The sequence below is a fragment of the Amphiura filiformis genome, chromosome 10, assembly GCF_039555335.1.
Source record: "Amphiura filiformis chromosome 10, Afil_fr2py, whole genome shotgun sequence".
NCBI classification, from domain to species: Eukaryota; Metazoa; Echinodermata; class Ophiuroidea; order Amphilepidida; family Amphiuridae; genus Amphiura; species Amphiura filiformis.
The window spans coordinates 38,075,223-38,363,580 of NC_092637.1; the positions used below are offsets into that span (position 1 = coordinate 38,075,223).

A 288,358-nucleotide genomic window follows, 5' to 3' on the forward strand; every position below is an offset into this window, starting at 1 on the left:
ATATAAATAACTCGAGAACTGGACTTCGAAGACGGACAGGTCAAACTATACTTATTCTTCATAATTCGCCATTTTTGGTTTATCCAAATTAACATATGTACCTTGCAGGATTTTCTAGGGACTTTAAGTATGGTGTTAGTGAAATCTTGCTTTACTTGGACTAGTGTGTCAAACTACTTGTCAGTTGGGACACTTTCAATAGGGTAATGTAAATAAGCACCTCCCCTTTCCTCGAACATGTTCAATCATATAATGTTGCTCCTATGTGATGGGGAAGGAGAAGTTAAGGAGGGTTTCGGCTTGTCACACAAAAAAGCGGCATTTAACTCGGATTATAGTAAACTGATCAGCACAGGGACTCATAATGATTTCCTCTGGGAATTAAATATGTCAAAAAAGAATGTATTATCATTTACTATAATGAATGATAAGGGACTTGTAACGTAAGCTGATTTACTATAATTACATTGTATTTAATATTTAATCTTTAAGCGTGGTATCCGGAAGTCGTCTTCATCTAGGTAGACCATAGACGGGTCAGATCTCATCTGTATAAAAGGGAAACATACGACACGTTATTCTAAAAGCTTTAGATGAACAACATTTACGTGAAAAAGAAGAAGAAGAAGAAGAAGTCCTCATAAAAGAAGGTCAATATGGAAGGAAAAAATGCCAGGCATGTTTAGTGTTAAAGGTGACACTGTACTCTTTATTTTGATATAGGATTTTCCTATTACTTCCAAAATTTCAATGACACTATTATCTTTGTGACTGCGATTGTATGAAAGTATGCACAATCACAGGTTTTTGCCTCTTTCCCAAAAAATTACCATAAGTTCTGCCCTAAACGTATTGTTTGCATCTTTTTTGATCCAAGTCCCCATTTATCTCAGTTGTCATTATTTGACATGATTGATATCACGTAAACTTACCATTCATTACACGGCGGTTCGCTTCCAGTTGCGGCTACTGCAATGAAAAGAAATGGGGACAAAGAATCATACCATGACTATTCATACTTTGACATGCATCAGTTTTCACGACATAGGCAATCGGCATGGATCCGAAGTGATCTTTGTCAGGACTAACGGACAAAAGTGGAGTCTGCCCCGTGTTTCAAAAGACTGAAGAACTGACCCTTAACAAGGAATTTGCACTGTAAATCACACGCTTAACAGGGATTACTAAAAAAAGTGTAACAATCATATAACCAATTTTACTAATATCCGCGAAGCCAATTATAGCCAATCAAGGTATACACTTTAAATCCGTACCTGTAACACCTTTTGAACACATTTAAGGCGTTTTGCCAAATAGTTATTATTTATTATCTACATCACAGAGAGTCTACATGTACCTTCTCAGAAAAAAAAATGGTTTCACGTATTCTAATACACATCGCAAGTCCAAAATAAAATCCAAACCGTCTCTTTGGTTTACAAGTTATCACACTTTGAATTTGTATCTAAACGCATCCTAAACACTTAGTGAGGGTGTTGATTTTATTTTGGACTTGTGATGTGTAGGAAAATAGGTTTCAAAATATGAAACCTTTTTTCTTGAAAGGTACATGAAGATAGTAATAAATAATAACAAAAAGCACCTGACGTGTTTAAAAAGTGTACAGCTAGGGATTTATAGTGTACCGTAAAACCCCGTCTACAAGCATATATATAGTGGTTTTTTTTTTTTATAAAAGCTTAATTAATTCGAAGCAATCGTTAATATACCAATACAATTGATCGGTCTTAAAATAATACTCGTTTGTATATGCTTGGATCCGTAATTTATTTGCTCAAACTCCATAATGGCGACTGGATTAACCCTAACCCTACCCGAGGTTTTTTGGCTATCGGAAGGGAAAGAAGGAACGAAAAGGAGAGAAGATGAAGAAGAAAGTCACTTGGCACCCCTGGATTCGAACCTCGGACCCCTCGCATGCCACGCAGAAGATCCCCAGCATGTAGCTACACAGGTGACGTTGGCCCGGCCAACGATTCCCTGGGTATATGGTCGAATCCAACGAAAAGTGTACACGGCATGTTCAGGGCCATAACTTAAAAGTATTAATCAATGGGCATTCGTTTTTGTATTGTGTTTATTTGCCTTGATCATACGCTTCGCGCCATATATAATAAGACCCCCTTCTGTGAAAAACTTAGACACAGAGACCACAAAACATGCTATTTTTACCCATTTTTTCAAAATATTTCTTAAAGTATTTTTAAAAACATCTAAATCAGTTATGAAAAGAAGTCATTGGATTGAATCTAAATTGATTTCCTGAAAGGTGTGTATTCAAAGATTGCCTGTTCAATTTTTCACATATTTGTACATAAGTATGAATTTTTTGTGATAATATTTTGAGTGGTATTTTTTACATTACCTACGAATACAATTTTCATAGCACTAGATATATCTTTAAAAATGGAAATCACTAATAAATGCGCAATTGATACAAGCTTTGATATGTCCAATACTGAAATGCATTGCATTCGGACATCTTTATTATTGTGTTTAGCTGCCAGAAATTCTAAATGGCACAAAGGTAGGTTTGGTAAAAATATGCATTACCTCCGAATACATGTTAAAAGCTGTGCCATTTCCACAAAGTGAGAGAATAGTAAACAATAGTTAAGCAAGAGGTGCAGGGTAATACACTCTTTATTTCTACCAAGTTTCAATAACCTGCGTTTAAATATTTCTGAGATGTCAACAATAAAAGCAAGTATTCGTAGGTAACTTTCGGTAACCGAATGTTACCTACGAATACACTTTTGACATCATGACAGTATTGTGAAACACCGCCATTCATGCCAATGCCCATATTGGTACATAACGAAGGCCTGTATGTTTGCTATCAAATCATATGTCAATGAAAGTTGCGAATTCACATACATGCCCACCATGCAAAACTGAATACGGCTTAATTGGTGAAAAATATGTACTGAAATAGACGACGGTCTGCTCATTTGAAAGAAAAATCAGATTCAAAGAAGATTAGAAGGGATAAATACTTGGATTTGTCAACTGTCATGTGTGCTTCATTTTAAATGTTTACCGACCTTCTGGTTTCTTAGTAATTTGTGTCCAAATTGATTTATTCGAAGGTAACTTTTGACGTTTTCGCTAAGGTTACCTACGAATACCATGGAAAAAACGACTGTTCTCATTGTCTCATGATCTAGACAACACATTGATGGACCCTGGTACAAAGCTAATTGTAGTTGCTCTCAAACGAAAGGCCACAAGACGTAACTGACTCCAAGATGGACTTCACAAGTCTGCAATAACGGTTTTAAGCGATTTGTGTGCAATTAAGCAAATTAAAGTCACTTTAGTGCCTTTGTTTCTTACTTCAATCCTCTTTCAACCGTTGTGAACCGACATTATTAATACATGATAGGGTCTAAAGTATCAATAAACGCACATAAAGAAAATAATACATTCAAAGTGCTTTATAAAATGAAGTTTTGATTGCGATATCCACCAAAAGTCTAATTCTTACCTACAAATACTGAAATGTTACTTACGAATACAGCATAATACATGACATGTGTAATGAAGTGTCCCTACCAATGGAAATTAATTGTCAAAAACTTTAAGCGGTACCCCAGGACACTATTATTACCCATATACGGATTCATTCAACAATTATTTATTATGTAAAATTGCTGAATAACTACTTGTATATCAAAATGAAGTGGTCAAAATCTTGCTAAAAGCATCAAAAAATTTTTGATCTAAGGTAATAGCATTTATTCATTTGGACGTACCATCTGAAAGGGATCTAAAAACTACCATTTTATTAATTCATTACCATAATAGCACAATTTAAACCTATAAACTCAATATAGATATTGTTAAATCGCTCATGTTACCTACGAATACCCGGGTTTCTTCACCTTTTCATTGTATAAAGCGTTAGGTGTATGCGTATAATTCCTAATATTCTTGAAAACATATATCATACTCGTTCTTATACAATGTGTAAATTGATTCATACTCATTTGATAAATAAAATACAGAAACTGACCTAAACTTCATTTTCAAAAATAAACTAGCATAAATTGACTAAGATCATATTGATCCCGTTATAAAAATAAAACAAATATTTTCTGGTTGAGTTAGCATTTTCCTGACACCCTGTGGTCTACATTACACGAAAAAAGCGTTAATGGGAATATTCCATTTGTTTTAGGTTGATTAGTATTGCGATAGTGAAAGCATCCTAGTGGTATTCGTAGGTAACATTGGGTTTTGATATCACATTTACTATCACACGTCCTGGATTTATTTTTCAAGATTAGTAATGGCACTTTTGGTTCCTATAAGGCCAATATGTCATCAATCAATGGGCAAAAGGAAAAAATTGTGGAGACATTTTTATTTCGGACTTTTATTTTTGGCCCGTGGACACTTTTGGTTGGATTCGACCATATATGATTTGGTCTGATTGCGTCATCAAGTCCCGTGGAATCCGTGCACGCAGAGCGGTTTTAATAGTGAGCTTTAGTGAGTCCTAGTTCTGTTAGGGTTAAGAAGGCATATAGGGAAAATATGCATGGTCACTAATGTAGCTTTCATCAGAAGCACACTATATGCTTGTAGATGGGGTTTTACGGTATCTAAACATTTTGCCTTTGGAACTCGGAATATCTCTCGGGATTGCGCCCCTCGGGATATTCCTCGGTTCCAAAAGCCAAATGTTTAGATTTTTCACAATGCCCTCTAAATAACCGATGCGCAGTTATTAACCTCTAACTATATTTTGTAAAACAGATGGAAATAATACATGTGACACGATCTGGTCCATGGGGGCCAAAGGCGGCAAATTTGAAACTGAGATAAAGGTCAAAATATGGAGTAAAAAAACAATAAAATACATAAGAAAATAGACATAAAAAAACTTCATAACTTTTGAACCAAGTATGCTAGACCTTTGGTGTTTTCAGTAAATGATAGCCTATTGTATGTATAATGTAATAATTACAGTAACTCAATTTTCAAAATGCCTCCTTTGGCCCCATGGACCAAATCGTTTCTTACCGCATTTTCCACACATAACTGGACATTTTCTTCTTATAATGGCATAATACGGACATTCTTCTTGAAAATAGTCATAGTCTTCACAATATTCATGCTCTTCATCTATGCATTGATCTGCAAAAAAAAGTGATTCTTATCAATTATTGACAAACATTTGAAACTATGACATTCTTTATATGTGACGTGTCATGTCAAAAGGAGACATTTTGGGCAGGATCGATAAAATGGAGAAATAACCAAAAACCTGCCCGGGTGTGATTTTTTCACAATTTGGGTTTGTTGCGAATTTGTGATGTTATTAATGTTTAAAATATTTTCTGATAGTTTCAGACCGGAATATAACTGGTATCTTGTATTTTTTGAGATATTTTTCAAGGTAATTCCTACTCTCAACATTGCCAATGATATTTTTAAATGCCGATATCTCAATTTCCAATTTTATAATACCGTAACTTACGAACTCAATATCTTCGCTTAGGAATGTCCGATTTTATTGGGGAAAACGGCGTTGTGGAGCAAAATAACTCTATATTTAAGATAATGTAAAAACCTCAAAATTTATAACCTGCCCAAAAGTGTCTCCTTTTGACATGATACGTCACATATAATGCTCTTAGTTTGAGTTTACTAGAAACTTTTTAAACAGGTTATATTTTAGATTGTTGGTTTTGGTAAAAATGTATTAATAATTTTTAAAATGTCGGGTCATGAAAACGTTTTAATTGCAATTCTGTATAAAAACCACATGTGCCTGCTAACGGTCAAAAAAAATTTATTGCATGAGGCGAAAGGGCTTTGGTAGTAGGTTACAAAAAGCCACATCAAAAATTCCTCCGGAGCTTGTTGCCATAGCAACGGCAGATTTTATGATTTTAGCGATTTTTGCTTATTTTGGGGTAAAATATGAGAAAATATACACTTTTCTGAATTGTTCTTGACTTAAAAGTTGAGGTCACATTAAAAAATCAACTTTACCACCATAAAGTGCCATCTTTGCACATGGGCAACATTGACAATTTAGCACTTTTGAAAAAATGACATTTTTACCCTATCTTTGAAGTCAAAAAACTAATTTTGATTGAGCACCCAGAATTATTTTCTCTTCGGAGGTACTTAAGCAGACCTTGGCCCTTCCAAATCTGGTAGAAAAACTCTGGGGCTATTTGTCCTGTAAAGCCAGTGTTGCCAGAAAGTTTGCCAATTTTCAAAAATATGCATTTTTCGAAATAATGCATTTTCAACATATTTACTCATATAACTTTGTGTACGACCAACTTAATTGAAATATTTACCCTTTGCATACAAGATTTGACACACAGCTGCTTCCGGAAGCAACACGTAAAAGGCTGCAGAAGAGTCGTGTTCTGCAAAAACCGGTGTTGCCAGAAAATCCGACTTTTTAAATCTATATTTCCAATAAGCGCATTTACTACAGGCTCTAGGGAGGAGTTTGTGTACATGACTCTTTTAGAAATTTACCTTGCATTTTCATGTTATATATGCAAAGACCCTCAAAAATGTTTGGGTAAGAAAATCAGATCAAGTGCAATTAAATATGGCGTCCAAAATGGCCGCCAAATAGGGATTTCCATTAAAACACACTATAGCAACATGCAAATGATCTAATGATGAAAAAATATCGATGCAATTGATGTTTCTAATCAACAGAAAAAAATATGTGCCCATTTTGTTTCATTCGGATCTTTTTAATCAAAATGGCGTCCAAAATGGCCTACAGAATAGCATATTTCCATTGGAATACACTAGAGCAACATGTAATTGATATAATAATGAAATATTTTCAATGGAATTAATTTCTATAACTAAAAGAAATAAATATGCACACAATTTGTTTCATTTGAATCTCTCCAATTCAAGATGGAATCCAAAATGGCCGCCAAATTAGGATATTTCCAGTTACCCAGCAAACACAAAACGTTTTCGACATCATTCGCAAAAGGTTATAAAAGGTTGTCAGAAAACGTTTAAATGTCGGGTTATATAAAGGGTACATTAATGGTATAAAACGTTTTCATAACATTAAATAAAATTTGTTGGTAATTTACTGCACAGCAAACACAAATGTTTTACAGAAAACATTTAAATGTCAGGTTATATAAAGGGTATAAAAACGTTTTAATAACATTCAAAAAACATTCTTGAAAACTTGATACAAAACATCCTAAACAAAATGTTATTTTGGGGTTGAAAAAATATTTTGTAAAAAATGTTTGCCCAAAATATTTACAATAACGTTTTTAAAATGTTTTCACGACCATTATATAACCCGACATTTAAATGTTATTAAAACGTTTTGTAAAAAACATAAGAACATTTATGTGTTTGCTGGGGCAAATATTTTAACATAATGTTATTTAAGTGTTGACAAAATATTTGGCCAAAAATATTTGCAAAAATAGTTTACAACGACATTTCGAAAACATTTTTAAAATATTGTTGTAGTGTGTTTAAAACGATTTCATGACCTTTATATAACCCGACATTTTAATGTTATTAAAACGTTTTTACCTAAACCAAAACCCAAAATATAACTTATTTAAAACATTTAAAACATGCTGGGTAACTGTCCTAGTAATAATTAAATAGAAAATATAGCAATAGAATTCATATTTCCGACCCGAGTACAAAGCTGTAGCTTTGATTTAAATTAGGGGGGCATTGGGCAAGAAATGACCTTTTTTGAAATGGGGTCTTTGGGTGAGAGCCTCGAAAATTGCATTTCTAGTTCTAAATGGCTTCAAATGGTTTTGATGGCTTTGTTATTTCAAAAGAAGTTACAAAGTCAGTGATATGTGTCTGGTTGCTATTCAAATGGATATATAAGGGTATTTGGGTGATAAATTGAAAGGAAAAAAGGGGTCTTTGGTTGACAGAGCATGTGATCATGAAAAATATGGGGGTTTTGGGTAACAGCAGTTTTTCATACTATCTGGCAACACCAAGCACAAGTTTCAAAACCTGTATGAGATCATGCTAGCAAATGTACAGATAAAGCTAGATAAAATAACGGTAACAGTTTAGAAAATAATTAAATAAATTGAATTATGTAAAATGCGCTTATTGGAAATATAGATTTAAAACGTCAGCTTTTCTGGCAATACCGGTTTTTGCAGAATACGACTCTTGCAGCCTTTAAGTGTTGCTTCCGGATGCAGTTGGGTGTCTTGTATCTTGTATGCAAAGGGTAAATATTTCAATTAAGTTGGTCGTGTAAAAAGTTATATGAGTAAATATGTAGAAAATGCATTATTTCGAAAAATGCAATTTTTAAAAAATTGACAAACTTTCTGGCAACACCGGAATTGGAGGGATACCAATGAAACAAATTGTGTGCATATTTATTTCTTTTGGTTATAGAATTTAATTCCATTGAGAATACTTTATTATTATATCAACTTCATGTTGCTCTGGTGTATTTCAATTGAAATAGGCTATTCTGGCGGCCATTTTGAACGCCATTTTGAATTTAAAAGATCCGAATGAAACAAAATGGGCACATATTTATTTCTGTTGATTAGAAACATCAATTGCATCAATATTTTTTCATCATTAGATCATTTGTATGTTGCTATAGTGTGTTTTAATGGTAAACCCCTATTTGGCGGTCATTTTGGACGCCATCTTTGATTGCAATTGATCTGATTTTCTTACTCAAATTTGCATAATTTATATAACATGAAAATGCAAGGTAAATTTCTAAAAGAGTCATGTATACAAACTCCTCCCTAGCGCCTGTAGTAAATGCGCTTATTGGAAATATATAAAGTCGGATTTTCTGGCAATACTGGTTTTTGCATAAAACGACTCTTCTAAAGCCTTTAAGTGTTACTTTCGGAAGCAGTTGTGTGTCAAATCTTATACGCAAAGGGTAAATATTTAAATTAAAATGGTCGTATAAAAAGTTCTATGAGTAAATATGTTGAAAAAGCATTTCGAAAAATGCATTTTTTGAAAATTGGCAAACTTTCTGGCAACACTGGCTTTACAGGAAAAATAGCCCCAGAGTCTTTTTACCAGATTTGGAAGGGGCAATGTCTGCTCAAGTATCACCAAAGAGAAAATAATTCTGGGTGCTCAAGCAAAATTATTTTTTTGACTTCAAAGATAGGATAAAAATGTCATTTTTTTCAAAAGTGCTAAATTGTCAATGTTGCCCATCCCTAAAATTACACATGGGGAAATATTATTGAAATATTTTTTGCACTTGGGAAAAGTGCAAAGATGGCACTTTATGGTGGTAAGGTTGATTTTTTAATGTGACCTCAACTTTTAAGTCAAGAACAATTCAGAAAAGTGTATATTTTCTCCTATTTTTACCCCAAAATAAGCAAAAATCGCTAAAATCAATCTGCCGTTGCTATGACAACAAGCTCCGGTGGAATTTTTGATGTGACTTTTTGTAACCTACTACCAAAGCCCTTTCGCCTCATGCAATAAAATTTTTTTGACCGTTAGCAGGCACATGTGGTTTTTATACAGAATTGCAATTAAAATGTTATGTATGAAAACACACTACAAAACTATTTTTAAAATGTTTTAAAAATGTTATTGTAAATTATATTTTACACTTTTTGCCAATATTTTGTCAACACTTAAATAACATTCTATTAGAATATTTGCAGGAGGTTATCAAAAATGTTTTTAAATGTTATGAAAACGTTTTATACCCTTCATATGCCCTTTATATAACCCAACATTTAAACATTTTTTTTCTATGACAACCTTTTCTAACCTTTGGCGAATGATATCGAAAACGTTTTGTGTTTGCTGGGCCTATCCCTTTTTATCTTTCGTCATAAATATGAATCATGAATATTGCAAGAATTATTGTTGGGCCTAAATCATAATGTGGCAAAATTGAGGTACTGTCAACACATACTTCTGGAGCACTAAAATATACTGCTCTAAAACTCGGATCTGTCGCACAATGTCCCTGCAGTACAAACTATTTTGCACACACCGTGAGACTTTCATAATAAGTGAAATGTTTTTAATTCAGGGTTAAGACCAATCTTAAATTGAACCATTTAAGTTCTCTATAAGCAGTCTGGTCCGACTGCCTGATCAGGAAATACTGTTGAGTCAGGCAGCATGTTGCCTGCGCAGGCAACACAGGCTTTGGTAACCCTTCTGAATTTGACAGACTAAGGACTAAATTGTTCATGGTGATTTTATAAAAGATCGATGGAAATTTTACTTTGACACACATGAGCTACATGTAAGTTGACAATTTTTCACTGGGCGAAAAAAAATTCCACCGGGAGGAAAATAATTAAAATAACAAAACAATTTCTAACGGTTTAAAAAAAATTTGATTTAAATATTCAAATTACCTTTATTTTAACTAAAATTGATGAAAAAATACTACTGATTGTACATCCAGTGATAATTTTATGTATTTTACCTACTTCTTTACTCTAAATCAAGAAATAATGGTTTGAAATAGAGCATTGCATTGTGGGATACCATGTTGCCTGCGCAGGCAACATGCTGCCTGATTCGGCAGTATTTCCTGATCAGGCAGTCGGACCGGACTGATAAGCATGATTAAGCATAATAAGCCTACTTACCCTCACAAAATGTCCCAAACCATCCTTTCTGACAAGAACATGTGCAGTCATTCTCAGTCGGTGTGCCACAATGGTGACACTTAATGGAACAATCTGAGAAGAATCAGTATCAGGAAACGTGTGTTTGACTGGTTGTATAAAAGTTCTTTTAACCAAAAAAAATTTTAATTCACCAAATCATTGCAAGTTCTAACAGGTAGAGCTTGACTAAAAAGTTTTAAATCCCGTAAAAAACCAAATTGACATAGATTTAGAGTTCGTCGCAGGGCCGTCGCTAGACCATTTTCTCAAGGGGCAGTTGTGTCCTAAAATCGTGTCAAATGAAGATGCATAGGCCTTTTACAACTTTTGGTTAATTTAGTCCCGGTATTTTGATTCAGCTTACGAGGTTTGATGATGCTTTTCCAGGCATCAGAGAAACTGTTCTAGCACTCATATTTGTGATTTACATATAAATAGGGTGGAATTATAACTCTCATTTTTGAGATTTTTGTTCAAGTTTGAGGTGAAAAAGGGAAACTCAAAGGTGACGTCTCACAGCATGGCTTTAAAGAGAAATGCGCACGGCGGCAATTTGACATTTTAATACTCACTGTGAGGAAAACATGTGCACTCAAGCAGCCAAATTTTGATTTAGGGGGGGCAAATAGGGAGCATACTATCAGATTGACAGCAAATTCCTCCCTCTCTCTTTCCTTTTCTCCATCTCTCTCTTCCTTTCTCTTACTTTTTCCTTTAGGGGTCACCAGGAGGTGTCGCACCCCTCACACCCACCTACCCCCCATGGCGACGACCTTCGTCGGACAAGTATAAAACTGTCACGCTTTCGTCAGTATTATTGTGGGCTGTCCCTTGACCAATAATATTAGCGGATCGCCTTTTTTACTTAAGAAATGGCTGCTCACAAAAGAGCCGTGGTATTTCAAAATGCTATAGTTGTCCGACGCCGAACCCGTTGAAACCCTTAATAGTATATAAAAAAGGCGACCAAAAACTCCAAAAAACTATTAAAACATTTCAATACATTTTTTTTGGAATCATATAAAAGGAGTTAATTTATTTAAAATACAAATTTAATACATTCTTACCGCATGTGATGCCGTCTTGTTTACAATTTCCTGAAATGTTCACAAAGTAAAATAAATGTCTTTATTTGCTATACACCGTTCAATATCAGAAAAAACATTGGTGCTATCTGACAATGTTAGGAAGAAAGTTTTCCTTCGGTTGGCTCTATTACAGAATTACGATTGTAATGTACTATAATTAACTAAAAGACCCTACGAAATTAAAAAGGGCACAATGTCTGAGAGTGATTACTAAATTTATTATCAAGCAATATTATAGTATTTTCTAAAAAGGAAGTCCTTGATTTTATTTAATAATTCATCTTTCTACACCAATGCTTTAATGGACTGATAACTTGCAATAACTATAAACTTTAGGTACTGTATTTTGTGAAAAAATCTATGATTTTTAATAAAATCTCGGGATCAGAATCCGATTGGAATTTTAGTCGAATTTGCGTATGGTTGAAATTTCTCGTAGGGCATGCGCAAGTATCTACGGGTAATCGACGGACTAATATATAAATAACTTTTGCTGCGACGACAAAACGTTATAAATACATGTATAAACCCAAATGATATCGAGAGTGACCGATTTATGTCAACTGAATTTTATTGAAATATACTTACTGCATTTGTTTTCAAAGCACCAACTCGCTTCAGGCTCACACCCTTCACAACTTGGTCCCTTCGTGTATGGTCTTCCCCCGTAATTGCCCCTAAATGTTGGAACCAATTTGACGTCATTCACTTTCAATGAAAACTAAATTACATTATTATTAGTGATATTTCAGTTCCCCTTATTATTTATTTATTTACTTCTCTGTGGTAGTACACACCATACACACACATCCCTCCTTACACAAAAACGCACACCCCCATCCCCTTGCGGGAATTCCAACAATTATGTTGGTCATATCACACTTATACATTGTGGTGAATATGAGTTTTGCACATATCCATAACCTCGCCCTCTGGGCGATATCGGGCTTCTACTAAAAGGGTCATTTCTGCATGTTCCATGTCTTCCCCACATGCCAGGAATGGCGACACCGGGGTGACAGGGGTTGCACCACCCACGCAAAAAATTAGCCCGACCGATCCTACTTGAAAGGCCCCTCCACCCGTAGAACAACCTTTTTTCTTCGTGAATTATCAGTACGACGCATTCTTCACACAACGCAAATAATCACACAATTTAAATCGAAGTGTAACGGGCGCATAGTAATAATCTGGAGGTACACTAGTTTGCCCCCTATAAGCGACTCTATGTGATGTGTCTTTGGCTCTAATCTCTTTGAGCCATATACAGTGCACAAAATAATTAGGGTACCAGTTATGTTCACCCCTTTATATTCTAACAAACACAAATATTTCAAATTTAATACATGTATACTCGTTAGCTCTGATTTAATAATAATAATAATAATATTTATTTCTTACATACAAAATCTCAATGCCCTATAGAATATGTTAAAAACACCAACACTTTACCTCAAATTGAACATTGTTTAATCATGTTTGTTGGATCTTTTATATGATTTTTATGCATTTCTTGTATGTAATTGTTTGTTTTTGCTTCGTTTTCCCTGCATTGGTCCATGCTGTTGTTTTGCACTGGCATGTGGGCCATGTCCTGGGTTTTGTGTGTGCTTTTTAACCTTGTTTGTTAATAAAGTAAATATGGTGATTAATTACACAAATAAATTTCAACTACACCAGGCACAAAAAGAAACTCGTCAGTTATATTCACACTTGCTGTTCAATAACTTGCTAATTTTGGATTATTCTGAAATATACATTTTGTTAATTGGACTTTTCTGTCTCATTTGACATCCTGTTCGTGAACATTGAGCAAGAATTGACCAAGATTTGCGCCTCCAAACTCTCAAACCCCAAAATGAAAAGTTGCAATTTTAACGATTCAATTGTGCCTGTTATACTGTGTGATCTATTGATTGGCCCGTGGTGCTTGTGTGCAATACAACGATGCGTTCCCATTGAAAATCGTTGAAAATGCAACTTTTGATTTTGGGGTTTGAGGCTTTGGAGGCGCATATCTTGGTCAATTCTTGTTCGTTTTTCACGAACAGGGTGTCAAATGAGAAAGCAAAATCCAATTAACATAAAATGTATATTTCAGAATAATCCAAAATAATCAAAATATTGAACAGCAAAGATGAATATAACTGACGAGTTTCTTTTTGTGCCTGGTGTATATCAAATAATATACAACCGATACCGAGATAAGAGATGAGAATAGGTTAAAAGGTAAAGTAAAAATTGAAAAGTTTAAGATATCACTAAATGCATCTTTTAAATAGTGTGTTTTTAAAATACCGTAATACCTTGACTACAAGCATATGCCTCTTTTCGATAAAAGAGACGAGAGGCAGACATTCTCCACAAAAATATTAGTTGGAGTTTGAACAACTATATTACTGATATAGGCGGTTGTACAAACACGTATTATTGTAAGACCAATCCATTGTAATATGTTTGTGGAGGGTATTTGCCTTCCGTCTCCTTCGTCAAAAAAAATACCTCGTTTAGAGGCATATATGCTTCCGGGATATGCTTGAAGAAGGCAGAAGAAATTCTACGGTACTCTTAAAATGATTGATGGAATCTGAAGCTCTATTTGTATAGGTAAGTTATTCCACAGGACTGGAGCTGCATTACAAAAAGCTCTCTCACCATAAAACTTTGTATTGCACTTTGGGACACCCACCAAATTCAGAAAGTAGCAGAAAGTAGTGAACGGGTGGATTGATATGTATTAACCGATTATTTTAAATACAGCGGGGCAATATCATGCAAGGCCTTTAAAGTAATCAGGAGCAAATTGTACAGATACGCTGCTCAATACTGAAAGCCAGTGGAGATCGTATACTGGCTTCATGTGGTCACGATATTTTACACGAGAGACCAGACGCGCAGCAGAATTATGAATGCGCTGTAATTTGGCGATCCCATGTTTTGGAAGATACTTGCAGATCCTACAAATCTTGCTAAAGCTTTCACATGCTCTTTCATGTTAAGTGCACTATCAATCACAACACCAAGATCTCGGGCTGAGGTCGACGGATCTATAGCTGCATTACCAATGGTAAGTGGTGCTAGTGGCAGGGTCTTGACAAATTGAGATGACAGATGAATAACCTCAGGTTTTGAATCATTCAGCATTAGCTTATTGGTAACTTCCCATGCCTTAATATCTGAAACACACTGTTCAATATCAATACTCTCACTACGCTTGGATGGATCAAGAACTATTATACAACTGTGTGTCATCAGCATGAATCATGTAACTCAACCCATGAGGATGAAATGATGTCACCTAGTGGGGCAGTATACATGGTAAATATGAGTGGACCCAATATGGATCCCTCAGGTACACCCTCATGAAGTATGAATGCATCCGAGGTGTCATCATCAACATCAATGCACTGAGTAAGGCCCTTGAGATAGGATGACATAATTTAAACGCAGTGCCTTTAATACCATAGCGCTAACGCAGTCGCTGCAGCATGATGTAATGATCGATCAAATCTAACGCAGCCGAAAAATCAAGTAAAGTAAGAGCGGCTTCCTGGCGCTGATCAACTGCATTTATGACCTCATTTGTTGAAATTGTTTGAGGAAAAGAAATGGTGATATGACACCTGCAAAAGAAACGAAATTAAAAGTAGCACGTTTGTGTTCTAATCATTTCAACGCATGAGGTCTTAAATTTGAGCTAAAAGATACTGATATTTATCTTTGTTTATGATATACAGGGGTGAAATAGCTGGTACCTTAATCCTTTAAAGACCCATTCAGTGATCTCAGCGAAATTGTAAAAAAATTAAAATTGTTTATAAATTGCTTAAAAGTGAAGGATAAGTCATTCAAATTGTCATTTGGTAGTTTTGAAATGAAAAATTTGGCAAAAAACAAAGAAAACAACAGTATTGAGGAAGTTGAAGCCCCATTCAAATACATGTAACTAATTTAGATATTGTCAGTATCTAAATTACAGATCCATACAAATTCTATATTTTTGTCTTAACTACCTGGCTTTCGGCTGAACCACTAATAGGCTATGCTAACACATTTATGACAATGACAAAAGTACCAAAATCTGAATTTTGATGATTTTTACGATCGTCCGGATCAGCAAATCACTGAATGGGCCTTTAAGTGTACAACGCACTGAACATACTTACCCTGGTTTATAATTACAAATCACGATCCACCAATTGTTGTACGTCTTACCCGCGCTACCTACAACTGTAGGGCAAAATGCTGCACCGCATCCAACATGGGTGTTCGTCGACCACACCATCTTTATAAAGGAATCAGAATACCTTTTTATTAAGATTGTAATCGCTCTAATTGCTCAATATATTTCTTATTTGCATAATAATTGTTTGTTATCGAGTATATAACCATCCGGCTTACTAACTCACCTGACCCGTAACCAAAACAAATAGTTTTTTTTATTGAAAATAATGAATTCACTCATGAAATTAAGCAGTGAAATTTCAAAATTAAATTTTGTTATTCTTTGCCAAAAATACGTAAAAAATATTAGCAACATTTGTCAGGAAAATTAATTGTCCATTCGAAGAAACCCGACTTATTATATTTGATCAACCTTGGTGCTCTACGGGGATGTAAACGACATTAAGTCAAAATTGTATTGTTGTCCTACTACAACAAATCTAGGTGATTCCAATTAAGGGATGAAATTAAAACTCGACCGGCGGTCAACCGCCGGTTCCGGGCGGCTCCGTCCGGTTGGAGCCGATTATATTGTTCTAAACAATGGAGTGTGGTTCAACCGCCGGCAACCGCCGGCGGCCGCGGTGGTCGAGTTTTGATTTCATCCCTAGGTGAAATTTAGAAATTGTGTTTACATTACAAATATGCCAAAAAATCAGGATTGACAAATATTAACCAAATACATTTGAACAGATCTTACATAATGGCTTTAAAATAGTGGTAATAAATACTACTTCAAACACTAGATGACAATAATAAAGAATAACACTTATTTATTTTTTATTTTAAAGTGAGAAATCTTCATATCAACTTGGACTAGGGCTGGTACAAGTACTCCAAATGCAGACCCTATAACAGATATCCTAATATCATATATTCCAATCGCATCAGTCACTGAAACTTGACTATATTATTAATGTAAATGCATATGGAAAGGTTTCTATACTCGATACACCTGAGCACACATTTTCGTCCAAGAGCTCTCAAGCAAGCAGTGAATTGTCTCCGCACAGTCTTTGATTACACTACACGGTTAAGTACATAGCAATGTAAGAGCTGTGGAGCTTATAGCTTTTTTTATTAAAGGAAAGCTAATACTTCCCCCTAAAAACAATTTTCGTCACTAGGTCAACAGATTTTATAATTTTACAATTTTATAGCAAGGCGAAATGTGGAAAAGATGTTGAAAACTACCTATCCGAGCACGTTTTTTGACCAAAATGTAGGTTTTAAAAGTCAAAACCTGAACTTTACAATATTTTTCAAATTTTATGTCATTAAATGAAAAAGCACACTAATATTGTCCATATACTAGCATCACTAGAATGAGCAATAGCCAATTCTCTTTAAATTGCAAATGTTGTTCAAAAAGTTACTATTTTCGCCTGTTTTGTCATACGGTTATAAATTCAATAAACTATGACTTTGCTAAAGAGCGCTTAGAACTTGATATGCTATTCTCTAACTTGCTCGCATTGCCACGCATATCACAATGGTTTCCAAAATAAGACAAGTGCATATAAGAGAGTAGCAAAATAATTGAGCTAATTTCTGCTTTGAATAATTGTTGAATTGTCCTCATCATAATTATGTTTCGGTTAAATCTTATAAGCACTATTTGTGATCCCCGCAAAGGAGTAAATTAAATTCTTTTAGGAATGTCTTAAAAGGGCATTTCGTGATCCACAGCCTCATCCCCCCACTTTTCTCAAAAGCAACGCTGACTCGATATCATTATGATGATCGCACTCATTTGCACTTACTTTATTGAGTTGTTACAACTCAGAAAATGAAACTACAATCCCCGAAATATGTCGTTGAAACGCTTTAGGTATCTTGAATGAAATCAAAAGTGTATTTTTAATGTGGATAAAAAATGTTCAATATTTGGAATTAGAAGAAAGCCGGGCCATCAATTAACACTTTTCCTTCCCCACCCCCCATCATTCAATGTTGCGACACTTTAGAGACACGCTGAACACATTTGCACGTTTCAACATTGCACGGGGGAGTGGGGGGACTTATTTTCCCCTAAAGACGCTTTAATGTTTCAAGACATATTTCGGGGATTGTATGAGGCAATCGCTAAAATTAACATCTGATTTTAAACTTTTGGCTGTAACTTTAAAACTACTTGATAGAATTACTCCAAATTTTCAATGAATATTAGTTAATGAATAAGCTATGATGTGGATATAAAATAAAACAACTAATTGTATCAATTTTGACTATATCGCCCTGCACTACAAGCAGGTTGCACCCATCACCTGTGTATGTCTACAATCATAGATTGAATACAATAGCGCTCTTTTCAAACATACTAATCTTACAGATGAGAGTGATCAGCATGATATAGTTCAATGCATATGTATCGCGTGAACGCTGCAGTGCAGGGCAATATAGTCAAAAAACGACCTTTTTCACCTTTTTCAGATCAACGCCCTCCCCCAAAGCAAAAAAACAAAACGAACAAATAAAAAAATCGCATCAGTATGCTCATGAAGTAGGCCTACTCATGCAGAGATATCTTTAAAATTGATCATTTTATTTGCGTGAAATGGTAAAGTGCAATTGTAAATCGTCCCATTGAATCACATAGTGATTTGACGGTTTACCATAATCTAATACTGAATATTAATACAAGGAAAATAAGCGCAGCAGAAACATGTTATTTGACGCTTTTAATTGAATCATCGTTATGAATGCTTCAAAAAACAAAAAAACAGAATTGAAATCGGATAATGCAAAGTGATGTAACGTCAACTTGAAGATACCCGGAAATCGGGTGAAAACCTGCCACAAATTGCTATAAATGGCAAAATGGTAATTTTTGGGATTTGTAATGCTTATTCGGACACTTACTTGAAAAGGTAGCATTGATTTAAGTATCACAGATTAATTGCAAATCTTTCCGGACTTCGTTAAAGAAAACAAGATTAAAAAATCTCTCCTCGAATAAATGTAATAAATCCACCAAATATACAATTTTAGCCATTTTGACCAATCTGCAGACAATTACAAATAAAAGCTTAAAAAATGACTAAGTCCAGCTAATTAATATGCAAAAATAATGCCAACAGAGAACCGTACATGATATAAGGATGCGGTTTTTTTTGCACACATAAGTACCCAAAGTTCTTTCATTTGGTAACAAAAAATACACAAAAAGTCATTAATTATGCAAATTAGCTAATTACATCTAATTATATATTTATGCCATTCTTATGTTAATTAGGCATATGTAATTTTTACTTTTTTTTATGTTTTATTTATGTTTTATTCATACAGCATGATTTTGTCAAATATGAACCTGCTGTGATGTTGAATAAAGAAACTGCAGTTAATTGCCTAAGTGCACCGAGTTTTCAATTGGTATAGGGAAGTGTTTCACTCATTGTCCAAGGAAAAAAAATACATGATAACAAACAACGGTATTTCAGACCGGTGGTACTAGGTCCTCTATTTCGAGAGACCTATACTTATTGATTTATGGACGATCTAAAAAAATTCATAAAACAGGTCTTAAAGTCGTGTTCACACAGTCGGACTTAAATCACTTATTACCGGTCTTAAATTACGTCGGTAATAGTATCGGATATAAGTGGCAGTGTGAATTAGCGTCGGATATAAAAAAAATTTACTATATCCGACGTAATGTGCTTTAAATCCGACAATTTGTTCACACAGTCGGACTTAAATTACGTCGGTAATAGTATCGGATATAAGTGGCAGTGTGAATGAGCGTCGGATATAAAAAAATTTCTATATCCGACGTAATGTGCTTTAAATCCGAAAATTTAAGGCTGAAGATATCCAGGGTTAAGAGCTGTTAAGACCGATCGAAACGTTACGTCCGGTAATAGTAATTACGTGTGGACATGCAGCACTATTGGGCTGTCGGATATAACTGGGAGTATATCACTCGCGCAAAATTTTAAGCAGAGTCATAGGCGTAGATCCTGGGGATGGGGAGGATAAATCCCCAATATTTTGCCAGGGGGTGGTCCATTCAATCACCCCCCCATGTTGACGCCTGATAATGGGTTTCTGACCAAATTACCCTCATATTTGCCCATTTTTGCCCCCAAAGTGCAAATTTTCGCGCGTTTCGCGCGCATTTATTCTACTTTTACACCATTATTTCATCAGTTTAGCTTCAAAATAGCAACATTTTTCTCGCGCTTCGCGCACAATTGAACCAGAAACTTATTCTGTCGCCAAAAGGTGCTGGATTGACTATACTTGATTTTTTTTCCCCAACTCCACCCCCCAATCTCAAACAAAAAGAAATCTACGCCACTGAGCAGAGTAATTTACTGCGTGATGTCATCATGGCTGCAGCTGCAAATGTTAATATAAATAAACGCAATAGAGGGGTCAATTGGAATGACAAGGGAACATTGGCTATCCTCAAAATTTGGAGAGACACGGAAAGTATTTCTGGGATAAAAAAAAGCTTTGGGAGGAGATAGCCACGCTATTACATGACAAGGGGGGATTCCCCATACGGTTGGGGGAGCAGGTACATGCGAAGATAAAGGCACTGAAAACTCTCCATCGCACCCTCCATGATCGCGTAAAAAGTTCAGGCGCAGGAGCAATTGACCATCCTTATTGGGATGACCTACAAGAGTTTCTAGGGGGGATAGCAAATGTAAACCCTCAGGGCTCAGTGGTGGTGGTGGGGGGGCAGTATGGCCCTGGAAGTAGATGGAGATGACATTTATTAAGCCATAAGCATGATAACAGAAAGGCATGTAATTGGATTTTATAAGATGATTAGGGGGTCCCAAATACGGAAAGAAAAATAGGGAGTGTCATAAAATATTTTTGATGACCAAAATATAGGGAGTCACAACACAACATGACTACAGATAGTGTGTTTATTTTATTCCAAAAGACTGATGCCTGTTTTGGGGGGGGTCCAAACGGTGGGGGCCAAAAATCTTTGCTGACGAAATAGGGGAGGTCGCAATTTTATTGAAGCCGACTTTTTGTAAATTTGGGACACCCCCCAAGAAAAAAGATAGCAAGATGATGGGAGTCATTGTGATTTTTTTATTTTTGTCATTTGTTCAAAGATGTCCACCATGTAGGGCCTACATGCGGCAAGTCTATTTTGCATATCAGAAAGTGCATAACTGCATAATGGGATTTGCAGACTAAAAGGACAGAGGACTTGGGGAGTTATTCATTCCTACGAGTTACAGTGTCTGCCAAAAATAACCTCATCTCCTATGGCAAAGTTCATTAACACCATTCTATAAATATAGCTAAAAGTTGACCTCAAGTTAAAGAGTATGGGATTTTTTACCCAACAGACTCAAAGGTCATTCTGTGCCTGTACAAGTGTATTGGGGAATAAAGCATGTTTGTGTTAGCTCATGTGGGTGTTATAATTTGTGGTATTAATTGTTTTAACAGGCCTCATGTTCCCAGGATGTCTGTGTTTATATTTATCATTTCAGCTTGTCATATTATGTCTCAAGTCAGTTGAGGAAATTTCTGATACTGTGTTGAGTTGCATGTTGGATCTGTAACCATGGTAATGGTGATAGAAAATACACACAATTTTGGACTTGGTCAATACCCAATACCAAGGTCAATTAGACATGAAATTGCAGAAGTTTAAAATGATTTTGTATTGCTCGCCTGCCTGGTATAAATATTAGTCTGATATTAATTTGTAACATTTTTATAAGATTACAGTGGCAGGGCAAGGGGGAATTTGCCCCCCCCCCACTTTTGAGGGAAAAAAAACCCAAAATTACGTAAATTTGGGCCGATTAAAAATAAAAACATTTTTCTAGTCCGAGTTTTCAAAAAAGAAATGGAGGAGAAATTGTTCTGACTTTTGTCGGAATTGCAACTTTTTTGGGATCATGATTCTTAAAAGTGGAAATTATGTTTTGTTTTATATTATTGGCACCTACCTATCCTATATAGTAGTTTGGCCAAGCCCATATTTAAGACCTTGCCTGCAGGATCTCACGTCCTTGGGTATACAGAAACTCATACTCCACAACTTGAGTTTGCATTTTAAGCACTTACTGTTGTATGAGGCTATTGAACTATGTTATTGGAAATGAGACTGGTTTTCTTCCAAAGACTTGAAACAAGTCTAACGCTATCGAAGAAAAAGTCTACCACCATGATTTTGGAAGTACGAGGCATAAACAAATGCAGTGCAACTCCTCACTCTTGGGAGCTCTACATGATTTTACTCATTTAGCCTGAGAATCTTTGGCATTTTGGTATGCAGGTTTATGCAGTTTTATGCACATTCTGTTATGCAAAATAGACTTGCCGGGCCTACATGTATAAAATGCGATATAGAGCTAAGTCTACTGTAAAATGGGACTACTTTGTCAAACTAAAATAATAATAATAATAATAATAAACCTACATAAATACAAAATTGGTCTGAATTTTGGAACTTTTGAATTTGCATTTTTCTTACATGACATACCTACCGCATGGTCTGTAATTTATTCTAAAGAGGGGCGTTTATTGAAAGTGAAAAAAATTTAAAATCGGGATAAATTTTATGACCGGTAATAGGGATTTATGACCGGTAATAGGCTATATCGGATATAACACGTCGAACATACGCTGGCGAAGTTACGCAATTTATCGGATTAATTACCATAGCAATAGGTGAAAACAATTTTGAACATATAGATTGAATACAATACTGGTCTTTTCAAAGATACTAATCTTACAGGTGCATGGTAATCATCATGATTCACCTATTGCTATGGTAGTTAATCCGATTATTACGTAACTTCGACAGCGTATAGCGCTATTGCCGACAAATGTGGACGCGCTAAGGGATTAGCGGATATATTTAATTCGATCGGACATAAGCCTAGATAAAATATTACCGGTAATAAGTGCATGTGTGAACACAGCTTAACTCTTAAACTAGGCAGTGTTTAATTTCGGCGGAGTTGATAGTGATTTAGGAAATGTTTCACCTACCATATATTAAAAAGACAAATTATTGTGATCAATGAAACATAACGAGGAAATCGTTTTTAGACATGTATGTTTTCAAAAATTGGCCAACTTTGATCCGCGCGCTTTTTGATTCACTGTTTATGTATGCGTGCACAGTATGACATAATGATTGTGCAGCCACTGTGACATACCTACTAATAGAGAATGATGAGGCTTATAGACGGTGGAGTGGATATATAGATAACATGTAGCGTATATCTATTTTTTCTTCGTTGTAATTATTGTGCAGCTGGTTGTTTATTATTATTCAAACGCTAATGGAATTATAATCCATCCCAGAATTTTTGAATAAAATTGTTTCTTTTTTGATCTTGTTGCGCACATGAAACGGATATCTTAGACTGGATCTATTTAATCTTTTGTAATAAAATTTGTATGCAACGTTGCCGAATGTTTCAATTTGCAGATATCTTATATGCACATTTGCGTCACTAAAGTTGCGGAATGTACATATTGAGTCTTTTACATTATACTGCACGAATTTTATGAAATTGTAGTCACATGTGTGTATGTTATGCAACTTTGCAGTGTTTGTATGCGTAGTATACTTTCATCGAGCTGCAGCTAGGTTAAAAAAGGATGATTCAATTAAATGAATTGATATTTTCAACCTACCCTTTGAAATAAATGCAATCAACATTTTCTTTTCTGTTTAATATTTTACAGAGATTATAATCTTATGAATTTATAGGCGCCTTTGTGCATTTTATGCAGCGTTGCACAGTTCTGATGCATATTTGCATTAACATTATAATTCCGTTAAACTTGACATCATCGAGCTGCAACTAGGTTAGAAACTAGGTTAAAAAAATAGCAACAAAAATCGAGTTATTATGCACTTTCAAAGTATATATTCTGTGTAGTTTAGTTATGGCAGAAAAAAGTCACATTACAAAAGAAATGGTGGTCTAACGAGTCGTTTAGTTAAGATGTTTATTACATGCAATATTCGTGAGACAAACAGCAATAAGTTGTGCTGGAGATTATGTTACAACAACATTTGGAATAGTGATATTAAATGTATTATTAAATTTTTGAAAGTTAATATATATTATATACTAGTATTGATATGTTCTGCATAATGTTCTAATAGTGTTCTACACTTGTTGGGTTAGAACTCACCGGTGTTCACTCTTCTTTCTGGATATTTTCAGAAAGTGTTCCCAAAATAGCCATCATAGGTCAACGTGTTCTGGATGTGTTCTAGTGACCTGATAATAACCCGGACTTGGAACACATCTAGAACACATTCTAAAACTTAGGGGCTGTGCAATAAAAAAAAAAATTGCCCCCCCCCCCACCCATCCCCTGTGTCATATGTTTGTAACGTTCTTGACAGATGACATTCTAACTTGAGTCAACTTTAGAAACAAAATAATAAGTTTTTTTGTAAAACATACCAGTAAAAGTGATAGTCATCTATATGTAAATGCAATTCTAACTGAATTAGTCAAATATAAAAACAAGGCACTTTCTGGTAAAACCAGGGATCGTGCATGGTCCCTGGTAAAACATACCAGTACAAAAAGTTTTACTTGAGTTTTACTTTCTGGTAAAACCAGGGACCGTGTATGGTCCCTGGTAAAACATACCAGTACAAATAGTTTGACAATAAGTTTTTATTCAATATCAGAGGATGCTTACATGCATTCCCATAACCCAAGGGTTCTGGCCTTTGTATGTCTGCCTTTTGTACACATGTGGCACAGTTGACCTGCATCCAGACGTACCTGCCTGTGCGGGGACTTGAACCCCGAACCTCTCTCTTGCGGGGCGAGCGCTCTAACCATTGAGCTACACAGACTGTTCCTGATAAACATGATTCAAGTCTAGTACATGTGAATATGAGCAGTCAGGGTAAACAGAACAAACAACACAAATTACATACCAGTGTACGAGATCAATTAATGATGTTTACCCGCCAGTCTAATATAATCATATAAACAAGGAAAATGGCTTGGGCATCATGCAGTAGAACATAGAAACATTCACAAACATTTCAAACTAGCGCACGAGATTAACTTAATAATGCTTAATCGTTATTCTTAATATGTGATGCGATCAAGCAAAATCAGTCGGAACTCGGAAATATTAAATTGTCAGTTTCTTATAGGATAGTAAAAAGCATTTTACCAAGCTACATTTTGCAGAAAACCCCATTGAAATTGAACAACCAGCTCCAAAGATATGGGCAATTAAAGATTTTCCAAAACAATAGGAAACAAAAGGAAATATTTCCTTTGTTTGGCTATATCTCAAAATCAATATTTCCGAGTTCCGACTGATTTTGCTTGATCGCATCACATATATCAATATACAGGGGAAAGAAGAATTACGTTAAGATAGTTAATCCCTGTCTTTAGTTCTTCTTCTGTTCCGTGGTATATGATGAGACAGCCACCAAAATATCTCCAATAGTGGAAAATGTTATTAGTTGCATTAAAGGTAGACGAGCTTTTGTGTTTTTGTTTTTGTTTTTATTTTGCCCCCCCCCCCCTACCTAGAAAGCTGGCTACGTCCCTGTTATATGGGCACCACTTTGGGGTTAGTTGCCAGCTTTTACGCAAAACTAAAATCAGCATTTAATTTATATTTTTCATTTATAGATCATGCCTGTGATATCCAGTTCATGTGCAACTAGGTCAGGTCGAAAATGATTTAAAAAACATGGAATGGATTATAATTCCATTAACTTTCTGAATTACAAACCACCACCTGCACAATAATTACAACGGAGAAAAGAGAGAAATGTACAATTTGCAGTTTATAAATCCATCACCCATTTATTAGCTTCACCATTCTCTATTGGAACCATTTTGGCATCGTTTCGTGAGCTGTGTAACAAGGACCCAAATCATGGCAGCAATCGTTCTGTTTCTCTTGGCTTTGACTTCTTTGACTTCCGCAGCCGTTCCACAGTCTGAGGTAATTACTTTGTTTTTTGTTTGTTCGACTTATTTTCTGTTATTAATTCAAATCTGAATTTGGGCAAGTTTGTTTTCCGAGTCATCCGAACCATCAACTCAAGTTACTAAACGGTTCCATACAAGCAAGTCCACCGGGGCAAGTCCCCCTAAGACATTTTGGTATAATCCAAAAACGGCATGATCTTGTAAGTTTGGAACATAGACTGATTAGTTATGCATCAAATGGGCGGGTTTTTGTTGCTACTTTTTGTTATCTTAAGAAATTTCCGGCCAAAAAAAAGTTGCATTTTTCTACATAGGCTTTTTATGCTTCAATATTTTAAGTGAGTAATTTAATCAAAAAGAAGCATCTTTCATTTAATTAAATTTAAGCTTTTTTCTGATTTAGGTGTCACACAGTTTGCAGTTTTTATGGTTCAGTGAAAAATTAAAATGAATGCTGCAGCTTATTAATGCCTTTCAACAATGTATAGGCCTTCCGTCATGTGAGATGACTTCCAAGCATTGTTCTTCTCTGCTGTAGATCAAGCTGGTTACCCGCATGCTGCAGGATTTGCTGCAAAGTCCTTTAAGGTTGGTCTGAACCCTGGAATTATAACTTCGGGCCTCATAACTTCTAAATTGTTGGTCTAAAGTATATAAAAGTATACATATTTAGAATGGCAAAGACTTGATAAGTTCATCTGTGAGGTCAAAATTCCAAAAATAATGGTTTTTGGCCCACTTCTTTTTCGTGCATCGTAACAAAAAAAATTCTTGGGCCAAATTTTTTTTAAATTAATTTTTAAAAACTAGATAAAAATATCTAGGACCCGTTTTTTTTTTTTTTTGGTTAAGGTGGTGCTGTCCCTCACTTGTCCGCTTGTAACAAGTTGAGTCTTGATAACGGCCACCCATTTAAATGATTTTGAACCATTCAAGAAATGACCAATGGAATAAGGGTATTGGGACCCAGCATAAAAGATTTAACCAAAAATCTGTTAAATTAATCAATGAACAAAAGATTTATCAATATCATTGAAGTTACAGTTGTTCTTCCTAATAAATTTAATTACAATGAAAAAAATTCTTAAATTTACGCTTGTTAATGCACACAAAAAAGCCAATTTAGAAAAGTGCAACTTTTGTTTATGTATAAAATTTCATAAATAGCTATATGATTTCTCACTGAACCATAAAACATGTTTGAAATGTATAAAAATTAATTCATGAACATCTTAACTTAAGTTATTTAGATAAAAGTAAAAACAATATAGACATATTCCATTTTGATTAATTTTCTTTAAGTGAAAGAGGTCCGAAACCAAAAGTGATGCATAAAAAGTCTATAGAAAAGTTTATAATTTTATAAATGGCTGTATTTCTCAGTGAAGATAATAAAAAGATACAACAAAACCCCGTTCACTTGTTAACTTGAGAATTGATCAAGTCGTTTTTGGATTATACCAAAATGTATTAGGGGGGGGGCTTACTTTTTTGGAACCGTTTATTATAGATACATAGTAACAGTAACAATATTCCAGTATGCCCAGAATGTCCATAAAGTAATTTTACCCATACTTTTGGTTATGACGCTAGTAAATATTTTTGGATTTCATAAATTTTCTGAGCTATGTAGATTAAATTTTATTACGTGGTACAACATTTTTTATTGAACATTGAATACAAGGTGCCCCAACAAAACGCAACACAACTTTTACCCCTTTTTCATGAGTTTATTTATAATCAATGGTCACATTTTGTACAATTCTTCAAAGGTATTGTCTCTGAGAATGTTTGCCTCAAAAATGGTGTAGTTGGCATTTTGCGTCTTTGGGATGTGACAATTTAAGTAAAATGAGTCAAAATCAAACTTGCCCACAACATTGACATCCTGCCCTCGAGTATGCATGCAATACATTGTTTTAATGATTGAATCATTTTGTTCTGCACACGAGAAGTCACCATAAGTCACCAAAAGTGTAGAAACAATCAGAAAGCTACAAGAAAAATTATCTTTCCGCAACACGGTATTCTCAAGTAACCAGTATTATTGGGTTTGTTTTTACTGTGCTAGTCAACAAAATTGACCAAATTATGCCCGCGTAAAATTAACAAAAGACGGCGTCAGTCACGCTATACGCCAAGTGCAGTTCGCATCCAGCTATATGTATGCTATTTCTTGTGGGACCTGAGGACACATCAGATACACCAAATTTTACATACGAGGCCGGGATAGGAGGAATGTCCTTCAGGGCTGCGTTTCATAAAACTTTAGATTTAAACTTAAGTTTAATTCTTTATGAAACGCCGCCCTGATATCAAATAATTTTGATTTCTTGAAATTTACGATATAATACAAATTTATTTTAACATTGTTGACATTTAACGGTCCTCAAAGTAAATTCTATAAACGTAATGATATATACTGAAAGTGTACGTAGCAGGGATGACAAGATGTCCGTCAAATGAAAATTTTGACATTTCGTATTTAAGATATACATGTATAATCTTCAATATGAAAGGTCAAATTTTCAATTTTTAAAAATTTGCCATAACATTTCGCAAATTAAAAAAAAAGCAACCAGGAGGACATTCCTCGTATTCAGAATGCAATTGAATACATGAATACAAAAGCCACCTAAGTCCATGCGAAGTTATTTTGAGAGAAAAACCCGTGTATCATTTTAATTCCTTCAGTTAGATTTACCTGGTCAATATGGTAAGTTTTACGTGCAAATGAGTGGATTAACCTGTATTAGGTATGACGATTAGCATTTCAGGGACTTCGTGGGGTTCATTTTAAATTTTGGACTTAGGTGGTTTTTTGAATCATATACAAAGACAACAATGTTAGAATGAGATTACCACTAGTAAGATAATACAAAATAAAGCACACAGGTATGTATAATGTTGATAAGCATTCTGCCATGTAATATAAACCACACACTTTCCTTTATTAAACCCATTTTTTGTTCAAAAGTCATTCTCTAGCAATGAATGTGTTACAAGTGGACTTTTATACATACTGGATTTCAATCAATGTGTTACAAGACTCAAATCATGGAATTGGGTGATTCTTTCATACATGCTATTTTTCACATGCCCAATAGACACAGAGAATGAATTTGAGTTGTTCTTTCATGCATATGACAGGCCTATGTATAGCAACAATTTCCCATGCTTAACTCAATTTGGCCAAAGTATGGACTTATGTGCTCCCAGGTGCCGAAAATTCTGTGCAAAGTAAATAAACAGAATATTTACTTTGTGCAGATAAACAAATATAATAGAAATAATTTGACACCCAATATCAAGACCTGAGTGCAAGAAGACCGTAAGTCCACTTTGCCCCTCAACATGTATACACTAAGTTCCGTATAGTTTCTTAGGGCGAATTTCTCGATAGGAGTCTTAGTAAGCCTTAGGCTTAAGGATGCCTTGAGGTTACTAAGCCTAGCCCGCTCTCGAAGCCCGAGTCTTAACTGTAGCCGGATTTTATGATGTTTAATACATGTCCAGGGTGAAACATCATGAAAGGTTGTGAAAGATTTGTTTTGGCCCCTGAACATGTATATAACATTACCAAACTATACGAAACTATACGCAACTTTAGTGTATACGTGTTGAGGGGCTAAGTAGACTTACGGTCTTCTTGCGCTTAGGTCTTCATCCTACTATAATTCACCAGAATCTGTTTGTTTGTGTGTTTGTGTATCTGTTTGTCTGTCCGCCTCTTTTCTCGGAGACTGGGGGTCGCACCTTCCTCAAACTTGGTGGGTGGGTGCAGCTTGGTATGAGGAAGAACAAGTTTATATTTTTTAAGGTCAAAGGTCAAGGCCGGGGTCAAGTTCAATTGAAGTCTAATTTCAAACACTTTAAATGGCAAATCTAGCCATGCCAATGTGTTGACCTTGGACTCTCAAACAAAAGTTTCCACGGTGACCTTTTCGTCAGACCTACGGTTACGAGGTCAAAGGTCAAGAAAGGTAAACATTTCAAATTGCCCCTATAGAGCTCAAACTTGGTGGGTGGGTGGACCTTGGACAAACAAATAAAAGTTTCCACGGTGACCTTTTCGTCAGACCTACGGTTAAGAGGTCATAGGTCAAAAAGGTAACAATTTCAAATTGCCCCTATGAAGCTCAAACTTGGTGGGTGGGTGGACCTTGGACTAACAAACAAAAGTTTCCACGGTGACCTTTTTTGTCAGACCTACGGTGAAGAGGTCATAGGTCAAAAAGGTAAAAATTTCAAATTGCCCCTATGAAGCTCAAACTTCGTGGGTGGGTGTACCTTGCACTAACAAATAAAAGTTTCTACGGTGACCTTTTCGTCAGACCTACGGTTAAGAGGTCATAGGTCAAGAAAGGTACAAACTTCAAATTGCCCCTATAGAGCTCAAACTTGGTGGGTGGGTGGACCTTGGACTAACAAACAAAAGTTTCCAATGTGACCTTTTTGTCAGACCTACGGTGAAGAGGTCATAGGTCAAAAAGGTAAAAATTTCAAATTGCTCATGAAACTTGGTGGGTCGGTGTAACTTTGGCCAAGGAAGCTCAGATTTGAGAGCGAAAGTCAGGTCAAATTGCAAAAGCTGCAATTGACCTCATCTGTGAGGACAGTGATCCCAGCCAAAGGACACACCCTGATTTTGAGATCTGCAAAAGCCAATAACCATGACAGCCGAGAACCGCGAAATACGGGTAACCGCCTAGTATGTAATAATTTGCCACAACGAAGTGAAATTAGTGAGACTACTAATCTGCTATTCAGCAACATGCATAAAGAACAAAATATTAAATATTTGTGTAAAAGGGAAAAAGGGAAGCATATTGCAAACAACAGATTCGCCAGATTTTCCTAACATTTTGTATTCAATAAATTAAACATAATTCAGCTTTAAAGTAATGAATACAATTGAATAATCCATCACTTTTTACGCGAATTATGACAAATGAAACGGGTAAATAACTTTTTAGACAATCTCTCTATCTTTGTTTTCTCTCTTTTTTTAATTTGCAGGAGTTTGAACAGAAGTGGGATGTCAAAAGTGTAGTACCAGATGTATTAGGTATGTTACTAGTAATTCTAATATATAAACAATAGAGGCATAATAAAGGAGCAACTTAGCTAATAAAAACCACTGAAACATCTCCCCCTCTCTCTCTCTCTCTCTCTCTCTCCCCCTCTCTCTCTCTCGCTCCCTCTAACGAGCGCGATAAACATTTCATGACATTCGCCGAGCTAAAAAGTGAGTCGGCATTTTCCCCATAGCGTTACGGTCTTTTCTGAGAAGAGCGTTTTTGCGACAAAATATGACAAAGGCATATTTTGCACAAAATTGAAAAGAGAGTGACAGAATGGCCTTAGAGAGTATCATTTTTGTTTAAAAAACATAATTCGAAAATTTTTATCACTCCTGTGGTTTGCTCTCGCTGAAAATATAATAGGGTGTACCTTCTTAGGAGTTATGCACGTATATTCAACGTATTCAACCCTAAAAAATGTCCGAATTTGATTGTACTGATAATCAAAGAAAAACTCATTTCAAAGCTTCTTTTTTATTCTATCTGATAGAAAATCTTATTCTAAGGTTATCTACCGACTTTTAGTAAAATTTATTGCAAAATATTGAATTTAGAGCGATTTTCTGGAAGATTTGATTTTGCTTCAATTTGGCCGTGGGAACGACATTATATGACGTTTCCGGGGTTTCAAATTCAATATTTTTACATTCAAACTTTTCTAACCATGCCCTTATTTTTTTTACAGGATATTAGGCACTTTATTGAGATAATAATGAAACTTTCGCCGAAATTTTTAATTTGGAAGGGGTCCAATTAATTTTTTTATGTGTTGAATTTACTCAAATTGCGTTTTGTAATGTCAAAAAGCGCTCTCAGCCGATCTTTGAACAACGTTTCAAGTACTTTTCTATTGTCAACAAAGGTTCGGAAAGGCATATTTGACATCTTTTAAGACTGCAGAATCTGATTATGGAAGTTTTTATTGAAAATAATGAATAAATCATAGTTTCGCTGAGAATGAAAAAGATGGAAGAGCATATGTGAAGCGCCCTCAGTCGATCCTCGAACTCCGTAACGAAAATAACAAGTTGAAAATTGAATATCTTTCCTTATGCGGCATAACATGATCTGTTAGATGGGATTTATATTTATAAAATTTTTGTACATTTTATCAACTGCATTTGAAACTATTTATTTGATTTTAAGAATCTGGTTTTCTTTCGCTGAGCTGAGGAGAGCACGATTTGACATTTTAAGACGCGCATGTCAGCGGTTTGTAGCCATATTTTTCAAACTTTAAAAGCTAAAAAACAAGACATTGGAGTAGTTCTGTCACTGTAATATTTGTTGAGTACCGTAGGTTACCCTGCTTAAATATGGTTAATAAATAAATAAATAAATAAACAATAGGAGGATATAATTCGATTATCAATAATATATATTGTTTGGTTCATATCTACTGATATAAGAGCTTTTAACTATAGAGTATCATGATTTGAAGTGGTCGGAAACCAGGAAATTTGATCAAGTTGACCAAGGTAATCAGCTCATATGCAAATGCCGCACTCTATGCATAAACAATAGCAACAATAGCGGGGGTATAATTCTATTATCAATAATATTCAATAATATTGTTTGGTTCATATCTACTGAAATAATAACTTATGACTAAATAATAGAGGATAATTATTTGAAGTGGTCGGAATCCAGGAAGTATGATCAACTTGACCAATGTGATCGGCTCATATGCAAATATCCTATTGCCCTATTGTACACGCAAACAATGGGAACAATTGGGGATATAATTCGATGAAGATAATTAGGCCTATATGATATGATAATATGCAAAATATAGGATAGGATTTTACGACATCTAATTATTAAAATATGCACTGCATACATTAATAGAAAATAATGATTTACAATATCTTGGTGTAGATTATTCATCTAGCAGTTCAAAACATTATTTTATAATTATATTCAATCTAGGCCTAGGCCTATATAGTAATAATACTGAACTAAAATTTGCAACTCGCTTTGCTACGTTGCTTCCGATCAGATGCCTGATGAAATCCGAAGTTTTCGGACGCAACACGAGCAAAGTAAGTTGCAAATTTTATAGTTCCAGTATGGCAGTATTAGATTGAATTGATAAAATAATGATTTACAATCTTATAAAGATTATAAGATGTGTATCTTTAATGAATGAAGGAGTGAATGAATGAATTGTTGAATGAATGAATCTGAGACGAATATATAAATGAATGTATTGTTGAACGAGCGGATGGATGAATGAATGAATGAACTTATATATGAATGATAGACTATCACCACACCACCACCCCAAAAAACCCAAACACCCCCCCCCACACACACACACACACCACCACCACCAAACACTAACAACATTATAAACAGCAATGATAAAATATAATGTATAATTATCGTCGCACAAAACAGTAGTTTCGAGGATTCGAATAGTGCAACCAGCATTACGATTTTCAACAAGCGTTTCAAAGCGACTGGATTGATAGACTACCGTGGCTACTTTTACAAAAATAGGGAAGTCACCATGTCTACTTTTACCAAAAAGTCGCCATGGGTGTAAAATAATGTAAAGTGAGCTCAAACTCTATTTTTCTGAATTCTGCGCTCAAAATCAAAAGCTATAAATTAGGCCCTATACATTGAAGATATAGTTGATGAACGTGGGGTCTGCAGGTATACATGTGTGGGGTGTGTGGGTTTTTGTTGTTAGTGTGAATATACGCTTTACATGCTTACTCCAAAAAAGTTGAGACCATTGTATACCGTACCACCAGAAACCCTCATCGGTGCTATCTACTGTAGATAGCAAACTACACAATCTTACATGTGCTATCTCAGTAGAGATGGTATTAATTATGTATCATGCTGTGTTCCATATATATAGAAAATTATAATATATACGAGTGTGTATAATTATGCCCTTATAGTCCCAGTATCTACAGCATGCAGTTCAATTGCGGTACCTCTTCAGGTTCGTATATAATTTATAGGTCTTTTGGTGCCAAGTTGATCGCTAATCTTAAGGGGCACTTCGTATAATCAACATCATCATCCCCATCATCATCTTGCTCCAAGGCCATAAGATGGTATATAGCCAGTTTTAATTATGTATGACATGGTATGTACTATCATGCTTTTTAATATAGAAAATTAGGCTATAATATGCGAGTGTATAGGCCCTAGACCCAGCAGTGTTCACGTCACAGCATGCATTTTAAGTGTTCAATTGCGGTATAGGCCTACCACTCTAGTCTAAGTTCACTAAATGATTTATAGGTCTTTTGGTGTCAAGTTAATAGCCAATCTTAAAGGGGCACTTCGTAATCACTGGCATCATCCCCACCCGTCTTGCTCCACAAAACTATAATATTATACCATCAGAAATCTAGGAGTCATAGTTTTGTGCATGGGCTCGTTTAGCATAGTCATGACAGTACTTTGAGTACAACTTTGTAAACAAGCGATCTGCTAGACACTAGGCATACAGTCATGATAATACGGTGCTATCAACTGCATGCGGTATGATAATATTAATCATTAGGCCTACAAAGCGGTTTAATAGCCATATTTGGCGTTCTCATCTGGGCGCGATTACCTGGCTGATGGTGACTGTAATTTGACCTCAGAGACCCCTGGTGACACCAAAATGACCTTCCAGAAATTTGGCTCTAAATGTTGACTGTAGCCTATAGGGCCTACCCACCAAGTTCCATGCCCATACAACAGTTTTTATTAATTTGACCTCAGATGACCCCTGGGTGACCTTCCAAAAAATGGGCTTTAAATGTTGACTGTACCTACCAAGTTTCATATCCACACGACACTTTTAGTAATTTGACCTGAGATGACCACTGGGAGGTGGCCTGGGGTCAGAGATTAGTGAACATAAACTTCTTCTTGCCAGTACAGAACTACGACTTAACGAACATAAACTTCTTCTTGCCAGGACAGAACTACACCCACCCAAAAAATCTAAATGATTTGATCATAAGGATATTCTTCGTATGCAGAATGCAATTTGGTGTGTCTGATGGCCCCACAAAAACACCATACAAACGTTCCAATTAGCTCCAATTCCTTAAGCCTATTTCAATATTATATAGGCCATATGGCCCTACTTTATACTGAGTCGGTTTATACTTTTTTTTATATATAGTCTTGTCATGCTATATATCACGCATCTTAGGTAGGCCTATAATATTAGGCGTATTATAGCACTAACCAATTCGTCACGAAGACAAATCATGAGGATAATTATAATTAAGTATAGGCCTATCATTTATATTGTGTGCAATGTAAACGACAGGAGGATAAAATTCGATTGTAAATATAATATATATTGTTCGCTTCATATCTACTCAAATAAGAGTAGGCCTATATCCCCCCCTATATCCCTTTCAAGTTGAAAAATGTTGCCAATATTAACACAAGTCCCTTCAGTTTATACATGAATTAACTTAACAATTTTTGTCAATTATGTGTTACTATTTATCTTCAGGCCCGGCTTATCTACGGCCTTGCTTCAGACAATTTTTTTAATAACACATTATTTATTTGAATGTTGAAGACTATAATGAGCAACCAGTATTAATACGATTTTAATACGTTTTAAGCGACTGGGTCAATAGACTACCGTGTCTACTTTTACAAAAATGACAAAGTCACCACGGCGTAAAATAAAATGGACTTGTTATACCGCCCTCATACACGTGATCACTCTCGTGGCGACTTAGCTATTTCTGTAGGAGTTTCCATGGCGTCTTTGCCATTTCTGTTCTATATTCCGTGGAAGCTTTTATGGAGACTATGTCATTTTAGTTAAATTTACTACCTGCAACATTGGTTGAGGGGGAATGGGGATGGAAGGGGAAAGGGGAAGGTTTGTACTTCTCATCAAACAGAGTTATACTAATTTCACTGAAATGATTATTTACTACCATTTTACATTGACTTTCCAGAATATTTTATGTATAAACCAATGGAGTAAAATATTGGAACAAGTGAAAATCAATGTCTTATGTCAAAATGCACAACTTTTAATAAATATCAAGGATTATTTAACGTCGCTTTCATGCCCGTGGGAATTTCTGTTTTGTCAAGTCGTTTTCTACATTGGTTTCAGTTGGGGGAGGCTGAGGGCACCGTGGCTCGGTGGTTACGGCCTTGGACTCATAATCTGAGAGCTTGCTTTACGTGCGTAGGTTAGAGTCCCCGTCCCGCCACCGTGTTGCGCCCTTGGGCAAGGCGCTTTGTCTCGCTTGCTTCACCCCACCCAGGTGTAATGGGAAGCTGTTAGGGGTAGTCACAGTCGTTGTACTGATGAACTCTGCGCCATTTGTAGGCAGCAAACGTGGTTCCGACATATTCTAATAACGGCGGAATAAATGTAAAGCGCTTTGAGGCTGTTTACGGCATAAAGCGCTATATAAATATCTACATTTATTTTTTTACTTATTTTATTTTACCACAGGCCCAAAACTTGCGAATCCTGGGCACGTATCTATTTTAACCACTACCAAGCTTTTGTTTAAAATTATATTACGTATATTGTCAGTGCCAAGACTTATCCTGGGCATAGGCTACATTTACATGCAAACGGTGGACATGGTGGGCTCGAGAGATACATATGACATGTAGCTCTCTAGTTGCGTGAAAGATATATTCATCTAGATCATGTAGATCTACACCGAAATAGAACTTCACTATATTTGAACAGGTTTTGAGAGATAACACAATGGGCACCGTCATAAAAATTCTAGTAATTTTACACAAAAATGTGTAAAGATGAGATCGAATTTGCGAACACTAATAAAGATGATTAACTCTGTCACGCAAGGACACATGTGCATATGGCGTGGACACTGGTGCATGTCGCTAGATATTAAAGTATAAATAGAATAGTCGCGTTTGTTAATGATATTTTGTGCCCGTTTGTTTCATTGCAGTCCCAGCTGGTGGCGATGGTAAGTTAACGTGATATCACGAATGTGGACAATTTTTATTTGCGGAGGGGGCTAAGGCAATAACCTGCAATTGTGCATGCTTTCATACAATCGCAGTCAAAAAGGCAAACTATCTAAATATTCATAATCATGAGCACTGTGATTTTGAGTCCTACATTATGCTTCGACTATATTTATAAATACGTATTTATAAAATACGCACGTGACCCATGGGCAAAATGCGGAAACTAGTGTTCTTTTTTGACTTATTTTCATTCATAATTTACTAATAGAGAGCTTGCGAAATGGAGTTACTTTAACTTTAACTTTAACGTCTAGAGGATTATAGAGGATTATGTATTCAAAACCACTCTGCCATTAAAGCCGCTTGAAGTTAAAGTTAACGCCAGAATCTATAGTGTGCCGTAAATTATGATGAAAATACGTCATAATTGAAACAATGGTTTGCATATTTCCTCATAGACTACATAATTACCACTTATGTATTGTCTAGTTAATAGACCAATTATTGGAAATCTAATTTGGTTTGGGTAAAAAACATGCCACATGATGCTAAAATTACTGATTGAATTAGATCAAAATAAATTTTGTTCCAAACGTCACACTTGATATATACATTTGTGTGTGCTCATGACGTACACCAAATCAGCTTGCGGAACCAAGTTTTTGGCTTGACTTCAACGCCAAGGGGATTAAGTTCCAGTAAAATGGACTGATTTTACGGGACCCAGCAGTGTAGTGAACTTCTGCGAATTGCAGCTACTGTGAACATTTTTTACAACGTTGCGTGTCTTATAATTACACCTCTATATAACCAAATATGTTTGTACTGTTCAGGTATTTTATTTTATTATTATTTTATTCATTTAGGCCTACATTATGTACCCCAATTCAGCAGAAAGCTGGTCTAACATGTGCCACGCTATTATACGCATATTATAGGCCTATGGGTATTGTATGTCAACCAAATTATTCATTATTAAAAGAGGAGGCATATTTGTTACAAAAATAAGAATGTCAGAAAAGGAGCATCCAGAAATATGTTGGTTGAAATTCAAAATTCTGGGAGTTTTTAAAGAACAAAATGCGGATCATCGGGGAGATATATTTAATTCGATCAGAATGCAAAGAGGAGTCCTTGCCCTCCTAAAAGAAAACTCCTGGCAACGCCACTGGGGAGTGGGAAAGTGAGGATAGATGAATAGATGGAGGGAGGGATGATATGGAGAGGTGGTGATGGTGGTGGTGGGGGGGGGCTAGGAGAGCAAACAGATAAAATGGGCTTGTGTCCTGATGGAAATATAAAATTGACAAAGCTGACGTTTACTGGAATAATAATTGAGCTTTTATTATAATAATCCGGGACAATAATATAGGCATATCACAAGAATATTTAATTGAAACATGCTTAGAAGTATAATACTAGCGTATAGCTCATAACATAGGCCTAATTCCCATTGCATTGGTCATCGCCAAGAGATGTAATCCATGTTTATTCAAACTAAGCGCCTATTGTAATAAGTGTTACCAACAAACCACTTCAGCAAACAAAAGGAGAAATTTGATGCAGTCGCTTTTACATACCCTTCTTTTGATCACCCATTGATACACTTCCCTAGTTTAAACAACAAGACGCTGTTGGTACAGAAACCAATCTGACGTTCGCGTTGAAGTGAAGTTGAGCAAGAAATCGAATCGATATTTTTGAAGTTGCCGTTAAAGTTCCAGTAACTTCATTCCGCAAGCTCTCTAATATCTATATCAGTACATTGTACTTCCAATCATATGCAATAGAAAATTGGTCCAAACTTAACAATCAATAAGATATGTCTGTCACAATAATAAGTGCTTGCAATTTGTTTCAAATGTTTGTTTTAAAGAATAATAAGAATCGGGTTTTTTTTTGCAGGGGAATGCACGGATGAAATCGGCTATCCATATTGTGACCCAATTTTCAAAGAGATCTGCGATTTAATTGCTAAATATTGTCCAGCTATGTGTGGTGATTGCGGTAAGAAAATGTATTACTTCCATCTGTTTTTTGTAATGTAGGTTTATATAATGATATGGTCTGTCATCTCAGTACCCGTATATTAACCATGAAAGCCAAAATCAAACGTATAGAAGTTGTAAGCATGTTAACACAATCTTAAGGATTGTTTTTTTTTCCTAAATACCGTGAGTTGCACAGCAGAGCCAATTGATATCCTTTTCGACTTAGCTCTCGTATAGAGCCTCTGCCACTACCCATAATACACGAGCAAATATTACAAGGTGTACACATCATATCCACAATCGCAATAATGCATTGATGATCACAATCACTATGATGAACGTATCACTGACTAGACCCCCGAGGCGGGTTCTCCCTGGTTGAAGGTATACGGGGCTGTGCCATGGTTTTTGTGGGTACCTTTTCAGCAATTTTTGGTATATCAATAGGTGGGCTTTCAGTTGAGACCGATGCGCCTACTTGGGAGCATTTGGGCAAAAGTGCCTCTAAAAGCGACAAATTAGGGTAGGGCAAATTTGGGTGCTTTTTGGGTGTTTTTGGTAGAAAATTGGTATACTGATGGGTGGCAAAATTAGCCAAAAGTAGGTATAGAGAAAGTCAGCATCCGAAAGTCTGCGTGGCACATCCCCGTAATTGTTGTCGAAGAACCCCTCCCCCCGGGGACTAGACTAAACGCTAAATTGCACAACGTTTCTAAACAAGTTCAATACCTAAATACCAGGTTCAAATTCCATAGCTTGATGTGTTTAATTCCTTAACGCAGGTCATCGAATTCCTGAAATGGTTTATCATTTAAACATATTTAAAACATCTTGTGTATAGGCTAATTTTCTTATTATTTTATGTTAATGTTATTAACCAGTTATCGAATAGAATATAAAATGGGTTTTGCTAAAAAATAGAGTGTATAGACTAGCTGAAATTAGACTTTATCCAGTCTTCAGATTTGATTGTGGTATGTTTTTCATTTCTTATACAGAATGACATTATGATCTATACCAAGGCCACGAAGACTACCAGATACCAAGTTTATGATTAAATATAGTGTAATATTAAGGTTATATATAGTACAATCATTATGTTACATGTCCCGTTATATTCAAACTAATTCTATTTTGACAGCTGTAGTTCTCAAATGAAATATTTATTAGTTCCTGGGATGACCAATTTACTACAATACTTGTTAAAACCTGTTGGGACACAATATGTCAAAATTATACTGTGCTTTGTTTTCGCTAGTTAACCACTTATTTAAGCCTAAATCGTTCCCTTAGCTCCCTAACCTCCCCCTTCCCGGCCAATCAATGTTGGGTGTTGCTAGGCGCGCATGAGCAACATTACATGATTCAACGTTGTGGTAGTGGGGAAAAGATTATTCTATTCAAAGTGCCCCAACACTTTTGACAAGCATTGTAGTTTATCACACTAGTCCACGTAAAACAATATTTCATTTTGAATAACTGCAATATAATTTATTTTACCACAATGCATTTCGATGAGGTCCCCATAACATCATACTAAAAGCCATTAAAAACAAGAACTAAATTATGCCCATATCACAGACCCAACAAACTTTAATTACATTTTTAATAACTGATTAATTTACAAATAATAGTAGATCACCCGTGTTTCGCGGTGTGTACATGAATCTTTTTGACCATTGGAAGATTAAGTTGCTGAAGGCATCAGTGGAGTATGCCCGCTCCCGTAGAGAATAAAAGTACCGTATAACAGTGACTAAAAATACTACTATTAACTCCATCTGCTCCCGCCCCGTATACAGGACACAGCAAAATAATTCACGATAGGATTATACTGACTGTAGGACTACTTTTACCCACCCCACTCTTGTAGAACTACACAATGAAAAAGAAGCCACTCATGAGATGTCAATATCATTTTCATCATTTATGTAAAAATAATGAAGGTCAACCTATTTTTCCCAGCCAGTGGGATCAGGCAAAGGCTGATTTCAACCATCATAGCTGTCGCTAAGAACTAAGTCGCTCCTGTGAAGAATATGAAGGCAAATTTACTACATATCTCTGTGGGGCTTTAATTTGGTGGTGTGAGATCTGGAATTACAACCAACTTTGTTATAATAATGATGTTGATGTTACACTGAAATACACCTTATTCATGAGGATATACATTTACTAAATTTAATTACAAACTTTGGAGAATACATATCACATTTGAAGCGTTCTAGTGGATTTCTGCTTTTGCAGAGTAGTGTATGATGGTTGAATGAATTATTACTCCTCTTTCAGCTAAAAACATTGGTAAAATAAGTCAAATTGTGTAAGGGATTTGTAACGTAATGCTTTGTTTTATTTTGATGATCGCGATCTTCAACGGTGATGGTGCATTAATAAAATCTTGTAGCTAAAATGTAGAAAAATGACTGTAATATCGAAATTTGACAAAAATGTAACAAACTTGTGCTTCAAACTACATATTATTGAGACCTACATCATGATTTTTAACCATGCATTAATGAAATAATATTTGCATTAATTTGTATTTTTTTTACCAAAAATGTCACTTTTGTATGCCTAACCGGATCATGTTGCACACAGCTATGAATGGGCTCAGGCTATATTATGCTTCCGATAGCTCGTACCTTATTTATCTTCAGTGATCGTCCTTCGGTCTGTACGAGGCAACAATACCAAACGAAATGAAACATAAAGATACGAACATTTATTAAATAAGGTTTTGTTTTTTGCCACCTGTTTATATGGCTTGAGTGACAAGACAACGTCATATATGATGTTGCACCGACCATTAGGCGGCGCAAACATGATTTATGTAGAGAATGTTACACGCAGAAGGTATATCCAAGCACTATGTTTTAAACTGACATTATTGAAGAAAATATAGTGCTTATAATTTATTACTCGTTGATGGTCGATAGACCGCCCAATAAAGCGGACTTCGTCACCGGTCAGTTCTACAGAATAGATCCATGGCTAACTATGGAAACATGTTAAAAGACATCAAGAAAATTTTCTAAGTTATTTATTTTACGCTCTATCGAGTATCGACTAGTAATGGATATATTTAGGTTTTGTCTGTGACTGCTAATGTGAGGCCGTCGTAGGTCCTACGGGGCTCAAACTCGGTGGGTGGGTGTAGTTCTGTCCTGGCAAGAAGACGTTTATGTTCGTTAAGTCATCCGATTCTGGGGCCCCCTCCCAGGGGTCATTTGAGGGCAAATGACTAAAAACTGTCATATGAGCATGAAAGTAGGTCCTACGGTGCTCAAACTCGGTGGGTGGTGTGGGTGTAGTTCTGTCCTGGCAAGAAGAAGTTTATGTTCGTTAAGTCATCCGACCCCGGGGCCCCCTCCCAGGGGTCATTTGAGGTCAAGTGTCTAAAAACTGTCATATGGGTATGAAACTAGGTCGTACGGGGCTCAAACTCGGTGGGTGGGTGTGGTTCTGTCCTGGCAAGAAGATTTTTATGTTCGTTAAGTCATCTGACCCCTCCCAGGGGTCATCTGAGGTCAAATTACTAAAAAGTGTCGTATGGGCATGAAACTTTGTAGGTACAGTCAACATTTAAAGCAACATTTTTGAAGGTCATTTTGGGGTTATCCAAGGTCACCACGGGTCATCTGAGGTCAAATTAGTAAAAACTCATATATGGGCATGAAACTTGGTGGGTACAGTCAACATTTAGAGTTATAAGTTTAAGTCATTTTGGGGTCATCCAAGGTCACTCAGGGGTCATCTGAGGTCAAATTACTAAGAACTGTCTTATGGGCATGACAGTCGACATTTAGAGTCAAATCTTTGGAAGGTCATTTTGGGGTCGCCAGGGGTCATCTGAGGTCAAATTAGTAAAAAACTGTCATATGGGCATGCCGAGAACCGCCAAATATGGGTAACCGCCTAGTCTATTTTAAAACTGATGCATCAATGACTATGTTCATCATGTCATATTGTATCATTCTCACATAGATATGGAAGTACTAGATTATAAACCTTTCAAACCCATGGGAACGTCCTTTATTATTATAATACTAGTTCTTTGTTATTATATACCTAATCCTCTTACGCCGTCTCGGTAATGGATGTCTGGATGTTTATCTCTGGAGTGATGGGTTCTGATCATGGAGGTAGTAGGGGACGCACCATTAGATATCATCGGGGGGGGGGGGGCTAGGGAGTTTGGGTCAGGCAAAATGGGTTTTTTTCGCCGCCAAATTTTTCTTTGGGTCTTATGGGTACCTGCATTTTATTTGAATGAAGGTGACTCTGTCATGCTCGACGTCATATTGCATAATTGCTATACAGTATATGCAATAAACCAACCAGAACAGTATAACAATTGAAATAATAGGCACGTTGGAGGGCAGTTCTAAGATAGGTTAACGTCACAATTCTGTATTATTTTTCAAGGTTGTAACATGTGTCTATGCTGCCATGTACCTGACAACAGACGCGCCCCCGGTACAAACAGATATAATTGGTAAAAGAGCGTGATTATGACAAAAAATATTAAAAATGATACTTTAAGGCATTGTTTTTTAAATTTTTGTATGGCACATCATACATACACATGTGCTGAGGTCAAAAAGGGAACAATTTTGTTTTTGACCCCTGACTCACCTGCCATTCCAAACAACCCCTTAAAGTCATAATGTACGATCTTTTTTCAGAATTTACCTTTATTTTTTTAAAACCGATTTTTTGGCATATTTGTAATACTTACACATGTTCTAACTTAAATCTATGAGCAAACTGTCAAATTCGTCCTATTTGTAGTAAAACAGGACGATTTTCTGTTGGTCCGACATAAAGTCATAATTTTTAGATCGCACACCGTAGTCTCGTACAAAACTAGCTCGGTTACGCTCCCTCCACATGTGGAGGGAGCGTAACCAAACTGGCCGCGTAGGAGACTAACTCTGAGGCCGCACTCGCTGTCCTAATCCAAATAGTGCGAGATGTTTTGAGTGATAGAGGTGAAGTTTATGATGTTGTTTCTCTGCAAATTCCCAATGTTTTTCGCGTCCAAATGTATTGGGAACTTTCATAATGATTGCATATTATCATTTTAGAAGAAAAACAGAAAAATCTAAAAATTTAAAAAATCGTACATTAAGGCTTTAATTTACTATGCGTGCAATACACTATGTTTACATCTCCACCATGTCCACGACAGAAAATTTACATTGTACAAGAATATTTAACCAGGTTGCTGTTTTCTGTTAAAGTGGCATTGATTAGGGGGCTGGATATAGGGATTTGGAAATGTGCTCAAAAATGGCCTGCTTTAGACGGAGCTGTTGAAACTTTGAGCTATACATGCTCATGATCATGCTGAAGAACATGTACATATAATTATTAATCAAGAACATTCTTCTTGCACAAGATATAAACACCTATAAACAGACAAAATTGGGCTTTTGTCGGCCTATTATGCAGTTTCAGTAACTGGTCTGATCTCATTTTTTCATGAGTTTTGACCATCATGGTATCACGGGATGAAGTAAAAGAAGACAATAGATCTGAAATATGCTCCGATTATAACCAAAATGGTCTCAACAATTCAAATTAAGAATAGTTACACTACCTAGGATGTATCGTCACAAAGATAAATTCGCCAAATATTTTTTATTTTTGTCAAATTTTGTTCAATCCACAAAAAAAAAAAGGATTGGTAATAACGATTGAGAAAGAGTATAGTTTGGCCTATCTGCGGCGTATGATTCAACATTGATCGGGGGAGTGGTGTTTTGTTTACATTACCCTATCAAGAGTGTCCTAACAATATTATTTTGTAGTTTATTGTCTATTGTATCCTGTTGGAAGGGAAACAGGAGGGGCAGTAAGTACCAGCCACTCATCACTGGTTACGCCACTGATGATTACCAATCATATTGTTGAATCCGTCTCAGCGACAAGAGATTCATGTCGACATTATTAACTAATGAAAACCACAAACAGTGCCAATAAGAATAACAATAATTATATACTTGGTTTTTATCTTGCTGATTTTATTAATATGTACCATCACCTTTGAAGATCGCGATCATCAAAATAAAACAAAGCATTACGTTACAAATCCCTCACACAATTTGACTTATTTCATTCAACCATCATACACTGAACATCACGCCTCTTGCTAAATGTCAACATACGACGCATCAAGTAAAGGCCCATTTAAACTGAACAAAGTCATAAATGTAACTAGTTGGGTCACTATACTATTCTTTGTAATGTAAGCTTATTGTAACATAATGATTCACAAGCGGGACAATTTTAGACTATTTTAATCAACATTGGAGCATGGGTCCATGTTTAACTCTGTGGAGGCAAAAACATGTCATTAACCTATGTGCATATAAATAACTCGAGAACTGGACTTCGAAGACGGACAGGTCAAACTATACTTATTCTTCATAATTCGCCATTTTGGTTTATCCAAATTAACATATGTACCTTGCAGGATTTTCTAGGGACTTTAAGTATGGTGTTAGTGAAATCTTGCTTTACTTGGACTAGTGTGTCAAACTACTTGTCAGTTGGGACACTTTCAATAGGGTAATGTAAATAAGCACCTCCCCTTTCCTCGAACATGTTCAATCATATAATGTTGCTCCTATGTGATGGGGAAGGGAGAAGTTAAGGGAGGGTTTCGGCTTGTCACACCAAAAAGCGGCATTTAACTCGGATTATAGTAAACTGATCAGCACAGGGACTCATAATGATTTCCTCTGGGAACTAAATATGTCAAAAAAGAATGTATTATCATTTACTATAATGAATGATAAGGGACTTGTAACGTAAGCTGATTTACTATAATTACATTGTATTTAATATTTAATCTTTAAGCGTGGTATCCGGCAGTCGTCTTCATCTAGGTAGACCATAGACGGGTCAGATCTCATCTGTTTAAAAAGGGAAACATACGACACGTTATTCTAAAAGCTTTAGATGAACAACATTTACGTGAAAAAGAAGAAGAAGAAGAAGAAGTCCTCATAAAAGAAGGTCAATATGGAAGGAAAAAATGCCAGGCATGTTTAGTGTTAAAGGTGACACTGTACTCTTTATTTTGATATAGGATTTTCCTATTACTTCCAAAATTTCAATGACACTATTATCTTTGTGATTGCGATTGTATGAAAGTATGCACAATCACAGGTTTTTGCCTCTTTCCCAAAAAATTGCCATAAGTTCTGCCCTAAACGTATTATTTGCATCTTTTTTGATCCAAGTTCCCATTTATCTCAGTTGTCATTATTTGACATGATTGATATCACGTAAACTTACCATTCATTACACGGCGGTTCGCTTCCAGTTGCGGCTACTGCAATGAAAAGAAATGGGGACAAAGAATCCTACCATGACTATTCATACTTTGACATGCATCAGTTTTCACGACATAGGCAATCGACATGGATCCGAAGTGAATCCATGAAGAAGTGTCCCTTAACAAGGAATTTGCACTGTAAATCACACGCTTAACAGGGATTACTAAAAAAAATGTAACAATCATAATAACCAATTTTACTAATATCCGCGAAGCCAATTATAGCCAATCAAGGTATACACTGTAAATCCGTACCTGTAACACCTTTTGAACACATTTAAGGCGTTTTGCCAAATAGTTATTATTTATTATCTAGATCACAGAGAGTCTACATGTACCTTCTCAGAAAAAAAAAAAAGTGGTTTCACCTATTATAATACACATCGCAAGTCCAAAATAAAATCCAAACCGTCTCTTTGGTTTACAAGTTATCACACTTTGAATTTGTATCTAAACGCATCCTAAACACTCAGTGACGGTGTTAATTTTATTTTGGACTTGTGATGTGTAGGAAAATAGGTTTCAAAATATGAAACCTTTTTTCTTGAAAGGTACATGACGATAATAATAACAAAAAACACCTAACGTGTTTAAAAAGTGTACAGCTAGGGATTTATAGTGTACCGTAAAACCCCGTCTACAAGCATATATAGTGTTTTTTTTATAAAAGCTTAATTAATTCGAAGCAAGCGTTAATATACCAATACAATTGATCGGTCTTAAAATAATACTCGTTTGTATATGCTTGGATCCGTAATTTATTTGCTCAAACTCCATAATGGCGACTGGATAAATGTAGCTTTCATCAGAAGCACACTATATGCTTGTAGACGGGGTTTTACGGTATCTAAACATTTTGCCTTTGGAACTCGGAATATCTCTCGGGACTGCGCCCCTCGGGATATTCCTCGGTTCCAAAGGCAAAATGTTTAGATTTTTCACAATGCCCTCTAAATAACCGATGCGCAGTTATTAACCTCTAACTATATTTTGTAAAACAGATGGAAATAATACATGTGACACGATCTGGTCCATGGGGGCCAAAGGCGGCAAATTTGAAACTGAGATAAATGTCAAAATATGGAGTAAAAAAACAATAAAATACATAAGAAAATAGACATCAAAAAACTTCATAACTTTTGAACCAAGTATGCTAGACCTTTGGTGTTTTCAGTAAATGATAGCCTATTGTATGTATAATGTAATAATTACAGTAACTCAATTTTCAAAAATGCCTCCTTTGGCCCCCATGAATCAAATCGTTTCTTACCGCATTTTCCACACATAACTGGACATTTTCTTCTTATAATGGCATAATACGGACATTCTTCTTGAAAATAGTCATAGTCTTCACAATATTCATGCTCTTCATCTATGCATTGATCTGCAAAAGAAGTGATTCTTATCAATTATTGACAAACATTTGAAATTATATACCTCATATATAGATTTCTGTCATCTGATTGGTTGAAAGTGCAGTCATTGAATTAACTATGCCCGCAAAATGAACTATGGTCCGGTCCATGGAAATGAACTATGGACCGGTCACGTACGTGCGTCACGATCAAACTGCGCGTTTTTCCCAGCGTAAAATGATATTACGCACGCGTTAATGTTTTCACGCGCTATAATCACGCAGAAATCGCAGATTGTAATCTGTGTGCCGTTCGCATTGAAACTATTAATTTCTCTTGCCAAAATCGATGCTTTTAACCAAACAGATGACAAGAATCTTAAGATTTGGTATATAAAACAAATATTGACTGCTTTTTATTCGGGGCATGTACGCCTCGGGGCATAGTCATGGTTTTGAGATCACCTTGGGCCTATAATTTTAACCATGCCCCTCATAGTAGTCAATTCACCAATTCACCAGCTATGGGACTGCAACCCAGTGAGCAGCTACCACCTGGAGCTGATTCCACATGGCCTGAGTGGCGGTGTCTCAACAGACTAAGATCAGGGGTCGGAAGGTGCAAGGTCGCTTTGCAGAAATGGGGCTACCTACCAGAAGGGCAAAACACTAACTGTGAGTGTGGAACGGTTCCACAGACTATGAAACACCTGTTGATGTGTCCACAGATGGGGCAACACTGCACACATGAGGACCTAGCTGAATTCAACGATTCTGCTCGTCACTGCGTCAGCTATTGGCTCGGGCGCATTTGACCCTGCGCTTGGACACGCTAAGAAGAAGATAGTAGTCAATATTTTGTATACTATGACATTCTTTATATAATGCTCTTAGTTTGAGTTTACTAGAAAGCTCCCAGCTAACACAAAAAACGTTTTTAAAAAACTTTTTAAACAGGTTATATTTTAGATTGTTGGTTTTGCTAAAAACGTATTAATAATTTTTAAAATGTCTGGTCATAAAAACGTTTTAAAACGTTATGTATGAAAACACACTACAAAACTATTTTTAAAATGTTTTAAAAATGTTATTGTAAATTATATTTTGTGCAAACACTTTTTGCCAATATTTTGTCAACACTTAAATAACATTCTATTAGAATATTTGCAGGAGGTTATCAAAAATGTTTTTAAATGTTATGAAAACGTTTTATACCCTTCATATGCCCTTTATATAACCCAACATTTAAACTTGTTTTATTTCTTTGACAACCTTTTCTAACCTTTGGCGAATGATATCGAAAACGTTTTGTGTTTGCTGGGCCTATCCTGTTTTATCTTTCGTCATAAATATGAATCATGAATATTGCAAGAATTATTGTTGGGCCTAAATCATAATGTGGCAAAATTGAGGTACTGTCAACACATACTTAACTTCTGGAGCACTAAATTATAGTGCTCTGAAACTCGGATCTGTCGCACAATGTCCCTGCAGTACAAACTATTTTGCACACACCGTGAGACTTTCATAATAAATGTTTTTAACACCATAGAATGTATCTTCTAGACATTTTTTTTTAATTGGCGTAGCTGTTCGGCCTTCTCTTGGCACCACGAAAGCAGAAAAGTCATGCCCTGGTACCGATGGGTTTGAACAGGTTGTGCGACGTCAACTAGTGTGATCTCACCTGATCTGGTTAGTCTCTAGCCGTTTCCAAGAAAACGTCAGAGCTAGCTATATCGGCGACGAGGGAGTTCCTCGAAACCTCTCCCGGTAAGCGAAATAAACAAGTAGTGTTGCAGTTACTTTCGCTAAACTTAGCACCAATTCATACGAGCCCGGGAGCCCAATCTATATCCATGACATCCCGAGTATACTCCAATTAGCAATTTCAATCTTTATGATATAAAAACTTGATTAAGGTTGGTCTTAACCATGGAATTATGGAAACTTACGGGCCTCATAACTGCTAAATTGTTGGTGTAAAGTATATAAAAGTATATATATTTAGAACGGCAAAGACTTATGAATTTAAGATGAATTTATCAAGTCTTTGCCATTCTAAAACTTTTATATACTTTAGACCAACAATTAAGCTGTTATGAGGCCCAAAAGTGTCCATAAATTCAGGGTTAAGACCAACCTTAAATTGAACCATTTAAGTTCTCTATAAGCAGTCTGGTCCGACTGCCTGATCAGGAAATACTGTTGAGTCAGGCAGCATGTTGCCTGCACAGGCAACACAGGCTTTGGTAACCCTTCCGAATTTGACAGACTAAGGACTAAATTGTTCATGGTGATTTTATAAAAGATCGATGGAAATTTTACTTTGACACACATGAGCTACATGTAAGTTGACAATTTTTCACTGGGCGAAAAAAAATTCCACCAGGAGGAAAATAATTAAAATAACAAAACAATGTCTAACGGTTTAAAAAAAAATTGATTTAAATATGCAAATTACCTTTATTTTAGCTAAAATTTATGAAAAAATACTACTGATTGTACATCCAGTGATAATTTTATGTATTTTCCCTACTTCTTTACTCTAAATCAAGAAATAATGGTATATTAAAAGATGCTCTATTTGAAATAGAGCATTGCATTGTGGGATACTATGTTGCCTGCGCAGGCAACATGCTGCCTGATTCGGCAGTATTTCCTGATCAGGCAGTCGGACCGGACTGATAAGCATGATTAAGCATAATAAGCCTACTTACCCTCACAATATGTCCCAAACCATCCTTTCTGACAAGAACATGTGCAGTCATTCTCAGTCGGTGTGCCACAATGGTGACACTTAATGGAACAATCTGAGAAGAAGCAGTATCAGGAAAGCGTGGTGAAGTTGGCTCGAGATTAGAGATTAGAAATTAGACATTCGCAATTGAATAATTCAAAACGTTAAATATAAAGTTTTTGAAATTCCTTTATTTTGATGAATTTCGACCTAAAAATAACTCTTATGTATAGTTCAAGTCTTCTATTGTTTTTTTGACACTATTTTTGGACATCCGAAAATTTTGGCCAAACTATTCAAAAGTTTGGATCTTCGTTATCGGGCCAAAATTCGACCTAAAAACAACTCTTTTGTATAGTTTAAGTCTTCTTAAGTCTTTTGACACCATTTTTGGGCATTTAAAAAATTTGAAATTTTTGGGCCAAAATTTTTGAAAGGCCAAAAACGGTCTCAAATGACTCCATACCCTTGATCGATACGTGTGTTTGACTGGTTGTATAAAAGTTCTTTTAACCAAAGAATATTTTAATTCACCAAATCATTGCAAGTTCTAACAGATAGAGTTTGACTAAAACGTTTTAAATCCCGTAAAAAAACCCAAATTGACATAGATTTAGAGTTCGTCGCAGGGCCGTCGCTAGACCATTTTCTCAAGGGGCAGTTGTGTCCTAAAATCGTGTCAAATGAAGATGCATAGGCCTTTTACAACTTTTGGTTAATTTAGTCCCGGTATTTTGATTCAGCTTACGAGGTTTGATGATGCTTTTCCAGGCATCAGAGAAACTGTTCTAGCACTCATACATGTATTTGTGATTTACATATAAAAAGGGTGGAATTATAACTCTCATTTTTGAGATTTTTGTTCAAATTTGAGGTGAAAAAGGTAAACTCAAAGGTGACGTCTCGCAAATCTACTCACAGAATGGCTTTAAAGAGAAATGCGCACGGCGGCAATTTGGCATTTTAATACTCACTGTGAGGAAAACATGTGCACTCAAGCAGCCAAATTTTGATTTGGGGGGGCAAATAGGGAGCATACTATCAGATTGACATTGGTGTAGACGAGCAAATTCCTCCCTCTCTCTTTCCTTTTCTCCATCTCTCTCTTCCTTTCTCTTACTTTTTCCTTTAGGGGTCACCAGGAGGTGTCGCACCCCTCACACCCACATAACCCCCATGGCGACGACCTTCGTCGGACAAGTATAAAACTGTCACGCTTTCGTCAGTATTATTGTGGGCTGTCCCGTGACCAATAATATTAGCGGATCGCCTTTAATTACTTAAGAAATTGCTGCTCACAAAAGAGCCGTGGTATTTCAAAATGCTATAGTTGTCCGACGCCGAACCCGTTGAAACCCTTAATAGTATATAAAAAAAAGGCGACCAAAAACTCAACGGGAAAACGTCCGACTATTAAAGCGAGTACATTTCAATACATTTTTTTTTGGAATCATATCAAAGGTGTTAATTTATTTAAAATACAAATTTAATACATTCTTACCGCATGTGATGCCGTCTTGTTTACAATTTCCTGAAATGTTCACAAAGTAAAATAAATGTCTTTATTTGCTATACACCGTTCAATATCAAAAAAAACATTGGTGCTATCTGACAATGTTAGGAAGAAAGTTTTCCTTCGGTTGGCTCTATTACAGAATTACGATTGTAATGTACTATAATTAACTAAAAGACCCTACGAAATTAAAAAGGGCACAATGTCTGAGAGTGATTACTAAATTTATTATCAAGCAATATTATAGCATTTTCTAAAAAGGAAGTCCTTGATTTTATTTAATAATTCATCTTTCTACACCAATGCTTTAATGGACTGATAACTTGCAATAACTATAAACTTTAGGTACTGTATTTTGTGAAAAAATCTATGATTTTTAATAAAATCTCGGATCAGAATCCGATTGAAATTTTAGTCGAATTTGCGTATGGTTGAAATTTCTCGTAGGGCATGCGCAAGTATCTACGGGGAATCGACGGACTAATATATAAATAACTTTTGCTGCGACGACAAAACGTTATAAATACATGTATAAACCCAAATGATATCGAGAGTGACCGATTTATGTCAACTGAATTTTATTGAAATATACTTACTGCATTTGTTTTCAAAGCACCAACTCGCTTCAGGCCCACATCCTTCACAGCTTGGTCCCTTCGTGTATGGTCTTCCCCCGTAATTGCCCCTAAATGTTGGAACCAATTTGACGTCATTCACTTTCAATGAAAACTAAATTACATTATTATTTGTGATATTTCAGTTCCCCTTATTATTTATTTATTTATTTACTTCTCTGTGGTAGTACACACCATACTCACACATCCCTCCTTACACAAAAACGCACACCCCCATCCCCTTGCGGGAATTCCAACAATTATGTTGGTCATATCACACTTATACATTGTGGTGAATATGAGTTTTGAACATATCAATAACCTCGCCCTCGGCGATATCGGGCTTCTACTAAAAGGGTCATTTCTGCATGTTCCATGTCTTCCCCACATGCCAGGAATGGCGACACCGGGGTGACAGGGGTTGCACCAACCACCCAAAAAATTAGCCCGACCGATCCTACTTGAAAGGCCCCTCCACCCGTAGAACAACCTTTTTCTTCGTGAATTATCAGTACGACGCATTCTTCACACAACGCAAATAATCGCACAATTTAAGTGTAACGGGCGCATAGCGGAATAATCTGGAGGTACACTAGTTTGCCCCCTATAAGCGACTCTATGTGATGTGTCTTTGGCTCTAATCTCTTTGAGCCATATACAGTGCACAAAATAATTAAGGTACCAGTTATGTTCACCCCTTTATATTCTAACAAACACAAATATTTCAAATTTAATACATGTATACTCGTTAGCTCTGATTTAATAATAATAATGGCCCATTCCATGTCAACTCCAGGGATGTGCACCGCAGCACCTCTTCAATGTTTTTCTTTTTCTGTGTGGTGGTAGATATTGATGAGAAAGTAAAATCCTGAAAAGTTGAGCTTCATACTCCATTTCGTTTTCCCGTGGCATCAATTTGAAATTTAGGGGGGTCAGCGTAAAAAATGTGTCGCAACGCGAAAGACGATGTTTGGAGGTCCATAAATGTATAAAGGGAACCCTTTAAAACTTTGAAAATTATGTATCCTGGGGTACTTTTTGGTGTAGAATTCAAATCTGCTATCAAGAAACTTGTAACTCCTTTACTTTAAATAATGATATAGGGCCCTCACAACTCTATGGAAAACCTAACTAATGTGTTGAAGCTATCAAGACCCCAAGCCAACATCTCTCAGAAATGTTGTCCAAGAACATATCTTCAACATACCTGAAATTGATGGTGGGGTCAAATTGTCTGACATTAATTTTCAGGGGGTCAAATGTAAAAAAGTTTTTGCCAGTAAGATCCCTTTGGTGTATTCTAATATACTCAATATTGAATAAGAGTAATTTACCTGAGGGCTTGACTGGCAAAAAAATGGAAGTAAAATTTTTTTACTTTTGAGTTTGACCCCCTGAAAGTTGGTCCTGGTGTCGAAGTTGCATTTTGAGGGCCCTATATCTTTTAAAGTAAGGTATGTTTCCTGATACCAGATTTGATTTCTTGGACCAAAATTACCCCAGGATACATACTTTTCAAAGTTTTAAAGGTTTCAACACATACATTTATGGATTCCAACATCGTCTTTCGCGTTGTACACATTTTTACGCTGACCCCTAAATTTCAAATTGATGCCATGGAGAAAAACGAAATGGAGTATGAAGCTCAATTTTTCAGGATTTTACTTTCTCATCATCAATATCTACCACCACACAGAAAAAGAAAAAAATTGAAGAGGTGCTGCGGTGCACATCCCTGAGTTGACATGGAATGGGCCTAATAATAATATTTATTTCTTACATACAAAATTTAGAATATGTTAAAAACACCAAAACTGTACCTCAAATTGAACATTGTTTAATCATGTTTGTTAGATCTTTTAAATGATTTTTATGCATTTCTTGTATGTAATTGTTTGTTTTTGCTTCGTTTTCCCTGCATTGGTCCATGCTGTTGTTTTGCACTGGCATGTTGGCCATGTCCTGGGTTTTGTGTGTGCTTTTTAACCTTGTTTGTTAATAAAGTAATATGATGATTAATTACACAAATATATTTCAACTACACCAGGCACAAAAAGAAACTCGTCAGTTATATTTACACTTGCTGTTCAATAACTTGATAATTTTGGATTATTCTGAAATATACATTTTGTTAATTGGACTTTTCTGTCTCATTTGACGCCCTGTTCGTGAACATTGAGCAAGAATTGACCAAGATTTGCGCCTCCAAACTCTCAAACCCCAAAATGAAAAGTTGCAATTTTAACGATTCAATTGTGCCTGTTACACTGTGTGCTCTATTGATTGGCCCGTAATACAACGATGCGTTCCCATTGAAAATCGTTGAAAATGCAACTTTTGATTTTGGGGTTTGAGGCTTTGGAGGCGCATATCTTGGTCAATTCTTGTTCGTTTTTCACGAACAGGGTGTCAAATGTATATTTCAGAATAATCCAAAATAATCAAGATATTGAACAGCCACGGTTGTTTGATGGGATCATTTATTAGTTTTTCAAACAAAACATCATGTACAACTAAAATTTAGGCTTAAACAGCTATAAGTGATATCATGCTAATGCATACAGATGCTTTTGAGTCATTCTCAACTTTAATTTCCCCTCTTTTACAAAATGATTCACTTTTATAGCATTTGTAAAGCTTTTTTTTTTTTTATTATGTATCTATTAATGACAAAATTGGCGGCGCTATTTAGTTACTGGAAATTACTCTTTCAAACTTTTAATGCAAATAATTCCTTTTATTGTTTGACAAAATATGTTTATAAAATTTCCTTGTTGCTTGTGTCACCTATTCCAGGTGTTTTAATGGCAGTATTAATCACCTACCCCTTGCAAATAAAGAAATATGATTTAGGATAAATAGCGCCATCTATAGTTTGCATTTAGTTAATAATGAAGCCAATTCTATATACATCAAACAACCGCGCAGCAAAGATGAATATAACTGACGAGTTTCTTTTTGTGCCTGGTGTATATCAAATAATATACAACCGATACCGAGATAAGAGATGAGAATAGGTTAAAAGGTAAAGTAAAATTTGATAAGTTTAAGATATCACTAAATGCATCTTTTAAATGGTGTGTTTTTAAAATACCGTAATACCTTGACTACAAGCATATGCCTCTTTTCGATAAAAGAGACGAGAGGCAGACATTCTCCACAAAAATATTAGTTGGAGTTTGAACAACTATATTACTGATAAAGGCGGTTGTACAAACACGTATTATTGTAAGACCAATCCATTGTAATATGTTTGTGGAGGGTATTTGCCTTTTGTCTCCTTCGTCAAAAAAATACCTCGTTTAGAGGCATATATGCTTCCGGGATATGCTTGAAGAAGGCAGAAGAAATTCTACGGTACTCTTAAAATGATTGATGGAATCTGAAAATCTATTTGTATAGGTAAGTTATTCCACAGGACTGGAGCTGCATTACAAAAAGCTCTCTCACCATAAAACTTTGTATTGCACTTTGGGACACCCACCAAATTTAGAAAGTAGCAGAAAGTAGTGAACGGGTGGGTTGATATGTATTGACCGATTATTTTAAATACAGCGGGGCAAGATCATGCAAGGCCTTTAAAGTAATCAGGAGCAAATTGTACACGATACGCTGCTCAATAATGAAAGCCAGTGGAGATCGTATACTGGCTTCATGTGGTCACGATATTTTACACGAGAGACCAGACGCGCAGCAGAATTCTGAATGCGCTGTAATTTGGCGATCCCATGTTTTGGAAGATACTTGTAGATCCTACAAATCTTGCTAAAGCTTTCACATGCTTTTTCATGTTAAGTGCACTATCAATCACAACACCAAGATCTCGGGCTGTGGTCGACGGATCTATAGCTGCATTACCAATGGTAAGTGGTGCTAGTGGCAGGGTCTTGACAAATTGAGATGACAGATGAATAACCTCAGGTTTTGAATCATTCAGCATTAGCTTATTGGTAACTGCCCATGCCTTAATATCTGAAACACACTGTTCAATATCAATACTCTCACTACGCTTGGATGGATCAAGAACTATTATACAACTGTGTGTCATCAGCATGAATCATGTAACTCAACCCATAGGATGAAATGATGTCACCTAGTGGGGCAGTATACATGGTAAATATGAGTGGACCCAATATGGATCCCTCAGGTACACCCTCATGAAGTAAGAATTCATCCGAGGTGTCATCATAAACATCAATGCACTGAGTAAGGCCCTTGAGATAGGATGACATAATTTAAACGCAGTGCCTTTAATACCATAGCGCTAACGCAGACGCTGCAGCATGATGTAATGATCGATCAAATCTAACGCAGCCGAACAATCAAGTAAAGTAAGAGCGGCTTCCTGGCGCTGATCAACTGCATTTATGACCTCATTTGTTGAAATTGTTTGAGGAAAAGAAATGGTGATCTAACACCTGCAAAAGAAACGAAATCAAAAGTAGCACGTTTGTGTTCTAATCATTTCAACGCATGAGGTCTTAAATTTGAGCTAAAAGATGCTGATATTTATCTTTGTTTGTTTATGATATACAGGGGTGAAATAGCTGGTACCTTAATCCTTTAAAGACCCATTCAGTGATCCCAGCGAAAGTGTAAAAAATTAAAATTGTTTATAAATTGCTTAAAAGTGAAGGATAAGTCATTCAAATTGTCATTTGGTAGTTTTGAAATGAAAAATTTGGCAAAAAACAAAGAAAACAACAGTATTGACGAAGTTGAAGCCCCATTCAAATACATGTAACTAATTTAGACATTGTCAGTATCTAAATTACAGATCCATACAAATTCTATATTTTTGTCTTAAATACCTGGCTTTCGGCTGAACCACAAATAGGCTATGTTAACACATTTATGACAATGACAAAAGTACCAAAATCTGAATTTTGATGATTTTTACGATCGTCCGGATCAGCAAATCACTGAATGGGCCTTTAAGTGTACAACGCACTGAACATACTTACCCTGGTTTATAATTACAAATCACGATCCACCAATTGTTGTACGTCTTACCCGCGCTACCTACAACTGTAGGGCAAAATGCTGCACCGCATCCAACATGGGTGTTCGTCGACCACACCATCTTTATAAAGGAATCAGAATACATTTTTTATTAAGATTGTAATCGCTCTAATTGCTCAATATATTTCTTATTTGCATAATAATTGTTTGTTATCGAGTATATAACCATCCGGCTTACTAACTCACCTGACCCGTAACCAAAACAAATAGTTTTTTCATTGAAAATAATGAATTCACTCATGAAATTAAGCAGTGAAATTTCAAAATTAAATTTTGTTATTCTTTGCCAAAAATACGTAAAAAATATTAGCAACATTTGTCAGGAAAATTAATTGTCCATTCGAAGAAACCCGACTTATTATATTTGATCAACCTTGGTGCTCTACGGGGATGTAAACGACATTAATTCAAAATTGTATTGTTGTCCTACTACAACAAATCTAGGTGATTCCAATTAAGGGATGAAATCAAAACTCGACCGGCGGTCAACCGCCGGTTCCGGGCGGCTCCGTCCGGTTGGAGCCGATTATATTGTTCTAAACAATGGAGTGTGGTTCAACCGCCGGCGGCCGCGGTGGTCGAGTTTTGATTTCATCCCTAGGTGAAATTTAGAAATTGTGTTTACATTACAAATATGCCAAAAAATCAGGATTGACAAATATTAACCAAATACATTTGAACAGATCTTACATAATGGCTTTAAAATAGTGGTAATAAATACTACTTCAAACACTAGATGACAATAATAAAGAATAACACTTATTTATTTTTTATTTTAAAGTGAGAAATCTTCATCTCAACTTGGACTAGGGCTGGTACAAGTACTCCAAATGCAGACCCTATAACAGATATCCTAATATCATATATTCCAATCGCATCAGTCACTGAAACTTGACTATATTATTAATGTAAATGCATATGGAAAGGTTTCTATACTCGATACACCTGAGCACACATTTTCGTCCAAGAGCTCTCAAGCAAGCAGTGAATTGTCTCCGCACAGTCTTTGATTACACTACACGGTTAAGTACATAGCAATGTAAGAGCTGTGGAGCTTATAGCTTTTTTTTTATTAAAGGAAAGCTAATACTTCCCCCTAAAAACAATTTTCGTCACTAGGTCAACAGATTTTATAATTTTACAATTTTATAGCAAGGCGAAATGTGGAAAAGATGTTGAAAACTACCTATCCGAGCACGTTATTTGACCAAAATGTAGGTTTTAAAAGTCAAAACCTGAACTTTACAATATTTTTCAAATTTTATGTCATTAAATGAAAAAGCACACTAATATTGTCCATATACTAGCGTCACTAGAATGAGCAATAGCCAATTCTCTTTAAATTGCAAATGTTGTTCAAAAAGTTACTATTTTCGCCTGTTTTGTCATACAGTTATAAATTAAATGAACTATGACTTTGCTAAAGAGCGCTTACAAATTGATATGCTATTCTCTAACTTGCTCGCATTGCCACGCATATCACAATGGTTGCCAAAATAAGACAAGTGCATATAAGAGAGTAGCAAAATAATTGAGCTAATTTCTGCTTTGAATAATAGTTGAATTGTCCTCATCATAATTATGTTTCGGTTAAATTTTATAGGCACTATTGTGATCCCCGCAAAGGAGTAAATTAAATTCTTTTAGGAATGTCTTAAAAGGGCATTTCGTGATCCACAGCCTCATCCCCCCCACTTTTCTCAAAAGTAACGCTGACTCGATATCATTATGTTGGTCGCACTCATTTGCACTTACTTTATTGAGTTCTTACAACTCAGAAAATGAAACTAGGTTAGTATAATTTTCTAGAGGTGTGCTATAGTATACAAAATTTTGCACTGATTACAAAAATAAATATTAGAATACTGCTAATTGTGCAGAAAATGATCCAATTACGTGAATTAAGTAACAAAGTACCAAATTGGAATAACTCAAAACAATAAGTACCAGTAACTTAATATGTACGAGTTACATCAACTTACATGTTGAGTTACAATAACTCAACTAATTGGTTCTTTGAACCTTGTTTATTTTTCTAAGTTCCCTGAACTTGAATTCAGAAGTTGGCATTACTTAAAAAGTTGACGCAACGACTTACATCAACTTTTTAAGTAATGCCAACAAAGTTGATTAGTTGACGGAACTTTTTCAGCTTTTTCAGCATTTTTTAAAGTTCGGATAACTAAAATGAATTTTGTTTTGGCAACTTTTACACTATTTTTGAGTTGTCCAAACTTACTCCTTTTGAATTGCGCCAACTAGGCGAACAAGTCATTTCTATGAGTGTACAAGTGTCCGCAGTGACAAACTCCTAATAACATAGAGCTTGCGATGTTCCATACGATTTCATAACTTTCAGGGTATGGTAGAATAAGTTAGGCCTATACTCTTTACAAAAATACGAAAAAAGTAAATAAATTCTAATTTAGCCAATCACTGAGAGTGTTATTAATCTTAAGCTGGAACGGTAAAACCCTTATACTTTTTCAAATTGAAATACCGTTTTATAGTACCAGAACTATAGAGTATTATTGACTTACTTCAGTGTAGTGACCACATGCTGTTATCGAGCAACTATTTGCGTCATAATTATACCCAAATTCTTCAAAAGTAAAAAGCATCGGTCGCACGAACGCCACCCGGAGGTGAGCTCAAGCTTCCACTATTGCCCCACATATTTTGGCCACCTCGATTGTGTCCAGCTGTACAAGCTGCAGCCCATTGTTCAGCCGCATTAGCCTCGTTGTCATCCCAATACTTGATAATTTGAAGACAAAAGAAAATAGATTTATACAATAACGGTGACATTATTCGGGCAGATAGTGAAGTCATGTGGTACTAGTATTATCTTAAAGTTAGGGTGCATTTTTTATATTCCATTGCCCACAGACTGTGGGCCACAGTCACCGATTAACCCTAACAAGGAACATGCTTTTTTGCTATCGGAAGGCAGAGAAGGAACGAAAAAGGTGCCCATATAAATGACTTTAGGGTGATTGCGCAATGCCATCACGTGGAATGCATGCATGCGCAGTGGTTTTCCTTGTATATAAGATTTTGTAAGATTTTTACGTGTTAGGGTTAAATATGCTCTATCTACTTCAGGGCAACATCCGGGGAACCATACAATTTTCAATAATGTAATATGGCAGAATCGGGGCCTTAAGGGAATGGGTATGAACGTTTGGGCGTATTTATTGTGGGACATTAGAGCACATCAGTCATATCGAATTGCATTCTGAATACGAAGAATGTCCTTCTGATATCAAATAATTTTGATTTTTTGAAATTTGCAATGTAATACACATTTTATGGCAAATCATTAAAAATTGATATTTTTGATATTTAACAGTACTCGAAGTAAACTTTATAAATCTGATTATTTATATTTGAAGTGTATGTAGGTGGGATGAAATGCCGACGATCAATTGAAAATTTTGACCTTTCGTATTGAAGATATGGATTTTTTCCCCAAAATACCAACAAAAAAATAGGTCTTTTGGGGGAAAAATCCATATCTTCAATATGAAAGGTCAAAATTTTCAATTGATCGTCGGCTTTTCCTCCCAGCTACATACACTTTAACAATATATCATTAAATTTATAAAAATTTACTTCGAGGACTCTTATATCTCAAAAATGTGAAAAATATCAAATTTTATTAATTTGTCATAAAATTTGTATTATATCGTGAATTTCATAAAATGAAAATTATTTGATATCAGAAAGACATTCTTCGTATTCAGAATGCAATTCGATATGTCTGATGTGCTCTCATGTCCCACAAAAAATACTGTCGAAAACGCCATAAACGCTCATTCCAGATCCCTTAAGGCGAGTGTGATGGCAAGAATCAACGAGTGTGATTGTAGTTATGCTTAATCAAAATAGGGAATTGAGACAAGGTACACGCATAAAAAATAATTACAACTTTTATGGCAACAAGTTCAACGTTTCCACTATCATGACTATGTCTCTTACTCGGCTGTTTGAATATATGTATAGTAGACTCGGCTCAAAACCCACAAACTGAACTGAAAAACGACATGGCATATTAAATTTGCTGTAGATTATTAAATATCGCCCAATCACACCGAATAAAATTCCTTATACAGCCGACGCATCACTAATTTTACGCCAAGATGTATTTATATATTTAAAAAAAAACTAATGTATAATAATTTTGGTGACACAGCCTGCATAAGGCCCTACACATAATAGTATGTGTAATTGATCGCTTACAGCATCAGCGATGTTAGAGAACCCGGATTGAACGATTCGAGGTAAAAAAAAAGTGAATAAACAAACAAGAAAAGTTGAACTAAACAAAGTAAAGTAAATATTTACCATGTACTTCATATCTTGTGCTGGTGGTGAAACCTGGCCCCTTAACTCGTTATGTCTGTTTAAAATAGCATCCTTCTCAGCCTGGGTGAAATGCACTATCGTACCAGTTGTCTGTCTTTTCACGTCTTCGCCGTCACCTATCATTTACACACATTCAATATAAACACAACACATTAAAGTCATAATGTACGATCTTATAATATGAATTTGGTTAATTTTTTCAAACCTGATTTTTTTGCATATTTGTAATGTTTACACATGTCACAACTTGCACCTAAATGGAATCAGCCAAATTTGTTGTGTTTGTAGGTAAACAGAGCAAAGTTCGACATAAAGTCATAATTCAAGAAATTATGACTTTATGTCCGCCCATATAACTGCATGTTAAACGGCCAAAATAACAAGCAGTGTTTCTTTCACGTTACCTCGTTATTTCAGCTCAAAATGGACAGAAACCATTCCCGATCATTATTACTAGTATATTTATTTCAGCATTTTGAGTATATAATGACAAATTTAAAATTGGAAGGAAATCGTACATTAAGCCTTTAAGAAAGTCTTCACTTGTATAACCCGCAAGTCTAAACCTGTGCATGTTATTACAAATTGATTGATATGGTCATGTGCAGAAAGGAGAGATAGAGGAGGGGGAGATGGAAAGAGGCGGGAGGGATGGGCGAATTAGTGATAGAGGAGGAGAGCGATAACGAGGGAGCGAGATATTAGAATGTTTTTTATTAGTTGAGTTGCCCCTTACTTTAGTATACCTATATTGTTTTTTATTGTGGTGTATAATTTACTGTAGTAAACATACCTAATACATCAGGTACTACATTTTTGACACCCCATTTCTGTTCAAACTCCTGAAAATGAAAAAGAAAGTGAGAAAAAACATACCATTCATTGGCAGATATTTAAAAAAATGTCAGAGAAAAAAACCGGTCATACCTGCCTGTACGGGGACTTGAACCCCAAACATTCCGCTTGCCGTTGTAAAATTGAATCATAATTTATTTGATACTAAATGTAATAAAAAATCTGGTAAATCTGATGTTTGATTACATATTGGGTGTCAAATCGACCCTATTATATTTCTCTATCTGCACAAACAAAATATTTCAAGTTTCCAGTTATTTGAAAATTTTAAAAATTTTGAACCTTTGCCAAAACACAGCATTTTCCAGATTTGGTCCATCAAAATACCCTTTACAACTTATTATGGCATACATTCAGTTGGACGCAACACCTACGATAAGATTTGCGTGATGCGAATTAGAGTAGGGGCACCATATTATTGACCGTCCACGGAGTAACAAAAAAAAGGGATAATTTTTGCTTTTTATACGTTGAACAAAGTATAAAGTGAGATTTTAACTCAATTTACCTAAATCTCTACGACGCAAGATGCCAAATAAACCATTTTTGCGTCAAACCTATTCAAAGACAATGCAGTTTAAGCAATTGTAGAAATTGTGAGTCAAAGTTGGATTGCGTTTTATTGGGACACCCTGTCTGTCAAGTTTTGTGTTCAATAAACATTACTTTACATAGCTGCAAGATGTTTTAAAATCTAAAAATATTTACTGGAGTTATAACCAAGTAAGTAAAAGTATGTAGAACACTCTGGAGTGTTACTGGCGTACCATCTCCTTGGTAGTAACTTGAGTTGACGGCCCTGATGACTGGGGACAAACGTGTCCCCCTTTAAAACAACAGAAAGTAAACAAGCAAACAAAAAACAAAATAATTACCTCATTTTCTATGGAGTTAGAATGTGAGAACAGAATGGCTGCGGAAGTCAAAGCCACGAGAAAGAAACCGATTGCTGTCATGATTTGGGTTCTCGGTGCAAGCGGGTGTAACGATGTCAACGTGGTTCTAATAGAGAATGATGAGGCTTATAGACGGTGGAGTGGATATATAGATAACATGTAGCGTATATCTCTTTTTTCTTCGTTGTAATTATTGTGCAGCTGGTTGTTTATTATTATTCAAACGCTAATGGAATTTTAATCCATCCCAGAATTTTTGAATAAAATTGTTTCTGTTTTGATCTGGTTGCGCACATGAAACGGATATCTTAGACTGGATCTATTTAATCTTTTGTAATAAAATTTGTATGCAACATTGCCGAATGTTTCAATTTGCAGATATCTTATATGCACCTTTGCGTCACTAAAGTTGCGGAATTTACATAAATCTCATCCCATTTTGAGTCTTTTACATTATACTGCACGAATTTTATGAAATAATTGTAGTCACCTGTGTGTATTTTATGCAACTTTGCAGTGTTTGTATGCGTAGTACACTTTCATCGAGCTGCAGCTAGGTTAAAAAAGGATGATTCAATTAAATGAATTGATATTTTCAACCTACCCTTTGAAATAAATGCAATCAACATTTTCTTTTCTGTTTAATATTTTACAGAGATTATAATCTTATGAATTTATAGGCGCCTGTGTGCATTTTATGCAGCGTTGCACAGTTCTGATGCATATTTGCATTAACATTATAATTCCGTTAAACTTGACATCATCGAGCTGCAACTAGAAACTAGGTTAAAAAATAGCAACAAAAATCGAGTTATTATGCACTTTCAAAGTATGTATTCTGTGTAGCTATTTAGTTATGGCAGAAAAAAGTCACATTACAAAATAAATGGTGGTCTAACGAGCCGTTTAGTTTAAGATGTTTATTACATGCAATAATAGTGAGACAAATAGCAATAAGTTGTGCTGGAGATTATGTTACAACAACATTTGGAAAAGTGATATTAAATGTATTATTAAATTTTTGAAAGTTAATATATATTATATACTAGTATTGATATGTTCTGCATAATGTTCTAATAGTGTTCTACACTTGTTGGGTTAGAACTTACCGGTGTTCACTCTTCTTTCTGGATATTTTCAGAAAGTGTTCCCAAAATAGCCATCATAGGTCAACGTGTTCTGGATGTGTTCTAGTGACCTGATAATAACCCGGACTTGGAACACATCTAGAACACATTCTAAAACTTAGGGGCTGTGCAATAAAAAAAATATTTGCCCCCCCCCCCCATCCCCCTGTGTCATATGTTTGTAACGTTCTTGACAGATGACATTCTAACTTGAGTCAACTTTAGAAACAAAATAATAAGTTTTTTGTAAAACATACCAGTAAAAGTAATAGTCATCTATATGTAAATGCCATTCTAACTGAATTAGTCAAATATAAAAACAAGGCACTTTCTGGTAAAACCAGGGATCGTGTATGGTCCCTGGTAAAACATACCAGTACAAAAAGTTTTACTTGAGTTTTACTTTTTGGTAAAACCAGGGACCGTGTATGGTCCCTGGTAAAACATACCAGTACAAAAAGTTTGACAATAAGTTTTTTATTCAATATCAGAGGATGCTTACATACATTCCCATAACCCAGGGTATGCCTGCCTTTTGTACACATGTGGCACAGTTGACCTGCATCCAGACGTACCTGCCTGTGCGGGGACTTGAACCCCGAACCTCTTTCTTGCGGGGCGAGCGCTCTAACCATTGAGCTACACAGACTGTTCCTGATAAACATGATTCAAGTCTAGTACATGTGAATATGAGCAGTCAGGGTAAACAGAACAAACAACACAAATTACATACCAGTGTACGAGATCAATTAATGATGTTTACCCGGCAGCCTAAAATAATCATATAAACAAGGATAATGGCTTACGCATCATGCACTGGAACATAGAAACATTCAAACATTTCAAACTAGCGCACGAGATTAACTTAATAATGCTTAATCGTTATTCTTAATAATATCAATATACAGGGGAAAGAAGAATTACGTTAAGATATTTAATCCCTGTCTTTAGTTCTTCTTCTGTTCCGTGGTATATGATGAGACAGCCACCAAAATATCTCCAATAGTGGAAAATGTTATTAGTTGCATTAAGGGTAGACGAGCTTTTTTTTTTTGCCCCCCCCCTCACCACCAAGAAAGCTGGCTACGCCCCTGTTATAGGGTCACCACTTTGGGGTTAGTTGCCAGCTTATACGCAAAACTAAAATAAGCATTACATTTTTCATTTATAGATCCTATCTGTGATATCCAGTTCATGCACAACTAGGTCATGTCGAAAATGATTTTAAAAACATGGAATGGATTATAATTCCATTAACTTTCTGAATTATAAACCACCACCTGCACAATAATTACAACGAAGAAAAGAGAGAAATGTACAATTTGCTGTCTATAAATCCATCACCCATTTATTAGCTTCATCATTCTCTATTGGAACCATTTTGGCATCGTTTCGTGAGCTGTGCAACAAGGATCCAAATCATGGCAGCAATCGTTCTGTTTCTCTTGGCTTTGACTTCTTTGACTTCCGCAGCCGTTCCACAGTCTGAGGTAATTACTTTGGTTTTTTGTTTGTTCGACTTGTTTTCTGTTATTATTCAAAGCTCAAGTCACTAAACGGTTCCATACAAGCAAGTCCACCGGGGCAAGTCCCCCAAGACATTTTGGTATAATCCAAAAACGGCATGATCTTGTAAGTTTGGAACATAGACTGATTAGTTATGCATCAAATGGGCGGGTTTTTGTTGCTACTTTTTGTTATCTTATGACATTTCCGGCCAAAAAAAAGTTGCATTTTTCTACATAGGCTTTTTATGCTTCAATATTTTAAGTGAGTAATTTAATCAAAAAGAAGCATCTTTCATTTAAATAAATTTAAGCTTTTTTCTGATTTAGGTGTCACACAGTTGCAGTTTTTATGGTTCAGTGAAAAATTAAAATGAATGCTGCAGCTTATTAATGCCTTTCAACAATGTATAGGCCTTCCGTCATGTGAGATGACTTCCAAGCATTGTTCTTTTCTGCTGTAGATCAAGCTGGTTCCCCGCATGCTGCAGGATTTGCTGCAAAGTCCTTTAAGGTGGTGTTGTCCCTCACTTGTCCGCTTGTAACAAGTTGAGTCTTGATAACGGCCATCCATATAAATGATTTTGAACCATTCAAGAAATGACCAATGGAATAAGGGTATTGGGATCCAGCATAAAAGATTTTTAATCAATGAACAAAAGATTTATCAATATCATTGAAGTTACAGTTGTTCTTCCTAATAAATTTAATTACAATGAAAAAAATTCTTAAATTTACGCTTGTTAATGCATACAAAAAAGCCAATTTAGAAAAGTGCAACTTTTGTTTATGTATAACATTTCATAAATAGCTATATTTCTCACTGAACCATAAAACATGTTTGAAATGTATAAAAATTAATTCATGAACATCTTAACTTAAGTTATTTAGATAAAAGTAAAAAAATATAGACATATTCCATTTTGATTAATTTGCTTTAAAGGTCCGTAACCCGATCGACATCATCATCCCCGATTTTTTTCATTGTTGATGAGGTTTTGGTATCACATAATAGATACTATTTTTCTCATTACTATCCTGAAATTTGACGCTCCAAGTCGATGTATTTCCGGAGAAATCATGAATCACAGCGGTTTTTACAGGTATACCAGTTTGTAAACAATAAAAATTACTTCGAATCATGGGAAGAGAAAAAAGCGAACTACGCTAAGTGCTGAGGAGACGGTCCGCCGTATATAAGTAAAACAAATCCTTGATTGTTTCAGTTGGTGAAATAGCTCAATTGGCTAGCGCGCCGTTCTTTTACCCTAGAGGTACCCGGTTCAAAACCCGGTATCGGAAGGTTTTTTCCTCTCGATTTTTAACCCAAACTTGTTTATATTCATTTGAAATGTACATATTGCAAGGGGAAATATATTTTGTTTCCTTTTTTTTCTGAAACGGTACGAAAAAACAAAAAAAACAAAAAACAAACAAATATTTTCCGTTCAATACGGGCCGGGCATTGCAGCATGTCAGCATTCGTCATACGAACGGGAATTGTTGTTGTTGCATGCCTACCCAGAATGCAATTCACGTATACAAGGTATTGGATTGCAAATTTGGCTATTTATTCACATTTACGCTGAAAATGCTCTCGTTTTTTCACAAAGCAGCATAAAGGGGGTGATATTTTATATTATTATGTAATTTTAAAGACAATCCATATCCAAAACCAATAGGGTTACCCCCTTTAAGTGAAAGAGGTCCGAAACCAAAAGTGATGCATAAAAAGCCTATATAAAAGTTTATAATTTTATAAATGGCTGTATTTCTCAGTGAAGATAATAAAAAGATACAACAAAACCCCGTTCACTTGTTAACTTGAGAATTGATCAAGTCGTTTTTGGATTATACCAAAATGTATTAGGGGGGGGGGCTTACTTTTTTGGAACCGTTTATTATAGATACATAGTAACTGTAACAATATTCCAGTATGCCCAGAATGTCCATAAAGTAATTTTACCCATACTTTTGGTTATGACGCTAGGAAATTTTTTTTGGATTTCATAAATTTTCTGAGCTATGTAGATTAAATTTTATTACGTGGTACAACATTTTTTATTGAACATTGAATACAAGGTGCCCCAACAAAACGCAACCCAACTTTTACCCCTTTTTCATGAGTTTATTTATAATCAATGGCCACATTTTGTACAATTCTTCAAAGGTATTGTCTCTGAGAATGTTTGCCTCAAAAATGGTGTAGTTGGCATTTTGCGTCTTTGGGATGTGACAATTTAAGTAAAATGAGTCAAAATCAAACTTGCCCACAACATTGACATCCTGCCCTGGAGTATGCATGCAATACATTGTTTTAATGATTGAATCATTTCGTTCTGCACACGAGAAGTCACCATAAGTCACCAAAAGTGTAGAAACAATCAGAAAGCTACAAGAAAAATTATATTTCCGCAACACGGTATTCTCAAGTAACCAGTATTATTGGGTTTGTTTTTTCTGTGCTAGTCAACAAAATTGACCAAATTATGCCCGCGTAAAATTAACAAAAGACGGCGTCAGTCACGCTATACGCCAAGTGCAGTTCGCATCCAGCTATAATGCTATTTCTTGTGGGACCTGAGGACACATCAGATACACCAAATTTTACATACGAGGCCGGGATAGGAGGAATGTCCTTCAGGGCTGCGTTTCATAAAACTTTAGATTTAAACTTAAGTTTAATTCTTTATGAAACGCCGCCCTGATATCAAATAATTTTGATTTATTGAAATTTACGATATAATACAAATTTATTTTAACATTTTTGACATTTAACGGTCCTCGAAGTAAATTCTATAAACGTAATGATATATACTGAAAGTGTACGTAGTAGTCCGTCAAATGAAAATTTTGACATTTCGTATTTAAGATATACATGTATAATCTTCAATATGAAAGGTCAAATTTTCAATTTTTAAAAATTTGCCATAACATTTCGCAAATTAAAAAAAAGCAACCAGGAGGACATTCCTCGTATTCAGAATGCAATTTCATGTGTCAGATGTGCTCCCAGGTGCCGAAAATTCTGTGCAAAGTAAATAAACAGAATATTTAGTTTGTGCAGATAAACAAATATAATAGAAATAATTTGACACCCAATATCAAGACCTGAGTACAAGAAGACCGTAAGTCCACTTTGCCCTCAACATGTATACACTAAAGTTACGTATACATGTAGTTTCTTAGGGCGAATTTCTCGATAGGAGTCTTAGTAAGCCTTAGGCTTAGGATGCCTTGAGGCTACTAAGCCTAGCCCGCTCTCGAAGCCCGAGTCTTAACTGTAGCTGGATTTTATGATGTTTAATACATGTCCAGGGTGAAACATCATGAAAGGTTGTGAAAGATTTGTTTTGCCCCTTAACATGTATATAACATTACCAAACCATACGAAACTATACGCAACTTTAGTGTATACGTGTTGAGGGGCTAAGTAGACTTACGGTCTTCTTGCGCTTAGGTCTTCATATGTAATAATTTGCCACAACGAAGTGAAATTAGTGAGACTACTAATCTGCTATTCAGCAACATGCATAAAGAACAAAATATTAAATATTTGTGTAAAAGGGAAAAAGGGAAGCATATTGCAAACAACAGATTCGCCAGATTTTCCTAACATTTTGTATTCAATAAATTAAACATAATTCAGCTTTAAAGTAATGAATACAATTGAATAATCCATCACTTTTTACGCGAATTATGACAAATGAAACGGGTAAATAACTTTTTAGACACTCTCTCTATCTTTGTTTTCTCTTTTTTTTTTTTTAATTTGCAGGAGTTTGAACAGAAGTGGGATGTCAAAAGTGTAGTACCAGATGTATTAGGTATGTTACTAGTAATTCTAATATATAAACAATAGAGGCATAATAAAGGAGCAACTTAGCTAATAAAACCACTGAAACATCTCCCCTCTCTCTCTCCTCTCTCTCTCTCTCTCTCTCCCTCTCTCTCTCTCTCTCTCTCTCTCTCTCTCTCTCTCTCTCTCCTTCTCTCTCTCTCTCTCTCTCTCTCACGCTCTCTCTCCCCCCTCTCTCTCTCTCTCTCTCCTTGCCTCTGTCTCTGAGACTCCGATTGGTCAAAGTATTGTTGTTGCCATTTTAAACACGAAAATAAATTCATGAATTATTATTTAGTAACATAACATTATGCAGTCATGTCTACAGCAGAATTCACCACGACCTTTGCAGGACTTAAACCCCAAGATAAACCTCATTGAAAACAGCTCAACTATGTTAAATCAAGGATGGGTCTCATAGCCCTGGTTAAATTCATAAACATATGTTTCTGATTTACATGTACGATATTCAATGTGCTGTGATGAAATAGGTATTATAATTTCAGTTGGATGCACCATTACAAAGCAAACGCACAGTTAACAATACTGAGCGTGGCCTTTGTTTCCGAAACGAGAACAATAGTCTGCGTATTGTTCTCCAGTCATGTGGATGGTACAATTCATGTCAAACTTGTCAGTCATTGTGATCGTATCACACAAGTAAATGAGAAACATGTATTTTAGACTTAACACGGTTTGGAAAAAGTTTTTCCATTTTTTAGCTCCCTATCAGGCAGTCAGAACTCCATATTTGGGAGGGCTCTACAACAATCTTCCCAAAATCGCATTTTAATCATTTTTAGATGAGCATAGAGGGAAAGAATTGAAGTTTATTTACAGCTTCTATGGCAAAAATTGATCAAACCGATCACACGATGGTGCTCGTTCGAAGTTGGAGCTATCGCGAGTCAGCTGTTGAGCACAATTTGCCATTGAAATTACATGTCCGACTGTTATGACATTTTGGAAGACTCTCTTCGGGAAAACAGCTCGACAACAGCTTTTCCGTGACATTTTTTACTTCAAATTGTAGTATGTTAAGGATGAACATTATAATTCACATGTGAGCTTCTATGGCTATTATTGGGTGAAGGGTTTTCCCACCAGCCCACCAACTAGTCCATTGCCTATGCCTACAGTACTGTTAGTGAGCTAGAGGTCAATCATCAATTGGAGCGCTGTGTGTGCACTGAATAGGAAAAACGGACAGTAACTGCATAATGAAGGGCTGTGCAATAATTAAGAACCCTGGTGGGAGGGTAATATTGGGGGGGGGGCAAAAAATTTTTTGAAAGGGGGCCAAGCAATTTTTGGTACGCATTCATGGGGCGTCTTTTAAATAAAACGCTCTAAAACGGCCTAAAACAGTACGGAAACGCTAAAATATGCACATTTTGCTAGACCATTTAAGGGATGGGGTATGAACGTTTGGACAGTATTTATTGTGGGACATTAGAGCACATCAGACATATCGAATTGCATTCTGAATACGAAGAATGTCCTTCTGATAGCAAATAATTTTGATTTTTTGAAATTCGCAATGTAATACACATTTTATGGCAAATGATTAAAAATGGATATTTTTGATATTTAACAGTACTTACTGTAGAAGTAAACTTTATAAATCTGATGAATTATACTTAAAGTGTAGCGGCGAATACATGCTACTTGGGCATAACCAACGCACCTTTCTAATGAATGGAGTGCATATGCACCGTGAGCAAGTAAAGTCATGTTTACACGGTCGGACATAATTGGTAAGCGACTTATAACCGGTTACAGTGACTTATTACCGGTAATAAGTGATTTAAGTCCGACCGTGTGATTACGACTTAACTTCTTTTCATGTGCTTTTCATGATGAATCAGATTAAGATTACATAACACGTTTGTGCAACCTCCGTTTTATTACTTCTATGATCAACCAAACAAAAGTTAACAATGCGAGTTATTATGTCGTAATTTATTGTCTACTATTATTTTAATGTTTATGTCACTATAGTTGTGTTCACACGGTCGGAATAATTACCGGTAATAAGAGACTTAAAAGTCACTTATCACCAGTAATAAGTCACTATTACCGGTTATAAGTCGTTTATTACCGGTAATAACTCACTTATGTCCGACCGTGTGAACACGGCTTATAATAAATTATAGTATAAAGATTATAACATTATGTACCCATGTGTTTTCTGTACCTATTTTGATTGTGTGTGAATGATAGATATTACAAATGGTGACGCCGAAGTCGTGAAAAGACAGACTACTGGTAAGATAGTGACTTTAAGCAAGGCTGAGAAGGATGCCATATTAAACAGACATAATGAGTTAAGGGGTCAGGTGTCCCCATCAGCAGAAGATATGGAGTACATGGTAAATGGTTTGTACTTTGTTTAGTCTATCCTTTCTAGTGTGTTTATTCGTTGGTCTAAACGAATTATTAAAGGCTTAATGTACGATTTCCTTCAAATTTTAAATTTGTCATTTGTCACTTTGTCAAAATGTTGAAATAATACTAGTAATAATGATCGGGAATGGTTTCTGTCCATTTTGAGCTGAAATAACGAGGTAACGTGAAAGAAACACTGCTTGTTATTTTGGCCGTTTAACACGCAGTTCTATGGGCGGACATAAAGTCATAATTTCTTGAATTATGACTTTATGTCGAACTTTGCTCTGTTTACCTACTGATTCCATTTAGGTGCAAGTTGTGACATGTGTAAACATTACAAATATGCCAAAAAAATCAGGTTTGAAAAAAATTAACCAAATTCATATTATAAGATCGTACATTATGACTTTAAACTAAATAACATCCCTGATGTTGTAAGCGAACAAAGAAAATAATAATCTACACTGACCCATACAGATCATAGATCATAGTTCATAGTTATTTTATTTCCATGATTAAAAAACAAACAGAATAGAAAATAGCAACATACAATTAGATGGAAGAGGTACAACGAAAGGCAATAAGCCTGCAAAATGTTGACCCCTCATACAAAACTGAGAAAATACTACCTTACAAAAATACTACCAAAAAAACAAAGCCAAATATATATACTAAAACATGTACCAAACAAGCACAATAAACTTACAATACAATAGCAATTTGAATGAACACGGTTATAGTTTATAATATTTTCATATTTAGTGACTGCAAAAAATAAGCACTGTCCAGATGTCTTTCTTTTAAAATGACTTATTAAATCAGAACACTGTGAAAGTGTCAAATGAACACCAAACAGAGGCAAATTAGCAGTTAACACCAATGAGTGTAAACATTAAAAATATTAAGTTAACTCCAGCAGAAATCACTGTATTATCAACACCCGTGGGTGTGGGCCTCCTGGAGCACTTTCTTGGTGTTTGACACCACGGAGTTTTTAGAATGTAGCTGTCCCAATAAAGTTCACCATGGATAAAAAATCGTTTATCTTCGTTTTAAATTATCTAGTATTGGGATGACAATGAGGCTAATGCGGCTGAACAATGGGCTGCAGCTTGTACAAAGGGACACGATCGAGGCGGCCAAAATCTATATGGTGCCGGTGGCAGTTTACAGTTACCTCAGGCTGGTGTTGATGCGACCAATAGTTGGTATGATGAATACAAGAACTATAATTACGACGCAAATAGTTGCTCGGGCGTTTGTGGTCATTACACCCAAGTAAGTCAATAATACTATAGTTCTAGTACGTAAAATGATATTTTATTATTATTTATTGTTATTCACGGTTTATTCAAACACACTAAAAAAAACACATCTAAAAGCTAATTTACTGTGCAGCCCACAGATATAAAAAATACAACCAAAAGTGCTTCAATTACAGAGAAGAGGAAGTGTTCCTCTCTATCGTTAAATAGGAAGAAACATAGCCCGCTAAATCGTTAAAAGTTAGGCGGGTAACGCAAAGGGGAAGCTATTGTTTCTCCCTATAGTCAATTTCCCCTCATAGCCTTGTTTTTAAAGGTCAAGGAGTCGAACCTGCATTTTTTACATGACGGAGTGCCCATCTTTCTTTCGTTAACGATTAGGGCAAACGTCACCGTGAAATGTTGTGGGGCATCGCCCAGCATTTAAGAATGGCCGTACCCATTTGTGCAACTGGGTGGAGAGGAGTAATCGAGATAAAGTGCCTTACTCAAGGGCACAGCACGATGACGTCGCCGGAGCTCGAACCCACGACCTTTCCATTATGCAAAAAAAAAATAGTTTCGACTCATGTCCCCCGCGCGCATTAGATTTATGTTGCACGTTTTCACGGGTAAAATAATAGAGGGCTGTAATTTATATATTTTAAACCACCAGCGCTAAACTGAATATATTACACAAGTTTATGCATATTGTACTTAAATATATTTGAATAATTTACTTTTTTACTTTTTGTGTCCCTTAAAAGTAAGCCTACTTAATTGAATAATTAGGCACACTTGATTAAAACATTGGACGAGTCCTCTACCTATGTCCACCCCAACCAAAAAAAAAAAAAAACGCTCAACGGTCTATGCAAATTAACTACTAGACAAGATCCCCGGGATACTACCTGTCCAGGAGAGCTTCGCAGGAAATCGGCGGTACTCATTACAAGTCAAGAGGCTGGGAATGCAAAGCTTTACTGTGACTTGCCCATAATGGGGAGTACCAATGGACAATGCGTTACTGGGTTCGCTTTGCTTTTGCTTTTATTTGAAGATGGTTGGTGCTTTTAGCTGCTATGGCTATGTGCACCACCAGCTGTACAATTCTCTTGTGAACAATACCTTTGTTTTCACACAAAACCATGAGCACTTATATGCTTCACTGCACCTTGGTTATGCTATGCTGTTCGTGTTTCCAGACGAATGCGTGTGCGTTAATTCCTCTCGGATGCTTGTGCGTTAATTTCATTTATCTTTCCTTGAACTCAATTCAAAAACCAAACGGTGTCTTCTCAGAGCCACACCAGGCCGAATCAGCAGAAGAAGTGGCTAGACCGTGAACAAAACTATACATTGTCTCCGACTACGCTGAAATCTTCGCTTCCACACCTGTTCCCCATTGCCCAAGTTAGCGTTACCCATCCGACACCACGTGGAGGTTTGGGTTGCCCGCGAGCAATTACTATGTCAGCTCTGCGTGCCTTGCCGGACTACTGGGTTCTTCAAATGTCTGCTTATATACATTTGACTAAGTAATAAATGTCATGATATTAGAACAGATCGTAGTCCAAACGATGACAACTATGTGTAATTTGCATTATTCATGAAACATTTTAATAACAATAGTCACCCGGTGAATACACTCCAGCGAGATTAATGCAAGCGAATTAACTTCCAAACCCTTCAAATACAGATTGAGATCAATTCTGTGTTGATTTGATTAAATGACTTGTATTTGTCACTAGACTCGAACACAGGACACATGGGAAGAGTATTATACTGTTTCGAGGTGGGTCTATTTTGGGGGAAACCCTCATTTGAATTTGGATTTGGAAGATACCTTCTCTTAAATAACAGTATTGCGAACCACCAGCATACATAACTCGATGTAGAGAGTCTTTCCTATTCAGAGGAAATATTGCAATTACACACCTTATTGCCTTTTAACAATAACCATTGACACTAGCACATATCAAAGAAGATGTAAGAAAAGGATGGAGAACAGAATTATATCCTTGAGATAATCCCGTAGGTAATCCTGTTGCACCTATCATAGTCCTTTATTCTCAAGTGGTGGGTTAACCAACAGTTAACAATGAGAGGAAATTCCTGAACCTAGTTCAGTTGGGGATGATTTGAAGTGACCGCCAATTATGACCATTTGATATTTAATACCAGCAATGTGAAAAAAAAAAAGAAATAATGTAGTGCCAAAATAATGTACCCTTTTACGGAAGGAGCAAAGTTTAACAAGTTATAACTCCGCTTCTGAAGTACAAATGACAGCGGCGAATGTCAGGTTATTATAAAAAAGTCTTGAAAAAAAATTGCAGGCAGAGGTGGGAATCGATCTCGGTACCTCCCGGTTAAACAGCACTGTGCAAGACCACTAGACCAACTAAATATCTGTTGTGAGATGTGACATTAATCTTTGATATTGCTTAATGGAACAAATCAGTAATAAAAGAAATAGATTCTTATATAGCGGTCAAATTAGATAAAAGGGGAAATATTTGTCCCTGCTCGAAAGAAAATATAGGTTAGAAAATTATCAAATAAATTTAAATTACAAATTGAGATTTTATATTTCTTTCTTTCACGCGGCGACATTATCACAGACAAACACTGTATAAGCTAAAAACTCGACTCTCATCACTAGATGCTGTCATTTAGCTCAATGGTAGAGCATCAGACTGCTGATATCAATATGGTTGGTTCGAGTCCTCCTGCCAGCAATGGTTATATTTATGATTTTAATGCTACGCTAAAATTTGTTCAATTTTTTTCGTTTATTTATTTATTTATTTATTTATTTATTTATTTATTTATTTATTTATTTATTTATTTATTTTTGTTTATTTATGTAAATAATTTGATATATTTGAAAGAGGTATTTGAGCAATTTTATAATCCTATGGGGTCATTTTGAACCCATACCCTCCCAACTTGCCAAACGCACAACACCTATGAGTTTGCATCATACATGTCATCATTAGTCACGATTATGCACTTTCAGTTTCCCACGCGTTTGAACGGGAATTGGATTGCGTACTTTTCGATGTCTAGTGAGCAAATTTGTTCATTATTTTGAGAAAATGATGTCAAATTTTCTATTCTATATTGTTTGGTAATAATGTCTTTTGCCAATAGTATGTTTAAAGTTGTAATTTTGTGTTTTTGATCGCAAAGATCGGATATTTTCGTTCCCGATTCGAATTCTGAACCCTTCGCAAGGGTGCCGATTTCGGCAGAACTTTGACGATAATTTTGCCTTTTTGGACACTTAAATGCTTTCGATCCTTAATTTTGTTTCAACCGAGTCTTAAATTATCAAGCACAATACAGTTGGTACCACATTTATATACATTGATGAAATTTTAAAGATTTTTTTCAAGTTTCTAACCGGCGCAAATCGTTAAGTGTGTATTTCCCATTGACATCCAAAATGGCGTAAGCCAGTCCTCAATATACATAGGTACGGCGTATATAGGACTGGCAAGCGAGTCTATGTCATCATCATAAAAATTTAAAATTCAGGTCCCACAAAAATACAGTAATTGTGCAAAAGAGGACATAAATAATTTCTTTCTGCAACCATAATGGGCCGCAATATATCACTAACCGCATAGTCCGAGGCAAGGTTCATTATTGTCAGGGTTAGGGTCTTAAGGTTAGGGTCTTATGGTTAGGGTTAGGGGTTAGGGGTTAGGGTTAGGGGTTAGGGGTTAGGGTTAGGGTTAGGGTTAGGGTTAGGGTTAGGGGGTTAGGGTTAGGGTTAGGGTTAGGGTAAGGGTTAGGGTTAGGGTTAGGGTTAGGGATTAGGGTTAGGGTTAGGGTTAGGATTATATTCGTATTTATTATACTAGTAATAGTATATTGTGTGTATGCAGTTTATTCCGTAATCAATAAGTATCATAAACAAACACCTTTCTGGCACAACAAATCATAGCACAGTCGTGTAGGCATTAGACTATGGATACAAAGGTTGTGGGTTCGAACCCCAGGTAAACCGTTATAGAATTTTAATTCTATCGATTTCTTTTTATTGTATTAAGTAAGAGGAAATAATAATGGTAATAAACTCGTGTTATATCTAGCCTCATAGGCCTATTAATTACATGTATGTACTATGTGTTATCGCATTGTGGCCCATTATGGTTGCAGAAAGAAATAACGCATGCCGGCAACTAGACTACTATACAAAAAAATAGTATCAAATCTTTCCTGCTCAATCAATATAATACTTGCAAATAGATCATAGTTTACTAATCTAATCCTGTAATATAGACCTGTTATATCACCTGTATTTGCATGTAGAGTCTATACATGGTTTGTTATGGTAGGGATTAGTGTCCGATCTCTGTAATGTAATGTAAATGAAGCATATTGATATGCAGGAAGAATCGATCAGGGCGCTATCTATTAGGGAAAGATAAACACTATTCAAAATATCAATAGACAAGAAGAAAGGGATGTAGAGATTTGTAATTGAGTCATGCATGATTTAACAGAAGGTTCTTTCCAATTCCCAAACGTAATGTCAGGTTTTACCAGATAATACAGCAGCGTTTCCATTTTGTCTGTTGGAAAATGAATGAACCAGTACAATAAACTCATTTATTTTGACGTATATGCAAGGGGGTGACACTAAATTCCCGGTTGTTCTATAAGCAACGCAAACATTATAACAAATCCTGTTGGTTTGCTAGCTATCGATCCGTTATGATCCGTTATGAAAATTCATATTCGACCCCATTGATCAAGTTGGCGAATAACGACGCCGTTAGTTTTAAGAACTTTATCTATTCAATGAGAGTACAGCGCGCCCCCGATATACATCAGGGCACAAACCACTCGAAAACGATTCGGTTTATGAAATGGCGGACGGGTATTTCCCATCAGGCACCAGTGATATGAAAAAAATTCTACTAAGTTAATTTGGAAATGACTTTTGCAATTCTGTCGGTCTATCTCTAGTCTCGGGCCCAAACTGCATGTGGCCCACGGTTTGTTATGAACAACAGAAACCGACTGTGAAGGAGGCTACATAGCGATGTTGTTGGAGTGACGTTCAATTTCGGAAAAAACGACACTCGACCATGGAATTTAATTTTAAGTTTGTCAGTATATAAACGGTAAATCAAGTAAGTTTCTTGCACTCTGAAGATTTAGAAACGGTTGTTTGATTCCACTGACCGAAATTTTGTGATCGAAATTTACATAACACCAATGACAGAAATCATCAACAAAAATCGAATCAGGGACTTATTTTCACTCGAACATCATCAACCGGAAGTGACGTGACACGGACCGACAGAATAGTAATGTCGAAATTAGGACTTGCTGTCAATAATACGAAGGAAATGCGTGACAGGTGTAAGGTATGAAATACCCGTAGTATTAGTACAGAGTGAAACAAATTTTGGATATTTTCTTATATATATATATTCACCCCTTTATGGTTTGATTTTAAACTGGATTCAGGTTCCGACCATGGGCCCGTTTTCTTTCTTATTATTCGGTAATCGTGACATGTTAGTGGCTGAAGGCTCGACTTACGGGGTCTCGCCTTCCGAGCGACTAACATGCTCACCATACCTCAACAAGACACAGATTATCTTTGGCAATGGTCTGTTTCTCACCCGTTATCTACTAAGTAACCTGTTCAGCGATTCTTCCCGTAGTGATCGCTCCCGGGAAAACTCAAATAGCAATAATAATTCTGACATCATCAATTTATTTGGGGTGGGGGTTAAAAATCAGTGAGGAGGATGGGTTATATACACTATAACCATGATAACAAACATTTATGCAAATAAGAAATACTATTGGCATATTACGTATTCTATATAAATAAAAACTAATCTGATTCTTTTATAAAGGTTGTGTGGGCAAAGTCAACCCGTGTTGGATGTGGTGTAGCGTTATGCCCTACATATGAGGGTAATGCCAGTGGGTGGGTCTTGATTTGTAATTATTCACCAATGTAAGTATACATTAAATTAGGCCTAGAGACTTCGCCATGTATGTTTGTGTGTCGCTCATAAAGGGCAAAATACCGGGGCAAAATAGTGTACCTTCAGATTATTTCGCCATGTGGCTGGTACACTTCGATTTAAAGTGTGTGATTGCTTGTGTTGTGTGAAAAATGCCTTGTACTGATTACTCCTGAAGACCTGTTCTATATACGGGTGGACGTGCCTTTCAAGTAGGGTCGGTCGGTCGGATTTTTGGGTGGCGTGCGCCATCTCTGTCAACCCGGTTTTGCCATTTCATGATCTGAAATTTGTAGAAATGACTCTGTTAGAAGAGGCCCCAGATCCGGACATCAGAGCGGTGATGTCATTGAAATGTATAAAAATAGGCATACTCATATTCTACAAGGAATAAGGTTGGTGGAAATCACCAGTACCCGACAAAGACATGATCCTTAACCAATATTAATAAGATTCCTTAGACCTGAAACTTACAGAAATGACCCTTTTAGAAGAAGTCCCAGATCGGCCGGGCCCCAGCGGACGAGGTTATAGGAATGGGCAAAACTCATATTCCCCCATAAGGAAAAAGTATGTAAGTGTGATATGAACCTCATAAGGTATTGGTGGAAGTTCCACGAGATGACCCGTAAGAGCAATCTAGACCTTGTATAAAATGAGGAGCGGCCTCTCATTAAAGGACCTCACATTAATACTGGTATTTCAACAACTCTTCCAATACCTTTGTACAGGAGCCAACCGTTGTTAATCCGTGATGAATCCACAGTTCAATAGCGTATACGCGAACGCAAGGTTACGCGTACGCGTTACGCATGAGCGCGTAAAATTCGTCATGTCTGGAACAAACTCTCTTCTGTTGGCGGTAGCAGCTAAATATTACCGCTTTATTCTTTAGTTTTAATGATATCAACAGAGAAATACTGCGATATTTTTGTAAGGTTGAGTGTTAATGACAAACGGACATTCCGAATGATGTGAATTAGACATCTTTAGCTTGTTTCGTTGTTAATCAATCGGTGATGAACAACGGTGAAACATGATTGAATCCCTAAATTGTCAATGATTGAGGGGGGGGGTCACACGGGGGGATGTTTGAGGATGGGGTGGGCGAGTAGGGGTGTCTGTGTATGCCGTGGGTTGGTTTGGAAAGTGTGTGTGGTGTAGCGGTGTGTGTGGATGAATATGGTGTGTCGGTCGTTTGATGACATGTAAAAGTGAGTAATTTCTAAGAGAAGTTGAACAATGGTAGCGCTATTTATCTAAAATCTTGTTTGCATCTTTACAAGGGTGAAAAAACATCTATGTTAAACATTGCTACAAATATATGTGTATATACAGTTTATTAGTGTGATAGCTGTTGGTATTATTCAGGTCTAGAATTGAATATTATAATACTGTTTTATTAGAAAAATTAGTAAATGATCATTGATCAACCGTGGTAAGTAAATAACAATTTAAATTTCACAAAATATAACGGGAAATTGTTTCTAACTTTTAGGGGCAATCTAAACACAAAAACAACCAGACCATACGAGGAAGGACCCAGCTGTGCAGGGTGTAGATCTGGAGCGGGTTGGTGCTATGAAAACAAATGCAGTAAGTAGATGTCAATCAATTTTAATATCAGTGATGTTGCCTAAGGTTAAGGTTACCTTACGACGTAAGGTGTTGTCGAAGAGAGGGGGGTTATGGGGCAGTTTGCTATGATGCTATGCGCTCAACTGTGTAGAGACAACTGTAACTTTGCTTCTAACACTGCCCCTCTTTTTTGTTAGTCTTTATCATCGCCTTCCAAGGAACGCATTTAACAAATCTAACTATGCCTATTGTGTACACAGTATACTGAACGTATTTCAATTAAATAAAATTACATTGTATTTTCACTTACTTTGTGTACATTTCAGGAGATTGTAAAAAGACGGCATCACATGCGGTAAGAATGATAGAAATTGTGATTTTACATAAATTAACTACTTTTATAAAAAGAGAAATGTACACGCTTATGCTTTCACATTAGGGGATTAGGTAGCATATACACCAATTCACGAGAAGCGTTTACTGTACATGTATTTGGCCCTCTATTGACGGAACCACAGCTGTGTATTGTGTACAATTATTCTGTATAGAACACTAACAAGTAATTGATGCAACCCCCGACTCTGGGACACCGCAGTTTTACGTCGGGGACACCGCAGTAATGGCCTAGTCGGAACGGGGCTATCGTGCGCCTTAGGAAATCAACTTCTAGATCAGAAAAATGCGTAGACAATGATAAGCTATGTTAACAAATTAAAAAAGATGAACCTCGAGGTCAACACGGGTCAAGTTTCATACAACAGGGTTCAAATTTCTAAATTGTTCAAATGTTGTCAAAACCACGCCAAAGTATTCTTATGGGTTTTTTGGGGGGTGGTCATGTTGTTTTGGCCACAGAATGGTCAAAAACCGAAAGTGATCCGATTTCAATGATAATGGTCATCTTTGTCATGTAAAATGAACTCAAATAGGAATATGAGCAGGTTTTTAAGTCAAGTCAACACATACATAAATGACAGCCAGTGAAAAAATTTCACTGACTATCCAGTGAAATTTTTTCACTGGCTGTCATTTATGTATGTGTTGACTTGACTTAAAAACCTTGCTCATATTTAATTTACCACATAGATTAAACTTTATTTCTCTGTCTCAAATAAGGAATAGTTCTCACCATCTAGGCTGTTTCGTAACATCATAAAATAGGTTGTGGTCAATAGGCCCTGTAGGCAGAAATGGGGCTAATCTTTATTGATTTCAGCAATAACAAAACCTTTTAGATAGTGCAAACTATTCCTTATTCAACGTCATCGGCAATTGAAGACGCAGTTGTACCGACAAAACGTCCTTGACTATATTATGGCTGAACTATAATATTTCTACCTTTGTCAGATGGAGTAGCCAGTCAAACACACATTTTATTAGAGTGTACCTAATCAAGTCTGTTCTTAATGCTTCTTCTCAGATTGTCCCAATAAGTGTCAGCATGATGGAACTCCGAATGCCAATGAATGCACATGTTCTTGTCAGAACGGATGGTTGGGAACATCTTGTCAAAGTAAGTAGGCTTATCTTGCTTATAGAGTACTTTTAAAATTACCTCATTACCTTACAGGAGACTGTAAAAATAATGTTGAAACACGGTTATTTGATGACATTATAACGGAGTCATTTTTAAAGAAAAGTTGAACAACGATGACGCTATTTATCTTAAATCTTGTTTGCATCTTTGCAAGGGGAAGACACATGTTTAAAGGTTTTAGAACATCAGCAAAAAGAATACAACTTTTTATCATAAAGTGTAATATATAACTCATATTTACCTCTAATTTAAACTATGAAATATATGTAAATAGCGCTTTCAACTTGCACACATAAAAAATTACCAAAATAAAGCAGGAAAATAGTAATGATTTGATATAGAAACGAAAATTTATGTTAAAAATTGCTAAAAAAATATAATTATAATTATGTGTATGTCATAATTGGAGTTGATCCCTTAAAATAAAAGTGGATTGTTTTCTGGGTATTTCACCTTAATGTCATGATCCCTTAAATCTAGTTGCAGGTATGTGCACTGAAGCTTGCAATCTAGATGTGGTGTGTGTATTGTATGTAGTGGTCAGACCTGGATCCTAGGTCAGTCCATTTCTTTTGTGGACAATTCTTTAGGTATTGTCAATATTCAGATTTTTTGTGTGTCATGTAAATTAGTCTTTGGCTTGTGGATGCATGTTCACAGAATATCTGGGCATTCAATTTTAACATCTGATTGAGATAAGATCTGCTGCCCATTTCACTGAGGAAGTGAAATGCTGTTTTATTCAGCATGATGGATATTTCTCTATTCTAACATCGTATGGCTAAAAAGGCTTTACCAGTTTGCGATGCTTCATACAGAAAGATATACCAGGTCTTATGGAAGCTAGAATCAGCAATAGAAGCTAATTTGTGCCTTGTGTTTGAGTCGGGTTTGGCGAAGTTTAAAATGGTCGTCGTGGTTGAAGCTGACACTTTAACTTTTCCAACTTTGTGAGAACCATGCTGGTTTAAGACATTGTTCGTGTAAGTAGAATAATATTGTTTGTAAATTATAATGGATTTAATGATGAATTAGTTATTTAAAGAAAGCTTTGCTTGTGATAGTTAAATTATAGTTTTGGCGGGAAAATCAAATTTAGATTTTCATAGTGTGATAAATTCTGCATTCAGTATAAAGTTCCAAATTAAACATAGTTGAATTGGTGTTCAACATATCATGTAATTTTGTGTCGAGATTGACAATTTAAATCATCCTGCTGTAGAGACATAAACTTCAGGAATTTAAAACATTCTTGTGGAACTAGCCGTGTGTGAAGGTTGTAAAGAAGTTCCATATCTTTCATTAATCAAAGAAAGAAGTCAGTAGTAAATTCTGTGGCTCATTTGGAAATATGAATTAGTCTTCCAGATAGAATATTGTGTGAAGTTTATCATATGAACTTGAAAACAAATCCTAGTCACGGATTCATTAATTGTATTTATACACCCGTACATGGGTGTGTATACTCTACTCTTGGACTTGGACGTTGGGAACTGTTGTTTTCGTCGACATTCTGCATTCCATGTAATTAACCGTTGGTTGAACTAGGCGTGGCTACGTGTGTGGCATCATAGAGAATGGATTCAACGCACTGTATAACCGACAATGTTGTGATGGAACTCTAGTCATGTAACGACGTTTAAAACGTATCCTTTCCAAGTGCACTTGGTATATTTTTTTTATCGCGAATGATTAAATTGAGTATACTCATTAATTAGTTTCATCTGACTAGTCATAATATATTTAACCATTATTGCCTTTGTGATATTTATTTATTTTTCATGCGTATAAGAGAACTTTTTTTGAAGTATTTATTATAATCCTTTTGTTGCGTGACATTATTCCGTCTCTTTGTTGTTCACATTATTGCTGCGTGGCTTTGCTTAGCGTCGGTTGGGAATTTCAGTCCAATCCTGACATTTGTGGGGGCTCGTCCGGGAAATAAAAACAAAGCTAATAGCAAAAGTTACCAGTTATTTTGTGAACAAGATTGATGACTATTTTGTCCGTATTTCTGCGCATTGTTGGAAGAGTGTTTGGTTGTGTCAAAATAGTGTCAGCAAGTTATTCAGGTTCAATAGGCTCATTTGCAATTCTGCTTCTTATACGATTTGTGCATTGAATTTCTGGTTGCGCTCTATTGCAGTCATTTTTTACCAATCATGGATACTGATAAATTAATTTTGTCAGGAGAAAAGATGGGTTATACAGGGGAGGACCTAAAACAATTTGTCAAGACGCAGCGTGACCTTGCACGAGATGAACGTGCAGCACAGCGCGAATATGAGAAAGAGGCACTTGTATTGCAATTAAGAATTGAGGAACTAAGGAAAGAAAATGCAGCTAAGGGCATTAAAACAGAACATGCATCTGCAGGCCAGGGTAAAGCAAAAATTCCCAAATTACCAGAATTCCGTGAGGATAAGGATGACATTGATGCTTACTTACAAAGATTTGAAAGGTACGCGGAATCAAATAAATGGGACAGGGATGACTGGGCTTTAAATCTTAGTGCATTGTTGCATGGGAAGGGTTTAGATACTTATGCTAGGCTTGCGCCAACTGATACTTATGATGTTCTAAAATCTGAATTACTCAAAGCATATCAAATGACCGAAGATGGATTTAGAAGTAAGTTCCGTTCAGCTAAACCCGAACAAACAGAAAGTGCTCCACAGTTCGCAACAAGATTGGAGAACTATCTGATTAGGTGGGTAGAACTGGCTGCTGTAACCAAGAATTTTGCTGGGTTATCGGACTTGTTAATACGTGAGCAATTTGTAGCTGGCTGTAACAAAGACATGGCGTTGTTCTTAAAAGAAAGGAAACCTAAAAATGTTGCCGAAATGACTCAATTGGCTGAACAGTACATAGAGGCGAGAGGTGGATGGAATGCTTCCTTTGGAGGTAAGTTACCACATCAAAAGGGTCAACAATCTTCCGGTAAGAAGACTAACACTACCCCTCCCACTCATGGTACTAATCCAAAGCAAAGTACGAATACTGGAGATAACCAACGAAGGTGTTTTATTTGTGACAAAGTAGGACACATGGCTAAAGACTGTTATCGCCGCACTAGACCTACTTTGAAAGCTGCTAGTTTACAGGGAAGTGCATCACATGGACACAAATCAGGTAAACAAGGTAAGAAGTTAAATCAGACTGATACTTCATCTTCTCTTTGCACTGCATGTAGTTGCGAGTCTTGTGGACAGAACAGAGTGCAGACTGCATCTTCTTGTGTGCTGGTCTCAAATGAAATGTATGGTGAAGGTGTGAAATCAGACGATGCGTATGTAACGATGTCTTGTGGTCATAAACTTCCTCTTGCGAGTGCTGCGTGTAGTGATAATTTAGTAGAGGATATGCCGGTTGTTCAAGGTTTTCTTGGTAGTAAGGAGGTTCAGGTGATGAGAGATTCAGGGTGTGACGCGGTAGCTGTAAGGAAGAGACTTGTGCCAGAAGAGAAATTTACTGGAGTATATGACAAATGTCGTCTTATTGATGGTACGGTGAGAACTTTTCCTGTTGCATGTCTGGATGTTGATACACCATATTTCACTGGTCATGTTCATGCTCTGGTGATGAATGATCCTGTGTATGATTTGATTTTGGGTAATAATCTTCGTGGGGTACGTGAACCTAAGGATCCTGATCCTGATTGGAAACCACGTTGTCAGTCAAGTGTAAACACAGATGACGAGGACCATGGTGAAATTAGTAATGTGATGAACGCTGTACAAACTCGTAGTCAAAAGGTGGCAAGTGAGAAACTCAAGAAAGCTCTTAAGGTACCAAAGGTAGTTACTGAGATTATTTCTGCTGATGAGTTGCAAAAGGCTCAGGCTGATGATCCAAGTTTGAATAAGATTCGTGAGTTAGCAGAATCGGGTGAAGTAAAGGTGAGTCGTTGTGGTGGTACATCAAAGTTTGTGTGTAAGGATGGTATTTTATTCCGTGAATTTCAGTCTCCATCTGTCAACTTTGGTGAAAGTCTCAACCAAGTTGTTGTTCCTCAACCATTTCGTATGCAAGTTATGAAGTTGGCTCATGAAACGCTCTTAGGAGGACATGCTGGTGTGAATAAAACCACTCTCAAGGTCTTGAAACATTTCTTTTGGCCTGGTGCACAAGCAGACATTGGTAGATTGTGTAGATCATGTGATATCTGTCAGCGAACATTTCCCAAAGGTAGAGTAACAAAGGTTCCTCTTGGTAGTAAGCCGATCATCGAAGTACCCTTCAGTCGTATAGCAATGGATCTTGTTGGTCCTATTTTTCCGTCTACAGAGCGAGGTCATCGTTTTATCCTTACAGTAGTGGATTACGCTACTCGGTTTCCTGAGGCAGTTCCGCTTCGTAACATAGATTCGATATCAGTAGCAGAGGCACTGCTGGATATTTATTCCAGAGTTGGTTTTCCCCGTGAGGTACTTAGTGATCAAGGTAGACAATTCACTTCTGAAGTGATGGCTGAAGTCAATAGATTGTTATCTATCCGTCGGTTAACCACAACTGCTTGGCATCCGATGACAAATGGTATGTGTGAAAGGTTCAATGGTGTGTTGAAAGCTTCTCTGAGAAAGATGTGTGAAGAACGTCCTCGTGATTGGGATAGGTATATCAATGCTTTACTTTTTGCGTACAGAGAAACCCCTCATGCTAGTACTGGGTTTTCTCCGTTTGATCTTTTGTATGGTCGATCTGTGAGAGGTCCTCTTGGTATGTTAAAGGAGTTCTGGACAGGTCAGATAGAAGAACCAGAAACCAAGACCACATTTGAGTATGTTCTGGATCTGCAGGATAGGTTGCAGAAAACATGCGATCTTGCTAGGGAAGAGATGAAGAAGTCTCAAGGTAAGTACAAGATGTACTATGACAGAAAGGCTAAGGCTCGGAAATTTGATGTCGGAGATGAGGTATTGTTGTTGCTCTCTACAGACCATAACAAACTTCTATTACATTGGAAGGGTCCATTTCCTGTGGTAGGTAAAGTAGGTAGTATGGATTACAAGGTGGATTTTGGTACCAAGGTGAAGACATTTCATGCTAATTTACTGAAGAAGTATTTTCGTAGAGATACTGATCAACCATCCAAGGTAGTGGCTGGTCTTTTACAGATTGCGTGTAGTGCCATCATTGAAAGTGAAGTACAAGAAGAGTTAGAAATGTCAGAGGAAGATGATGTGTCTTTGACAAATGAAGATCTTCTACAGATTCCATCTTTTCAGGCTGAAGAAACCATAGCTGATGTACATATCAACCAAGACTTGACAGAAGAGCAGAGTTTGGAAGTGAAGAGATTGCTAGGTAACTATAGTAGTGTACTAACCGACAAACCAGGGTTTACTCATCTAGGTTCGCATGATATCAAACTTACGGATAGTACACCGGTTCGTACTAAGCCATATCCTATTCCATATGCCTTACGAGACTCGGTGAAGGAGGAAATCAAAACAATGTTGGAGTTGGATGTGATCGAACCATCAACTAGTCCATATGCATCGCCGCTGGTTGTCGTTAAGAAAGCTGATGGTAAGAATCGAATATGTTGTGACACTCGCAAAATTAATGCGATTACCGAATTTGACGCAGAGGGGATTCCTTCTCCTCAAGAAATCTTTGATCAACTGGGAGATGCACAGTATTTCTCAAAGTTAGACCTCAGTAAGGGTTATTGGCAGGTTCCACTGACTGAGAATGCCAAACCGCTTACTGCGTTCCTTGCTTTTGATCAGTTGTATCAATACCGGAGAATGCCGTTCGGGCTCGTCAACGCTCCTGCGACATTTTCTAGGATTATGAGGAAATTGTTGAATAATCTTGACAAAGTAGTAAACTACATAGATGACATATTAGTGTATACAGTCACTTGGGAAGAACACTTGGAGAAACTGAATGAACTTATGAAGAGGCTTAGAGATGCGAACTTGACTGCTAAACCTTCAAAGTGCTATATCGGCTTTGAACGTGTCGAATTCCTAGGTCATACTGTTGAGAAGGGATGTCGTCATCCAAATCTAGATAAGTTGGAGGTCATACAGAAGGCTCCACGTCCTGTGACCAAAACACAGCTGAAGTCGTTTTTGGGTCTTGCCGGTTTCTACAGACAGTACATTCCGAACTTTGGAGCCATAGCGGTACCATTGACAGACAAGACGAAAGCTGGTGAACCAACGAAAATCAACTGGGAGAGAAGCCAAGAATTAGCATTTCAGACCCTCAAGAGTATGCTTGGAAAAGCACCCATTCTACATCTACCAGACTTCCATCGTCAATTCATTCTACGCACAGATGCAAGTGATGTAGCGATCGGAGCTGTCCTGTTCCAGGAGTTCGAAGGTGTCAAATTTCCACTTGCATATTTAAGTAAGAAGTTGAACAAAGCACAGAGAGGATATGCGATAATGGAGAAAGAGTGTCTTGCCGTTGTATGGGCAATTCGCAAGTTAGAACTTTATTTGTACGGACGAGACTTTGTCTTAGAAACAGATCATCAACCACTGCTATGTGTGAAGCGTTCCAAAGTTGCAAATGGTCGGATAATGCGCTGGGCATTGTCATTGCAACCATATCACTACAGGATTGAGGCAATCAAGGGAAGTGACAACATTGGCGCAGACTACATGAGCAGGATTTCACATGAATAAGGTGATGTGTATTTTGTGTAGCATTGGAAATTCAAAGGTAGAATTTGTGCAATGTACATTGGAGAAGGTAAGAGTCATGTGAAAAGTAATTTTGAGTATATTTCTTCTTGGTGAAGACAGGTCACAGTTACAACTGTAAATCCGCTTAAGGTTAAGTGGTAGATGGTAAGTTGTGGAAAATGTAAATCCACTTATTTTAAGTGGTGATTGTGTATGTTATATGAAAATTGTGTAGCCACAATTTGTTTAAGGGGGACGTAAATGTCATAATTGGAGTTGATCCCTTAAAATAAAAGTGGATTGTTTTCTGGGTATTTCACCTTAATGTCATGATCCCTTAAATCTAGTAGCAGGTATGTGCACTGAAGCTTGCAATCTAGATGTGGTGTGTATTGTATGTAGTGGTCAGACCTGGATCCTAGGTCAGTCCATTTCTTTTGTGGACAATTCTTTAGGTATTGTCAATATTCAGATTTTTGTGTGTCATGTAAATTAGTCTTTGGCTTGTGGATGCATGTTCACAGAATATCTGGGCATTCAATTTTAACATCTGATTGAGATAAGATCTGCTGCCCATTTCACTGAGGAAGTGAAATGCTGTTTTATTCAGCATGATGGATATTTCTCTATTCTAACATCGTATGGCTAAAAAAGGCTTTACCAGTTTGCGATGCTTCATACAGAAAGATATACCAGGTCTTATGGAAGCTAGAATCAGCAATAGAAGCTAATTTGTGCCTTGTGTTTGAGTCGGGTTTGGCGAAGTTTAAAATGGTCGTCGTGGTTGAAGCTGACACTTTAACTTTTCCAACTTTGTGAGAACCATGCTGGTTTAAGACATTGTTCGTGTAAGTAGAATAATATTGTTTGTAAATTATAATGGATTTAATGATGAATTAGTTATTTAAAGAAAGCTTTGCTTGTGATAGTTAAATTATAGTTTTGGCGGGAAAATCAAATTTAGATTTTCATAGTGTGATAAATTCTGCATTCAGTATAAAGTTCCAAATTAAACATAGTTGAATTGGTGTTCAACATATCATGTAATTTTGTGTCGAGATTGACAATTTAAATCATCCTGCTGTAGAGACATAAACTTCAGGAATTTAAAACATTCTTGTGGAACTAGCCGTGTGTGAAGGTTGTAAAGAAGTTCCATATCTTTCATTAATCAAAGAAAGAAGTCAGTAGTAAATTCTGTGGCTCATTTGGAAATATGAATTAGTCTTCCAGATAGAATATTGTGTGAAGTTTATCATATGAACTTGAAAACAAATCCTAGTCACGGATTCATTAATTGTATTTATACACCCGTACATGGGTGTGTATACTCTACTCTTGGACTTGGACGTTGGGAACTGTTGTTTTCGTCGACATTCTGCATTCCATGTAATTAACCGTTGGTTGAACTAGGCGTGGCTACGTGTGTGGCATCATAGAGAATGGATTCAACGCACTGTATAACCGACAATGTTGTGATGGAACTCTAGTCATGTAACGACGTTTAAAACGTATCCTTTCCAAGTGCACTTGGTATATTTTTTTATCGCGAATGATTAAATTGAGTATACTCATTAATTAGTTTCATCTGACTAGTCATAATATATTTAACCATTATTGCCTTTGTGATATTTATTTATTTTTCATGCGTATAAGAGAACTTTTTTTTGAAGTATTTATTATAATCCTTTTGTTGCGTGACATTATTCCGTCTCTTTGTTGTTCACATTATTGCTGCGTGGCTTTGCTTAGCGTCGGTTGGGAATTTCAGTCCAATCCTGACAGTGTACATACATTTTATAAGTATGATAGCTATTGGTATTACTCAGGTCTACAATTGAACATTATATATAATGTTTTGTTAGAAATATTAATAAATGATGATAATAATAATAATCTAAGTATTCATAATCATGAGCACTCGAACGATGCATATATCTCCGGGTATAGATATATTGACCTAAGGCGTCACGTTCTTCATATAGGGCAAAATAATACAGTGTCTATGGCAGACCATATTTTTAAAGGTGAACCTCATTGAAAATAAAGTTATATATCAATGGAAAGCTTATGATATCAGGATATTAAAAATAATTTTTTGATGGCAAATAAAGCTGAAAAATTAAAAAAATGAATGAATTTTTGGTCTTTTTTAAGGCGCCCAAAAAGCACCCAAATCAATCGTCTTTGACCTTGAGAATGCTCGTGACGTAAGCTCAGGGTTCGCAGTCACGTGATCCTACTCGGAAACACGTAAACAAGACTTGCTTCCTGTACTTTGCAAGCTGCCCGGCAAGTCTGATTTTCACAATAAAGCTTGAAATGAGAAGAATCTTCAAGTTGCTGATTCCTTCTATATATTAGAAATAATAGAATTATTGTCAACACGAAAATGTTCCGTAAATTTTTGACAAAATCAGTCAGGCTGGCTGGGTATAACTGGGTAATTGAGTTTGAATTTCGCGCTGGGATCAATTCCATGCGCAAATGATTGCTGCTACCGTATACCGTTCATGTCATGGACTGAATAAACATGATCGAATAACAAATTAAATAACTTGTTTGTGACATTCCCTATTCTTGATTCATTTTAAAATATCTGATTTTTAAAAATATCGTCTTGTAGTAATCAAAAAATTAATAAAAAAAAAACCGCCGATTTCATCAAATCCAGCCCATAAAGGTTTTCATATTTAGCGCATTGCGGTAATACATTCTCCCGGTACATTCTTTCCACACAATCCCCGACACAATCACGATTGAAAGAAACAGATACTTTATTATAAAATAAATACAATTTAGGGTTAGTAGACCGTTATTTGATGGAATTCTGAAATCTGAATAAAATTAAAATATTGTCACTTGTGTCACGATTCTTTTAATGATACTACAATCAGTGTACTGAAAAAGTGAAACATTCATGTTTTATGGATTACCGAACACGATGCGTAAATTGCTGCTTTTATGCTGAAGAAATTACAGGCAGCCGCGCCGATCAAGGTGGGCAAACACAGCGACTCGCTTCGTCTCTCCGGTAGCACAAGTTTGCGCCGTGTTTCAGCAGATTTAATCAATCGTTCCCTTATATTTGGAACATTTACAGGAATAAATTTTGCTAATGAAGTAGCAATAAGTTGGAAATATCAGAATGTGAATATCAAATCGGTCATTTTGTCTGCAAGTACAGTACGTAGTCGTACAGTCGCGGATACGGAACACTCGGCGACTGAGACTCAGTCATAGTCAGTGACTGAGTTCACCCCGCCCGTATGTATCTACGAGAGTTCGCCTATCATACATGACCGGTTGTAAAGTTAAGAAATAATTAAAAATCCCGTACATGTACCTTATTCTATTCCTTCGTTTTCTCAACTTGGTGTGACGATCTGAACTGGTATACTAGCAGTTATTTTTTGCAATCTGTTTTCATTCCGGTTCTTCGGCGAATCTTCGCTCTTCGTGCTTTACTGTAATATTCCCTGCATATCGTGGATGGCCGGGCCTATCCCAAATCACCCCGGCCAGCACTTTTCCCATTTGTTAATCCACACACTTTATTCAGGAACTTCATTCTTGATTTGATCATGATGTTTCCTTCATGTTATTCTTATTTTATTAAAGATATTTTTCATGTAAAGTAAGTTGACAATGACTGAGTTCGTGCATTGGCCCGATGCATGCCACAGTAATGCATGGACATTGTGTTTACAATCAAACCCGGAAGTAACTGTGTGTCCCCGTGCTGACGTCATCATCGAAAGCGCCCAATTTGAACGATTTCGTTTTGTAATTTAGGGGGGGGGGTGCCAATATCCAATCTTTGCATGGAGATTATGTCTATCCTGGTGCGTTAGGCAAATAAAAAATATTCTTTTCTGCTTCCTGGCATCATAAGCTTTCCATTGATATATAACTTTATTTTCAATGAGGTTCACCTTTAACAACTGAAAGAGGGTGTACCAAATGTAAACACTTGTCAACTCAGGCGGTACAGGACACGCGTCACGTGACGTACGAGGCTGACGAAACTACTATACTAAAAAATAGACGTATATCGTATATCACTTCCAATTCAAAAGCAACACACTTTCTTACAGTCAGTGGAGCTCGTGGTCTAACTCCAACGGTTTAGAATAACATAATTTTGTTTGAAAACACATAACACATTTCGAATTGTCTGTAAATACTTCATGATTGTTTATTAATCCAATTGCGACGCTAATAATGGTTACTGCTGATACAAACTCCCGGAAATTTATCCGTATTGTTTTTCCATCAGCACTAGTTTGCCTATTTGTTTGTTTGCATAAGCTTTTAGCTACTCAGCCTATTTGCGCCAATATCTATACCGGTACATTGTACTTCCAATAATATTCAAAACGGAAATTGGTCTTAGAAAGTCCGGTTTTAGAAGTAGGGTGACACCGGAGAAACCGGAGAAAACGTACAGCAGCGAGTATGGCCTTGAATTTGACCAAATTGTACATACAAGTTGTCGGGAGCGGCAGGATCTTGGTACCTTCGTGGTGCAAAGCTGAGCAGAATTGTTAATTTAATAAATTTCTAGAAGATAATTCTATGGTGTCAAAACTGGTTTCACATTATGAAAGTATCATGGAGCGTGAAAAAACTGTTTGTGGTGCAGAAACACTGCACAGCGTCATCATCCCTATATCTTCGTGTCAAAAGTTGCCGTGATAGTACGGCGAATCCATTCGTTCTTCAAAAGCTACGCATAGCGATTTTGTTCGAGGTAAAGCCGAGCGACTCGGGCTATAAAGCATATCACTCACACAATATGAGATACCGCAGCGTTTCCATTCATACACGTTTATACGATCTGCGCATGCTCAGTACCCCATATGGCGTTGCCATTTACAAGAAAATCCGATTTGTAGTCAGGTAAAACGCAGGTTTTGTTTTCAATACACTCAGCTACGATTGCTGTTTTCTTTATAAACATATATTTAACTGCATTTTCACCGTAAGGTTTTTAAATCATACGTTAATAATGTGATATATTCAACTGTTTGAGAATAATCATATCAATAGAAGATGACACCGCCATGCATAGCCCATTCAGCTCAAACATGCACCATCAACATTCCATTGTCATTAGGCCTATAGGCTAGTAATAAATACCAGAAATATTTTAACCTGCAACATCCTATGAATTAAATTATCGTCAAGTGGCGGTCTTTTCAAATCACAAGCTCTTGTATGTAGTGTATGAATTAAACTTTGTGTGGTATAAATTATATGGGACATAATAGACACAGTGAGAGAGTGCAAGTTCAATTATCCCGGTCAATAGGATTATGACTCTTTTCATTAAATGGAATTGGAAGATATCTCTAGAGTTGAATTTTATTTTATTAATTCAGTTTATTTGTAATCCAGCGCAGGATTTCCATGTGATTCCGTCTGTAAAAATGTAATTATTGAGCTGAGGGTGATGCTGTGCACTGTGCTCCAGATGCGGATTTCAGAACACGATATGGGTATATATTGCTCCAGGAGCATTACAACTTTAGATCTCCAGGAGCACCTTGTGTTGACTTTAACTACATTTCGCACAGATATATGATTAAGGCCCCACAGGCGTGATATAAGGTTAAACGGTAGCGCACTACTTAAAAAATGCAACAATTAGCCTTTTCGAAGCATGGCGTACACAATAGGAAGGCAGTCTTCAATATGGGTAATACCCGCCAAATACAAAAGCCTTTACCCATTTTGTGCAGCGCCATCCTATTGTGTCCGTCATACCTCTTAAAGGCTAATAATAAGTGTTTCTAATCTTTCTTGTTATTTTATTGCAGAGGAATGCATAGATGAAGCAGGCTATGAATATTGTGAACGAGGCTACGACTGCGACAGTTACGACTTAGTTGCTAAACATTGTCCAGCTATGTGTGGTGATTGCGGTAAGAAAATATATTACTCCCATTTGTTTTAAAAACAGCTTGGAATACATTTTTAGAATAGTTGGCAGGATTTTCATCCCAGTACTAGTATATCATTGAAAGCTACGATCAAACGTATATGTAAGCATGCGCGCGTGCGAACGAAGACTTAAGGGCTGTTTCTTTGTCCTATATACGGGTCGCGCGGATAGCTTATTGTGAAAATACGAATATCGCGCGATTTCAGCAGAGCACAAGAACTATATTAATAATAGAGGAGATCAATGCTGCATTAATGATCACAGTATCACTGCTTAAAAGTCTAATGTCTCTGTCACACTTAGACGGACCGAAATCAAAGAAATTAATGTTGGCACACTCTGGCATAATAACTATAAATCGCTTCCCCTCTCCCCCAATTCAATGTTGATGAAAGTAATTTTGACATTGGGCTCTTCAGTCCCCCCAACATTGGTTGAGGGGGAATGGGGATGGAAGGGGAAAGGGGAAGGTTTGTACTTCTCATCAAACAGAGTTATACTAATTTCACTGAAATGATTATTTACTACCATTTTACATTGACTTTCCAGAATATTTTATGTATAAACCAATGGAGTAAAATATTGGAACAAGTGAAAATCAATGTCTTATGTCAAAATGCACAACTTTTAATAAATATCAAGGATTATTTAACGTCGCTTTCATGCCCGTGGGAATTTCTGTTTTGTCAAGTCGTTTTCTACATTGGTTTCAGTTGGGGGAGTCTGAGGGCACCGTGGCTCGGTGGTTACGGCCTTGGACTCATAATCTGAGAGCTTGCTTTACGTGCGTAGGTTAGAGTCCCCGTCCCGCCACCGTGTTGCGCCCTTGGGCAAGGCGCTTTGTCTCTCGCTTGCTTCACCCCACCCAGGTGTAATGGGAAGCTGTTAGGGGTAGTCACAGTCGTTGTACTGATGAACTCTGCGCCATTTGTAGGCAGCAAACGTGGTTCCGACATATTCTAATAACGGCGGAATAAATGTAAAGCGCTTTGAGGCTGTTTACGGCATAAAGCGCTATATAAATATCTACATTTATTTTTTTACTTATTTTATTTTACCACAGGCCCAAAACTTGCGAATCCTGGGCACGTATCTATTTTAACCACTGCAAGCTTTTGTTAAAAATTATATTACGTTTATTGTCAGTGCCAAGAATTATCCTGGGCATAGGGTACATTTACATGCAAACGGTGGACATGGTGGGCTCGAGAGATACATATGACATGTAGCTCTCTAGTTGAAAGATATATTCATCTACACCGAAATAGAACTTCACTATATTTGAACAGGTTTTGAGAGATAACACAATGGGCACCGTCATAAAAATTATAGTAATTTTACACAAAAATGTGTAAAGATGAGATCGAATTTGCGAACACTAATAAAGATGATTAACTCTGTCACGCAAGGACACATGTGCATATGCACATATGTGCATATGGCGTGGACACTGGTGCATGTCGCTAGATATTAAAGTATAAATAGAATAGTCGCGTTTGTTAATGATATTTTGTGCCCGTTTGTTTCATTGCAGTCCCAGCTGGTGGCGATGGTAAGTTTACGTGATATCACGAATGTGGACAATTTTTATTTGCGGAGGGGCTAAGGCAATAACCTGCAATTGTGCATGCTTTCATACAAACAAAGAAAAAAAGGCAAACTATCTAAATATTCATAATCATGAGCACTGTGATTTTGAGTCCTACATTATGCTTCGACTATATTTATAAATACGTATTTATAAAATACGCACGTGACCCATGGGCAAAATGCGGAAACTAGTGTTCTTTTTTTGACTTATTTTCATTCATAATTTACTAATATCTATATCAGTACATTGTACTTCCAATCATATGCAATAGAAAATTGGTCCAAACTTAACAATCAATAAGATATGTCTGTCACAATAATAAGTGCTTGCAATTTGTTTCAAATGTTTGTTTTAAAGAATAATAAGAATCGGGGTTTTTTTTTTGCAGGGGAATGCACGGATGAAATCGGCTATAAATATTGTGACCCAATTTACAATTCTTACTGCAAGAGCTACCCCAATTTAATTGCTAAACCTTGTCCAGCTATGTGTGGTGATTGCGGTAAGAAAATATATTACTCCCATCTGTTTTTAAAATAGCTTGAAATGTAGGTTTATACAATTTGGCAGGTGTGTCATCCGTATATCCGTATATTATCCATGAAAGCCAAAATCAAACGTTTAGAAGTGGTAAGCATTCTCAAAATATCAAAAGCTATCTTAAGAACTACTGAACCAATAGTAGGCTTGTTTGTACTCATTTTAATGCATTTTTCATGCTGAGTCCAAATATGGTAAATTAAATTTTTTTGAAACTTGTCGTCTGCAGTCGACACCCGCGTGAAGAGAGTTAACACAATCTTAAAGCTTGTTTGTTTTTGCCTAAATACCGTTAGTTGCATAGCAGAGCTTACGGTAGAGAGCCTCTGCCACTACCCATATTACACGAGCAAATATTACAAGTTGTACTACATCATATCCACAATCGCAATAATGCATTAATGATCACAATCACTATGATGAACGTATCACTGACTAGACCCCGGAGGGGGTTATCCCTGGTTGAAGGTGTACGGGGATGTGCCACAGTTTGGGGGTACCTTTTCAGCAATTTTGGTATATCAATGGGTGGGCTTTCAGTTGAGACCAATGCGCCTAATTGGGAGCATTTGGGGCAAAGTGCCCCTAAATGGATGGCAAAATCAGCAAAAAGTAGGTATAGAGAAAGTCAGCATCCGAAGGTCTGCGTGGCACATCCCCGTATTTTTTTTTCGAAGAACCCTCCCCCCCCCCCCGGGGGATTACACTTTAAACACTAAATTGGTTATCGTTTAAACATATTCAAAACATCTTGTGTATAGGCTAATTTTCTTATTATTTTATGTTAATGTTAGTAACCAGTTATCGAATAGAATATAAAATATGTTTGCTAAAAATAGAGTGTATAGACTAGCTGAAATTGGACTTAATACAGTAGTCAGGTTTGATTGTGGTATGTTTTTCATTTCTTATACAGAATGACATTACGATCTATACCAAGGCCACGAAGACTACCAGATATCAAGTTTATGATTAAATATAGTGTAATATTAAAGTTATATATAGTACAATCAGTATGTTACATGTCCCATTATATTCTAGTTTGACAGCTGTAGTTCTCAAATGAAATATTTATTAGTTCCTGGGATGACCAATTTACTATAATACTTGTCAAAACCTGTTGGGACACCTGTGCCAAAAATATATTGTTCTTTGTTTCCGCTATTTTTTATTTTGTGATGAAAAGCCTAAATCTTTCCCTTCGCTCCCTAACCTCCCCCTTCCCGGCCAATCAATGTTGGGTGTTGCTAGGCGCGCATGAGCAACATTACATGATTCAACATTGTGGTGGTGGGGAAAAGATTATTCTATTCAAAGTGCCCCCAACACTTTTGACAAGCATTGTAGTTTGCCAGACTATAGTCCACGTAAAACAATAGAGAGTTGCGAAATGACGTTACTTTAACTTTAACTTTAACGTCTAGAGGATTATAGAGGATTATGTATTCAAAACCAAGGTGGTTTTGAATACATAATCCTCTATAATCCTCTAGACGTTAAAGTTAAAGTTAAAGTAACGTCATTTCGCAACCTCTCTAATATTTCATTTTGAACTAACTGCAATATAATTTAGTTTACCACAATGCATTTCGATGAGATCTTTATAACACCATACTAAAAGCCATTAAAAACAAGAACTAAATTATGCCCATATCACAGACCCAACAAACTTTAATTACTTTTTTTTTAAAAATGATTAATTTACAAATAATAGTAGATCACCCGTGTTTCGCGGTTTTTACATGAATCTTTTTGACCATTGGAGGATTAAGTTGCTGAAGGCATCAGTGGAGTAAGCCCCCTCCCGCAGAGAATAAAAGTACCGTATAACGGTGACTACTTTTACCCACCCCACTCTTGTAGAACTACACAATGAAAAAGAAGCCACTCATGAGATGTCAATATCATTTTCATCATTATGTAAAAATAATGAAGGTCAATCTATTTTTCCCAGCCAGTAGGATCAGGCAAAGGCTGATTTCAACCATCTTAGCTGTCGCTAAGAACTAAGTCGCTCCTGTGAAGAATATGAAGGCAAATTTACTACATATCTCTGTGGAGCTTTAATTTGGTGGTGTGGGATCTGAAATTACAACAAACTTGTTATAATAATGATGTTGATGTTACACTGAAATACACCTTATTCATTACAAACTTTGGAGAATATATATCACATTTGAAGCGTTCTAATGGATTTCTGCTTTTGCAGAGTAGTGTATGATGGTTGAATGAATTATCACTCCTCTTTTATCTAAAGACATTGGTAAAATAAGTCAAATTGTGTAAGGGATTTGTAACGTAATGCTTTGTTTTATTTTGATGATCGCGATCTTCAAAGGTGATGGTGTATATTAATAAAATCAGCAAGATAAATAACTGGTGCATATTGTTGTAATCGGTTTTGTGTGTGATTTTCATTTATTAATATTATGACGTCATCAAGTAACATGAATCTGTGGTCACTGACATTGATTCTATAATACATCCAACTGATGGGTAATCATAGGGGCGTAACCAGCGATGAGTGACAGGCACTTACTCCCGGGGGGGGGGGGGCACTCCCACTTTGGCCTGTACACCATCCGCGATAATGAAAACCCGCAAAAACGGTAGTTTTTCGTGGGTAAACACGATACGCGCGTAACGCATTTAGGGTGTCAAAAACATGAAAAATTAGAAAAAAGGGTAGCAAAATTGCAATTGCTAATACGCGGAAATGAAATTTAGGGTATGAAATTTGATGCAAGGAAAAAAATGCATGTTTAGGGTGTGAAAACACCTGTTTAGGGTATTGTTTTAGCCAAGGGTTAAATCCTTGTTTAGGGTGCTCTTGTTGATTATCGCGGATGGTGTACAGGCCACAATGGGAGTGACCCCCGGGCACTTACTGCCCTCATATTTCCTTCACAACTGAGACAAGAATACCAAAAGAGATCGGAAGCATCGGCGAAAGCTATTGTGAACAACTGAACCGTGTCAACTCACGTCTGATTAGCGTGGGCTAGAGACAAAATATATGTAGTAAAGATTTTTACAAACTTTGAGGTCTGATCTGTGTTACCGACACATTCATATTTTATATCATTTAAGTTTTTCATATTTTGATGTTAAAATAAACAATTTGTAGCTAAAATGTAGAATGTAGAAAAATGACTGTAATATCAAAATTTAACAAAAATGTAACAAACTTGTGCTTCAAACTACATATTATTGAGACCTACATCATGATTTTTAACCATGCATTAATGAAATAATTTTTGCATTAATTTGTATTTTTTTAAACCAAAAATGTCACTGCTGTATGCCTAACCGGATGTTGCAGACAGCTATGAATGGGCTCAGGCTGTATATGCTTTCGATCTCTCTTACCTTATTTATCTTCAGTGATCGTCCTTCGGTCTGTACGAGGCAACAATACCAAACGAAATGAAACATAAAGATATGAACATTTGTGACGTGTCATGTCAAAAGGAGACACTTTTGGGCAGGTTATCAATTTTGAGGTTTTAACATATCTTAAATATAGAGATATTTTGCTCCACAACACCGTTTCCCCAATGAAATCGGACATTCCTAAGCGAAGATATTGAGTTTGTAAGTTATGGTATTATAAAATTGGAAATTGAGATATCACCCTTTGAAAATATCATTGACAATGTTGAGAGGAGGAATTACCTTGAAAAATGTCTCAAAAAATACAAGATGCCAGTTATATTTCGATCTGAAACTATCAGACAACATTTTTAACATTAATAATATCAAAAATTCGAAACAAACCCAAATTGTGAAAAAATCACCCCGGGCAGTTTTTTGGCTATTTCTCCATTTACGATCCTGCCCAAAAGTGTCTCCTTTTGACATGACACGTCACATTTATTAAATAAGGTTTTGTTTTTTGCCACCTGTTTATACGGCTTGAGTAACAAGGTAACGTCATATATGATGTTGCACCGACCATTAGGTAGACTGTCCCACAGTCTCGGTTCCATCTCTGGGTAAATAATTATTATTTTAATTATTTATTATTATTTATTATTAATTAGAGCTAAAACTACCTTCTGCTTCACTCCAAAGATTAAAACCAACACACCACTAAAGCAACAAAGTTATAGTGCTCCTGGAGCACTGTGCGTCGAAGAAAACTCAATTAATCTACAAACCAACTTGTTTATTTTTTTATTAATAGCTCTCCTAATCCAAGACTGTTCCTAGATATTTATATCTAGTTTTAAAAATAAATAAAAAGATTTTACCCCACTGATTAAGAAGTTACTTTGTATGCGGCCCAATAGTTTTCATAATTCCGGAGTTAAGACCAACCTTAAACCCAGCACATACCTTTAAACCCCAAAATGTACCCTTCAACCCCAACTTGTGCCCTGCAATCCCAACATAAACTCTTAAACCTTTTAAACCCCAACCCAACATAAGTTCCATCAAATCCCATTTGATATATGTCTACATATAGGTCTAACTTCAACATATATAAATCCAACATGTATCCTTAAACCCTAACACTACCCTATAAACGTACACCAACATATACACTACATATAAATCGCAACACCCGTACCTGCACCCTTTAATAAATTCCAATATCAGTTCGGGGGCACTCGTAATAACCGGACGTCTCTGATTTCAAAGACGGGTCAGTGATTTCACATACGGGGTCTGTGATATCACATACGTCGAGCTTTGTTGACAGTTCGGCACTAGATGCAGCACATCGGAACGAAGCTGAGTGTATTACAATAAGCTTTCCTATGTTTAGCAAATATCTACCTGTGCAAAAATTATATCTATCTGTGCAAATTCTGATAAATGGTCCCAGAACACACTTAGATTGCAATGGCTAAAATCAAATGTTTTGAGGTAAAAAAAAATCCCAATTTTACTATCCAATTCATGAATTGGATAGTAAAATTAGCAGGCACTCAACATGCTCAACTTGGGTTAGCCACAACCCTGATAAGGCCTATACACAAAACTATTGCCACTGCGCTGGGACGTTCATCAAAATTACTTATATCGTTTGCGACTGGGTTTTGAAACTAGGGAGTATGTGATTTATGAGACGTCTCTGAAAAATGATACTGTAAGGTGACATGACGCTTCAAGAGTATTTGATATCAGAGACGTCTTTGAATTAGCAGTGCCCCCGAACTGATATGCGACGCGTACAGCAACAATACGTTAGATATTATGGTAAACCTGCCGAAATCCCGGGATTTTGGCAGTCCCGTGATTTCGGCAGCTGGCAAAAGCCCGGGATTTTGCAACAAATTTCTGCCGAAATCCCGAGAGTCCGGCAATCCCGTGATTTCGGCGCAACAGAAAAGGATCATGAACAGAATGGCTGTTGGTGGTACCTCATGTTTTCGCATCGACTGTGACCTTTAGTCCCCGACATTGCCCTTATGAACTCACATCCTCCTGTATAAATAAACCAATCGCCATAATACGGTAATATAGCTCACACGGACATCGTTTCCATTCGACTTGCGACAAAGTAACAAAGTTGTCCCGAATATTGTAAATGTTTTACTGAAGAAGGGCAAATGACTGATTTTGATTGGTCTATAATGTTGCCTCGAAGGTGTTATTTGCATGTATTGCAGTATGTCGGGATATCTTACAAAGTTGATAGTTTTTTGAAATAATACAAAAAATCAATGGCACTCAGACACTTTAAGATAATTTTTTGAAAATCGAAAATGTATGTTTCTAGAAATTGTATTTCTGAGGTAATGATATTAGAGTTGAATTCTTGGAAGTTTGACCTGCTACGATTTGGAAGAGAAATCGCGCAGAAGCAAATCCATGAAATCACTTGTTGAAAAAAAAATTCATACACTCCCAGTGATAATCTGTTAAGGCCATGCAGATAGCAATGGAAATATTATAATCTGTAAACATAATCTGTAAACATTCCCCTTTAATAATAACAATAACTTTCCTTGACCCGATGATCATTTGTAGGACACAAGTCTTTAATGTCTTAATTCATGTTCCAAAATGTTTTAAATTATAAATTCATATCATAAGTTACTTATTAAATTAAACACACTTTTTCACAATAATATTCGTTCCAGAGACATTGATCTTTTAATTGCAATTTCAAGTACTAATAAAACTCAAGGTAAGCTTTCCAAAATACCACTAAAAGAAGATTATTTTGTAAATTAAATCTAATACTGGAAATAAACTCACTTTGCTACGTTCAGTCTAAACGCAGGACAACCGATCTTTTGTTCTGCTTAGTCGTGCTAAAAGTCGATCGATACATGTTAAAATCAACACAATTCCGAGATACACCTTTTTTGCTATGAAATTTATTTTCTCGGTCAAATATAAAGCAAAAATTTTTTTTTTCTTCAGTAATGTCAAATAAAAACATAGTGCTTGGATGAACATTTTTTTTTTAAATCCTGGTGTTAAAATTAAGCATCAAATTGTGTCTTTTAGTGTGATATTTTTGATTTTTATAGGCCTTTAGTTCGCCCGTGAGCTTTTTACAGAATTCATTTTTTAGCGTCTCAAACTAATATAGTTTGCTAAAGAAAGATATTTCCCACCTCTGTAAAGAACATCGTGTGGGTCTATATATTATAGTTTTGTCAGAATTTCCGTTTTTATTTTACCCTTTTCCCCTTCATTCTCCGAAAATGTCAAACTTAGTACTTTACCTCAAGAGCAACCAGCAAAAATAATCGATATTTCAATTGTTGTCAACCCATGTCCCTTTTCCATTGAAAACCAGGATTGCCTGACCAGCGATTTGGTAGCCCAAATCCCCAATTCTGGTAAATGAGGTGGATTTTGGAAATTTGCTCCCGTGATAGCCTGCAATTTCAATTTATAGGGGCTATGGATTCCATGATTATGAAAACCATTTTGTCTGTTTGTTTGTTTGTTTGTTTGTTTATTTATTTACCTAGGATGAGGTCCATGGGAAAATCCACTGTCCAAACCTAGAAAAATTCGCGTGTTATTAGAGGGATTTTAATTTTCTGTCCCTCCTATCTCCAGGTGAATTTTGAATGACCCCCCCCATCGCGGGTTGGCATTTTCATTACACCTTCAGACTTGCGTTCGGGTTTGTGTAGGCCTATTTGTCATAATTTAGCGCTATAGGACCTACTTTCTAAATGTATAGCTATAGCCGTGCTATATAAATATTATAAGGTACCGGTATGTAATATTATGTAGGCCTATGGGGGTGGGGTGGGTACTCAACACATTTTAACCATGACTTACAATGCAAGGCTCATTGTTACCATAAATGATTTTTCCTTTAGGTCATTATAATAGGTTGTTATAAACTTCCGTGTTTAACCTTGTATTGTTTTGGCTGCTTCATTATGACTTTCGGTGGGTTTAAGCAATTTCAAACAAACACAAACAAAAGGCACTATACCGAAACACTAGGTAATTTCTTTGCTATATTGAAGTTCTGGCAAAACTGTATCCAGGCCGGGCACCCAGAGATACCGATCCACAATGCTAGTATTTCACACGTGGATTTGAAATTTTTTTCAGCTGGTAGTCAAAAATTATGGAATCAAAACGGAAATTCTGACAAAACTATGATATATCGCTCACGGTGATGTGCGTTAGAAAGTTGGGAAAAATCCTTCTTTAGCGAACTATATTACTTTGAAAAGCTAAAAGGTTGATCCAAAAAAAGGCTCACGGGCAGAGTTGAAGCCTATCAAAATCGAAAATCTTACACTAAATGACTGAATTTCACGACTAAGTTTAACACTAAGATTTGAAAAAAAAATACAGTATCAAGCATTACAGTTTTTCCTGACATTTACTGAAAAAATGAAAATTATTGCTTTTCATTTGGCCGAGAAAAAAATTTACACTGAAAAGGTGTAACTCAAAATTTTGTTCATTTGAATACCAAATTCGATCGTTTGTATTGCCTTGTTAAATGACTGAGTGAGCCTTGCAGAACAATAACAATCGGTTGTCCAGCGTCCTAACTGCGTTATGTCCGAAAACATTGGACTTCGTCAGGCATCTGATTGATGATGTTGTGACGTCAGATGTGATGACGTCAGACGGCGAGGAATGTCTCGTAATTAACAATGATTGACGCCTGGTCCTATGCGTGTGACAACTGGTCGCGGTGTCCCCCTTTCTTCTTAATGACGGGCTCCGCTCCTCCACTCTCTCCCATATGGATTCTCTGACTCTTCTCTCCATTACTCGTTGACTGCCGATAAACGTCCCAATAAATCGGACTTAGTCACCGGTCAGTTCTCATGATAGATTTCCATGGCTAACGATGGTTAACTATGAAAACATGTTAAAGGACATCAAGAAAATTTTCTAAGTTATTTATTTTGAGCTCTTTCGAGTATCGACGAGTAATGGATATATTCTGTAGATTTAGGTTGTCTGTGACTGCTAATGTGAGGCCGTCGTAGGTCGTACGGGGCTCAAACTCGGTGGGTGGGTGTAGCTCTGTCCTGGCAAGAAGAAGTTTATGTTCGTTAAGTCATCCGACCCCGGGCCCCCCTCCCAGGGGTCATTTGAGGTCAAATGACTAAAGACTGTCATATGGGCATGAAACTAGGTCGTACGAGGCTCAAACTCGGTGGGTGGGTGTAGTTCTGTCCTGGCAAGAAGAAGTTTATGTTCGTTAAGTCATCCGACCCCGGGGCCCCCTCCCAGGGGTCATTTGAGGTCAAATGACTAAAAACTGTCATATGGACATGAAACTAGGTCGTACGGGGCTCAAAGTCGGTGGGTGGGTGTAGTTCTGTCCTGGCAAGAAGATGTTTATGTTCGTTAAGTCATCCGACCCCGGGGCCCCCTCCCAGGGGTCATTTGAGGTCAAATGACTAAAAACTGTCATATGGGCATGAAACTAGGTCGTACGGGACTCAAACTCGGTGGGTGGGTGTAGTTCTGTCCTGGCAAGAAGATGTTTATGTTCGTTAAGTCGTCCGACCCCGGAGCTCCCTCCCAGGGGTCATTTGAGGTCAAATGACTAAAAACTGTCATATGGGCATGAAACTAGGTCGTACGGGACTCAAACTCGGTGGGTGGGTGTAGTTCTGTCCTGGCAAGAAGATGTTTATGTTCGTTAAGTCGTCCGACCCCGGAGCTCCCTCCCAGGGGTCATTTGAGGTCAAATGACTAAAAACTGTCATATGGGCATGAAACTAGGTCGCACGGGGCTCAAACTCGGTGGGTGGGTATAGTTCTGTACTGGCAAGAAGATGTTTATGTTCGTTAAGTCATCTGACCACGGGTCCCCTCCCAGGGGTCATCTAAGGTCAAATTACTAAAAAGTGTCGTATGGGCATGAAACTTGGTAGGTACAGTCAACATTTAAAGCAATATTTTTTGAAGGTCATTTTGGGGTCATCCAAGGTCACCACGGGTTATCTGAGGTCAAATTAGTAAAAACTCATATATGGGCATGAAACTTGGTAGGTACAGTCAACATTTAGAGTTATAAGTTTAGGTCATTTTGGGGTCACCCAATGTCACCCTGGGGTCATCTGAGGTCAAATTACTAAAAACTGTCATATGAGCATAAAACTTGGTGGGTACAGTCAACATTTAGAGACAAATTTTTGGAAGGTCATTTTGGGGGTCGCCAGGGTCATCTGAGGTCAAATTAGTAAAATTGTCATATGGGCATGTCACCATCAGCCTGGTAATCGCGCCCAGCCGAGAACCGCCAAATATGGGTAACCGCCTAGTCTATTTTAAAACTGATGCATCAATGACTATGTTCATCATGTCATATGTGATGCGATCAAGCAAAATCAGTCGGAACTCGGCAATAATAAATTTTCAATTTCCTATAGGATAGTAAAAAGCATTTATACAGCTGTATTTTGCAGAAAACCCCATTGAAATTGAACAACCAGTTCCAAAGATATGAGTAATTAAAGAGTTTCTAAAACAAGAGGAAACAAAAGAAAAAAGTTCCTTTGTTTGGCTATATCTCAGAATCAATATTTCCGAGTTCCGACTGATTTGGCTTGATCGCATCACATATAGAGGCCTTGCATGCGACGTATCATCCCGTAAATATGGCGGACTACTCAAATGCATTCAACAAAAGCATGATTGCAATCTACCGTGACAGTTCGTCTCACACACATAATCCTGCACTACGATCAAATAGGTTGATGACAACATTTGATTGAATGGACTGCACTCCGCCATAACTACGGTGAAGGACACCGGTTGAAAACCTTTGTTTGGAGCCAATCAATAATTTCATGCAGGGCCTCTATTGTATCATTCTCACATAGATATAGAAATACTAAATTCGTTCACTATCTATATTTTTACTTCTAGTAGAGCTCCAATCTTAGGGTTAAAGTTATGTTTTAGGTTAGGTTAGGATTTTTTAAAAGTACCCAGTACAGTGCGACAATTTTAGCATAGGCCTATTGAAACTAAACTGGTGAAATATGGGACAAAAGTGGAATAAATTCGCGCAAAGCGCTAAAAATGGCATTTTGTGGCTATAAAATGGCCAAATATGAGGTTAATTTCGACACAAACCAATACACAGGTGTCAATATTGGGGGGTGATTATATTGACCATCCCCCTGGCAAAATATTGTGGCATTCCCCCCGATCTACGCCTATGTAATTTAGAGCCCTGTGACTCCATCGGTCTCCCTCCCCCTCCTCCCCCCCCCCCTTCCTTTTTTTCTTCCTCCCCTTGGCGGAAACTCTAATAGGCACAAAGGACCAATATGCGATACGTAATCTATTTCCTCTTCTTTCTATATCTAACCAAGGGGGTGACACTAAATTCACGGTTGTTCTATTAGCAACGCAAAATCTATGAAAAATTCAGCTGGTTTACTAGCTAGAAAGTGAGGCCAGTTATCGATCCGTTATAGCTCGTTATGAATAATTCATGTTCGACCCCTTGGATCATGTTAATTGAGTTTGGCAAATAACAACGTTGTTAGTTTTGCGAACTTTGCCTGTTCAATGAGAGTATAGCACACCCCCAATACATCTGGGCACAAACCAGGCGAAAACGATCCAGTTTAATGAAATGGCGGACGGGTATTCCCATCAGGCACCAGTGATATGTTTTTTCAAAGAAAGTCTACTAATTTGATATGAAATGACATTTTGCAGTAGCAAAGTCAAAATTAGGACTTGCTGTCAATAATATGAAGGAAATATGTGACAGAGGCAAGGTGGGAAATATACAAGTAGTATTTAAGTTATAATAACCTTTGATACCCGACCTGACCTTCCATCATGGCGCCATGATTCGTTTTATGTATTTCTATTATGCTCTCAAGTAAAATAAAATACCAATCTGCGCTGAGCAGACAATGTTACTTGGCTCCCAGCATGAATTATTGATTTTATACGGAGGTAAAGAAATGCACAGTGTATGTGCATGATGTGCAAGCATACTCCAAATATTTACGGTAAATCTGAATAGTGGTCACATGGTGACATATCATGTGTTCGGGAAAACACGTGGCAACATTTTAAGATTTCAGGCTTGTTTACCATGTTTACTAGTTAATTGCCATTTGTACTCTTTATTATTTATCTTTGTTAATTAACATATATTTTTAAATGCTGATAAATCGTGGTTGGCTGCCCATGATATCTGTTAAATTCAATGTTTTATGAATATAATTCTACCACGCAGAGGGGTCACGCAGCAGAATTTCACATCACCTGACTTGGCTAGATTTCGAAGCTCTGCTCTTCAAATTCATGTAGGCCTAACTTTCAAAGTTTATACATTTAATATATTTAATAAGATACTAATTTTTTGTTATAACCAACTGGTACACGAAATATACTAGCTTATCACCTATACAGAAAAGTGATTATCAGCCTTCACTCAGCAAATTCACATGCCCGGCATATATGCAGCCATTCTCCGTCTGGATAACATGACTGTCGCCCTCAATACGTCTGGGCGCAAATTTAAATAACAATACACTATTTACATATCAATGTGGCCTCATGCTAATTTCTAGCGCCGCTTCCAGGCCTATTCAGCATCGAAGTGGTTACGTAATTCTCTTGGTTACCGGATCACGCTACTTTGGTATGCCTTCGAGTGCCATATACTTTATGTGGTGATCATTTCGATCGTGGTTCATTACTCTAGCGCGTGATCCCGTTGACATAGTAACATTACGTAACTTCGATACTGAATTCCGTGATCTAACCTCCTTGGGCCTACATATTAGTACTGATATATCATACGCTGGCGAAATTACGTAATTAATCGGATTAATTAACATACTGAGCAATAGGTGAAAACAATTTTGACAAAAGGAGTTGTCCTTGTCAATTTGTAGACATGTACTTTTGATTATTTACATATTCTTCTCCAATTACTGTGTAAAACATCCATCCAAAAATCTGATTGCTATTATTATATGGATGAATGGACATATCACAAAAGGATTGCTTATCTCAATAGGGCATGTACTTAAGCATTTTTTTAACTGACCGGCGTTATTGGGCGTTTTATCGGAGGTCACCGAGTAATGCCGAAGATCAAAATCGATTTTATGTATTGTGTATGTATCATAGGACGCTCGTATTAATTGTCTCTATGCGCTTGAGAATTCAACAATATAAATAATGGTAGCTCTATTATAATACACATTAATGTTTTAAGCAGATAAAATTCCAAAATATAATACGTTTTCTGCCTTTGCTTGTCACGTGGTAGGCCTATGTTGAAGTTGCGATTATATTTTTAAATAAGTTTCAGATGAATAACAACGAGACAAGTGGGCGAGTGGTCTAAGGCGCTAGGCTCATAGAGTACTAAGTGTTGCGCCGTGAGTTCGAACCCCGCCTCTGCCAAACTTTAAAAGAAGTAAATTAAAATTTGACTTTTTTTAATTTCATATTTGGGAAATGTGACTGGGAGAATTTATGTATGGTGTGGAGTGGTGTGATAGGGCATGTACTTTAACTGGCCGGCGCGGTCCGGTGACTAAGTCTTTATTGGGCGTTTTATCGGCAGTCAACGAGTAATGGAACCACCTCTCCTCCTTATCTGCCGTCACAACATCATCAATCAGATACCAAAGTCCGATGTTTTCGGATGCAACGTAGCAAAGTGAGTTGCAAATTATTTTTAGTTCCAGTATAGATTTAATTTACAAAATAATGTTTAGAACTACTGGATGAATAATCTACACCAAGATACCACTAAAGAGGGTAAATGCGAATAAAACAGTATGCGTTATTTAACCCAAGAACTACGAAGGCGGCTGGGGTGGACCCCCTCAGATGTTTTTATCCGTCATAAAAAACGCACGCATTTAAGCCCAAACGACCAAAGCTAATTGTAGATCCATCCTTTACGCTCATTTTAGTGATAACCATAGGGAGGGGGGATGAGGTCCTAATGAATTTTATTTGGCTCTTGTGAAAATATCCTACGAGCTACTGACTTTTTACTCGCTAGTAAGGTGAAAATTATCATTTCCTTTTGTATTTAGGAGAAAATTCGGTGAAAATCGAATTTTTGTAGAATTTTTAGCCGAAAATCAATTTTGCCTATACTTTAGTACATAGCCAGAATTTCCCAAATTTGCATGGGCACCCTCACATTATGACGTCATAGCAATATTATGTGGGGAATGTTTGTACTTATTTTAACGTTTGTAATTGAAAATTAGGGGCCCCTACGTAATCCGTGTTACAAAATATGGCTCAGTAGTTCTAGGGTTAATGGGATTATTAGTGCTTTGCCGAACCAGAAGACCCCAAACATCTTAAAATGCATCAAAAATCTTGTTCTGCAATTTTGGAACAGGGGGCAGAGATACTTATTCGGCAAACCGGAAAGCAAGCCTGATATAAATAGTTAGGGACACTTCACCGGTAACGGTTGGACGTTTGACTCATTTTACTAGATTTATGAAATATGAATATTAATTAGGTTGGTAGCAAAGGCAGGCGTTGAGTTTTGAAGTTTGTTGTTTTGCACCACCAACAAACATGATGAAAATGATTACCCCAAAACCGGCAAACATGATAAAAAATAATTACCCCAAAACCACTAAAAGTCATCGAAAAAAAGTCATGGCTTATATTCTCTTGATACAAGAATATATATATACCCCATTCGTTATGAAAAGACCGAACTCGCCTTCGGCTCATTCGGCATGTTCATCCTCACGCGGTATATTCTCCTATCACAGTAAAATTCATCCAATTCAATATTATAAATTGTTGTTTGGTACTAATGTAGAGCTATAATATGAGTCTCCTCATTCCTCCACGTAATATCGCTATGAACGCACCCTTGCAAAATTGGGTAATTTTGGTTACGTACAAAAGTATAGACATTTAAACCATTGGTTGTAAACCTTTTCAGTAAAACGTTGTGTGTTTACTGGGCACCAACCTCCCCTATTATGGTCTGTCCTACCCCCGCGTAAGGTGCTGGAGTCCTGGGGCTGGGTGATAATTTTTTTCACTAAAATGAGCACAAAAGGACGGATCTGCGATTAACTTAAGTCGTTGGGGAGTAAAGAAAAGACGCGCATTTTGATAACAGATAAAAAAACCTTTGGGGTGGTACACCCGCTTCGTAATTCTTTAGTTAATACTGAATAAATTTACGAGTGAAATGTGTTTTCCTTTGAATCTATATAAACTTAACGAATGAAATATGCTTTCTTTTGAATACTAAATACAATTTATAAATAATGTGCTTCCGTTTGGTACTAAATTGAATGGATGAAATGTGCTTTTCTTTGATAATAAATAAACTTTTCGACTTAAAAGTGCTCGCTTAGTAAATAATCTATACGAATGAACTGTGCTTTCCGTTTATATTAAACTTTAATAGTAAAATATGCTTTACTTTGATACTGATTAAAATTTATAATGGTGTACTATGATACTAAAATAAGTTTTACGAATTTGTTTTCCTTTGATAATAAATACATTTTCGCAGTACATTCGAATACAATGTATTTTCTTTTCAAACTAAATGAACACATGAAATATGATTTTCTTTGACATTAAATGAACTCTAGGAGTGAAATGTGCTTTACATTTTTAGAGTAAACCGTGCTTTCCTGTGATATCGAATACAATTTACGAATGGAATATTATTTCTTTTGACACTAATTAAACATAAAAGTGAATATGTTTGTTTTTCATAGTACTAAATCAACTTTAAAAAGTGAAATGTCCTTTCCTATTATAATAATTATATACATAAACTTGAATAAACTTAGAGTATTAAAACAGCACAAAAACCATTTTTAATTGTTAAAGACTACAAGCCACAATTTGAGATACGAAAGATCCTAAAGCTGAAATAGCTATATACAAGACCTCACTTAGCAAATTATTATGCACACTCATGATGCGCAACCAGATAATAGGCCCCAAAACATGTTTGATTGGCGTAGCATAAAATACTAGGATATGAAGGGGTTTTTTTTGTTTTGTTTTTTTGGTAAAAGACTTCTAAATTATTACCTGTTTTTGAAACAGTGATACACGCTGCATATCATAAGATGGTTGAAATGCATATTTTATTATAACTTCTTTGTACTTCAAATGGTCATAACTTCTTGTGTGACATTATATAGCATTTATTACCACAGTGTATAAAGTTTTTACATTGTTTTCTTCCCTAAAATAATAAATAAAAACAATATTTGGGGTCGGCCACATATGTAGGATATGATTACGCCAATCAAGCAGTTGTTTCATTGCCTACTTTACGTCACTTGTCTTGAACTTGTTGAAAGGTTAGACATGTCTGCAATGTGCAGGGCTATTGACACATAAATCATGAGGTATCAGAATATGCAGTGTTTAATTGGGCTTATTTTTTGAAATTTTAGTCCTAAAATGTGCTTTAGAGAATCAATTTGGAGAAAACCTTCTGATAATTACAAACATTCGCTGAGCAGCAAGACCTTCCCTCTAAGCTTTTAATCCGATAAGCTGATTATCTATTTGTTTTCATGAATTGGAAGACATTCTTTGATGTATTATTGAGCTCAATCATCTGAAATTACTGGAGCGTGAGCCACCCAGGCTGGTGGCTCAGCGTAGTATTTTATTAACAGAAGGTTTTCTCCAAATTCGTTTCCTAATGGAAATAGGCTTTGATATAAGTGGTGTTCCCAACAAAAGAAGGTTAGTATCTTTTTGTGATGTGATAATTGCTGCTTATTTATTGTAATCAGACGACGGCGCTTTGGTAGATGATGTACGATCCGACTACTTCTTGTTTATATCTTCATCGAGCTATAATTAAAAGAAACATTATAAAATATTAAGAATTTAATTTTCTATAATTCTTGTATAACGATATCAAAAAAAAACAACAAAAAAAACAGTAGATATAACTGAAGACCGAATAAAAAAGACTAGTTTGTGTCTGACGGCATGGTAGACTTGGTAAAGGCGCGACGTTATTACTTGTTGAACTGCGCAGTACAGCATTTTTGGTCTTCTGTCTTCAACTATAAATAGGTAAGAAAGAATTCCTGTTCCACATGATTGAAGATTTTGTATTCGCTCATACTGTTTCATTTTGTCTCTTGCCGTAATGAAAATATTTGTACTGTAAATGAATACAGTAATATATAGGCTTTGAAATAGTGTGTTTCTTTGGTATTTCATTAAAAATAGTTTCATGTACAGATTTCCGGCCACCAAAAGTGGAACCGAGTGTAAGAAACACATAGAACATACCAATCTGTCCTTAGTACGTGTAGGTAAGCATCTCAAACATGAATATTATACTGAAAAGCTTTGATATGATATTTTGTAATAGTTGCTAGTTGTGGACGTAAGTTTACTGAGATACGTTTTGAACCTTTAATATCATTTTGACCAATTCAACATTATGACATGAAACAGTGTGATTTTATTATAAATGTTTGTAATTTCCACGTGTGTAAATTACTCTATATCTAAGATGACCAAATTTTTAATTAATCTTATACAAAATGGTGATAATTCACGTTATACGCATCCTTCGTTAAGTTTGTCATTGTACGGCGTCATTAAGGGCTCGGGTATGAACGTTTGGACGGTATTTATTTTGGGACATTAGAGCACATCAGACTTATCGAATTGCATTCAGAATACGAAGAATGTCATTCTGATATCAAATAATTTTGATTTTTTGAAATTCGCAATTTAATACACATTTTATGGCAAATCATTAAAATTGATATTTTTGATATTTAACAGTACTTGAAGTAAACTTTATAAATCTGATGATTTATACTTAAAGTGTATGTAGGTGGGGTGAAAAGCCGACGATAAATTGAAAATTTTGACCTTTTTTCGTATTGAAGATATGGATTTTTTCCCAAAACACCAAAATAAATTAGGTCTTTTTGGGAAAAAATCCATATCTTCAATATGAAAGGTCAAAATTTTCAATTGACCGTCGGCTTTTCCGCCCTGCTACATACACTTTAAGAATATATCATTAGATTTATATAATTTACTTCGAGGACTGTTATATATCAAAAGATTGAAAAATATCAAATTTTTATAATTTGTCATAAAATTTGTATTATATTGTAATTTTCAAAAAATGAAAATTATTTGATATCAGAAAGACATGCTTCGTATTCAGAATGCAATTCGATAGGTCTGAGATGCTCTCATGTCCAGCAAAAAATACTGTCGAAACGCAATAAACGCTCATTTTAGGTCCCTTAATTGAGAGGTGTCACGCTTTATTGAACGGTGAAACTAAACCAAATATCAGGAAATTACAGAAAAAGAGCGGAAAGTTACATGTACAATCATAAAGTCCCATTCACACAGCAAACACATAACGTTTTCGACATCATCCGCAAATCGCAAAAGGTTGTCAGAAAACGATTAAATGTCGGGTTATATAAAGGGTATATTAAGAGTATAAAACGTTTTCATAACCTTAAAAAACATTTTTAGATAATCAACTGCGCAGCAAACAAAAATGTTTTACAGAAAACGTTTAAATGTCGGGTTATATAAATGGTATAAAAACGTTTTAATGACATTCCAAAAACATTCTTGAAAACTTGATACAAAACTTTCTAAACAGAATGTTATTTTGGGGTTGAAAAATATTTTACGAAAAATGTTTGCCCAAAATATTTGCAATAACGTTTTAAAAACGTTTTCATGACCTTTATATAACCCGACATTTAAATGTTATTAAACGGTTTTGAAAAAAAAAAACATTTTAAGAACATTTCTGTGTTTGCTGGGTTCAAATATTTCAACATATTATATTTACGTATTGTTGAAATCCAACACAACAAGGTGCTAATTGACAATTCTTCTTCCCCTGCTTGAACATTGAATGGAGGCATATATGTACACCGGATGACCATGGCCAGGGATTTACATGTGACTGCGCAACAGAATTCATTGGATCAACCTGCTTATTTTGCCAATGGTTTTAATTTCTCTAATTTGTTTGTTTGTTTTCATTCCTCAGTTGATCCCTGTAATCCACCCTGCGAGGATGGAAGCACGTGTCTACCGATTGAATATGGAGTATACCAATGTATGGGTAAGTATGTAAAAGTATGTACACCCCACCCATATTGCATACACCCACCAAAGTATACCATGCCCACGCACACAAATGCAAAAGTTAGTTACCCAGCAAACACAAAACGTTTTTTAAAAAAGTTATATTTTGGCTTTTGGTTTAGGTAAAAACGTTTTAATAACATTAAAATGTCGGGTTATATTAAGGTCATGATAACGTTTTAAAACGTTTTGTATGAAAACACACTACAACAATATTTTGAACGTACAAAATGTTTGCAAAAATAGTTTACAATAACATTTTTTGAAAACATTTAAAAATATTGTTGTAGTGTGTTTTCATACCTACAACAATATTTTGAACGTACACAAATGTTTGCAAAAATAGTTTACAATAACATTTTTTGAAAACATTTCAAAATATTGTTTTAAAACGTTTTGTATGAAAACACACTACAACAATATTTTGAACGTACAAAAATGTTTGCAACAATAGTTTACAATAACATTTTTTGAAAACATTTCAAAATATTGTTGTAGTGTGTTTTCATACCTACAACAATATTTTGAACGTACAAAAATGTTTGCAAAACTTACCTGTTTCTTCAGAACTAGCTCCAGAATTAGATCCAGAACTAGATCCAGAACCAGAACCAGATCCAGATCCAGATCCAGAACCAGATCCCGAACCAGATCCAGAACCAGATCCAGAACCAGATCCTGATCCAGATCCTTTTTTCTTAGCCATTACAGAAGTAACAGCTGCTAAAAGTAGTAACAAGACCAAAACTCGTGCGTTGTTCATTTTGGAAATGCCGTTCTGATTCCTCCAAGTCAGTTCAATCCTTGTCTCTAAATGTAAAAGAAATGAAACATATTTCTAACAAGCCATCGGAGAACACTATTTAATTAAATATATTTTGGGGATTTTTAGGAACAGACAAATAATTTGACATGCTTTTTAGTGAATTTGTAGCATGTTTAGTATTTGCCCACTGTATGATCATGTCACGGGTTTCAAAAATAGCTTAGCAGACAACATGTTTGAATACAGCAGGCCTACCCGAATAAAACACTTGAGAATGTTCTTGCAATCTTATTGGTTCTTACCCGTGTGATATGGCACGATATCACACACTCTAGCGCGTGCGTGTCGACGCTAACTGACATCCATATTCTAAACATAACGTTTCTAAACACATTCTTGCCTTCACTTTCTAAACGTTTTTTGCAGTGTATGACTACCTTTACTAAATCGCACAAGATTAGCTAAATCATATGTGACGTGTCATGTCAAAAGGAGACACGTTTGGGCAGGATCGTAAATGGAGAAATAGCCAAAAATCTGCCAGTGTGTGATTTTTTCGCAATTTGGGTTTGTTGCGAATTTGTGATGTTATTAATGTTAAAAATATTGTCTGATAGTTTCAGACCAGAATTTAACTGGCATCTTGCATTTTTTGAGACATTTTTCAAGTTAATTCCTACTCTCAACATTGTCAATAATATTTTTAAAGGCCGATATCTCAATTTCCAATTTTATAATATCATTACTTTCGAAATCAATATCTTCGCTTAGGAATGTCCGATTTCATTGGGGAAAACGGTGTTGTGGAGCAAAATATCTCTTTATTTAAGATATGTAAAAACCTCAAAATTCATAACCTGCCCAAAAGTGTCTCCTTTTGACATGACACGTCACATATTATTTATGAAATTTTGCTACACAATAATGGTAACTCTAAATTGATACAAGTTTAACTGATATTCAGATTTTGTTGGCTTGTTTCTTGAATAATAGATACCATGTAGGCCTATTTATACTGCAATGCTCTGCATGCCACCCATAGCTTTGAGATATGTTCCCAAAATATCAAAAGCTATCTTAAGAACCACTGAACCAATACCAGACTTGTTTGTACTCGTGTTAATGCATTTATCATGCTGATTCCAAATATGGTCATGAAAGTTTACAATTCTGAAATTTTTGAATTTGAAAAAGAAATTGCATTTGTCGTCTGCAGTCGACACCCGCATGGAGGGAGCTAAAAATCCAACTATGGTTTACCACTCTGCGAGCTAGTAAAGTCTTAAATTACATGTGTATAGAACATGTAGTTTGTTCTTTAAGAACTGTCTACATAAATAACAAACTCACCTGTGGTTATAGATCCGGGTTTCCTTATTCCATATATACCAGGACTAAATCCAACCAGCACCCTTACTCCGATATGCTATATCTGTAAATGATATGGGCGGAACTTATTACAAATGGTTACAAATGTCAAACTCAAGAAGTAGGCGGGTAGCGTACCTAGTTGAATGATTTTCAATACACATATCAACAGTTAACTGTACAAGTCACCGATTCGGTAAACAACTTTCTATGAACCCAAACAAACCCAAATCAAACAATGTATCGTAAAATGTGTGCATTTTATTTTCATAATAATGTCATAATAATGTCGTTTACACCGTTCTTGCACTGACCCAACGATTTGACTTGTTGGGAAAAGGGAGTATGTTTTCCTACAATTGTAGTTACAAAATTTTAAGACTTGGCACAAGTATAAGCATTCAAAATCTTGAAAATATTACTGTTAATTTGACTATTTTAGGTTGATTTTAATAATTACTCACTATAAATGAGTACCATAGCTCACAGAAGTAGGCCTCTATGTGCCAAATTGGCAAGGGTTGAATGGACAGATGTTGTGTTGAGAGACAGAAAGGGTGGAATCATTCCACTCCATTTAACCTAAATCATGTTTTTATAAAGAGTGAAAATCTGCTTGACACCACACCCCTTCATAAACTAACTACTGCGGATAGCACACCAATTCACTCTACTGCTGATATCACACACTTCATCAACTATCTACTGCTGATATCACACTATACTTCATCAACTTTATAAGAAGTAGTTCTTCAACTCCCTACTCCTGACAGCACACTAATACTTCATCAACTATCTACTGCTGATAGCATGCTACTTCATACACTATCTACTACTGATAGCATACCACTTTATCACTATCAGGTACACTACTTCATCAACTATCTCAACTATCAACTGCTGACAGCACACTACTTCATCAACTCTACTGCTGACATCAAACTATCAACCATCTACCACTAATAGCACACTACTTCATCAACTATCTATTACTGATAACACACTACTTCATCAACTATCTATTACTGATAACACACCACTTTATAATTAACTATCTACTGCACTACTTCATTACTACTGACAGCAAACAAATTCATCAAGTATCTACTGCTGATAACACATTACTTACATCAACTATCTACTACTGATATCACACTATTTCATCTACCACCAATAGCTAATCACTTCATCAACTCTATACTACTGATAACCCAGCAAACACAAAAACGTTTTAAAAACGTTTTAAATAAGTTATATTTTGGCTTTTGGTTTAAATAACATTAAAATGTCGGGTTATATTAAGGTCATGATAACGTTTTAAAACGTTTTGTATGAAAACACACTACAACAATATTTTTAAATGTTTTCAAAAAATGTTATTGTAAACTATTTTTGCAAACATTTTTGCCAAATATTGTGTCAATACTAAATAACATTATGTTAAAATATTTGAACCCAGCAAACACAGAAATGTTCTTAAAATGTTTTTTACAAAACCTTTTAATAACATTTAAATGTCGGGTTATATAAAGGTCATGAAAACGTTTTTAAAACGTTATTGAAAATATTTTGGGCAAACATTTTTCGCAAAATATTTTTTCAACTCCCAAAATAACATTCTGTTTAGAATGTTTTGTATCAAGTTTTCAAGAATGTTTTTGGAATGTTATTAAAACATTTTTATACCCTTTATATAACCCGACATTTAAACGTTTTTTGTAAAACATTTTTGTTTGCTGAGCAGTAGATTATCAAAAAAATTTTCTAAGGTTATGAAAACGTTTTATACTCTTAATATACCCTTTATATAACCCGACATTTAAACGTTTTCTGACAACCTTTTATAACCTTTTGCGAATGATGTCGAAAACGTTTTGTGTTTACTGGGAATACACTACTTCATCAATTTAGAAACCTGACAGCACATTACTTCATCAACTACCTACTGCTGATAGCACACAACTTCATCAGCTATCTACTACTGATAGCTCACTACTTCATCAACTATCTACTGCTGATAGCTCACTACTTCATCAACTATCTACTGTTGATAGCACACAACTTCATCAACTATCTACTGCTGATAACACACTACTTCATCAAATATCTACTGCTGATTGCTCACTACTTCATCAACTATCTAATGTTGATAGCACACCACATCATCAGCTATCTACTGCTGATAACACACTACTTCATCAGCTATCTACTGCTGATAACACACTACTTCATCAACTATCTACTGCTGATAGCACACTACTTCATCAACTATCTACTGCTGATAGCTCACTACTTCATCAACTATCTACTGTTGATAGCACACAACTTCATCAACTATCTACTGCTGATAGCACACTACTTCATCAACTATCTACTGCTAATAGCACACTACTTCACCAACTATCTACTGCTGATAGCACACTACTTCATCAGCTATCTACTGCTGATAGCTCACTACTTCATCAACTATCTACTGTTGATAGCACACAACTTCATCAACTATCTACTGCTGATAACACATTACTTACATCAACTATCTACTACTGATAGCACACTACTTCATCAACTATCTACTGCTGATATCACACTACTTCACCAACTATCTACTGCTGATAGCATACTACTTCATCAGCTATCTACTGCTGATAGCTCACTACTTCATCAACTATCTACTGTTGATAGCACACAACTTCATCAACTATCTACTGCTGATAACACATTACTTACATCAACTATCTACTACTGATAGCACACTATTTCATCTACCACCAATAGCTAATCACTTCATCAACTCTATACTACTGATAACACACTACTTCATCAATTAGAAACCTGACAGCACATCAACTATCTAATGTTGATAGCACACAACTTCATCAACTATCTACTGCTGATAACACACTACTTCATCAACTATCTACTGCTGATAACACACTACTTCATCAACTATCTACTACTGATAGCACACTATTTCATCTACCACCAATAGCTAATCACTTCATCAATTCTATACTACTGATAACACACTACCCAGCAAACACAAAACCGTTTGAAAAACGTTTTAAATGAGTTATATTTTGGCTTTTGGTTTAGGTAAAAGCGTTCTAATAACATTAACATGTCGGGTTATATAAAAGTCACGATAACGTTTTAAAACGTTTTGTATGAAAACACACTACAACAATATTTTTAAATGTTTTCAAAAAGGTTATTGTAAACTATTTTTGCAAACATTTTTGCCAAATATTGTGTCAATACTTCAATAACATTTTGTTAAAATGTTTGAACCCAGCAAACACAGAAATGTTTTTAAAATGTTGTTTTCAAAACCTTTTAATAACATTTAAATGTCGGGTTATATAAAGGTCATGTAAATGTTTTTAAAACGTTATTAAAAATATTTTGGGCAAACTTTTCGCAAAATATTTTTCAACCCAAAATAACATTCTGTTTAGAATGTTTTGTATCAAGTTTTCAAGAATGTTTTTGGAATGTTATTAAAACGTTTTTATACCCTTTATATAACCCGACATTTAAACGTTTTCTGTAGAATATTTTTGTTTGCTGAGCAGTAGATTATCAAAAAATGTTTTTTAATGTTATGAAAACGTTTTATACTCTTAATATACCCTTTATATAACCCGACATTTAAACGTTTTCTGACAACCTTTTATAACCTTTTGCGAATGATGTCGAAAACGTTTTGTGTTTGCTACTGGTACTTCATCAATTAGAAACCTGACAGCACATCAACTATCTAATGTTGATAGCACACAACTTCATCAACTATCTACTGCTGATAGCACACTACTTCACCAACTATCTACTGCTGATAGCACACTACTTCATCAGCTATCTACTGCTGATAGCTCACTACTTCATCAACTATCTACTGTTGATAGCACACAACTTCATCAACTATCTACTGCTGATAACACATTACTTACATCAACTATCTACTACTGATAGCACACTATTTCATCTACCACCAATAGCTAATCACTTCATCAACTCTATACTACTGATAACACACTACTTCATCAATTAGAAACCTGACAGCACATTACTTCATCAACTATCTAATGTTGATAGCACACAACTTCATCAACTATCTACTGCTGATAGCTCACTACTTCATCAACTATCTACTGCTGATAACACACTACTTCATCAGCTATCTACTGCTGATAGCTCACTACTTCATCAACTATCTACTGTTGATAGCACACAACTTCATCAACTATCTACTGCTGATAACACATTACTTACATCAACTATCTACTACTGATAGCACACTATTTCATCTACCACCAATAGCTAATCACTTCATCAACTCTATACTACTGATAACACACTACTTCATCAATTAGAAACCTGACAGCACATTACTTCATCAACTATCTAATGTTGATAGCACACAACTTCATCAACTATCTACTGCTGATAGCACACTACTTCACCAACTATCTACTGCTGATAGCACACTACTTCATCAGCTATCTACTGCTGATAGCTCACTACTTCATCAACTATCTACTGTTGATAGCACACAACTTCATCAACTATCTACTGCTGATAACACATTACTTACATCAACTATCTACTACTGATAGCACACTATTTCATCTACCACCAATAGCTAATCACTTCATCAACTCTATACTACTGATAACACACTACTTCATCAATTAGAAACCTGACAGCACATTACTTCATCAACTATCTAATGTTGATAGCACACAACTTCATCAACTATCTACTGCTGATAGCTCACTACTTCATCAACTATCTACTGCTGATAACACACTACTTCATCAACTATCTACTGCTGATAGCTCACTACTTCATCAACTATCTACTGCTGATAACACACTACTTCATCAACTATCTACTGCTGATAGCACACAACTTCATCAACTATCTACTGCTGATAGCACACTACTTCACCAACTATCTACTGCTGATAACACACTACTTCATCAACTATCTACTGCTGATAGCTCACTACTTCATCAACTATCTACTGTTGATAGCACATAACTTCATCAACTATCTACTGCTGATAACACACTACTTCATCAACTATCTACTGCTGATAGCACACTACTTCATCAACTATCTACTGCTGATACCACACTACTTCATCAACTATCTACTGCTGATAGCTCACTACTTCATCAACTATCTACTGTTGATAGCACACAACTTCATCAACTATCTACTGCTGATAACACACTACTTCATCAACTATCTACAGCTGATAGCACACTACTTCATCAACTATCTACTGCTGATACCACACTACTTCATCAACTATCTACTGCTGATAGCTCACTACTTCATCAACTATCTACTGTTGATAGCTCACTACTTCATCAACTATCTACTGCTGATAGCACACTACTTCATCAGCTATCTACTGCTGATAGCTCACTACTTCATCAACTATCTACTGTTGATAGCACACAACTTCATCAACTATCTACTGCTGATAACACATTACTTACATCAACTATCTACTGCTGATAGCACACTACTTCATCAGCTATCTACTGCTGATAGCTCACTACTTCATCAACTATCTACTGTTGATAGCACACAACTTCATCAACTATCTACTGCTGATAACACATTACTTACATCAACTATCTACTGCTGATAACACACTACTTCATCAACTATCTACTGCTGATAGCTCACTACTTCATCAACTATCTACTGTTGATAGCACACAACTTCATCAACTATCTACTGCTGATAACACACTACTTCATCAACTATCTACTACTGATAGCTCACTACTTCATCAGCTATCTACTGCTGATAGCTCACTACTTCATCAACTATCTACTGTTGATAGCACACAACTTCATCAACTATCTACTGCTGATAACACATTACTAACATCAACTATCTACTGCTGATAGCACACTACTTCATCAGCTATCTACTGCTGATAGCTCACTACTTCATCAACTATCTACTGTTGATAGCACACAACTTCATCAACTATCTACTGCTGATAATACATTACTTACATCAACTATCTACTGCTGATAACACACTACTTCATCAACTATCTACTGCTGATAGCTCACTACTTCATCAACTATCTACTGTTGATAGCACACAACTTCATCAACTATCTACTGCTGATAACACATTACTTACATCAACTATCTACTACTGATAGCACACTATTTCATCTACCACCAATAGCTAATCACTTCATCAACTCTATACTACTGATAACACACTACTTCATCAATTAGAAACCTGACAGCACATTACTTCATCAACTATCTAATGTTGATAGCACACAACTTCATCAACTATCTACTGCTGATAGCTCACTACTTCATCAACTATCTACTGCTGATACCACACTACTTCATCAGCTATCTACTGCTGATAGCTCACTACTTCACCAACTATCTACTGCTGATAACACACTACTTCATCAACTATCTACTGTTGATAGCACACAACTTCATCAGCTATCTACTGCTGATAGCTCACTACTTCATCAACTATCTACTGCTGATACCACACTACTTCATCAGCTATCTACTGCTGATAGCTCACTACTTCACCAACTATATCTACTGCTGATAACACACTACTTCATCAACTATCTACTGTTGATAGCACACAACTTCATCAACTATCTACTGCTGATAGCTCACTACTTCACCAACTATCTACTGCTGATAGCACACTACTTCATCAACTATCTACTGCTGATAGCACGCTACTTCATCAACTATATACTGCTGATAGCACACTACTTCATCAACTATCTACTGCTGATAGCTCGCTACTTCATCAACTATCTACTGTTGATAGCTCACTACTTCATCAACTATCTACTGCTGATAGCACACAACTTCATCAACTATCTACTGCTGATAGCTCACTACTTCACCAACTATCTACTGCTGATAGCACACTACTTCATCAACTATCTACTGCTGATAGCACACTACTTCATCAACTATATACTGCTGATAGCACACTACTTCATCAACTATCTACTGCTGATAGCTCGCTACTTCATCAACTATCTACTGTTGATAGCTCACTACTTCATCAACTATCTACTGCTGATAGCTCACTACTTCATCAACTATCTACTGCTGATAGCTCACTACTTCCTCAACTATCTACTGCTGATAGCACACTACTTCATCAACTTTTTACTGCTGATAGCTCACTACTTCATCAACTATCTACTGCTGATAGCTCACTACTTCATCAACTATCTACTGCTGATAGCTCACTACTTCATCAACTATCTACTGCTGATAACACACTACTTCATCAACTATCTACTGCTGATAGCTCACTACTTCATCAACTATCTACTGCTGATAGCACACTACTTCATCAACTATCTACTGCTGATAGCTCACTACTTCATCAACTATCTACTGCCGATAGCTCACTACTTCATCAACTATCTACCGCTGATAGCTCACTACTTCATCAACTATCTACTGCTGATAGCACACTACTTCATCAAGACTCAGCTGGTCTCCACTATGAGATCAGGTCTCCTATTTTACTCCTGGAAAAAGAAAAGTTTTGTCTTTTCGAAACGTCTGGTTTTAACCCTGTTTATATATTTTGTGTTACTCCCCATTGGATGTTGTGTCATATTTTCCCTGTTTCTAATTTTATCCATTGCTAGTGTGGCACAGTTGTATCCATTGGTTCTCTGCTGGTAAGTTGGAACAGATTTTCCCTGTTTTTATAAAAATAAAAAATAAACTGGAATCTTTTATCCTAATTTTGAATAAAAATGCATTTGTATCAGGGATTCTGTGAATTATTCTAATTTAGATTTTTTTTTAAATTCGCGATAAAATACAAATTTTAAGACAAATTATTAAAATTGTATATTTCTGTGACTTTTGATATTTAACAGTCCTCAAAGTAAACTTTCTAAATCTAATGATATGAACTTAAAGTGTATGTAGCGGGGATGAAAACCGACAATCAATTTTTTTTGGTGTTTTGGGGATAATAAAGGTTTCTTTCAACATGGAATAGAGGTTATTTGATCATGATAAAAGAGTCCACTAATGCAATCATATGTGTATGAATGGAAAGTTGGCCAAATAGGCTTCAACATAAAGATTCCAAGTTTTAAGATTTTTTTCTCAAAATATCAAGCGCGATCTCAAGAACGACTGAATCAATTCTGGACTTGTTTATACTCATTTTAATGCATTTTTCATGTTGATTCCAAATATCATCATGATAATACACAATTGTGAACGTTTTGAGTTTTATAGAAAATTTGGAATTTGTCGTCTGCAGTCGACACCCGCGTTGTGAGAGTTAACTCAAGATTATGCTTATAATTTATTTTCCAATATGTTTTGAATATTCGTACTCACTAGTAGCTGGTTATACATGTGTATGTGTTGCCAAATGTGACGACCCTTGTACAGACATTATAAACATCTAAAAAAAAAGTAACTAACCCCCCTTAATTTATGGCCATTTAAAAACGGGCGATTGTATTACAAATCTGTCAAATGCGTTGGAAGCTGAATTTATTTCTGTACATTTGTAGCAATTGACTAAATATTGACGTCACAGCGTTCATTTAAATCAATGTAACCCAAGATTTGAAAGTTGCAGTAAATTCTATTGATTTGTATTCAGTATAATGGAAGGAAATCTGTGTAATGATATCTGAGTGTTTTTGTATTGTGCAACTTTCTAATCTGGACTATCGTATCAAATGAAGTTTCAAAATGCGCAGAAATAAATTCTGCTTCCAACGCATTTTACAGATTTGTAATACAATAGCCAGTTTTTGAATGATGGCCATTATTTAAGGGGGGTAGTTATTTTTTTGAGATTATTTATAAATTATACAAAAGCAAGTCAGTGTGCGGTAGACCGAAATAAAATGCGGGTTGAAACAGGCGGCGAGTGGCATGATCAAGCCGGCAACTTGTGAAACCGCCCGGCCGTATGGTATTTTCCATATACTCGGTTAGTTTTGTGGGGTTCATGATCGAACCCCAACGGTTTTAACTTGTATTTATATTATTTATTAACATAGGCCTACTTGTTTGTGATATTTCAAGCGTTTTAAAATTTCTAAATAATCCCATTTAATTACACGGTTGACGATGAAAATTTACTGAATTTAGAGAATGCACGGCGACCACCACCTGGATTGAAATATGTGAAGAATTAGGGTGAAGGTTAAGCAGCTCACATTGTATTTTTCTTTACAATTGTAAATGAATCCTGGGAAATGAACTTGGGGAGAAAAAGGGAATTTAGCCTACCTCAACATCACAATGTCACATAATAATAGTTTCTACCAAACAATTCTCTCGTAAAGCCCACACATTTTGGCAGTGTATCAAAGTTGTGAGTAATGAAAATGACATTTGGAAAATCAACATTTAAGGTCCAAATTCATACTTGAGGTTAGCAACAACTTTAAACTGTTGCGATTTGGTAGTTCACAGCATCTTGCGAATGGTAGTGAGCTTTGGCAAAAATTGTATTGCTCAATCCATAGCGAGCTTGTAGAAGAATTCAAATATCACAGATATACTTTTGTACGTCCTGTGGTTCTTGAGTTATGTTGTAAAAAGGGCTGAAACAACAACACTTTTGTTGTAAAACGTAGACAACTCATTAGCAGCAATAAATTAAGCAAGTTTTCAAAGTATATGATTTGTAGAATGAACTTTTGCAAAAGATCAAAGTGTTATTTTTCAATAATATATTGATTTAGATAATGAAAATCGATTTTTCGGTTGCTTCAACCAACAATACCTCGTCTACCCTTAAGTTATATTGCCAAAACTCTCTATGCATGAGTATAGGCTACTGATAATTTGTTATGCATAATAATAGCAAATTTATGTATTTTATCAAGTTCATAAAATTACATGTATAAACATGGATGCCTCACAAAATTTTACCCTTTCCCTAATTTTTCTGAGGCTGTGAAACAGTGAAAAACGTAATGGGTCATTTTGTAATATTGCACTGGCCTAATGAGATTGAAATTTAAACTCTACATTGACTCTTAATTTCAATCGCATGGTTCAAATATTAATATCAAAAATTATTTTGACAAAGAATTCTGTGCAATGTTTGCATATTTTACCCTATACCAATTTAATGGGAAAAGATTAATTATTTAGATTTTGTATTTTTAATGCCAAATTCACTCCCCACTTTTCATTGTCACCCAGGCCAAGCTATCTAGCTAGAGCACTGCATGTACTTTTTCTATACTTTGTAACCAATGACATTGCCAGGGGCTAGGGGCAACTAACCCCCTGTGAGAAGCCTTGTCTCCCCTCTTGCCCCTTTGTGAGATGCTGGCCACCCTGATATTTAGGATTTAAGGCTTTTTGTACATTTTGTCCAATTTTGAACCATTGAAAGTTCCTTTAACCCCCATGAAAAAAGCCCTTGGTATTCGTCGTCCTTTTGAAAGAACACCAAAAAGAGGTGGATAAACTTGAAAGCAAACAATATACTCGAGCTAGCCGAAAATCATCTATCACAGACATTCACAAGTCAGCTATCACCGACCATGTCATAGGCGTAGATGGGGATTTATCCCCCAATATTTTACCAGGGGTATGCTCCATACAATCACCCCCCAATGTTGACGCCTGAATATGGGTTTCTGATCAAATTAACCTCATATTTGCCCATTTTAGCCCCAAAAGTGCACATTTATTCCGCTTTTGCACCATATTTCATCAGTTTAGCTTCAAAATAGCAAAATTTTTCCACCCCCCCCCCATGTCAAAAACAAATCTACGCCACTGGACCATGTAGCCTCTTTCAATCATGTTTTTCAGAAGAAATTGGTATTTTTGGATTGGTATTTGTTTTGGGGTGCATCGAGCTCACGTACCGCCCCCCCCCACGGCTATAGCTTTGCTTAGTATACAATCAAATGTTTGAATTACTAGAAAATGAGTCATCGAAATTAAATCACGCGATATGCTTACCCATAAACTTGTATATTAACAATGAAGATAAAGGAATGCCTATAACAATGAAGATAAAGGAATGTCTATATCTTTTTGCAAAAAAATAATTTGTTTTCATAATCAGTCTACAGCTCCAAAACATTCTTGTATGAATTGTATGGATTCAAATACCAGTGTTATGAACAATAGTAAAAGTAAAATAGTGTTTAAACTTGACAGATCAACAAGCTATTCAGTGTATCCTTTATGTAGAATAATATTCAATGAGAATTTAGTGAATAATGTCTTTACTTTGTGATCATGATCACATTTATAATATTTATAAATTAGACATACAAGCAATATGTTCAGTAAAACATCCTTCTGTATATAGCAAGTAAACCAACATACTTGACTATAGGCCTAAATGATTGTGAATCCAGCTTTTCTGGTTTTTTTTTATTCCTGTCATCATATTGGTTTTTTTATTAACTTGTGTATACTGTTTTGTATGTCTTTTTATATTTTGATGGAAAATAGATTTTTGGCATTCACTTAGAATAATACTTGTCTTGTCAACTTTAAGCCATAATGTATGACTTCAATCCAATTTAAATTGTGTTATTCTTGACTCAGAATGCTTAAATAATGTCAGGAAAGATTTTTGTCCACATTAGGCCGAAATAACAAGGCAAAGTGAAAGAAACCTATTGGCTAGATTGGCGGGATAACGAAGCATTCTGGGGGCGAGGGACTTTAAAATGTCTGAATATGACATTATGTCAAAATGTCTCTGCACATACAGCAAATTTGGCTGATTCCCTTCACGTTGGGACATGTTCAAACATTATAGATATGCCAAATTTTTTTTTGAAAAATATTAACCAGTTTCATATTATAAGATTATGGCTGTGAAGGGGTTTGACTACACCCATGTGGTAAATTTAGTGACTATTTTTGCATCTTTCTCAAAAAATAATTACACACTGGTAACAAAAGTTATGTATATTATTGGGGCAAGGAAGGAATTCCATTACTACACTGAAATGTCAGCAACTTAAGACAAGCGGTTAAGTATATATGATTGGAAACGAGGTACATCCTAGCGGTACCTTATTTCTGATCATAAATAACAAACCACTTGTCTTGGGTCACTGAAATTCCAGTGTAGTAATTGGATTTCTTGCCCCTATAATATACATAACTTTTGTTACCACTGTGTTATTAGTTTTTGTGAAAATGCAAAAATAGACACAAATTTATCGAGCGGTGTAGTACCCCCTTAAGAACAACATTATTAATCAAATGTCTGTTTCACCATATTGCAAAAGTTGATATTGATGATAACAATAATGATGACAATGATACCAATGATGATGATGATCATGATGATGATTATGATGAAGACGTTGATGAAGATGATGATAATGATGATGAAGAAAAAGAAGACAATGATGATAATGATGATAAAGGGTATAATTCAAATGGAGGCACATACCGGTATTCAGATAACCCCATTTCAAATTCATACTCCCTGTGTGGGAGATTAAGGTCATGTCTTCCACATGGGGTATGTGCATTTCAACTGCAAAGCCCAATTCATCATTGCTATTTAAAACCGTGTTGTGGAAAGATATTGGTACCATAAATGGAACTTTAAGGCGGGTCAGAGGTTTTTAGACTATATTTTCCCAGTTTGGGTATTTTGCATAAATAATACAGTTCATTTCTGCAGGGCAATACAGTACATTGATCTGATCTATTTCCATAATCGCAGTTATTGAGTTATAACAAATAGAAGACTAAAACGAATACTTTCGCAATTTCCCACCTCCCAAAAATATCATGCACATGGGGTGCAGTGAGTGTGGGCTATATTTTTCTCAATATTAGAGACGAAGCACTGCTAACTCAGGCACCGCTCCTACTCGACTTGATATTCATTAGATTTCACATCTAGGGATCAAAATTAGTATTGCATTCAAAACACTTGCAATGACATTCATACCTATTATTTACCTGTTCAGTTTGTGAATGACCATGAAGTTTCATAAAAGAAATCACGTCAGTCATAAAAGAGTTCATTATATATTTCTCATGAATACAATCTATTAAGGGACCATTATGCCACTCTCTCCAAAAATGTGGACTATACTGGTGGTATTATGCCAAAATGCGTACGTCAACAAGATTCTATCAAAAATTCGTCTCTATATTACAAATATGTTCCTACAGCAAATTATATCAAATTGCATACAGATCCATGATAGCCAGAGGTCACGGTGATTGTAAGTGCATGGCTTAGCCAGATTTTTCGAACTGGGGGGTGGTGGCGGTGTCATAAACTTGTCAATGTACCAACAGAAACAGATGCAAACAGACTAGATTGGCTCATGGAAACACAGATGATATCTTACCCTTCCCAGAATCCTTCAACATCCTAGACCATTTTCTCAGGGGGGGTGTCGAGAAATAAATTTTGCTGGTGTATGACCTGAATTACCGTTTGCCGGTCCCTGGGCACGGCAACATGATTTCCACCCCTGGCTCATCGGATAGAAGACACCCCTCCTACAACTGTAACACCTTGTGTTACCTAAGTGTTTTCCAAGCTGTCACATTTGCAAGGGACGAAAGGATGCGGCAGGAAACGGAGACTAGCGACCAAATCCGGACGTTGTCTGGGCGATGAGTGACGAAGTCTCGACGGAGCCCGACAACAAGCAACGAGGTCAGACGGCTGGCAGCGGATTTGCTTGCGGCAAGGAACGGCAGCTGACGGTGGATTGCGGTGATGATGACGTGACTCAGCAGCCGACATCAAAGCCTGTGTGTGTGCGGGTCGTATAGTCCCCTTTGGCGTTCCCACTCTTCACAACGTTCTGATCATCCACTCGAAAATATCAATATCAATAATAATCAAAAATATTAACATCGATATCAACAATAATCAAAAATAGTAAAATCAATATCAATAATAATCCAAACTATTAATATCTATATCAATAATAATCAGGATTATTAACATCAATATCAATAATAATAAAAAATATTACACATATCAATAATAAACAAAAATAGTAAAATCAATATCAATAATAATCCAAACTATTAATATCTATTTCAATAATAATCAAAAATATCAACATCAATATCAATAGTAATCAAAAATATTACACATATCAATAATAATAAAAAATTATATAAATATCAATAATAATCAAAAATAGTAAAAGCAATATCAATAATAATCTAAACTATTAATATCATCAATATTAATCAAAAAAATTAATATCGATATCAATAATAATCAAAATATTACACATATCAATAATATTCAAAATATTACACATATCAATAATAATCAAAACTATTAATATCTTTATCAATAATAATCAAAAATATTACCATCAATATCAATAATAATCAAAAATATTACACATATCAATAATAATATAAAAAAACCAATACAAATATCAATAATAATCAAAAAAAGTAAAATCAGTATAAATAATAATCTAAACTTTTAATATCTATATCAATAATAATCAAAAATATTAACATCAATATCAATTACTATAAACAAAGATATTAATATCAATATCAATTAGGCCTATTATAATCAAAGATATTAATATCAATATCAATAATAATAAAAAATATTACACATAAATAAAAAATAATCAAAAAAATTAATATAAATATCAATAGGAATCAAAATATGAAAATCAATATTAATAATAATCCAAACTATTATATCAATATCAATATATCAATAATGATCAAAAATATTATCATCAATATCAATAATAATACAAAATGTTAATATCAGTATCAATAATAATCAAAATATTAACATCAATATCAATAACAATATAAATAATAATCAAAAATATTAATATTTTGATTATTATTATATTATTTTCTTTTTATATGAACTTTAAAATTGCATCGTGCCGGGTAGTCTATTGAAATCGAAGTGACGTTTACCAACGACTACCAATGAAATTGTGACGACCTCAAAACGACTAGACACGGCTTCGCACGGTATGGAAACGTCAAAGAAATGAGGGTTGCGGTCTCCAACGAAATCTGAACGGAATCACAACTGATTCTTTTGCCGTCACAAAATTTTTAACATGTTGAAAATTTGCCGACGAACGCGACGAATAATTGCGGCCGTCTGCGGTCGCTAACGGATTCGTCAGCGACAACTAACGGCAACACAGTCACGATGAGTGGCGGTAAATTCAAAATTGCAATTCGCAGCTTAACGTCGCTTGCCGTTCATCCCTATTCGTCACAGTGTGACCGGGCCTTAAGTTAGGGTTGAGGGGGTCGGGCAGGGACAGCTAGTCTATTAGTCCGAGAGGGTCATTATTCCGAACAGGATAAAAGTTATAGTTTCGTCAATTTACGTTAAAATTAGAGTTAAAATTATGGTCAGGGGTGGCACTACAAGGGGGAGGGGAAAATCATTTTCTTAACCCCCAAATAAATAATTTCATGACCCACTCCTTCCGAAGAAAATGACAGCCCCTAAGTTCCCTGTCCTCACGTGCAAAAATTATCAAATAACACCATCGGCAGCTACACAGTTCGGACCTTAATGCCCGTAAGAATCCCATTACGTCATCGATAAGGCCAATTGACACGCCCATTTAGCACAAAATAATGAACTTATAAGTTTTTATATCAGCTTTAATGGTAACTCCGGCCCTGGCTCCATTGCCAATCTCCATCAGTGCTGATGAAGGGCGCGATGCGGAGGGGTGATAGGATGCGCACATTACATATTTTGTCAATCTTTATTATTAGTTCTTTGTCCACATCACCTTAATGCGCCTGGTCAACATCATTGTAGGCCCACAATATACCGGCCCAATATGGCCTATTTTACGAACTTATTGTAGTTTTTTCCCCTTTCTCTCATCTGATGAGAGAGACACATCACATACTGACCCCTCTTCCACCTCTCCCCCTCCCGCTACTCTCCTCCTCCTCTCTCTCTCTCTCTCTCTCTCTCTCTCTCTCTCTCTCTCTCTCTCTCTCTCTCTCTCTTCTCCTCTTCTATCACTCCTTCTCTCCTTTCATCCCTCCCTCCCTCCCTCTCCTGCCCCCCTAAACTAAATCTATGCTGGTATGAAAAGTATTTTCCCGGTTTAGTTCAGAAACCTTATTTTAAAAACGTTTACTTAATTTTATGCTTCTTCTTCCTAAGAGGCTAGTGATACGTAAGTAGATATAAAAGGGGAGTTCTAGCACCTGTAATTTGCCTGTCATCTATCACCTGTAATTTGCCCGCTGTAAACATGCCCATGTCATTTCGACCCTACCTTGCTTCCTGCAATAGGACATACTTTTAATCCCAAGAAAGTCAACACATAAACCCCATTCATCCACTTGACTGAATAGAGCTGAATACACAGTCCATTCATAGACTTGTCACCTACCAATCAATAGAGATAAACCAATGAACCATTTTGGTATAATTTTACAGCTTATTGTCTAGTGCTTACATTTTTGTTCAAATCATAAAATGTCAAAAATGCGTCTTGTTCCTGGTTTTGTCAGAGCGGGTCACAAATGTGTTCTAACCCGTGATAATTAGAGCACTGTCAAAACAGTGCCAGGTAGTGACTGGGCCGCCGAGTGCTAATATATATTTATTTTGGAAGGTTCGTGTTTGTTTTAAATTTTGGGGCGTTTTTCCAAAATTTGATATTTTTGGTGATATTTCAAAAAAGCGACATGCCAAAGACAACTCTTTGGGCACATAGTTTGTTATTGTTATTGCAGTTCTTTTCCACATACCTACGTTAACATTCGATTGGGTGATGTACTAATATTATATATTTTATGACTGCAATTTGGCGTTTTCAATGCGTTTTACACGTATCATGAAATTAACGCAAATATCTAGTCACGCTGCTTTTAGAATTTTTACCTGATCGTCGGCTTTTGCAGGCAACAGCATGCAGATCGGCTCACGATAGATGTCGTATTCCTCTACGTGGTTCACTTATTGATAAAATGAGTTTGTATTCCTTGTAACAACACACACATTGCCGTCTGGTAACCGGGTCTGGTACTGATTTTGGGACAGCCATAGACTTCAGCGCCGTATCAAATCTCATAAAAACCACACGACTGACATGTGTTTATGTTTCCCGCACGAAAGCTTGTGTCTACATCTATTACTATACTTCTTTGGAAACGTTGACCTTTGACCATTCTTTGTATAACGCCCTGATATGACCTTGATATGTTCGCTTGATTGGGTACGTTATAGCATCCATTTCATTGAGTTGTTAGGACTTGGTCAGTAGATAATACTATACAGGGATACAATAGTTTAACATGGTGTGTGAGCATGGTGAAAGACTCATTATTGATTAGGCGCGGACATATTAAAGGCACAGATCCTTTGCGTGTAGAGCAGAAAATTATAATAGAATGTGTGAATAGAATGTTTGGAATTTTGCAACTAAAATACTAACTGCATTCTGCATTATGTATTTATTTATTTATTTAGGCCTATGCCTATTTATTTATTTACTGACTTATTTATTTATGTTATGTATTTGGTATATTAGTTAGTAGGCCTATTTTAATAGTAATATTCCATGATAGGCCTACGTCGGTTTATTATTAATTGTTGATAACTTGACAACTTGATTAATTGATCGATTGATAGTCATTTCACATTATATTCCTAGTCTATAGGCCAATTTGAATAGCATCGTACATTAGATAAATAGACCTATCAGTATTGATTTATTCTATTCAGCAATATCAAAGATTACTATCAAACTTCTCATAGCTAATTGTCAGTTGGCTCAGTGGTAACGCAGTAGGTTTTACAACACGGAGGTCCCGGGTTCGATTCCCACCTCTGCCTATTTTTTGCAAGGCTGAGAAAAAAATGAAATATCAGCAAACTTATTTGGCGTTCGATCTGAGCTGGTCCTTTTCTGGTGGCTGTGTCTGTTACAGGCACACTCCCTCTGTATCCAAACCAGGTTCACGCTCATTACACCTCCCTTAAGCTTATGTAAATTATCAGCAGACGACTCGTTCCACGACGGTCGTCTCTTTGACATTGTGAATGTAAGTTTTTATGCAAGTCATCTGCCATTGTCTGTGTTGCCAGGGAATGTAGTTAAAATCTTAAAATTAAATCTGTGGCCATTTTTATTGAAAATAGAAAGCATTGGCATTGCATGATTATGTACATGTTCATGTCAATCATGACATGAATACTACTGTTTTGGATTTTAATTCCTGAACGCGTACTCGAGAGTCTTGAGTTGACGCGCACACCACGACCTTGAAAATGTACGCTTGCCTTTGACTAGTTGATAATTAGTCAAGAGACTAATACAAGACTAATCGATTTTAGTGTATGACTAATAACGGACTAATTAATTTTGTGCTAGACTAATTATTTTCTGGATTAGTCAAATAAGACATAAGCTGAAGGACTAATTAATATTAGTCAATTCAAGAACTAATGACTAGTTATTTCTTAGTCAAATAAGACATAGCAAATGACTATTTTTTTAGTCAATTGACCAACTTTCGTTTTCAGTGTGCCATGAAAACGATCCACATATGACGTCACGAGTCAACTCTTAAAACATAGTGACTGCCCCTCGTATATTATAAGATATTTTAAGGTTTTAAATTTGGGTTCTCCAAAGCCTTGCATACGTAAAGGGCGCACATAGATTTTTTTGGCAAATCAAAAGGGGGCAAGTGATTTTTAGCAGACCATTTTGAGAATTCTACACATAAATAAATATTGCTCAACCCCTAATAATACCCAATTTTATTTTGTTTTTTGTTATTTTTAAACTTGTGTTAATTTATTGTTGCATATAGTATTCCTGAGGGTGGCCTTACAGGAAATATCATTTTAGCTGTAGACTCTGGACTGCCCCTACATTTCAATTGACCGTAGACTCTGAACAAGGATAATAAAGAGAAAGGGATGATGGAATAGAAGGCCTTCTTGAAGTCAACGAAAGTAACTATCAAGGGGAGCTGGTATTCCTTAAAGCCTTCCATGGAATAGAAGGCCTTCTTGAAGTCAACGAAAGTAACTATCAAGGGGAGCTGGTATTCCTTAAAGCCTTCCATGGAATAGAAGGCCTTCTTGAAGTCAACGAAGGTAACTATCAAGGGGAGCTGGTATTCCTTAAAGCCTTCCATGGAATAGAAGGCCTTCTTGAAGTCAACGAAGGTAACTATCAAGGGGAGCTGGTATTCCTTAAAGCTTTCCATTATTCTTCTCAGTACATATATGGATCTGCTTCCTGGTCTGAAACCAGCCTGGTTGGTTCTCAGCAAGGGGTCTACATTAGGCCGGATTCAGTTTAAAAGTAGACTTGTTTCAAGTCCTTTGGCGTCCATAGTTAGTGAATGTGAAATTCATGGAAGCTTTGCCACAACCTCTAAAAAATTTCTATTTCTTTCCATAGTTTTGAAGTTATCTATTCTTTCAAAATAATTATTTACTATCATAACTTTGTGAAAATCTATTTGACATTTGAATTGCTAGATAGTGGACTTTCTTATCATACTTGACCCCAGCTATGCATACTATGCACTGCAGGGGTAGTGTTTGAGCAAAATGCACACCATGACCACAAGGTATACTTCCTCCCTAGCTCATGTTGCCAGCGCAAAATGTCTGACCTGACTAAAAATCTGAGGGAGTCCAGCATATGGGTCCTGAGAAGAGCATGAATAGAGAAAAAGTAAGGAGGAAGACTTTAGCAGCTATGGACATTGAGTGATGTGCCTCTTTAGTTGGTCATCAAAGAAAGGTCCAATCTAAAGCTGCTACTTTGTTGGCTTTCATGGCGGCAATTGCCTTAACGGTCTCTTCACGAGTAGGCGGGTCAGCACAGATGGGGAGATGTTCTTGCGCTGGTGGGGTATACATGTAGTTCTGACAGACCCAAACCACTGTCATTGTTGAGCAATGAATTGAAGAAACTTCTCCACTCCTCGAGAAGTTCTTTATCACTTGAAGGAGCTGTGCCATCTCTCTTTTCGATTTTCACATTTCGCTTGGTGTTCTTTCCGGAGAGTGTGGATAATTTTCCAAGTAGCTGTATAGTTCCCAGTCTCATCAGCTGCTCTCAGCTCAACCATCTGTTAATTGAGTGCAGCAGCCTCGTCAACTTTATAGGCATCATTGAGACTGTTATTCATTTTCCTCCATCTTTTTCTTGATTGTGGGGATTTGCTTAGAGTAAATTTCTTCTTAGCCTTATCCAGGGCCGTCGCCATGGGGGGCGACACACACACCCTGGCGATCTCTAAAAAAAAGGGAAAAGAGAGAAAGGAGAGAAGGGGAGGGAGAGGGAAGTGAGAGAGAATTGTATGAATGGTTTTGTGTTGGTTGAGTTGCGCCTTACTTTAGTTTGCCTATAATATTGTTTATTATTATGTTGTAGCATTTACTGTTGTAAACATACCTAATACATCAGATACTACATTTTTTACATCCCATTTCAACTCCTGAAAATGGGAAAGGAGAAAAAACATTTTATTTGTCGTAGTTTGCATTCATTATTGTAAAGTTCAATTATATCTAATTTATTTAATGCTAAATGTTATAAATATGGTAAATGTAATTATTACATGGTGTCAAATCCTTCCAATTATATTTGGTTATCTGCACAGAACATTTCCAATTATTTGAAAAAATTGAAAAACTTGATCATTAAACCAGGGTACATTCGCCAAAAGACAACATTTTCGAGATTCTGTCCATAAAATACACTTTTTAAAACTTATTATGGTATATACGCACTACGCAGTTGTGCAACACCTACGCTAAGTATGCTTTGCGTGATGCCAGCGAGAGTTGGGACCGTCGGCGCAGTAACAAAAAACGAACAAAGCCCTGTGATTTAATTTTCTAGTTATTATACAGTAGCCCCTGGACAGTAATGAATACCTTTTTGTCACATTTTTATTTATAATCAATGGTCAACATTTCCTTAGACTATGATTTTCTTTTAAAATGTTTGCCAAAAAGTTAAAATTGAAAAAGGTAAAATTTGCATCTTGCGTCGGCGAGATGAAATATGACAATTTACCGTTAACGTTTTACAAAACTTTCAAGTTGTTTTCTGGTTATCATTCTGTCCTTATATTCTCGCTATAGAGACTAGAGCTTCTATTGTCGGTACAGTGCCACACTATCGTAAGTGATATTTTAGGCCAATTCGAGATGTTGGAGAATTATGGGAAGGCCATTATAAACACTTTGTGTCAGATGTATGGAGTCATAAATAATGCTATACTTTTTAAAATGTATATCACTTAAGTTTCTATCGAAATCAAATTCATGGGATTATTCATTTCATTTCGTATAGTTCATGCAAAAAAGTTTATGCTTTAATTTCAAATTAACGCGTTTAAATGTACTTTCATAGAATATTGGCAATGAATAGTTTTAACCCCAAAGCCAACTTAAATACAAATCTCCATAAAAAAACTGCTAAAATCAATGTTTATGACAGACAATGTCTCTACTCCTCATTCCAGAAAAATACAGCACTAATTTGTTTTGGGATTACAAAAATATTATCCTGTTTTGCCAAATGAAACATAGTTTCATCCTAATCATTTATAGTTCTAACTGGTAATAAAAGTCAAATTATAATATTTTTGCAATTTGAGGGAAAATGGTTCAACTGTAGTCACAAAATTGTAGACTTGGCACAAATCTAAACATTCAAAATTCTGAGTATAATGCATAACTTGAAATTAGTCTTTGTTCAATTCTTTGTGCTTGATTGTCACAGAATACGAAAAAGGTCGCAAAACGCCCTGAAATGCATGTTTTTGGCCCTTATTTCCAAATATTCCCAAATATTAAAATGTTACTTTTATTGCCAGTTAGGACTAACTAAAGGATTAGGATTTAGCTATGCTTCATTTGGCAAAACAGGGTAATATCCTTTTAATCAAAAAAAAAAATTAGTGCTGTATTTTCTGTAATGGGAGTATAGCTACAGCACGATGTTTTGAAATTCCGGAGTATCTTTCTGTATTATGTACTACTAGTAGTATAAAAACAATCAGTTTGGGTTTACCATTGTTCTAAAACTGTTGCAAAAGAGTCTTCTAAATACACAATGTATTTCATATACTCAAGTGCAGGATATCAATTTTGACTCATTTTACCTAAATTGTCAAAACTCAACGACGCAAGATGTTAACTACACCATTTTTTTACCAATTGTGACCATTTGATTATAAATAAACTCGAGAAAAATAGGGTAAAAGTTGGGTTGCATTTTATTGAGACACCCTGTCTGTCTAGTTTAGTGTCCAATAAACATTATTGTATCACTTTAACATAGCTGCAAGAAATTTTGAATACAAAAAAATATTTACTAGAGTTCTAACCAAAAGTACGGATAAAATCACTTACTATACATGCTATAGTTGACATCGGGATGACTGGAGACAAACTTATCCAGATTTTAATTTACATTTGAACTAATAACAAAAAACAAAGAAGAAAACCAAAAACAAATTAATTACCTCAGACTGTGAAACTGCTATGGAAGTCAAAGAAGTCAAAGCCAAGAGAAACAGACCGATTGCTGCTATGATTTGAGTCTTCAGTGCAAAGCGCATTAACGATGTCAATGTGGTTCCAATAGAAAATGATGATGATAATAGATAGGGAATGCGTTTATATAGACAACATAATAAAGTGCACATCCCTCTTTTTCCGTAATTATTGCACAAGTGGATGTTTAATTCAAAAGTTAATGGAATTGTAATCCATCCGAGGCTTTTTGAATACAAATGCTATCAGTTGCGCACATGGAATACGTAGGTATCACATACTGGTTCTATTTTGTTGTTATTATTCTTATTAATTTGGTTTATACGCTTTATACTAAACTTCCTCGCTCTAAAACAGAAACCACAAAGTGCCCCCTATAGCATCGATTGCACACGGGAAAAATTGATGCTCCAAATTTATTGAAAACGAATGATTTGTATGGTCATAAAGACACCAAAATATACCTTTGTGCGCGTAGTTATGGGGCTCAGCGGGTCCAATCAGATCAATTTGCATATTGTACAGGAGGTGCTCCTGCATGTACGATCATGTGTTGTGATTTTGAGGGGTGATTCGGGTGAATTCATCGTATACGACTCTTACTTAAGGATACATACTCTTGAATTCCATCCAACTTGTCCATGTTTTACATTTTTGCATATTTATTAAGTACATAAATGTATTCAATACTTCAGATATTCAATTTGCAAAATTTGTGCCTAAAAAGTGCTTTTAAAAATGATTGTAGTATATTAATTTTTACCCCACATAATATGTTGTTTACAGTTGCTAGGTGACTAAGGAGAGGGTAATTGGGATTGCCAGACCCAGCCATTAACAATTCTAAGACAGCTGAGCATAAAAATCCCTCTCATTCACAATATGTATTATCTCAAGGTAGAGAAAATCCATAAAAATCAATATATTCAGACAATGACATAACACCAGCCCTGTTTCAGCATTATTGAACACCATCCCACAATTCACCTGCTTTTGACACCTCTTGATCTAAATAGCAGTGTATTATAATACATGTTAGTTTGTCACACATCAGCACACATGTATTGACTGCATTGATTTGTGGGAAGTGCTTTGACTTGAAAGATTAGGCTCTTCACCAACCTTCAAAAGAATTCATTACTGTACTGTTGTATGCATGGCTAGTTGTCAATAGTGTGACTTGTAAATGAGGGTTTTGTGTGGGTCAAGTAATTGAGGTCAATTCTGGGCACCATTTTGAAAGCAATGTGCTTTTTATATGACTGGAGATATTTGAGATTTGGTATATTTTACCTGTTCTTGATATATACATTTTGCTTGGGATATAAATGGTGAGTACAATTGAGATGGTAAACTTAGAACTGATTTGACACATAATGGCAAAACAGGTACCTGAATCACAAAAATGATTGAAACGGAAGCTTTTGAAAAGTGTGTGATTTGGCAGAATGGTGGCAAGAAATGTTACTATTTTTCATCACTGCTGTAGTTTGGACATACAAACTTTGTACCTATGGCTTAAGTAGGATTCAGTGATATATTGCAGCTAGTTTAAAATAAAAAATATGGGTCAAGAAGGAAAATAGAAGAACTTTAATGAATAAGCTTATGACCAAATGTGGAGCACTGAAAATTTACGTTTTCTAGAACTTGTAAATTATATTTCGGAGGTTCGTATACCAAAGTTTGATAGCAAGAATGTAATTGCGGAATGTTTGACACATGCCTACAATTTAGTAGAGAAATCGGTGTGAAGTATGGTATGATATCAACGGTCCAAAAATAAAATAGCGAGTGGTGAGAGCAAGGACCCAAGTCTTAGGCTTCCAGTGAAAATCTGATTAAGGTTATAAAAATAACAATGGGAAAATAATAATATATAAGCATTTACCTTTAAGATGAGGTATAGCTTTTATTTTTCCGATGATTATTTCTGGGCCAAATTTGACACTTAATGTGGCAAATTCATCCCATTTTTTTGCTCAAAACCTCAAAAGAGGCAGTAACCTTAAGTTCAAACACCTGGAATTTTCCAAATTAAAAGCAGGCTGCCGATTTATTTGTGGTCGTAGACCCAGCAAACACAAAAACGTTTTAAAAACGTTTTAAACAAGTTACATTTTGGGTTTTGATTGAGGTAAAAACTTTTTAATATCGACATTTGTACCTGTCGAAATATTGAGGTAAATAACTCAATATATGCTTGTGTTGAATGACAGTGTAAATCTACTTTTGCTTATTATATATTATATTTGCTTTATTACATAAAGGTCATGAAAACAATTTAAAACGTTTTGTATGAAAGCACACTACAACCATATTTTTTTTAATGTTTTCAAAATGTTATTGTAAACTATATTTTGCAAACATTTTTTGCCAAATATTTTGTCAACACTTAAATAACAATATGTTAAAATAATTTGCAGTAGGTTATCAACAAATGTTTTTGAATGTTGTGAAAACGTTTTATACCCTTAGTCCTCTATATAACCCGACATTTTTAAACGTTTTCTGGCAACCTTTTCTAACCTTTTGCGAATAATGTCGAAAACGTTTTGTGTTTGCTGGGCTTGTGGCTTTGGCTGCAAAACATCATATGAAGTATTGGCTTCCGAGTCATGCCTGGCAATCTGCAATCATCTTTTCTCTGGCGGTTGCGCCCGTATTGTACTCAGGTATTACGGCCTCTTTTACTTTCACTTCCATATTCATCAATATACAAATGACATTTTAACTTACAAAGTTATAGTAGTGTAAAGTTTTTATCCAATATTGAAAAAAAAAACCTTGTTGAAATGCAATGACCCCCCACCCTGAACTGGTATAAGGTGGAATGTTATGTACGGATGTATTATAACAATCATGGTGTTTTAAATAGCTTGGGCAAATTTATGGAACACCTGCACATTATTACAATTTTAATGTATTTCTAGTAACGTCATTGTTTTTGACATTATATACTTTTCAAGTATCAAAAATTGGCAGTCCGAGACTTTAGGGTCTTTTATTATTCGACGGAATACATCGAATACTCTACTACTGTGAATCATTATTTTTAGAAAAGTATGCGATTGATTTTCATCAAAATAATATTAAAACAGAGGATTGCCTAAAAAGTACTACAAGTTGAACTTACTGGATTACTTATAGTTGGAGCGGTAAATTGCTGCAAATCTGGCCATGACTCACTTAAGCTTTTTGTAAGAGACTACGCCTTAATTATCTTTGTTTACTGACACATGAGAGTTACCCTAAATGTAAATCAAAATTACTTGTGAGTAAAGCTAACAATATCCAAATACAAGCGTACTGTTTTGATATTTAAAAAGGTAATAGGCTTCGAGCTTTTTTGTCAGCAACTGACCCAAATTCACACCAGCGGTTTCCTGGGATTTTAAAGTTTACTAATATAGGAACAAAGCAAGGTATGGGTAAGATTAAAGGTTATTTTAGTGGCGAAAATGAAACAACAAACACGAAATAGTGCATATCCACTATTTAGATGTTCTGACAACAACTAGCTTGACCTTGGAACACATTTGGAACACTTTTTAACCACACCTCGACGGCAGTCGACGCGTCATGTGTTCTGCAGTTTTTGCTGTGTAGGCAACAATCTTACTTTTTGGTAGATGATATTCTAACGTAGTCAAATATAAAAACAATAACAAAAACTTTCTCGTAAAACGTGCCAGTACAAGTGAAAGTCATCTATATGCAAATGATATTCTTACTTACAAAGGGTTACAATACTTTAACACATGAGAATTACCCTAAATGTAAATGCAAATTACTTGTGGAGTAAAACTAGTAAAATGAAAATTAATTAAATATAACAGCATAATTACTTTCTGGTAAAACCAGGGACCGTGTATGGTCCCTGGTAAAACATACCAGTATAAATTGATATTCATCAATATGCAACTGACGGTATGCTCACTTAAAAGGGTTACAGTACTTTTACACATACAAATGCAAATTACTTGTGGAGTAAATCTAGTAAAATGAATAAAATACAAGCTTAGATCTTTCATTATAGACAATGATCTTAGCATTAGACTTCTCCGTAGTCCACTTGCCCATTGTGCATACTCTTAAAACTCTCATTTAATTAATTTGTGCACAATTGATAGATTTTCACATGATCGTTTTAGTCACCGTACTCCCTCTGTTTGTTGGCTTCCCAAGTGGACTACTTACTTTCGATTGCGGTTAACATGTTTAACATGGTTGTCTATGGATAAGATTGTCGGATTTTGGCCTACTAAAATTGGCCATGATGTAATGCATCTTTAAATGGATCTGGTTTGTGATTGGTCGCCCAGATCTCGTTATTTAAATCCTTCGGGCATGTGCCATTAAGTTGTACGGCGCTTTGTGTACAAGGTGCATGAGCGCGTCTTGTACTTACAGACTTTGTGCTTGCGGTTAAAATGACTTGATAAACAAGTATGATTGACAGTGTGTGTTGGGGACTAAGTCCCCGATCAAAGTCCTGTTAAAAATGCAATATACATAGTCGATTTTTAACTCGGGCTTTCGCGATTATTAAACTGGTAGATTCTAAAATCAGAACTGTTCAGTATTGAAGTGCCATTATTATATGTTGCATTCAATAAGCCTATGTTTACTTTACTGTTACTGTCACTAATATAATTATATAAACTTTTTCATAACCAGTATTTACTAGTATTTTGATGTAATAAAATAATATCAGTATAATTTCGAGTTCAACTGAATGCGTTCATAATGATCAATTAACATTTTGTTTATCAAAATCGACTATGGCATAGTCTATCTTAGTATACGATCCATATTCACTTACCTATGTACGTTTTATCAACACTTGATGGGTAGTGACTGCTATTGGCAACCGACGCAAGAAGTAGTTCCAGCGCTGATCTTAGAGTTGCCAGTTGGTTTTTCTTCAAGGGATTTTCTAGATCCCTGTTTCAGAAACTTATCAAATATGTGAGATAATTGGTACTGTCCTTCGTCTCTTTTCATGGTGGTGCCCCTCTTCTTTCTATTTCTATAGCCTCCTTTATCCAGCGAGTGTTTATATTTTGCTCCGTGCCGATGACCTCAGCATACCCCATCTAATGACGTGATTCTTGTCGAAGTAAGCGAACATTCTGGATCAGATAGTTAGAATCTTGACGACTGAGTTTACTATACCGATCATGATGTTTAATCAGCTTATCTCTTTGATGTACAACAGTGACATAATATGCGTCAAACGTTCCCCATTTGTCAGTAATTGACCCAAATTTCACACCACCTGTTTCCTAGGATTTTCAATTTGATTAAACATGTGTACAAATTAGATTGTGGTTTTGTGCCAAATACAAGAAACTATGGGTACATTCTTTGTCCTTTGTTGTAGAAAATCTTAGTAACCATTACATGTTCTGCATAATGTTCTGATTATGTTTAGGAAGTATGTTAGTGTGTTCTGACCATGGAGCTATTAAAGATGGAGAAGCAATATATTATGTAACGCATTGTTCACTTGTGCCGATTTGAAATCTGACAAGCTATTCATCGAAAGGTACCTTTTGTTTTTGGACAAAGGGCTTCCGCCATTAAATCGGTAAGCTGACCCAACAGTGTATTAACGCTTTACCTAGCAGGCTACTGTCAATAAGTGATCAAACGAAAGTCGCGTGAAAGCGCCTACTGGAACGAAAAGTACCTTTTGTTGCCATTAAACCCAAGGGTGTGATTGAGTAGCCGTAAGCACAAAAGGCACACATTAGCCGCTGATGTACAGCTCGTTGTCACCCCACTGAATTTAGGTGCTTCATTTAAATAAATTGAATGCGCTTGCTGAATGATTACACATCAAGGCTGCCATGTCTGCATGTCTATAGTACTGTATGGTAATAGCTACGTATACATGTAACATATAATAAGTATACCGGTATAGGCCTATTAAAGTTGTTTCACAAATTGACATTTTATTTTATTTTAAGAAAGAGAATGTCATAAACAGTGGCGTACTGAAGGGGGCAGCTCTTCTGTGAGAGGTCTTGGGAGGGGATGAGGGAGGAAGAGGTGGAGGAGGAGGGGATATGAAGAATGAGAGGGGGACTGGAGGAAGAGAGAAAGAGGAAGAAATGAAGAGAAATAAATAAATAGAAGTAAATAAATAGAAAGGTAAGGAAAATGATATGAATGAGAGGGGGCAAAAAGTAAGAGGGGGTGGAGAAGGGAAGGGAGATAAGAAGAGGGAGTGATACTTTAGCAAGGAAAGAATAAGTACAGAGAAAGGAACAGAAAGGACTGACAAATAAATGTAGGCCTTATAATAATTATTATAGAAACTAAACACAGCCCCCCCCCCATAGGCCTAAACACTAACAGCACTATAGGCAGCCATTCGATGATGTCAATGCCTTTATGCGTTACGTATTTAAAGCGCCTAGTCGGATGTATTTTACACCGGCCAAGCACGAGTCACCCAATTTCGAAAATTGGATGTTGAATGTACACTCTCATGAATATTGATTGGCAACATTTTCCAATATCAGTCCAAGAGAGTGCCAAATATGGATCAGGAGTATTACATAATAATACCCTGCTATGACAATAGCTGCACTAGGTTAATCGTATAATATCCTTTATGTGGTTAGCATGGCTGGGCCAGGAAATCCACAAAGTCAGCCAATGTATGTACATGTATTCGGTACATGTGCCATATCTTTTACAATGGGTGATAAATTTCTGGTTTGTTTTATTTCAAAACGCAACAGTCGATATTCTAAAGCTTGGTCCAAATCCAAGAGAAGAACCAACTCTAGTAATTTATGTGGTTTCAAATTATATCGGCCGTTGCCTTTTTTGATAGAAATGGTGTTTGTTGATGTGCACAGTTTCCCATTAGATCATAACATGCTGTTGTGCATCCAAGGTCAAAGGTCTTTTAATCCATATTTGGCGTTCTTCTGGGACTGAATATGTCAGCGCTCAAATCGGACACAATAGAACAATAGACCATTCAGTGCGTTGGTTCTGACAACAACAAGCTCGGTATTAGAACACATCAAGGACACATTCTGGCTCTTTAAACGGGTCACGAATTGTTGCTATGTTTTGCGTAATGTTTTGACAGTGCTCTAATTATCACGGGTTAGAACACATTTGTGACCCGCTCTGACAAAACCAGGAACAAGACGCATTTTTGACATTTTATGATTTGAACAAAAATGTAAGCACTAGACAATAAGCTGTAAAATTATACCAAAAGTTATATAAATAGCATCAATACTTTTCACGATATGGACAATTTTGTAAATGATACCTTAATATTTTTGCCAATTGCTATTCTGAGTAATAGACCAATTAGTTTCCTGCCTTACACAGGATTGAATAGGGATTATCAGTTCAACTGTTATTCATTGATTAAATAAACCTCTTTTTAATAGGTACTTTTAAAGTTTTGAAAGTCCACACAGGGTGCTGGATATGGGGATTTGGAAATGTGCTCAAAAATGGCCTGCTTTAGACGGAGCTGTTGAAACCTTTTAGCTATACATGAATAAATCTTATACTGGAGCTTCATCATGCTGAAGAACATGTACATAATTATTAATCAAGGACATTCGGTCTTGCACAAGATATAAAGACCTATAAACAGACAAAATAGGGGTTTTGTCGGCCTAAAAAATATGCAGTTTCAGCAATCTGTCTGATCTCTTTTTTTTTCACGAGTTTTAACCATCATGGTATCACGGGATGAAGTAAAAGAAAACAATAGATCTGAAATATGCTCCGATTATAACCAAAGTGGTCTCAACGATTCAAATGAAGAATAGTTACACTACCTAGGACGTATCGTCACAAAGATAAATTCGCCAAATAGGTCAAGATCAATACGGTTCAATGTTTATTTTTGTCAAATTTTGTTCAATCCACAAAAAAAAAAGGATTTCTCTGGTTATAACGATTGAGAAAAAGTATAGTATACAAATATATACTGCCATGAGAGGTTCTGGTTAAAACTATGGGCCCGAGGTGAGATCAACAGTACTAAGGAAAATAGTATTAATTGATCTCAACGAGGGACCATAGTTTTAACCAGAACTTCGAATAAAGGCAGTATATATTTGTTTTATATACTTCATTAATATGTTCTTTGTTCATTGATTTGTTAAAAGAAAATTATTTGACGTTTTGACTCTCCCGCTTCTATCCGAACAGCACGGCTAATTAAGCACAACCTACGGTTCCCTTCAAAAAATCGAATAGCCTAAAATCGGGCTAACCAATTACAGCAGCGCGTAATGACGCTATGGCAGTTTCGCGTGCGTGAACTGTTCCGTCGCATCGAATGCGCGCACGCGGAAGGCATGGTCAAAAGTACTATTTACGGCTTGGAGGTACTATTTACGGCTCATCCGGGACATTGAAAATACTATTTACGGCTTAGAGGTACTATTTACGGATAGGAGTACTGATGGTAGAACTATTTTTGGTCATATGATCCACTTTTAACCAATCAATGAACAAGAATATATTAATGAAGTATATAATTTGGCCTATCTGCGGCGTAGGATTCAACATTGATTGGGGGAGTGGTGTCTTGTTTCCATTACCCTATCAAGAGTGTCCTAACAATATTATTTTGTAGTTCATTTTCTATTGTATCCTGTTGGAAGGGAAACAGGAGGGGCAGTAAGTACCCGCCACTCATCACTGGTTACGCCACTGATGATTACCAATCATATTGTTGAATCCGTCTCAGCGACAAGAGATTCATGTCGACATTATTAACTAATGAAAACCACACACAGTGCCAATAAGAATAACAATATTAATTATATACTAGGTTTTTATCTTGCTGATTTTATTAATATGTACCATCACCTTTGAAGATCGCGATCATCAAAATAAAACAAAGCATTACGTTACACATCCCTCACAATTTGATTTATTTTATCAACGTTTTTGGCTGAACATCACGCCTCTTGCTAAATGTCAACATACGACTCATCAAGTAAAGGCCCATTTAAACTGAACAAAGTAATTAAAGTCTGCACAAAAAGTAACGCAGCTGTTATAAATACGCTTATAGCTTCAGAACTAATAATTATTTCCACAATATTTCTACATAGAAAGAAGGATGATTTATTTAAAAGTTGCAGTTTATAGCGATCAATGGTTATTGTGGCATGTAAAACCATTCATTTATCTGTACGCTGACTTCAAATCAATACAAATAGCTGCATCTTTTGAATTCGGGTATTTTTCTTTAAAAAAAACCTGCTGTGTTGTTAATATTGAACGCAATTGGACAAACGGGGTATCAAAATGTGCGTAAACAAATCATCCGTCTTTCTATGTTGCAACATCGTGGAAACAATTATTAGTTCTGACGTTATAGGCGTATTTATAACAGCTGCGTTACTTTTTGTGCAGACTTTAGTTGGGTCACTATTCTTTGTAATGTAAGCTAATTGTAACATAATGTTTCACAAGCGGGACAATTTTACACTATTTTAATCAAAACTGGAGCATTGGTCCATATGCATATAAATAACTCGAGAACTGGACTTCGAAGACGGACAGGTCAAACTATGCTTATTCTTCATAATTCGCCATTTTGGTATATCCAAATTAACATATGTACCTTGCAGGATTTTCTTGGGACTTTAAGTATGGTGTTATGGAGATCAATTAGAAATACATTGTGAGAAATGTTGCAATTAGTTACCAAGTGAAATCTTGCTTTACTTGGACTAGTGTGTCAAACTAATGTCAACATTTTTGGGACACTTTCAATAGGGTATAAATGTAAATGAGCACCTCCCCTCCCCCCCGAACATGCTCAACCAAGACAGAGGCCGCCACCACCTCCCCAAGACCTACGGAATGCTTCTGGAGTCACATACATGGTGTCCCCAAAAAAGAGGCCCCTCATTGCGCCCTCTTTTTCTCCTATTTCTGAAAAGTTGATCAAATATATTTTGGTATGTAAAGAAACCTTACGACTTAAAAGTCGTTAGCTTTAATAAACCAACACAATTATATCAATCGGCTCACAACTTTTGAAGATATGCTCTTTTAAAGAAATGTACCCGTTTTCACTCTGTCCACGGAGAAGGTTTGCCTACTTCAAAGATTGAAAAGGAGTACAAATACCATGCATGAATATCAAACATTCCTCAATGATAACTTTATAAAATAATTTTATTTATGGAATGGGCTTTACCGGTGGGTTTATGGGCAATGGATTTTGTTAATAGTGTCATTAATTTGTGGGTAAAATGGATGCCGAATTGGACTTCTTTTGCTGTACTTGCAATTACTTATTTTTGCTTGGTTATTTATGCCTTTTTGTTTGATCATGTTTAATATTTTGTTGTTTCTTGCTTTCTTTTATTTTTATTTACAACATAAGTCATTTCTCTTTTTAGGATAAAAGGTATCCCTAAAAGGCTGTTTGGTTTGTCTTTGTTTCTTCTGAAGTGAGGTTACTGTGCTGCTCTGCCCACTACCTGGTTGCCTCCTTGGCGAATACAGGTTTCAGCCCTGGTCCTCATTGCATCAATTGCGTTGTGTACCATCCTTGTGCGCAGGATACTTGCGAATGCATTCAGTAATACGTTTGCGAAGATCTTGGATTTTGCCACAAAGGAAAAAAAATCAAGTGGTTTGAGGTCTGGTGATCGTGCAAGCCACTCCACAGCATGAGCCATCCCAACCACTCTGTTTGCTATCCGTGGACAAAGTGAAAAACGGATACTTTTATTCAAAAGGGCATATCTTCAAAAGTTGTGAGTCGATTGAAATAATTGTTTTGGTTTATTAAAGCTAACGATTAACGGTTTCTTTACATACCAGAATATATTTAATAAACTTTTCAGAAATAGGAGAAAAAGAGGGCGCAATGAGGGGCCTCTTTTTTGGGGGACACCCTGTAGATCGATATCACAAGATCGATCACGTGACTCCAGTACCGCTAACGTCTACCAGCAGTCACAACACAGTTAGGACGCGGGACTACCGATTGTTATTGTTCTGCAAGGCTCACTCAGTCATTTAATAAGGCAATACAAACGATCGAATTTGGTATTCAAATGAACAAAATTTTGAGTTACACCTTTTCAGTGTAAATTTTTTTTCTCGGCCAAATGAAAAGCAATAATTTTCATTTTTTCAGTAAATGTCAGGAAAAACTGTAATGCTTGATACTGTATTTTTTTTCAAATCTTAGTGTTAAACTTAGTCGTGAAATTCAGTCATTTAGTGTAAGATTTTCGATTTTGATAGGCTTCAACTCTGCCCGCGAGCCTTTTTTGGATCAATCTTTTAGCTTTTCAAAGTAATATAGTTCGCTAAAGAAGGATTTTTCCCAACTTTCTAACGCACATCACCGTGAGCGATATATCATAGTTTTGTCAGAATTTCCGTTTTGATTCCATAATTTTTGACTACCAGCTGAAAAATTTTCAAATCCACGCGTGAAATCTTAGGCTAATACTAGCATTGTGGATCGATATCTCTGGGTGCCCGGCCTGGATACAGTGTTGCCAGAACTTCAATATAGCAAAGAAATTACCTAGTGTTTCAATTGTCATGAAGGTGACTGGGTATAGTGCCTTTTGTTTGTGTTTGTTTGAAATTGCTTAAACCCACCGAAAGTCATAATGAAGCAGCCAAAACAATACAAGGTTAAACATGGAAGTTTATAACAACCTATTATAATGACCTAAAGGAAAAATCATTTATGGCAACAATGAGCCTTGCATTGTAAGTCATGGTTAAAATGTGTTGAGTACCCACCCCCCCCCATAGGCCTACATAATATTACATACCGGTACCTTATAATATTTATATAGCACGGCTATAGCTATAGCCTACATTTAGAAAGTAGGTCCTATAGCGCTAAATTATGACAAATAGGCCTGCACAAACCCGAACGCAAGTCTGAAGGGTGTAATGAAAATGCCAACCCGCGAGGGGGGGGGGGTGTCATTCAAAATTCACCTGGAGATAGGAGGGACAGAAAATTAAAATCCCCTCTAATAACACGCGAATTTTTCTAGGTTTGGACAGTGGATTTTCCCAAGGACCTCATCTTAGGTAAATAAACAAACAAACAAACAGACAAAATGGTTTTCATAATCATGGAATCCATAGCCCCTATAAATTGACATTGCAGGCTATCACGGGAGCAAATTTCCAAAATTCACCTCATTTACCAGAATTGGGGATTTGGGCTACCAAATCGCTGGTCAGGCAATCCTGGTTTTCAATGGAAAAGGGACCTGGTTGACAACAATTGAAATATCGATTATTTCTGCTGGTTGTTCTGGAGATAAAGTACTGAGTTTGACATTTTCGGAGCATGAAGGGAAAAAGGGTAAAATAAAAACGGAAATTCTGACAAAACTATAATATATAGACCCACACGATGTGCTTTACAGAGGTGGGAAATATCTTTCTTTAGCAAACTATATTAGTTTGAGACGCTAAAAATGAATTCCGTAAAAAGCTCACGGGCGAACTAAAGGCCTATTAAAAATCAAAAATATCACACTAAAAGAAAAAATATGATGCTTGAATTTTAACACCAGGATTTAAAAAAAAATGTATATCCAAGCACTATGTCTTTAACTGACATTACCGAAGAAAAAAATATTGCTTTATATTTGACCGAGAAAATAAATTTCATAGCAAAAAGGTGTATCTCTGAATTGTGCTGATTTTAACATGTATCGATCGACTTTTAGCGCGACTATCATGCATTTCTAAAGAATTGGTAGTCCCGCGTCCTAACTGAACACATTTTGCTTGTGTGAATTAGTTTAACAGTTTCAAATAATTATGTTCAAATTTATCCCTATGTGGTGGGGAAGGGAGAGGCTAAGGAAGGGTTAAATTAACACAAGAAAGCGGCATTTAACGAGGATTATAGTAAACTGATTATCCCAGGGACTAATAAAGATTTCCTCTGGAAACTAAAGATGTCAAAAAGAATGAATGATAAGGGACTTGTAACGTAAGGTGATTTACTATAATCCCATTATATTTAATATTTAAACTTTAAGCGTGGTATCTGGAAGTCAGCTTCGTCTTGGTAGATCGTAGACGGGTCAGATCTCATCTGTATAAAAGGGAAATATGCGACATGTTATTCTAAAAGATTTAGATAAACAAAATTCACGTGACCCGCACATTTTAGGAACAGATCTTTTTTGTTGCAGGGAGGAATAGAGAAATATAATGTTTCGTCGGAAAATGCGTTCCGCTTTGCGTCCGTTCACAAGAATGGTTCCCCCTTTAAATCAAATTTCTAATTACAAATTTTAATTTCCCCTCTTTCAACACAATTTCCCTCTTTCAACACAAAAACGTGCTGCTTTTTCTCCTCCATTCCTATGATGAAAAATATTGCTTGGTTACTGTTATATAAACATAGCATTATGCTGTTTTAAAACTCATAGCGAGACCAATAAAATATCGGACATCGAGCATCCAATTTTATCATTATTATGTTGTATCCAATATTTTCACACATTTGGATTCATCAAAACATAACAACGGTCATAATCGGTCAAATAATATAGGAGCTACAACAAATTATACAACATTGATAGAAGAATGAAAGAAGAAGAAAGCGGCGGCGGCTAAAAGAGACCAATGAAAAACAATAGTCCAGCCGAAGATCGGATGAACTCATTTGGTTAAGAAATGGTAAGGTTAAGGTTATTAATTATTTTAAACTGTTGTGATTTGGTAGTTCACAGCATCTTACGAACGGGAGTGAGCTTTTGGCAAAAACTACATTGCTCAATTCATAGCGAGCGTGTAGAAGAATTAAAATATCACAGATATACTTTTATAGGTGCTGCGGTTCTTGAGTTACGTTGTAAAGAGGGCTGAAACAACAACACTTTTGTAAAACGTACATAACTCATTAACAACAATAAATTAAGCAAGTTTGCAAAGTATACGATTTGTAGAATGGACTTTTGCAAAACATCAAGGTGTTAATTTTAAATAATATATTGAACTAGATAATGAAAATAGATTTTTAGGTTGCTTCGACCTCGTCTACCCTTAAGAGTAATATACTCAAGATGCTCAAGATTATGAATACTTGTGATTGCGATTATATGAAAGCATGCACAATTGTAGGTTTTTGCCTACCCTTCAAATTGCCCAAAATAGCTGTGAAAATCTTCTTTGATCCATGTAAACTTACCATTCATTACATGGTGGATCGCTTCCAGTTGCCACTTCTGCAATGAAACAAAATGGGGATAAAATATCATGAACAAATATGACTATTCATACTTCTATCTCTAGCGACATGCATCAGTTTTCATGTCGTAGGTATGTTTGTCCTTGCCTAACACAGTTAACCATCTTCATTGGTGTCAAGATTGTCAAATTCGATCGCATCTTTGCAAATTTAAACGACTATTATTATATGACAGTGCTCATTGTTGTATCTTTCAAACAGAGGCATAGCAAGCTTTCTTGGTCGAAGTGGGGGTGCAAATAAATATCTAGGGGGGGCGAAAAATAATTCCCGCTTGCATCATTTAAAAATTGGGGGGAAATGTATATCTACAATATGAAAGGTATAATTTTCATATGATCGTCGGCTTTTCATCCCAGCTATATACACTATGACTATAAGTACTTATCATTAGATTTATAAAGGTTACTTCGAGGACTGTTATTGCACTACATTATAATGAAACGGGCCAAATGACAACATGGCACAACAATTTACCGCACGGGAGCGCACGTTTCTGTCGACGAAATATCATGAAAATCAGCGTCTTTTTCGTCTCCAATTTCCCACAGCTAATCGGATTTCATGTAAGCATAGACCTTCATGTAAGGAGCAGTATATAAGAATGTGAACAAGCTCAATGTGCACGGGACACTAAGGAACAGACAGCCGGAAGCTTCAGGCAGATCACCTACTGCTAGATCACAAGTGAACATTGCTAGAGTTAGACATGTGTTACAGCAAGATCCAAAGATCAGCTCAAGACGCAATCCTTAACCCAACATTCCCAATCAAGTTTCTGCCGGATCGTTCGTACAGACTTGAATTGGTATCCCTACAAACTACAGTACCGCCATGGACTTCATCCTGGGGACGCTGTTTGTAATTAATTAAAAGCAAAAGTTGCCAATTCAACAATAAATCCTGTTAGCACTTTGTTGATTCGAAATTGAAGAGGATGAAAATCAATCAGCCGTGTGCAGCTACAAATATGGTTGGTTATATTCAAATGAGTATAACTTTAGTTTGCTGTGAGCAATTGCAACAATTCTTTTTTTATTTAGATGTGTAAAATTTGTTCTTTCCAATGATGTTTTCATTTATTGCAGATTTCTTACAGATCTCTAGTTATAGCCACTCAAGCATGAGTTTACTTCTTTTTGACTCAGCCTGTATATCAAAAATTTAAAAATTATGCTCATAGAGGTATGCTAGAAATAATTTTCAGCAAAATTTGAGGGGATGATGTTGATGTGGTTGGAATGACATAATTATATGTGAGTAGGCAAACTGATGTTTTTAAAGCAAAGTCATCGAGACCCAAGAACATATTTCCAACATACCTGAAGTTGATGGTGGGGCAAAATGTCTGACATTGGTTTTCAGGGGGGTCAAAATGTACAAAAAATGTACAATTGGAGTTTTGCATGGGTAATATTCTAATAGGCTCAATATTGGATAAGAGTAATGTCCTACCAAAGGGCTCTGACTGGCAAAAAAAATGGACAATAAAATTATTTTTACTTTTGAAGTTCTGACCCCCCAAAGTTGGTCCTGGATGGACGAAGTTGCATTTTGAGGGCCCTATATCTTTTAAAGTAAAGAAGTCACAAATTTTCTGATGCCATATTTGAATTTTGCACAAAAAAGTACCCAGGATACAAACTTTTCAAAGTTGTTGGGGGTTCCCTTTATACATTTATGGACCTCCAAACATCGTCTGTAACGTTGAGACACATTTTTTACGCTGAACCCCCTAAAAATCAAATTGATGCCACGGGAAAACGAAATGGAGTATGAAGCTCAAATTTTCAGGATTTTACTTTCTCATCAATATCTACCACCACACAGAAAAAAAAAATTGAAGAGGTGCTGCGGTGCACATACCTGGAGTTGACATGGAATGGCTCTATAAGAAGTCGAAGCAGAGTTGTTTTTAGAAATTGAACACACGAAGTCTAGTCCTCAAATTTGACATTTTGTGTTTAGGTCTTAAACATGTTTAGAAACGTAGTGAAAGTGTTTAAAGTCTAAATAGTGATAAGCCCACGTGGTATAGTCGTTATTAATGCATTATTGCTCTCCTCTATTATCAATATTTTTGGTACTGAGATGACAGGCCTGCCAAATAGTCTAAACCTGTATTTCAAGCTATTTTGAAAACAGATATGGGTAATACGTTTACTCACCGCAATCACCACACATAACTGGACAATGTTTAGCAATTAAATAGTAGTAGCTCTGGCATGAACCACTGTAACCTGACCAACACCAGCTATAGCCGACTTCATCCTTACATTCCTCTGCAAAAAATGTGATTCTTATTATTCGTTAACAAACATTTGAAACAAATTATAAAATTACTTTATTATGGTGACATTCTTTATGTGATGCTCTCATATTACCACTAAGCCTAAGCCGTTTTATTTTGTGTCATGAGTATTGCAAGAACTACTGCAGTGGGCCTCAACTCATAAAGGTGTAATGCTCCTGGGGCAATATACCCTAGGACACTAAAATATAGTGCTCTGGAACCCGGATCAGGAGCATAATGATCCTGCGACACAAAATATTTCACTAGCACCAATATTTCATTTGCACCACGAAGGTTCGAAACCCGGCCACTCCCGACAACTTTATGTACATTTAGTTTCTAGTCCATACTCGCCGCCGAGCGTTTTTTTCGGGTTCTTCGGTTTCACCGTGTTTCTAAAACTGGACTTTCTTCCATTGTGAAGTTTCGGGCTAATTTCCGTATTGAATATAATTGTACAATGTACATGATGTACCGGTATAGATAATAAGACAAATAGAAAGCTGAAGCAAATCCATACAAACAAATAAATAAACAAGTGTTGCTGGAAAAACAATACTTAAGCATAATTATAGGAGAATCTCGTGATCCTAACATCCTCTTTTTATGACGTTTTTCAGTAGATATGCACGAAAAAAACTTATTCTCAAAATTTCATTTGATTCCGGTTTTGCGTTTGCGGGTTATGCATGATTATGTGTATGACACTGCTCCATAGGCCACTGTTGTAATTCAAATTTGACGATATTTTTGCTAAAGAAATTATAAAAATCTCAACGAAATGCACTTTTAACTACTGGTGAATTGGATTAACACGTAATCATATAATCTTCACAAACAATTCTAAATGTGTTATGTGTTGTCAAGGCAAAATAATGGCTCTCTAAACCCGTTGGAATTTGACAACGACCTTCACTGTAAGTGTGTTGCTTTTCAATTTGTAATAATATTGATACCCATCTATTTTGAACGTGACGCGTGTCCTGAACCGCCTGAGTTGACAAGTGATAACATTTGCTCTGTTGGTCTGAGATAATAAAAACTGCCGGGAAAAGATAGTCTGCATGGAGGAAGTGATACCAGATTTTTATCAAACTACAGGTGCTATATACATGCTTCATAATACACTAGCCCCTGTCATAAATAAGACAAAGGTTTTGCACATAGAAGTTTGCAAATATTTTATTTGGTCTGCCATAGACACTACTGTATTATTTTGCCCTGTGTGAAACAACAGAGGGTGTCCTGAATTAAATATATACGTGTCGTCATAGGTCAACTCATCTACACCTGAGGATGTATACATTGTTCGAATCATTCATGGCTCCAGTCCACTTTCTGTCGCATTTGTCAGGAGCTAATTTGCGGTCCACTGTGGTTGCAAAACAAATACGCGACCGACAAAAAGGGTTATTTTCGCACTATTTTATAGCCTCTTATAAGGTAATTTCAGTACCATTTTCTAAATTTCTCTATAAGCATGATAAGCCTACTTACCCTGGCAATCTGGTCCCCACCATCCTTTCTGACAAGAACATGTGCATTCATTGTCATTCTTAGTGCCACAATGCTGACACTTATTGGGACAATCTGAGAAGAAGCAGTAAGAGCAGAATTAGTACATGAAGTACTAACACTATAACCAGGAAAACGTGTGCTTGACTGGTTGTAAGCAAAAAATCTGAATAATTTATAACATATACGACTGTTTGATGCACTTAAAAGTTTATTTTACCGTAAATTTTAGGGTTCCGGGTTCTCCGTCTGACAAGTATAAATGCCATTCCGGTGCCTGCAGATGCAGATGATGTCCATGGAGCAAATAAAGCTCTGACTTCGTCTGGACAATCTATTATGAGTTCTTCATGTAGACTGCCTAAGTCTACAAATTGTGGGCAGCCCCTTGCCAATGATATAGTAGATAGCCACTTATTTACTTAAGAAATGGCGGCTCTCAAAAGACTCAGTAAGGAGCAGTACACATGTAGACCTCTTAATAGTCTAATCCTGCAGATTGAAGAAGTCGCATCTAATCCCGACGAAACCATCAATGTATAACAAGAATTTGTCTTTAAAAAAGACAAGTTCACGGATCAGATGTATAGTACATGTACTTTGAGCTACTTTGGTCTAACATTAAATATTCATATCTAGCCTACTCTGCACTTATTCGACAATAAATACGTGATATGAGGCTTAATAATGATACCTGCGTCTTGACTCTGGAAAACAATATTTTTTAAAAACCTCATTTTGCATTTAGTTTTTTAAGCCACCTCGGGAGCCACCTACAGGATCTCGTTTTGCATTTAGGTTTTTATTGCGTTGCAAAGTAGCAAAACTTTCTTTATATATGGCCCAATTCGTGCCTGGAAAAGGCTATCCCCTCTTACAACCTATCATCAGGTCTGATTTCTATAATGAGGTGTCACCGGGTTTGCAAGAGATAATAATACCAAATCTAAACACCATGAAATTTACCACATCACGACCAAGCTCACATTGGGCGCCCATTCCTTTTTAAAGAAATTTTATTAAGTCACCTACTAGGAAACAAATTTTGCTATAACTACGAAGAAAATTGTATCTTATCACAAGTAAACAAAATAATTACACAGCTTGCTCTTGTTAGCTTTTGTCAGGATCAGGGATATGTATGAACACCAATATTATACAGGTTTATAGGCCTACACATGGGTTATTACAAGAGTCAATAAACATTAGCTAACATTCAATTAACTATAGAGTATAGATAATGGACTTAGTTTTGTCTATACAGAATGGACTTAGTTTTTTCTATACAGAATGATGTTTACTTTGTAATCAGGCCTGGCCATGAACCTGCTAGTTTTGATTAACCAATCAGTTATGTGTATTGTCAGCATGTGATGGCTATAAGCCAATTACAAACATGTTTCTAAAAAGGCTAAAAAATTCCTACTCCTGGACAGACTCTTTTCCGGGTTAGGGCTAATTAGTAAGTTGTCATGTGTGGCAAGATTAGATAAAGGCATACAAACTAGGGTATGAGATATTAGGAATTATGTCCTAGACTAATAACCACAGGGCTGGTGGGCTACAATACCTATTCATGACACAGGGATAAACTATGCATATGAGATGTGGGGGAAAGTGGCACCATTTCACTGCCGTGAAAAAAAACACATTAAAGCTCCGCACAAAGCTAATCATTTGCAGCGAAAACGGCAACCAAGAACAGGACGGAAACACGTCGGATTATATGCTGACCCTAATGCTGGTTTCATACTTTCCTGCCGCTTGCCGCTTTGCCGCTCTGAAGATGATTTTAACTCACTGCACAATCTCACTAAAAACGCTAGCGGTGACCAGCGGCAAGCAGATATATCGATCACTCCACCGCTTTGCCGCCGCGGCAGCACCGCTGGGAGTTGAATTCAAGTCAACTCGGAGCGGTGCCGCTCTGACGTATGAGAACAAAATACGATTTTGGAGCGGTGCTGAGCGGCAAGAGTAGCTTTCAGAGTCATGCCGCTGCCGCTCAGCGGTGTGCCGCTCCGCTTGCAGAGAAGTACAAGCGGCATGATGAAGCGTCATGCCGCTCAGCGGCAAGCGACAGAAAGTATGAAACCAGCATAATCATCTAATGTGAGACTGATAAGTTTAAGGTACTACACCCCTTGATAAATTTGTGAATATTTTTACATTTTTCTCAAAAACCAATAATCCACTGGTAACAAAAGTTATGTATATTATAGGGGCAAGGAATCCAATTACTGCACTGGAATTTCAGTGACTCAAGACAAGTAGTTATTGATTTATTGATCAAATATTGGTTTCCCTCATTTTTGACTCTAACTCCACAACTATTGTCTGTCCTGAAATAAACGTTTCAGTGCATAGTTGTAGTCCTTGCCCCGAAGATATACATATCTTATTTGTCACCAATGCGCTATAATTTTTGAGAAAAATGCAAAAATACACACAAAATTGGCCAGGGGTGTAGTACCACCTTAAGCAGGTACCAAGTTTAAATATTTCTTTTATAATCATTTGAGCGAAACATCTCAAACGTCAGACTATATCCTGGCCCAAATCGAATATGAGAGATTGCTCAGCTTAAGCAAGTACATTTAAATGTTTTTAATCTATGAAAGCAGTCAATTTATTCAAAATCAAAATTCCTATCATTCTTACCGCATGTGACGCCGTCTGTTTTACAATCTCCTGAAATATACACAAAGTAATGTAAATAAAAATGTCATTATTTGAAACACGTGAAGTGTACTCATTTATGTACACGATAGGTATTTGTTACCTTCAACTACCAGAAAATACATTCTGGCTAACAATGCTATTAAAAATCGTGACTTTAATGTTCACCTTTATTTTGTTCTGTTTACCCAGTCATCAGTCGTTAAGACTGTTAATCATTTTAAAACATCTCACATTGTTGTCAAAATGTTTCCCCTTCCCCTAAAAAGAAGTTTTGGTGCCGCTACTGGGGCACTGATCTCATTATATTTATTGAAATGTACTTACTGCATTTGTTTTTAAAGCACCAACCCGATCCAGATCTACACCATGCACAGCTTGGTCCCTTTTCGTATGGTCTACCACCGGTATTTCCACTAAACAATATGAACCAGTGTGACGTCATTAATTTGCAATGAAATGAAATTATAATTTGTGAAATTTAAATCCCCTTATTATCTAAGCCTATTTATTTACTTCTCAACGGTAGAACATACCATATCATACTCACACATCCACACAAACGTACCGTACCCCGCATACTTTCCAATCTTATTCGATTTTCTTTTCCATCTGATGGTATATTTATATTTCACCCTTACACACATATAACACATTCCCCACACCCTCTTTGTGGTGAATATGGGTGTCATGGGGCCTCTTCTAAAAGGTTCTGCAAATTTCAGATGTAGGAGACTTATTAGGAGACTTATTAAAAATCGGCAATGATTTATTCCCCCACAAAAAAAAAAGAAAGAAAAAAGTTCCTCACATGGCAGGGATGGCGAAACCGGGGTGGCAGGGGTACTAAAAATGGGAGAGAGGGGCGGAATCCCCCAAATCCAAACATTAGAAAAATTTCTAGGACATCTCCCATTCACGCGAGTATGGTGAATTGACTACGTACTGATCAGACACTCGTCGGTATAGGCTAACTGCACGTATCCACTCCTTTCGAAAGCCGTATCTTGCTAAACAAAATTTATTTAAGCCAAAATATCACAATTAATATTGAGTTGAATACTTTATCTTCATATTACATGCCAAAAAAATTACAAAACCGACACATGTACTTGATGTGATTTCAACCAAGAATTTCACTGTTTTGTAGTGAATCGATGCCCGATAATGCCATTGACAATACATGATACGCGGTTCAGCGCTGACATGGGGCTGACACGTACAGAAGGCTGTGTGCTACCATTCAAATATCAAACTCACTCTATAGTATGGACCATGAGGTGTACTGGAACCAAATTTGGACACAATTCGGGTATTTTTCCTATATGTACCATGCATTTTTCATAAATATTGGTCGGAAACCACCCGGTCCAGCAAACTTTATGCATATTGATCACGCAATGCATCGCCTCATGGTCACTTGAAGCAATTTGCCTTCTGATTGGCTGATCAATATTGCATAGCGTGTACACATTCCCGGAGTTGTGTGTATGTTTACCGATAAACAATTGCATAGGAACTGCATAATCAGAGGCAAGGTTCATTATTGATCGGAGATTATATACTTGTAGTAATACTAATAAAGTAATAGTATATCGTGTGTAATTGTGTATGCACTTTATTATGTAATCAATAAGTATAAGATAAACAAACGCATTTCTGGCAGAATGGCTCGTAGCGTAGTGCTATAGGATCTTGACCGTTAATCCAAAGGTTGTGGGTTCGAACCCCGGTAGAATTTTAATCCAGCCTCATATATCATGTAAATGTATTATGTGATGCAAATGTTGACTAGGCAAAAACCCTCTATAGCCGTGCATGCGCAGGTCATTGTGTACATTCTCATTTACATATGATCATCCTGATCATCATCTCCGGCAATCATAACATTATGCCTTATGTTACAAAAATGATTATCAAGCATGAATCCCATGGCTAAATACTTACTATGGCGAATAATGACAAGCTACAATCCAGTCTCCAGACTCACTTCCTGCAGAATCCGGGCAAAACGCTGCTCCACATCCAAGACGGTTTGTATTTGACCACGCAAGCTTTATATAAAACGAATCATATTACTTTTTATTAAGATTGTAATATCATAAAAGTAAGAGCCCCAAGGCTTAAAAAGGCTCTAAAACTGGAATTAGGATACCTTGAACCAACTTTTTCAAAACCAATGGATATTGATAGTCTGATACTGCAGGATTATGAATTATTTTTCGACGGAAAAGCAAAATAGATATATGCCTTACTGTCTATATAAAAATGTAACATTGAGTGCATTTTTAAGCATACAAAAAAAATATTGGGATTTTTGGATTGCCCCAGTTTATGAGATGGTTCTCCTTCTTGGTGTGTTCTGCAATTGATGATTTCATTTTAATTGACTGCGGCTCTTACACGTGGCTCTGGTGAAGTTCTAAGCCATGGACGACACTAGAAACACCAGATGGTTAAGGGAGTCTATCTGGATCCTTATGAACGGCGACGAGGGGCCTTCCAATTGAGTCACGTTCACGTATATGACCATTTGATCCAGAGGGCGTCACCATCGTTCGATGACGTCATACCATCCAACAAAGGTTCGATTGGCATAAACCACTGAGATAGGCAACATACTGGATTGGAAAACGTGAATTTTTTTCTTCGAATTTATACTTTGAAATCTAAATATTACTGTGTTATTCTTTGCTTAAAATATGGAATAATATTAGGAAGGTTTATTGTCCATATTAAGCCGACATAATGGGGTAAACTGGAAAAAAAACCTTTCTATCTTTGCCGATTAACCTTGGTGCTCTATGGAAGATGTAAACGACATTAATTTAAAATTGCTCTGTTGTCCTACAAACAGAGTGAATTTGGCAGATTCCAATTAAGTGAAATTTGGGACTTGTGTAAACATTACCAATATGTCAAAAAATCAATATTTTAACAAGAATTAAACAATAATAAAGAATAATACTAAAAATTAGAATTTTTGGGTCATGACTAGTACAATTGCTCCAAAAAACAGACTCTATACGAGATATAATCGCAACTTATTATTCCTATCGTATCATTACCTGAAACTTATTTCATTACATAAATTTTAAATGCTGTTCCCTCACTTGCTCACATTGACAAGCTTATCACAACGGTTGCTAAAATGAGAGGCTAAATACGTACATTTTCTTTGAATGTTTAAACAGCTTATTCTTAAAGGCATTATCGGTGAGTATTTTTTTATGAATGGTTTAAAACTGAAGTATTGGGCGTTGCAATTGGTTTTAGGTGTTTTTCACAGGCAAATTATTGGTAAAAAGACAACTGGTAGTGTTAATAAATAAAAACTCTATTCAGTAATGTATAGCTACAAGTGTTCGTAAGGAACAAACACTTCCAACATCCAAATTTGATCTATTGAGCGCATTTTACTTGGTCTCGTCCAATATTGTAAAACTCATAGCGAGACCAATAAATATTTGGGTATCATTATTATGTTTTGATCGAATATTTTAACACACTTGGATTCATCAAAACATAATAATGACTAAAATTGTACTAAAAATACAAAAATCTGCTGTTTAATGATGTTTTTCTCATTCTGATTTCGCGAATCACCGAGAGTTTCTTTGATCTTTTTAGGTTTGAAAACTGGGTAAAACTCTTATATTTTTCAAGTTGAAATGCAATTTTAAAAGGACCAGAACTATAAGTATTACAGACTTACTTGAGTGTAATGACCACATACGCCCGAGCAAGTATTTGCGTCAAAGTCATAGTTTTTTGTTTCCCTGGCCCAACTATTGGTCGCACTAAGGCCACCCGGAGGTGAGCCCAAAGTGCCAGGAGTAGCCCACATATTTTCACCGCTTTGACTGTGTCCCCATGTACAAGTAGCGACCCATTGTTCAGCCGTATTAGCATTGTTGTCATCCCAATACTAGATAATTTGAAAGGAAGAGAAACAAAAATAGATTTATACATGGCTAATCATTGGGGTAGTTAGTGGAGTCATATGGTGCACCATATTTTAAAGGGGCATCTTTGATATTCCGTGTCCCTCATACCGTGGGCTACAGTTACATATTAAATAGGGAACGTGCACTTCCGGTCAACATCCTTGGCACAATACAACCAATAACGTATCATGACAGAATCAGTGCTTTAAGGCGAGTATGATGGCGAAGCCATATGTTATATGTTTTAGCCATATAACTAGAAAACTGCAGTGCATTTCTTACTATTTCTTAGTATTAAAATATCTTGATCTTATAGGTATTGAGGTAATTTAACGTAAGGCCAATATAAAACGAAAGTTTTAGACGTTTTTCCCCTCCCGTGAAAATCATGCATCTGAGGCAGAAATCATTTATGCCCCATTATATCAAGCTTTGGGATCTCGTTATAGAACCCATACTATTCCTCTTGTGTGTCAGCTTTATTTGTCTTTACGACCCGCCTTAAATACGTTCATCTTATGCTGCTACTTGATTACAGGTAGTTGTTGCATCAAGTCAATTAACTATACACTCGTACAAGCACTTGTAAAATTACAAATTTTATGGCAACAATTTCAACATTTCCACGATGCCTCCTACTCAAACTTTGAATTTAGGCATATGCCTTAGACTCGGCTCAAAACACACAGATTGAACAAATTGAAAAACGACACGGCATATTAATTTGCAGTTAATTAATATCTCCCAATCACACCGAATAAAATTCCTTGTATAACCGACGCATCGCTCATTTTACGCCTAGATGTATTTTAGTTTTAAGAAAAAATTCCAAATGTATAATAATTTTGGTGACACAGCTTGTAAGGCCCTATAGGCTTTACATAATAGTATGTGCGTAAGTGCGTTGTTCGCCTACAAAATCAAAGATGTTAGAGAACCCGAATTGAACGATTTTAGGCAAACAAGTGAATAAACAAACAAGACAATTTGTACTAAACAAAGTAAAATAAAGATTTACCATGTACTCCATATCTTGTGCTGAAGGTGATACCTGCCCCCTTAACTCGTTATGTCTGTTTAATATGGCATCCTTCTCAGCCTGGGTGAAATGCACTATCGTACCAGTTGTCTGTCTTTTCACGACTTCGCCATCACCTACCATTCACACACATTCAAAAAAACCACAACACAAAAGAAAGTCATCACTTATGTAAACCGCCATCAGTCTAAACCTGTGCATGTTATTACAATTTGATTGATACGGCCGTGTGCAGAAAGGAGAGAGAGGAGAGGGTGGGCAGGAGGGTAGAGGGAAATGGAGAGAGGAGGGAGGGAGGGAGGGCAAAGTAGTGATAGAGGAGGAGAGCGAGAGGGATATTTATTTATTATTTATTCATTATTTATTCGTTATTTATTCGTTATTTATTCAGGAAATTCCATCAATAGAAATGTACTGGTCTCCATGAAAGACCTGATTAAAATTATATAATATTATATACATGAACATGATAATAACAAAATAAGAAATATATATTATACAAAATGAAAGAACCAAACATAGTAGTGATAGAGGAGGAGAGCGAGAGCGATATTTGATAGAGGAGGAGAGCGAGAGCGATATTTATTTATTATTTATTCGTTATTTATTCGTTATTTATTCAGGAAATTCCATCAATAGAAATGTACTGGTCTCCATGAAAGACCTGATTAAAATTATATAATATTATATACATGAACATGATAATAACAAAATAAGAAATATATATTATACAAAATGAAAGAACCAAACATTATTCAAAACAAAATGCAGCAATGTTGAGCTCAAATTATTATACAAAACTTACAGACCAATTGCATTTTTGAATCCACCCAAACTCACTGAATTAAAATTCAGATAACGAGGGATAGTGATAGATATTAGAATGCTTTTGTTAGTTGAGTTGCTCCTTACTTTAGTATATAATGCCTATATTGTTTTTATTATGGTATATCATTTACTGTAGTAAACATACCTAATACATCAGGTACTACATTTTTGACACCCCATTTCTGTTCAAACTCCTGAAAATGAAAAAGAAAGTGAGAAAAACAAAGATAGAGTGTGTCTCGGAAGTCATTTATTTATTTTATTTGTCATAACTCAGGGGAAAGAAGAACGCGTCGCACATTACTGCAATTAAACATGAAATTACAATGGAACCATAATATGCATTGGCAGATGCCAGAGAAAAAAACCGGTCATACCTGCCTGTACGGGGACTTGAACCCCAAACATTCCGCTTGCCGTTGTAAAATTGAATCATAATTTATTTAATACTAAATGTAATACAAATCTGGTAAATCTGATGTTTGATTACAAATTGGGTGTCAAATCGACCCTATTATATTTGTTTATCTGCACAAACAAAATATTTCAAGTTTCCAGTTATTTGAAAATTTAAAAAAATGTGAACCTTTGCCACAGCATTTTCCAGATTTGGTCCATCAAAATACCCTTTACAACTTATACAGTTGGACGCAACACCTACGATAAGTTTTGCGTGATGCTAATGAGAGTTGAGACACCATATTATTGACCGTCCACGCAGTAACAAAAAAAGGGATAATTTTTGCTTTTTATACGTTGAACAAAGTATAAAGGTTGTAACAAAAACAATTATACAATATAGAGAATAGTATTAAGGAAACATGTCACTTATTGATTGTATTGAATTTTAATTGGTCGTCAGAGAAATTTTGTAAGCTACATCATAAGCTTTATTTCAATAAAAATCGGTGGTGTACATGAGAAGATATGCATTAGGAAATGAATTTGGAGAAAACCTTCTGTTAATAAAATACTATGCTGAGCCACCAGCCTGGGTGGCTCACGCTCCAGTAATTTCAGATGATTGAGCTCAGTAATACATCAAAGAATGTCTTCCAATTCATGAAAACAAATAGATAATCAGCTTATCGGATTAAAAGCTTAGAGGGAAGGCCTTGCTGCTCAGCGAGTGTTTGTAATTATCAGAAGGTTTTCTCCAAATTTATTCTCTAATGGGTCAATTATTGTATAAAGTTGTCTTAGAACAGAACAAAGGGATTCAGTCATCAAATAAACCATTTTTGCGTCAAACCTATTCAAAGACAATGCAGTTTAAGCAATTGTACAAATTGTGAGTCAAAGTTGGATTGCGTTTTATTGGGACACCCTGTCTGTCAGGTTCTGTGTACAATAAACATTACTTTACATAGCTGCAAGATGTTTTAAAATCCAAAAATATTTACTGGAGTTATAACCAAGTAAGTAAAAGTATGTGGAACACTCTGAATGTTACTGGCTTACCATCTCCTTACGATGGTAGTAACTTGAGTTGACAGCCCTGATGACTGGGGACAAACGTGTCCCCCTGTAAAACAACAGAAAACAAACAAGCAAACAAACAACAAAATAATTACCTCATTTTCTATGGAGTTAGAATGTGAGAACAGAACAGCTGCGGAAGTCAAAGCCAAGAGAAACAGACCGATTGCTGCCATGATTTGGGTCTTCGGTGGATGCGGGTGTAACGATGTCACGGGCGATGTCAACGGGGTTCCAATAGAGAATGGTGAAGCTTATAGACGGCGGAGTGGATATATAGACAACACACAGCGTCATCATCCCTATATCTTCGTGTCAAAAATTGCCGTGATAGTACGGCGAATCCTCTCGTTTTTCAATAGCTACGCATAGCGATTTTGTTCGAGATAGGCCGAGCGACTCAGGCTAAGCATAGTATGACTATCATATGAGATACCATCAAGTTCTATTCTACACATTCATTGACATTATTACGATTTGCGCATGCTCTAGTATCCCATATGGTGTTGCTATTACAAGGAAATTCGATTTGTTTTGAGGTAAAACCAAGGTTTTGTTTTAAATACACTAACTTGAAATTAAATACACTATTTAGCGGCCATCACTGTTTGCTCTGGATACATTTTACTGCATTTTTGGCGTAACGATTTTTAAATCGAAAGTTAAAATTGTGATATATTTAATTTTGAGAAGGTGCTTGTATAATAGAAAATTCGATCACACGTGTATATCACAATGCATATGTAAACTTTCTTTATCTGTGTCAACAATAGAATATTGATCACCAACTGAGTATGGAGCTTTATGAAAAAAAAAATTTATAATATAGCGTGTTGACACTGTGCAACATGTAGCATATAGGCCTATCTCTCTTTTCTTCGTTGTAATTATTGTGCAGGTGGTGGTTTATTATTCAAACGCTAATGGAATTATAATCCATCCCAGAATTTTTGAATATTGTTTCTTTTTTGATCTGGTTGCGCACATGAAATGGATATCTTAGACTGGATCTATTTAATCTTTTGTAATAAAATTTGTATGCAACGTTGCCGAATGTTTCAATTTGCAGATATCTTATATGCACCTTTGCGTCACTAAAGTTGCGGAATGTACATAAATATTGAGTCTTTTACATTATACTGCACGAATTTTATGAAATTGTAGTCACCTGTGTGTATTTTATGCAACTTTGCAGTGTTTGTATGCGTAGTATACTTTCATCGAGCTGCAGCTAGGTTAAAAAGGATGATTCAATTAAATGAATTGATATTTTCAACCTACCCTTTGAAATAAATCCAATCAACATTTTCTTTTCTGTTTAATATTTTACAGAGATTATAATCTTATGAATTTATAGACACCTGTGTGCATTCTATGCAGCGTTGCACAGTTTTAATGCATGTTTGAATTTTAATTAACATTATAATTCTGTTAAACTTGACATCGTCGAGCTGCAACTAGGTTAGAAACTAGGTTAAAAAATAGCAACAAAAATCGAGTCGTTATGCACTTTCAAAGTATATATTCTGTGTAGTATTTAGTTATGGCAGAAAAAGTCACATTATAAAGTAATGAAAATGGTGGTCTAATGAGCAGTTTAGTTGAGATGTTTATTTTCTTTTTAATCATTTGTAATAAAATATGTATGCAACGTTGCCGAATGTTTCAATTTGCAGATATCTATTATACACCTTTGCGTCACTAAAGTTGCGGAATTTACATAAATCTCATCCCATTTTGAGTCTTTTACATTATACTGAAATCTAGGCACCTATGTGTATTTTATGCAACTTTGCAGAGTTTCTAGTATACTTTCATCGAGCTGCAACTAGGTTAAAAGTGATAATTCAATTAAATGGATAGACATTTTCAAGGAAAACCTACCTTTGAAATAAATCAATCAACGTTTTCTTTTCTGTTTAATATTTTACAGAGATTATAATCTTATGAATTTATAGACACCTGTGTGCATTCTATGTAACGTTGCACAGTTTTTATGTATTCCGTTTACTTGACATTCGAGCTGTAACTAGGTTAAAATTAGGTTAAAAAATAGCAACATTTTGATTAACATTATAATTCCGTTAAACTTGACATCATCGAGCTGTAACTAGGTTAAGAATTAGGTTCCAAAATAGAAGCACAAATCGAGTTATAATGCACTTTCAAAGTTTATATTTATTTTATTTATTTATTTTATTATTTTATTTATTTTATTTATTTTATTTATTTTATTTATTTTATTTATTTTATTTATTTTATTTATTTTATTTATTTTATTTATTTTATTTATTTTATTCATTTTTTTATTTTATTTTATTTTATTTTATTTTATTTTATTTTATTTTATTTATTTTATTTTATTTATTTTATTTATTTTATTTATTTTATTTATTTATTTATTTATTTATTTATTTATTTATTTATTTATTTATTTATTTATTTATTTATTTATTTATTTATTTATTTATTTATTTATTTATTTATTTATTTATTTATTTATTTATTTATTTACTTATTTATTTATTTATTTATTTATTTATTTATCTATTTAGTTATGGCAGAAAAAGGTCACATTACGAAGTAATAAGAATGGTGGTTTAATGAGGATGGCGGTTTAACGAGCAAGATGTTTATTATATGCAATAGAAACAGCAACAAGTTGTTCTTGAGATTATATTACGCCAACATTTGGAAGAATAGATAGTGATAATAAGTTATTAAGTTTTAAAAGTTAATTACTACCGTGTATGGTCCCTGGTAAAACATACCAGAACAAAATTGACATTCATCAATATGCAAATGACATTGTAACTTAACAAAGTGTTATAGTACTTTATAAAGTTTTTATTAAATGTTGAAAAATTGAACTGATATAAGGTAGAATGTTATGTACAGAAGTACAGCATGTCCCAGAAAAAAATTACCGGGCTAATGAATTTGGACGTACGTCGAGACATAGACATCAGAATCCACAAATCTAAACATCAGCCTGTAGCCCATCTTACTCTGCATTATAAAAGTCAATTTGACTGGAATCGGTTGACTGATTGTCAATTTACTTCATTCCAAGTTCGAAAGAAAGATCATTCAACACAATGCGCACTATAGTGGTTAACTGTCAATGGGCGTCGTGTTTTGTTCTCTGAAATCGTTTTTGTTCTTTTTAAACGATCTGTTTCTGGCAAGACATTTAATTGGTCTTTTTTCAAATTTGAAAACATGTACGATATTGAAAATGAAAGCTTGCATGTAAGATGACGCTCGGTACTTATAAATATCTGTTTACGTAAATGTTGATATAAATGTTGCATAAAAAATTATTGCATAAAAGAATTCCAGCTGGCTTAAAAATTTCTCACGCACATTTAAGTTGTTGGAATATTTCGTAGATATTGTAATGCAAAGTTCAATTTTTTTTCAAAGTTTAACATTAATGTTGCATGGTATCAAAAATCATATATTACGTAAACTGTCAGCACTTGATCATTGTCATTCTTGGCTCAAATGTTCTAAGGAAAGTTAAAATATAACATAGTTGCACAACCTAAAGAATTAAAGTTGGAAAGCTTCCAATTACAGAAATCAAAGTTTTCTCGGACAACAGAGGATTGCCCATAAAGTACCACTAGTTGAACTTACTGGATTATTTATATAGTTCTAGCGTTAGAAAATTGCTGACAATCTGGCCATGAGTCACACAAGCTTTTATAAGAGACCACGCCTTAATTACCGTTGGTTCCTGACACATGAGAGCTACCCTAAATGTAAATCCAAATATTATTACTTGTGGGGTATAAAGCTAGCAATATCCAAACACAAGCTTACTTCTTTGATATTCAATAAAAGCTAATATAGGCTTCGAACAGCACGATTTTGTCAGTAATTGACCCAAATTCACACCAGCGGTTTCCTGTGATTTTTAAGTTTACTAATTATAGGAACAAAGTAAGGTATGGGTAAGTTGAAGGGTTATTTTTGTGGCGAAGAAAGAAACTACCATTTTGATGTTCTGACAACAACTAGCTTAACCTAGGAGCACATTTAGAACTCATTTTAAACACACCTCGACGAGTCATGTGTTCTGCAGTTTTTGCTGTGTAGGCAACAATCCTACCTTTTGGTAGATGGTGTAGTCAAATATAAAAACAATAATAACTTTCCAGTAAACCAGGTCAGTACAGGAGAAAGTCGTCTGTATGCATCTATATTCTTACTTACAAAGGGTTACAGTACTTTAACACATGAGAATTACCCCAAATGTAAATGCAAATTACTTGTGGAGTTAAACTAGTAAAATGAAAACTAGTTCACATATATTAAATATAACAAACATAATAATTTTCTGGTAAAACCAGGGACCTTGTATGGTCCCTGGTAAAACCTACCAGTACAAAATGATATTCATCAATATGCAAATGACGGCATGCTAACTTACACAGAGTTGCAGTACTTTTACACATGTGAATTGCCCTAGATGTAAATGCAAATTACTTGTTGAGTAAAACTAGTAAAATGAAAACACAAGCTTAGCTCTTTCAGTAGACAAGGTTCTTAGTATCTGATCCAGAATGTCCACTTACTTACGTTTCAACAACACGTTGACTTTATCAACACTTGATGGGTAGTGACTGCTATTGGAAACACTGATCAGCGCTGATCTTAGAGTTGCCTGTTAGTTTTTCATCAAGGGAGTGCTTTGATCCCTGTTTCAGAAACTCATCAAATATGTGAGATAATTGGTACTGTCCTTCGTCTCTATTCATTGTGGTGCCCCTACTTTTTCTTATTTCAATGGTCTCCTTTACCCAGCGTGTCGATGACCTGAGCCTCTCCATATCAATTTGTAAGCGCTCTTTTAGCAAATTCATAGTTCATTGAATTTACAACCGTATGACAAAACAGGCGAAAATAGTAACTTTTTGCACAAGATTAGTATATGGACAATATAAGTGTACTTTTTCATTTAATGACATAAAATTTGAAAAATATTTTAAAGGAACACTTGAGGTTTTGACTTTTAAAACCTACATTTTGGTCAAAAATGTGCTTGGATATGAAGTTTTCAACAGATTTACCACAAAGCCCGCCTTGCTATAATATTACATTGCGTTATCTGTTGACCTAGTGACGAAAAGTGTTTCTAGGGGGAAGTGTTAGCTTTCGTTTGATATTAAACAATTTTAATTGGATGAAGTGAACACTTGGGGTTTCGACAAAACCAATCAAAGAGGCCCATTTTTCAGCTAGAAGCTCCACATCTCTTCGATGCTATGCACTTAACTGTGTAGTGTAATCAAAGACTGTAGTGGAGACAATCACTGCTTGCTTGAGAGCTCTTGGACGAACACGTCTGATCAGGTGTATCGAGGTGGAAACTGTGCGCATGATGGTTTATAAGAGAATCGTTTTGTATAGAAACCTTTCCATGCCATGACGTGATTCTTGTCGGTGACACAAGTAAGTAAACATTCTGGATCAGATACTAGGAACCTGAATAGGGACATAATACTATAGGCTTCAAACTTTCACCAGTTTGTTAGCAATTGAACCAAATAAATCCCCAGCTGTTTCCTAGAATCTTCAATTTGATTAATTATGTGAACAAATTAGATGGTTAAGATTTTTTGCCGAATACAAGAAACGTGAACTGTACATGTCCTTCATTTTGAATGTTCCTTTGACCGTTTGTCCATCTCTAGTAACCATTAAATGTTCTGCATAATGTTCTGATAGTGTTCTTGATAACCATGTTCAAGAACTGTGTTCTGTTGCTCTGACAACAATAAAGCTCGGTATTGGAACACATCGAGTACACATTCCGACTCTTTTGGACGTATCACGTGTTGTTCACATGTTCTGCGTTCTGATTGTGATCACGCGGTCTGGAGTGTATTCATAGATCACACCACTAAATCAGGTCCAACCTTATCTGACTGAATAAATAACAACTAGTGTTTCCATTCGAAGACAACACTGCCCTCCCATGACAAAAGGAAGTATGGGACAAATTTATGTTATTGAGATATGGCGCAAATTTATTAAATATTTTACGTAATATTCATACTATATGGTGTTCTGGTATGTTAAATCAGTGTACCTTATCAACTAGTATCAATTTCCTTAAAACGATGATTAATTATTTACATAAAATCATCACAATTTTCCAATTATTTGTCCCATACTTCCTTTTGTGGTGGTTTTTCGCCAAATGCCCTATATTTTGTGTGTACAAATCTGAGGAAGCAAGTACTCTTTTTGCGATTTACCTACTTTTTGAAGATATAACTTATTATTAGCAATAACATAGGGGTATAAACAGTCATATTAAGCCAAAAAAGGCATTTTGAAAAAATTGTCCCATACTTCCTTTTGTCATGGGAGGGCAGAATAGCTGGTTGATCTAAATGGAAACAAGTTTGGAATGGAGGCTGATGTGCTCATTTTAACCATGAGAAAATGAAATATTCTTCTGTGCTTTTTAATTTATAAAAGAATATGAACTTGATTTGGTGGTGTGACCCCTTAATATCCTGTGTAGGCAACGCATTATATATAAAATTATACATCTCCGCGACAGACAATTTACATTGTACAGATTGCTGTTTAAGTGATTTTGTGGTTCTGTGTTGGGGTAAGTGTTCTGTTAAAATGACATTAAAGCCATATTATAACATTTTCCTAAAATAGATTAGCATTTCTTTGCCATAAAATTTTAGCTTTTACTGTCAGATATATCCCCTTTTAATTTTTAGCCGAACAACTAAGACAAAGCAAAGACAATTGGAATTTTTCGGTCGTGTAATGGTACGATACTTTCTTGTGTAGATCTCCGTCCCACACGCCATGTACGTACTGTGTGTTATGAACCTCGTGTATGCGTTCGACTAATAATTCCATCGTAATAATAAAACGACGGTTCCTGCGTTTTATTCTAAATCTTATATTTTGACAAAATTACAGCACCTAGAGTCTTGATTTTTGCAGGGTATATTGGTTTAATAAAGTACAATATAATCGTGTAAAAAAGAATTTTGAAAAACATTGAGGGCGTCTTCCTCAGCAAATGTTATAATATGGCTTTAAATAGGGGGCTACATATGGGGATTTGGAAATGTGCTCAACATGGCTTGCTTTAGACGGAGCTGTTGAAAAGTTAAGCTATACATGAATAAATTTTATACTGGAGCTTGATCATGCTGAAGAACATTTACATATAATTATTAATCAGCAAGTCAAGAATATTCTTCTTTTACAAGATATAAAGGCCTATAACCAGAAAAAATTGGGGTTTTGTCGGTCTATATGCAGTTTCAGTAATCTGTCTGATCACATTTTTTTTAGGTATTTTGACCATCATGGTATCATCACGGGATGAAGTAAAAGAAGACAATGGATCTGAAAAAAAACTCCGATTATCATGATTATAACCAAAGTGGTCTCAACAATTCAAATTAAGAATAGTTAGCACTACCTAGGATGTATCGTCAAAAAGATAAATTCGCCAAATAGGTCAAGATCAATATGGTTCAATGTTTATTTTTGTCAAATTTTGTTCAATCCACAAAAAAAGGATTTCTCTGGTAATAACGATTGAGAAAAAGTATAGTTTGGCCTATCTGCGGCGTAGGATTCAACATTGATCGGGGAGTGGTGTTTTGTTTACATTACCCTATCAACAGTGTCTTAACAATATTATTTTGTAGTTTATTTTTATTGTATCCTGTTGGAAGGGAAACAAGAGGGTAAGTAGGTACCCGCCAATCATCACTGGTTACGCCACTGATGATTACCAATCATATTGTTGAATCAATCTCAGCGACAAATGATTCATGTCGACATCATAATATTAACAAATGAAAATCACACACAGTGCCGATAAGAATAACAACATATACTAGGTTTTTATCTTGCTGATTTTATTAATATGTACCATCACCTTTGAAGATCGCGATCATCAAAATAAAACAAAGCATTACGTTACAAATCCTCACACAATTAGACTTATGTTATCAACGTTTTTGGCTGAAAGAGGAGTATTAATTCATTCAACCATCATACACTGAGCATCACGCCTCTTGCTAAATGTCAACATACGACGCATCAAGTAAAGGCCCATTTAAACTGAACACAGTCATAAATATAACTGGTTATCAACTTGGGTCAGTCACTATACTATTCTTTGTAATGTAAGCTAATTGTAACATAATGTTTTACAAGCGGACAATTTTAGACTATTTTAATCAAAATTGGAGCATTGGTCCATATATGTCATTAAGCTATGTGCATATAAATAACTCGAGAACTGGACTTCGGAGACGAATTCTTCCTAATTCGCCATTTTGGTTTATCCAAATTAACATATGTACCTTTTACAGGATTTTCTTGGGACTTTAAGTATGGTGTTATGGAAATCTCTTAGAAATACATTGTGAGAAATGTTGCAATTAGTTACTAAGTGAAATCTTGCTTTACTTGGACTAGTGTGTCAAACTACTTGTCAGCATTTTTGGGTCTCTTTCAATAGTGTAATGTAACTAAGCACCCCCCCTTCCCTCCGAACATGTTGAATCATATAATGTTGCTCCTATGTGGTGGGGAAGGAGAGGCTAAGGAAGGGTTTAGCGTCAAAAAGCGGATTATAGTAAAACTGATCAGCACAGGGACTAATAATGATTTCCTCTGGGAACTAAATATGTCAAAAAAGAATGTATTATAATGAGTGATATTAGGGACTTGTAACGTAAGGTGATTTACTATAATTCCATTGTATTTAATATTTAAACTTTAAGCGTGGTATCTGGAAGTCATCTTCGTCTTGGTAGATCGTAGACGGGTCAGATCTCATCTGTATAAAATAGGGAAACATACGATACGTTATTCTAAAAGCTTTAGATGAACAACATTCACGTGATACGTGCATATTTTAGGAACATTATGTTTTTTGCAGTGAGGAATCAAAATATATAATGATATCATAACGATGGAGCGATTTATTATTCCGCGAAGAAGAAGAACTCATAAAAGAGGGTCAATATGGAAGGAAAAAATGCCAGGCATGTTTAAAGGCGACACTGTACTCTTTATTTTGATCTAGGATTTTCCCATTACTACAAAAATGTCAATGGCACTATGATTATCTTTGTGACTGCGATTGTATGCAACTATACATAATTACAGATTTTTGTCTTTTTCCCAACAAATTGCCATAAGTTCTGCCCTAAACGTATCGTTTGCATCTTTTGATCCATGTCCCCATTTGTCTCATCTGTCGTTATTGATTTATAGGTTAATAAATGCGTATCACTTGTTGGGAGTGAAATTGTACAAAATAATGCACGCGTACTGAGATGTAGATGCGTCTAATGCACGGCTAGTAATTTACCAACGTTTGCTCTGATTGGTTCTCACTATCTTGGAGTGTATGATATCACGTAAACTTACCATTCATTACACGGCGGTTCGTTTCCAGTTGCGGCCTCTGCAATGAAACAAAATGGTGACAAAATATCATAAACAAACATGACTAGACTATTCATACTGCGATATCTAGCGACATGCATCCGTTTTCACGACACAGGCATGTTTGTCCCAACAAAGTTTAACATCTTCATTGGTGTCAAGTAAACGACAATTTATCTTTCAAACAGGGGCGTAGCATGCATTGCGCATGCAATGTCGCGGATAAAGACGAAAAATATTTCCGGTTGCATCATTTTGAATCAGTTTTATCAGTGAAATATACATGTATACATACAGACAGCAAAGAATGTTCTTCCCTGTATATCCAAAAAATAAAAAATCTGCAGTGAATAAAAATAGATGAGTGCTCCGGATTCGCACGTTTGGGACTGAAACAATGAATAGAAAATGACCTAACAAAACAGAAATTCCAATCGACATGGATCAGATGGAATCTTTGCCAGGACTAACGGACAAAAGTGGAGACGGCCCGTGTTTCAAAACGCATGCCAACCACACGATCACGGACCGGTAGCTACACGTATTATCGCTGCCCGGGTATGGCAGGCCATTGGGGTCATTAACGTGCAGGTAGCTACGCGCAGCTTATTAAAGCTACGTGCAGCCATTTGACCAATCAAAATCGTCAATTTAATCACGTGGATGTGTCGTTAGCTACGCGTGGTATAGTGCTAGCTATCCTCTTTCACGATTATTATCTTGTAATTATTTTACGGAATTAGATAACGAGCGGGTAAGGAGGTCAAATCACAGCATGTGCCAAGAGAACATATGTTGCTAATGGCTGGCTAAAATGATACACAAAGCATATTTATTATCATGAGTGTTCCCAAGTTTACACCGTGTTTAATGGCATACTTTATACCCGGGCTGTATACAGCAGTGCAGGGGATCTGAAGGTCAAACAACAACCACCATTAATGCAAAGCACTGATTAAAGACATTGCAGGGAAAGCAAAGGTCACATGCCACTGTAGCCCGTAGCTTAATGTGTAAATAATTATAGACAGAGTAAATAGAGAATCCTCATTCTGTTCAGATATTGCTTAGCACCTATACCCTTTTATTGCTTATATTCTTTAGAAATTTTCACTTACAAAAAAAATTGTGACAGAGGAAAGATAGCACTGTAAGTGTTTACAAGTTCATGTGGTACACTGTATAAAGCAGTACAGGGGATCTGAAGGTCAAACAACAACTACTACTGATGTAAAGCGCTGTGTTAAAAAATATTGCAGGAAAGCAAGGTCACATGCCTCTGTAGCTGGTGTAAATATGGACAGATAATATGAGATATAGAACAATCATCATGCTGATCAAATATTACTTAGCACCTATACCATTTCATTCTGATATACTACAGATATTTTCACTTACAAAAATTAACAAAGTAATATTTGTGACAGAGGATAAATTGCACTATGCCACGCGCAGGTAAAACCCAATGTGATTAAATTTACGATTTTGATTGGTCAAACGGCTGCACGTAGCTTTAAATAAGCTGCGCGTAGCTACCTGCACGTTATGACCCCAATGGCTTGCCGTACCCGGGCAGCAATTCCGTGAGCATATAACACTTTATTAAGGGTGATTGCGTCATCGTCGACCCTGGGATTCATGCATGCGCAGCATTTTTCATCGTGGTATTTTGTGGTATTTTTTGGGTGTTAGGGTTAACATCCCAGCAAACACAAAAACGTTTTAAAAACGTTTTGAATAAGTTATATATTGGCTTTTGGTTTAAGTAAAAACGTTTTGATAACGTTAAAATGTCGGGTTATATAAAGGTCATGAAAACGTTTTAAAACGTTTTGTATGAAAACACACTGCAACAATATTTTTAAAATGTTTTCGAAATTTTATTCTAAAGTATTTTTTGCCAAATATTTTGTCAACACTTGAATAACATTATGTTAAAATATTTGCACCCAGCAAACACAGAAATGTTCTTAAAATGTTTTTTTTTTTCCAAAACGTTTTAGTAACATTTAAATGTCGGGTTATATAAAGGTCATGAAAACGTATTTAAAACGTTATTGCAAATATTTTGGGCAAACATTTTTCGCAAAATATTTTTTTTTTATATTTCAACCCCCAAATAACATTCTGTTTAGAATGTTGTGTATCAAGTTGTCAAAAATGTTTGTGGAACGTTATTAAACGTTTTTATACCATTTATATAACCCGACATTTAAACGTTTTTTGTAAAACATTTTGTTTTTGCTGGGCAGTGATTATCAAAAAATGTTTTTTAATATTATGAAAACGTTTTATACCCTTAATATAACCTTTATATAACCCGACATTTAAATGTTTTCTGACAACCTTTTATAACCTTTTGCGAATGATGTCGAAAACGTTTTGTGTTTGCTGGGATAGGCTTTAATCTGAAAAAATACATCTTATCTAACCCTAACACTGAACCCTGCTTTTTGACATCGGAAGTTAAAGAAGATACGAAAAAGGAGAGAAGATGAAGAAAGAAGTCACTTGGCATCCCCGGGATTCGAACCTTTGACCCCCACATGCCAACCACACGATCACGGACCGGTAGCTACACGGGTTATCGCTGCCCGGGCAGCAATTCCGTGAGCATATACCACTTAGGGTGATTGCGTCATCGCAAACCCTTTTTCATCGTGGTATTTTGTGGTATTTTGGGTGTTAGGGTTAACAAGGAATTTGCACTGTAAATAACATGCTTAACAGGGATTACTCAACAAATGAAACAATCAAATCTCCGATGTTAATAATATCCGCACAAATAGCTAATTATAGCCAATCAAGGTATACACTGTAAATTCATCATACCTGTAACACTTTTTAAACACGTTTAAGGCGTGTTGCCAAATTGTTATTATTTATTATCTACATGTACCTTTCAGAAAAAAACATCGCATGTCCAAAATAAAATCCACACCGTTTTGGTTTACAGGTTATCACACTTTGAATTTGTATGTAAACGCATCCTATACTTTGATCAGCTCGTAATCGGCGCATCGCGGATTAATATCAAAATATATTATTTTGAGAATTGCATTGTGACATCTCGCCAGAAGCAACACAATTATTAATTCAAGATCTATACTATGTCTATTTTCTTTGACACAAAAAATATAGACCAGCCAAGTCAACTAATAGCACTCTTAATAACGTGGGTCTACTTTTCGGCGTAATGGTAAAAGCCTAACATTTCCTGCCTATTACGAGATGATCAAACTATAAACACTTAGCGACGGTGTTGATTTTATTTTGGACTTGATATGTAGGAAAATAGGTTTCAAAATATGAAACAAAATTTCCGAAAAGGTACATGAAGATACTAATAACAATTTGGCTTACCTAACGTGTTTTAAACAGTGTACAGCTAGAGTTTTACAGTGTACTATATGGTACTGAGATGACAGGCTTGTCAAATTATTTTAAACCTGCATTTAAAGCCATTTGTAATACATATTTAAATAATACATTTTCTTACCGCAAATTCCACACATAGCTGGACATTTCTTCCTTACATCGTAATCATACGGACATTCTTCTTGCCATATGTCATAGTCTGAACAATACTCATGGTCTTCATTTATGCATTGCACTGCAAAAAAAGTGGCTCTTATCAATAACAAACATTTGAAACTATGATCGTGGCGACATTCGTTATGAAATGCTCCAGTTTGAGTTTACTATTAAGCTCCCAGCATACACAAAACGGTTTTAAAACGTTTTAAACAGGTTATATTTTAGTTTGTTGGTTTGGTAAAAACGTTTAAATAACATTAAACTGTCGGGTTATATAAAGGTCATGAAAACGTTTTTAAACGTTATGTATAAAAACACACTACAAAACTATTTTAAAAAATATGTTTTTAAAATGTTATTGTAAAATATTTTTTGCAAACATTTTTTGCCAAATATTTTGTCGACACTTAATTAACATTATACTAGAATACTTGCAGGAGGTTATCAAAATGTTTTTAAATGTTATGAAAACGTTTTATACCCTTTATATACCCTTTATATAACCCAACATTTAAACCTTTTCTAACCTTTGGAGAATGATGTCGAAAACGTTTTGTGTTTGCTGGGCCTATCCCGTTTTATCTTTCGTCATATGAATATCGTAAGAATTATTGCAGTGGGGCCTAAATCGTATATCTGTGGCAAAATTGAGGTACCGTCAACACATACTTCTGGATCACTAAAATATAGTGCTCTGACCGGATCTGGAACATAATGTCCCTGCAGTATAAACTATTTTGCATACACCATGAGACTTTCATATGCGAAATGTTTTTAATACCATAGAATGTATCTTCTAGAAAAAAAAGTATTGTTAAATTGGCGTAGCGGTTCTGCCTTTGTCCGGCAAGGCCCGCAGAGCTGCCATAGTAATTGCTCTCAGGCAACTCAACCCAAACCTCCACACGTGGTGTCGGATGGGTAATGCTAACTTGGGCAATGGGGAATACCACTTCTCTGGAACCGTTTTTTTTTTAAATTTTGACCAACTTCACCAAAAAAATTTCTCAAAGGTTTTAAAAATTAATAACAAAAATTCGCCCAATACTTATCTTGTTACGCTGAACCAAAAAGCAGTGGGTCAAAAAAGCCTTTTGGGGGGATTTTGACGGTAAATGTTGACCCAAATTTGACCTCACAGATGAAGTTCTATAAGCATAATTAAGCATAATAAGCCTACTTACCCTCACACAATTTCCCAAGCCATCCTGTCTGACAACAACATTTGCATTCATTCTCATTCCGCGTGCCACAATGCTGACACTTAATGGAACAATCTGAAGAGAAGCAGTAAGAACAGCAACGAAACGTGTGTTTGACTATTAAGCTATTTTAACCCAAAATATTTGAATTCACCAAATCAAGTTCTAACAGGTAGGAGTTTGACTCACTAAAAAGTTTTAAATCCCGTAACTAAAACACATACGACGGGTACTCATGACATAGATTTAGAGTTCGTCGCAGCGTCGTCGCTAGACCATTTTCTCAAGGGGGCAGTTGTGTCATAAAATCGTGTCAATGAAGATGCATAGGCCTTTTACAACTTTTGGTTAATTTAGTCCCGGTATTTTGATCCAGCTCACGAGGTTTATGCTTTTTCCAGACATCAGAGGAACTGTTCTAGCACTCATATTAATGATTTACATATAGAAAGGATGGAATTATAACTCTCATTTTAGAGATTTTTGTTCAAATTTGAGATGGAAAAAAGGAAACTCCAAGGTGACGTCTCGCAAATCTACTCACAGAATGGCTTTAAAGAGATAAATACTCGCGGCAGCAATTTGGCATTTTAATACTCACCGTGAGGATGACATGTGCACTCAAGCAGCCAATGTTTGGCAGAGACGATTATTTTGTTCCTATCTTAGTAAGACATTTGCTCGTGAAGCGCGCGAAATATTTTATATTGCAGAAAATTTTAACACAAAATGAAGGTGAATTTTGCTATGAAAGAAGTAAGTGCGCACGAAGCGTGCAAACTTTTGCAATTCTACCATATTTTGATCCAAAAAATGGTGTTTTGAGGCTAAAAAAGAAACATACACAGGGCAATTTTGGAGGCCCTAGGCCCAGACCCATCTGACCAATGGTAAATCCTGCCCTGTCCCCATGGCTAATCTAAATTGGTGCTGATAAAGGGCTCGGTACGGAAGGGTGATGGAATGCGAACATATTTTGTCGATCTCACAAAATCATTCGTTCTTTGTCCATATCACTTCAACGTGCCTGGCCAACATCTTTGTAAGCCCACAATATACCGGCCCAGTAGAGCCTATATTGCGAACTTATTCTAGTTTTATCCCTTACTCATGTGATGTGAGAGACACATCTCATACTGTAACCCCTCTTCTACCTCTCCCCCACTCCCTCCCCCTCTCCCTCCCTCCCACGCTTTCGTCAGGATTAGCTTTGACTTCTTCAGAAAAATTAGGAATTCTAATAGGCTGCGCCTCTTGCCTACATAGTATCATTGTGGGCTGTCCCTTGACAAATGATATTAGCGGATCGCCTTTTATTTACTTACGAAAAGGCTGCTCTCAAAAGAGCCATGGTAGTTCAAAATGTTATACTTGTCCGACGTCGAATCCGTTAAATAGTATAAAAAAATCCTAATTACAGCTCCGAACAGAGCTAATCATTTGAATGGAAAATCGGAGCGAAATAGCGACCATGAGAAAACGTCGGCCTATTAAAGCGAGTACATTATCAATACATTTTTCTCGAATATAAAAGGAGTTAATTTATTTAAAATACTAATTTAGTACATTCTTACCGCATGTGATGCCGTCTTTTTACAATTTCCTGAAATGTTCACAAAGTATAAAAAAATAAAGAAAAAACATTGGTGCTATCAATGTTAGGAAAAAAGTTTTCCCTCGGTTGGCTCTATTGAAGAATTACGATTGTAATGTAATACAATTAACTAAAAGACCCTACGAAATTAAAAGGGCACAATATCTGATATTCTATTACCTCCACGACCCATTATTCAAAATCGCGCACTGTGATTGGTTGAAACGCGTCACGTGAGAGCCCATTATTCTGCAATAATGGGTCGAGCGCCGTAACACATTCTACGCACAGCATCACGCTTGGTTATGCGTGCAATATTTCTGCGATACGCGCTGCCACTTACGCGTACGCGCTCCACCTTGGCTTGAAGTAAACAACTTAAAATATTTGTACCAAAAAATGATATTTTCTCTTTAAATTGCACTATTTTCTGGTAATAGAATAGAAATAAAGGGTGCAGCATTATCCTTTACACGCAAATAATGTGTCCTCGGCAGTAAAACGTTTAAATAATGGGTTCGGCTGCGCCTCACCCATTATTTACGTTTTACTGCCTCGACACATTATTTGGGTGTAAAGGATAAAGCATTACCCTTTATTTCTTAAATGATAACTAAACTTATTATTTTGTAACAAAATACCGATTCAAGCAATATTGTAGCATTTTATAAGAAGGAAGCCCTTGATTTTATTTTAAAATTCATTTTTCTACTCCAATGTAATGTGTTTTAATGAACTAATAACTTGCAAGAACTATAGACTTTAGGTACTGTATTTGTGAAAAAATCTATGATTTTTAATAAAATCTCGGGATCAGATATTTGTTCATATACGATTGAAATAATTATTAGCAGACTTTGCGTATGGCTGAAATGTCTCGTAGGACGCAATGTGCAAGAATCTACGAGGTGATCATAACACATTGAGCTGATCGACCTCATTAATGATCGACGGATTGATATATAAGCTTTGTTTTAAAAAAACACTTGAAATCATCATGTAATAAATCCCTCAGTCTGACAATGGTTGTCAGCGAGCTTATACCATATGTAGGCTATACGTTAGGAATAAAACAAGTTCTGGAATTAGCTCCGATTTATATAAATATCTTTTACTGCGACGACAAAACGTCATATATATAAAGCCAAATGATATCGACAGTGACGGATTCATGACCACTTGTTTTTATTGAAATATACTTACTGCATTTGTTTTCAAAACACCAGGCACTCTCTCCAGGTTCACACCCTTCACAGCTTGGTCCCTTCGTGTATGGTCTTCGCCCGTTATTGCCCCTAAATGTTGGAACCAATTTGACGTCATTCACTTTCAATGAAACCTAAATTACATTATAATTTGTGAAATTTAAGTTCCCTTATTATTTATTTACTTCTCCGTGGTAGTACACATCATACTCACACATCCCTCCGTACGCACAAACGCATCCACCCCCCCCTTTTTTTTTCAATGTTTATAAATTTTTATTCATTTCAGCAAACAAATTAACAAGAAAATCAACAACAAATCACAGAAAGGCAGCCAAAATTAAAAATGCATAGCTATCCAATCACACTACCCAAACATTCTAAGTTACAATAACATGATAAAAATAACAAATCAGTCCCAAAATATATTATACAGTTACACATTACATCCTAAACAATACAAGATAAAACAGAAAATTAGATGTCAAATGTCTATTAACGAAAGTGACAAGAGAGTTTGTTCTTCTTTCTAGCAATGAAATACTCTGTTTCTCTATTTATTTTAATAAAAGCCTTAAGACCAATACTGGTGGGAGGTTTGTTTTGAAATTTACACAAATAATTCCCTTTTTTTTATTTGTAAATAATTTGTAATATCCTAATATATTTCTTATTTGCATAATTGTTCCTTAACGATTATAATAACCCATCCAACTCACTAGCTCACTGACCCGTAACCAGAACAATTGAATTGTCGTTAGAACCTTGGAAATGTATTACCGTTTAATCATAATTGATAATGATGAATCCACTCATGATAACCAAAATGAAAATATTTTACCGATTTTGGTCTAATTTGATTTTGTCATTGTCCATTTAAAGCTTACACCAGACACACCCCACCCCTACCTACGCGCCTCACCCCCACCCCAACCACAAACACCTCCACCCCCCCACCCACCCACACACCCCGACCCTCTTCTTCCCACCTCAATACGGCGTCCATCGACATCTACACCGACATCTATACAGTCTTATACTAGTATTAATTCGAGGTCTCTTAATGATCTCATCTCATAAATTGTAAATTATCCTTCCGGGAAATCTCCTTGTGAGAATTTCAACAATTATGTTGGTCATATCACACTTATACATACTTTCTTCCTTGTGGTAGTGAATATGAGTTTTGCACATATCCATAAACTCGCCCTCTGGGTGATATTGGGTTTCTACTAAAAGGGTCATTTCAGCAAGTTTCATGTCTTCCCCACAGGTCAGGAATGGCGACACCGGGGTAACAGGGGTGGCATCACCCACCTAAAAATCAGTCCGTCCGATCCTACTTGAAAGTAGATCCTCCCGTAGAACAACCTTTTTTCTTCGGGAATTATCAGTACGACGCATTCTTCACACAACGCAATCACACAATTTAAATCGAAGTGTAACGGAAGCATAGCGGAATAATCTGGCTCTAATCTCTTTGATCCATACACAGTGCACAAAATAATTAAGGTACCAGTTATGTTCACCCCTTTATATTCTAATAAACACAAATATGTGATGCGATCAAGCTAAATCAGTCGGAACTCGGAAATATTGATTTTGAGATATAGCCAAACAAAGGAAATTTTTCCTTTTGTTTCCTTTTGTTTTGGAAACTCTTAATTGCTCATATCTTTGGAACTGGTTGTTCAATTTCAATGGGGTCTTATGAAAAATTCAGCTTTATAAATGCTTTTTACTATCCTATAGGAAACTGAACATTTATTATTGCCGAGTTCCGACTGATTTTGCTTGATCGCATCACATATGTCAAATTTAAAGCAAGTACAATACATATACTCGTTAGCTCTGATTTAATAATAATAATAATAATAATAATAATAATAATAATAATAATAATAATAATAATAATAATAATAATAATAATAATAATAATTATTATAAATATTATTATTTTTTTTTTTTATATAGCCCATTGCATACAACATCTCAATGCCCTTTAAAATATATTAAAAACACCAAAACTACAAAGATTAATTGCACAAATAAATTACAACAATATCAAATAATATACAACCGATACCCAGATAAAACTCAGAAGCAGCTGAGATGAGAATAGGTTAAAAGGTAAAGTACAAATTTAAAAGTTTAAGGAAAGGTGAGTTTTTTAAATACCGTAAAACCTTGTCTACAAGCATATGCCTCTAAACGAGGTTTTTCGACGAAAGAGACGAGAGGCAGACACTCGCCACAAAAACATTATTTGGAGTTTGAACAACTATATTACTAATATAGGCGGTTGTACAAACACGTATTATTGTAAGAGCAATCGATTGTAATATGTTTGTGAAGGGTATTTGCCTTTCGTGTCTTTCGTCTTCCGGGATATGCTTGTAGACGAAATTCTACGGTACTCTTAAAATGATTGATGGAATCTGCAGATCTAATTTGTATAGGCAAGTAATTCCACAAGACTGGAACTGCATTACAAAAAGCACTCTCGCCATAAAACTTTGTGTTGCGCTTTGGGACACTCAACAAATTCGGTGTAGCAGAACGTAGTGAACGGGGTGGATTGATATATATTAACCAATTCTTTTAAATACAACGGACTAGATCATGCGAGGCCTTTAAAGTAACCAGAAGCACCTTCTACACGATACGCTGCTCAGTTGGAAGCCAGTAGAGATCGTATAAAACTGGCTTCATGTGGTCACGATATTTTACACGAAAGACCAGGCGCGCAGCAGAATTCTGAATGCGCTGCAATTTGGCGATCTCATGTTTTGGAAGGCCAAAGAGAAGAATGTTGCAGCAGTCTAATCACGAAGTGACAAACGTGTGTACTATCAAGATACTTGCAGATCCTACCAATCTTGTAGATAGCAAAAGAGGCCTATCTTGTTAAAGCTTTCACATGATCTTTCATTTTAAGTGCACTATCAATCACAACACCAATATATCGAGCTGAGGTCGATGGATCTATAGCTACATTACCAATGGTAAGTAGTGATAGTGGCAGGATCTTAACAAATTGAGATGACAGATGAATAACCTAAGTTTTTGAATCATTCAGCATTAGCTTATTGGTAACTGCCCTTGCATATCTGAAACACACCGTTCAATTATATCAATACTCTCACTACGCTTGGATGGATCGAGAACTATATACAACTGTGTGGTCATCAGCATAAATCATGTAACTCAACCCATAGGATGAAATGATGTCACCTAGTGGGGCAGTATACATGGTAAATATGAGTGGACCCAGTACGGAGCCCTGAGGTACACCCTCATGAAGTAAGAATTCATCAGAGGTGACATCGTAAACATCTATGCACTGAGTACGGCCCTTGAGATAGGATGACATAATTTAAACGCAGTGCCTTTAATACCATAGCGCTAACGCAGTCGCTGCAGCATGATGTCATGATCAATCAAATCTAACGCAGCCGAAAAATCAAGTAAAGTGAGAGCGGCTTCCTGGCGCTGATCAACTACATTTATGACCTCATTTGTTGAAATTGTTTGAGGAAAAGAAATGGTGATCTGACACCTGCAAAAGAAACGAAATCAAAATTAGCACGTTTGTGTTCTAATCATTTCAACGCATGAGGTCTTAAATTTGAGCTAAAAGATGCTCTTATTGGCTGCTGGTTTCAATTATGAAATATTTGTCTTTGTTTGTTTATGATATACAGGGGTGAAATAGCTGGTACCTTCATTCTTTAAGTGTACAACGCATTGTACATACTTACCCTGGTGAATAATTACAAATCACGATCCACCAATTGCTGTGCGTCTTACCCGTATAACTGTCTACAACTTTGGGGCAAAACGCTGCACCACATCCAACCTTGTTTGTCGTCGACCACACAACCTTTATAAAGGAATCCGAATACTTTTTATTAAGATTGTAATAGCTCAACATGGTCAATGTATTTCTTATTTGCATAATAATTGTTTGTTATCGAGTATATAACCAGGCGGCTGACACTGGAAAATTTGCATGGAAAAATGACCCGTCTCCTCCGCAGCCAATTTGGTTCCGCTCCATCGAAATCAAGCTGGTCACGGAGGAGACTACCCTCCTTTGTGTTTGTTCATTTGTGAATGGAGAGCCCTTTTTGGAGTCCGGAATGACTTAGGCTACGCTCTCAGCTAGAGTCCGACGCTGCATTGCACTAGAAATACCTTTTCTGTGAAATCGCTATAGAGCCAACCGGGAGCACGTATTCGTTTTGAAAATATAGCATTAAAATTAGTATCACCCTTGTGGCCCCCGTGCAGTGGAAAACCTTAATTCTTTCATTAAAAGGAAATGAAAATTAAAAAAACACGGATCTACTTGTGCACCAATAAAATTGGCACAGCAATTTGTCTCAAATATGAATGAATTTTAAGAAACATACGGGATATGATGAACATTGACCTGATGCCATGATAGTAGGATATATTAGTCGTTTTCATATAGGCCTACAATGTATATACCGTATTGTCACAATACCAATATTTGTCATTATATATAATGAGTAATATTTAGCAATGTAAATGTGCAGTTCATATGCACAAACGAATACTGATCTTTATGATATTCAGGTTTTTGTACATCACATATAACATGTCACATAGGAGGTCATACGTGTTGACCTTCATCTATTGTATTTGTTCATCTGTGTATGGAGAGGATTAGCGCCATTAAACGCCATTAAAACTCCATCAGTATTAGGGCGTAGTTCAGTGAACTCACCGGATTGCTATTTCAAGTACTTTGATGATACAGATAATATGTATTAATGGGTCGAGGCGATTGCATTGAAAAACCTAATAAATTATTCATAACAGTTACGTAATCAATCGATAGTGCGGACACTTTTCATTTGCAAACCACCAAAATTCGTGATCTTTTAGCGTTGGAAAAGAAACCACGTGAATAGAGTGCCCTCTCAAGAATATATACTCTCTGATATAACCATCCAGCTTACCAGCTCACCTGACTCGTAACCAAAACAAAATAGGTTTTTGAAATTGATCAAGTTATATAGCCTCATAGCATAGCTCATTATATAACATTTTTGTTGTAATAGTACCAAAATTCATACGCACGGCTTCGGTTTTTAGTAAATATTCGCCCTAGCATATTGTAACTATCAGCTTCGAGGGCGCACTGCCATTTTAAGGTGTTTACGGTTCAGTGCGTTAAAACACGAAAAGTCTCAGATCAACCTATGTTGAGTTTTTGATCATTTGGCATCTAAATCATATAGTTTCACCTAATATTATTGGCATTTTACTATGAGAGTTCTGAATATGAGAAAATTCCACCCGAAATTAGCCATTTTCCCATTGAAACCCGTGTAATACATAATTAGTGGTATTTAACCTATAGAAACACTGAATTCTATGGATCTGATATTCGTCATGGAGACTTTTCTAGCTATTGTTTGCTTACATTTCTCAATATTTAACTGTATTTGCCCTGGCAAAAAGTGTACATCTTCTTCGACTACTAAGGTATGTTTTTAGAACCCGATGAGGTAGTAACGGGGGGGGGGGGACTTGTGGCATTAGTATTGAGTTTACGGCTTGTTTCTATGATTTATGGGCTTCTAAATTCAACACCCTTCGCTTGCTTGCGTATACAAATTGAAAGCTTAATGATGATGAAAAATCAATGTTGATGATCTTATAGAGATGCCACATTGTTAATTAGACTCAATTTCACATTTTATTGGTGATTTCCTTGCCCTAAATATCGTACATATTCGTGTAAATACAGTATATGCCTAGGCTAGGCATTTTGCTTAAGCTTTAAGGTGCACGCAAGGGCTATAGTCACGTGTAAAATAAAATCTAGTCTTTGTGCATGATGCAGTCATGTCTACAGTAGAATTCGCCACGACCGTTGCAGGACTTAAACCCCATTAAAAGCTATTAAACCAAGATAACACTCATTGAAAACAGCTCAACTGATTAAATCAGATCTTCTCTGGTTGTGCACATGTGTCTGTTTTATATGTGCGGTATCGCAATGAGCTGGTATTATAGCTTCAGTTGGGTAACCGATTATAAAGGAAACGCAAGGAAACAATGGTATGTGGACCTTTGTTCACGAAATGAGACAATGGTCTGCTTTTTGTTAACCAGCATTCTTGAAAATGAGCAACATAATGATTGTTGACTTAACACGGTTTGGAAATAATTTCTTCATATTTTTGGTCTTATCTGTCGTTTACATATCCTTCCTAAAACACAAAAGTGCGACTATTTCCATACACCTAAATTAGCTAAAAATTTAGGACATGTTACAAAACTATATTTTCTAGAATTTCATAGAATACTTTAAATGTAGCTTGTACCGTTTTTTGTGGCATCCTTCAGAACTGAGCGGTCCGTTACCAATATTTTCGGTCAAATCTCCATTCATTTAACACGGGGAGTTGGCTAGCTATGAGCTAGCTATGCCTTGCCCTCACTCATATTTTACGAAAGTGCGACTATTTCTGAACATCTAACCTAGCTGTAATTTTAGGTCATGTTAGAGAAATATATTTGCTAGAAGTTTGGAGAATACTTTAAATATTGGCCGGTTATTTTTCACACAGTGATGTTAACTAGGCAAATGCATATACTTCTAACATACACTATTTGTAAAGGTCGCGCGTCAATGGTGAGAGCACTGTGTATTGTGTATAGGAAAACGGATAGTAACTGCAGTATGGTACACGTTGTCTATGGGCCTCTACAGCATCCTGTATGGCCGGCCTCACTCTATATAACTCAAGCCGGAACCCTAACTTGATCTATAAGTCTAACCCATATCTAATCCTCGGACCTAAACGTATCTCTATCCCTATCCACGAGCCTAGCCCTATAAAACCCTAATCCTAATGTGAACCAGACCCTAATCAACAATTCTAACACTAATCTGCCAGCCTAAATCGGAACACCAACCCTAAATAAATTTTAATCTGATCTGATCGTGCGAGGACAGGCTACAGATACGAATCTCCAAATATAGTCCTAGATTGAAGCAAAAACAGCGAAACAGTCATCATACAGGGTGTCTGAAAATCATTGATCTTTCCAGAAATTTTCTTGTAAAAACATGTATTACAAATGTCAATGTTTCCATTCATGGCATTTTACCCGAGATTGGAGCACTTTTGTGCATAGGTTAAATACCACTAATAGACCTGGGCGATACATGGAAATACGACGAGTAACTACTTGTTTGCATAGCATCTAAAAAGACTGCATTAATTAGTGGTATTTAACCTTATAGTCCCTTTTCTTAAGGTTATTAATTATTTTAAACTGTTGTGATTTGGTAGTTTACAGCATCTTACGAATGGTAGTGAGCTTTGGCAAAAATTGCATTGCTCAATTCATAGCAAGCCTGTAGAAGAATTAAAATGTCACAGATATACTTTTATAGGTACTGCGGTTCTTGAGTTACGTTGTAAAGAGGGCTGAAACAACAACACTTTTGTAAAACGTTCATAACTAATTAACAACAATAAATTAAGCAAGTTTGCAAAGTATACGATTTGTAGAATGAACTTTTGCAAAACATCAAGGTGTTAATTTTCACTAATATATTGATCTAGATAATGAAAATCGATTTTTAGGTTGCTTCGACCAACAATACCTCGTCTACCCTTAAAGCGGGCACATCTCATTTCATGGAATGAAGCCGACGAATTGTTTATCAGTGATTCCAAAATGTTACTATTGCAAAAAAAAACCTAATATGTCGGTAGATTAAGGACCACTACATGCATATCATTTTATTTTCAAAATGTTTTTTTTTCGTGGTATAAATTAGCCGCGTTGCATGTGCCGTCGCTTCGTGGCGCCATACATAAATGTCAATTTCAACGTTCGCCCTGCGTTTGTATTTTTTAAAAGAGGCAAATCGCAATCTCTTTTTTATAATTATATGGCCGATCGCACACGCATTTCAATGAACAATCTTTAAGTATGAAGACATGTATGAAGTCAAATTTTCACACAAGCGTGACTAAATCCTCATGCCATTGAAGAGGAAGTTGAATTAAAAAGACAATTTTGATGCACAGTCTCGAGTTGTTTACCACCTTTGCGTTCAAAGGTACAGGAAGACCACCCGCTATGTAGAAGGTCATTTCGAGACCAGCTGCCTACAAGCTGTTATGGCAGCGCGGAGGTGGGTACGTGCGTATATAGAAATACGTATTTATAAATATAGTCGAAGCATACTGAACAAGTAAGACTTTCCTTCGTTAATTCAATACTCTTCACTGTCTTTAATATGTAGAAACAACCATTATTGTGCATTTTCTACGTTGTTCGTACGTGCAGGATCTTCATTATTAATGCCTAATTATTGTGATTTTGAATAGAGAGACCGTCGTACAATTACGGCGTTTGGAAATCGCATCTTAATGTTCCCGCTTACCTTTATTAGGGTATGGTAGAATAAGTTATACTCTTTGCAAAAATGCGATTTTTTTCTAATTTAGCGTATCACTGAGAGTGTCTTTAATCTTAAGCTGGAAGGGTAAAACCCTTATACTTTTCAAATTAAAATACCGTTTTATAGTACCAGAACTATATAGTATCATTGACTTACTTGAGTGTAGTGACCACATATCGCCGAGCAACTATTTGCGTCATGATTATACCAATTGTATTCAAAGTGCCAACCATTAGTTGCACGAACGCCACCCGGAGGTGAGCCCAAGCTTCCACTATTGCCCCACATATTTTGGCCGCCTCGATTGTGTCCAGCTGTACAAGCTGCCGCCCATTGTTCAGCCTCATTAGCCTCGTTGTCATCCCAATACTAGATAATTTGAAACGAAGACAAATGAAAATAGATTCATACAATAACGGTGAATTCATTCGGGCAGGTAGTGAAGTCATATGGTACACTATTATCTTAAAGCTAGGGTGCAATTTTTATATTCCTTTGCCCACAGACTGTGGGCCACAGTCACCGATTAAATAGGGTACATCCACTTCAGGGTAAGAGATCACACCATTAAATCGGGTCCAACCCTATCTGAGTGGAGAAATAAGAACCAGTGTTTCCATTCGCTGTCAATACCGGGTACATTAAATTGGAAAGAAAAGTTTGAAATGAAGGCTGATATGCCAATTTTTTGGTAATAGTTGTGCTCTGGGGATGTTTTTCTCATCATCTGAACATAAAAAGATGAAAATACTACAATTCTGAAATTTCATGAAGGTTTTTTTTGGTTCCATGGACCAACTGATGTCACAACATAAAGTCGCTGAGCTGTAGAGTTTGGTATGGTTTACATCATATCCGATGCACCACTGCGAAAAATCGAGCCGCTCAACTACCAAAACAATGCTGGTTCTAGGGTACAATACCGTAAAACCCCGTCTACAAGCATATATAGTGTTTTTTATGAAAGCTAAATTAATTCGAAGCAAGCGTAAATATACCAATGCAATAGATTGGTCTTAAAATAATACTTGTTTGTATATGCTTGGATCCGTAATTTATTTGCTCAAACTCCATAATGGCGCCTGGATTAATGTAGCTTTCATTAGAAGCACTCTATATGCTTGTAGACGGGGTTTTACGGTATATCATAAACTTTTGGAAAATGACGCTATAACCATGAGAAAATGACGATTTCTTGGGTACCTTTTGACACACAAAAGAATAGGAACTTGATTTAGTGGTGTGATCCCGTAACGCCCGTGGCACCATACAACTTTCAATAAAGTAATATGGCAGAATCAGGGGCCTTTTAAGGCCCCTTAAAAGGCAAGTGGGATGGCAGGAATCAACGAGTGTGATTGTGGTTATGCTAAATCAAAATAGGGAATTGAGACAACGTACATGCATAAAAATAATTACAACTTTTATGGCAACAATTTCAACATTTCCACTATCATGACTATGTCTCTTGCTCAAACTGGCTGTTCGGTATAGGTATACATGTAGTAGACTCGGCTCAAAACACACAGACTGAACCAAGTGAAAAACGACATGGTATATTACATTTGGTGCACAGTAATATCTCCCAATCACACCGAATAAAATTCCTTGTACAGCCGACGCATCACTTATTTTACGCCAAGATGTATTTAGTTGTAAAAAAAATCCGAATGTATAATAATTTTGGTGACACAGTCTGCATAAGGCCCTATTCATAATAGTATGTGCATTGTTCGCTTACAGCATCAGCGATGTTAGTTAGAGAGTTGAACGATTCGAGGTAAACAAGTGAATAAACAAACAAGACAAGTTGAACTAAACAAAGTAAAGTAAATATTTACCATGTACTTCATATCTTGTGCTGGTGGTGAAACCTGGCCCCTTAACTCATTATGTCTGTTTAATATAGCATCCTTCTCAGCCTGGGTGAAATGCACTATCGTACCAGTTGCCTGTCTTTTCACGTCTTCGCCGTCACCTATCATTCACACACATTCAAAATAAACACAACACATTAAGAAAGTCCTCACTTATTTAACCCGCAACTCTAAACCTGTGCATGTTATTACAATTTGATTGATATGGTGAGAAGAGAGAGAGGAGAGAGAGGAGTGAGGGGAGAGATAGAGTAGGGGGAGATGGAAAGAGGAGGGTGGGATGGGCGAAGTAGTGATAGAGGAGGAGAGTGATAACGATGGAGCGAGATATTAGAATGTTTTTGTTAGTTGAGTTGCCCCTTACTTTAGTATGCCTATATTGTTTTTTTTTATTACGGTGTATCATTTACTCTAGTAAACATACCTAATACATCAGGTACTACATTTTTGACACCCCATTTCTGTTCAAACTCCTGAAAATGAAAAATAAAGTGAGAAAAACAAAGATAGAGGGTGTCTCGGAAGTCATTTATTTATTTTATTTGTCATAACTCAGGGGAAAGAAGAACGCGTCGCACATTACTGCAATTTAACATGAAATTACAATGGAACCATAATATGCATTGGCAGATAAACCAGAGAAAAAAAAACCGGTCATACCTGCCTGAGTACGGGGACTTGAACACCAAACATTCCGCTTGCCGTTGTAAAATTGAATTATAATTTATTTAATACTAAATGTAATTAAAATCTGGTAAATCTGATGTTTGATTACATATTGGGTGTCAAATCGACCCTATTATATTTGTTTATCTGCACAAACAAAATATTTCAAGTTTCCAGTTATTGGAAAAAATTTGATCATTTGCCAAAACACAACATTTTCCAGATTTGGTCCATCAAAATACCTCTTTCAACTTATTACGGCATACTTGCAGTTGGACGCAACACGTACGATAAGTTTGCGTGATGCGAGCAACACCTGGTACACCATATTATTGACCGTCCTCGCAGTAACAAAAAAGATGTTGAACATGAAGTATAAAGGTTGCAACAAAAACAATTATACAATATAGACAATAGTATTAAGCAAACATGTCACTTATTGATTGTATTGAATTTTAATTGGTCGTCAGTAAGCTATTGTAATTGTGTAAGCTACATCATAAGCTTTATTTCAATAAAAATCGGTGGTCTACAAGAGAAGATATGCATTAGGAAATGAATTTGGAGAAAACCTTCTGTTAATAAAATACTATGCTGAGCCACCAGCCTAGGTGGCTCACGCTCCAGTAATTTCAGATGATTGAGCCCAGTAATACATCAAAGAATGTCTTCCAATTCATGAAAACAAATAGATAATCAGCTTATCGGATTAAAAGCTTAGAGGGAAGGTCTTACTGCTCAGCGAGTGTTTGTAATTATCAGAAGGTTTTCTCCAAATTCATTCTCCCTAATGGGTCAATTGTATAAAGTAGTTTTAGAACAGAACAAAGGGATTCAGTCATCTGATCAATAACACAACTCATTTTACCGAAATCTCTACGACGCAAGATGCCAAATAAACCACTTTTGCGTCAAACCAATTCAAAGACAATGCAGTTTAAGTTGGATTGCGTTTTATTGGGACACCCTCCCAGCAAACACAACGCAAATGGTTGTCAGAAAACGTTTAAATGTCGGGTTATATAAAGGGTACATTAATGGTATAAAACGTTTTCATGACATTAATTAACATTTGTTGGTAATTTACTGCACAGCAAACACAAATGTTTTACAGAAAACATTTAAATGTCGGGTAATATAAAGGGTATAAAAACGTTTTAATAACATTCCAAAAACATTTTTGAAAACTTGGTACAAATCATTCTAAACAAAATGTTATTTTGGAGTTTAAAAAAAATTTTGAAAAAAAAATGTTTGTCCAAGTATTTACAATCACGTTTTTAAAATGTTTTCACGACCCTACATTTAAATTTCATTAAAATGTTTTGTAAAAAACATTTTAAGAACATTTCTGTTTGCTGCTTGGGTGCAAATATTTTAACATTATTTAAGTGTTGACAAAATAATTGGCCAAAAATGTTTGTAAAAATAGTTTACATGACATTCCGCTAAACATTTTTAAAATATTGTTGTAGTGTGTTTTCATTAAAAAAACGTTTTAAAACGTTTTCATGACCTCAAAACGTTTTTACCTAAACCAAAACCCAAAATATAACTTGTTTAAAACGTTTTAAAAACGTTTGTGTGTTTGCTGGGCTGTCTGTCATGTTTTGTGTTCAATAAACATTACTTTACATAGCTGTAAGATGTTTTAAAATCTAAAAAGTTTTACTGGAGTTAACCAAGTAAGTAAAAGTATGTGGAACACTCTGGAATGTTACTGGCTTACCATCTCCTTACTATGGTAGTAACTAACTAATTGACGACCCTGATGACTGGGGACAAACATGTCCACCTTTAAAACAACAAAAACAAAAACAAACGAGCAAACAAAAACAAAATAATTACCTCATTTTCTATGGAGTTAGACTGTGAGAACAGAACGGCTGCGGAAGTCAAAGCCAAGAGAACGAAACCGATTGCTGTCATGATTTGTGTCCCCGGTGGAAGCGGTTGTAACGATGTCAACGTGGTTCCAATAGAGAATGATGAAGCTTATAGACGGTGGAGTGGATATATAGATAACATGTAGCGTGTGTCTCTTTTCTTCGAATTATTGTGCAGGTGGTGGTTTATAATTCAAAAGTTAATGGAATTATAATCCACCCCAGGCTTTTTGATCTTGTAGCGCACATGAAATGGATATCATAGACTGGGTCTATTTGGGAAATATAATACTCATTTAGTTTGCGTAAAATATGGCAAGCAACTTATTTGTGTTAATTCGGGTACGCTTAAATCGATGTCTGCCATTTCATCGGGGGTTAAAAAAAACCCTCCTCTCAAAAAGGCCCGGGGGGGGGGCACTCACATAAATTCTTTGTACGCATGCGTGACCAAAAAAACAAGTAAAAAGGGGTGTTTTTTTAAGGCAAGGCAAGTTACGCGAGTGACGCATTTAGGGTCTAAAAACACTGATTTTCAAGAATAAGGGTAGTTTTCTGAAACTGAACAACTTGTTTAGGGTACCTTTTCAAATTTTTGGTAAATTACGAGTACAAAAATGTTGCATTTTTACTAGCCAAAAACTCATTAGGGGTAAATTCTATATTACATGAACTTATTAAGGGGCTTCATTTGCTGGTAGGGTAAAACTCGTTTAGGGGGTGTTCAAAAAAATGTGCGTCAACAATTCTCAACTTCAGATGGAAACATAATATAAAACAAGATCATCAAGTTATGATCATGGAATGATACTATTTGCAGAAGTTTATGAGTAATGTGTTTAATCTTTTGTAATAAAACGTTTATGCAACGTTGCGGAATGTTTCAATTTGCAGATATCTTATGTGTACACCTTTGCGTCACTAATGTTGCGAAAGATACATAAATCTTATCCCATTTTGAGTCTTTTACATTGTACTGAACGAATTGTATGAAATTTTAGGCATCTATGTGTATTCTATACAACTTTGCACAGATTGTATGTGTAGTACTTTCGTCGAGCTGCAACTAGGTTAAAAAATTATGATTCAATTAAAACATACCCTTTGAAATAAATCCAATCAACATTTTCTTTTTCTGTTTAATATTTTACAGAGATTATAATCTTATGAATTTATAGGCGCATGTGTGCATTTTATGCAGCGTTGCACAGTTTTCATGCATATTTGCATTTTGATTAACATTATAATTCCGTTAAACTTGACATCATCGAGCTGTAACTAGGTTAGAAACTAGGTTAAAAAATAGCAACAAAGTTATTATGCACTTTCAAAGTTTATATATTTTATGTATCTATTTAGTTAGGTTAGAAAAAGTCACATTACAAAATAGAGAAAATGGTGATCTAGTTAAGATGTTTATTATTATGCAATATTCTTTGACAAATTGTTTAAATTATTCTTAGAACAAGTTGTGCTTAAGTTACATTATATACTAGTATTAATATGTTCTGCATAATGTTCTACAGTGTTCTACAATTGTTGGGTTAGAACTCACCGGTGTTCACTCTTTCTGGATATGTTAAGAAAGTGTTCCCAAAATAGCCATTATATGTCAACGTGTTCTGGATGTGTTCTAGTGTCCTGATAATAACCCGGACTTGGAACACATCTAGAACACATTCTAAACACTGTCAGGCGCATCATGTATTCTGCAGTTTTTGCAGTGCACAACAAATCTTAGGGGCTGTGCAATAATTATAAGCCTCCCCCACCCGGGGGTAAAATTTCCAAACCGCTCACCAAAAATTGCAAGCCTGCCAAAAATAGTTTACCCCCTCTCGGCCCGCCAAAATATATTTGACCCCGCCCCTGTGTCATATGTTTGTAATGTATTTTACAGATGACATTCTAACTTTAGTCAACTTTAGAAACAAAATAATAATTTTCTGGTAAAACATAGGCCTACCAGTAAAAGTTATAGTCATCTATATGTAAATGCCATTCTAACTGAATTAGTAAAATATAAAAACAAGGCACTTTCTGGTAAAACCAGGGATCGTGTATGGTCCCTGGTAAAACATACCAGTACAAAAAGTTTTACTTGAGTTTTACTTTCTGGTAAAACCAGGGACCGTGTATGGTCCCTGGTAAAACATACCAGTACAAAAAGTTTTACCAATAAGTTTTTATTCAATATCAGAGGATGCTTACATACATTCCCATAACACAAGGGTTCTGGCCTTGGTATGTCTGCCTTTTGTACACATGTGGCACAGTTGACCTGCATCCAAACGTACCTGCCTGTGCGGGGACTTGAACCCCGAACCTCTCGCTTGCGGGGCGAGCGCTCTAACCACTGAGCTACACAGACTGTCCCTGATAAACATGATTTAAGTCTAGTACTTATGAATATTAGCAGTCAGGGTAAACAGTACAAACAACACAAATTACATACCAGTGTACGAGATCAATTAATGATGTTTACCCACCAGCCTAATATAATCATATAAACAAGGAAAATGGCTTACGCATCATGCACTGGAACATAGAAACATTCAAACATTTCAAACTAGCGCACGAGATTAACTTAATAATGCTTAATCGTTATTCTTAATATAATCAATATACAGGGAAAGAAGAATTACGTTAAGATAGTTAATCCCTGTCTTTAGTTCTTCTTCTGTTCCGTGGTACCGGGTGTCCCAAAAAAAGGTTACATGTAGATTTTTGAAAATTATCTAAATTAATGTTAACAAATATAAATATCCTTTTCATGACATAATCTATGTACCCTCTACTAGTACCCCTGTGAATGTCAAGTTCACAACTTACGTACTTAGCCCGCATTCCAGGCATTCCTGACCAAGCTCTACGTGACATAATGCAACACGAAGTTCATTATCGCCACCGTGCATTTTGGCGGGGCACTTGAGTAGGCCGAGCCATAGCATGGCAGATTTAGTAGGCTATTTTGATAAACAAAGAATAAAACTTGTTCAGTTCTATTTCAGTCAAAAATGTAAAAACAAACAGCAGCGATTTCAAGTCAACAAAATCCAAGCAAGGTCTAAATGCAAAAGATTGTTATTTATTTCACTATGTTAATAACAGGAGATACAGCGTGCAGAACTGCTTTCACCAAAAACGTGTTCTTCTTTAATGACCATCTTCCTTAATTTTTACCAACAAGAGTCAAGAAGCAAAACTGATTTATTTTCAGTGTACAATATTTAATTTTGCAATATGTTCCTTTTGTGCAATAAGTTCAATAATGAAAAATAAGAGAAACATAAAAGATAATAAAGAAAAGATCTCAAACAAAGGTGTGCTTATGTTCAACTTTTGTTGTGCGATATTTTGATGGTTAGCCACTCGGGGCACCCCTGTCATCTTAGGCTCATAAGTTAAGTTGCTTTTAAGATACGGAAATGAAACCTATAGCAAACAAATATAAGAAGGATAAATATATAAATAATATCTGAAAAAATCACATTGTTTTGTTCTACCATCACAAAATGCGGTTCATTTTCTACATGTAACTTTTTTATGGGACACCTTGTATATGATCAGACAGCCACCAAAATATCTCCAATAGTGGAAAATGTTATTAGTTGCATTAAGGGTAGACGAGCTTTTGTTTTTTTTTTTTTTGGGGGGTTTGCCCCCCTCCCCACCAAGAAAGCTGGCTACGCCCCTGTTATAGGGGCACCACTTTGGGGTTAGTTGCCAGCTTATACGCAAAACTAAAAGCATTACATTTTTCATTTATAGATCATGTCTGTGCAACTAGGTCAGGTCGAAAATGATTTTAAAAACATGGAATGGATTATAATTCCATTAACTTTCTGAATTATAAACCACCACCTAGTGCACAATTACAACGGAGAAGAGAGATATGTACAATTTGTTGTCTATAAATCCATCACCCATTTATTAGCTTCATCATTCTCTATTGGAACCATTTTGGCATCGTTTCGTGAGCTGTGCAACGAGGACCCAAATCATGGCAGCAATCGGTTTGTTTCTCTTGGCTTTGACTTCTTTGACTTCCGCAGCCGTTCCACAGTCTGAGGTAATTACTTTGTTTTTTGTTTGTTCGACTTGTTTTCTGTTATTAATTCAAATCTGAATTTAAATAGGCAAGTTTGTTTCCCAGTCATCCGGACCATCAACTCAAGTTACTAAACGGTTCCATAAAAGCAAGTCCAGCGGGGAAAGTCCCCCTAAGACATTTTGGTATAATTCAAAAACAGCTTGATCAATTATCTTGTTGTAAAGTTTGAAACATAGACTGATTAGTTATGCATCAAATGAGCGGGTTTTTGTTGCTACTTTTTGTTATCTTATTAAATTTCCGGCCAAAAAAGAGTTGCATTTTTCTACATAGGCTTTTTATGCTTCAACATGTGTTTGACAGTTTTAAGTGAGTAATTTAATCAAAAAGAAGCATCTTTAATTTAATTTAATTTAAGGTTTTTTCTGATTTAGGTGTCACACATCAAAAACAGTTTTTATAGTTCAGTGAATAATTAAAATGAATGCCGCAGTTTATTAATGCCTTTCAATAATGTATAGGTCTTCCTTCATGTGAGATGTCTTCCAAGCATTGTTTTTCTCTGCTGTTGATCAAGCTGGTTCCCCCACATGCTGCAGGATTTGCTGCAAAATCCTTTAAGGTGGTGTTGTCCCTCACTTGTCCGCTTGTAACAAGTTGAGTCTTGATAACGGCCACCCATATAAATGAACCGTTCAAGAAGTGACCAATAGAATAAGTGTATTGGGATCAAGCATAAAAGATTTAACCAAAAACATATTAGTCCATTGGTTAAATTAATCAATGAACAAAAGATTTATCAATATCATTGAAGTTACAGTTGTTCTTCCTAATAAATTTAATTACAATGAAAAATATTGTTAAATTTACGCTTATTAATGCATACAAAAAGCCAATGTAGAAAATTCAACTTTTTGTTTATGTGTAAAATTTCACAAATGGCTATATGATGTCTCAGTGAACCATAACACATGTTTGAAATGTATAAAAATCAATCAATCAAAACTTATTTAGATAATAATAGGGACATATTAATTGCTGAATATATTTTGATTCATTTGCTTTAAGTAAAAGAGGTCTGAAACCATAAGTGATGCATAAAAAGCCTATAGAAAAGTTTATAATTTTATAAATGGCTGTATTTTTCTCAGTGAATATAATAAAAAGATACAACAAAACCCCGTTCACTTGTTAACTTGAGAATTGATCAAGACGTTTTTGGATTATACCGAAATGTATTTAGGACCTTACTTTTTTGGATCCGTTTATTATAGATACATAATAACCAAGTAATATTTCAATATACCCAGAATGTCCATAAATTCATTTTACCAATACTTTTGGTTATGATACTAGTAAATATTTTTGGATTTCATAAATTTTCTGAGCTATGTAGATTAAATTTTATTACGTGGTACAACCTTTTTTATTGGACACCAAAACAGGAATACATGGTGTCCCAACAAAACGCAACCCAACTTATACCCCTTTTTTATGAGTTTTTATATAATCAAGGGTCACAATTTCTTCAAAGGCATTGTCTTTGAGTATGTTTGCCTCAAAGATGGTGTTGTTGGCATTTTGCGTCTTTGAGATGTGACAATTTAGGTAAAATGAGTCTAAATCAAACTTGTTCACAACATTGACATCCTGCCCTCGATAATGCATGGAAAACATTGTTTTAATGGTTGAATCACTTTGTTCTGCACTCGAGAAATCATCAAAAGTTTAGAAACAGACAGAGAGCTACAAGAAAAATGATCAATCCGCAACACAAAAAGTATTCACAAATATCCAGAATTATTGGAGTTGTTTTACTGCTCGAGTCAATGAAATTGACCAAATTATGCCCGCGTAAATTGACAAAAGCGCGCATCAGTTACGCTATACGCAAAGTGCGGTTCGCGTAGTTGACTCGTCCAGCTGTGTGTATGCTATTTATTGTGGGACCTGAGAACACATCAGATACACATCAGTTTATTCATTGATATGGTAACATTTGGTTGATACTACTGAATTTGATATGAATAAATTTATTATACTTAATTGTATAATGTGTATACCTTTTATTACTTGCCTATGACATTTTTGTGGTGGGGTGTGCGGGTGAGTGTGAGGTATTTGTTTTTCATTTTGTGTATCTGTGTTTATATATTTAGGCCCTTCTTTTAAGGGGCACAACATTTTACATGCTTCTCCTTCTAGTTGTGTCTCCTCCATCGTTTTTATCATGTTTTGTTATTTGTATGTTTTAATTTTGATGGAAATAAATTTGATTGATTGATTGATTGAATACAATCGAATAATCCATCACTTTTTACGCGGGTTATTATGGGTAAATGACTTTCGAGACACTCTCTCTATCTTTGTTTTCTTTTTTTTCATTTTCAGGAGTTTGAACAGAAATTGGGTGTCAAAACTGGAGTACCAGATTTATTAGGTATGTTACTAGTAATACTATATATGTATACCCCGGATGTATACTAAAAGTAAGGAGCAACTTAGCTAATAAAAACCACTCAAACATCTCTTTCTCTCTCTCTCTCTCTCTCTCTGGTGGGAGGGTAAAACTGGGGGGGGCATTTTTGGCGAACTGGAGGGAGCAGGCAATTTTTGGCACGCATTCATGGGGCGCCTTTTAAATAAAACGCTCTAAAAACAATACGGAAACGCTTAAATGTGCAAAGTTTGTAAATTGGGATCTCAAAAATTTGGCATGTGCAAAGGAGGGGGGAGGGGGCAAGGAATATTTTGCAGGCCGAGAGGAGAGCGACGATTTTTGGCGGGCCGAGAGGGGTGGGCAAGCGATTTTGGCGAGCCATTTTACCCCAGGGGGCCTCATAATTATTGCACAGTCTCTAAATATATAACAAAAACTGTCGTGCTATTTCATGCACTGCTGTGAGAAGCCCTCCAGCATTTTCACCTACCGTAAAACCTCGTCTACAAGCATATAGAGTGCTTCTGATGAAAGCTACATTAATTCAAGCGCCATTATGGAGTTTGAGCAAATAAATTACGGATCCAAGCATATACAAACAAGTATTATTTTAAGACCAATCTATTGTATTGGTATATTTACGCTTGGTTCGATTTAATTTAGCTTTCATAAAAAACACTATATGCTTGTAGACGGGATTTTACGACATTTTAATATACAATTCGCTAGATAAAGTTCTAAAATATCAAATACTTATCAAATACTTCCGGATGATCAAGGTCTCCTGCACTAGTGTGCACGAGAGAGTAGCACGAGATCACCCTAAAATACTCCTTTACCCCTACCGAATTTGCATCGTAACTGTGTCTGGTATTTACAGGAGGATAGCACTAACTTTACGGTTTTTGTATTATTTTGTTGGTTTTTTTAACTTTAATCCCGTCAGGCAGCAGTGATTGTCAGTATTTGAAGTCACAAAACATGTGACACCTCACGTGATCTTGCACTATGGCGCCGTATTTTGTCTGTGTGTTTGCATTCATGTCCTCGTTTGAAAAGGATATCAATCTTCAAATCAGATATAATGGTATCTGGTTCCCGACATGAATTGTTGATTTTATAAGTAGTTAAAGAAAATCACACAATATTGACTTCGGTGTTAGAGTAAAGTACCAATGAATCGATAAGCAACTCCATCCAATGTATTTGAATGATGCGATAAAATTTAGGAAACCGGTAACAACGTTTGCACAGTATCTTTTGTGGGACCTGAGAACACATCAGATATATCGAATTGCATTCTGAATATCCAGAATGTCCTTATGATATCAAAAATTCACGATATGATATAAATTGTATGGCAAATTATTAAACTTTGATATTTTTATATTTTTGATACTTAACAGTCCTCAAAGTAAACTTAGTAAATAATACATTTTGATGGGATAATCTATATCTTTAATATGGAAGGTCAAAATTTTCTTATGATGGACGGCTTTTTATCCCAGCTACATACACTTTAAGTACATATCATTAGATTTACACAATTTACTTAGAGGACTGATAAATTTCATGACAAATTTAAAGACGATATAATTCAAAAATTGTATTCATCTATTGCTATGGTAGTTAATCCTGTTACATCATCACTTCTGCGGCGAATACATGCTACTTGGGCACAACACACCTTTCTAAATGAATGGAGTGGCAAGTAACTTCATTTAATGTGCTTTTCGTGATTGAATTAGATTAAGATTACATAGCACGTTTGTGCAACCTCTGTTTTATTACTTCTATGATCAAACAAACAAAAGTTAACAATGCGAGTTATTATGTCGTAATTTATTGTCTACTTCACACGGTCGGAATAATTACCGGTAATAAGAGACGTAAAAGTCACTTATCACCGGTAATAAGTCACTATTACCGGTTATAAGTCGCTTATTACCGGTAATAACTCACTTATGTCCGACCGTGTGAACACGACTTATAATAAATTATAGTATAAAGATTATAACATTATGTACCCATGTGTTTTCTGTACCGATTTTGATTGTGTGTGAATGATAGATATTACTAATGGTGACGCCGAAGTCGTGAAAAGACAGACTACTGGTAAGATAGTGACTTTAACCAAGGCTGAGAAGGATGCCATATTAAACAGACATAATGAGTTAAGGGGTCAGGTGTCACCATCAGCAGAAGATATGGAGTACATGGTAAATCTTTTGTACTTTGTTTAGTCTATCCTTTCTAGTGTGTTTATTCGTTGGTCTACCTCGAAACGAATATATTAAACTAAATAACATCCTTGATGTTGTGAGCGAACAAAGAAAATAATAATCTATACTGACCCATACATTTCATAGATCATAGTTCATAGTTATTTTATTTCCATCATTAAAAAATATACAAAATAGAAAATAACAAAATACAATAAGATGGGGAGGTAAAATGAAAGACAATAAGCTTAACCTAGCCTAAGCAAAACCTCAAATGTTGACCTCCTATACAAAATGCAAAAATACTACCAGAAACAAAGCCAAAACATATTTACTAAAATCAGTACAAACATGTAGCAATCAAGCTTACAATACAATAGCAATTTGAATCAACAAGATCATAAGTTTTTCATATTTAGTGACCACAAGTATCTTGCATCTTGATCTAAACTGATGGTTTTCTTGGATAAAGTCGTTAGTGTTCTGTTGTGGCCACAAGGAATTGGCTGAAGTTAAGAGGCTGGATACTGACAATGACATCCAACCTCTTAATGGTGGTCTTAATCCTGGAATATTATGGAGCATCATTCATAATTGCTAAACTGTTGGTCTAAAGTATATGAAAGTATATATAATTATGATTACAATCACAGAGACTTGGAAAAATTCACCAGTGATGTCACATTTGGGCAAAAAAATGAGAAAAACACAATACCAGGGTTTTTTTTTTTACCAAATTGTTTTTGGGAAAACATAACAAAAAAATTCTTGAGTAAAGAAAATATTAATTTTTAAGAACTAGATAAAAATATCTAGGACCCGATTTTAATTTTGATCGATAAAATATCTAGGACCCGATTTTAATTTTGATCAACTTCAAATACCCGCAAATAAGTTCATCAGGATTGTCAATAAATCAGATTATTCAAACATTATTGTAAACAAATCAAAAAAACCGGAAGCAGCCTTCGAGGTGCAGGAATTGGTCAGTTAATTAACATTAACCCAATTTTGGATTTGTTTACAAGAATCTTTGAATTATCTTCACCCAAAATATTTGAAATGTGCGCGAAAATCAGATATTTTATATAATATTTTAGCTAAATTTAGCATTTCTAAACCATTTCTTGGTGAGTGTTGGTCAAAATTTAAAAGAAAAAAAATGGGTCTTAGATATTTTATCTAGTTTTTAAAATTTAATATTGTTTTTTACTCAAGAATATTTTTGCGTAAATGTAAATGTTCCTTTTAAATGTGACTAATTCTTAATGTAATTACTGACATTTACACAGCGGGATTCTGGTAGTCTACAGTGATTTTATTAATGATAATCATCATGATCATTTAATAAATTGATATCAAATGAGAGATCTCATTAACATATTGAAATTAGGAGTTCCAAATCATTGTATTTCCGAAGATATCATCAAACAACTATTGAATTAGTATACCACAGTCGAGGCTAATTCGACAGTTTTTTTGATGATTTCTCCGGAAATATACCGATTTGGAATGTCTAATTTCAACATGTTAATAAGAAAATATGAGCTTTCACCTGATACCAAAATCTGCATTGTAAATGGGAAAAGTAGGGGGATGAGGCTGGCAATCAAGTTACCCACCATTCAATGGCTAAATGTATATTAACCATGTTAACACGACCGGCTGTCTCTGCAAAAAAACCTTTGTATTAAAAAAAAAAACACTGCACTTTGCTGGACTGCTTACAGATCAAAGTTATTTATAATCTGAAAATACATGCTGTTACAATATTAAATCAAATGTTACACTTAGAACACTGGGAAAGTGTCAAATGAACACCAAACAGAGGCAAATTAGCAGTTAACACCAAAGAGTGTAAACCTTAAAAATATTAAGCAGAAGACACTATAAATCAACATCCGTGGGTGTGGTCCTCCTGGAACACTTTGTCGGTGTTTGACATCACGGAGTTTTTAGAATGTAGCTGCCCCAATGAAGTTCACCATGGATAAAAAAAATCGTTTATCTTCGTTTTAAATTATCTAGTATTGGGATGACAATGAGGCTAATGCGGCTGAACAATGGGCTGCAGCTTGTAGAAGGGGACACGATCGATCCAACCAAAACCAATATGCTGCCGGTGGCACTTTAAAGTTACCTCAGGGTGGCGTTGATGCGACCAATAAGTGGTATAATGAATATCAGAACTATACTTACGACTCAAATAGTTGCAAGGGCATGTGTTTTCAATACTTCCACGTAAGTCAATAATACTATAGTTCTGGTACGTTTTATAAATGATATTTTATTATTATTTATTATTATTCATGGTTTATTCAAACACACTCGCACCTAAAAGCTGAACTGCTGTGCAGCTCACAGATATATATATGGTCGAATCCAACGAAAAGTGTACACGGCATGTTCAGGGCCATAACTTAAAAGTATTAATCAATCGGCATTCATTTTTGTATTGTGTTTATTCGCCTTGATCATACGCTTCGCGCCATATATAATAAGACCCCCTTCTGTGAAAAACTTAGACACAGAGACCCCGAAACATGCTATTTTTAACCATTTTTTCAAAATATTTCTTAAAGTATTTTTAAAAACGTCTAAATCAGTTATGAAAAGAAGTCATTGGATTGAATCTAAATTGATTTCCTGAAAGGCGTGTATTCAAAGATTGCCTGTTCAATTTTTCACATATTTGTACATAATTATGAATTTTTTATGATCATTTTTTGAGTGGTATTTTTTACATTACCTACGAATACAATTTTTCATAGCACTAGATATATCTTTAAAAATGGAAATCACTAATAAATGCGCAATTGATACAAGCTTTGATATGTCCAATACTGAAATGCATTGCATTCAGGCATCTTTATTATTGTGTTTAGCTGCCAGAAATTCTAAATGGCACAAAGGTAGGTTTGGTAAAAAATATGCATTACCTCCGAATACATGTTAAAAGCTGTGTCATTTCCACAAAGTGAGAGAATAGTAAACAATAGTTAAGCAATAGGTGCAGGGTAATACACTCTTTATTTCTACCAAGTTTCAATAGCCTGCGTTTAAATATTTCTGAGATGTCAACAATAAAGCAAGTATTCGTAGGTAAATTTCGTTAACCGAATGTTACCTACGAATACAATTTGACATCATGACAGTATTGTGAAACACCGCCATTCATGCCAATGCCCATATTGGTACATAACGAAGGCCTGTATGTTTGCTATCAAATCATATGTCAATGAAAGTTGCGAATTCACATACATGCCCACCATGCAAAACTGAATACGGCTTAATTGTTGAAAAATATGTACTGAAATAGACGACGGTCTGCTCATTTGAAAGAAAAATCAGATTCAAAGAAGATTAGAAGGGGATACATACTTGGATTTGTCAACTGTTATGTGTGCTTCATTTTAAATGTTTACCGACCTTCTGGTGTCTGAGTAATTTGTGTCCAAATTGATTTATTCGAAGGTAACTTTTGACGTTTTCGCTAAGGTTACCTACGAATACCATGGAAAAAAACGACTGTTCTCATTGTCTCATGATCTAGACAACATAATGATGGACCCTGGTATAAAGCTAATTGTAGTTGCCCTCAAACGAAAGGCCACAAGACGTAACTGACTCCAAGATGGACTTCACAAGTCTGCAATAACGGTTTTAAGCGAGTTGTGTGCAATTAAGCAAATTAAAGTCACTTTAGTGCCTTTGTTTCTTACTTCAATACTCTTTCAACCGATGTGAACCGACATTATTAATACATGATAGGGTCTAAAGTATCAATAAACGCACATAAAGAAAATGATACATTCAAAGTGCTTTATAAAATGAAGTTTTGATTGGGATATCCACCAAAAGTCTAATTCTTACCTACAAATACTGAAATGTTACTTACGAATACAGCATAATACATGACATGTGTAATGAAGTGTCGCTACCAATGGAAATTAATTGTCAAAAACTTTAAGCGGTACCCCAGGACACTATTATTACCCATATACGGATTCATTCAACAATTATTTATTATGTAAAATTGCTGATTAACTACTTGTATATCAAAATGAAGTGGTCAAAATTTTGCTAAAAGCATCAAAAATTTTTGATCTAAGGTAATAGCATTTATTCATTTGGACGTACCATCTGAAAGAGATCTAAAAACTACCATTTTATTAATTCATTACCATAATAGCAAACTTTAAACCTCTAAACTCAATATAGATATTGTTAAATCGCTCATGTTACCTACGAATACCCGGGTTTGTTCACCTTTTCATTGTATAAAGCGTTAGGTGTATGCTTATAATTCCTAATATTCTTGAAAACATATATCCTACTCGTTCTTATACAATGTGTAAATTGATTCATACTCATTTGATAAATAAAATACAGAAACTGACCTAAACTTCATTTTCAAAAATAAACTAGCATAAATTGACTAAGGTCATATTGATCGCGTTATAAAAATAAAAACAAATATTTTCTGGTTGAGCTAGCATTTTCCTGACACCCTGTGGTCTACATTACACGAAAAAGGCGTTAATGAGAATATTCCATTTGTTTTAGGTTGATTAGTATTGCGATAGTGAAAGCATCCTAGTGGTATTCGTAGGTAACATTGGGTTTTGATATCACATTTACTATCACACGTCCTGGATTTATTTTTCAAGATTAGTAATGGCACTTTTGGTTCCTATAAGGCCAATATGTCATCAATCAATGGGCAAAAGGAAAAAAATTGTGGAGACATTTTTATTTCGGACTTTTATTTTTGGCCCGTGGACACTTTTGGTTGGATTCGACCATATATATAAAAAACATCATGATATAAAGGATATTAAAGAACATAAAAAGAGAACAATACCCTCCTTACAACCAAATCCCAAGGTGAAAAGGTCCTGTTTTAAAAGAGAGGACCCAGGAAAAGTTAAAAGAGAGGGTTTCAATTAATTTTGGAAAATACAAGGGCTTTACACCTTCCGCTTAAAGCCATAATAAATGATTTGCTCTAGAGCGACGCCCTAAATTTTCTCAAATTTCTACCGTTTGTAATGCCAAATAGTGTACTAAAACACCACAAGACTAAGCCTTAAGTGCTTCAATTACAGTTTAGAGGGAGTGTCCCCCTCTATCTTAAACGTTAAATAAGAAGAAACGTAGTCCGCTAAGTCGTTAAAATTTAGGTGGGTAACGTAAAGGGGAAGCTATTATTTCTCCCTATACACCAATCCGAGAAGCGTTTACTGTATTTGGCCCTCTATTGACGGCAACACAGATGTACCAGAGCGGGAGATTTAATTCGTAATTCAATACGCATGATTGTGTATTGAATATCACTGTTGTGTACAATTCCCGGGTACAATACTATATAGCACAAAATAAATAATGGATGGAACCCCCGACCTCGGGACACCGCAGTTTTACATCGGGGACACCGCAGTAATGGCGAAGTCGGATAGGTGTATAGACAATGTCCCCTCATAGCCTTGTTTTTAAAGGTCAAGGAGTCGAACCTTTTTTTTTACATGACGGAGTGCCCATCTCTCTTTCGTTATTTATTTATTTATTTATTTATTATTAAAACATAGGACGAAGGAGACACTCTACCTTTGTCCGCCCGAACCAAAAAACGCTCAACGGTCCATGCAAATTAGCTACTAGACAAGCACCCCCGGGATACTACCCGTCCAGGAGAGCTTTGCAGCCAATCCGCGGTACTCTTACAGGCTGGGAGTGCAAAGCATTACTGTGACCTACCCATAATGGGGAGTACCAATGGACAATGCGTTACTGGGTTCTTCAAATATCTGCTTATAGACCACTTGACATCATTGTTTGTCAACAAAGGCGAGGGACTGTTCTATTGATATGCTTGAACGAACCGCTACACTGTTCAATGGCTTTCTTGCACTTTTTGAAATGTGGCGGGCGATTTAAAATGCACGTTCCCTGAGCAAAATACGATGCGCACGCACACTGCAGGGCCAAGAACAATGGAAATTGCCTTGATTCGCGCGCATATATTTTAATAACAATAGTCACCGGGTAAATACACTCCATCGAGATTAACTATGCAAGCGAATTAACTTCCAAACCACTTCAAATACAGATTGAGATCAATTATGTGTTGATTTGATCAAATTACTTGTATTTGTCACTAGACTCAAACACAGGACACTTGGGAAGAATATTACACTGTCTCGAGGTGGGTTTATTTTGGGAAAAACCCTCAACTTTTACCAGATTCTTACCAACTTTTCCGTTTTGTCTGTTGGAAAATGAATGAACCAATACAATAAATTCATTTATTTTGGCTCGCCTTATATGAAAGAAAACGGTTCGAAACTAACAATTGCCATAGATAATCGGTAATCGCATGTTAGTGTCTCGGAAGGCTCGACCACTACGGGGTCTCGCTTCCGAGCGACTCATACTGCAGTTACTGTCCGTTTTCCTATACACAATACACAGTGCTCTTTCCCATTGACGCGTGACCCCTACAAATAGCCCTACGTTAACAGTATGGGGATATGATTAGTTAACGTCGCTGTGTGAAAAATAACCGGCCAATATAAAAGTACTCTTCTAAAGTTCTAGAAAATATAGTTTTTAACATGTCCTAAATTTTTAGCTAATTTAGATGTTTGGAAATATTCGTACTTTGGTGTTTTAGTTAATGTTATAGGTAATAGTACATTGCCTAGTTAACGTCGCTGTGTGAAAAATAACCGGCCAATATTAAAAGTACTCTTCTAAAATTCTAGACAATATAGTTTTGTAACATGTCCTAAATTTTTAGCTAATTTAGGTGTTTGGAGAGGGTCGTACTTTTGTGTTTTAGGAAGGCCATGTAAACGACAGATAACACCAAAAATATGAAGAAATTATTTCCAAACCGTGTTAAGTCAAAAATCATTATGTTGCTCATTTTCAAGAATGCTGGTTTACAAAAAGCACGCCATTGTCTGATTGCGTGAACAAAGCCACACATAACATTGTTTCCTTTCGTTTCCTTTATAATCGGTTACCCAACTGAAGCTATGAATACCAGATTTATTGCGATATCGCACATGAAAACAGTCACTTGTGCACAACCAGAGAAGATCCGATTTAATCAGTTGAGCTGTTTCAATGAGTGTTATCTTGGTTTAATAGCTTTTAATGGGGTTAAGTCCTGCAAAGGTCGAGATGAATTCTACTGTAGACATGACTGCATCATGTAACATGCTCACCATACCTCAACAAGACACCGATTATCTATGTCAATAGTCTGTTTCTCACCCTTTATCTGCTAAGTAACCTGTTCAGCGATTCTTCCCGTAGTGATCGCTCCGGGGAATACTCAGATAGCGTGGGCCCACCGGAGAGTGGGCATCTCGCTAGTTGTCAATAATAATTCTGACATTATCCATTATTTGGGGGGGGGGGGGGTTAAAGATCAGTGAGGTGGATGGGTTATATACACTATAACAAACATTTATGCAAATAAGAAATACTATCGGGATATTACGTATTCTATATAAATAAAAAGTAATCTGATTCTTTTATAAAGGTTGTGTGGGCAAAGTCAACCCATGTTGGATGTGGTGTGGCGTTATGCCCTACATATGAGGGTGAAAACAATTGGTGGGTCTTGATTTGTAATTATTCACCAGAGTAGGTATACATGTATATGAATCAAGGAGATTAGGCCTCAGACTTCGCCATGTATTTTGTGTGTCGCTCATAAAGGGCAAAATACCGGGGCCAAACATAGCGCAGTTATAGGCCTACTACACTGCAAACATGATTCGACCTTTGCAGTACTTAAACCTGGTTTATACATGAAATTACTCAAGCAAAATCAATCGATTAAGTCTAGGCCAGCCCGCACCCAAATATGGCACTTGCCAATCAATAATCACCCACTTGAAATCCCCTGGCTCGCTCCACTGACCAAAGTTATGGACAAATATGGGAGTTGTTTTTGCTACTATTTGTCACTTGCATATCAGGGAGGTACGAACATTTGCAGATGCAATACATTATTCTTGATCATGTTGATTGACCGCAAGTACAAAAAATATCCGTCAAGTGGTTTAGCTTTAATGCCCTTCGGAAGAGAGAAGTGAGTAATAGTCACTAAAAGTTGCATTCGATTTACACATGGAATTTTGCATGCGTGTCCTTCCTTACTAAAACACCAAAGTGCGAATATTTCCAAACATCTAAGTTAGCTACAAAATTAGGACATGTTACAAAACTATATTTTCTAGAATTTAAAAAAAGTACAAACAATATTAGCCGGTTATTTTGCACACAGTGACGTTAACTAGGCAATGCCCCATACCTATAACATACACTGTTTGTAGAGGTCACGCGTCAATGGTGAGAGCACGGTGTATTGTGTATAGGAAAATGAACAGTAACTGCATTATGATAGCGTACCTTCAGATTATTTCGCCATGTGGCCGGTACACTTCGATTTAAAGTGTGTGATTGCTTGTGTTGTGTGAATAATGAGTTGTGATGATAACTCCCAAAGACCTGTTCTATATACGGGTGGACGGGCCTTTCAAGTTGGGTGGCGCGCGCCATCTCTGCCAACCCGGTTTCGCCATCCCATGACCTGAAACTTGCAGAAATGACTCTGTTAGAAGCGACCCCAGATCCGGACATCAGAGGGGTAATGTTATTGAAATGTGTAAAAATAGGCACACGCATATTCTACAAGGAATAAGGTGGGTGGAAATCACCAGTACCCACAAAGACATGATCATTAGCCAATATTAATAAGAGTCCTTAGACCTGAAACTGCATGGCAGAAATGACCCGGAGGCCCCAGAGGACGAGGTTATAGAAATGTGCAAAACTCATATTCCCCCATAAGGAAAAAGTATATAAGTGTGATATGAACTTCATACGGTATTGGTGGAATTCCCCCGGGGGATTCTCACAAGGAGATGACCCGTAAGAGTTATAAGATGAGGAGCGGCCCCTCATTAAAGGACCTCACATTAATACTGGTATAAGACTGTGAATGATTGAGGGGGGATCACTCGGGGGATGTTTTTTTGATGATGGCCGTGGGTGAGTAGATGTGTCTGTGTATGCCGTTGGCTTTTGTATGGAGGGCTAGGGGTGATATAGAAAGTGGGTTGGTTTGGAAAGTGTGTGTGGTGTAGGGGTGAATATGGTGTGTCGGTTGTTTGATGACATGTAAAAGTGAGCAATCTTTTAGAAAAGTTGAACAATGGTAGCGCTGTTTATCTAAAATCTTGTTTGCATGTTTACAAGAGGTAGACCCTTGTTTGATAAAGAAACAAACATCTATGTTAAAAATTACTACAAATATATGTGTATACAGCGTGTCTCAAAAAAAATTGTGCAAGTGAAGAGCGCCCTCTATGGCAATTAGAGAATACTGTTGTGACATGATGTTTACATCAACGTCAAGGGCCTAGTCGTAGCTCTCAAATGCCGTTTGTTCTGTTCAATTTGCTTCTTTTAATCTCGAGATATGTTTAGTTAACAACGAAAGGTTAAAATCACAATTGTGCCACTTTTACTACGGAGGTGGACTGCACAATATTACAAGTAAATCAATGGTAGCTGCTGTTGATGCGTCTAATGCACTCCCCTTCGGGGCTCGTGCATAAGACGCATCAATATCATGCGCATGCATTATTTTGTCTTATTTCTATTCCAAAAATAATACGCGTTCATTAACCTATAAGTTTGCAATATTTGTTTGTCTCTTAACATGTCTTGAGTGACAAAGAAAAGAGCATCTACCATGATAAAATCATTAACATGCACATGTATTTAACTTTACAGCAGAATGTGAAATATTCCTGCAGTACATAGCGTATTTAAGTGAAAAAAAGAGAATCATATAATACATGTATCATGATAAAACAGTGAAAACTATTTTTATTGTTGTATAATTGATAAACTTGATGCTATCATTGATTTACATGACTTGTACAGTCCTCTTGATCTTCCCTAGTAAATACATGTATGAGTAGAAGTGGCACAATATTGTGATTTTACCATTTCGTTGTTAACTAAACATATCTCGAGATTAAAACAAGCAAATTGAACAGAATAAACGGTATTTGAGAGCTAGGACTATGCCCTTGGCGTTGATGTTAGCATCATGTCACAACGGTGTTTTCTAATTGCCATAGAGGGCGCTTTTCAATTGCACAATTTTTTTTGAGACAGGCTGTATACAGTTTATTAGTGTGATAGCTGTTGGTTTTATTTTAGAATTGAACATTATAATAATGTTTTGTTTGAAAAATTAATAAATGATCACATCAAACAACCGTGTGTAAGTAAATAAAAAGGAATTTAAATTTCACAAATTATAATATAATTTAAATTCCAATCAAATTGTGTGACGTGGAATTGTTTGAAACATTTAGGGGCAATTTGAACATGGGCAGACCATACGCGGAAGGACCCAGCTGTACAGGGTGTAGATCTCGGGCGGGTTGGTGCTATGAAAACAAATGCAGTAAGTAGATAAGTAAGGTGTTGTCAAAGAGAGGGGTGTTGTGGGGCACTTTGCTATGATGCTATGCGCTCAACTCTAACTTTGCTTGGACGAATTTTTGTACTCAGGTGTATCCGGGTGGAAATTGTGCATAATTGTGGTTATACGAGAATCGTTTTGAAGCCAAACCTTTCGACATGGCCCGCCACTACCTGCAAATGGCGTTAAAATCCTGGCTACACCACTAGGCCTGAATTCATCGATACGCAATACTTTCGCTGCTCTCGAATGTTGGCCATAAATCGGTCATTATCGATATTATTATATTATGAATTTAACAAATCTAACTATGGCTATTGTGTACACAGTATAATGAACGTATTTCAATTAAATAAAATTACATTGTATTTTCACTTACTTTGTGTACATTTCAGGAGATTGTAAAAAAGACGGCATCACATGCGGTAAGAATGATAGAAATTTTAAATATATTAACTACTTTTATAAAAGGAGAAATGTACACGCTTATGCTTTCACATTAGGGGATTAGGGCTAGCATAATACACCAATCCTCGAGAAGCGTTTACTGTATTTGGCCCTCTGTTGACGGAACCACAAATGTGTAGTGTGTACAATTGAATATATGAACACAAAACCCACCCAAGTCCATACTTTAGCCAAATTGAGTTAAGCATGGGAAATTGTTGCTATACAGAGGCCTGTCATATGTATGAAAGAACAACTCAAATTCATCCTCTGTGTCTATTGAGCATGTAAAAAATAGCATGTATGAAAGAACCACCCAATTCCATGATTTGAGTCTTGTAACACATTGATTGAAATCCAGTATGTACAAAAGTCCACTTGTAACACATTCATTGCTAGAGAGTGACTTTTGGAAAAAAATGGGTTTAATAAAGAAAAGTGTGTGGTTTATATTACATGGCAGAATGCTTACCAACATTATACATACCTGTGCTTTATTTTGTATTATCTTACTAGTGGTAATCTCATTCTAACATTGTCCAAAATTTAAAATGAACCCCACGAAGTCCCTGAAATGCTAATCGTCATACCTAATACAGGTTAATCCACTCATTTGCACGTAAAACTTACCATATTGACCAGGTAAATCTAACTGAAGGAATTAAAATGATACAAAGGTTTTTCTCTCAAAATCACTTCCCATGGACTTGGGTGGGTTTTGTATTCATGTATTCAATTATTGTGTATAGCACACTAACAAGTAATTGATGGATCCCCCGACTCTGGGACCACGCAGTTTTACGTCGGGTTGGTGTATATGAAAACGGGGTTATCGTGCACCCTCGGAAACAACTTCTAGATCAGAAAAATGCGTAGAAAATTAGTATTGGTGGAATTCCCCCGGGGGATTCTCACAAGGAGATGACCCGTAAGAGTTATAAGATGAGGAGTGGCCCCTCATTAAAGGACCTCACATTAATACTGGTATAAGACTGTGAATGATTGAGGGGGGATCACTCGGGGGATGTTTTTTTTTTTTGGCCGTGGGTGAGTAGATGTGTCTGTGTATGCCGTTGGCTTTTGTATGGAGGGCTAGGGGTGATATAGAAAGTTGGTTGGTTGGGAAAGTGTGTGTGGTGTAGGGGTGAATATGGTGTGTCGGTTGTTTGATGACATGTAAAAGTGAGCAATCTTTTAGAAAAGTTGAACAATGGTAGCGCTATTTATCTAAAATCTTGTTTGCATGTTTACAAGAGGTAGACCCTTGTTTGATAATGAAACAAACATCTATGTTAAAAATTACTACAAATATATGTGTATACAGCGTGTCTCAAAAAAAATGTGCAAGTGAAGAGCGCCTTCTATGGCAACTAGAGAATACTGTTGTGACATGATGTTTACATCAACGTCAAGGGCCTAGTCGTAGCTCTCAAATGCCGTTTGTTCTGTTCAATTTGCTTCTTTTAAACTCGAGATATGTTTGTGCCACTTTTACTACGGAGGTGGACTGCACAATATTATAAAATCACTTCCCATGGACTTGGGTGGGTTTTGTATTTATGTATTCAATTATTGTGTATAGCACACTAACAAGTAATTGATGGATCCCCCGACTCTGGGACACCGCAGTTTTACGTCGGGTTGGTGGTCTATAATGAAAACGGGGTTATCGTGCACCCTCGGAAACAACTTCTAGATCAGAAAAATGCGTAGAAAATTATAAGCTATGTTAACAAATTAAAAAAAGATGAACATAGAGGTCAACAGGGTCAAATTTCATACAACAGGGGGTGGTCATGTTTTTGGCCACACAGTGGTCAAAAACCGAAAGTGCTCCGATTTCAATGAAAATGGTCTTAAATTGTTTGTAAAATGAACTCAAATAAGGAATAGTTCTCACCATCTAGGCTGGTTCGTAACATCATAAAAAAGGTCATGGTCAACAGGCCCTGTAGGAAGCAATGTGGCTAATCTTAATTGATTTCAGCAATAACAAAACCTTTTAGATAGTGCAAACTATTCCTTATTTAACGTCTTCGGCAATGGAAGACGCAGTCGTAATGAAAAAAAAACTTCCTTGACTATATAATGGCTGAACTATAATATTTCAGCTTTTGTCAGATGGCGAAACCAGTCAAACACACATTGTATTGGTTCTAGAGTGTACCTAATCAAGTCCGTTCTTACTGCTTCTTCTCAGATTGTCCCAATAAGTGTCAGCATGGTGGACCTCTGAATGCCAATGAATGCACATGTTCTTGTCAGAACGGATGGTTTGGAATATCTTGCCAGCGTAAGTAGGCTTATCTTGCTTATAGAGTACTTTTAAAATTACCTCATAGGAGACTGTAAAAATAATGTTAACCCTAAGATACCTGGTGAATTAGATAATGCGATTGCAAAACTTCAAAACTGTATATATGAAATCAAAACAAATTACAACTCAACAATGTTAAAACTGAATTTTTCATTGCATCGTCTCCTCATAACACACGCTTTATCAACAATGTTGCACTCAAAATGGGAGATTCAACCATCTTGCCATCAGAGTCAGTTCGTAATCTTGGTTCATTTTTGATACAAATATGTCTATGACAACGCACATCACTAATTTATGCAAAACAACTACATTTCATCTACGTAATTTAACTAGAATACGGAAATATATTGATAAAGATACTTGTAATCATGCTGCTCGCTCACTTGTTTTGTCCCGTTTGGATTACTGTAATGGTCTCTTGTCTTCAAGTCCACATAAACATGTCCTTCGTCTTCAACGTCTTCAAATCTGGGCAGCTCGACTTGTTTTTAATGTACCTCGCAAGCACGAATCGCAACCATTGTTGTCTGCTCTTCATTGGCTACCTGTCCAACAGCGTATTATCTACAAACTGCTCCTCTACGTCTTCAAGAATCTAAACCACTTAGCACCAGATTATATGAATACTTGTCTTCATAATCATCCAACCCGTAATCTCAGATCCGTCAATGATTTCCTTCGTTTGGATTACCCCAAGGCTCACCTTAGAGCAGGAGACAGGACATTTACTTTATGTGCTTCACGGGAATGGAATAAACTTTCTATCACAATAAGAGAATCCTCTTCCATCGCGAGTTTTAAAAAGTCAATTAAGACCTATCTTTTTCCATGATGTGTTTTACTTTGTTAATCATTATATTTAAGACTTGTATTATGTAAATTTAAGGTTTGTACTCTATGTTATTTATTTAAGGTTTTGCTTGTGTACCTTAAGATGTTTTTATTTTTACTTTGTAAGCGCTACGAGCTTGTCATAAGGAACAGCGCACCAAACGTTTTCTGTTATGTTATGTTATGTTATGTTGAAACACGGTTGTTTGATGGCATTATAACGGAGTCATTTTTAAAGAAAAGTTGAACAACGATGGCGCTATTTATCTTAAATCTTGTTTGCATCTTTGCAAGGGGTATACACATGTATAAAGGTATTAGAACATCAGCAAAAAGAATACCAAATGACAAAGGAATTTTCAAACAACTTTTATCATGAAATGTAATGTATAACTCATATTATATGGCTAATTTAAGCTATTAATTATATGTAATAGCGGCTTCAACTTGCACACAAAAACAGTTTATAGAATAAAAATTACCACAAAAAAAGCAGGAAAATATTAATGATTTGATATAGAAACGAAAATTTATGTTAAAAATTGCTACAAAATATAATTACGTGTACATACATTTTATTAGTATGATAGCTATTGGTATTACTCAGGTCTACAATTGAACATTATATAATGTTAGAAATATTAATAAATGATTTTCGCGTTAACTTCCACTTCCAGAGGCTTTAATACAATTTGTTTCAAATGTTTGTTTTAAAGAATAATAAGAATCCGTGTTTTGTTTTGTTTTTGCAGGGGAATGCACAGATAAAATCGGCTATTACTATTGTGACCCATTTTACAATATTTACTGCGATAGCTCCCCCGATTTAGTTGCTAAACATTGTCCAGCTATGTGTGGTGATTGCGGTAAGAAAATGTATTACTCCCATCTGTTTTTAAAATAGCTTGAAATGTAGGTTTATACATTGGCAGGTGTGTCATCCGTATATCCGTATATTATCCATGAAAGCCAAAATCAAACGTTTAGAAGTTGTAAGCATTCGCGAATGTTAACACGATCTTAAAGCTTTTTTTTCCTAAATACCGTGAGTTGCACAGCAGAGCCAATTGATATCCTTTTCGACTTAGCTCTCGTATAGAGCCTCTACCACTACCCATAATACATAAGGTGTACACATCATATTATATATCCACAATCGCAATAATGCATTAATGATCACAATCACTATGATGAACGTATCACTGACTAGACCCCGGAGTATAATGTTGGTATATCAATGGGTGTGCTTTCATTTGAGACTAATGCGCCTAATTGGGAGCATTTGGGCAAAAATGCCCCTAAAAGCGCCCAATTAGGGCAAATGTGGGTGCTTTTCGGGTGTTTTTGGTAGAAAATCGGTATACTGATGGGTGGTAAAATTAGCAAAAAGTAGGTATAGAGAAAGTCAGCATCCAAAAGTCTGCGTGGCACATCCCCGTAATTTTTTTCGAAGACCCCCCCCCAACTAGACTTTAAACGCTAAATTGCACAACGTTTCTTAACATGTTCAATACCTTAATACCAGGTTCAAATTCCATAGCTTCATGTGTTTAATTTCTTAACGCAGGAAATCGAATTCCTAAACGTGCTTATCATTTAAACATATCTAAAACACCTTGTGTATAGGCTAATTTTCTTATTATTTTATGTTAATGTTAGTAACCGGTTATCGAATATAATATAAAATATATTTGCTAAAAATAGTGTATAGACTAGCCGATATTAGATTTAATACAGTCTTCAGGTTTGATTGAGGTATGTTTTTCATTTCCTATACAGAATGACATTATGATCTATACCAAGGCCACGAAGACTACCAGATACCAAGTTTATGATTAAATATGTGACCCGGCAGCACAAACGAGCCGTAAATTCCCTAAATTGTATTCTGAGTTATGGTGTAAAATGTGTACGAAGGTCGTATTCATCGGTCACTTAAGCTGGCGCGACATCTGTCTTATTTTGAAAGTCACAACACCAATCAATAATCCTATTATTGAAGTGGATAATAAGCTTCTACCTTAGATGGCTATAGAACTTTTAATAGCTCTGGTCTATGTTTGCTTTTGCTAAATCCTTTTCAAGTGGTGGGTTATTTGTATAGGTATGCATAACCAACAATTAACAATGAGAGAACCTTCTTAAACCTCGTTGACTTGGGGATGATTTGAAATGACCGCCAATTATGACTGTTTGATATTTATTGCCAGCAATGTGGAAAAAGAGACACACATAGAAACGAAAAAAGCTATGATTTTGTTGAAGGAGCAAAGTTTAACTAATGTGATGTGCCCTGAGTAATTTGATTTAATTTAATTATTTAACTTTGTTTACAAGCTGAAAGTATTTCATGAGATGGGAAACCCCTTGTATTTTGGAATTCCCCAAATTATTGTAAACAAAGTCAAAGCTATGTTTGGAACTTGGAAAGCCCTAGTTCATTATTGCACCATCAGGAAAACCCCCCAGGAAGTGATGTAATGTGAATGTGTATAATTAATCTTAGGAAATCCCAAGATTGCAGCAATGTTGTGAAAATGTGATTGAAGTAATGGTTTATTAATAGATGATGGGTTTTTTGCATGAGTACTGATATAAAAAGCTGAAGGCTTTGGTTGGGACTTTACAGAATATCATGGGAGATTATAAACTCCACATGTGTGTGATGGTCTTCGTGCTTCAAAAAAGAGAAGTACATTTTAACCAGTTTATATAGCCAATAATTGAGCTAATTTTAATACAGCAACGAAGAAGACAGCGAGCACACAAAAGTGCTCTTCCTCATCAAAGGATTAAAAGTTCTTCTGTCAAATTGCTGGAGTTTGCTGGGTTTGTGAAGGCCACGCATCTGTCAAAGAACAGCGGAGCTGTGTTAACGAAACCTGTTCCCTGGAAAAAGAGTGATTGGTGAAAGAAACACCATTTTTGGAGAAAGCAGCGCAAAGAGATATATTGCGGAGAGAGCAGCGCAAGAAGATAAGCAATAGAAGAAAGCAGCATCATTTTCGTGTGAGGATTTTATACGCAAGGATTTATAAATGCAAGTGTATTATGGACTTCGCTGATTTTCGCAGGACAAGTGAATAAGGATATATATTACATCAGTCGTCCAGAACATTGCAAGAACTCTAGGATCACCAACAAGAAGACAGCTGGTTAAGTACTGATATAGTAAAACTGTCATTGTGTGATTTTATTGTATATGCGATATTGTTATTATATGTACCAATCATACTCTGTTTTCAATTAAAGACTTAGATTTTGTTAGCTTACACAAACAGTGTATTTGTGTTGTGCATTCGTGTGAGTTCGGGAAAAAGGTGATTTTGGCCTTGAGTCAAGTACGACTCGTAACACTAACCATAACTCCGCTTCTGGATATCGTTTGAAGTCAAATGATATACCATTTTTAAGTTTATGATGTTTATTTTTAAACACGAAATAAAACAAAATTGACCGGGGAGGAATTTACGGCTCATTCGCCGTGGACGGTCACATATAGTCTAATATTAAGGTTATATGTGATGCGATCAAGCAAAATCAGTCGGAACTCGGAAATATAAAATTTTCATTTTCTTATAGGATAGTAAAAAGCATTTACAAATCTGGATTTTGCAGAGAACACCATTGAAATTGAACAACCAGTTCCAAAGATATGAGCAATTAAAGTGTCTCCAAAACAAAAGGAAACAAGAGGAAATATTTCCTTTGTATGGCTATATCTCAAAATCAATATTGCCGAGTTCCGACTGATTTTGCTTGATCGCATCACATATATGGTCAATTCCAGCCAAAGCGGGACAAAATTCTCTCTGGGGGCCATTTTGAAAATGTTTTCCTTTTCAATTCTAGACTTATCAAATGAGACGATCATATCTAGTGAATCATCAGGTGGAAGTGCCATCGGATTGAAAAATAACCTTTCTTGCTAGACCAAATCAAGTGTTAAATGCGCATATGCATGTTACCCACGAATTCAAGCCTTTTTCACCTGTTGTACGCCATAAAATTTCACTTTCTTTAATATCTTTCAATATTTTATATGTGACTCATATACACTAGAAATCGGTGAAGATTCAACATTGATCGGGGAGTGGTGTTTTGTTTACATTACCCTATCAAGAGTGTCTTAACAATATTATTTTGTAGTTTATTTTTTATTGTATCCTGTTGGAAGGGAAACAAGAGGGTCAGTAGGTACCCGCCACTCATCACTGGTTACGCCACTGATGATTACCAATCATATTGTTGAATCCATCTCAGCGACAAGAGATTCATGTCGACATTATTAACTAATGAAAACCACACACAGTGCCAATAAGAATAACGATAATTATATACTAGGTTTTTATCTTGCTGATTGTATTAATATGTACCATCACCTTTGAAGATCGCGATCATCAAAATAAAACAAAGCATTACGTTACAAATCCCTCACACAATTTGACTTATTTTATCAACGGTTTTGGCTGAAAGAGGAGTAATATTTCATTCAACCATCATACACTGAACATCACGCCTCTTGCTAAATGTCAACATACGACGCATCAAGTAAAGGCCCATTTAAACTGAACAAAGTCATAAATGTAACTAGTTGGGTCACTATACTATTCTTTATAATGTAAGCTTATTGTAACATAATGATTCACAAGCGGGAGAATTTTAGACTATTTTAATCAAAATTGGAGCATAGGTCCATGTTTAACTCTGTGGAGGCAAAAACATGTCATTAACCTATGTGCATATAAATAACTCGAGAACTGGACTTCGAAGACGGACAGGTCAAACTATTTCGCCATTTTTGGTTTATCCAAATTAACATATGTACCTTGCAGGATTTTCTAGGGACTTTAAGTATGGTGTTAGTGAAATCTTGCTTTACTTGGACTAGTGTGTCAAACTACTTGTCAGTTGGGACACTTTCAATAGGATAATGTAAATAAGCACATCCCCTTTCCTCGAACATGTTCAATCATATAATGTTGCTCCTATGTGATGGGGAAGGGAGAAGTTAAGGGAGGGTTTCGGCTTGTCACACAAAAAAGCGGCATTTAACTCGGATTATAGTAAACTGATCAGCACAGGGACTCATAATGATTTCCTCTGGGAACTAAATATGTCAAAAAAGAATGTATTATCATTTACTATAATGAATGATAAGGGACTTGTAACGTAAGCTGATTTACTATAATTACATTGTATTTAATATTTAATCTTTAAGCGTGGTATCCGGAAGTCGTCTTCATCTAGGTAGACCACAGACGGGTCAGATCTCATCTGTATAAAAAGGGAAACATACGACACGTTATTCTAAAAGCTTTAGATGAACAACATTTACGTGAAAAAGAAGAAGAAGAAGAAGAGGAAGAAGTCCTCATAAAAGAAGGTCAATATGGAAGGAAAAAATGCCAGGCATGTTTATTGTTAAAGGTGACACTGTACTCTTTATTTTGATATAGGATTTTCCTATTACTTCCAAAATTTTAATGACACTATTATCTTTGTGACTGCGATTGTATGAAAGTATGCACAATCACAGGTTTTTGCCTCTTTCCCAAAAAATTGTCATAAGTTCTGCCCTAAACGTATTAATTGCATCTTTTTTGATCCAAGTCCCCATTTATCTCAGTTGTCATTATTTGACATGATTGATATCACGTAAACTTACCATTCATTACACGGTGGTTCGCTTCCAGTTGCGGCTACTGCAATGAAAAGAAATGGGGACAAAGAATCATACCATTACTATTCATACTTTGACATGCATCAGTTTTCACGACATAGGCAATCGACATGGATCCGAAGTGATCTTTGTCAGGACTAACGGACAAAAGTGGAGTCTGCCTCGTGTTTCAAAAGACTGAAGAAGTGACCCTTAACAAGGAATTTGCACTGTAAATCACACGCTTAACAGGGATTACTAAAAAAAATGTAACAATCATATAACCAATTTTACTAATATCCGCGAAGCCAATTATAGCCAATCAAGGTATACACTGTAAATCCGTACCTGTAACACCTTTTGAATACATTTAAGGCGTATTGCCAAATAGTTATTATTTATTATCTACATCACAGAGAGTCTACATGTACCTTCTCAGAAAAAAAAAAGTGGTTTCACCTATTCTAATACACATCGCAAGTCCAAAATAAAATCCAAACCGTCTCTTTGGTTTACAAGTTATCACACTTTGAATTTGTATCTAAACGCATCCTAAACACGTAGTGACGGTGTTGACTTTATTTTGGACTTGTGATGTGTAGGAAAATAGGTTTCAAAATATGAAACCTTTTTTTCTTGAAAGGTACATGAAGATAATAATAACAAAAAACACCTAACGTGTTTAAAAAGTGTACAGCTAGGGATTTATAGTGTACCGTAAAACCCCGTCTACAAGCATATATGGTCGAATCCAACCAAAAGTGTCCACGGGCCAAAAATAAAAGTCCGAAATAAAAATGTCTCCACAATTTTTTCCTTTTGCCCATTGATTGATGACATATTGGCCTTATAGGAACCAAAAGTGCCATTACTAATCTTGAAAAATAAATCCAGGACGTGTGATAGTAAATGTGATATCAAATCCCAATGTTACCTACGAATACCACGAGGATGCTTTCACTATCGCAATACTAATCAACCGAAAACAAATGGAATATTCCCATTAACGTTTTTTCGTGTAATGTAGACCACAGGGTGTCAGGAAAATGCTAGCTCAACCAGAAAATATTTGTTTTTATTTTATAACGCGATCAATATGATCTTAGTCAATTTATGCTAGTTTATTTTTGAAAATGAAGTTTAGGTCAGTTTCTGTATTTTATTTATCAAATGAGTATGAATCAATTTACACATTGTATTAGAACAAGTAGGATATATATTTTCAAGAATATTAGGAATTATACGCATATACCTAACGCTTTATACAATGAAAAGGTGAAGAAACCCGGGTATTCGTAGGTCTATATTGAGTTTAGAGGTTTAAATTTTGCTATTATGGTAATGAATTAATAAAATGGTAGTTTTAGATCTCTTTCAGATGGTACGTCCAAATGAATAAATGCTATTACCTTAGATCAAAAAATTTTGATGCTTTTAGCAAGATTTTGACCACTTCATTTTGATATACAAGTAGTTAATCAGCAATTTTACATAATAAATAATTGTTGAATGAATCCGTATATGGGTAATAATAGTGTCCTGGGGTACCGCTTAAAGTTTTTGACAATTAATTTCCATTGGTAGACACACTTCATTACACATGTCATGTATTATGCTGTATTCGTAAGTAACATTTCAGTATTTGTAGGTAAGAATTAGACTTTTGGTGGATATCGCAATCAAAAATTCATTTTATAAAGCACTTTGAATGTATTATTTTCTTTATGTGCGTTTATTGATACTTTAGACCCTATCATGTATTAATAATGTCGGTTCACAGCGGTTGAAAGAGGATTGAAGTAAGAAACAAAGGCACTAAAGTGACTTTAATTTGCTTAATTGCACACAAATCGCTTAAAACCGTTATTGCAGACTTGTGAAGTCCATCTTGGAGTCAGTTACGTCTTGTGGCCTTTCGTTTGAGGGCAACTACAATTAGCTTTATACCAGGGTCCATCAATGTGTTGTCTAGATCATGAGACAATGAGAACAGTCGTTTTTTCCATGGTATTCGTAGGTAACCTTAGCGAAAACGTCAAAAGTTACCTTCGAATAAATCAATTTGGACACAAATTACTCAGAAACCAGACGGTCGGTAAACATTTAAAATGAAGCACACATGACAGTTGACAAATCCAAGTATTTATCCCTTCTAATCTTCTTTGAATCTGATTTTTCTTTCAAATTTCAGTATTTTGTCTATTTCAGTACATATTTTTCACCAATTAAGCCGTATTCAGTTTTGCATGGTGGGCATGTATGTGAATTCGCAACTTTCATTGACATATGATTTGATAGCAAACATACAGGCCTTTGTTATGTACCAATATGGGCATTGGCATGAATGGCGTTGTTTCACAATACTGTCATGATGTCAAATTGTATTCGTAGGTAACATTCGGTTACCGAAATTTACCTACGAATACTTGCTTTTATTGTTGACATCTCAGAAATATTTAAACGCAGGCTATTGGAACTTGGTAGAAATAAAGAGTGCATTACCCTGCACCTATTGCTTAACTATTGTTTACTATTCTCTCACTTTGTGGAAATGGCACAGCTTTTAACATGTATTCGGAGGTAATGCATATTTTTACCAAACCTACCTTTGTGCCATTTAGAATTTCTGGCAGCTAAACACAATAATAAAGATGTCCGAATGCAATGCATTTCAGTATTGGACATATCAAAGCTTGTATCAATTGCGCATTTATTAGTGATTTCCATTTTTAAAGATATATCTAGTGCTATGAAAAATTGTATTCGTAGGTAATGTAAAACAATACCACTCAAAAAATTATCACAAAAAATTCATAATTATGTTCAAATATGTGAAAAATTGAACAGGCAATCTTTGAATACACACCTTTCAGGAAATCAATTTAGATTCAATCCAATGACTTCTTTTCATAACTGATTTATATGTTTTTAAAAATACTTTAAGAAATATTTTGAAAAAATGGGTAAAAATAGCATGTTTTGGGGTCTCTGTGTCTAAGTTTTTCACAGAAGGGGTCTTATTATATATGGCGCGAAGCGTATGATCAAGGCGAATAAACACAATACAAAAACGAATGCCAATTGATTAATACTTTTAAGTTATGGCCCTGAACATGCCGTGTACACTTTTCGTTGGATTCGACCATATAGTGGGTTTTTTTTATAAAAGCTTAATTAATTCGAAGCAAGCGTTAATATACCAATACAATTGATCGGTCTTAAAATAATACTCGTTTGTATATGCTTGGATCCGTAATTTATTTGCTCAAACTCCATAATGGCGACTGGATAAATGTAGCTTTCATCAGAAGCACACTATATGCTTGTAGACGGGGTTTTACGGTATCTAAACATTTTGCCTTTGGAACTCGGAATATCTCGCGGGACTGCGCCCCACGGGATATTCCTCGGTTCCAAAGGCAAAATGTTTAGATTTTACAATGCCCTCTAAATAACCGATGCGCAGTTATTAACCTCTAACTATATTTTGTAAAACAGATGGAAATAATACATTTTCTTACCGCAAAGTCCACACATAACTGGACATCTTCTTCTTATAACGGCATAATACGGAGAGTCTTCTTGAAAATAGTCATAGTCTGAACAATATAAATACTCGGAATATCTCGCCGGACTGCGCCCTCAGGATATTCCTCGGTTCCAAAGGCAAAATGTTTAGATTTTTCACAATGCCCTCTAAATATCCGATGCGCAGTTATTAACCTCTAACTATATTTTGTAAAACAGATGGAAATAATACATGTGACACGATCTGGTCCATGGGAACAAAGGCGGCAAATTTGAAACTGAGATAAAGGTCAAAATATGGAGTAAAAAAACAATAAAATACATAAGAAAATAGACATCAAAAAACTTCATAACTTCTGAACCAAGTATGCTAGACCTTTGGTGTTTTCAGTAAATGATAGCCTATTGTATGTATAATGTAATAATTACAGTAACTCAATTTTCAAAAATGCCTCCTTTGGCCCCCATGGACCAAATCGTTTCTTACCGCATTTTCCACACATAACTGGACATTTTCTTCTTATAATGGCATAATACGGACATTCTTCTTGAAAATAGTCATAGTCTTCACAATATTCATGCTCTTCATCTATGCATTGATCTGCAAAAGAAGTGATTCTTATCAATTATTGACAAACATTTGAAATTATATACCTCATATATAGATTTCTGTCATCTGATTGGTTGAAAGTGCAGTCATTGAATTAACTATGCCCGCAAAATGAACTATGGACCGGTCCATGGAAATGAACTATGGACCGGTCACGTGCGTCACGATCAAACTGCGCGTTTTTCCCAGCGTAAAATGATATTACGCACGCGTTAATGTTTTCACGCGCTATAATTACGCAGAAATCGCAGATTGTAATCTGTGTGCCGTTCGCATTGAAACTATTAATTTCTCTTGCCAAAATCAATGCTTTTAACCAAACAGATGACAAGAATCTTAAGATTTGGTATATAAAACAAATATTGACTGCTTTTTATTCGGGGCATGTACGCCTCGGGGCATAGTCATGGTTTTGAGATCACCTTGGGCCTATAATTTTAACATGCCCCTCATAGTAGTCAATTCACCAATTCACCAGCTATGGGACTGCAACCCAGTGAGCAGCTACCACCTGGAGCTGATTCCACATGGCCTGAGTGGCGGTGTCTCAACAGACTAAGATCAGGGGTCGGAAGGTGCAAGGTCGCTTTGCAGAAATGGGCAAAACCTACCAGAAGGGAAAAACACTACCTGTGAGTGTGGAACGGTTCCACAGACTATGGAACACCTGTTGATGTGTCCACAGATGGGGCAACACTGCACACATATGGACCTAGCTGAATTCAACGATTCTGCTCGTCACTGCGTCAGCTACTGGCTCGGGCGCATTTGACCCTGCGCTTGGACACGCTAGAAGAAGATAGTAGTCAATATTTGTATACTATGACATTCTTTATATAATGCTCTTAGTTTGAGTTTACTAGAAAGCTCCCAGCTAACACAAAAACGTTTTTAAAAACTTTTTAAACAGGTTATATTTTAGATTGTTGGTTTTGGTAAAAACGTATTAATAATTTTTAAAATGTCAGGTCATAAAAACGTTTTAAAACGTTATGTATGAAAACACACTACAAAACTATTTTTAAAATGTTTTAAAAATGTTATTGTAAATTATATTTTGTGCAAACACTTTTTGCCAATATTTTGTCAACACTTAAATAACATTCTATTAGAATATTTGCAGGAGGTTATCAAAAATGTTTTTAAATGTTATGAAAACGTTTTATACCCTTCATATGCCCTTTATATAACCCAACATTTAAACTTGTTTTATTTCTTTGACAACCTTTCTAACCTTTGGCGAATGATATCGAAAACGTTTTGTGTTTACTGGGCCTATCCTGTTTTATCTTTCGTCATAAATATGAATCATGAATATTGCAAGAATTATTGTTGGGCCTAAATCATAATGTGGCAAAATTGAGGTACTGTCAACACATACTTCTGGAGCACTAAAATATAGTGCTCTGAAACTCGGATCTGTCGCACAATGTCCCTGCAGTACAAACTATTTTGCACACACCGTGAGACTTTCATAATATGTGAAATGTTTTTAACACCATAGAATGTATCTTCTAGAAAAAAAAACATTTTAAATTGGCGTAGCTGTTCGGCCTTCTCTTTGCACCACGAAAGCAGAAAAGTCATGCCCTGGTACCGATGGGTTTGAACAGGTTGTGCGACGTCAACTAGTGTGATCTCACCTGATCTGGTTAGTCTCTAGCCGTTTCCAAGAAAACGTCAGAGCTAGCTATATCGGCGACGAGGAAGTTCCTCGAAACCTCTCCCGGTAAGCGAAATAAACAAGTAGTGTTGCAGTTACTTTCGCTAAACTTAGCACCAATTCATACGAGCCCGGGAGCCCAATCTATATCCATGACATCCCGAGTATACTCCAATTAGCAATTTCAATCTTTATGATATAAAAACTTGATTAAGGTTGGTCTTAACCATGGAATTATGGAAACTTACGGGCCTCATAACTGCTAAATTGTTGGTCTAAAGTATATAAAAAGTATATATATTTAGAACGGCAAAGACTATGAATTTAAGATGAATTTATCAAGTCTTTGCCATTCTAAATACGTATGTATACTTTTATATACTTTAGACCAACAATTAAGCTGTTATGAGGCCCAAAAGTGTCCATAAATTCAGGGTTAAGACCAACCTTAAATTGAACCATTTAAGTTCTCTATAAGCAGTCTGGTCCGACTGCCTGATCAGGAAATACTGTTGAGTCAGGCAGCATGTTGCCTGCGCAGGCAACACAGGCTTTGGTAACCCTTCCGAATTTGACAGACTAAGGACTAAATTGTTCATGGTGATTTTATAAAAGATCGATGGAAATTTTACTTTGACACACATGAGCTACATGTAAGTTGACAATTTTTCACTGGGCGAAAAAAAAATTCCACCGGGAGGAAATAATTAAAATAACAAAACAATTTCTAACGATTTATTAAAAAATTGATTTAAATATGCAAATTACCTTTATTTTAACTAAAATTGATGAAAAAATACTACTGATTGTACATCCAGTGATAATTTTATGTATTTTACCTACTTCTTTACTCTAAATCAAGAAATAATGGTATATTAAAAGATGCTCTATTTGAAATAGAGCATTGCATTGTGGGATACTATGTTGCCTGCGCAGGCAACATGCTGCCTGATTCGGCAGTATTTCCTGATCAGGCAGTCGGACCGGACTGATAAGCATGATTAAGCATAATAAGCCTACTTACCCTCACAAAATATCCCAAACCATCCTTTCTGACAAGAACATGTGCAGTCATTCTCAGTCGGTGTGCCACAATGGTGACACTTAATGGAACAATCTGAGTAGAAGCAGTATCAGGAAACGTGTGTTTGACTGGTTGTATAAAAGTTCTTTTAACCAAAAAATATTTTAATTCACCAAATCATTTCAAGTTCTAACAGGTAGAGCTTGACTAAAAAGTTTTAAATCCCGTAAAAAAAACCAAATTGACATAGATTTAGAGTTCGTCGCAGGGCCGTCGCTAGACAATTTTCTCAAGGGGCAGTTGTGTCCTAAAATCGTGTCAAATGAAGATGCATAGTCCTTTTACAACTTTTGGTTAATTTAGTCCCGGTATTTTGATTCAGCTTACGAGGTTTGATGATGCTTTTCCAGGCATCAGAGAAACTGTTCTAGCACTCATATTTGTGATTTACATATAAAAGGGTGGAATTATAACTCTCATTTTTGAGATTTTTGTTCAAGTTTGAGGTGAAAAAGGGAAACTCAAAGGTGACGTCTCGCAAATCTACTCAAATGCGCACGGCGGCAATTTGACATTTTAATACTCACTGTGAGGAAAACATGTGCACTCAACCAGCCAAATTTTGATTGGGGGGGGGGCAAATAGGGAGCATACTATCAGATTGACATTGGTGTAGACGAGCAAATTCCTCCCTCTCTCTTTCCTTTTCTCCATCTCTCTCTTCCTTTCTCTTACTTTTTCCTTTAGGGGTCACCAGGAGGTGTCGCACCCCTCACACCCACCTACCCCCCATGGCGACGACCTTCGTCGGACAAGTATAAAACTGTCACGCTTTGTCACGCTTTCATCAGTATTATTGTGGGCTGTCCCTTGACCAATAATATTAGCGGATCGCCTTTTTTACTTAAGAAATTGCTGCTCACAAAAGAGCCGTGGTATTTCAAAATGCTATAGTAGCCCGACGCCGAACCCGTTGAAACCCTTAATAGTATATAAAAAAAAGGCGACCAAAAACTCAACGGGAAAACGTCCGACTATTAAAGCGAGTACATTTCAATACATTTTTTTTGGAATCATATAAAAGGAGTTAATTTATTTAAAATACAAATTTAATACATTCTTACCGCATGTGATGCCGTCTTGTTTGCAATTTCCTGAAATGTTCACAAAGTAAAATAAATGTCTTTATTTGCTATACACCGTTCATGTTGTAATGTACTATAATTAACTAAAAGACCCTACGAAATTAAAAAGGGCACAATGTCTGAGAGTGATTACTAAATTTATTATCAAGCAATATTATAGCATTTTCTAAAAGGAAGTCCTTGATTTTATTTAATAATTCATCTTTCTACACCAATGCTTTAATGGACTGATAACTTGCAATAACTATAAACTTTATTGAAATATACTTACTGCATTTGTTTTCAAAGCACCAACTCGCTTCAGGCCCACATCCTTCACAGCTTGGTCCCTTCGTGTATGGTCTTCCCCCGTAATTGCCCCTAAATGTTGGAACCAATTTGACGTCATTCACTTTCAATGAAAACTAAATTACATTATTATTTGTGATATTTCAGTTCCCCTTATTATTTATTTATTTATTTACTTCTCTGTGGTAGTACACATCATACTCACACATCCCTCCTTACACAAAAACGCACACCCCCATCCCCTGCGGGAATTCCAACAATTATGTTGGTCATATCACACTTATACATTGTGGTGAATATGAGTTTTGAACATATCAATAACCTCGCCCTCGGCGATCTCGGGCTATCATAAAAAGGGTCATTTCTGCATGTTCCATGTCTTCCCCACATGCCAGGAATGGCGACACCGGGGTGACAGGGGTTGCACCAACCACCCAAAAATTAGCCCGACCGATCCTACTTGAAAGGCCCTCCACCCGTAGAACAACCTTTTTCTTCGTGAATTATCAGTACGACGCATTCTTCACACAACGCAAATAATCGCACAATTTAAGTGTAACGGGCGCATAGCGGAATAATCTCTCTTTCCTTTTCTCCATCTCTCTCTTCCTTTCTCTTACTTTTTCCTTTAGGGGTCACCAGGAGGTGTCGCACCCCTCACACCCACCTACCCCCCATGGCGACGACCTTCGTCGGACAAGTATAAAACTGTCACGCTTTGTCACGCTTTCATCAGTATTATTGTGGGCTGTCCCTTGACCAATAATATTAGCGGATCGCCTTTTTTTACTTAAGAAATTGCTGCTCACAAAAGAGCCGTGGTATTTCAAAATGCTATAGTAGCCCGACGCCGAACCCGTTGAAACCCTTAATAGTATATAAAAAAAAAGGCGACCAAAAACTCAACGGGAAAACGTCCGACTATTAAAGCGAGTACATTTCAATACATTTTTTGGAATCATATAAAAGGAGTTAATTTATTTAAAATACAAATTTAATACATTCTTACCGCATGTGATGCCGTCTTGTTTGCAATTTCCTGAAATGTTCACAAAGTAAAATAAATGTCTTTATTTGCTATACACCGTTCATGTTGTAATGTACTATAATTAACTAAAAGACCCTACGAAATTAAAAAGGGCACAATGTCTGAGAGTGATTACTAAATTTATTATCAAGCAATATTATAGCATTTTCTAAAAAGGAAGTCCTTGATTTTATTTAATAATTCATCTTTCTACACCAATGCTTTAATGGACTGATAACTTGCAATAACTATAAACTTTATTGAAATATACTTACTGCATTTGTTTTCAAAGCACCAACTCGCTTCAGGCCCACATCCTTCACAGCTTGGTCCCTTCGTGTATGGTCTTCCCCCGTAATTGCCCCTAAATGTTGGAACCAATTTGACGTCATTCACTTTCAATGAAAACTAAATTACATTATTATTTGTGATATTTCAGTTCCCCTTATTATTTATTTATTTATTTACTTCTCTGTGGTAGTACACATCATACTCACACATCCCTCCTTACACAAAAACGCACACCCCCATCCCCTTGCGGGAATTCCACGCTTTTTGTTGGTCATATCACACTTATACATTGTGGTGAATATGAGTTTTGAACATATCAATAACCTCGCCCTCGGCGATATCGGGCTTCTACTAAAAGGGTCATTTCTGCATGTTCCATGTCTTCCCCACATGCCAGGAATGGCGACACCGGGTGACAGGGGTTGCACCAACCACCCAAAAATTAGCCCGACCGATCCTACTTGAAAGGCCCCTCCACCCGTAGAACAACCTTTTTTCTTCGTGAATTATCAGTACGACGCATTCTTCACACAACGCAAATAATCGCACAATTTAAGTGTAACGGGCGCATAGCGGAATAATCTGGAGGTACACTAGTTTGCCCCCTATAAGCGACTCTATGTGATGTGTCTTTGGCTCTAATCTCTTTGAGCCATATACAGTGCACAAAATAATTAAGGTACCAGTTATGTTCACCCCTTTATATTCTAACAAACACAAATATTTCAAATTTAATACATGTATACTCGTTAGCTCTGATTTAATAATAATAATATTTATTTCTTACATACACAATTTAGAATATGTTAAAAACACCAAAACTGTACCTCAAATTGAACATTGTTTAATCATGTTTGTTGGATCTTTTAAATGATTTTTATGCATTTCTTGTATGTAATTGTTTGTTTTTGCTTCGTTTTCCCTGCATTGGTCCATGCTGTTGTTTTGCACTGGCATGTTGGCCATGTCCTGGGTTTTGTGTGTGCTTTTTAACCTTGTTTGTTAATAAAGTAATATGATGATTAATTACACAAATATATTTCAACTACACCAGGCACAAAAAGAAACTCGTCAGTTATATTCACACTTGCTGTTCAATAACTTGATAATTTTGGATTATTCTGAAATATACATTTTGTTAATTGGACTTTTCTGTCTCATTTGACACCCTGTTCGTGAACATTGAGCAAGAATTGACCAAGATTTGCGCCTCCAAACTCTCAAACCCCAAAATGAAAAGTTGCAATTTTAACGATTCAATTGTGCCTGTTACACTGTGTGCTCTATTGATTGGCCCGTGGTGCTTGTGTGCAATACAACGATGCGTTCCCATCGAAAATCGTTGAAAATGCAACTTTTGATTTTGGGGTTTGAGGCTTTGGAGGCGCATATCTTGGTCAATTCTTGTTCGTTTTTCACGAACAGGGTGTCAAATGTATATTTCAGAATAATCCAAAATAATCAAGATATTGAACAGCCACGGTTGTTTGATGGGATCATTTATTAGTTTTTCAAACAAAACATCATGTACAACCAAAATTTAGGCTTAAACAGCTATAAGTGATATCATGCTAATGCATACAGATGCTTTTGGGTCATTCTCAACTTTAATTTCCCCTCTTTTACAAAATGATTCACTTTTATAGCATTTGTAAAGCTTTTTTTGGATATAAAATGTATCTATTAATGACAAAATTGGCGGCGCTATTTAGTTACTGGAAATTACTCTTTCAAACTTTTAATGCAAATAATTCCTTTTATTGTTTGACAAAATATGTTTATAAAATTTCCTTGTTGCTTGTGTCACCTATTCCAGGTGTTTTAATGGCAGTATTAATCACCTACCCCTTGCAAATAAAGAAATATGATTTAGGATAAATAGCGCCATCTATAGTTTTCATTTAGTTAATAATGAAGCCAATTCTATATACATCAAACAACCGCGCAGCAAAGATGAATATAACTGACGAGTTTCTTTTTGTGCCTGGTGTATATCAAATAATATACAACCGATACCGAGATAAGAGATGAGAATAGGTTAAAAGGTAAAGTAAAAATTGAAAAGTTTAAGATATCACTAAATGCATCTTTTAAATGGTGTGTTTTTAAAATACCGTAATACCTTGACTACAAGCATATGCCTCTTTTCGATAAAAGAGACGAGAGGCAGACATTCTCCACAAAAATATTAGTTGGAGTTTGAACAACTATATTACTGATATAGGCGGTTGTACAAACACGTATTATTGTAAGACCAATCCATTGTAATATGTTTGTGGAGGGTATTTGCCTGTCGTCTCCTTCGTCAAAAAAATACCTCGTTTAGAGGCATATATGCTTCCGGGATATGCTTGAAGAAGGCAGAAGAAATTCTAATGTACTCTTAAGGTTAAAGACCACTAATAGGCCTGGGCGATACATTGAAATACGATGAGGAACTATTTGTTTTCATGGCATTCGAAAAGACTGCATTAAAATCGCTGAAATTGATCAAGTTATATAGCCAAAAAGTACTTTTTAGAGTTTGATGCTTCAAAATGGTACATTTTCTCTCATTATATGACATTTTTGATGTAATAGTACCAAAATTCATACACACAGCTTCGGTTTTTAGAAAATAGTCGCCTTATCATATTGTAACTTTCAGCTTCGAGGGCGCACTGTCATTTTAAGGTGTTTACGGTTCAGTGCGTTAAAACAAGAAAAGTCTCAGGTCAACCTATGCTGAATTTTTGATCATTTGGCATCTAAATCATATAGTTTCACCTGATATTGGTGGCATTGAACTGTGAGAGTTCTGAATATGAGAAAATTCCACCCGAAATTAGGCATTTTCCCATTGAAACCCGTGTAATACATAATTAGTGGTATTTAACCTTAAAATGATTGATGGAATCTGAAAATCTATTTGTATAGGTAAGTTATTCCACAGGACTGGAGCTGCATTACAAAAAGCTCTCTCACCATAAAACTTTGTATTGCACTTTGGGACACCCACCAAATTCAGAAAGTAGCAGAAAGTAGTGAACGGTTGGATTGATATGTATTAACCGATTATTTTAAATACAGCGGGGCAAGATCATGCAAGGCCTTTAAAGTAATCAGGAGCAAATTGTACACGATACGCTGCACATTAATGAAAGCCAGTGGAGATCGTATACTGGCTTCATGTGGTCACGATATTTTACACGAGAGACCAGGCGCGCAGCAGAATTCTGAATGCGCTGTAATTTGGCGATCCCATGTTTTGGAAGATACTTGCAGATCCTACAAATCTTGCTAAAGCTTTCACATGCTTTTTCATGTTAAGTGCACTATCAATCACAACACCAAGATCTCGGGCTGAGGTCGACGGATCTATAGCTGCATTACCAATGGTAAGTGGTGGTAGTGGCAGGGTCTTGACAAATTGAGATGACAGATGAATAACCTCAGGTTTTGAATCATTCAGCATTAGCTTATTGGTAACTGCCCATGCCTTAATATCTGAAACACACTGTTCAATATCAATACTCTCACTACGCTTGGATGGATCAAGAACTATTATACAACTGTGTGTCATCAGCATGAATCATGTAACTCAACCCATAGGATGAAATGATGTCACCTAGTGGGGCAGTATACATGGTAAATATGAGTGGACCCAATATGGATCCCTCAGGTACACCCTCATGAAGTAAGAATTCATCCGAGGTGTCATCATAAACATCAATGCACTGAGTAAGGCCCTTGAGATAGGATGACATAATTTAAAAGCAGTGCCTTTAATACCATAGCGCTAACGCAGTCGCTGCAGCATGATGTAATGATCGATCAAATCTAACGCAGCCGAAAAATCAAGTAAAGTAAGAGCGGCTTCCTGGCGCTGATCAACTGCATTTATGACCTCATTTGTTGAAATTGTTTGAGGAAAAGAAATGGTGATCTGACACCTGCAAAAGAAACGAAATCAAAAGTAGCACGTTTGTGTTCTAATCATTTCAACGCATGAGGTCTTAAATTTGAGCTTAAAGATGCTGATATTTATCTTTGTTTATGATATACAGGGGTGAAATAGCTGGTACCTTAATCCTTTAAAGACCCATTCAGTGATCCCAGCGAAAGTGTAAACAAATTAAAATTGTTTATAAATTGCTTAAAAGTGAGGATAAGTCATTCAAATTGTCATTTAGTAGTTTTGAAATGAAAAATTTGGCAAAAAAACAAAGAAAACAACAGTATTGACGAAGTTGAAGCCCCAAATACATGTAACTAATTTAGATATTGTCAGTATCTAAATTACAGATCCATACAAATTCTATATTTTTGTCTTAAATACCTGGCTTTCGGCTGAACCACTAATAGGCTATGCTAACACATTTATGACAATGACAAAAGTACCAAAATCTGAATTTTGATGATTTTTACGATCGTCCGGATCAGCAAATCACTGAATGGGCCTTTAAGTGTACAACGCACTGAACATACTTACCCTGGTTTATAATTACAAATCACGATCCACCAATTGTTGTACGTCTTACCCGCGCTACCTACAACTGTAGGGCAAAATGCTGCACCGCATCCAACATGGGTGTTCGTCGACCACACCATCTTTATAAAGGAATCAGAATACTTTTTATTAAGATTGTAATCGCTCTTATTGCTCAATATATTTCTTATTTGCATAATAATTGTTTGTTATCGAGTATATAACTCACCTGACCCGTAACCAAAACAAATAGTTTTTTTTATTGAAAATAATGAATTCTCTCATGAAATTAAGCAGTGAAATTTCAAAATTAAATGTTGTTATTCTTTGCCAAAAATACGTAAAAAATATTAGCAACATTTGTCAGGAAAATTAATTGTCCATTCGAAGAAATCCGACTTATTATATTTGATCAACCTTGGTGCTCTACGGGGATGTAAACGACATTAATTCAAAATTGTATTGTTGTCCTACTACAACAAATCTAGGTGATTCCAATTAAGGGATGAAATCAAAACTCGACCGCCAGTTCCGGGCGGCTCCGTCCGGTTGGAGCCGATTATATTGTTCTAAACAATGGAGTGTGGTTCAACCGCCGGCAACCGCCGGCGGCCGCGGTGGCCGAGTTTTGATTTCATCCCTAGGTGAAATTTAGAAATTGTGTTTACATTACAAATATGCCAAAAAATCAGGATTGACAAATATTAACCAAATACATTTGAACAGATCTTACATAATGGCTTTAAAATAGTGGTAATAAATACTACTTCAAACACTAGATGACAATAATAAAGAATAACACTTATTTATTTTTATTTTAAAGTGAGAAATCTTCATCTCAACTTGGACTAGGGCTGGTACAAGTACTCCAAATGCAGACCCTATAACAGCTATCCTAATATCATATATTCCAATCGCATCAGTCACTGAAACTTGACTATATTATTAATGTAAATGCATATGGAAAGGTTTCTATACACCTGAGCACACATTTTCGTCCAAGAGCTCTCAAGCAAGCAGTGAATTGTCTCCGCACAGTCTTTGATTACACTACACGGTTAAGTACATAGCAATGTAAGAGCTGTGGAGCTTATAGCTTTTTTTTTTATTAAAGGAAAGCTAATACTTCCCCTAAAACAATTTTCGTCACTAGGTCAACAGATTTTATAATTTTACAATTTTATAGCAAGGCGAAATGTGGAAAAGATGTTGAAAACTACCTATCCGAGCACGTTTTTTGACCAAAATGTAAGTTTTAAAAGTCAAAACCTGAACTATACAATATTTTTCAAATTTTAGGTCATTAAATAAAAAAGCACACTAATATTGTCCATATACTAGCGTCACTAGAATGAGCAATAGCCAATTCTCTTTAAATTGCAAATGTTGTTCAAAAAGTTACTATTTTCGCCTGTTTTGTCATACGGTTATAAATTCAATGAACTATGACTTTGCTAAAGAGCGCTTACAAATTGATATGCTATTCTCTATCTTGCTCGCATTGCCACGCATATCACAATGGTTGCCAAAATAAGACAAGTGCATATAAGAGAGTAGCAAAATAATTGAGCTAATTTCTGCTTTGAATAATAGTTGAATTGTCCTCATCATAATTATGTTTCGGTTAAATCTTATAAGCACTATTTGTGATCCCCTCAAAGGAGTAAATTAAATTCTTTTAGGAATGTCTTAAAAGGGCATTTCGTGATCCACAGCCTCATCCCCCCACTTTTCCCAAAAGTAACGCTGACTCGATATCATTATGTTGGTCGCACTCATTTGCACTTACTTTATTGAGTTGTTACAACTCAGAAAATGAAACTAGGTTAGCATAATTTTCTAGAGGTGTGCTATAGTATACAAAATTTTGCACTGATTACAAAAATAAATATTAGAATGCTGCTAATTGTGCAGAAAATGATCCAATTACGTGAATTAAGTAACAAAGTACCAAATTGGAATAACTCAAAACAATAAGTACCAGTAACTTAATATGTACGAGTTACATCAACTTACATGTTGAGTTACAATAACTCAACTAATTGGTTCTTTGAACCTTGTTTATTTTTCTAAGTTCCCTGAACTTGAATTCAGAAGTTGGCATTACTTAAAAGTTGACGCAACGACTTACATCAACTTTTAAGCAATGCCAACAAAGTTGATTACTTGCCGGAACTTCTTGAGCTTTTTCAGCATTTTTTTAAGTTCGGATAACTTTTAGCAACTTTTACACTATTTTTGAGTTGTCCAAACTTACTCCTTTTGAATTGCGCCAACAAGGCGAACAAGTCATTTCTATGAGTGTACAAGTGTCCGCAGTGACAAACTCCTAATAACATAGAGCTTGCGATGTTCCATACGATTTCATAACTTTCAGGGTATGGTAGAATAAGTTAGGCCTATACTCTTTACAAAAATACAAAAAAGTAAATAAATTCTAATTTAGCCAATCACTGAGAGTGTTATTAATCTTAAGCTGGAACGGTAAAACCCTTATACTTTTTCAAATTGAAATACCGTTTTATAGTACCAGAACTATAGAGTATTATTGACTTACTTCAGTGTAGTGACCACATGCTGTTATCGAGCAACTATTTGCGTCATAATTATACCCAAATTCTTCAAAGTAAAAAGCATTGGTCGCACGAACGCCACCCGGAGGTGAGCTCAGGCTTCCACTATTGCCCCACATATTTTGGCCACCTCGATTGTGTCCAGCTGTACAAGCTGCAGCCCATTGTTCAGCCTCATTAGCCTCGTTGTCATCCCAATACTTGATAATTTGAAGACAAAAGAAAATAGATTTATACAATAACGGTGAAATTATTCGGGCAGATAGTGAAGTCATGTGGTACTAGTATTATCTTAAAGTTAGGGTGCATTTTTTATATTCCATTGCCCACAGACTGTGGGCCACAGTCACCGATTAACCCTAACAAGGAACATGCTTTTTTGCTATCGGAAGGCAGAGAAGGAACGAAAAAGGTGCCCATATAAATGACTTTAGGGTGATTGCGCAATGCCATCACGTGGAATGCATGCATGCGCAGTGGTTTTCCTTGTATATAAGATTTTGTAAGATTTTTACGTGTTAGGGTTAAATAGGCTCCATCCACTTCAGGGCAACATCCGGGGAACCATACAATTTTCAATAATGTAATATGGCAGAATCGGGGCCTTATAGGCGAGTGTGATGGCAGGAATCAACGAGTGTGATTGTAGTTATGCTTAAAGCCATATTATAACATTTGCTGAGGATGACGCCCTCACTGAATTTTTAAAATTCCTTTTTTACACGATTAAATTGTACTTTATTAAACCAATATACCCTGAAAAAATCAAGACTCTAGGTGCTGTAGTTTTGTCAAAATCCGAGATTTTGAATAAAACGCCGGAACTGGCGCTTTATTATTACGATGGAATTATTAGTCGAACGCATACACGATGTTCATAACACACAGTACGTACACGGCTTGCGGGACGGTGATATACACAACAAAGGGTCGTACCACAACATGACCGAAGGAGTATCGAGTGGTACGTATTGGCGCATGTGCGCTGGTAGTAAATTCCAATTTTCTTTGCTTTGCCGTAGTTGTTCGGCTCAAAAATAAAAAGGGATATATCTGACAGTAAAAGCTTTTTTTTTTTGAAAATGTTATAATATGGCTTTAATCAAAATAGGGAATTGAGACAAGGTACACGCATAAAAAATAATTACAACTTTTATGGCAACAAGTTCAACGTTTCCACTATCATGACTATGTCTCTTACTCGGCTGTTTGAATATCGGTATAGTAGACTCGGCTCAAAATCCACAAACTGAACTGAAAAACGACATGGCATATTAAATTTGCTGTAGATTATTAAATATCTCCCAATCACACCGAATAAAATTCCTTATACAGCCGACGCATCACTAATTTTACGCCAAGATGTATTTATATAGTTGTAAAAAAAAAACCCGAATGTATAATAATTTTGGTGACACAGCCTGCATAAGGCCCTACACATAATAGTATGTGTAATTGATCGCTTACAGCATCAGCGATGTTAGAGAACCCGGATTGAACGATTCGAGGTAAAAAAAAGTGAATAAACAAACAAGAAAAGTTGAACTAAACAAAGTAAAGTAAATATTTACCATGTACTTCATATCTTGTGCTGGTGGTGAAACCTGGCCCCTTAACTCGTTATGTCTGTTTAATATAGCATCCTTCTCAGCCTGGGTGAAATGCACTATCGTACCAGTTGTCTGTCTTTTCACGTCTTCGCCGTCACCTATCATTCACACACATTCAATATAAAAACAACACATTAAAGTCATAATGTACGATCTTATGAATTTGGTTAATTTTTTTCAAACCTTATTTTTTTGCATATTTGTAATGTTTACACATGTCACAACTTGCACCTAAATGGAATTAGCCAAATTTGTTGTGTTTGTAGGTAAACAGAGCAAAGTTCGACATAAAGTCATAATTCAAGAAATTATGACTTTATGTCCGCCCATAGAACTGCATGTTAAACGGACAAAATAACAAGCAGTGTTTCTTTCACGTTACTTCGTTATTTCAGCTCAAAATGGACAGAAACCATTTCCGATCAATATTACTAGTATTATTTCAGCATTTTGAGTATATAATGACAAATTTAAAATTGGAAGGAAATCGTACATTAAGCCTTTAAGAAAGTCCTCACTTGTATAACCCGCAAGTCTAAACCTGTGCATGTTATTACAAATTGATTGATATGGTCGTGTGCAGAAAGGAGAGAGGGGAGAGATAGGGGAGGGGAGATGGAAAGAGGAGGGAGGGATGAGCGTAGTAGTGATAGAGGAGGAGAGCAATAACGAGGGAGCGAGATATTAGAATGTTTTTTATTAGTTGAGTTGCCCCTTACTTTAGTATGCCTATATTGTTTTTTATTGTGGTGTATCATTTACTGTAGTAAACATACCTAATACATCAGGTAGTACATTTTTGACACCCCATTTCTGTTCAAACTCCTGAAAATGAAACAGAAAGTGAAAAAAACAAAGATAAAGTGTGTGTCGGAAGTCATTTACTTATTTCATTTGTCATAACTTTGGGGAAAGAAGAACGCGTCGCACATTGCTGCAATTTAACATGAAATTACAATGGAACCATAACATTCATTGGCAGATATTAAAAATTAAAATTGAATCATAATTTATTTGATACTAACTGTAATAAAAAATCTGGTAAATCTGATGTTTGATTACATATTGGGTGTCAAATCGACCCTATTATATTTCTTTATCTGCACAAACAAAATATTTCAAGTTTCCAGTTATTTGAAAATTTTAAAATTTTTGAACCTTTGCCAAAACACAGCATTTTCCAGATTTGGTCCATCAAAATACCCTTTACAACTTATTATGGCATACATTCAGTTGGACGCAACACCTACGATAAGTTTTGCGTGATGCGAATGAGAGTAGTGGCACCATATTATTGACCGTCCACGGAGTAACAAAAAAAGGGATAATTTTTGCTTTTTATACGTTGAACAAAGTATAAAGTGAGATTTTAACTCAATTTACCTAAATCTCTACGACGCAAGATGCCAAATAAACCATTTTTGCGTCAAACCTATTCAAAGACAACGCAGTTTAAGCAATTGTACAAATTGTGAGTCAAAGTTGGATTGCGTTTTATTGGGATACTATCTGTCAAGTTTTGTGTTCAATAAACATTACTTTACATAGCTGCAAGATGTTTTAAAATCTAAAATTATTTACTGGAGTTATAACCAAGTAAGTAAAAGTATGTGGAACACTCTGCAGTGTTACTGGCGTGTCATCTCCTTGGTAGTAACTTGAGTTGACGGCCCTGATGACTGGGGACAAACGTGTCCCCCTTTAAAACAACAGAAAATAAACAAGCAAACAAAAAACAAAATAATTACCTCATTTTCTATGGAGTTAGAATGTGAGAACAGAATGGCTGCGGAAGTCAAAGCCACGAGAAAGAAACCGATTGCTGTCATGATTTGGGTTCTCGGTGCAAGCGGGTGTAACGATGTCAACGTGGTTCTAATAGAGAATGATGAGGCTTATAGACGGTGGAGTGGATATATAGATAACATGTAGCGTATATCTATTTTTTTCTTCGTTGTAATTATTGTGCAGCTGGTTGTTTATTATTATTCAAACGCTAATGGAATTATAATCCATCCCAGAATTTTTGAATAAAATTGTTTCTTTTTTGATCTGGTTGCGCACATGAAACGGATATCTTAGACTGGATCTATTTAATCTTTTGTAATAAAATTTGTATGCAACGTTGCCAAATGTTTCAATTTGCAGATATCTTATATGCGCCTTTGCGTCACTAAAGTTGCGGAATGTACATAAATATTGAGTCTTTTACATTATACTGCATGAATTTTATGAAATTGTAGTCACCTGTGTGTATTTTATGCAACTTTGCAGTATTTGTATGCGTAGTATACTTTCATCGAGCTGCAGCTAGGTTAAAAAAGGATGATTCAATTAAATGAATTGATATTTTCAACCTACCCTTTGAAATAAATGCAATCAACATTTTCTTTTCTGTTTAATATTTTACAGAGATTATTATCTTATGAATTTATAGGCGCCTGTGTGCATTTTATGCAGCGTTGCACAGTTCTGATGCATATTTGCATTAACATTATAATTCCGTTAAACTTGACATCGTCGAGCTGCAACTAGGTTAGAAACTAGGTTTAAAAAAATAGCAACACAAATCGAGTTATTATGCACTTTCAAAGTATATATTCTGTGTAGCTATTTAGTTATGGCAGAAAAAAGTCACATTACAAAATAAATGGTGGTCTAACGAGCCGTTTAGTTAAGATGTTTATTACATGCAATATTCGTGAGACAAACAGCAACAAGTTGTGCTGGAGATTATGTTACACCAACATTTGGAAAAGTGATATTAAATGTATTATTAAATTTTTGAAAGTTAATATATATTATATACTAGTATTGATATGTTCTGCATAATGTTCTAATATTGTTCTACAATTTTTGGGTTAGAACTCACAGGTGTTCACTCTTTCTAGATATGTTCAGAAAGTGTTCCCAAAATAGCCATCATAGGTCAACGTGTTCTGGATGTGTTCTAGTGACCTGATAATAACCCGGACTTGGAACACATCTAGAACACATTCTAAAACTTAGGGGCTGTGCAATAAAAAAATTTGCCCCCCCCATCCCCCTGTGTCATATGTTTGTAACGTTCTTGACAGATGACATTCTAACTTGAGTCAACTTTAGAAACAAAATAATAAGTTTTTTTGTAAAACATACCAGTAAAAGTGATAGTCATCTATATGTAAATGCAATTCTAACTGAATTAGTCAAATATAAAAACAAGGCACTTTCTGGTAAAACCAGGGATAGTGTATGGTCCCTGGTAAAACATACCAGTACAAAAAGTTTTACTTGAGTTTTACTTTCTGGTAAAACCAGGGACCGTGCATGGTCCCTGGTAAAACATACCAGTACAAAAAGTTTGACAATAAGTTTTTATTCAATATCAGAGGATGCTTACATACATTCCCATAACCCAAGGGTTCTGGCCTTTGTATGTCTGCCTTTTGTACACATGTGGCACAGTTGACCTGCATCCAGACGTACCTGCCTGTGCGGTGACTTGAACCCCGAACCTCTCGAATGCGGGGCGAGCGCTCTAACCACTGAGCCAAACATGATTCAAGTATAGTACTTATGAATATGAGCAGTCAGGGTAAACAGTACAAACAACACAAATTACATACCAGTGTACGAGATCAATTAATGATGTTTACCCGCCAGCCTAATATAATCATATAAACAAGGAAAATGGCTTATCATGCACTGGAACATAGAAACATTCAAACATTTCAAACTAGCGCACAAGATTAACTTAATAATGCTTAATCGTTATACAGGGGAAAGAAGAATTACGTTAAGATACATGTAGTTAATCCCTGTCTTTAGTTCTTCTTCTGTTCCGTGGTATATGATGAGACAGCCACCAAAATATCTCCAATAGTGGAAAATGTTATTAGTTGCATTAAGGGTAGACTTTTGTGTTGTTTTTAAATTCCCACCCCCTCCCCACCAAGAAAGCTGACTACGCCTGGGTCACCACTTTGGGGTTAGTTGCCAGCTTATACGCAAAACTAAAATAAGCATTACATTTTTCATTTATAGATCATGTCTGTGATATCCAGTTCATGCGCAACTAGGTCAGATCGAAAATGATTTAAAAAACATGGAATGGATTATAATTCCATTAACTTTCTGAATTATAAACCACCACCTGCACAATAATTACAACGAAGAAAGGAGAGAAATGTACAATTTGCTGTCTATAAATCCATCACCCATTTATTAGCTTCATCATTCTCTATTGGAACCATTTTGGCATCGTTTCGTGAGCTGTGTAACAAGGACCCAAATCATGGCAGCAATCGTTCTGTTTCTCTTGGCTTTGACTTCTTTGACTTCCGCAGCCGTTCCACAGTCTGAGGTAATTACTTTGTTTTTTGTTTGTTCGACTTGTTTTCTGTTATTAATTCAAATCTGAATTTGGGCAAGTTTGTTTTCCGAGTCATCCGAACCATCAACTCAAGTTCCTAAACGGTTCCATACAAGCAAGTCCACCGGGGCAAGTCCCCCTAAGACATTTTGGTATAATCCAAAAACATAGACTGATTAGTTATGCATCAAATGGGCGGGTTTTTGTTGCTACTTTTTGTTATCTTATGAAATTTCCGGCCAAAAAAAGTTGCATTTTTCTACATAGGCTTTTTATGCTTCAATATTTTAAGTGAGTAATTTAATCAAAAAGAAGCATCTTTCATTTAATTAAATTTAAGCTTTTTTCTGATTTAGGTGTCACACAGTTTGCTGTTTTTATGGTTCAGTGAAAAATAAAATGAATGCTGCAGCTTATTAATGCCTTTCAACAATGTATAGGCCTTCCGTCATGTGAGATGACTTCCAAGCATTGTTCTTCTCTGCTGTAGATGAAGCTGGTTACCCGCATGCTGCAGAATTTGCTGCAAAGTCCTTTAAGGTTGGTCTGAACCCTGGAATTATGGAAACTTTCGGCCTCATAACTTCTAAATTGTTGGTCTAAAGTATATAAAAGTATACATATTTAGAATGGCAAAGACTTGATAAGTTCATCTGTGAGGTCAAAATTCCAAAAATAATGGTTTTGGGCCCACTTCTTTTTTCGTGCATCGTAACAAAAAAATTCTTGGGCCAATTTCTTTTTTTTTTATTAATTTTTAAAAACTAGATAAAAATATCTAGGACTCGTTTTTTATTTATTTTTTTATTTTTGGTTAAGGTGGTGCTGTCCCTCACTTGTCCGCTTGTAACAAGTTGAGTCTTGATAACGGCCACCCATATAAATGATTTTGAACCATTCAAGAAATGACCAATGGAATAAGGGTATTGGGACCCAGCATAAAAGATTTAACCAAAAATCTGTTAATTATCAATGAACAAAAGATTTATCAATATCATTGAAGTTACAGTTGTTCTTCCTAATAAATTTAAGTACAATGAAAAAAATTCTTAAATTTACGCTTGTTAATGCACACAAAAAAGCCAATTTAGAAAAGTGCAACTTTTGTTTATGTATAAAATTTCATAAATAGCTATATGATTTCTCACTGAACCATAAAACATGTTTGAAATGTATAAAAATTAATTCATGAACATCTTAACTTAAGTTATTTAGATAAAAGTAAAAAAGAAATATAGACATATTCCATTTTGATTTATTTTCTTTAAGTGAAAGAGGTCCGAAACCAAAAGTGATGCATAAAAAGTCTATAGAAAAGTTTATAATTTTATAAATGGCTGTATTTCTCAGTGAAGATAATAAAAAGATACAATAAAACCCCGTTCACTTGTTAACTTGAGAATTGATCAAGTCGTTTTTGGATTATACCAAAATGTATTAGGGGGGGGGGCTTACTTTTTTGGAACCGTTTATTATAGATACAAAGTAACAGTAACAATATTCCAGTATGCCCAGAATGTCTATAAAGTAATTTTACCCATTCTTTTGGTTATGACGCTAGTAAATATTTTTTTGGATTTCATAAATTTTCTGAGCTATGTAGATTAAATTTTATTACGTGGTACAACATTTTTTATTGAACATTGAATACAAGGTGCCCCAACAAAACGCAACCCAACTTTTACCCCTTTTTCATGAGTTTATTTATAATCAATGGTCACATTTTGTACAATTCTTCAAAGGTATTGTCTCTGAAAATGTTTGCCTCAAAAATGGTGTAGTTGGCATTTTGCGTCTTTGGGATGTGACAATTTAAGTAAAATGAGTCAAAATCAAACTTGCCCACAACATTGACATCCTGCCCTCGAGTATGCATGCAATACATTGTTTTAATGATTGAATCATTTTGTTCTGCACACGAGAAGTCACCATAAGTCACCAAAAGTGTAGAAACAATCTGAAAGCTACAAGAAAAATTATCTTTCCGCAACACGCTATTCTCAAGTAACCAGTATTATTGGGTTAAAAATTGACCAAATTATGCCCGCGTAAAATTAACAAAAGACGGCGTCAGTCACGCTATACGCCAAGTGCAGTTCGCATCCAGCTATATGTATGCTATTTCTTGTGGGACCTGAGGACACATCAGATACACAAAATTTTACATACGAGGCCGGGATAGGAGGAATGTCCCTCAGGGCTGCGTTTCATAAAACTTTAGATTTAAACTTAAGTTTAATTCTTTATGAAACGCCGCCCTGATATCAAATAATTTTGATTTCTTGAAATTTACGATATAATACAAATTTATTTTAACATTTTTGACATTTAACGGTCCTCGAAGTAAATTCTATAAACGTAATGATATATACTGAAAGTGTACGTAGCAGGGATGACAAGCTGTCCGTCAAATGAAAATTTTGACATTTCTTATTAAAGATATACATGTATAATCTTCAATATAAAAAAGGTCAAATGTTCAATTTTTAATAATTTGCCATAACATTTCGCAAATTTAAAAAAAGCAGCCAGGAGGACATTCCTCGTATTCAGAATGCAATTTGATGTGTCAGATGTGCTCCCAGGTGCCAAAAATTCGGTGCAAATTAAATAAACGGAATATTTAGTTTGTGCAGATAAACAAATATTTAATAGAAATAATTTGCCACCCAATATGAAGACCTGAGTGCAAGAAGACCGTAAGTCGACTTTGCCCCTCAACATGTATACACTAACGTTACGTATAGTTTCTTAGGGTTTTATGATGTTTAATACATGTCCAGGGTGAAAACATCATGAAAGGTTGTGAAAGATTTGTTTTGCCCCTGAACATGTATATAACATTACCAAACTATACGAAACTATACGCAACTTTAGTGTATACGTGTTGAGGGGCCAAGTAGACTTACGGTCTTCTTGCGCTTAGGTCTTCATATGTAATAATTTGCCACAACGAAGTGAAATTAGTGAGACTACTAATCTGCTATTCAGCAACATGCATAAAGAACAAAATATTAAATATTTGTGTAAAAGGGAAAAAAGGGAAGCATATTTCAAACAACATATTCACCAGATTTTCCTAACATTTTGTATTCAATAAATTAAACATAATCCAGCTTCAAAGTAATGAATACAATTGAATAATCCATCACTTTTTACGCGAGTTATGACAAATGAAACGGGTAAATAACTTTTTAGATACTCTCTCTATCTTTGTTTTCTCTCTTTTTTTTAATTTTCAGGAGTTTGAACAGAAGTGGGATATCAAAAGTGTAGTACCAGATGTATTAGGTATGTTACTAGTAATACTAATATAATTTATAAACAATATAGGCATACTAAAGTAATATGCACACTATTGTCTCATTTCGTGAACAAAGGCCCACCAGTATTGTTATCTTGCGTTTGCTTTATAATCGTTCACCCAACTGAAACTATAATACCAGCTCATTGCTCATTGCACAGGTAAAACAGAAACATGTACGGTGTGGATTTAACCAGAGAAGATCTGATGTAACATAGTTGAGCTGTTTTCAATGAGTGTTATCTTGGTTTAATAGCTTTTAATGGGGTTTAAGTCCTGCAAAGGTCGTGGTGAATTCTATTGTAGACATGACTGCATCATGGTTTGTAAATTGGGATCTCACAAATTTGGCATGAGGGGGCAAGGAATTTTTTGCAGGTCGAGAGGGGGGGCAAGCGATTTTTAGCGAGCCATTTTACCCCCAGGTGGCTCATAATTATTGCAGTCTCTAAATATATATATATATAATAATAAAAACCGTCGTGCTGTGAGAAGCACTCCAGCATTTTCACCTATTGCACCTTTGTTTAGAACATTTTAATATACAATTCGCTAGATAAAGTTCTAAAATATCAAATACTTACGGATGATCAAGGTCTCCTGCACTAGTGTGCACGAGAGAGTAGCACGAGATCACCCTAAAATACCCCTTTACCCCTACCGAATTTGCATCGTAACTGTGTCAGGTATTTACAGGAGGATAGCACTAACTTCACGGTTTTTGTATTATTTTGTTGGGTTCTTTTACTTTAATCCCGTCAGGCAGCAGTGATTGTTTTTCCAAGAAAGTCAGTATTTAAAGTCACAAAACATGTGGCACCTCACGTGATCTTGCACTATTGCGCCGTATTTGTCTGTGTGTATGCATTCATGTCTTCGTTTGAAAAGGATATCAATCGTCAAATCAGATATAATGGTATCTGGTTCACCTGATCCTCACGTATGTACATGGAAAACACTGGGACAATACGTAGTGTATTGTCACGGTGAAGACCGTGCTTGGAAGAGTATGCTGTATGCTAGCATACGTATGGTTACGGTGTATACCGTTGTCAAAATACCACGTACTTTAGTACAGTAATAACGCCCTCTGTTGGTCATAATTACGTATTTTCAACGTAGTAAAGAAATATTTGAGGTAATATGCGACCCCATAGAATATAAAAAGCAGAATATTGGTATGTTAAAAATCAAAATGAGGTATGGGGCTGGCTGGGTGGCTACGGGGCGTTATCTCAAAAGACAATATTGTTAAGACAATATTGTTCAAGTTTGCGCCGCAGGCTTATAAAGAAACAATGTTGCTCCAAAAACAATAGCAAACAAGCTTAAACTATAAATTAGCCTCCGATAGAGGGTAGGGCCTGAAGAATGAGGGAAATTATGGGGTAAAGAGTAAAGTAGGCCTATGAAATGGGTGACGAGCTGTCCGTAAATATAACAGAATTTCGTCATCCTTAAGGTTACTCTTGCTTTCTTGCCCTGCGGGGCCCTTATATTGGGGTCCCACTTGGAGTGTTTAGTCGTCGTATGGGAGTCTCGGGCCTCGTGCCTGCCGGCCCTGCGGCTTTGATGTTTTTGGTTGATACTGGGCCCCAGCATCAACAAACAACAATGAGTAACCTTAAGGGTGACGGGTTGTCTCTAATTATAAAAAAATTAACCTTGAGTAACCTTAATGTAACGACCTTGAAATGTAACTTCTAAAAATACTAGTTTTTATATTCTATAGTGATAACGCATCCCAAAAAGAAAGTATCCAGTTTGATTTTGGTCCATAAGTCAAAGATGGGGTCTTAAATCAAGACCTACCAAAAGTATGTTACCGATAAATTTATTCCGCACATTTTGATACCTAATTTGTCTAAATCGATGCAGAATTGATGACACAATGCTCTTTTGAATGCAATCGCCTCACTTTTAAAAGTTGCAGTAAATTTCTATTGATTTGGTCCTGCTACTCAACATGCTCAATATGAGCAGCGATAGATCAAGGCCAGGGCGCATCAGACGTCTCGCTAAAAGCATGCGCCGTAGATGTCTGGCTGGCAGTCATTGATGCAGCAGGATGACATACCAGATATCGACTGTGAAGAGTGAATGGTAAAACATTGAAGGAGTAAAAGAGCACATGAAGCAGTCTTATACCGTCTGTTATTGTATACCTTTATGAAGAATCTTGAGAAGCAGGAAAACCACATCAATAGGGATTACTGCAACTTTTAAAATTGAGGTGATTGCATTTAAAAGTTCACTGTGTCATCAATTCTGCATCGATTTGGACAAATGAGGTATCAAACTGTGCGGAATAAATTCATATGTACCATACTTTTGGTAGGTCTTGATCTAAGACCCCATCTTTGATTTATGGTCCAAAATCAAACTGGATACTTTCTTTTTGGGATGCGTTTATTACCTAAAATATTTCTTCACTACGTTGAAAATACGTTTTAAAGTGAATTATGACCAACAGAGGGCGCTATTACTGTACTAAAGTACGTGGTATTTTGACAACGGGATACACCGTGACCATACGTATGCTAGCATACAGCTTACTTTTCCAAGCACGGTCTTCACCGTGACAATACACTACGTATTGTCAGTGTTTTCCATGTACAATATGTGTGTATTGGGTCATCTGGTTCCCGACATGAATTGTTGATTTTATAAGTAGTTAAAGAAAATCAGACAATATTGACTTCGGTGTTAGAGTAAAGTACCAATGAATCGATAAGCAACTCCATCCAATGTATTTGAATGATGCGATAAAATTTAGGAAACCGGTAACAACGTTTGCACAGTATCTTTTGTGGGACCTGAGAACACATCAGACATATCGAATTGCATTCTGAATATCCAGAATGTTCTTATGATATCAAAAATTCACGATATGATATAAATTGTATGGCAAATTATTAAACTTTGATATTTTTATATTTTTGATACTTAACAGTCCTCAAAGTAAACTTAGTAAATAATACATTTTGGTGGGATAATCTATATCTTTAATATGGAAGGTCAAAATTTTCTTATGATGGACGGCTTTTTATCCCAGCTACATACACTTTAAGTACATATCATTAGATTTACACAATTTACTTAGAGGACTGATAAATTTCATGACAAATTTAAAGACGATATAATTCAAAAATTGTATTCATCTATTGCTATGGTAGTTAATCCTGTTACAGCATCACTTCTACGGCGAATATATGCTACTTGGGCATAACCAACGCACTTTCTAAATGAATGGAGTGGCTATGCACCGTGAGCAAGTAACTTCATTTGATGTGCTTTTCGTGATTGAATCAGATTAAGATTACATAGCACGTTTGTGCAACCTCTGTTTTATTACTTCTATGATCAAACAAACAAAAGTTAACAATGCGAGTTATTATGTCGTAATTTATTGTCTACTATTATTTTAATGTTTATGTCACTATAGTTGTGTTCACACGGTCGGAATAATTACCGGTAATAAGAGACTTAAAAGTCACTTATCACCAGTAATAAGTCACTATTACCGGTTATAAGTCGTTTATTACCGGTAATAACTCACTTATGTCCGACCGTGTGAACACGACTTATAATAAATTATAGTATAAAGATTATAACATTATGTACCCATGTGTTTTCTGTACCTATTTTGATTGTGTGTGAATGATAGATATTACAAATGGTGACGCCGAAGTCGTGAAAAGACAGACTACTGGTAAGATAGTGACTTTAAGCAAGGCTGAGAAGGATGCCATATTAAACAGACATAATGAGTTAATGGGTCAGGTGTCCCCATCAGCAGAAGATATGGAGTACATGGTAAATGGTTTGTACTTTGTTTAGTCTATCCTTTCTAGTGTGTTTATTCGTTGGTCTAAACGAATTATTAAAGGCTTAATGTACGATTTCCTTCAAATTTTGAATTTGTCATTTGTCACTTTGTCAAAATGTTGAAATAATACTAGTAATAATGATCGGGAATGGTTTCTGTCCATTTTGAGCTGAAATAAACGAGGTAACGTGAAAGAAACACTGCTTGTTATTTTGGCCGTTTAACACGCAGTTCTATGGGCGGACATAAAGTCATAATTTCTTTAATTATGACTTTATGTCGAACTTTGCTCTGTTTACCTACAAATACAACAAATTTGGCTGATTCCATTTAGGTGCAAGTTGTGACATGTGTAAACATTACAAATATGCCAAAAAAATCAGGTTTGAAAAAAATTAACCAAATTCATATTATAAGATCGTACATTATGACTTTAAACTAAATAACATCCCTGATGTTGTAAGCGAACAAAGAAAATAATAATCTACACTGACCCATACAGATCATAGATCATAGTTCATAGTTCATAGTTATTTTATTTCCATGATTAAAAAACAAACAGAATAGAAAATAGCAACATACAATTAGATGGAAGAGGTACAACGAAAGGCAATAAGCCTGCAAAATGTTGACCCCTCATACAAAACTGAGAAAATACTACCTTACAAAAATACTACCAAAAAACAAAGCCAAATATATATATATATACTAAAACATGTACCAAACAAGCACAATAAACTTACAATACAATAGCAATTTGAATGAACACGGTTATAGTTTATAATATTTTCATATTTAGTGACTGCAAAAAATAAGCACTGTCCAGATTTCTTTCTTTTAAAATGACTTATTAAATCAGAACACTGTGAAAGTGTCAAATGAACACCAAACAGAGGCAAATTAGCAGTTAACACCAAAGAGTGTAAACACCCGTGGAGCACTTTCTCGGTGTTTGACACCACGGAGTTTTTAGAATGTAGCTGTCCCAATAAAGTTCACCATGGATAAAAAATCGTTTATCTTCGTTTTAAATTATCTAGTATTGGGATGACAATGAGGCTAATGCGGCTGAACAATGGGCTGCAGCTTGTACAAGGGGACACGATCGAGGCGGCCAAAATCAATATGCTGCCGGTGGCTCTTTAAAGTTACCTCAGGGTGGCGTTGATGCGACCAATGCTTGGTATGATGAATACAAGAACTATAATTACGACGCAAATAGTTGCTCGGGCGTTTGTGGTCATTACACCCAAGTAAGTCAATAATACTATAGTTCTAGTACGTAAAATGATATATTATTATTATTTATTGTTATTCACGGTTTATTCAAACACACTAAAAAAACACATCTAAAAGCTAATTTACTGTGCAGCCCACAGATATAAAAAATACAACCAAAAGTGCTTCAATTACAGAGAAGAGGAAGTGTTCCTCTCTATCGTTAAATAAGAAGAAACATAGCCCGCTAAATCGTTAAAAGTTAGGCGGGTAACGCAAAGGGGAAGCTATTGTTTCTCCCTATAGTCAATTTCCCCTCATAGCCTTGTTTTTAAAGGTCAAGGAGTCGAACCTGCATTTTTTACATGACGGAGTGCCCATCTTTCTTTCGTTAACGATTAGGCCAAACGTCACCGTGAAATGTTGTGGGGCATCGCCCAGCATTTAAGAATGGCCGTACCCATTTGTGCAACTGGGTGGAGAGGAGTAATCGAGATAAAGTGCCTTACTCAAGGGCACAGCACGATGACGTCGCCGGAGCTCGAACCCACGACCTTTCCATTATGCAAAAAAAAATAGTTTCGACTCATGTCCCCCGCGCGCATTAGATTTATGTTGCACGTTTTCACGGGTAAAATAATAGAGGGCTGTAATTTATATATTTTAAACCACCAGCGCTAAACTGAATATATTACACAAGTTTATGCATATTGTATTTAAATATATTTGAATAATTTAATTTTTTACTTTTTGTGTCCCTTAAAAGTAAGCCTACTTAATTGACTAATTAGGCACACTTGATTAAAACATTGGACGAGTCCTCTACCTATGTCCACCCCAACCAAAAAAAAAAAAACGCTCAACGGTCTATGCAAATTAACTACTAGACAAGATCCCCGGGATACTACCTGTCCAGGAGAGCTTCGCAGGAAATCGGCGGTACTCATTACAAGTCAAGAGGCTGGGAATGCAAAGCTTTACTGTGACTTGCCCATAATGGGGAGTACCAATGGACAATGCGTTACTGGGTTCGCTTTGCTTTTGCTTTTATTTGAAGATGGTTGGTGCTTTTAGCTGCTATGGCTATGTGCACCACCAGCTGTACAATTCTCTTGTGAACAATACCTTTGTTTTCATACAAAACCATGAGCACTTATATGCTTCACTGCACCTTGGTTATGCTATGCTGTTCGTGTTTCCAGACGAATGCGTGTGCATTAATTCCTCTCGGATGCTTGTGCGTTAATTTCATTTATCTTTCCTTGAACTCAATTCAAAAACCAAACGGTGTCTTCTCAGAGCCACACCAGGCCGAATCAGCAGAAGAAGTGGCTAGACCGTGAACAAAACTATACATTGTCTCCGACTATGCTGAAATCTTCGCTTCCACACCTGTTCCCCATTGCCCAAGTTAGCGTTACCCATCCGACACCACTGCTTATATACATTTGACTAAGTAATAAATGTCATGATATTAGAACAGATCGTAGTCCAAACGATGACAACTATGTGTAATTTGCATTATTCATGAAACATTTTAATAACAATAGTCACCCGGTGAATACACTCCAGCGAGATTAATGCAAGCGAATTAACTTCCAAACCCCTTCAAATACAGATTGAGATCAATTCTGTGTTGATTTGATTAAATGACTTGTATTTGTCACTAGACTCGAACACAGGACACATGGGAAGAGTATTATACTGTTTCGAGGTGGGTCTATTTTGGGGGAAACCCTCAGGTTTTACCAGATAATACAGCAGCGTTTCCATTTTGTCTGTTGGAAAATGAATGAACCAATACAATAAACTCATTTATTTTGACGTATATGCAAGGGGGTGACACTAAATTCCCGGTTGTTCTATAAGCAACGCAAACATTATAACAAATCCTGTTGGTTTGCTAGCTATCGATCCGTTATGATCCGTTATGAAAAATTCATATTCGACCCCATTGATCAAGTTGGCGAATAACGACGCCGTTAGTTTTAAGAACTTTATCTATTCAATGAGAGTACAGCGCGCCCCCGATATACATCAGGGCACAAACCACTCGAAAACGATTCGGTTTATGAAATGGCGGACGGGTATTTCCCATCAGGCACCAGTGATATGAAAAAATTCTACTAAGTTAATTTGGAAATGACTTTTTGCAATTCTGTCGGTCGAACATCCGGCTATCTCTAGTCTCGGGCCCAAACTGCATGTGGCCCACGGTTTGTTATGAACAACAGAAACCGACTGTGAAGGAGGCTACATAGCGATGTTGTTGGAGTGACGTTCAATTTCGGAAAAAACGACACTCGACCATGGAATTTAATTTTAAGTTTGTCAGTATATAAACGGTAAATCAAGTAAGTTTCTTGCACTCTGAAGATTTAGAAACGGTTGTTTGATTCCACTGACCGAAATTTTGTGATCGAAATTTACATAACACCAATGACAGAAATCATCAACAAAAATCGAATCAGGGACTTATTTTCACTCGAACATCATCAACCGGAAGTGACGTGACACGGACCGACAGAATAGTAATGTCGAAATTAGGACTTGCTGTCAATAATACGAAGGAAATGCGTGACAGGTGTAAGGTATGAAATACCCGTAGTATTAGTACAGAGTGAAACTAATTTTTGGATATTTTCTTATATATATATATATTCACCCCTTTATGGTTTGATTTTAAACTGGATTCAGGTTCCGACCATGGGCCCGTTTTCTTTCTTATTATTCGGTAATCGCATGTTAGTGGCTCGAAGGCTCGACCCCTACGGGGTCTCGCCTTCCGAGCGACTAACATGCTCACCATACCTCAACAAGACACAGATTATCTTTGGCAATGGTCTGTTTCTCACCCGTTATCTACTAAGTAACCTGTTCAGCGATTCTTCCCGTAGTGATCGCTCCCGGGAAAACTCAAATAGCAATAATAATTCTGACATCATCAAGTTATTTGGGGTGGGGGCTAAAAATCAGTGAGGAGCATGCGTTATATACACCATCACCATGATAACAAACATTTATGCAAATAAGAAATACTATTGGCATATTACGTATTCTATATAAATAAAAACTAATCTGATTCTTTTATAAAGGTTGTGTGGGCAAAGTCAACCCGTGTTGGATGTGGTGTAGCGCTATGCCCTACATATGAGGGTAATGCCAGTGGGTGGGTCTTGATTTGTAATTATTCACCAATGTAAGTATACATTAAATTAGGCCTAGAGACTTCGCCATGTATGTTTGTGTGTCGCTCATAAAGGGCAAAATACCGGGGCAAAATAGTGTACCTTCAGATTATTTCGCCATGTGGCTGGTACACTTCGATTTAAAGTGTGTGATTGCTTGTGTTGTGTGAAAAATGCCTTGTACTGATTACTCCTGAAGACCTGTTCTATATACGGGTGGACGTGCCTTTCAAGTAGGGTCGGTCGGTCGGATTTTTTGGGTGGCGTGCGCCATCTCTGTCAACCCGGTTTTGCCATTTCATGATCTGAAATTTGTAGAAATGACTCTGTTAGAAGAGGCCCCAGATCCGGACATCAGAGCGGTGATGTCATTGAAATGTATAAAAATAGGCATACTCATATTCTACAAGGAATAAGGTTGGTGGAAATCACCAGTACCCGACAAAGACATGATCCTTAACCAATATTAATAAGATTCCTTAGACCTGAAACTTACAGAAATGACCCTTTTAGAAGAAGTCCCAGATCGGCCGGGCCCCAGCGGACGAGGTTATAGGAATGGGCAAAACTCATATTCCCCCATAAAGAAAAAGTATGTAAGTGTGATATGAACCTCATAAGGTATTGGTGGAAGTTCCACGAGATGACCCGTAAGAGCAATCTAGACCTTGTATAAAATGAGGAGCGGCCTCTCATTAAAGGACCTCACATTAATACTGGTATTTCAACAACTCTTCCTATACCTTTGTACAGGAGCCAACCGTTGTTAATCCGTGATGAATCCACAGTTCAATAGCGTATACGCGAACGCAAGGTTACGCGTACGCGTTACGCATGAGCGCGTAAAATTCGTCATGTCTGGAACAAACTCTCTTCTGTTGGCGGTAGCAGCTAAATATTACCGCTTTATTCTTTAGTTTTAATGATATCAACAGAGAAATACTGCGATATTTTTGTAAGGTTGAGTGTTAATGACAAACGGACATTCCGAATGATGTGAATTAGACATCTTTAGCTTGTTTCATGTTAATCAATCGGTGATGAACAACGGTGAAACATGATTTAAACCCTAAATTGTCAATGATTGAGGGGGGGGGGGGGGTCACACGGGGGGATGTTTGAGGATGGGGTGGGCGAGTAGGGGTGTCTGTGTATGCCGTGGGTTGGTTTGGAAAGTGTGTGTGGTGTAGCGGTGTGTGTGGATGAATATGGTGTGTCGGTCGTTTGATGACATGTAAAAGTGAGTAATTTCTAAGAGAAGTTGAACAATGGTAGCGCTATTTATCTAAAATCTTGTTTGCATCATTACAAGGGTGAAAAAAACATCTATGTTAAACATTGCTACAAATATATGTGTATATACAGTTTATTAGTGTGATAGCTGTTGGTATTATTCAGGTCTAGAATTGAATATTATAATACTGTTTTATTAGAAAAATTAGTAAATGATCATTGATCAACCGTGGTAAGTAAATAACAATTTAAATTTCACAAAATATAACGGGGAATTGTTTCTAACTTTTAGGGGCAATCTAAACACAAAAACAACCAGACCATACGAGGAAGGACCCAGCTGTGCAGGGTGTAGATCTGGAGCGGGTTGGTGCTATGAAAACAAATGCAGTAAGTAGATGTCAATCAATTTTAATATCAGTGATGTTGCCTAAGGTTAAGGTTACCTTACGACGTAAGGTGTTGTCGAAGAGAGGGGGGTTATGGGGCAGTTTGCTATGATGCTATGCGCTCAACTGTGTAGAGACAACTGTAACTTTGCTTCTAACACTGCCCCTCTTTTTTATTAGTCTTTATCATCGCCTTCCAAGGAACGCATTTAACAAATCTAACTATGCCTATTGTGTACACAGTATACTGAACGTATTTCAATTAAATAAAATTACATTGTATTTTCACTTACTTTGTGTACATTTCAGGAGATTGTAAAAAGACGGCATCACATGCGGTAAGAATGATAGAAATTGTGATTTTACATAAATTAACTACTTTTATAAAAAGAGAAATGTACACGCTTATGCTTTCACATTAGGGGATTAGGGCTAGCATATACACCAATTCACGAGAAGCGTTTACTGTACATGTATTTGGCCCTCTATTGACGGAACCACAGCTGTGTATTGTGTACAATTATTCTGTATAGAACACTAACAAGTAATTGATGCAACCCCCGACTCTGGGACACCGCAGTTTTACGTCGGGGACACCGCAGTAATGGCCTAGTCGGAACGGGGCTATCGTGCGCCTTAGGAAATCAACTTCTAGATCAGAAAAATGCGTAGACAAAGATAAGCTATGTTAACAAATTAAAAAAGATGAACCTCGAGGTCAACACGGGTCAAATTTCATACAACAGGGTTCAAATTTCTAAATTGTTCAAATGTTGTCAAAACCACGCCAAAGTATTCTTATGGGTTTTTTGGGGGGTGGTCATGTTGTTTTGGCCACAGAATGGTCAAAAACCGAAAGTGATCCGATTTCAATGATAATGGTCATCTTTGTCATGTAAAATGAACTCAAATAAGGAATATGAGCAAGGTTTTTAAGTCAAGTCAACACATACATAAATGACAGCCAGTGAAAAAATTTCACTGACTATCCAGTCATTTATGTATGTGTTGACTTGACTTAAAAAAACCTTGCTCATATTTAATTTACCACATAGATTAAACTTTATTTCTCTGTCTCAAATAAGGAATAGTTCTCACCATCTAGGCTGTTTCGTAACATCATAAAATAGGTTGTGGTCAATAGGCCCTGTAGGCAGAAATGGGACCAATCTTTATTGATTTCAGCAATAACAAAACCTTTTAGATAGTGCAAACTATTCCTTATTCAACGTCATCGGCAATTGAATACGCAGTTGTACCGACAAAACGTCCTTGACTATATTATGGCTGAACTATAATATTTCTACCTTTGTCAGATGGAGTAGCCAGTCAAACACACATTTTATTGGTTTTAGAGTGTACCTAATCAAGTCTGTTCTTAATGCTTCTTCTCAGATTGTCCCAATAAGTGTCAGCATGATGGAACTCCGAATGCCAATGAATGCACATGTTCTTGTCAGAACGGATGGTTGGGAACATCTTGTCAAAGTAAGTAGGCTTATCTTGCTTATAGAGTACTTTTAAAATTACCTCATTACCTTACAGGAGACTGTAAAAATAATGTTGAAACACGGTTATTTGATGACATTATAACGGAGTCATTTTTAAAGAAAAGTTGAACAACGATGACGCTATTTATCTTAAATCTTGTTTGCATCTTTGCAAGGGGAAGACACATGTTTAAAGGTTTTAGAACATCAGCAAAAAAGAATACAACTTTTTATCATAAAGTGTAACTCATATTTACCTCTAATTTAAACTATGAAATATATGTAAATAGCGCTTTCAACTTGCACACATAAAAAATTACCAAAATAAAGCAGGAAAATAGTAATGATTTGATATAGAAACGAAAATTTATGTTAAAAATTGCTAAAAAAATATAATTATAATTATGTGTACATACATTTTATAAGTATGATAGCTATTGGTATTACTCAGGTCTACAATTGAACATTATATAATGTTTTGTTAGAAATATTAATAAATGATGATAATAATAATAATCTAAGTATTCATAATCATGAGCACTCGAACGATGCATATATCTCCGGGTATAGATGTATTGACCTAAGGCGTCACGTTCTTCATATAGGGCAAAATAATACAGTGTCTATGGCAGACCATATTTTTAACAACTGAAAGAGGGTGTACCAAATGTAAACACTTGTCAACTCAGGCGGTACAGGACACGCGTCATGTGACGTACGAGGCTGACGAAACTACTATACTAAAAAATAGACGTATATCGTATATATCGACTGAGAATATACACAAATATATATCGTATATCACTTCCAATTCAAAAGCAACACACTTTCTTACAGTCAGTGGAGCTCGTGGTCTAACTCCAACGGTTTAGAATAACATAATTTTGTTTGAAAACACATAACACATTTCGAATTGTCTGTAAATACTTCATGATTGTTTATTAATCCAATTGCGACGCTAATAATGGTTACTGCTGGCGCTCACGTCATAGGATACAAACTCCCGGAAATTTATCCGTATTGTTTTTCCATCAGCACTAGTTTGCCTATTTGTTTGTTTGCATAAGCTTTTAGCTACTCAGCCTATTTGCGCCAATATCTATACCGGTACATTGTACTTCCAATAATATTCAAAACGGAAATTGGTCTTAGAAAGTCCGGTTTTAGAAGTAGGGTGACACCGGAGAAACCGGAGAAAACGTACAGCAGCGAGTATGGCCTTGAATTTGACCAAATTGTACATACAAGTTGTCGGGAGCGGCAGGGTCTTGGTACCTTCGTGGTGCAAAGCTGAGCAGAATTGTTAATTTAATAAATTTCTAGAAGATAATTCTATGGTGTCAAAACTGGTTTCACATTATGAAAGTATCATGGAGCGTGAAAAAACTGTTTGTGGTGCAGAAACACTGCACAGCGTCATCATCCCTATATCTTCGTGTCAAAAGTTGCCGTGATAGTACAGCGAATCCATTCGTTCTTCAAAGCTACGCATAGCGATTTTGTTCGAGGTAAAGCCGAGCGACTCGGGCTATAAAGCATATCACTCACACAATATAAGATACCGCAGCGTTTCCATTCATACACGTTTATACGATCTGCGCATGCTCAGTACCCCATATGGCGTTGCCATTTACAAGAAAATCCGATTTGTAGTCAGGTAAAACGCAGGTTTTGTTTTCAATACACTCAGCTACGATTGCTGTTTTCTTTATAAACATATATTTAACTGCATTTTCACCGTAAGGTTTTTAAATCATACGTTAATAATGTGATATATTCAACTGTTTGAGAATAATCATATCAATAGAAGATGACACCGCCATGCATAGCCCATTCAGCTCAAACATGCACCATCAACATACATTTGTCATTAGGCCTATAGGCTAGAATAAATACCAGAAATATTTTAACCTGCAACATCCTATGAATTAAATTATCGTCAAGTGGCGGTCTTTTCAAATCATAAGCTCTTGTATGTAGTGTATGAATTAAACTTTGTGTGGTATAAATTCTATGGGACATAATAGACACAGTAAGAGAGTGCAAGTTCAATTATCCCGGTCAATAGGATTATGACTCTTTTCATTAAATGGAATTGGAAGATATCTCTAGAGGTGAATTTTATTTTATTAATTCAGTTTATTTGTAATCCAGCGCAGGATTTCCACGTGATTCCGTCTGTAAAAATGTAATTATTGATCTGAGGGTGATGCTGTGCACTGTGCTCCAGATCCGGATTTCAGAACACGATATAGGTATATATTGCTCCAGGAGCATTACAACTTTAGATCTCCAGGAGCACCTTGTGTTGACTTTAACTACATTTCGCACAGATATATGATTAAGGCCCCACAGGCGTGATATAAGGTTAAACGGTAGCGCACTACTTAAAAAATGCAACAATTAGCCTTTTCGAAGCATGGCGTACACAATAGGAGGGCAGTATTCAATATGGGTAATACCCGCCAAATACAAAAGCCTTTACCCATTTTGTGCAGCGCCATCCTATTGTGTCCGTCATACCTCTTAAAGGCTAATAATAAGTGTTTCTAATCTTTCTTGTTATTTTATTGCAGAGGAATGCATAGATGAAGCAGGCTATGAATATTGTGAACGAGGCTACGACTGCGACAGTTACGACTTAGTTGCTAAACATTGTCCAGCTATGTGTGGTGATTGCGGTAAGAAAATATATTACTCCCATTTGTTTTAAAAACAGCTTGGAATACATTTTTAGAATAGTTGGCAGGATTTTCATCCCAGTACTAGTATATCATTGAAAGCTACGATCAGACGTAAGCATGCGCGCGTGCGAACGAAGACTTAAGGGCTGTTTCTTTGTCCTATATACGGGTCGCGCGGATAGCTTATTGTGAAAATACGAATATCGCGCGATTTCAGCAGAGCACAAGAACTATATTAATAATAGAGGAGATCAATGCTGCATTAATGATCACAGTATCACTGCTTAAAAGTCTAATGTCTCTGTCACACTTAGACGGACCGAAATAAAAGAAATTAATGTTGGCACACTCTGGCATAATAACTATAAATCGCTGCCCCTCTCCCCCAATTCAATGTTGATGAACGTAATTTTGAAATTTTGAGAGATAACACAATGGGCACCGTCATAAAAATTATAGTAATTTTACACAAAAATTTGTAAAGATGAGATCGAATTTGCGAACACTAATAAAGATGATTAACTCTGTCACGCAAGGACACATGTGCATATGCACATATGTGCATATGTGCATATGGCGTGGACACTGGTGCATGTCGCTAGATATTAAAGTATAAATAGAATAGTCGCGTTTGTTAATGATATTTTGTGCCCGTTTGTTTCATTGCAGTCCCAGCTGGTGGCGATGGTAAGTTTACGTGATATCACGAATGTGGACAATTTTTATTTGCGGAGGGGGCTAAGGCAATAACCTGCAATTGTGCATGCTTTCATACAATCGCAGTCAAAAAGGCAAACTATCTAAATATTCATAATCATGAGCACTGTGATTTTGAGTCCTACATTATGCTTCGACTATATTTATAAATACGTATTTATAAAATACGCACGTGACCCATGGGCAAAATGCGGAAACTAGTGTTCTTTTTTTGACTTATTTTCATTCATAATTTACTAATATCTATATCAGTACATTGTACTTCCAATCATATGCAATAGAAAATTGGTCCAAACTTAACAATCAATAAGATATGTCAGTCTGTCACAATAATAAGTGCTTGCAATTTGTTTCAAATGTTTGTTTTAAAGAATAATAAGAATCGGGGTTTTTTTGCAGGGGAATGCACGGATGAAATCGGCTATAAATATTGTGACCCAATTTACAATATTTACTGCAAGAGCTACCCCGATTTAATTGCTAAACCTTGTCCAGCTATGTGTGGTGATTGCGGTAAGAAAATATATTACTCCCATCTGTTTTTAAAATAGCTTGAAATGTAGGTTTATACAATTTGGCAGGTGTGTCATCCGTATATCCGTATATTATCCATGAAAGCCAAAATCAAACGTTTAGAAGTGGTAAGCATTCTCAAAATATCAAAAGCTATCTTAAGAACTACTGAACCAATAGTAGGCTTGTTTGTACTAATTTTAATGCATTTTTCATGCTGAGTCCAAATATGGTAAATTAAATTTGTTTGAAACTTGTCGTCTGCAGTCGACACCCGCGTGAAGAGAGTTAACACAATCTTAAAGCTTGTTTGTTTTTGCCTAAATACCGTTAGTTGCATAGCAGAGCTTACGGTAGAGAGCCTCTGCCACTACCCATATTACACGAGCAAATATTACAAGTTGTACTACATCATATCCACAATCGCAATAATGCATTAATGATCACAATCACTATGATGAACGTATCACTGACTAGACCCCGGAGGGGGTTATCCCTGGTTGAAGGTGTACGGGGATGTGCCACAGTTTGGGGGTACCTTTTCAGCAATTTTGGTATATCAATGGGTGGGCTTTCAGTTGAGACGGGGCAAAGTGCCCCTAAATGGATGGCAAAATCAGCAAAAAGTAGGTATAGAGAAAGTCAGCATCCGAAGGTCTGCGTGGCACATCCCCGTATTTTTTTTTTCGAAGAACCCTCCCCCCTGGGGATTAGACTTTAAACACTAAATTGCACAACATGTTCAATACCTAAATACCAGGGTCAAATTCCATAGCTTCATGTGTTTAATTTTTTAACGCAGGTTATCGTTTAAACATATTCAAAACATCTTGTGTATAGGCTAATTTTCTTATTATTTTATGTTAATGTTAGTAACCAGTTATCGAATAGAATATAAAATATGTTTGCTAAAAATAGAGTGTATAGACTAGCTGAAATTGGACTTAATACAGTAGTCAGGTTTGATTGTGGTATGTTTTTCATTTCTTATACAGAATGACATTACGATCTATACCAAGGCCACGAAGACTACCAGATATCAAGTTTATGATTAAATATAGTGTAATATTAAAGTTATATATAGTACAATCATTATGTTACATGTCCCATTATATTCTAGTTTGACAGCTGTAGTTCTCAAATGAAATATTTATTAGTTCCTGGGATGACCAATTTACTATAATACTTGTCAAAACCTGTTGGGACACCTGTGCCAAAAATATATTGTTCTTTGTTTCCGCTATTTTTATTTTGTGATGAAAAGCCTAAATCTTTCCCTTCGCTCCCTAACCTCCCCCTTCCCGGCCAATCAATGTTGGGTGTTGCTAGGCGCGCATGAGCAACATTACATGATTCAACATTGTGGTGGTGGGGAAAAGATTATTCTATTCAAAGTGCCCCAACACTTTTGACAAGCATTGTAGTTTGCCAGACTATAGTCCACGTAAAACAATAGAGAGTTGCGAAATGACGTTACTTTAACTTTAACTTTAACGTCTAGAGGATTATAGAGGATTATGTATTCAAAACCAAGGTGGTTTTGAATACATAATCTCTATAATCTCTAGACGTTAAAGTTAAAGTAACGTCATTTCGCAACCTCTAATATTTCATTTTGAACTAACTGCAACATAATTTAGTTTACCACAATGCATTTCGATGAGATCTTTATAACACCATACTAAAAGCCATTAAAAACAAGAACTAAATTATGCCCATATCACAGACCCAACAAACTTTAATTACTTTTTTAAAAAAAGATTAATTTACAAATAATAGTAGATCACCCGTGTTTCGCGGTTTTTACATGAATCTTTTTTTTTTTTTTTTGATTAAGTTGCTGAAGGCATCAGTGGAGTAAGCCCCCTCCCCGCAGAGAATAAAAGTACCGTATAACGGTGACTACTTTTACCCACCCCACTCTTGTAGAACTACACAATGAAAAAGAAGCCACTCATGAGATGTCAATATCATTTTCATCATTATGTAAAAATAATGAAGGTCAATCTATTTTTCCCAGCCAGTAGGATCAGGCAAAGGCTGATTTCAACCATCTTAGCTGTCGCTAAGAACTAAGTCGCTCCTGTGAAGAATATGAAGGCAAATTTACTACATATCTCTGTGGAGCTTTAATTTGGTGGTGTGAGATCTGAAATTACAACAAACTTTGTTATAATAATGATGTTGATGTTACACTGAAATACACCTTATTCATTACAAACTTTGGAGAATATATATCACATTTGAAGCGTTCTAATGGATTTCTGCTTTTGCAGAGTAGTGTATGATGGTTGAATGAATTATCACTCCTCTTTTATCTAAAGACATTGGTAAAATAAGTCAAATTGTGTAAGGGATTTGTAACGTAATGCTTTGTTTTATTTTGATGATCGCGATCTTCAACGGTGATGGTGTATATTAATAAAATCAGCAAGATAAATAACTGGTACATATTGTTCTAATCGGTTTTGTGTGTGATTTTCATTTATTAATATTATGACGTCATCAAGTAACATGAATCTGTGGTCACTGACATTGATTCTATAATACATCCAACTGATGGGTAATCATAGGGGCGTAACCAGCGATGAGTGACAGGCACTTACTCCCGGGGGGGTCACTCCCATTGTGGCCTGTACACCATCCGCGATAATGAAAACGCGTAAAAAGGGTAGTTTTTCGTGGGTAAACACGATACGCGCGTAACGCATTTAGGGTGTCAAAAACATGAAATATTGGAAAAAAGGGTAGCAAAATTGCAATTGCTAATACGCGGAAATGAAATTTAGGGTATGAAATTTGATGCAAGGAAAAAAATGCATGTTTAGGGTGTGAAAACACCTGTTTAGGGTATTGTTTTAGCCAAGGGTTAAATCCTTGTTTAGGGTGCTCTTGTTGATTATCGCGGATGGTGTACAGGCCACAATGGGAGACACCCCCCCGGCACTTACTGCCCCTCATATTTCCCTTCACAACTGAGACAAGAATACCAAAAGAGATCGGAAGCATCGGCGAAAGCTATTGTGAACAACTGAACCGTGTCAACTCACGTCTGATTAGCGTGGGCTAGAGACAAAATATATGTAGTAAAGATTTTTACAAACTTTGAGGTCTGATCTGTGTTACCGACACATTCATATTTTATATCATTTAAGTTTTTCATATTTTGATGTTAAAATAAACAATTTGTAGCTAAAATGTAGAATGTAGAAAAATGACTGTAATATCAAAATTTAACAAAAATGTAACAAACTTGTGCTTCAAACTACATATTATTGAGACCTACATCATGATTTTTAACCATGCATTAATGAAATAATTTTTGCATTAATTTGTATTTTTTTAAACCAAAAATGTCACTGCTGTATGCCTAACCGGATGTTGCACACAGCTATGAATGGGCTCAGGCTGTATATGCTTTCGATCTCTCTTACCTTATTTATCTTCAGTGATCGTCCTTCGGTCTGTACGAGGCAACAATACCAAACGAAATGAAACATAAAGATATGAACATTTGTGACGTGTCATGTCTAAAGGAGACACTTTTGGGCAGGTTATCAATTTTGAGGTTTTAACATATCTTAAATAAAGAGATATTTTGCTCCACAACACCGTTTCCCCCAATGAAATCGGACATTCCTAAGCGAAGATATTGAGTTTGTAAGTTATGGTATTATAAAATTGGAAATTGAGATATCACCCTTTGAAAATATCATTGACAATGTTGAGAGGAGGAATTACCTTGAAAAATGTCTCAAAAAATACAAGATGCCAGTTATATTTCGATCTGAAACTATCAGACAACATTTTTAACATTAATAATATCAAAAATTCGAAACAAACCCAAATTGTGAAAAAATCACCCCCGGGCAGATTTTTGGCTATTTCTCCATTTACGATCCTGCCCAAAAGTGTCTCCTTTTGACATGACACGTCACATTTATTAAATAAGGTTTTGTTTTTTGCCACCTGTTTATACGGCTTGAGTAACAAGGTAACGTCATATATGATGTTGCACCGACCATTAGGTAGACTGTCCCACAGTCTCGGTTCCATCTCTGGGTAAATAATTATTATTTTAATTATTTATTATTATTTATTATTAATTAGAGCTAAAACTACCTTCTGCTTCACTCCAAAGATTAAAACCAACACACCACTAAAGCAACAAAGTTATAGTGCTCCTGGAGCACTGTGCGTCGAAGAAAACTCAATTAATCTACAAACCAACTTGTTTATTTTTTTATTAATAGCTCTCTAATCCAAGACTGTTCCTAGATATTTATATCTAGTTTTAAAAATAAATAAAAGATTTTACCCCACTGATTAAGAAGTTACTTTGTATGCGGCCCAATAGTTTTCATAATTCGGAGTTAAGACCAACCTTAAACCCAGCACATACCTTTAAACCCCAAAATGTACCCTTCAACCCCAACTTGTGCCCTGCAATCCCAACATAAACTCTTAAACCTTTTAAACCCCAACCCAACATAAGTTCCATCAAATCCCATTTGATATATGTCTACATATAGGTCTAACTTCAACATATATAAATCCAACATGTATCCTTAAACCCTAACACTACCCTATAAACGTACACCAACATAATACACTACATATAAATCGCAACACCCGTACCTGCACCCTTTAATAAATTCCAATATCAGTTCGGGGGCACTCGTAATAACCGGACGTCTCTGATTTCAAAGACGGGTCAGTGATTTCACATACGGGGGTCTGTGATATCACATACGTCGAGCTTTGTTGACAGTTCGGCACTAGATGCAGCACATCGGAACGAAGCTGAGTGTATTACAATAAGCTTTCCTATGTTTAGCAAATATCTACCTGTGCAAAAATTATATCTATCTGTGCAAATTCTGATAAATGGTCCCAGAACACACTTAGATTGCAATGGCTAAAATCAAATGTTTTGAGGTAAAAAAAAATCCCAATTTTACTATCCAATTCATGAATTGGATAGTAAAATTAGCAGGCACTCAACATGCTCAACTTGGGTTAGCCACAACCCTGATAAGGCCTATACACAAAACTATTGCCACTGCGCTGGGACGTTCATCAAAATTACTTATATCGTTTGCGACTGGGTTTTGAAACTAGGGAGTATGTGATTTATGAGACGTCTCTGAAATATGATACTGTAAGGTGACATGACGCTTCAAGAGTATTTGATATCAGAGACGTCTTTGAATTAGCAGTGCCCCCGAACTGATATGCGACGCGTACAGCAACAATACGTTAGATATTATGGTAAACCTGCCGAAATCCCGGGATTTTGGCAGTCCCGTGATTCGGCAGCTGGCAAAATCCCGGATTTTGCAAGAAATTTCTGCCGAAATCCCGAGATTCCGGCAATCCCGTGATTTCGGCGCAACAGAAAAGGATCATGAACAGAATGGCTGTTGGTGGTACCTCATGTTTTCGCATCGACTGTGACCTTTAGTCCCCGACATTGCCCTTATGAACTCACATCCTCCTGTATAAATAAACCAATCGCCATAATACGGTAATATAGCTCACACGGACATCGTTTCCATTCGACTTGCGACAAAGTAACAAAGTTGTCCCGAATATTGTAAATGTTTTACTGAAGAAGTGCAAATGACTGATTTTGACAAATTGGTCTATAATGTTGCCTCGAAGGTGTTATTTGCATGTATTGCAATATGTCGGGATATCTTACAAAGTTGATAGTTTTTTGAAATAATAAAAAAAATCAATGGCACTCAGACACTTTAAGATAATTTTTTGAAAATCGAAAATGTATGTTTCTAGAAATTGTATTTCTGAGGTAATGATATTAGAGTTGAATTCTTGGAAGTTTGACCTGCTACGATTTGGAAGAGAAATCGCGCAGAAGCAAATCCATGAAATCACTTGTTGAAAAAAAATTCATACACTCCCAGTGATAATCTGTTAAGGCCATGCAGATAGCAATGGAAGTATTATAATCTGTAAACCTTCCCCTTCAAATAGGCACAATAACAAGAAATATAACGGTATATGACGTTTATAATTGAAAATTAGGGGCCCCTACGTAATCCGTGTTACAAAATATGGCTCAGTAGTTCTAGGGTTAATGGAATTATTAGTGCTTTGCCGAACCAGAAGACCCCAAACTAGACCCCTAAAATGCATCAAATATCAATTTTTTTCTGCAATTTTGGAACAGGGGGCATACATAAGTGGCAAACCGGAAAGCAGTCGATAAAGTCAGATATAAATAGTTAGGATCACTTCAACGGTAACGGTAGGACGTTGGACTCATTTTACTAGATTTAAAACTTTGAGAATCACACAGATCTTTATCAGTAACATCAATCAAATGTTACCATTTCATTACTTTTCAAATTCTTCATTTTATGTGCAGAAATGAATATTAATGAGGTTGGTAGCAAAAGCAGGCGTTGAGTTTTGAAGTTTGTTGTTTTGCACCACCGACAAACATGATGAAAATGATTACCCCAAAACCGGCAAACATGATGAAAATAATTACCCCAAAACCACCAAAAGTCATCGAAAAAATGTCATGGCTTATATTCTCCTGATACAAGAAAATATACCGCATTCGTTATGAAAAGACCGAACTCGCCTTCGGCTCATTCGGCATGTTCATGACTCACGAAGTATATTCTCGTATCACACTAAAATTCATCCGATTCAATATTATAAATTGTTGTTTGGTACTAATGTAGAGCTATAATATGAGTCTCCTCATTCCTCCACGTAATGTCGCTATGAACGCACCCTTGCAAAATTGGGTAATTTTGGTTACGTACAAAAGTATAGACATTTAAACCTTTTCTGTAAAACGTTGTGTGTTTACTGGGCACCAACCTCCCCTATTATGGTCTGTCCTACCCCCGCGTAAGGTGCTGGGGTCCTGGGGCTGGGGTGATAATTTGTTTTCACTAAAATGAGCACAAAAGGACGGATATGCGATTAGCAAAAGTCGTTGGGGAGTAAAGAAAAGACGCGCATTTTGATAACAGATAAAAAACCTTTGGGGTGGTACACCCGCTTCGTAGTTCTATAGTTAGTACTAAATAAACGTACATAAACTTACGAGTGAAATTTGTTTTCCTTTGAATCTGAATAAACTTAACGAATGAAATGTGCTTTCTTTTGAATACTAAATACAATTTATGAATAAATGTGCTTTCGTTTGGTACTAAATTGAATGGATGAAATGTGCTTTTCTTTGATAGTAAATAAACTTTTCCACTTAAAAGTGCTCGCTTAGCAAATAATCTATACGAACTGTGCTTTCCGTTTATTAAACTTTAATAGTAAAAATATGCTTTACTTTGATACTGATTAAAATTTATGAAGGAATTATGGTTTACTTTGATACTAAAAAAAGTTTTACGAATTTGCTTTCCTTTGATAATAAATACATTTTCGCAGTACATTCGAATACAATGTATTTTCTTTTCAAACTAAATGAACAAATGAAATATGATTTTCTTTGACATTAAATGAACTCTAGGAGTGAAATGTGCTTTACATTTTTAGAGTAAACCGTGCTTTCCTGTGATATCGAATACAATTTACGAATGGAATATGATTTCTTTTGACACTAATTAAACTTAAAAGTGAATATGTTTGTTTTTCATAGTACTAAATCAGTGAAATGTCCTTTCCTATGATAATAATTATATACATAAACTTGAATAAACTTAGAGTATTAAAACAGCACAAAAACCATTTTTAATTGTTAAAGACTACAAGTCACAATTTGAGATACGAAAGAGCCTAAAGCTGAAATAGCTATACAAGACCTCACTTAACAAATTATTATGCACACTCATGATGCACAACCAGATAATAGGCCCCAACACATGTTTGATTGGCGTAGCATAAAATACTAGGATATGAAGGGTTTTTTTTTTTTTTTTTTTTTGGTAAAAGACTTCTAAATTATTACCTGTTTTTGAAACAGTGATACACGCTGCATATCATAAGATGGTTGAAATGCATATTTTATTATAACTTCTTTGTACTTCAAATGGTCATAACTTCTTGTGTGACATTATATAGCATTTATTACCACAGTGTATCAAGTTTTTACATTGTTTTCTTCCCTCAAATAATAAATACAAACAATATTTGGGGTCGGCCACATATGTAGGATATGATTACGCCAATCAAGCAGTTGTTTCATTGCCTACTTTACGTCACTTTTCTTGAACTTGTTGAAAGGGTAGGCATGTCTGCAATGTGCAGGGCTATTGACACATAAATCATGAGGTATCAGAATATGCAGTGTTTAATTGGGCTTATTTTTTGAAATTTTAGTCCTAAAATGTGCATTAGATCAATTTGGAGAAAACATTCTGATAATTACAAACATTCGCTGAGCAGCAAGACCTTCCCTCTTTTAATCCGATAAGCTGATTATCTATTTGTTTTCATGAATTGGAAGACATTCTTTGATGTATTACTGAGCTCAATCATCTGAAATTACTGGAGCGTGAGCCACCCAGGCTGGTGGCACAGCGTAGTATTTTATTAACAGAAGGTTTTCTCCAAATTCGTTTCCTAATGGAAATAGGCTTTGATATAAAGTGGTGTTCCCAACAAAAGAAGGTTAGTATCTTTTTGTGATGTGATAATTGCTGCTTATTTATTGTAATCAGACGACGGCGCTTTGGTAGATGATGTACGATCCGACTACTTCTTGTTCATATCTTCATCGAGCTATAATTAAAAGAAACATTATAAAATATTAAGAATTTCATTTTCTATAATTCTTGTATAACGATATCAAAACAAAAAAGACCGAATAAAAAAGACTAGTTTGTGTCTGACGGCATGGTAGACTTGGTAAAGGCGCGACGTTATTACTTGTTGAACTGCGCAGTACAGCATTTTTGGTCTTCTGTCTTCAACTATAAATAGGTAAGAAAGAATTCCTGTTCCACATGATTGAAGATTTTGTATTCGCTCATACTGTTTCATTTTGTCTCTTGCCGTAATGAAAATATTTGTACTGTAAATGAATACAGTAATATATAGGCTTTGAAATAGTGTGTTTCTTTGGTATTTCATTAAAAATAGTTTCATGTACAGATTTCCGGCCACCAAAAGTGGAACCGAGTGTAAGAAACACATAGAACATAGCAATCTGTCCTTAGTACGTATAGGTAAGCATCTCAAACATGAATATTATACTGAAAAGCTTTGATATGATATTTTGTAATAGTTGCTAGTTGTGGACGTAAGTTTACTGAGATACGTTTTGAACCTTTAATATCATTTTGACCAATTCAACATTATGACATGAAACAGTGTGATTTTATTATAAATGTTTGTAATTTCCACGTGTGTAAATAACTCTATATCTAAGATGACCAAATTTTTAATTAATCTTATACAAAATGGTGATAATTCACGTTATACGCATCCTTCGTTAAGTTTGTCATTGTACGGCGTCATTAAGGGCTCGGGTATGAACGTTTGGACGGTATTTATTTTGGGACATTAGAGCACATCAGACTTATCGAATTGCATTCAGAATACGAAGAATGTCATTCTGATATCAAATAATTTTGATTTTTGAAATTCGCAATTTAATACACATTTTATGGCAAATCATTAAAATTGATATTTTTGATATTTAACAGTACTTGAAGTAAACTTTATAAATCTGATGATTTATACTTAAAGTGTATGTAGGTGGGGTGAAAAGCCGACGATCAATTGAAAATTTTGACCTTTCGTATTGAAGATATGGATTTTTTCCCCAAAACACCAAAATAAATTAGTTCTTTTTGGGAAAAAATCCATATCTTCAATATGAAAGGTCAAAATTTTCAATTGACCGTCGGCTTTTCCTCCTGCTACATACACTTTAAGAATATATCATTAGATTTATATAATTTACTTCGAGGACTGTTATATATCAAAAGATTGAAAAATATCAAATTTTTATAATTTGTCATAAAATTTATATATATTGTAATTTTCAAAAATGAAAATTATTTGATATCAGAAAGACATGCTTCGTATTCAGAATGCAATTCGATAGGTCTGAGATGCTCTCATGTCCAGCAAAAAATACTGTCGAAACGCAATAAACGCTAATTTTAGGTCCCTTAATTGAGAGGTGTCACGCTTTATTGAACGGTGAAACTAAACCAAATATCAGGAAATTACAGAAAAAGAGCGGAAAGTTACATGTACAATCATAAAGTCCCATTCACACAGCAAACACATAACGTTTTCGACATCATTCGCAAAAGGTTGTCAGAAAACGATTAAATGTCGGGTTATATAAAGGGTATATTAAGAGTATAAAACGTTTTCATAACCTTAAAAACATTTTTTGATAATCTACTGCTCAGCAAACAAAAATGTTTTACAGAAAACGTTTAAATGTCGGGTTATATAAATGGTATAAAAACGTTTTAATAACATTCCAAAAACATTCTTGAAAACTTGATACAAAACTTTCTAAACAGAATGTTATTTTGGGGTTGAAAAAATATTTTACGAAAAATGTTTGCCCAAAATATTTGCAATACCGTTTTAAAAACGTTTTCATGACCTTTATATAACATTTAAATGTTATTAAACGGTTTTGAAAAAAAAAACATTTTAAGAACATTTCTGTGTTTGCTGGGTTCAAATATTTCAACATATTATATTTACGTATTGTTGAAATCCAACACAACAAGGTGCTAATTGACAATTCTTCTTCCCCCTGCTTGAACATTGAATGGAGGCATATATGTACACCGGATGACCATGGCCAGGGATTTACATGTGACTGCGCAACAGAATTCATTGGATCAACCTGCTTATTTTGCCAATGATTTTAATTTCTCTAATTTGTTTGTTTGTTTTCAATCCTCAGTAGATCCGTGTAATCCACCCTGCGAGCCTGGAAGCACGTGTCTACCGACGGAATATGGATACCAATGTGTGGGTAAGTATGTAAAAGTATATGTACACCCACCCATATTGCATACACCCACCAAAGTATACCATGCCCACGCACACAAATGCAAAAGTTAGTTACCCAGCAAACACAAAACGTTTTTAAAAAAAAAGTTATATTTTGGCTTTTGGTTTAGGTAAAAACGTTTTAATAACATTAAAATGTCGGGTTATATTAAGGTCATGATAACGTTTTAAAACGTTTTGTATGAAAACACACTACAACAATATTTTGAACGTACAAAAATGTTTGCAAAAATAGTTTACAATAACATTTTTTGAAAACATTTCAAAATATTGTTGTAGTGTGTTTTCATACCTACAACAATATTTTGAACGTACACAAATGTTTGCAAAAATAGTTTACAATAACATTTTTTGAAAACATTTCAAAATATTGTTTTAAAACGTTTTGTATGAAAACACACTACAACAATATTTTGAACGTACAAAAATGTTTGCAAAAATAGTTTACAATAACATTTTTTGAAAACATTTCAAAATATTGTTGTAGTGTGTTTTCATACCTACAACAATATTTTGAACGTACAAAAATGTTTGCAAAACTTACCTGTTTCTTCAGAACTAGATCCAGAATTAGATCCAGAACTAGATCCAGAACCAGAACCAGATCCAGATCCAGATCCAGAACCAGATCCCGAACCAGATCCAAAATTAGATCCAGAACCAGATCCAGAATTAGATCCAGAATTAGATCCAGAACCAGATCCAGATCCTTTTTTCTTAGCCATTACAGAAGTAACAGCTGCTAAAAGTAGTAACAAGACCAAAACTCGTGCGTTGTTCATTTTGGAAATGCCGTTCTGATTCCTCCAAGTCAGTTCAATCCTTGTCTCTAAATGTAAAAGAAATGAAACATATTTCTAACAAGCCATCGGAGAACACTATTTAATTAAATATATTTTGGGGATTTTTAGGAACAGACAAATAATTTGACATGCTTTTTAGTGAATTTGTAGCATGTTTAGTATTTGCCCACTGTATGATCATGTCACGGGGTTCAAAAATAGCTTAGCAGACAACATGTTTGAATACAGCAGGCCTACCCGAATAAAACACTTGAGAATGTTCTTGCAATCTTATTGGTTCTTACCCGTGTGATATGGCACGATATCACACACTCTAGCGCGTGCGTGTCGACGCTAACTGACATCCATATTCTAAACATAACGTTTCTAAACACATTCTTGCCTTCACTTTCTAAACGTTTTTTGCAGTGTATGACTACCTTTACTAAATCGCACAAGATTAGCTAAATCATATTATTTATGAAATTTTGCTACACAATAATGGTAACTCTAAATTGATACAAGTTTAACTGATATTCAGATTTTGTTGGCTTGTTTCTTGAATAATAGATACCATGTAGGCCTATTTATACTGCAATGCTCTGCATGCCACCCATAGCTTTGAGATATGTTCCCAAAATATCAAAAGCTATCTTAAGAACCACTGAACCAATACCAGACTTGTTTGTACTCGTGTTAATGCATTTATCATGCTGATTCCAAATATGGTCATGAAAGTTTACAATTCTGAAATTTTTGAATTTGAAAAAGAAATTGCATTTGTCGTCTGCAGTCGACACCCGCATGGAGGGAGCTAAAAATCCAACTATGGTTTACCACTCTGCGAGCTAGTAAAGTCTTAAATTACATGTGTATAGAACATGTAGTTTGTTCTTTAAGAACTGTCTACATAAATAACAAACACACCTGTGGTTATAGATCCGGGTTTCCTTATTCCATATATACCAGGACTAAATCCAACCAGCACCCTTACTCCGATATGCTATATCTGTAAATGATATGGGCGGAACTTATTACAAATGGTTACAAATGTCAAACTCAAGAAGTAGGCGGGTAGCGTACCTAGTTGAATGATTTTCAATACACATATCAACAGTTAACTGTACAAGTCACCGATTCGGTAAACAACTTTCTATGAACCCAAACAAACCCAAATCAAACAATGTATCGTAAAATGTGTGCATTTTATTTTCATAATAATGTCATAATAATGTCGTTTACACCGTTCTTGCACTGACCCAACGATTTGACTTGTTGGGAAAAGGGAGTATGTTTTCCTACAATTGTAGTTACAAAATTTCAAGACTTGGCACAAGTATAAGCATTCAAAATCTTGAAAATATTACTGTTAATTTGACTATTTTTGGTTGATTTTAATAATAACTCACTATAAATGAGTACCATAGCTCACAGAAGTAGGCCTCTATGTGCCAAATTGGCAAGGGTTGAATGGACAGATGTTGTGTTGAGAGACAGAAAGGGTGGAATCATTCCACTCCATTTAACCTAAATCATGTTTTTTATAAAGAGTGAAAATCTGCTTGACACCACACCCCTTCATAAACTAACTACTGCGGATAGCACACCAATTCACTCTACTGCTGATATCACACTACTTCATCAACTATCTACTGCTGATATCACACTATACTTCATCAACTTTATAAGAAGTAGTTCTTCAACTCCCTACTCCTGACAGCACACTAATACTTCATCAACTATCTACTGCTGATAGCATGCTACTTCATACACTATCTACTACTGATAGCATACCACTTTATCACTATCAGGTACACTACTTCATCAACTATCTCAACTATCAACTGCTGACAGCACACTACTTCATCAACTCTACTGCTGACATCAAACTATCAACCATCTACCACTAATAGCACACTACTTCATCAACTATCTATTACTGATAACACACTACTTCATCAACTATCTATTACTGATAACACACCACTTAATTAACTATCTACTGCACTACTTCATTACTACTGACAGCAAACAAATTCATCAAGTATCTACTGCTGATAACACATTACTTACATCAACTATCTACTACTGATAGCACACTATTTCATCTACCACCAATAGCTAATCACTTCATCAACTCTATACTACTGATAACCCAGCAAACACAAAAACGTTTTAAAAACGTTTTAAATAAGTTATATTTTGGCTTTTAATTTAAATAACATTAAAATGTCGGGTTATATTAAGGTCATGATAACGTTTTAAAACGTTTTGTATTAAAACACACTACAACAATATTTTTAAATGTTTTCAAAAAATGTTATTGTAAAACTATTTTTTGCAAACATTTTTGCCAAATATTGTGTCAATACTTAAATAACATTATGTTAAAATATTTGAACCCAGCAAACACAGAAATGTTCTTAAAATGTTTTTTACAAAACCTTTTAATAACATTTAAATGTCGGGTTATATAAAGGTCGTGAAAACATTTTAAAAACGTTATTGTAAATATTTTGGGCAAACATTTTTTGCAAAATATTTTTTCAACTCCAAAATAACATTCTGTTTAGAATGTTTTGTATCAAGTTTTCAAGAATGTTTTTGGAATGTTATTAAAACGTTTTTATACCCTTTATATAACCCGACATTTAAACGTTTTTTGTAAAACATTTTTGTTTGCTGAGCAGTAGATTATCAAAAAATGTTTTCTAAGGTTATGAAAACGTTTTATACTCTTAATATACCCTTTATATAACCCGACATTTAAACGTTTTCTGACAACCTTTTATAACCTTTTGCGAATGATGTCGAAAACGTTTTGTGTTTACTGGGAACACACTACTTCATCAATTTAGAAACCTGACAGCACATTATTTCATCAACTACCTACTGCTGATAGCACACAACTTCATCAGCTATCTACTACTGATAGCTCACTACTTCATCAACTATCTACTGCTGATAGCTCACTACTTCATCAACTATCTACTGTTGATAGCACACAACTTCATCAACTATCTACTGCTGATAACACACTACTTCATCAGCTATCTACTGCTGATAACACACTACCTCATCAACTATCTACTGCTGATAGCACACTACTTCATCAACTATCTACTGCTGATAGCTCACTACTTCATCAACTATCTACTGTTGATAGCACACAACTTCATCAACTATCTACTGCTGATAACACATTACTTACATCAACTATCTACTACTGATAGCACACTACTTCATCAACTATCTACTGCTGATATCACACTACTTCACCAACTATCTACTGCTGATAGCACACTACTTCATCAGCTATCTACTGCTGATAGCTCACTACTTCATCAACTATCTACTGTTGATAGCACACAACTTCATCAACTATCTACTGCTGATAACACATTACTTACATCAACTATCTACTACTGATAGCACACTATTTCATCTACCACCAATAGCTAATCACTTCATCAACTCTATACTACTGATAACACACTACTTCATCAATTAGAAACCTGACAGCACATCAACTATCTAATGTTGATAGCACACAACTTCATCAACTATCTACTGCTGATAACACACTACTTCATCAACTATCTACTGCTGATAGCTCACTACTTCATCAACTATCTACTGTTGATAGCACACAACTTCATCAACTATCTACTGCTGATAACACACTACTTCATCAACTATCTACTGCTGATAGCACACTACTTCATCAACTATCTACTGCTGATACCACACTACTTCATCAACTATCTACTGCTGATAGCTCACTACTTCATCAACTATCTACTGTTGATAGCACACAACTTCATCAACTATCTACTGCTGATAGCACACTACTTCATCAACTATCTACTGCTGATAGCACACTACTTCACCAACTATCTACTGCTGATAGCACACTACTTCATCAGCTATCTACTGCTGATAGCTCACTACTTCATCAACTATCTACTGTTGATAGCACACAACTTCATCAACTATCTACTGCTGATAACACATTACTTACATCAACTATCTACTACTGATAGCACACTACTTCATCAGCTATCTACTGCTGATAGCTCACTACTTCATCAACTATCTACTGTTGATAGCACACAACTTCATCAACTATCTACTGCTGATAACACACTACTTCATCAACTATCTACTGCTGATAGCACACTACTTCATCAACTATCTACTGCTGATACCACACTACTTCATCAACTATCTACTGCTGATAGCTCACTACTTCATCAACTATCTACTGTTGATAGCACACAACTTCATCAACTATCTACTGCTGATAGCACACTACTTCACCAACTATCTACTGCTGATAGCACACTACTTCATCAGCTATCTACTGCTGATAGCTCACTACTTCATCAACTATCTACTGTTGATAGCACACAACTTCATCAACTATCTACTGCTGATAACACATTACTTACATCAACTATCTACTACTGATAGCACACTACTTCATCAGCTATCTACTGCTGATAGCTCACTACTTCATCAACTATCTACTGTTGATAGCACACAACTTCATCAACTATCTACTGCTGATAACACACTACTTCATCAACTATCTACTGCTGATAGCACACTACTTCATCAACTATCTACTGCTGATACCACACTACTTTATCAACTATCTACTGCTGATAGCTCACTACTTCATCAACTATCTACTGTTGATAGCTCACTACTTCATCAACTATCTACTGCTGATAGCACACTACTTCATCAGCTATCTACTGCTGATAGCTCACTACTTCATCAACTATCTACTGTTGATAGCACACAACTTCATCAACTATCTACTGCTGATAGCTCACTACTTCATCAACTATCTACTGTTGATAGCTCACTACTTCATCAACTATCTACTGCTGATAGCACACTACTTCATCAGCTATCTACTGCTGATAGCTCACTACTTCATCAACTATCTACTGTTGATAGCACACAACTTCATCAACTATCTACTGCTGATAACACATTACTTACATCAACTATCTACTGCTGATAGCACACTACTTCATCAGCTATCTACTGCTGATAGCTCACTACTTCATCATTTATCTACTGTTGATAGCACACAACTTCATCAACTATCTACTGCTGATAACACATTACTTACATCAACTATCTACTACTGATAGCACAGTATTTCATCTACCACCAATAGCTAATCACTTCATCAACTCTATACTACTGATAACACACTACTTCATCAATTAGAAACCTGACAGCACATTACTTCATCAACTATCTAATGTTGATAGCACACAACTTCATCAACTATCTACTGCTGATAGCTCACTACTTCATCAACTATCTACTGCTGATAGCACACTACTTCATCAGCTATCTACTGCTGATAGCACACTACTTCATCAACTATCTACTGCTGATAACACACTACTTCATCAGCTATCTACTGCTGATAGCTCACTACTTCACCAACTATATCTACTGCTGATAACACACTACTTCATCAACTATCTACTGTTGATAGCACACAACTTCATCAGCTATCTACTGCTGATAGCTCACTACTTCATCAACTATCTACTGCTGATACCACACTACTTCATCAGCTATCTACTGCTGATAGCTCACTACTTCACCAACTATATCTACTGCTGATAACACACTACTTCATCAACTATCTACTGTTGATAGCACACAACTTCATCAACTATCTACTGCTGATAGCTCACTACTTCACCAACTATCTACTGCTGATAGCACACTACTTCATCAACTATCTACTGCTGATAGCACACTACTTCATCAACTATATACTGCTGATAGCACACTACTTCATCAACTATCTACTGCTGATAGCTCGCTACTTCATCAACTATCTACTGTTGATAGCTCACTACTTCATCAACTATCTACTGCTGATAGCACACAACTTCATCAACTATCTACTGCTGATAGCTCACTACTTCACCAACTATCTACTGCTGATAGCACACTACTTCATCAACTATCTACTGCTGATAGCACACTACTTCATCAACTATATACTGCTGATAGCTCACTACTTCATCAACTATCTACTGCTGATAGCTCACTACTTCATCAACTATCTACTGCTGATAGCTCACTACTTCATCAACTATCTACTGCTGATAGCACACTACTTCATCAACTATCTACTGCTGATAGCTCACTACTTCATCAACTATCTACTGCTGATAGCTCACTACTTCATCAACTATCTACTGCTGATAGCTCACTACTTCATCAACTATCTACTGCTGATAACACACTACTTCATCAACTATCTACTGCTGATAGCTCACTACTTCATCAACTATCTACTGCTGATAGCACACTACTATCAACTATCTACTGCTGATAGCTCACTACTTCATCAACTATCTACTGCTGATAGCTCACTACTTCATCAACTATCTACTGCTGATAGCACACTACTTCATCAAGACTCAGCTGGTCTCCACTATGAGATCAGGTCTCCTATTTTACTCCTGGAAAAAGAAAAGTTTTGTCTTTTCGAAACGTCTGGTTTTTAACCCTGTTTATATATTTTGTGTTACTCCCCCATTGGATGTTGTGTCATATTTTCCCTGTTTCTAATTTTATCCATTGCTAGTGTGGCACAGTTGTATCCATTGGTTCTCTGCTGGTAAGTTGGAACAGATTTGACCTGTTTTTATAAAAATAAAAAATAAACTGGAATCTTTTATCCTAATTTTGAATAAAAATGCATTTGTATCAGGGATTCTGTGAATTATTCTAATTTAGATTTTTTTTTTTAATTCGCGATAAAATACAAATTTTAAGACAAATTATTAAAATTGTATATTTCTGTGACTTTCGATATTTAACAGTCCTCAAAGTAAACTTTCTAAATCTAATGATATGAACTTAAAGTGTATGTAGCGGGGATGAAAACCGACAATCAATTTTTTTGGTGTTTTGGGGATAATAAAGGTTTCTTTCAACATGGAATAGAGGTTATTTGATCATGATAAAAGAGTCCACTAATGCAATCATATGTGTATGAATGGAAAGTTGGCCAAATAGGCTTCAACATAAAGATTCCAAGTTTTAAGATTTTTTTCTCAAAATATCAAGCGCGATCTCAAGAACGACTGAATCAATTCTGGACTTGTTTATACTCATTTTAATGCATTTTTCATGTTGATTCCAAATATCATCATGATAATACACAATTGTGAACGTTTTGAGTTTTTATAGAAAATTTGGAATTTGTCGTCTGCAGTCGACACCCGCGTTGTGAGAGTTAACTCAAGATTATGCTTATAATTTATTTTCCAATATGTTTTGAATATTCGTACTCACTAGTAGCTGGTTATACATGTGTATGTGTTGCCAAATGTGACGACCCTTGTACAGACATTATAAACATCTAAAAAAAAAGTAACTAACCCCCCTTAATTTATGGCCATTTAAAAACGGGCGATTGTATTACAAATCTGTCAAATGCGTTGGAAGCTGAATTTATTTCTGTACATTTGTAGCAATTGACTAAATATTGACGTCACAGCGTTCATTTAAATCAATGTAACCCAAGATTTGAAAGTTGCGGTAAATTCTATTGATTTGTATTCAGTATAATGGAAGGAAATCTGTGTAATGATATCTGAGTGTTTTTGTATTGTGCAACTTTCTAATCTGGACTATCGTATCAAATGAAGTTTCAAAATGCGCAGAAATAAATTCTGCTTCCAACGCATTTTACAGATTTGTAATACAATAGCCAGTTTTTGAATGATGGCCATTATTTAAGGGGGGTAGTTATTTTTTGAGATGTTTATAAATTATACAAAAGCAAGTCAGTGTGCGGTAGACCGAAATAAAATGCGGGTTGAAACAGGCGGCGAGTGGCATGATCAAGCCGGCAACTTGTGAAACCGCCCGGCCGTATGGTATTTTCCATATACTCGGTTAGTTTTGTGGGGTTCATTATCGAACCCCAACGGTTTTAACTTGTATTTATATTATTTATTAACATAGGCCTACTTGTTTGTGATATTTCAAGCGTTTTAAAATTTCTAAATAATCCCATTTAATTACACGGTTGACGATGAAAATTTACTGAATTTAGAGAATGCACGGCGACCA

The 288,358-nt window shown here is 35.9% G+C and overlaps 9 protein-coding genes, 3 long non-coding RNA genes and 3 other non-coding genes across 18 annotated transcripts in view; 2 read left to right on the top strand and 13 right to left on the bottom strand.

Moving 5' to 3' along the window:
• Positions 1-437: 437 nt before the first annotated feature.
• On the bottom strand, positions 438-16,034 carry LOC140161839 (cysteine-rich venom protein helothermine-like). The gene is made up of 7 exons (XM_072185133.1): positions 15,916-16,034; positions 12,338-12,426; positions 11,729-11,758; positions 10,641-10,733; positions 5,050-5,163; positions 933-969; positions 438-548 (listed from the first exon to the last, which is right to left on the bottom strand). Coding segments are annotated over exons 1-7 (483 nt in total). The 3' UTR covers positions 438-547.
• Positions 16,035-24,724: 8,690 nt separating this feature from the next.
• On the bottom strand, positions 24,725-24,797 carry Trnaa-cgc (transfer RNA alanine (anticodon CGC)). The gene has a single exon. It is a non-coding gene; the product is annotated as a tRNA-Ala (tRNA).
• Positions 24,798-45,394: 20,597 nt separating this feature from the next.
• On the bottom strand, positions 45,395-60,123 carry LOC140162820 (cysteine-rich venom protein helothermine-like). The gene is made up of 8 exons (XM_072186123.1): positions 60,067-60,123; positions 57,469-57,587; positions 52,484-52,572; positions 51,876-51,905; positions 50,355-50,447; positions 47,551-47,664; positions 46,241-46,277; positions 45,395-45,855 (listed from the first exon to the last, which is right to left on the bottom strand). Coding segments are annotated over exons 2-8 (483 nt in total). The 5' UTR covers positions 60,067-60,123; the 3' UTR covers positions 45,395-45,854.
• Positions 60,124-60,126: 3 nt separating this feature from the next.
• Positions 60,127-63,868, bottom strand: LOC140162821 (peptidase inhibitor 15-like). Its single transcript, XM_072186124.1, has 4 exons — positions 63,625-63,868; positions 62,688-62,736; positions 61,874-62,010; positions 60,127-60,283 (listed from the first exon to the last, which is right to left on the bottom strand). The coding sequence occupies exons 1-4, from the start codon at positions 63,703-63,705 to the stop codon at positions 60,131-60,133; spliced, it is 420 nt and encodes a 139-aa protein (XP_072042225.1). The 5' UTR covers positions 63,706-63,868; the 3' UTR covers positions 60,127-60,130.
• A 1,480-nt stretch (positions 63,869-65,348) lies between these two features.
• Positions 65,349-65,421, bottom strand: Trnaa-cgc (transfer RNA alanine (anticodon CGC)). The gene has a single exon. It is a non-coding gene; the product is annotated as a tRNA-Ala (tRNA).
• A 698-nt stretch (positions 65,422-66,119) lies between these two features.
• On the top strand, positions 66,120-223,433 carry LOC140161840 (GLIPR1-like protein 1). The gene is made up of 10 exons (XM_072185135.1): positions 66,120-66,262; positions 70,056-70,104; positions 72,339-72,487; positions 73,572-73,784; positions 79,639-79,742; positions 81,251-81,348; positions 218,447-218,476; positions 220,699-220,791; positions 222,402-222,515; positions 223,429-223,433. The coding sequence occupies exons 1-10, from the start codon at positions 66,194-66,196 to the stop codon at positions 223,431-223,433; spliced, it is 924 nt and encodes a 307-aa protein (XP_072041236.1). The 5' UTR covers positions 66,120-66,193.
• LOC140162816 (uncharacterized) lies at positions 111,384-140,962 on the bottom strand. Its single transcript, XR_011860354.1, has 4 exons — positions 140,844-140,962; positions 118,285-118,366; positions 116,724-116,978; positions 111,384-113,867 (listed from the first exon to the last, which is right to left on the bottom strand). It is a non-coding gene; the product is annotated as an uncharacterized lncRNA (long non-coding RNA).
• Positions 153,875-169,343, bottom strand: LOC140162818 (cysteine-rich venom protein LEI1-like). The gene is made up of 11 exons (XM_072186119.1): positions 169,022-169,343; positions 167,593-167,641; positions 166,599-166,735; positions 165,349-165,561; positions 163,581-163,687; positions 161,961-162,049; positions 161,616-161,645; positions 158,937-159,029; positions 157,315-157,428; positions 155,087-155,123; positions 153,875-153,985 (listed from the first exon to the last, which is right to left on the bottom strand). Coding segments are annotated over exons 1-11 (951 nt in total). The 5' UTR covers positions 169,103-169,343; the 3' UTR covers positions 153,875-153,984.
• Positions 177,511-184,730, bottom strand: LOC140162199 (uncharacterized). Its single transcript, XR_011860219.1, has 5 exons — positions 184,702-184,730; positions 183,110-183,202; positions 181,888-182,001; positions 178,371-178,407; positions 177,511-177,774 (listed from the first exon to the last, which is right to left on the bottom strand). It is a non-coding gene; the product is annotated as an uncharacterized lncRNA (long non-coding RNA).
• LOC140163264 (GLIPR1-like protein 1) lies at positions 185,833-198,936 on the bottom strand. Its single transcript, XM_072186662.1, has 6 exons — positions 198,779-198,936; positions 196,689-196,737; positions 196,229-196,365; positions 194,544-194,756; positions 189,688-189,809; positions 185,833-186,016 (listed from the first exon to the last, which is right to left on the bottom strand). The coding sequence occupies exons 1-6, from the start codon at positions 198,857-198,859 to the stop codon at positions 185,833-185,835; spliced, it is 786 nt and encodes a 261-aa protein (XP_072042763.1). The 5' UTR covers positions 198,860-198,936.
• Trnaa-cgc (transfer RNA alanine (anticodon CGC)) lies at positions 201,115-201,187 on the bottom strand. Its single transcript has one exon. It is a non-coding gene; the product is annotated as a tRNA-Ala (tRNA).
• Positions 223,434-240,665: 17,232 nt separating the features above from the next.
• Positions 240,666-247,412, bottom strand: LOC140161841 (GLIPR1-like protein 1). The gene is made up of 6 exons (XM_072185136.1): positions 247,287-247,412; positions 246,315-246,363; positions 245,500-245,636; positions 243,913-244,128; positions 241,359-241,477; positions 240,666-240,819 (listed from the first exon to the last, which is right to left on the bottom strand). The coding sequence occupies exons 1-6, from the start codon at positions 247,365-247,367 to the stop codon at positions 240,666-240,668; spliced, it is 756 nt and encodes a 251-aa protein (XP_072041237.1). The 5' UTR covers positions 247,368-247,412.
• A 2,300-nt stretch (positions 247,413-249,712) lies between these two features.
• LOC140162817 (cysteine-rich venom protein TRI1-like) overlaps positions 249,713-288,358 on the top strand; it is a 120,761-nt gene continuing 82,115 nt past the window's right edge. Inside the window, exons 1-6 of the mRNA XM_072186118.1 lie at positions 249,713-249,883; positions 253,135-253,183; positions 256,864-257,012; positions 258,066-258,278; positions 261,339-261,442; positions 262,957-263,054. Coding sequence (XP_072042219.1) covers positions 249,815-249,883; positions 253,135-253,183; positions 256,864-257,012; positions 258,066-258,278; positions 261,339-261,442; positions 262,957-263,054 — 682 coding nt within the window. The 5' untranslated portion in view covers positions 249,713-249,814. The remainder of the gene's footprint in view (positions 249,884-253,134; positions 253,184-256,863; positions 257,013-258,065; positions 258,279-261,338; positions 261,443-262,956; positions 263,055-288,358) is intronic.
• Positions 276,120-288,358, bottom strand: part of LOC140162819 (uncharacterized) — a 123,720-nt gene continuing 111,481 nt past the window's right edge. For both annotated transcript variants that reach the window (XM_072186120.1, XM_072186121.1), the window contains 2 exons: positions 279,991-280,035; positions 276,120-277,178 (listed from right to left, as the gene is read on the bottom strand). In XM_072186120.1, coding sequence (XP_072042221.1) covers positions 277,171-277,178; positions 279,991-280,035 — 53 coding nt within the window. In that variant the 3' untranslated portion in view covers positions 276,120-277,170. The remainder of the gene's footprint in view (positions 277,179-279,990; positions 280,036-288,358) is intronic.
• The window catches only part of LOC140162822 (uncharacterized), a 33,147-nt gene continuing 24,830 nt past the window's right edge, over positions 280,042-288,358 (bottom strand). For all 3 annotated transcript variants that reach the window (XR_011860356.1, XR_011860355.1, XR_011860357.1), the window contains 2 exons: positions 281,156-281,237; positions 280,042-280,275 (listed from right to left, as the gene is read on the bottom strand). This is a non-coding gene — a long non-coding RNA (uncharacterized lncRNA). The remainder of the gene's footprint in view (positions 280,276-281,155; positions 281,238-288,358) is intronic.

Coding starts and splice junctions, on each gene's coding strand:
- LOC140161839 (XM_072185133.1), bottom strand. CDS start 16,034: ATGGTGTGGTCGACGAACACCCATGTTGGATGCGGTGCAGCATTTTGC. Junction 12,427..15,915: donor ATTTGTAATTATAAACCAGG/GTAAGTATGTTC, acceptor TCCAACATTTAG/GGGCAATTACGGGGGAAGAC. Junction 10,734..11,728: donor ACAAGACGGCATCACATGCG/GTAAGAATGTAT, acceptor GATTCTTCTCAG/ATTGTTCCATTAAGTGTCAC.
- LOC140162820 (XM_072186123.1), bottom strand. CDS start 57,587: ATGGTGTGGTCGACGAACACCCATGTTGGATGCGGTGCAGCATTTTGC. Junction 51,906..52,483: donor GTGCTTTGAAAACAAATGCA/GTAAGTATATTT, acceptor TGAACATTTCAG/GAAATTGTAAACAAGACGGC. Junction 50,448..51,875: donor ACAAGACGGCATCACATGCG/GTAAGAATGTAT, acceptor GCTTCTTCTCAG/ATTGTTCCATTAAGTGTCAC.
- LOC140162821 (XM_072186124.1), bottom strand. CDS start 63,705: ATGACAGCAATCGGTTTCTTTCTCGTGGCTTTGACTTCCGCAGCCATT. Junction 62,737..63,624: donor CTAACTCCATAGAAAATGAG/GTAATTATTTTG, acceptor TTTCATTTTCAG/GAGTTTGAACAGAAATGGGG. Junction 60,284..61,873: donor CACAAGATATGAAGTACATG/GTAAATATTTAC, acceptor CAAATTATCAAG/TATTGGGATGACAACGAGGC.
- LOC140161840 (XM_072185135.1), top strand. CDS start 66,194: ATGGCAGCAATCGTTCTGTTTCTCTTGGCTTTGACTTCTTTGACTTCC. Junction 70,105..72,338: donor TGTAGTACCAGATGTATTAG/GTATGTTACTAG, acceptor TGTGAATGATAG/ATATTACAAATGGTGACGCC. Junction 72,488..73,571: donor CAGAAGATATGGAGTACATG/GTAAATGGTTTG, acceptor TAAATTATCTAG/TATTGGGATGACAATGAGGC.
- LOC140162818 (XM_072186119.1), bottom strand. CDS start 169,102: ATGGCAGCAATCGGTCTGTTTCTCTTGGCTTTGACTTCCGCAGCTGTT. Junction 162,050..163,580: donor GCTTGTCATTATTCGCCATA/GTAAGTATTTAG, acceptor CATATTGTTTAG/TGGAAATACCGGTGGTAGAC. Junction 157,429..158,936: donor GTGGGGACCAGATTGCCAGG/GTAAGTAGGCTT, acceptor CATTTTTTGCAG/AGGAATGTAAGGATGAAGTC.
- LOC140163264 (XM_072186662.1), bottom strand. CDS start 198,859: ATGACAGCAATCGGTTTCGTTCTCTTGGCTTTGACTTCCGCAGCCGTT. Junction 196,738..198,778: donor CTAACTCCATAGAAAATGAG/GTAATTATTTTG, acceptor TTTCATTTTCAG/GAGTTTGAACAGAAATGGGG. Junction 186,017..189,687: donor ATTTGTAATTATTCACCAGG/GTAAGTATGTAC, acceptor TCCAACATTTAG/GGGCAATAACGGGCGAAGAC.
- LOC140161841 (XM_072185136.1), bottom strand. CDS start 247,367: ATGACAGCAATCGGTTTCTTTCTCGTGGCTTTGACTTCCGCAGCCATT. Junction 244,129..245,499: donor CACAAGATATGAAGTACATG/GTAAATATTTAC, acceptor CAAATTATCAAG/TATTGGGATGACAACGAGGC. Junction 241,478..243,912: donor CATGTGGTCACTACACTGAA/GTAAGTCAATAA, acceptor TCCTTTATAAAG/ATGGTGTGGTCGACGAACAC.